We start from the raw sequence: 288,358 nt of genomic DNA on the forward strand, positions 1-288,358 counted from the left end.
AGCTATGCTTGACCAAGGAACTATTGAACCGGCAGTTAGTCCGTACATAAACCCGCTCCATATTGTTAAGAAAAAGGATGGCTCACTTCGCCTCGTACTTGATTCGCGTCACATCAATGACATTATTATTAATGAAACAGATCGCCCACAAACACTAGAAGAACATCTACAGAAATTTCATGGCACTGCTATTTATTCCACATTAGATTTGAGATCGGGATTTTGGCAAATTCAGCTCCATCCGAACTGCAGAAAGTACACGGCATTTCTCTGTTTTGGTGACTGTTATCAATTTTGGAAATTACCGTTCGGTTTAACAATTTCTTCAGCAGCGTTCATTCGCGGTTTGAATAGTATACTTCCGACAGAACTTAAAGACAGAATCACAACGTATGTAGACGACATTCTTATTGCAGAAGCTAATTGGTCTGAACACAATTTGATTCTGGAACAACTGTTGCAAACTTTTCGTGCACAAGGACTCACAGTTAATCTTAGCAAATCACACTTTGGTAAAACTTCTATAAAATTTCTTGGACATGTAATTTCAGCAGAAGGCATTGCGCCTGACCCGGAAAAACTTCAGGCTTTACGTGACATTACTGTTCCAACGACGAAGAAACAGCTACGCAGCTTTCTGGGTTTAATTAACTTTTTCCGTAAATTTATTCATTACTCTGCTTTAGACACCCCTAGATTATGCCAACTGACGGGTAAGAACACTATTTGGTCCTGGGATAGCCAAGCGCAGTCTGAATTTGTCAATCTGAAACAAGCTTTGTTGAATGCACCACTTTTATCACACCCAGGTCTCACTAGAAATTTTTCCATTGCCACCGACAGTTCTAACACAGCTTTAGGCGTACACATTTTTCAGGAAATTGAAGAAGACGGTAATACAGTAATTAAAAACATCGCTTTTGCAAGTCGCGTTCTGTCACCTGCTGAACGCAATTATTCTGTTACAGAACTTGAAACATTATGTGTTGTATGGGCATTTACCCGATTTAGCCATTTTCTTTATGGAAGACATACTACCGTTTACACAGACCATAGAGCTATCCAGTTTTTACTTTCCGCTAAACTTACACATGACAGATTAAGCAGATGGAAACTGTATTTACAGGAATTTAATTTTACAATTGTTCACATTCCCGGAACACAAAATATTGTAGCAGACGCACTATCCCGTTCTCTCTGCAACAATCACCAAGACATCGCAACCAACTACTGCCAAGCAAATTCTAGCCTCATGTTTATTCAACAGGTCGCATTTGAAAATTTCATTTCATCGTCATTACGAGACATAGCACAAGAGCAGAGTAAAGACAACGTATGGAAAGAAATTAAACACCTTTGGCAAGATAAGAATAACGTTACCATTAGAAACCATTACGCGGTACGCAATAACATTCTGTTCCGCCGCTCTCACCCTGACGGCAACAACTGGTTATTATGTATTCCTGACGAACTTGTTAACAAATTAATTTGGTATACTCATTTAAGTTACGCACATTATGGAGCCAGAAAATGTTTTCTTATACTGAGACAGAACTGTTATTTTGCCAACATGGAGAAACGTATTCGACGTGATTTAGTGTCATGTAAAATCTGCCAGAAAGCTAAATCAGACACGACTTCACATATTCCTCCGTTACATCCCATTGTACCTGTTAAATTGAGACACATGGCCGCTGTAGACATTTTTGGACCGATTCCCAGAACTAATATAGGTTTTTGCTACATCTTTGTCGCTGTTGAACTCACTTCGAAATTTGTTACCTTCACTCCATTGCGCAAAGCTACTGCTAAATCTATTTCGAATGCATTTGTAAAACATTTTTTATTTCATGTAGGGCATGTATTGAAAGTAATTTCCGACAATGGACCACAATTTCGATCTGCGATATGGACACGTATGCTACGAGCTAGAAACATTTCTCCGATCTATATATCCAAGTATCACGCTTCTTCGAACCCTTGTGAACGACTGATGAAAGAAATTGGCAAACTGTGTAGAATGTACTGCCGTAAAAGACATATTGATTGGGATACACACATACCCTCATGCCAAGATGTAATTAACTCCATACCAAATGAATCTCCGACTGTTATATTGAAAAATGTTGAACCACCTAACAAAATCAAAGAATTAGTATCCTTTCCTACATCTCGTCGACTACGCCACCATGAAATAATTGACATTGCGCTCAACAACATCAAACGTGCCGCAGAGCGCCGGAGACGACAGCAAAAGCAGGTTTGTACACGCCGTGATTTTCACATAGGGCAGAAGATATTAGTACGTACACACTATTTATCCAACAGAGGAAAGAGTAGATGCAGTAAATTTGAACTTCTATACGCAGGTCCATACAGAATTCGCAGCATTCCTCATCCCAATGTGGTACATGTTGAAACTTTGAGAACCAGAAAAAGCAAAGGCAATCACCATATTTCCAATATTAAACCCTTTATTGAATGAACATACTTTACGATCTATCACACTGTACCGCCATTTCCTGATATTTGTATGACCACTCACGCAATTATATTTATGTGATTATTTACTGATGATTATCATATTTTTTCCTGGCAAGTGCCCGGCACGGTAAGGTTAGCAGGTCGCTTTTCTTGTCGTTATATATCAGACCGTGTACATTTTCGATTTTTTTGTGTATGTATGATTGTTTTCCTGCGAAAGTAGAATTTTTGTCTGTATGCACTATGAAATCTTTAAGATGTAACAAACAACAGTTGACTTCGACATTTTTCGTTATGATATCTAAACATCTTGACTATTTTACATGTTTTGCTACTACATTATGATACTGTGTGTACATTTTTTGCACTTGAAAACTGTATGTTTTTAACCTAATTCGTTTTCTGTCATGATATTTTGCCTATTCTAGATTTTTTTGGCGCTACATTATGATACTGTGTATACATTTTTTGCACTTGAAAATTGTCTATGTTTTTGACCTAATATGTTTTCTATCATGCTATGCCGTATGCTTACTAGAAAAAGTTTTTATATAATGGATTTATGAATTAAATGCAAGATATTAATCCGTATTCATCATTTTTCAGAAAGCAATACCGTGTAAAAGAAATGAATTAAACAACCACAGTGGTTTACTATGAAATGGAAATTTTACCATCAAAATGAAGGATAGAAAATGCAATATCTTGTCATGAAGAGCAAATGGATCAGAATTAACAAGCATTAACCAGAATATACTATACACATCGTAAGATAGCAGTCTTGACTAATTATTTTTCTTTCAGAATACAAGGCGATTGATGCAGACTGTCAGACAGAACTACACATGTTAATTTTAGTGATGAAATATGCTAGAAGTAAGAAACTCTATACTGTATGAAGTAATGAATGATAATGAATAGTTGTATGAAGTAAATGGTAATATGAATATGCATAATGAAGTGTCTATTTTTTGACGATGATAATAAATGATGACGAATAGTTGTATGAAGAATATGCTAATGTGAATAATGAAGTTTTTCTTTGCAGGTGATTATAGTGATGAAGTTATGATAATATGAATAATGCAGTTTTTCTTTGCAGATGATGATAATATTTACTGTTAAATAAGAAATGCTATGTAGTTATTTAAGTATTTGTTGCAGTTCCTTTTGACAGTATGTCTTATGTCGCATAGTATAATGACTGAATGTTTTGGAAAAGACAGCTAGAGTACATACATATTAAGTACACGTTTCATTAGCTGTTAATTCAAAGTTCACTACTTTTCAGCATAACATGCATTTCTTCTTTCAGCTCAATAATCCACTTTGTATTTATTCCAGGAGAAGCTTTTCATGATACTTACTAAACCTGTTACTTATTAAACCTGTTCTAGTACTTGCATTGTTTTATCCAGTTGTGTCTATCATTTATGAATGTGATCACATATACTGTATTTGTTTCATAACCTTGCTACAGCTGACTCATGACGAATGACGTTAATAATCCTTATTTCCAGCAATAAGTCAAAAGAAAATATTTTCATGCCCCAGCAATTAATTATCGATCCCAGTGTAATGAATTGCTAAAAAAAATATTACGAGTCCCAACTATTACCAGTATACAACTAAATAATGCTACCAGTTTAAGATATATTTTTAGTCTAAAGATAATGCAAATTTTCTGTGTATTGATTCCATTATGTCTATGTATTATTGGACTACCGACCTTGAGTAATAGTTCCAATGTCTTACATTTTAAATATGTCTCATGTCACTTACATGATATCATATATAAACACCAGTAGCTTGATGCTACACTCAATAGCTCCTGTTAAATGATGACTTGTGTATAACACTGAATGATGTTTTGTAACTCTATATGAATACTTTGTAACTGGCCAATGAATGCCACTGATTGACTTGTGAATTACGCTGAATAATGTTTTGTAACACTATATGAATACTTTGTAACTGGCCAGTGAATGCCACTGATTGACTTGTGAATAACACTGAATAATGTTTTGTAACACTATATGAATACTTTGTAACTGGCCAATGAATGCCACTGATTGACTGAATAATGTTTTGTAACTAGCCAATGAATGTCAGTAACTCAATAGCTCCTGTTTTAAATGATGACTTGTGAATAACACTGAATAATGTTTTGTAACACTATATGAATACTTTGTAACTGGCCAATGAATGCCACTGATTGACTTGTGAATAACAGTGAATAATGTTTTGTAACACTATATGAATACTTTGTAACTGGCCGATGAATGCCACTGATTGACTTGTGAATAACACTGAATAATGTTTTGTAGCACTATATGAATACTTTGTAACTGGCCAATGAATGCCACTGATTGACTTGTGAATAACACTGAATAATGTTTTGTAACACTATATCAATACTTTGTAACTGGCCAATGAATGACACTGATTCAGTCAGATGAGTTATGAATAGTGTTTCTTAATACTCAATATTGTTCATATCGGTTGATACACTAGTGTAATTCAATGATGACTAGCATAAGGCTTAATGTGACCTTCACCTTCTGACCTAATTACTGCAATACATCTACATCTACATCTACATGACTACTCTGCAATTCACATTTAAGTGCTTGGCAGAGGATTCATCGAACCACAATCATACTATATCTCTACTAATCCACTCCCGAACAGCGAGTGGGAAAAACGAACACCTAAACCTATCTGTTTATCCTGTCCATCCTCATGATCATGGAGCACTATATTGGTTTTTGCACTAATTCTACGTTGCTGTAAGAGTATGGATTCTACAAGAATATGGTGTTGTCATATCAAGCTGTCCACCACCTTGAACGATGGAGATGTTATTATGGTCCTACTGTTTGGTGTACCTGATGTACTACCAAAATGATAACACTGAATATTAATACAACATTTCAGTGTCTTGGCTACACTGATAAATACTTCAGGGAAGAGAACTTCAGATTGTCTCACTTGGTGTTGTGCTTCTGTAGAAAGATAGGGACTTTCAGTACAGCTACGTGCAACCTACTGTGCTACAACCATGATGCAATCCTTCCCATTCCTTTCCAAGTTCTGTAAAATACACTCCTGGAAATGGAAAAAAAGAACACATTGACACCGGTGTGTCAGACCCACCATACGTGCTCCGGACACTGCGAGAGGGCTGTACAAGCAATGATCACATGCATGGCACAGCGGACACATCAGGAACCGAGTTGTTGGCCGTTGAATGGCGCTAGCTGCGCAGCATTTGTGCACCGCCGCCGTCAGTGTCAGCCAGTTTGCTGTGGCATACGGAGCTCCATCGCAGTCTTTAACACTGGTAGCATGCCGCGACAGCGTGGACGTGAACCGTATGTGCAGTTGACGGACTTTGAGCGAGGGCGTATAGTGGGCATGCGGGAGGCCGGGTGGACGTACCGCCGAATTGCTCAACACGTGGGGCGTGAGGTCTCCACAGTACATCGATGTTGTCGCCAGTGGTCGGTGGAAGGTGCACGTGCCCGTCGACCTGGGACCGGACCGCAGCGACGCACGGATGCACGCCAAGACCGTAGGATCCTACGCAGTGCCGTAGGGGACCGCACCGCCACTTCCCAGCAAATTAGGGACACTGTTGCTCCTGGGGTATCGGCGAGGACCATTCGCAACCGTCTCCATGAAGCTGGGCTACGGTCCCGCACACCGTTAGGCCGTCTTCCGCTCACGCCCCAACATCGTGCAGCCCGCCTCCAGTGGTGCCGCGACAGGCGTCAATGGAGGGACGAATGGAGACGTGTCGTCTTCAGCGATGAGAGTCGCTTCTGCCTTGGTGCCAATGATGGTCGTATGCGTGTTTGGCGCCGTGCAGGTGAGCGCCACAATCAGGACTGCATACGACAGAGGCACACAGGGCCAACACCCGGCATCATGGTGTGGGGAGCGATCTCCTACACTGGCCGTACACCTCTGGTGATCGTCGAGGGGACAGTGAATAGTGCACGGTACATCCAAACCGTCATCGAACCCATCGTTCTACCATTCCTAGACCGGCAAGGGAACTTGCTGTTCCAACAGGACAACGCACGTCCGCATGTAACCCGTGCCACCCAACGTGCTCTAGAAGGTGTAAGTCAACTACCCTGGCCAGCAAGATCTCCGGATCTGTCCCCCATTGAGCATATTTGAGACTGGATGAAGCGTCGTCTCACGCGGTCTGCACGTCCAGCACGAACGCTGGTCCAACTGAGGCGCCAGGTGGAAATGTCATGGCAAGCCGTTCCATAGGACTACATCCAGCATCTCTACGATCGTCTCCATGGGAGAATAGCAGCCTGCATTGCTGCGAAAGGTGGATATACACTGTAGTAGTGCCGACATTGTGCATGCTCTGTTGCCTGTGTGTATGTGCCTGTGGTTCTGTCAGTGTGATCATGTGAAGTATCTGACCCCAGGAATGTGTCAATAAAGTTTCCCCTTCCTGGGACAATGAATTCACGGTGTTCTTATTTCAATTTCCAGGAGTGTAGTAAAGGCTTATACAGTGCATTTAAATTCTTGTAAAATGATAGAAACTTTTATTGTGCGTGTGCACTCTATTTTGTTAATATATTTTATACTCATTGTGTATATACTTTGTCATTTCTGAATATGTTTTGTACTCAGTGCATGTGCACTCTAATTTCTAATATGTTCTGCACTTATCAATGATGTATATACTCTGTGATTGTAGCCTTAGTAAACTAAATAGATTATAGAAAAATTTGTTGCTCATGGCAAGTCCAATTGGCTCACCATCGCTGCCAAATTTTTGCCCCCCCCCCCCCCCCCCCCCAGTGGAGGGTTATGTAAGAGGTCCGTAATTAAAGAATTTGTTTCTAGCGCACTCGAGCTGATGTAATTTCGATGTATTGCTCACGCGCTGCCTGCGATATGTAAGCTAGAAGAGAATCTGAGACCAAAGAGTAGTATTGACTGCAGTAAGAACTGTGTAGCAGTAGCAGTTAGTTGTTGGTAGCGAGCAGTCGTGTCTGGTGTATCGTGTTGGCTGGGCCGGTCGTGTGCAGCGATGGCAGAGCCTGAGCGTTGTAGGATAAGGTAAAAGCAACCTCGCGCATATGTAGTATTGTTAATCAAGTCCCATGTAATTTTTTTAAAAAATCTGTTAATAGTAATCTTTCTCATAAAAAGTAACTTTTACACATTAATCTCAATTTAAACAATTCAATAATTTCTCCAATCCTTGGCCATCCCGATTATTGAAAAGAAAAATCAGTTCTTCCCTTTTATATAAGACAAATCTATCGGCCAGCATTGCACTTAGCTGCGCCAGGAAAAATTTCTTATAGGAGCAGATATATACGCGTTATCCGGCGACCTAATTAAGGTAAGATTTTTCAGCTTATTCAGAATGATGTATCAGGGCCATGACGCTGCACTGCTGACGTCCAAAATTTACCAGGTTAACTTGACTGTCAATTATTGGAAGGTTATAGGTTTGTCACATCGTATTATACACTCCTGGAAATTGAAATAAGAACACCGTGAATTCATTGTCCCAGGAAGGGGAAACTTTATTGACACATTCCTGGGGTCAGATACATCACATGATCACACTGACAGAACCACAGGCACATACACACAGGCAACAGAGCATGCACAATGTCGGCACTAGTACAGTGTATATCCACCTTTCGCAGCAATGCAGGCTGCTATTCTCCCATGGAGACGATCGTAGAGATGCTGGATGTAGTCCTATGGAACGGCTTGCCATGACATTTCCACCTGGCGCCTCAGTTGGACCAGCGTTCGTACTGGACGTGCAGACCGCGTGAGACGACCCTTCATCCAGTCCCAAACATGCTCAATGGGGGACAGATCCGGAGATCTTGCTAGCCAGGATAGTTGACTTACACCTTCTAGAGCACGTTGGGTGGCACGGGTTACATGCGGACGTGCATTGTCCTGTTGGAACAGCAAGTTCCCTTGCCGGTCTAGTAATGGTAGAACGATGGGTTCGATGACGGTTTGGATGTACCGTGCACTATTCACTGTCCCCTCGACGATCACCAGAGGTGTACGGCCAGTGTAGGAGATCGCTCCCCACACCATGATGCCGGGTGTTGGCCCTGTGTGCCTCGGTCGTATGCAGTCCTGATTGTGGCGATCACCTGCACGGCGCCAAACACGCATACGACCATCATTGGCACCAAGGCAGAAGCGACTCTCATCGCTGAAGACGACACGTCTCCTTCGTCCCTCCATTCACGCCTGTCGCGACACCACTGGAGGCGGGCTGCGCAATGTTGGGGCGTGAGCGGAAGACGGCCTAACGGTGTGCGGGACCGTAGCCCAGCTTCATGGAGACGATTGCGAATGGTCCTCGCCGATACCCCAGGAGCAACAGTGTCCCTAATTTGCTGGGAAGTGGCGGTGCGGTCCCCTACGGCACTGCGTAGGATCCTACGGTCTTGGCGTGCATCCGTGCGTCGCTGCGGTCCGGTCCCAGGTCGACGGGCACGTGCACCTTCCGCCGACCACTGGCGACAACATCGATGTACTGTGGAGACCTCACGCCCCACGTGTTGAGCAATTCAGCGGTACGTCCACCCGGCCTCCCGCATGCCCACTATATGCCCTCGCTCAAAGTCCGTCAACTGCACATACGGTTCACGTCCACGCTGTCGCGGCATGCTACCAGTGTTAAAGACTGCGATGGAGCTCCGTATGCCACAGCAAACTGGCTGACACTGACGGCGGCGGTGCACAAATGCTGCGCAGCTAGCGCCATTCGACGGCCAACACCGCGGTTCCTGGCGTGTCCGCTGTGCCGTCCGTGTGATCATTGCTTGTACAGCCCTCTCGCTGTGTCCGGAGAAAGTATGGTGGGTCTGACACACCGGTGTCAATGTGTTCTTTTTTCCATTTCCAGGAGTGTATTTTCACTGTTGGGTAGTTACGCTGAATGAGAATATTATTCATATTATTTATATTTTGTGGGGAGGTTACAGTTCGTCTTATAAACTGTTTTCAAGACGTTGTCAGAGTTCTTTCCCAACTGTGACAGAAATACAATATTATCGGCAACCCTCAAAATGTTGTTCCTTATCCATAAACTTTAATTCCCTTTCCAAATTTCTTGTTAGCTTCCTTTTCAGTTTTCTTATCATATAGACTGAATAATATTGGGGTAGGCTACAAGCCTCTCCCACTCTCCTCTCAACCACGGATTCCCTTTCATGTCATTCGACTCTTAAAACTGCAGGCTGGTTTCTGTACGAACAATGTACAGCTTTTTGCGATAAATGTAGATTTTCCTTTCCTCCGTCTGTCTTCTAAGATTAGTCGTATGGTAAGTATTGTATGTGTGTTCCTACTTTCCTCCAGATCCAGACTGCTTCTACCAGTTTTTCCATTCTTTTAAAAATAATTCGAGTCAATATTTTTCACTTATGCTTCATTAAACTGAAAGTTTGGCAGCATTCGCAGTTGTCAGCAACTGGCTTCTACGGAACTGGAACCCCTACATTCTTCTTGAAGTGCGAAGGTATTTCGCCTGTCTCATATACTAGGTGGAATATTTTTGTCTCGGCCTGCTCTCCCACTTATTTCAATAATTCTGAAGGAATGTTCGTTTGTGCCTTGTTTCGACTGAGCCCCATTAAATTCTTATCACAGTACCTAACTCCAATATCATATTCATTTACTTCCTGTTCCTATATAATTGTTTTCAAACTCGTTTTGTCGTCAACAGCCTTTCTATATACTCCTTCACACCTTCACCTTATCCATCTTTTCTGAATTCGGGCGCGCCATGTGAACTCTTCATGTTCATACAGGTACATCTGTTGCCTCTAATTATCTCTTTAATTTTCCTGTTGACAGCGTCTATCTACCGCATGGTCATGCATGCTTTGAATTTCTTCTCTAAACATTCCTGCTTTACCATTTTGAAATTTCTCATTTCGTAGACGTCTGCAATAATTTTTGCCTATTTCACTTGTTGTAGTTTTACATTTCCTTCTCTTGTCAGTTAAATTCTGTGCCTTTTTCTTTTATGCAATGATTTCTACTGGGCTACCCACACGTAATTAATTCTTGGAACATCATTAACAGTAAATGCATCAAGAGTTGTCGATACATTTTCTGTAAACACATCAAGATTCACCAGTAGATTTTCTGAAACATATCCCTAGGGATAATGTCTTCATATTTTATTGCAAACCGATGAGCACTTCAGTACTAGCAATTATATTTATAGCTACATCCACTTTGCTAATATTGGCATAAAAACGTTTTATGTCCGTGTAATTTCAGTCGTTTGCCTGCCTCTAGGACTCTTAAATATAGTACACGAAAGCCAGAGAATTAAAAATTCATATTCTGGCCGTTCAATAGCGTCTAACTCTCTCTCTGTCCTCCTCTCCTCCTGTCACACACACACACACACACACACACACACACACACACACACACACACACACATGCATTTGAAAGTGAGCGCCACAATCTGCGAGACCGCTTACTTATACGACTTATGAAAACGCGCGCCGTATCTCTGAAAGAGGTGATACAGGCAAAAGCTATTCGATTATTCCGATTACCTACTTATTTAATATAGCTGATATGCGAGACAGTGGTTTTTATACTTGAAAGCAAGCTAACGATAAAATCCAGAGTTTATCGCAGTCATTATGCCAAGAATGTAAAGGGTAGTTCCGTATTACGAGTTAGCTAGCGTACATTCGCTAGAAGTAACGGCCCTGATCCTGCAAGCTTAGACGTCAAACATGCTCTCAAGCGACTATCGCTACCAGAGAGATGATACTGAAGTAGTTATTTGTCCGTCATTGTGGAAAAGAATTCCGCGCTCTTGTGACAGATCAAAAACTCTGCAAATCCTCAACCAACAAAACCCCTGTTCTAGTGTATGTAGCATTCATACACTCAAAGAAGCCTGTAAAAAGTACGAGGATGTTTAACGCTGAAACACATTAGAATACGCAGACGTCGGTGACGTACAGAATAGTTACGAGTGCAAAGCAAGTAGTCAAGAATCAGTCGAACGCCAGTACGACAAAATACTGAACGTGGCAGCTGTGTTTAAAGTATAAGTGCAACGGGTCGGAGGGACGAGTAACAAATGGTGAATTAATGTCCAGATCTCGGTAATTTCTGTCTGATCTTGTTTAGCGTAATTTCCTGAATTTTCGTCGCATTAGTTTGGTTCAAAACTTTAGTGCTGTTTTTAACGCTCACGCCAATGAACCGGTATCACGACGTCTACGTGAGTAACATTTTCAGAGACCTGTAGCACTAACCAGCAACAGACGTAGAGTTCGTGTCACAGACAACTGCGGTTCTGGGAACAAGTTACTGCAGAAGACATTCTAACATGTCTCCAAGTAACGGAAAGAAGTATAGGTGATATTTTTTTGAGATTTGTGGAAGTACAGGAAGACTTCGACAATGTAAAGTAGAAAGATACGTACGAAATCTTGAAACGAACTGAGATAAAGTATGAATCTTTTAGTGTTTTTATCTTTGTATTGACCAACTCCATCCCCTATTCTTTCTTGCATTGTTGTTACCTATTTTTGCAGTAGCCTTTCATCTTTTCCCAACGTTGTCTTTTTCTTTTTTCTGTCCGTGTTGTTCCCAATTTCTTATTTATTCTGTCTAGAAGCTCTTCAGTAATTAGTATTTTATACTTCAAAGGTTTCTTTCAGTTATTTCCAGTTCCTTGATTTGTTTCTTCCTCTCTGTCTTCTTATTTCTATAATCTCTGCTACTGTCGAATTATTTCTCCAGAAATTACGAATATTTCCTTCATTAGCCTGTTGTCATTCATTCAGTAGACGTGTTCACGGAAGATAAATCTTCGCTTTGCCTTATTACTTCTGATTCTTTCTCTCCTCGTTACCTCTCATTTTGTAACCATAAGTACATCTGTTCTGTCGAGCTTATATTTCATCGTTAAGTATTCACATGCATATAAACATTCTGGTCTTATCACTGTGTTTTGTTTTTGTAGATGTTTTTCTGTTGTTGTAAATACACTGAGGGCAAAAAGATCGCAGCAGCAAGAAGGAGTTGTGGGACATAAACTGAAGTTGATAGGCGTGTTTCTACATCTGAAAGATGATGTCTATGCAAATTTTACACCAGTCGCGTAACAGTTGCGCTAGTAATAGCACTATGAGGATGCAAATCAGATTTGCTTTAAATACGCGCTGTAATGGTCGTGAGTGTTAGTTACCTTTAAGATTGACGTGGAGAGTTGATGTTAGTCAAGAATGCCTTTAAGGCACAACACCTCACCGAATTTTAGTAAGACTGTGTAACTGGGCTGCGAAAAGCAGGATGTTCCTTCTGCGATATTGTTTAAACACTTGGCAGGAACGTAGCCACTGTACATGGCTGCTGTCAGCGGTGTCCTCGAGAATGTACGGTCGAAAGAAGACCGGGCTCCGGAATGTGTGTGTCTCTGGCGGTTCGTACTGCACCTGCAGCAAGAATTTGAGCCGCAGTTGGCACCACAATGACACCACTGATACAAACCGGTTATTTGAAGCACAGTTCCGAGGCAGATGCCCTGTAGCGTGCATTCCTCCGACCCCAAACCACCGTCGTTTTGGACTTCAGTGGTGCCAAGCGAGAGGCAGGGTAGAGATCTATGTGCTGTCTGATGAAAGCTGATTCTGCCTCTGCGCCAGTGATGGCTGTGTGTTGGTTAGAAGGATGCCAGTTGAGGGTCGGCAAGCGACCTGTCTGTGTGCTAGACACATTGGATCCACATCTGGAGTTATGGTCTGGAGTTAGATTTCGTATGATAGGAGGAGCGTTCTCGTGGTTTTCTCACGCACCCAGGCCGAAGATTTTTACGTCACTCTGATGATTCAACCTGTTGTGCTGCCATTCATGAACAGCATTCCACCAGATGTTTTTCGGCAGGATACCGCTCTCCCAACTTGGGTAACAGAAGAGATATTGAATTCCATTGATAAAAGGAAAAAAATACAATAATGCAATAAATGAAGCAGGCAAAAAAGAATACAAACGTCTCAAAAATGAGATCGACAGGGCTAAGCAGGGATGGCTAGAGGACAAATGTAAGAATGTAGAGGCTTATCGCACTAGGGGAAAGATAGATACTGCCTACAGGAAAATTAAAGAGACCTTTGGAGAAAAGAGAACGACCTGCACGAATATCATGAGCTCAGATGGAAATCCGGTTCCAAGCAAAGAAGGGAAAGCAGAAAGGTGGAAGGAGTACATACATGGTCTATACAAGGGCGATGTACTTGAGGACAAAATTATGGAAATGGAAGAGGATGTAGATGAAGATGAAATAGGAGATACGATACTGCGTGAAGAGTTTGACAGAGCACTGAAAGACCTAAGTCGAAACAAGGCCCCGTGAGTAGACAACATCCCATTAAAACTAATGACCGCTTTGGGAGAGCCAGGCCTAACAAAACTCTAACATCTGGTGAGCAAGATAAATAAGACAGGCGAAACGCCCTCAGACTTCAAGAAGAATATAACAATTCCAATCCCAAAGAAAGCAGGTGTCGACAGACGTGAAAATTACCGGAATATCAGTTTATTAAGCCACGGCTGCAAAATACTAACACGAATTCTTTACAGACGATTAGAAAAACTGGTAGAAGCCGACCTCGGGTATGATCAGTTTGGATTCCGTAGAAATGTTGGAACACGTGAAGCAATACTGACCCTACGACTTATCTTAGATTAAGGAAAGGCACACCTACGTTTCTAGCATTTGTAGAGTTAGAGAAAGCTTTTGACAATGTTGACTGGAATACTCTCTTTCAAATTCTGGAGGTGGCAGGAGTAAAATACAGGGAGCGAAAGGCTATTTACAATTTGTACAGATACCAGATGGCAGTTATAAGAGTCGAGGGGCACGACAGGAAAGCAGTAAAGGAAACAAAAGAAAAATTCGGAGTAGGATTTAAAATCTATGGAGAAGAAATAAAAACTTTGAGGTTCGCCCATGACATTGTAATTCTGTCAGAGACACCAATGGACCTGGAAGAGCAGTTGAACGGAATAGACATTGTCTTGAAAGGAGGATATAAGATGAACATCAACAGAAGCAAAACGAGAATAACGGAATGAAGTCCAATTAAATAGGATGATGCTGCCAGAATTAGATTAGGAAATGAGAAGTTTAAAGTAGTGAATGAGTTTTGCTATTTGGGGAGCAAAATAACTGATGATGGTCGAAGTAGAGAGGATGTAAAATCTAGATTGGCAATGGAAAGGAAAGCGTTTCTGAAGAAGAGAAGTTTGTTAAGATCGAGTATAGATTTAAGTGTAAGGAAGTCGTTTCTGAAAGTATTTGTATGGAGTGTAGCCATGTATGGAAGTGAAACGGGGACGATAAATAGTTTGTACAAGATGAGAATAGAAGCTTTCGAAATGTGGTATTACAGAAGAATGCTGAAGATTAGATGGGTAGATTACATAACTAATGAGGACGTATTGAATAGAATTGGGGAGAAGAGAAATTTGTGGCACAACTTGACTAGAATAAGGGATCGGTTGCTAGGCTATATTCTGAGGCATCAAGGGATCACCAGTTTATTATAGGAGGGCAGTGTGGAGGGTAAAAATCGTAGAGGGAGACCAAGGGAAGAATACACTAAACAGATTCAGAAGGATGTAGGTTGCAGTAGGTACTGTGAGATGAAGCAGCTTGCACAGGATAGAGTAGCATGGAGAGCTGCATCATACCAGTCTCTGGACTGAAGACCACAACAACAACAACCTCTCTCCCACATAACGGTGTTGTAACCCCACAGGCTCTAGAAAGTGTCGGCATGTTACTTTGGCCTGCCCTATCACCAAATCTGTCTCCAGCCGAGCACATTTGTGACGTCATAGGACGGCAACTCTAGCGTCATTCACAAACAGCATTAAGGGTCGCTTTATAGACAGATCGTCAGCCTCCGTAGCGCAGCGGTAGCGATAGCGCCTAGCACGCAAGGTAACCCAGGTTCGATTCCCTACAGGGGATTGGGTGTTGTGTGTCCTTCATCATCATTGACATGCAAAATATTTGCAGTACGGCGGCTGAATCCTGAACGGGATATTCCGGCCAATAAACGCCATACGATCATTTCATTTTTACAGACAGATCAAGTGCAACAGGTATCGAACTACACGACAAAAACTGACATGCGTCTCCTGTACAACACAATGCCTGCACGTTTGGATGCTGGTAGCTACACCGGTTATTAATGTACCACTATTTCACATTTGCTGGCGGTTACACCGATTATTAATGTACCAGTATTTCACATTTGCAATGGCTTATCTCGCTCTTACGTTACCTAACCTGTGAGCTTGCAATGTTAATAACTTAACTACGTTACCTTGACAAATGTATTCTCGAAATTTCATTACTCCTCATAATAATTTTTTGTTATTACGGTTTTTTACAGTCGGTGTATTTTTTGTAAATCCATATGTTCCTTATTTTTTACTATTTTGGGAAATTTTTTAGTCCCTTCCGCAAAATATACACTTCTGGCCATTAAAATTGCTACACCACGAAGATGACGCGCTACAGACGCGAAATTTAACCGACACGAAGAAGATGCTGTTATATGCAAATGATTAGCTTTTCAGAGCATTCACATAAGCCCGGCGCCGGTGGCAACACCTACAACGTGCTGACATGAGGAAAGTTTCCAACCGATTTCTCATACACAAACAGCAGTTGACCGGCTTTGCATGGTGAAACGTTGTTGTGATGCCTCGTGTAAGGAGGAGAATGCGTACCATCACGTTTCCGACTTTGATAAACGTCGGATTGTAGCCTATCGCGAATGCGGTTTATCGTATCGCGACATTGCTGCTCGCGATGGTCGAGATCCAATGACTGTTAGCGGAATATGGAATCGGTGGGTTCAGGAGGGTAATACGGAACGACGTGCTGGATCCCAACGGCCTCGTATCACTAGCAGACGAGATGACAGGCATCTTATCCGTATGGCTGTAACGGATCGTGCAGCCACGTCTCGATCCCTGAGTCAACAAATGGGGACGTTTGCAAGACAACAACCATCTGCACGAACAGTTCGACGACGTTTGCAGAAGCATGGACTATCAACTCGGAGACCATGGCTGCGGTTACCCTTGACGCTGCATCACAGACAGGAGCGCCTGCGGTGGTGTACTCAACGACGAACCTGGGTGCACGAATGGCAAAACGTCATTTTTTCGGATGAATCAAGGTTGTGTTTACAGCATCATGATGGTCGCATCCATGTTTGGCGACATCGCGGTGAACGCACATTGGAAGCGTGTATTCGTCATCGCCATACTGGCATATCACCCTGCGTGATGGTGTGGGCTGCCATTGGTTACACGTCTCGGTCTCCTTTTGTTTGCTTTGACGGCACTTTGAACAGTGGACGTTACATTTCAGAAGCGTTACGACTCGTGGCTCTGCCCTTCACTCGATCCCTGCGAAACCCTACATTTCAGCAGGATAATGCACGACCGCATGTTGCAGGTCCTGTACGGATACAGAAAATGTTCGACTGCTCCGCTGACCAGCACATTCTCTAGATCTCTCACCAATCGAAAACGTCTGGTAAATGGTGGCCGAGCAACTGGCTCGTCACAATACTTCAGTCACTACTCTTGATGAACTGTGGTATCATGTTGAAGCTGCATGGGCAGCTTTACCTATACACGCCATCCAAGCTCTGCTTGACTCAATGCCCGGGCGTATCAAGACCGTTATTACGGCCAGAGGTGGTTGTTCTGGGTACTGATTTCTCAGGATCTCTGCACCCAAATTGCATGAAAATGTAATCAAATGTCAGTTCTAGTATAATATATTTATCCAATGAATACCCGTTTATCATCTGCATTTCTCCTTGGTGTAGCAATTTTAATGGTCAGTAGTGTATGTTGGCAAATTTTTCTAGTCCCTTCCGAAATGTACTTTCCCAAAATATTAAAATTTACTAACATGCACTGCCTTACCTTTTTGTCTATGTATTTTGATGCATTCTTTTATCTCACGAATTTTGTTTTTGGGCCGAAATTTTGAGACCATATGTATTCACTAATGTTTCCGAGCCAGTTATTTTACTAAATATGTCTGTCAGGTTTTATAAAAGAATTCCCAAATCATCTGTAGAGCAAAGTCAGTTTACTTTAATTGCATTTATTTTCCTTCCCAGAATTATTGGTTCAGTTTTGTGATGTTTTAGCTTTGACTTCAAAAGTCGTGGAATTTTTTTCTAAAATGTGGTTAAACAGTAAAGATGATAACTCCCCACTTGTCTAGGACCAATTATTATTACAATTGAGCAACATAGGTCTTGGTATAACTTTAGATGTTGTATTTGTTAGAGTTTCACTAAATATGCTCGCTTATTTTGTTTTAGCACAAAATTCTCTAATTATATTATCTCTGCCTACCGAATAAAATATTTTTAATCAAATACTGATAGTATTACAGTTTTGATGGTTAACTTTCTGTTGGCTTTATTGATTTTTAATTAATTTTTTTCTATGTGGGATCTTTCCTTTCGAAAACCATCCTAGAATTCTCCCAGCCGTTTGCCTAAGGTTTCTTTAACATTGTTCAGCGGCATTTTCCGTAACATTTGCGAACGCCGGACGTAGTCCGTGGTTTAATGCTGTTGCTACTCGTATGGAATCTTTTGTTTTCCAAAAATTCTCAAAAAGCAACTACAGATCACTTATGATCTTGGTTATGACCATTTCAATAATGGGGGTCTTCATTGCTTGATTTTTCGTTTTTTAGTGTTTTGACGGATTCATAAATTTGTAGCGCTGTTGGTGGGAAATCGTCATCAAGATTTTCTGGTATTGGTGGAAATTCTAATTTAATTTTTGGAATTGGACGCTTTTATAGCCTATGATATGTCTTCATTAATATTCATCATTGAAACACATACTTGGGGGTTAATGCCCTTTCAATATGTGTTTATAGGTACGGTAAAAATTTCCAGCACTCTTCTTTCTTCTAATTCGGTCGTCTGTGGACAACGTGAAATAGTTTCCTCATTATTTTGTCTTCTTTACTAATTGTTGATCTGTCCATTGTTGCTTCATTCTTTCATTGTATTCTTTATTTGTTTCATCTGTCGTACCATTGATGTGGTTTGTTAGTTTTTCCTGAAAACCCATACACTACCTACTGTTGTTTAGAAATGTTGGCCTGCCTAGTATTATTTTTGGTGAAATCTCCTTGTATTTCCACAATATCAAACTATTCAGACACTCTTTTGATTTTTTAGATTAATTTTTATGTTTCTTTTCTCTGAATTGCTCTAGGAGTTCTTCTTTCTCTAAATATATCCGTTTTGTGCAATTTTATTTTTATTTATTTATAGATAGTTGACATAGGAGTCCGCTGCATGGAAAGTAAAGCAGACTATAACCCTTTATCTTGTGTAATAAATATTACACTCTAATTCCATTTGCTAATTATTTGAAAACGGTAAGTTTTCATGTAACTCATCAATTACAAAAACCATACTTCTCCATTAAATTTTTAATTCACTACATACCTACGGCCAAATAAGACCACAGTCTTCTCTGTTTTGAATGCTATAAATATATGCTACATTTCTGCCTCTCTTAATTTTAAATGCTTCTATAATATGCTGCATTTCTGCAATTCAGAAGTCCATGATCAGGCTGTAAAGATCTATCCAGTTACTTCTAGAGTTCACTTGAACTTTCCCTATGTGTATTACTTAGTGAAGTTATCAGTTTGGTAGATCCTTTGGCTCTGAAGTTATCACCATGACTGCTACAAGGACATGCCCTGCGGCAGTGGTAAGTGTCCAGTCTCTTGCTTTCCTTTGGTCCTTGTACAGCAGCATGTCAGGAACGACTGTCGAATGATCCACAAAAGTAGCAACTGGCACTCTCTCATACAGCTGAGTCATTCACAGGGGAATGGGCCCAAAGGAATGGATAATTATACCCAATGATAAGAACGAGGAAGACCTACAATTCATGGCCCATTCCCAGTTTCCTTTGGTCACTCACGTTACCACCTCAGACTCGTTTGATCGCTCTCGTTCTCTTGCAAGGTCACTCGTTCCTCGTTCTGGCTCCACATTTCTCCACTCCCACCTTAGTCTCGTAATTTTTCAGGTGGTCACTTATTCTTTGTTTATGGTCCACCATTCCTCGCTCCCGCCTCAATCTCGTTGTTTATCGGGTGGTCACGCTCTCCTCGTTCCTGTTCGTCTGTTCCTCAGTCCCACCTTAGTTTCGCTCTTTTTCGAGTGGTCACCCATTTCTCATTCCTATTCTGCCATCCCTCATTCCTGCCTCAGTCTTATGCTGTCGCTGGTTCTTTGTTCCTGCTCCATCATTCATTCTTCTCCCCTCAGTCTCTTCCTCCTTCACATGGTCATGCTCTCCTCATTCTTGTTTGCCATTCCTCATTCCTGTCTCGGTCTTGTTCTTTAACAGATGGTCACTCGCTTCTCATTCTTCTGCTGCTGTCTCTTGTTCCCACCTTAATTTCTTTCTACATCAGTTGGTCATTCGTTCATTGTTTCTGTTCCACCGTTTCTCGTTCCCACTTCAGTCATGTTGATATTCAGGCTGTCATTCGTTCCTTGTTACTGTTCCATCGTTCATCGTTCTTTCCCCACTCTAGTTCTTTTTTGGTTGGTCATACTTCCCTTATTCCTGTTCCGCCATTCCTCATTCCCAACTCGGCCATGTTCTTTATCAAGGTGTTACTCGTTCACAGATCTCCTCCCTCCATTTGTTGTTTCACCTCTGTCCCTTTCTTTATTAGGTCGTCACTCAATCATTGTTTCTGGTCCCGCACCAGACTCGTTCTTTTTCAGGGTATCACTAGCGCCTTTTTCCTGTTCCGTCATTCCTGATTCCTGCCTCGGTTTCTTTTTTTTTCAGGTGTTCGCTCATTGGTTGTTTTACCTCAATCTCTTTCCTTATTAAGTCGTCACTCATTCATTGTTTCTGTTCCCTCATTAGTCTCATTCCTATTCCGTCATTCTTGGTTTCTACCTCGGTTTTGTTCTTTTTCAGGTGTTCGCTATTGGTTGTTCCTGGCCCATCATTCCTCGTTCTCGATACAATGAAGTGGTCATGCTCTCCTCATTCTGTTCCACCTTTCCTCATTCCTGGCTCGCTATTATTCTTTACTGGGTGATCACTTGTTCCTCGTTCCTATTACACAGTTCTTCCTTTCAGTCTCAGTCTCCTTCTTTATCATTTCTTCTCCTAGTTCCTCAATTCTTCATTTTGTTGCACTTTCTTTCGACCATTGCTTTTGCCCATTCGGGTTCGCTTTCTAATTACTTTGAAATGTCCTTCCTTTGCGTATGCCATTCAGCATGCTTTCCCACCAATTTACTACTTCGTTGTAATCATATATTAACATTAAAACAGGAAATTCCTATTTGGCAGAACTTGCTTTTTGAAAACCTGGTCCATATTTTTGAGAAATTATTTGTCTGCACTTTCCTCTTTAGTTTTATGAATAATATTTATTATTTACAATGCTTCGGTTTGTATTTATACATTTTGTAAGAGTAGTTGTAAAATAAATTCTTAAAATCAAATTAAATGATTTTATCAGTAGCATTTTTACTTTTCAGCTTCTGTGTAACAACACATTAACAATACACGCGGATGTAGGATGTGAGAGAGGACTGGAAGTTGGGCTCAAAGATGCCAGCTGGAGTAATCAGCGAATCGTTCAACATTTGAATAGGAGCGAGCCTACTCCTCGACGATGTTGGCAGGAATGGTTGAACCATGGCCGAACACAGCGTCAGTAGAGGGCTTAACTTTGTGCTGGCACAATCTGCACTGTTGGCAAACTCATTTAAAATGGCAGCAATCCCACTTCCCCTGCTGGTGGGTGCTAAACGTGGCAACATCACAATTAAATTGATATGACTATTAATTAAATTGACATGCAAATTAATTAAATTAATATGCAAATTAATTTTATCGCTTGAAAGGATTAAAGGGCAGTCAGACTACTCGGACCTCATTCTAAACCCCTTTTCATTTGATGAAGTCATCACAAATTTTTGTTTAAAAAATTCTGAGCGCACATGTATATGTTATATATCCACACAGTTCAGTTATTAAAACGACAGTTATTTCTATATCTATACCTACTTAAAATGAAGCGCATGTCGCGAGAGCAAGTGTTCATTATAAAATTTTAGGAATTTGAAAAAAATTCGCTGTACTTTTATCCACTAATCTAAACGACGTTGTAATAGGAAATTAGCATACATAGCGGGGAGGCAGATGGTGGAGCGCAACTGCCCAACCTCCCGTAGATAAAACTAATCTTCACAAACTGAACATCTCGCATTACGCTGCAGCATACAGGCAGATGTATAAATTTAATATCATTTTGAAATAAGGCGGAATGTGTAAAGGATACTGACCAGTAAGAAGGGTACTCAGAACTATTGAGTGATGTCTCCTCTGCTGCTCTGCAAAAATTTGCATCTGTTTACTTTTGATTTCACCCATCGAATGGTTCGTCATTCCTTCTGAATGAACTCTTTGCCCCGCAAAAATAAGCAGATGCCGGAAAAATATTACACCTAAAAGCGTAACATAGTAGCATTTTGTCTGTATCTTTACCAGAACCCACATTCTCCCTCACTTCAGTGTCGCACGCTGTTGTAATGATATGTGGTTCCTAGCTGGTGTTTTAAACTTGCCAGCGAGGAATGGTGCTCAGAATGCCTTTTTTCTGTAAGTCTACAGTTTCCACAAATGGTTGTTCTCATCTATTCTCACAGATGAAAACGATTAGTTAAAATAGGAGGATGGAATAAATTATTTTGTAAGAAAATTATTCACTGTCTTTTCAACATCACGATAAATTACCATGCTGTAACAGAAGAAGTGTAATTTTACAGTATGCTAAAGACGCGAAATTATAACACGAAATTGCATTGCCAGTTTTATTTGGAAGAACGATGCAATGTTCCTAAAGCTGTTATGGAATACGTGAAATGTATTCGCATTTGCGAATACGAGCAGACATATGAGAATGACAAGGAAAATTTGTGCCGGACCGGGTCTCGAACCCATAATTTCCCATTTTAAGCGAGCGGTCGCTTAACCGGGAACTACATAATGTGTCTCATTCTGGAAACATCCCCCAAGCTGTGGCTAAGCCATGTCTCCGCAATATCCTTTCTTTCAGGAGTGCTAGTTCTGCCAGGTTCGCAGGAGAGCTTCTGTAAAGTTTGGAAGGTAGGAAACGAGGTACTGGCAGAAGTAAAGCTGTGAGGACGGGGCGTGAGTTGTGCTTGGGTAGCTCAGTTGGTAGAGCACTTGCCCGCGAAAGGCAAACGTGCCGAGTTCGAGTCTCGGCCCGGCACGCAGTTTTAATTTGCCAGGAAGTTACATAATGCGTGTCCGAGTACAGGTTGTGATGCAGCAATAACGACATGTGAAAGTTTTGGGTGCAGCGCTGAGTCGCGCACGGATAGCGAAAGCGGTTAAGGCGACCGTTGAAAGAAAGGGTGCTATCAGGGTTCGAGTCGCGACGTGACACAAATTTTCACTGTCGTCATTCTTTTATGCAGCTGATGGTTGTTCGTATTCGCGGTTGCGAATTCATCTCGTGTTTTTCGGAGCTATAATGTATGAATTACTATCATCTTTTGAATTGGGCCTACGAGAGAATTATAGAATTTCTAAGCAGTGCTTCAAATGTCCCAGATGTTTTATTCCTCACATTTATGCCATTTCACAATTAGGGCTTTCCGAAAATCTTTCCGAAGTGAAAAGAATTATGCCTTATCAGGAATACTGTCGCTTGACGTCACCTAGGATAAAGCAAAACAGGGAATTTCGTCAGAGGCATTCTCTGAACTATGGGTGGTGGTTGGTTGCCATCTGCATTCAGCTCGTTACGTCATTAAGACTGTAACCGGAATAAGAGAAGGTTTTTCTCGTTATTTTTAATGGCCGGCTCCCAGCCGCTCACAGGGGGCCTCACGAAATGCACGGCAGGGCGTGACGGCGCGGGGCTAAAGTAGCGATTCGTATGCGGGCGGACGGGGGCCGCAGCCACAGCCGACCTCCGGCGCCTCTGCTCACGCTGCCGCTGCCTGTGGACAAGCGAACCACGTAGCGTTGCTTGCTAAGCTGTCTGCTCCCTCAATCGTCTACAGACAGCTTCACTATAGTCGAAATGGCTTAAGACGTTCCCTGACAGCTCTAAGCGCTGTTGCCAGCTTTCGACTGCAAGGCGCAAACTGCAGCAGACGAAAACAACAGACGCCTATAGGGCTGCGACAGCACAACAGTCCAACAGCCAACCATAGGAGCGCCCCAAGCAGCCAGCAAACGACACTTCTGAATCCGATATCTCTTGGCTGGTTGATCTAAGGGAAGGGGACCGGACAGCGAGATTGTGGGTTCAGCCGCCCTTTGTGACCGAGCGGTTCTAGGCGCTTCAGTCCACAGCAGCGCTGTAGGTTCGAATCCCGCCTCGTGCTAAGATGTGTGTGATGTCCTTAGGTTAGTTAGGTTTAAGTAGTTTGAAACGTCCCCTTAGAAAAAATTATGAATTACTGTGCTGGTAAACCCCTGACGTTATTTGATTTTCAAACAGCTGAGCAAAACTGAACGTACTCAGACATTTCTCTCTTTACTTATTCTGATCATCACTAAACTGACACACAATATTTTTAGCGCAACGCAATATAACTTTCAGTAATCCCTACAAAAGAATGGCCGTGACTAACAACAATATATACCTTTCATGAATGAATTACCTCACAAAAATCCTCGTTGCTCGAACTACTACAATTCAGCGAGCGCCAATACCGCCAGCTAAATAAAGGACTATGTTCCAGCTAAATAAATGATCCAGTTTTACAAATTAACTCTTTCTGCTGGACACACGTCCAGATCGTCCGCTCTCAAAATTCTGCCATCTCTCTCCACACGTCCACCACTGCTGGTGGCTCACCCCCAACTGCGCAACGCTACCGCGTTGTTCATATGCAACTGCCCAACACTACTATAGCAAAAATTCCAACAATGCAAACCAGCCACAGACTGCACACAGCACAGTCAGTGATTTCCATACAGAGGGCTACGTGGTGTTACCAACATAAAACCCTAAACAGCCTACTTACAAGTTCTAAGTCTAGGGGACTGATGACCTCAGATGTTAAGTCCCATAGTGCTTAGAGCCATTTGAATCATTCATTATGGGTTCCATCGGATTAGGGAAGGATGAGGAGGGAAATCGGCCGTGCCCTTTCAAAGGAAACATCCCGGCATTTGCCTGAAATCATTTAGGGAAATCATGTTGTTGTTGTTGTTGTCTTCAGTCCTGAGACTGGTTTGATGCAGCTCTCCATGCTACTCTATCCTGTGCAAGCTGCTTCATCTCCCAGTACCTACTGCAACCTACATACTTCTGAATATGCTTAGTGTACTCATCTCTCGGTCTCCCTCTACGATTTTTACCCTCCACGCTGCCCTCCAATGCTAAATTTGTGATCCCTTGATGCCTCAAAACATGTCCTACCAACCGATCCCTTCTTCTAGTCAAGTTGTGCCACAAACTTCTCTTCTCCCCAATCCTATTCAATACCTCCTCGTTAGTTACGTGATCTATCCACCTTATCTTCAGTATTCTTCTGTCGCACCACATTTCGAAAGCTTCTATTCTCTTCTTGTCCAAACTAGTTATCGTCCATGTTTCACTTCCATACATGGCTACACTCCAAACAAATACTTTCAGAAACGACTTCCTGATACATAAATCTATATTCGATGTTAACAAATTTCTCTTCTTCAGACACGCTTTCATTGCCATTGCCAGTCTACATTTTATATCCTCTCTACTTCGACCATCATCAGTTATTTTACTTCCTAAATAGCAAAACTCCTTTACTACTTTAAGTGTCTCATTTCCTAATCTAATTCCCTCAGCATCACCCGATTTAATTTGACTACATTCCCTTATCCTCGTTTTGCTTTTGTTAATGTTCATCTTATATCCTCCTTTCAAGACACTGTCCATTCCGTTCAACTGCTCTTCCAAGTCCTTTGCCGTCTCTGACAGAATTAGAATGTCATCGGCGAACCTCAAAGTTTTTACTTCGTCTCCATGAATTTTAATACCTACTCCAAATTTTTCTTTTGTTTCCTTTACTGCTTGCTCAATATACAGATTGAATAACATCGGGGAGAGGCTACAACCCTGTCTCACTCCTTTCCCAACCACTGCTTCCCTTTCATGCCCCTCGACTCTTATTACTGCCATCTGGTTTCTGTACAAATTGTAAGTAGCCTTTCGCTCCCTGTATTTTACCCCTGCCACCTTTAGAATTTGAAAAAGAGTAATCCACTCAACATTGTCAAAAGCTTTCTGTAAGTCTACAAATGCTAGAAACGTAGGTTTGCCTTTTCTTAATCTTTCTTCTAAGATAAGTCGTAAGGTCAGTATTGCCTCACGTGTTCCAACATTTCGACGGAATCCAAACTGATCCTCCCCGAGGTCTGCATCTACCAGTTTCTCCATTCGTCTGTAAAGAATTCGCGTTAGTATTTTGCAGCCGTGGCTTATTAAACTGATAGTTCGGTAATTTTCACATCTGTCAGCACCTGCTTTCTTTGGGATTGGAATTATTATATTCTTCTTGAAGTCTGAGGGTATTTCGCCTGTCTCATACATCTTGCTCACCAGCTGGTAGAGTTTTGTCATGACTGGCTCTCCCAAGGCCGTCAGTAGTTCTAATGGAATGTTGTCTACTCCGGGGGCCTTGTTTCGACTCAGGTCTTTCAGTGCTCTGTCAAACTCTTCACGCAGTATCGTATCTCCCATTTCGTCTTCATCTACATCCTCTTCTATTTCCATAATATTGTCCTCAAGTACATCGCCCTTGTATAAGCCTTCTATATACTCCTTCCACCTTTCTGCCTTCCCTTCTTTGCTTAGAACTGGGCTGCCATCTGAGCTCTTGATATTCATACACGTGGTTCTCTTCTCTCCAAAGGTCTCTTTAATTTTCCTGTAGGCAGTATCTATCTTACCCCTAGTGAGATAAGCTTCTACATCCTTACATTTGTCCTCTAGCCATCCCTGTTTAGCCATTTTGCACTTCCTGTCGATCTCATTTTTGAGACGTTTGTATTCCTTTTTGCCTGCTTCATTTACTGCATTTTTATATTTTCTCCTTTCATCAATTAAATTCAATATTTCTTCTGTTATCCAAGGATTTCTAGCAGCCCTCGTCTTTGTACCTACTTTATCCTCTGCTGCCTTCACTACTACATCCCTCAGAGCTACCCGTTCTTCTTCTACTGTATTTCTTTCCCCTATTCCTGTCAATTGTTCCCTTATGCTCTCTTTGAAACTCTGTACAACCTCTGGTTCTTTCAGTTTATCCAGGTGCCATCTCCTTAATTTCTCACATTTTTGCAGTTTCTTCAGTTTTAATCTACAGGTCATAACCAATAGATTGTGGTCAGAGTCCACATCTGCCCCTGGAAATGTCTTACAACTTAAAACCTGGTTCCTAAATCTCTCTCTTACCATTATATAATCTATCTGATACCTTTTAGTATCTCCAGGGTTCTTCCATGTATACAACATTCATTCTTAAACCAAGTGTTAGCTATGATTAAGTTGTGCTCTGTGCAAAATTCTACTAGGCGGCTTCCTCTTTCATTTCTTAGCCCCAATCCATGTTCACCTAGTATGTTTCCTTCTCTCCCTTTTCCTACACTCGAATTCCAGTCACCCATTACTATTAAATTTTCGTCTCCCTTCACTATCTGAATAATTTCTTTTATTTCATCGTACATTTCTTCAATTTCTTCATCATCTGCAGAGCTAGTTGGCATATAAACTTGTACTACTGTAGTAGGTGTGGGCTTCGTATCTATCTTGGCCACAATAATGCGTTCACTATGCTGTTTGTAGTAGCTTACCCGCATTCCTATTTTCCTATTCATTATTAAACCTACTCCTGCATTACCCCTATTTGATTTTGTGTTTATAACCCTGCAGTCAACTGACCAGAAGTCTTGTTCCTCCTGCCACCGAACCTCACTAATTCCCACTATATCTAACTTTAACCTATCCATTTCCCTTTTTAAATTTTCTAACCTACCTGCCCGATTAAGGGATCTGACATTCCACGCTCCGATCCGTAGAATGCCAGTTTTCTTTCTCCTGGTAACGACATCCTCCTGGGTAGTCCCCGCCCGGAGATCCGAATGGGGCACTATTTTACCTCCGGAATATTTTACCCAAGAGGATGCCATCATCATTTAATCATACAGTAAAGCTGCATGTCCTCGGGAAAAATTACGGCTGTAGTTTCCCCTTGCTTTCAGCCGTTCGCAGTACCAGCACAGCAAGGCCATTTTGGTTAATGTTGCAAGGCCAGATCAGTCAATCATCCAGACTGTTGCCCCTGCAACTACTGAAAAGGCTGCTGCCCCTCTTCAGGAACCACACGTTTGTCTGGCCTCTCAACAGATACCCCTCCGTTGTGGTCGCACCTACGGTACGGCCATCTGTATCGCTGAGGCACGCAAGCCTCCCCACCAACGGCAAGGTCCATGGTTCATGGGGGGAGGAGGGAAATCATGGAAAGCGTAAATCAGGATCGCCGGACGCGGGTTTGAACCGCCGTTCTCCCGAATGAGAGTCCAGTGTGTTAACCAGTGCGCCACCTCACTCGATAATACGATATCGGGTGAGTGTGAATACTAAAGTTTATACTGATTTTTAACAGATTTTACAATAACGGATGTATGTACTGCAATGAAAATCGACAATAACAAAAAAATTACACAGCATTTCTGACTATTTTGATTCCTAAGGACCCTGCGAGTGAATGTGGAACGTAGGAAACCGGAATGGAATGTAATACCTTTATTATATAACGTACCAAATAAGCCACCACAACTATAGACGACGGTTCAATCCCGCGTCCGGCCATCCTGATTTAGGTTTTCCGTGCTTTCCCTAAATCGCTCCAGGCAAATGCCGGGATGGTTCCCCTGAAAGGGCACGGCCGACTTCCTTCCCCGTCCTTCCCTAATACGATGAGATCGATGAACTCGATATTTGGTCTCTCCCTCCAAAACAACCCCAACCCAACAACTGTAGCTTAAGGGAAAAGCACAAAGACGTGGCAATAAATCGTCAAAAGCAATGAAATTGTTTCCCAACCCAAGAGAAATCAGTTCTACAATTGTTGCTAAATATGAAAGACACACTGCAAGAATCTTCAACACATTCGCTTTTGAAGTAAATATACTAAAACATTCTTCTTAGAAAGTCAAATGAAGTGTGAGAAAGGGTGAATCATTGGCATCCATAAGAGAAGGTCCTCAGCTCGTGGTCGTGTGGTAGCGTTCTCGCTTCCCGCGCCCGGGTTCCCAGGTTCGATTCCCGGCGGGGTCACGGATTTTCTCTGCCTCGTCATGACTGGGTGTTGTGTGATGTCCTTAGGTTATTTCGGTTTAAGTAGTTCTAAGTTCTAGGGGACTGATGACCATAGATGTTAAGTCCCATAGTGCTCAGAGCCATTTGAACCATAAGAGAAGTAAGTATCAAGAAAAGTGCCTTTGATAACAATAACAGACAAAACCAGAAACATACGCTTCTCAAGCAAGGAATACGTTTACATTCACTTGCTTTCAGCGGAATAAGCTGTAAATATAGACACATTCGAAAATATTTATTCATGATCAGTTATGTCACTGAATCAATGCGATTCAACTGTTTTTACATGCATTTGAGGATAACTAAAGTTTCTTGGTAACTTACTAAGGCATGGAAAACAAAAATATAACAACCATTCCAGTAATTAGGTAGAAAATAATTCAATACAAACATTATTCTTACGACACACGTGACTGACTGCTTGTTCAGCTCTTGGAGTGCTAGTGTCCCTCCATCTGTCAAACGGTAATAACTTTCGCATCAGAAAGTACCGTGACTGCATTTATCAGACTGTGACACCACTGGAGCGTTGCCATTGAGACGTTTACAGAATCACCATGAGCAATTGGTTGAGGTAGGAGCGCGAAGCTGCTGCGCCCAGCTAAGAGCAGCTGTGAGGGATCAGCAATACGCCACCTCAGCTACAGCACAATCTAATATAACAGCCGCGACACTTCGTCTCGATTTTGTTACTCATTGCAACAGTAACGCACCAAGCCGCCAGCAAGTGACGCTTCTGACTACGATATTGGATGAGTGCGAATCTATCATTTATATAGATACGTTACATAATTTGTATAGTAGGGGAACATATGTAGTGCAATAAAAATCGACATTAACCTTAAAAAATGATACCAGATTTGCCAGTCATCAGTTTAATAATAACCATAGGAGGTATGAAAAGGAAAATTACAAATGGAAAGTAAGCGTCGAAGACTTGACCTTCCGCAGAACGAGATCATAAATCTAACCAACATAGCAAAGTTTTGTTTGCTACATAATTCCCATCCAATTGAGTGAATGTGGAACAGAGAAAACCTGTATGGAAAGTAATACCTGCGTTATTGACATACCACATAAGCCAACGCACCTGCAGGTGACGGAAAACCCGCACAGACATCATAGTAAAATATCGAAAAGCCATAAACCTATACCAGCAGAGAAGAAAACAATTACACAACTTTGTTGCTACATCCGAGACACAAATAATAATAATTTTCAACATATTCGCTTTTGAAGCAAAAGTTATTACATTTACAAAAACCTTCATGTATCAGAATCGAGTGAAGAGTAGGAATGAGTGAATCAATAGATTCCAAAAGAATAGAAATGTTTTTACGTGTCAAGGAACGTGCCTATCGTAATAGGAATAGACAACAACAGATAGATATGCTTCTCATGCATGAAATATGTATCAATTTCTCTCGCTGTCAGCGCAGTAAGGTACAATTATGTACATATTTGGAAGTATTTCTTCATGGGTAAGTTGTAGGTTGTCAGTAAATCAGTGAAATTCGACTGTACTACATTTATTTCACTATAATCCATGTCTCTTAGTAATTTACTAATGCATGGAACACAAAAATATAACTATTATTTTGTTAATTAATCTGTCTAATGGTAACAACTTTCATACCAGGAACTGTTACGATTCTAATATTATCGTTCGCGGGAAACGCACCAGCAAGAACGAAACCAAATCAAAATGTAGTTACCGTCTGTAAGGGCCGCGACTTTTATACCTAACGTCTCTATGTGATATTATTTATCTTTCGAATTTATTACAAATCATTCTTTCATGTGGAGTCCAGCCGGTTATCGTCGGCCGATAGGCGATGTTGCTGTTGTGGTCTTCAGTCCGAAGGCTCTCCGTTTTGGTGCGTTCTGTGCAAACGTCTTCACAACCACTGCAACCTACATTCATCTCCCGTACCAACCTTGTAACGCAAAAAAAAAAAAACAGATAAAATAGCTTCTGCACCAACCAAAGGCTTCGCCGTTTAATATTCGTTGATAAGTTGCACTGTAATTTTGATTCTGAAGCGGTAAGCTGTATCACAGAAACTATATTTAATACGTAATCGATGTACTACTGTATTTTGATTGTATGTAACTGATAGTAATTATAATGAAAATTCTGTAAATTGCTGGGTAATAGCCAAGGGAACCTTATTGAAATGCATCGATAGCAACGACGAAATGCTAGCAGCTGTTCCGTTGTTCACCTCTGGGCATGGAGAGTCTCTGTCGCGTTGCGAGCAGAGAGGAGGCAGAGCAGCTTGAGTCATGAAGGAGTGCCGAAGTGTTTGTTGGGCGCTCCGCCGAAGCTGTGTGCAGTTTTTCTCGCGCCAGTGCAGGCGCGCCTGTTTCGTTAACCTGCGAGCATTGAGAGTACGGCAGGCGTGGACAGGCAGAGAAAGCTTCAGTTTCAACTATTGCCTGTCCCATAATTATCTGTGGCTCTGGAGACGATTTGAGGTTCTTCTTCATTGAGTAGCAGAGGCAGCAGCAATAATGGCATCTCAGCAATGTCGTCGGCTACATTTATCGTCGTCCGCACAGTTACAACATAGTAAGACTGTTAATTGACAAACATAGTAATGTAGAGGCTTCGCCCAGAAACATTTCTTTTACAAAGTATGAATAACTTGAATAATAACTTGCAATAGTTAAAACTTGTGAGGCACCTGTGTTGTCATTGTCCCCAGGCATTATTACCAAGCAGGGTTCCTTTCCTTTCCATGCAATCACAGAGTGTTGTAAGAATATGAAAATTGATTAAATATTTGATGCTAGCTTGTTGTATTTGGTACTGAAGTTTGTCTAAATTTTCTGCCTCAGTAACTGTTTATTCTTGTATTGCATAACAGAGGCTACTTAAAGAAAAGTAAAATTTCACTGGCAAAACTAATAACTGAATATACAACACAAGTTAAGGGTGCGCAATTTCATTTCTTCTTTATTTAGCTTAGCGAGTGACTTCTGCTGGCTTGGTATGTATTTTATTGTTCATATTTTAAAAGTAAAATCATTTGCTTTGTTTGTCTTTTTGTAAACTTTGCATTACGTTACACTGAAGTTACTGAAAGTAATTTTTCTACATAACAAAGTTCAAGTTAAGCCGTTCTTTATTTAAACAGCAATTTCATTTGACGTAACTTTCAGAAGTTAGTATTTTAGAATAAGCAACTGCAGAGTAAGTGCCGGCCAGTGTGGCCGAGTGGTTCTAGGCGCTTCAGTCTGGAACCGCGTGACCGCTACGGTCGCAGGTTCGAATCCTGCCTCGGGCATCGATGTGTGTGATGTCCTTAGGTTAGTTAGATTTAGGTAGTTCTAGGTTCTAGGAGACTGATGACCTCAGATGTTAAGTCCCATAGTGCTCAGAGCCATTTGAACCATTTTTGCAGTCAGTGTTTTTGATTCATTTATTTTCTAGTGACCTGTTGTGCTGTGTAAAAGCGTGACAGCCTTCTGTTGCCACGCCAGTGATTATTTGCTTAAATTTCTTTGCAGTTACCTTTCTCAAGATTCTGGAGGTTCGTTGACTAGCGGGTTGGCTACTGTTTAATTATGCCTTTTTTTAGCTTATCACTGTTTTCTTTGTGTTGGCAGTGATTTTTGTAGTAAATATTACGTGGTACAGCTTTCCCCCCCCCTTTACGGTTCTTTAGCGATTTCACTATATTCCACCCATTTCAAAATTATCATCAGTATTTACCTTAAGTTTAGAATAGATTCTTCCTTCAGAAGATTATGTTGTACATTTTCCTACAGCTAACAGGCGTTATTTTTCTTCGGTAACGACAGCCTTACTAACTGTAAACTTTCATTAGGCATATGCCATCATGGTCAGTTGTGTCGTAATCCAGTAGGCCGATTAGGAATGGGGAGGTTACAACCTCTTTATCTGAGAATAGCACTTGCACGCAAGGTCTTCAATTATTTATTGAATTTATTCCCATGCTTGTCTCCTTTCTACAGCTTTACTTTCTACAGCCCCGTCTCATACAGCGGAAATCACTTATTGATGTCTAAACACATGTTATACCATCCTGTCCCTTCTTCTTGTCAATTTTTCCGTCGTATTCCTCTTATGAAGATAATGCTAATTAGGAGAGATAATTTTCCTCTTTCTTTCGTTCCCTTTTACTCTATACATATATCTTTGATAGTCTAATTTTTTTTTCTTTTGTTCTGGATAATGTGACTATGTTTTGTTTTATTTGTATTAGTACACGAATCTCTTATTAATTGTGTATGCAAAATATCGAAATAACTTTGATCTTCTTTGTAATGGTTTTGTGAAATCTGCTGTACAAAGCTAAATGTAGTATGCAAACCTGTTGTATGAACAGTGGTGCGAGAGAGAGATACCAATAGTTGTGGTCAAATAGACCGTCAGTTGTGTGTGTGTGCAGTGGTGTGGAGGCACGTGGGTAGTGCAGTCATGGTAGACAGAAATGCACGCCACTTTTACGGCTGTTTTCTTCTGTTTTGTGCACATGTTGGACTAAATTTCATGTAAATCTTATGAAACAAAAGGTTAGACAACGTAGATACTGTGAGCTTTGTGGAGAACTACAAACAGCGGTGGCAATGCATGCGCCTGTGGAAGTGATTGCGTTGTGAGAACTGAACTCGTTGCAATCATCTGAGTTGCACGATCTAATGTGCTTTAAAATACTTATCTTGTTCTCAAATTCAAGAGGTGCCACGAGCGTTAAAACGTTAACTGTCGCCGTGGAGATTTTCAAACTGTTTTGATGTGTGGTACTATTTTCGCTGTAACTGTGAATTCGCGATCGCGATTGCTAAAAGCGGATGGATATAATTTCGCAATCGTCGAGTGAGATTGAATTTTATATAACTTTAAAACTGTTTACGGGTCACTGACAACAGAATCGTATGCACAAGGAACGTCGTAATTGCATAGCAACAAACTATGCTGGACCGGCTTGTGACTGATATTATCATCCGAGGAATCTTATACTAAACCAGAGGTAGTTTCCTTGGCACATTCAAGGCTGAGGAGATACAGCAATTACGCCGTCGGCATTAACGAACCGCCGTTGACGTCACAACACAACGACCACGCACACAGATATGCTGAAACGCCCAGCGCTCTCCCTCTGTAAAAACTTACGGCATTTCCTATACTTTCAATTGAAATTTCTTTCTCTTTTGCGACAAACTTTTCTAAATATTTGCTTTCCCTAGAAATAGATGTAATTTTAATGAAACGCATTTGCCATGAATGTTTACATTGTTGATCCATCATTAATATTAATCATTCATTTACTACCACTATCTTCCTCGTTTCCTAAATGTAGCTGTTATAGTACGTGTTTTAACGTAAATTACGGAGGGAAGTGATTTTAAGAATGTGTGCAAGGTTTTCAGAGAATATTTACGTGTTTTATTGTTCCGCTCAAGTAGTAGCGGCCGTCACTAGATTCCAAACGTTGACCAACCATAGCAAGACTGTTTGTACGCTACTGGTGCAAGGCTCTAACATTGCGAAATTCGAATCTGGCTGCTGTCAGCTAAGTAAACTGTCTTTATATTCAGTAGGACGTCATTCAACGGCATACTGCTAGTCTGTTTGGTTATTCATTTATAACTGAACCAAATTATAGCCTATTTCATCATCTTTTCCGAAATTATTTACGGATTTTTTGTGTGTTTATTATTATTTCTAAATTTGTTATCAAACTCTGACGTGGTTACTTTAGTCAGCTATGGAATAAAACGGGTTCTTTCCAGTTTAAATAATCAAAACACACGGTAAAAATTACGCCAAGTCGATCTCTTATATCGGCATTTTTTCACACTCTCCTCTCTAGTTATGCAGAGAATCTACTCATTTCTTATCTTATCAGTCCACCTAATTTTAATGCTGATTGCTGTGCTGAAGCCTTACAATTAGTCTTCCTCTACAATTTTTACCCCTCCCGCACACTTCCATCCATTACCTAATTCACTGTCCCTTGATGCTTCACGACTTCTCCTATGAATGGATTCGTTCTTTAAGTAAAGCTGCACCATAGAATTCTTTTCTCACAAGTTAGATTATGTATCGCCGCATCTAGTCTTTCGCATTTTGGGGGGTTAAATAACAAATGGTTCTTGAAAGAAGAAACAGGTTACGCGATAGTCAGTACTTATTATTTCATAATTTTTGTTAAACTGTAAGGGTAACGTTGAAGAATCAAGGTTTTACAGGGTGGCAATTATTGAAATATATGAAAAAAACGTAAATTAGCTACAAACTACGGCGTGCACACATTTTATTCAACATGTAAACGTTGCGGCTATTGCTGTACACCTCGTCTTTAATATAGCCTCAGGAAAAGCAGTCGTATGTGTTCAGATCCGAAGAATATGAGGGTCAATCGAGGCCCATGCCAGTGGCCTCTGGGTAACACAGAGCCAGAATACGGTCCCCAAAGAGCTCGTCCAGGACATCAAACACTCTCCTGCTTCGATGGGGTCGAGCTACGTCTTCCATGAACCACATCTTGTCGAAATCATGGTCACTCTGGATAATGGGGATGAAATCATCTCCCGAAACCTTCACATACTGTTCAGTAGTCACAGTGCCATAAAGGAATATCGTACCGATTATCCCGTGACTGGACACTGCACGCCACACGGTCACCCGTTGAGAATGAAGAGACTTCTCGATCGCGAAATGCGTATCCTCCGTTCCCCAAATGCGCCAGTTTTGCTTAATGACGCACTCATCCAAAGAAAAGTGGGTTTCGTCGCTAAACCAAACCGTACAAATTCCCATCGTGATCCGCGGCCAACCGTGCAGTTTGAAAGTCGTAACGCAAGCCGTCCAAAAGTTACGACGATTTTATTATATATATAATCCAATAATTGTCATCCTGTACTTTCTTAGTTGCACACATTGCTTGACTGACTACAGTATACATTATGTGATCAAAAGTATCCGGATACCTGGCTGAAAATGACTTACAAGTTCGTGGCGCCCTCCATCGGTAATCCTCGACTTACATATTGTGTTGGCTCACCTTTAGCCTTGATGACAGCTTCCGCTCTCGCAGTCATACGTTGAATCAGTTGCTGGAAGGTTTCTTGGAGAATGGCAGATCTTTGTTCATGGAGTGCTGCACTGAGGAGAAGTATCGATGTCGGTCGGTGAGGCCTGGCACGAGTCGGCGTTCCAAAACATCCCAAAGGTGTTGTTTAAGATTCAGGTCAGGACTCAGTGCAGGTCAGCCCATTAGAGGGAAGTTACTGTCGTATAACCACTCCGCCACAGGCCGTACATTATGAACAGGTGCTCGATTGTGTTGAAAGATGCAATGGAAATCCCCGAATTGCTCTTCAACAGTGGGAAGCAAGAAGGTGCTTAAAACAATGTAGGCCTGTGCTGTGATAGTAGCACGCAAAACAACAAGGGATGCAAGCCCACTCCATGAAAAACGCGACCACACCATAACACCACCGCCTCCGAATTTTACTGTTGGCACTAAACACGCTGCCAGATGACGTTCACCGGGCATTCTCCATACCTACATTCTGCCATCGGATCGCCACATTGTGTACCGTGATTCTTTACTCCACACAAGGTTTTTCCACTTTTCACTCGTCCATGTTAACGCTCCTTACACCAAGAGAGACGTCGTTTGGCATTTACCGCCGTGATGTGCGGCTTATGAGCAGTCGCTCCAGCATGAAATTAAAGTTTTCTCACCTCCCGCCTGTCATAGTACTTGCACTGGATCCTGATGCAGTGTGGAATTCCTATGTGATGGTCTGGATAGATGTCTGCCTATTATACATTACGACCGTCTTCAACTGTCGGCGGTGTCTGTCAGTCAACAGACGAGGTCGGCCTGTACGCATTTGTGCTGTACGTGTCCCTTCACGTTTCAACTTCAGTATCACATCGGAAACAGTGGAGCTATGGACGTTTAGGAGTGTGGAAATCTCGCATGCAGACGTATGACAAAAGTGACACCCAATCACCTGACCACGTTCGAAGTCTGTGAGTTCCGCGGAGCGCCCCATTCTTCTCTCTCACGATGTCTAATGACTGCTGGGGTCACTGATTTGGAGTACCTAGCAGTAGGAGGCATCAAAATGCATATAATATGAAAAACGCATGTTTTGGGGTGTCGGGATACTTTTGATCACATAGTGTATTTATATGCACTGATGCAAACAGTGATTCATAAAGTTGATAGTAGCATTTTATCTTCATTACTAATTTTTGATACATGACAAAAAATGGTTCAATTACTCAAATATTGGTATTTTGTGGTTATCACTGAATTAATGCTGTATTGGTATGACATATATTTTGTACATTCATATTCTGTAAGTGCATAGCTTTGAGATTGGAAACTTAAATAAAAACGGTACATTTTGCTATATTATCCCTATGTTTATATTGTAATATTTTGATAGATGTAGAGGCTGAAGTAATGAATTAAAGGTTGCACGGTGGCCGAGACTTCAACCCGGGTCTGCTGTTTACTAGCCAGGTGTGCTAACCACTACACCACAGATCATTATTGCTCACACAACTGCACAGACTACTGTTCAGCGCCCTCCATAACACAAACCTCAGTTCACACCTACATCCCATTAAGGTTTGTGATAGCCAGGGAGTTGGTCTAGTGTAGCTGCTGCTGCTGCTGCCTGAGCCTCAATGCAATAATTCAGTAATATTTTTATGTTATGATTTCGTTGTGCGTCTTTTCTTTCTTTAGTGGAAAATATCTTGATTTCACTCTTAAACCTCAGGTCAGCACTCGGCATCCCACTGAGAAATTACCTTAACGTAGGGTTTATTCTTACACATCACATTTGCATGTGGTAATATTTATTTTTTGCTTTTATTATCATATATTATTTCAGAAGGCGCCTAGCTGTCTATCGACACTAGGTAGGCGACGCTAGGTCAAATAATATCCATATAAATATAGAAATGTGCAACCGAATTTTTCTAGATATTTTGGCTTGGTAGCGAAAGATTAAGCTTATCCGTAAACGGATGTTCTAGCATGGCGGTTCCAATCCTGGGGGTTATTACCTCTGAGGGGTAAAACGAAATTTTCTGAGGGGTAAAAACTAAAAAATTCGATTAAGTTTCAGAAACTAAACTAAATTATTTTTTGCAAAAGATGCTTTCTATTACCACAATTTTGAAAAACACTGTGGCGCGCCAAAGAAACTGGTATAGGCATGCGTATTCAAATACAGAGACATGTAAACAGGCAGAATACGGCGCTGCGGTCGGCAACGCCTATATAAGGCAACAAGTGTCTGTGGCAGTTGTTAGATCGGGTTTTTCAAGATTTAAGTGAGTTTGATCATGGTGTTATAGTCGGCACACGAGCGATGGGACACAGCTTCCATGGAGTAGCGCTGAAGTGGAGATATTCTTGTACATGCCATTTCATGAGTGTACCGTGAATATCAGGACGCGAAGGTGAGTTTGCAAGGAGTTTTTCCAATCACCACACTATTTAATTAAACCCCCTAAATCTGAACTTGGGAAATTTTTATTCATTCATTCAGATCCTAATGAAAGAATACTGAAGCGAGAGCAGGATGATCACAAGAGAGAGGAAGAGTGGCTTTCAGAAAAGGTAACGAAAAGCTTCACCGATCTGTGGAAAATGTGCTAATAAATGAGTCATTACCTTTCTTCATGTTATCAGGGAAAATAACTCCAAAAAATTCAAACAAGTGTGAAGACTGATACTACTGCAATTGTTAGTTCCTTACACAGTTCAGTTAAAAATAAGTTAAGTAAACCTGTGTGGAAGTAATCTCATACCTTGTTCTCATACGTCTGATTCTAATTTTAATCTGTTCGTTTTTGTGTTAAGAAAATCTTAATGTACCACAAAACGAATAAACATTTACTTAGTTGGAACCTCTGTTCACATTGGGGATTTTTCCATAAATTCTGCATGATACTTGACAACTGTACAATGTTTAGTTTTCGTTTATCATAATTTTCGTCATTTGTTAAAATTCCATTCTTGCCCATTTAAGGGGAACGGTATTACTGAATTCTTCTTGGGCGCGTGTGTTAATCGTAGCGTTGAGTTTATGTATAAAATATGACACGTCTTGTCACATACGGTACTTGATTCGTGCATTGTGCACAACGTTACGTTTTCCTATTTCGTAATTTTCCGCAATTGTCAAAATTATTTTTGTGGACATTTAAATGGGTAAACATCAATTAGTTGTGTGCATGCGTTAAAAGCCTAATTGCATGCGTGCTGTAAAGCATGGCCTGTTGACAGACGTCACATCGTTTTCAGCGATGAAATTCAGTCTTGCTCTGTCTCGGCTGTCCAGCTTCTGCGAGTATAACGTCACAGAGGGGAGGATACGTTCTGTCGGCGCTTGAAGAGACATGCTGGTGTAGCACCTAACAACGTCGTATAGGGTGGCTTCTGCAAAGAATTCATATCACCAACGGCAGAGATTCAGGGAACGCTGACGGCGCAGCAATATGTCACAGAAATGCTGAGTCTTAGGTGTTACCTCTCAAGACACGGTCCCATGGTACTGTCTCTCAGGAAAACGTTTATCAAATCACGGCATGTGTCTCTAGGAACTGCATATATTGTGGTAAGGTACTCCCTTGGCCGGCAAGATTACCTCCCAACCTACACCCCTTTCCCGCTCCCCAATCTGCCCCTATTGATACATGCGTGGTCTCAGCTCGGACGTCAGCGCCACCGCTTTGCCAGTATCAAGGATATCGACGGTCTGTTAGAACAGTTGTTACATCAGTAATGGATACGAGGATTCATCACACATTTCCCAATCTTAAGTAGTGCTTGTATTCGTGGTCAGGTAGGTGCGACATACTACCGGCACGGAAGCACACTACTTGTTGCATATCAGTAGTACGTTGCACCCACCTGATCATGAACATAGGCATTATTTAAGGCTGGGAAGCGTGTCATGAAACTGTTATAGTGTGTTCGTACTGTCAACTTCTTCTTCAGTTACCTTTATTTCGTAATCAGTGAAGTAAAAATACATTGCCTTTTAATGCGTGGTTCCAATTCACTTCGGCTTCATTTTCTAGGCGATTAACTTGCTCCTGGAGTAGACAACATTCCATTAGAACTACTGACAGCCTTGGGAGAGCCAGTCCTGACAAAACTCCACCATCTAGTGAGAAAGTTGTATGAGACAGGCGAAATACCCACAGACTTCAAGGAGAAAATAATAATTCCAATCCCAAAGAAAGCAGGTGTTGACAGATGTGAAAATTACCTAACTATCAGTTTAATAAGTCACAGCTGCAAAATACTAACGCGAATTCTTTATACACGAATGGAAAAACTAGTAGAAGCTGACCTCTGGGAAGATCAGTTTGGATTCCGTAGAAATATTGGAACACTTGAGGCAATGCTGACCCTACGACTTATCTTAGAAGATAGGTTAAGGAAAGACAAACCTACGTTTCTAGCATTTGTAGACTTACAGAAAGCTTTTGACAATGTTGACTGGAATACTCTCAAATTCTGAAGGTGGCAGGGGTAAAATATAGGGAGCGAAAGGCTATTTATAATTTGTACAGAAACCAGATGGCAGTTATACGAGTCGAAGGACATGAAAGGGAAGTAGTGGCTGGGAAGGGAGTGAGACAGGGTTGTAGCCTCTCCCCGATGTTATTTAATCTATATATTGAGCAAGCAGTAAAGGAAATAGAAGAAAAACTCAGAGTAGGTATTAAGATCCACGGAGAAGAAATAAAAACTTTGAGGTTCGCCCATGACATTGTGATTCTGTCAGAAACAGCAAAGCACTTGGAAGAGCAGTTGAACGGAATGGACAGTCTCTTGAAAGGAGGGTGGAAGATAAACATCAACAAGAGCAAAACAAGTATAATAGAATGAAGTCGAATTAAGTCAGGTGACGCTGAGGGAATTAGATTAGGAAATGAGTCACTTAAAGTAGTAAAGGAGTTTTGCTATTTGGGAAGCAAAATAACTGATGATGGTCGAAGTAGAGAGGATATAAAATGTAGACTGGCAATGGCAAGGAAAGCGTTTATGAAGAAGAGAAATTTGTTAACATCAAGTATAGATTTAAGAGTCAGGAAGTCGTTTTTGAAAGTATTTGTATGGAGTGTAGCCATGTATGGAAGTGAAACATGGACGATATATAGTTTGGACAAGAAGAGAATAGAAGCTTTTGAAATGTGGTGCTACAGAAGAATGCTGAAGATTAGATGGCTAGATCACATAACTAATGAGAAGGTACTGAATAGAATTGGGGAGAAGAGAAGTTTGTGGCACAACTTGACTAGAAGAAGGGATCGGTTGGTAGGACACGTTCTGAGGCATCAAGGGATCACCAATTTATTATTGGAGGTCAGCGTGCTGGGTAAACCAAGAGATGAATACACTAAGCAGATTCGAAAGGATGTAGGTTGCAGTAGGTACTGGGAGATGAAGAAGCTTGCACAGAATAGAGTTGCATGGAGAACTGCATCAAACCAGTCTCAGAACTGAAGACGACAACAACAACAAAGTGAGTTTAAATTAACGATTACTCTTGTTTTGTTTCTTAATGGTAGCAGAACACATGACAAAAATCCTCTCCTGAAATAACATGCGTTCAGGGCCCAGAAAAGACAGGGGAAATGATACGCTGGAACTGGATTTTGAAACGTAAAAATTTAGATTTTCGAAGTGCATCAAATAATAGAATCAAAGAATGAAACATGAAACCGACAAATGAGTCCTTCATACCAGTGATTCTTGTATGACTGACCGAATTTCTAGTAAGATGAAGCTAAAATTGAACATACACATCGAACTATATGAACCCAGACGTCAATGAGACCACTGTTATAGCTAATCCACCTACTATCCCAAATGTTATTTGCTGTGCCTTTTGAGACGTCTTCTCTAGTGGGAGGCCAGATAGCCTGTTTTCTCCTTTACTTAGTATTTGTGTGAAGGTCGGCTGTAAAATATTCACCACCGTATCTCTTAAGCATTTGTCTCATAATTTTGAAATATGTGTGCAGATGTTGTCATGAAGGAGGTAATTCCACTTGATTGCACTCCGGGGCGTTTCCACATCAACATCCGCCACACAACTCAAGTAAACGCCTCAGTCGATACCGAGATTAAGCACAATATCTCCAGTAAGCCCATGTGACAGTTGACACGTTTTCGGTTGACACACTATGTTTATACTAGCCATAATTTCTGTGCCGACCACATTCAAAGTTTTAAAAGTATATCGAGGCCAACAATCATAAATTTTTCATTCACTTCAGAACGGTGGGAGGAAATATTACAGCCTTATTCTTTGTACAATGTTTATGCTGGACGCACGTCTTCTTTACTGAAGGATCCTTTCATAAATCTTGACTGTCTGCATCATGACTTTTACTGCTTAACTTACAACATCATAAATTTTAGTTATTGGTTTGTTTATGCCTCAATATCTTCCGTTCAAAATACTTCTGGATGCTCTGATCAGCCTCTAATATTTCTTGACACATCTGGTCTTGCTTTTTGTGCACAGAAGGTAGTAAAACCGATATAATTTCTTTTTTTTCTTTTTATAAAGACTATCCAAAATAAATTCAGCGCCGTGGTCCAATCAGATAAAAATACTTGCTTATCCAGATGGTAATGGCTATGAAAAGCAATTGTTGACAGAAATGATAGAGAATATCTTCATGATCTCAGGTGCCCGCTATTATTACAAACACGTAAACCAGCAGATTCCCTAAATGTCACCTCTTTGGCATTATAATTCAACACGCTTTAACAGAGGAGACGATCGCATGCTTTATTATTTATCGTCTATAGTAGAGGCATCCAACCTTTTTTCTCCGCATACCCCCCAAAAACAGTTTTCCATTCAGCTGAATCCGTAGCCCCAGCGTCATCCTTTTCTTCAAATTATACGTAATCATCTCTAAAATAGATTACAAAATTTACAAATTATTATGTACCCCAAAAAGGAGGATTATGCTATAAATGTATGAAATAAATACAGGAACTACATTCAGATAGCGCACGTACAAAATAAATTATATGACTATCTATGTGTTTGAGCTGTTAATGATATGATGCTCCATGTTTTATTGACGCCGAATCCACTATTCATGGCTATCGTTAATGCGAGTATCAATGGTGAGTCTGGGTTCAAGTGATTTCTTTGTTTCGTTACGACTGCTGTCAGTGTGTAGAACTGATCACTCAGATAACTAGAGGGGAATGAAATAGTGTGTAATGGCAACGTCACTAAGTTCAGTGTACTCTTTGTGTGCACAACACGAAAAATCGGAAAGTGACATTTTTCGATTTCTGTTTTCAGTGAATTGTCAACGGAAGTTTCCAAAATGCATTCTTTCTATTTTACAGGAAGATTTTAGGAATCGATGGTGGTTCTGGAAAATGTTTCAGAAATTGTCGCCTGAGTTTTTGTAGGTGGAATTTGGTTATTGCCAAAAGTCTGTAAGCAATACTAACTTCATTTTGTCCACTATGTTCCAACATGCTGGAAGAATTGCAGCGCTCTCCTTATTACACAATAAATCCAAGTAAAACTTTCTTGTTAAACCCATTTATTTTCTTACGAGCATTTAAAATATTTGTGTCAAAAAAGTACGGATGAGTACTGAATTCTCCAAATTTGTTGAATATAGCCATCAAATTAACTCACTGGCAGGTCCTCTTTTCATCTTCAAAATGCTGCACCAGATTGGATTTCAGTTTTGTAAGGAAACATTTTACCTCATGTTTCAGTTAAAAAAGGTGAGTTACTGCAAGTCCTCGTGCTAGCTAACTCACCTTGGTGCGTAAAAAGTAATTGGATGAGTGTAGCTCACATCTCCTCGCAAATATTGTTGAAAAGACTCGTCTTTCAGTGCACGTGATTTTATTAAATTGAATACTTTTATAGCAATGTTTAATGTTTCGTGGAAAGAAGGAGTAATTTTTTTCACTACAAAATTTTCTCTGTTTATAATGCAATGATGCCACGTAATTTTGTGGTTAATTTCGCGAGAACAAGCAATACAGGGCGTTACAAAAAGGTGCGGCCAAACTTTAAGGAAACATTCCTTACACACAAAGAAAGAATATGTGGACATGTGTCCGGAAACGCATACTTTCCATGTTAGAACTCATTTTATCACTTCTCTTCAAATCACATTAATCACGGAATGGAAACACACTGCAACAGAATGTACCAGCGTGACTTCAAACACTTTGTTACAGGAAATGTTCAAAATGTCCTCCGGTATCGAGGATACATGCATCCACCCTCCATCGCACGGAATCCCTGATGCGTTGATGCAGCCCTGGAGAATGGCGTATTGTATCACAGCCGTCCACAATACGAGCACGAAGAGTCTCTACATTTGGTACCGGGGTTGGGTAGACAAGAGCTTCCAAATGCCCCCATAAATGAAAGTCAAGAGGGTTGAGGTCAGGAAAGCGTGGAGGCCGTGGAATTGGTCCGCCTCTTCCAATCCATCGGTCACCGAATCTGTTGTTGAGAAGCGTACGAACACTTCGACTGAAATGTGCAGGAGCTCCATCGTGCATGAACCACATGTTGTGTCGAAGATGTAAAGGCACATGTTCTAACAGCACAGGTAGAGTTTCCCTTATGAAATCATGATAACGTGCTCCACTGAGCGTAGGTGGAAGCGTAGGTGACGAAACTAAAATGAGCTCTAACATGGAAATTAAGCGTTTCCGGACACATGTCCACATAACATCTTTTCTTTATTTGTGTGTGAGGAATGTTTCCTGAAAGTTTGGCCATACCTTTTTGTAACACCCTGTATAATAGCACCATCTGTGGAGAAACTTACATACAAGTCCAACGAAAAATTTAATTTAAATCATATAAAATTATCAAGTATTTTGAAAATATCCTCCTCCATTGGGTGTTCTTGCAACGGTTTACATCCTAGAATTTCATCAGCAGTAGTACCCTTTTTAACGTTGAAATACTGAACATATACAAGTAGCTCAGAATCATCAGACACAACCCACGATTCATCAATTTTAATCGCAAATCTTTTCTCTATTTTAATAGTTTCTAAAATTTGATCAACAGTATCTCGTGCCATATCGTGAATTCTACGCCCTATGTCTTTGCCTGAATTCGAAATTGTTTTGATTACTTTAACAGAATTTTTGTATAACAAAGAATCAGGAATAATAAGAGATTCAACTACGGTATGGATGATTTATTTGTGCAACTAGCATCGCTAACTCATACGATTTCTCCAGTGGTGCCTTTGTTGCTTAGGTATTACGCTAGTGTATCACTCTCGAAGTTTTATCTAAATTTTCTGCTTTGATCCTGAAAAATTCAACTGATTTTATATTTATAATCGCCGTGATTGGTTATGAAGCGTCTGAGTAGTAGGGGTGGTTTCATATAATTATTTGACAGAGTTTTGTTGCAAATAATGCAGAGACGAAGAAGTGGATCACACATTTTTTAGTAATCCATATTTAGTCTAAAGTAGACTGCAGTAGCTGTATTTTACATTTCTCATGTTTTTTTTTCACTTGCTTGTAGATGGTCCATTTTCAACATTGTTTTTATCTTTAATCCCATGGTTCACATGTTGTCGCGTGGCAGCGATTCAACACTACCGCCGCAACCTCTTGTTTCATTGATTCTACGTTTTCCTCTTGTAACGACCGCTACGGTCGCAGGTTCGAATCCTGCCTCGGGCATGGATGTGTGTTAGTTAGGTTTAAGTAGTTCTAAGTTCTAGGGGACTGATGACCTCACAAGTTAAGTCCCACAGCGCTCAGAGCCATTTCAAACATTTTTTTGTTTAGCGATGTAAGCTGTAACATTTCATTAATGGGTAGACTGCTAGTGTAAGCAAGTTAGATTAGTCGATTAAGGACACATATTACACTGATTGCATGTAAACTTTAAATTTCACTATCTTGCGTTATATGTGTTTATCCAGGAAGCATACTACGCTGACTGTATGTGTACCCACTGAGAAGTTTTCGTGTAGCCCTGACAGTATGCGTACCCCAAGATGAATATCGCTGATCTGCAAGATAGGTTTCCAACTGACTGTGGAAGTCAGTCACCTTAATGCAAAGAATTCACTTCTGCCACTGTGGAGCAAGGTACAGTTTTCTCAGAAGCAACCCGAGCAGTAGTTCAGATTGTTATGGTAAGTGATAAAATGCGACGTTTACTTATGGACACTGACATGGTACAACAGAATGGTCTAGGCATTAGATCAGAATTTTTAAGCATTTTTGAAAATGCGACCCCTTTCCAAATAAAAACCCCAAAATGGTGAAAAAACTCTGTCAATGGTTTCAAAGGCAACGTATTTAATTTTATTTCTATTGATGCTACAGAGATGGAGAAATTAAGTGCACTGGGCAAGATACTCAAAGTGCTCTGCGGCTAGTGATAATTCCTTACTTCATTGGGGAATTAGGGACGAGAAAGGGTCAGATGTCACGTAAGCATACATTTTTACTCGCTTCAGTCAGTTGTCCGAGTACGTCAGCGGGTGCGAAAGTGATACAGCATTTTTGCGCTTCGCTCCGGACGAGGATAAAATGGAGGTTTCTCAAAAGTCTGCGCAGTCACACACGTCTGGTAAAAGTGGTAGTAGTGGAAGCGAATCTAAATCTAAGAAAAGGGCTTTATGATGCGAATTAATTGAAGTGTGCTGTTATTGCAACAATGACAATCCTCAACTTGTAAATTTACTGCGTAGTATTGTCACGTGAGAGTATGAAACAATTTAAGGACGTGCGTTCTCTCTTAACTAAACGTTCCAAGGAAGCTGATTAACGACTGGATTACTTTGAAAGTAAATTGAAAACCTTTGTCCAGCAGCAAACTACTATCAGTACCGTTATTTGTTGATTAAAAGTGGTAGTAAGGTACTGATTTTTATTTGTTTTTGTGATTTAACGATACTTTTGTCTGATTCCAAGGTATCTAATGTCCACGAGGAAGTGTAATTAACTAGGTACCGAGTCGCTAATTCAGGGAAGGCACATACTCCAGTCAAATGGTGACCCTTAGTGGAATGTTATGCAGAAATTTTCCTGACATGGTTTCTATATATATATATTCCAGGTTTCTCGATCCGAATTTTCCAAGTCCCACCAAAATTTCGGCCCAGAAGATGGTCAAAAATAGAATATAAAACACGAAAGAAAGTGGGGTTTCTGGGTTTTTCGCTAATAACCCAGAAACGACGCAATTTTCAGTACAGTTGGCTATTTATGAAATTATAGTGGATAAAATTTCCCACAAAATTGATCTGAGTTACTTTTTCGTCAGTCCAACCTAATGCCGTGTTGAAGTTTAACTCCTCATCATTCAGTAGGCTATGATGTTCATTCAGATGGTCAAAGTGATAAATTTCGTCACTCCTACAATTAAAAGATGTTCAAATAACTTACTTAAAAAGCATATTTTATTGCTCTAACAGTTTTCAATAAATTTCAATGAAGGTTAATCGCCTTCACGCTTCGTGCACCATTTGCCTCGTCTGTACTTGATTCCCCTGTAAAATGAGAATATATATGAGGATATTACAACTAACTAAGATAATAGATCACTAACTTCACATTTCAATGCGAGAATCATTTAAATGTGTTTTCACGAATCGTTCTAGTTCGTGCGATATTTTGACCACAGCAGATGATAGGTTAGTAGATTTTGTAGACCGTAGGGGGGGGGGGGGGGAGGGGCGGGTGACATTTTCTTAAAGAGGACTTCAAAAGGGCTCACGTTTTTCATTTACTCCGAAGACACATACATTTATTTTTTAAATTTTATGAATGTAATTTGCTTTTGGTAGGTTTTCGTACGTGTCTGGCCGTAAAGTTAAGTAAGAAAATCTTTTCTGAAAAAAGTAAAACATATTCTCTCGACAGTATGCAAGAATGCCCAAATGCACAATTCAATATTTCTTTATTTGGAAATATGATGAATTCATTCTACTGCCAAACGAATTATAACTTTAATGTAATGTTTATGCTCAGGCTAATATAAGGTTTGCTGCACCTCCCCAAATCCCCAAAGCGGCATGCAAACGGCCGCAAAATTCATCCAGGTCGGATATGATTTCCGTAGTTTTAAAGATATGAATACCATTCATGCCGTGTCATTGCAACAGGCAGTCTCATGATTTTCTCGTGCATGTTTGCATATTTTGACGTTATACGAGGTAAATTAACGCATATTGTGATTTTTTAAAATTTTTATGACATATTTTACACTTAAACCCAGCATGTTAATCACCTTTTTCTGCTTTTAATGGATAATATTTCGCTATTGCTAATAATAGTGCATTTTCTGACATTAGCTTCATAAAATGCGGCATTTCCATAAGGAACGACAAATCATTTTCTCCGGCAATGATCTCAAAGTTTACAGCACGCAGATATATAATCTCGTTAGTTACGAGTGCTGTATTTTGGCAATCTCCCTTCATCCTCAATTCATTTCACACTCTTATTTCAATCTGAATTCAAACCGAGGAAGTGATCAGGAGCGAATGAGCGTGAATTTTTTGGGACACCGTGATAATTGTTTACATGGTTGTTGAAATCTACAGATTTGAAATTGTTCTGTTCGACAGAAAAGCTAGAACAATTTTCGTATTGAAAATGCAAAGGATCTGGTATTATTTAACTTTACACTTTCCCACACTCTCTCGTTTAAGTATTCATCAGTCACTTCTTGCAATGTAGAAAGATTATTTTTTGCATTAAAGGTCGTTCAAGCAGATAAACGCATTAGCCTAAATGAGGAGAATATGAATTATTATTTATTTATCGTGTGGCTTTTATTGCTAGAAGTGTCTGAAGAAATATTTTGCTCGCCTTCAGTGCAACTTTTTTCATTTAAGCAGTGAGGCTGCAACTTTAAGAATCATGGAGTGCTTCAGGAAAGAAAGAAATTAGGAAGTAATTGACCGTGCTCCATAATAAGGGACCAGCATAGAAATTCACCTAAAATGGAAATGAGAAACCACAGAAAATCATTTTCAAGGGTGCCGGTGGACGGACTCGAACCACCTCGGCTCTCGAACCCAGGGATTGCTGCTTCAGAAGCTCAACGTGCAGACGTACCCCTGACGAATTCAAGCAGCCCGCTGAAAAAAATCTTATAGAAAAGAACGAACTATGGCACTTGCTGTCATTGTATAGTCCTTCCGCTCGCCACAAACCCCTCCCCATCGTTCTGTATCGGAACTGGTTTTCGCGACTGAGTATCGCCCGAGCGACGACATTGGGTGATATTTTGCCATTTGGGCTACTTATGATAGAATTTTGAGTATTTTTTTAAAAACAAATACAGCCATCGATGTGTGGGTGGTATTTTTGATCACAGCGATTTTTGGGCGTCACAGACAAATCCTAGTGTACTTTTTGCACTGCTTTTAATGTAATGTTATTTGTAGAGACCGGATTATAAGCATTGGAATGTTGCTTATGCATTTGGGTATTTGGCTCCTTTTTACCGGTTATTGCATATTTTAACTAAGAAGTAGCATATTTTACCCTCAATGTTTACAGTATTTTAAAAATTTAGACGGGCGGTCTGTAGGTCGATCTAGTTTTGATGTCTCTCAGATTGAACAAGACCCAGAACTGCGTGCATTCGCTATCCGAGGGGCCACTGCCTAACGAAATCATTACAGAAGAGGAACAGAAGCAGGCAGACAGAGTGAATGCCCCTCCGTCCGCGCCCCACTTAATCCCCTCCGCTGTCATACCGTACGCGTCAGCAGCAACTAAATTAATCTACGCAAGCTTTTAGTCGACCGTCCATTGTTTCAGTTTAGCTTTCTATTTACTTGTACCCAGTTGAACGTTGTTACTACGTGTCGCGTGTAACGTGTTGTGCGCCATGCTGCACGAAAAAAGGAATGTCTTTTCGTGGATAGATGACCATCCTGTAACATTTACATATGACGGTATTGTTTTATATTGTCGAGTTTGCAAGCAAAACGTTTCGTGCAAAGAAAAGTTTCAAATAGACCAGCGTGTCAAGACAAGTCTTCAAATCGTAGGAGTACAGAAGAATGGATCACAATAACTTCTGACAGTAGCAAGTTGCAGTAGCAGGGATTTCTCCAAAGGTAACCAAAAATGTCCGTTTAACAGGGATGTATGTGAAGCATTCATTGCAAGCAATATTCCACTTCAAAAACTTACAAACCCTATCCTCAAAAACTTTCTGTGCAAATATTGCTTAAATCAGAATATACCATATGAATCACATACCAACAATTTACGTAAATTTTCTGGGAGGAATACACAATGAACCCAAGGACAGTATTATCTGGATTTCAATTGATGAAACTACAGACACTTGTGGCCGTTACATTGCAAATTTAATTGTAGGTGCTTTAAAAGAAGAGCCTTCTTATTCCTGTTTACCGGCCTGCAAAGAATCTGAAAAAGTAAATCATTCTACGATCGCCATATTTGTGAATGAGGGTATTACAAAAATATTTCCAGAATCTTCTGCAGATGAATGGGTGCTTGTGTATTTTTTAAGATGCTGCTCCCTACATGATCAAAGCAGGAAAAGCCCTCCCAGTATTCTATCCCAATTTGATTCATGTGACGTTCTTTGCCCACGGAGTATATCGCCTTGCTGAAGAAGTACGTTCCACGTTTGTGAATGTTAATAAACTGATTTCATCCATAAAGAAAGTGTTTCTAAAGGCTTCTGCTCTCATCAAGGCCTTCAAAGAAAAATTACCAAATGTGACTTTACATCCCGAAACAGTGTTAACTCTTTGGGGTACGTGGGTCGAAGCTGTATTGTTTTACAACGAACATTTCGAGACCATTGGAATGGTAGTAAACGAATTCGATAGTGCAGAAGCTTTGGAAGTTTGCCAGTGCAAGGAAGCTTTTAATGATTCTGGTATTAAAAAAGTCATTGCTATGTTTAGTACTCATTTTTCCCATTTACCTGCAAGTATTAAAAAGCTTGAAATTCAAGGTTTGGCGTTGAATGAATCTATTCAATTAATGAATAAAATTATTCTAGTGAACTCCTCATTGCCGGAGATATTCCCAAGAAAACTTAATGACAAGTTTGAAAATATTTTAAACAATAACCCAGGCTTTGAACCCCTGTGCCAAATTGATAGTTGTATTAATGGGACAGGTGAACTTTTACCAGAAACAATAAGTACTAACGTAGCACCCAAATTCAAATACTGCCCAGTTACCTCAGTTGATGTAGAACGGTCTTTTTCTGCGTATAAAAATGTTTTGAGTGATCGAAGACACAATCTTACTACCGAACATTTGGAACGGTAGTCGTTTATGTTTACAACAGTAGAAAAATGTAAAATAAATTGCAAATGATGCTATGGTCCGATAGCATTAATTAAAAGTTAATGCTGTTCAAAAAATTCATGATTGTTCGTTCCTTTTTAAATAAAATATTATGAAGCTTTTGAGCGTGCCCCTCTGCTTGCGATATATCTCGAAGTTGGTCCTGTAGATATCGACTGTTTCGCTACGACGCACTCGCATCGCATCTGCTTGCTACCGACAACAATAGCAAGGAAGGAACAATTCTTGAAACACGGTATGCGTCCCTATTTTGCAAATTTCTGGAAAAGAATCCCAGAGATGCCCCCATTCTAACTTTTACCAGAAAGTATTCTGAAAATGATATTAGCGTTCTAAATGTACCGATCTTTCGCGTGGCCTGCGCTCTTCCTCGTAACTGATATGCGCAGACACGACTTTGAGATATAATGCATGCTATTACTAACATGTTCTTTAATTATTTGATCTTTCTTATTTTAACACTTTTCATGCTTTTTTAAGCATTTTTGATGCATATTTGCATGCATATTTTAAGGTTTTATGATGCATATAATCCGCCATCTTGTTATTTATAACTATGTATACCCCTCCGCTGCCTTGTGAAATACAGTCCTGAAATATTGCAACACCAAAGTACTACCAATATCTGAATAACGATACCAGTAACATTAAACAGCTGTAGATAGCTAATTGGGCTTTTATAGCTGTGTGTACATATTTTTAACTTTTCGTAACGCTTGTGGACTATACAGAGTCGGTTTTCCTCTTCTTTCTGGTTACCAACCTAACCATAATTACAAACTATCCTAACAGCGCCCACCACAAAAACAATAAACGGTAGCCCTTTCATTAAATTCAGCTGCAAATAAGAGCTGAAAAAACATTACTTGAGCTCAAGTAAAGTCAATTACGTACAGTAGTTGGTCTCGGTTAAAGCAGCGATGGGCGGTAGCAAATAGTGCTATCGACATATAAATACTGTAAATCTGTCAGTGGACTTGTTGACTATCGATGGCGCGTGTGCCATTTATGTCGTGCGATTGAAATGAAAATATTTCTCAGTTACTCTACACAGCAACTACGTCGCGTGTAATTTCATGTAGGTTTCATGGGGTCCGGATCCATGGCCCTTCCCCCCTTTGGGTATCTCCTTACACAAGACGATGCTCAGCACCGCCTTTACCACCCGGACAGATGAAGGGTAAAATACATTCTTGCACTTAAACATGCATATGTATAAAAATATTAAAGCTAAAATAGTAAAACTTGAGACTATAATGTACATCATAATGTTTGATACGCTGGGCAATTTTTGTTTGAAAATGCCCATCGAATTACATTTTATAAGGATATGTATTTTTGATTACCATTGTTTCTACAGGGTGAGTCACTGACTATTGCCACCAACAATAACTCCAAAAGTATGATAGGAGTTGAAAAGTTTGTGGGACAAAAGTTGCATGGGACAACAGGGTCATAATATGTTGTTGTTATTATGTTGGTATGAAATTCAACTTTTTTTTTAAGGGGTGCTATAGTTCGGTGTGTATTTTCTGTTAGCGGCTATCGAGGCGATTCTAATTATGTTGTTCAACTCTATCGTTTTGAATATATACTTCATTCTAAAATCGTTGTCTTCGAATATTATTTCGCAGCAATAGTTACTCTCCCCACCCCAGTGTTTATCATAACGCATTACCACATGTGGTATGCAACAGTTCGAAATTTTATTTAGAAATAGAAATCTAGCTTGCCCGCTGCCTGTTTGCTGTTTCCTGTTGTACTTTAGATAAATCTACAACAATGTTGTGAAGACGTGAAGTAAGTGGAAATTCTGATAGAAACAAAATATAGTAGGGATGCTACAAATGTCCATTCTGCCAGGATAGTTCGTTGGTTCTTTTGGTAATACGTAAATAGTGTTGGATGTTTCGAAAGCAAAAAAAAAAAAAAAAAAAAAAAAAAAAAAAAATACCGCTGCGCTAACTTTACTGACGCTGTACTGATTTTACAGGAAATGTATTTAAAATGTTTTGTAAAGTTTGTGCAAGTTTGTATTGTGTGACAGTTATTGATTAATTTATTACATAGGCGGTCGGCATAATAGTACAAGTTTTGTGTCGATTTCTTTCATTGTTGAGTATTTGCGTGCTCAACAGTACAGTTTTTATTTTTGTTTGTTTGGTCTTTGTAGCAAATTTTCCCAAGAAATAGCATTTCATTGTGTTTGGTACAACAGAGAATAAAATGAAAATCCATCGTAATATAAGACAACAGAGGTTGTTGCAAAATAACGATTCGGTACTGTATGAGATAAATCACCTTGAGCAATTACGTAATACCAATATTTTACATGATATGGCTGAAAATTGGACAGTTAATCAATTAGCGAACAATAATGAAACAGAACAAATGATGGGTAATGAAAACGCAAATTTTGAAGTTGAGTCGGTCGGCGATAAGTCGCTACAATCTATCGAAAGCCTACAAAAATCGCCACAGCAAACGTTACAGCAACTGCTAACAGACACATCGAAATCAAGTTTTGCGTCAGTGTCTTTTGAACGAATACAACACACATCATCTTCAGTGAATAATTATATAGAACCATACTGAGCGAGTACGACAGATTTTCTAGAATCAATTCGTCAGATGCCGAGTGAAATACAAAATGAGAAAAGAAAATTTCGCGAAGAAAATATATCATTTAGGGGAGAAACGAAAAAAAAATCAGAGAAGTGAACAGAAAATCACAAAAATGGGAATAGAAAATCACAGGAAGAAATGAAATTGAAAATTCAAAATTTATCAGTTGAGATTGAGGAAGAAATTAAAAATAACATTCAACCAGTAATCAGCAGTTTTGCAACTAGATTGCGTGACCTTGAAACAAGACACGGTAACCTTAAAACTAAATAGCTTAATGACAAGAACGAATTGTTATCTGAAATCAACACTGTAATTCCGTGTGTTATAGTTCCATGGATAAAAGAACTGAACGAACATCTTAACACAACGGTAAAAGATATTAGCGAACTAGTGGAAACGTAGACATTAAATTCTGAAGAATAAAAAGAGCGGTTAAAAAAGTTAAAGAAAAAGTTGATTACTTGACAACGAAAATGGCAAATTTCTCAGCCAATGCAGACAGAGATTCAAATGACACAATGCCAGTACAGTTTTCAAACACAGCAGAATTCCAGTCATAAATTACCAAAGACAACCAAGAGAAAATTAATCGGGTCATAAGCGTTAAAGGAACACCAATGAAAAAATTGAGCCTATTGAAAGAAAGCTTAACTGCGATGGCGAAAAGGACGAATTTGACGGAGTACATTCATATTCAGAAAACTTTGGTGATCAAACAAATTGACGGTGTTCAGGTGATTTTCCGCGAGAACGGTACCACATATCCAGATACGGCATCACCGATGTGGTACAATTGAGAACAATGTGGTTCGCACAAAAATGGTAACTTTGATTACAAACAGTTTCTGACCATATGTAAATTGGAAGTTTTCAGGAATTACAGTAACGAAATTCACTCACAAGCTTGGACTGATCAGTTCCTATTTTCTTTTCCACCAAACTGGCCACTTGAACGCGAATTAGAATTTCTCTGCGGTTATTTGAAACAAGAACTTGCAGCAAGAATGTGCTTGATAGTGAGAGATTACCGAAGTGTAAATAATTTATACCGAGCATTTTTATCAGCCTAGTAGTCGCAGGCCACACAAGATCGGCTAAAACATATCATTATAATGTTACGAAACTTTGAACAGTCTGACTTCACGAGCCCAGTAAAATACTTTGAAAACCTGTTACGCAGAAATCAATACTTATCAAACCCACCAGTATATGTAAAGATGATTTAGAAGCATTTCAAGCAATTTCTGGAAAGAGTTCTGAGGAGCAATGGGTACTCCACAAATTATATGAGAAGTGTTACAGAGGCAAATACTCGGCGAAGTAAGGAATCAGAAAAAGAAATTTCGGATACGGCCTTTCTGCCATATGTTCCCAGAGTGACGGACAGAATCGGCCTCTATTGCGCAAAAATGGCCGAGACAGAAGCCAATAGGCAGTTTGTCAACAAGTGGCCACGTAAGACTTAATAATTTTGTACTTCAAATATCACTTCAGGAATTGGAATTGGATAGTGACAACGCTTTAACGAAAAGACACAATAGCAATCACAACAGGAACTGTAGCAGCAAGACGCATTTGTACCGCGTGAAAACAAAGACTATGGCAACTCGCATAACAGAACAATTACAGACCGACATCGTCCGAATGGGGCACGATTCTCGCAGTTGAATAATGATTGTTGTGATAGAACTAATTTACGGAGGGCTAGCCGTGAACGCAATAGTAGACATCTCCGGAGTTTTGCTAATGGAAGCTGGCGTGATCACAATTACCGTAACCATCAATATTATCACAGACGATTCTGCAACTCAGATGCAATTTTTCATAGGCGCAATTCAGGCAGATAAAATCCGCGAAATCATGGCACAAAACAATTAAGCAAATAGCAACCAACACAATTACAGTAATCAGCAGAATCCTCTGTGACAAAATTCTGAAAGGGGGAGCTCAGCGCGACAGATAGAAATTGTGGAAGCAGCTGAGCAAATCCAAGAGAATCAACGACGAGGAAGCAGTACGTGAAAAAGTCTAGCGATTGCGCCACCCAAACAATACTGTGGATCACACAAAACACACCGCTGCCAAAACTTTGAACTTTGTGCCTCTTGAAGACATCAGAAACGTTTTACTGGAAGAGACTGATGACAAACAAAACTCTGTAACGCTCTCAATAACAAACATTTCAGTAGGCAACACTACTCTTCCCGCTGTCCTTGACTCTGGTAGCCATATTTCTGAGGTATGTGACACTGCATTCCACAAATGTATGACAAGAGATTGTCCGACTTTACCATTACGTAAGATTAAAATAAAAAGATGATTTGTGGTAAAAGTATCGACATGAAGCATCAAACCTATTTAGACTTTTTGTGCCAAAGCTGTAAATTTTCGATGAATTTCTTGATTGTTCCTCTCTTGTGCACTGAAATAATATTAAGAGCAAATTTTCTAAACAAATATAAAGCTGTTTTGAATTTCAGTGACGCCGAAGTAGAAATGGAAGTAGAGAGTAGGTCAGTTTCATTAATATTTCAAGACTGGATCTCGAAACAAGAAGAATAAATAAATCGTTTATGCTTTTTTGACAGATGATGCATCGCAAATTCCATCCGAGTACATTCGTAAAGTCAAAAGTTGTGTATATAACTTTTACGATAAAATGGATCAGGATTCGCTATACAGAGTCTCATTTAGGTAAAGGTGGATAGAGTAGAGCAATGTACAGGAACTTACAAAAAGGATCTTCTTGGCACTTGCGCGCACATTCCACTGTATTTACTCATTGTGCAGGAACTATTAAGGGTTTTCAATATAAATTCCAGATCAAAGAGCACATTAAGTTTTGCGATAAACCATAAATCATTCCAGCTTGCTACAGAGAAAAATTGGAGGCAGAAATTCAGTTCATGCTAGAACAGGGAATCATAGAACCCGCAGTCAGTTCATGTAACAGCCCACTAGATATTGTGACGAATCGAGATGGCTCGATTAGATTTGTATTCTATTCTAGATGGGTCACTACTATTATTTCAACAGAACTTGGTAGACCACGAACGTTACAAGAATTCTTGTAGAATATACATTGTGTGCGAACTGTATCTTGTGTAGATCTTTGCGTAGAATTACACTCAGATTGTAGAAAACATACTGCTTTCTTATGTTTTGGTGTGTGCTACCAGTTTCGTAAATTACCTTTTGGTTTCAACATCTCGTAAGCCGCTTTTATTCGAAGTTTGAACACTATTTTACCTGTCTACTTGAAAAGACATACAACATCCTATGTTGATGATATAGCAAAAAAATCTTGGTCACAGCATAATCGTATTTTGGGAAGCTTATTGCACAGTTTTGAGGATTCGGAAATCACTGTCAACTTAGAAAAATCGGAGTTTGGAAAAACAAAAGTAAATTTCTTGGTTATATAATTTCACCACGAGATACTGAACCAGACCCAGAGAAACTAGAAGCAGTTCCCACCTATTCCACAAAACGTCAAATACCAAGTTTCCCTGGTTCAGCAAATTATATCGCCGTTTTTTAAATATTAAATTCATCGCAGCTGCGAAATTATGTTCACTTACGAGAGAAAACATCATATGGCAGTGGCATCAACAAGCATAGTTAGAGTTTCAGAGGCTGTAAGCACTTAATGCTCCAGTACTTGCTCATCCTGATTTATCACGAGACTTTTGCTTATCAATGGAATCGTCAAAAATTGGCGCTCATCTATTCCAAGGATTTGAAGGGGATGGTATAACTGCGTAGCCTTTGTCAGTCGTGTCTTGTTAAATCTGGAGTAAATTATTCTGTAACCGAATTGGATGCATTGGCGAATAACTGGGCATTTTCTAAATTTCGGTTCTTCTTACATGGGAAACATACTAAGGTGTACACTGATCATCGATCATTCCAATTTTTGATGTCATCTAAACTAAACCATGATCGTTTGAAGCGATGGATTTTGCATTTACAAGAGTTATCACGTAATACTACTAGTTTCGTCAAGAACTCTTCTGAAAATAATTTGACGAAAAACTTCAGTTTGTTGAAAATACAAAAGCTAGGCTTTGAAAACTTAATCTCCTCTTTTTTACGAGACATAACGCATGATGATGATGATGGCGTCCTCTTGGGTAAAATAATCCGGAGGTAAAATAGTCCCCCATTCGGATCTCCGGGCGGGGACTACTCAAGAGGACGTCGTTATCAGGAGAAAGAAAACTGGCGTTCTACGGAGCGGAACGTGGAATGTCAGATCCCTTAATCGGGCAGGTATGTTAGAAGATTTAAAAAGGAAAATGGATAGGTTAAAGTTGGATACAGTGGGAATTAGTGAAGTTCGGTGGCAGGAGGAACAAGATGTTGGTCAGGCGAATACAGGGTTATAAACACAAAGTCAAATAGGGGTAATTCAAGGGTAGGTTTACTAATGAACAAAAAAAATGCGGGTAAGCTACTACAAACAGCATAATGAACGCATTATCGTGCCCAAGATAGACACGAAGCCCACGCCTACTACAGTAGTACAAGTTTATATGCCAACTAGCTCTGCAGATGACGAAGAAATCGATGAAATGTGTGACAAAATAAAAGAATTTATTCAGATAGTGAAGGGAGACGAAAAATTAATAGCCGTGGATGACTGGAATTCGGTAGTAGGAAAAGGTAGAGAAGGAAACGTAGTAGGTGAATATGGATTGGGGCTAGGAAATGAAAGAGGAAGCCGCCTGGTAGAATTTTGCACAGAGCACAACTTAATCATAGCTAACACTTGGTTCAAGAATCATGAAAGAAGGTTGCATACATGGAAGAAGCCTGGAGATACTAACAGATTTCAGATAGATTATATAATGGTACGACAGAGATTTAGGAAACGGGTTTTAAACTGTAAGACATTTCCAGGGGCAGATGTGGACTCTGACCACAATCTATTGGTTATGACCTGTAGATTAAAACTGAAGAAACTGCAAAAATGTCGGAACTTAAGGAGATGGGACCTGAAGAAACTGAAAGAACCAGAGGTTGTACAGAGTTTCAGGGAGACCAAGGGAACAAATGGCAGGAATGGGGGATAGAAAGACAGTAGAAGAAGAATGGGTAGCTTTGAGAGATGAAGTAGTGAAGGCAGCAGAGGATCAAGTAGGTAAAAAGATGAGGGCTAGTAGAAATCCTTGGGTAACAGAAGAAATATTGAATTTAACTGATGAAAGGAGAAAATATAGAAACGCAGTAAATGCAGTAGGAAAAAAGGATTACAAATGTCTCAAAAATGAGATCGACAGGAAGTGCAAAATGGCTAAGCAGCGATGACTAGAGCATAAATGTAAGGATGTAGAGGCTTATCTCAGTAGGGGTAAGATAGATAATGCCTACGGAAAATTGAAGAGACCTTTGGAGAAAGGAGAACCACTTGTATGAATATCAAGAGCTCAGATGGAAACCCAGTTCTTAGCAAAGAAGGGAAAGCAGAAAGGTGGAAGCAGTATATCGATGGTCTATACAAGGGCGATGTACTTGAGGACAATATTATGGAAAATGAAAGAGGATGTAGATGAAGCTGAAATGGGAGATATGATACTGCGGGAAGAATTTGACAGAGCACTAAAAGACTTTAGTCGAAAAAAGGCCCCGGGAGTAGACAACATTCCATTAGAATTACTGACGGCCTTGGGAGAGCCAGTCCTGACAAAACTCTACCATCTGGTGAGCAACATGTATGAGACAGGCGACATATCCTCAGACTTCAAGAAGAATATAATAATTCCAATCGAAAGAAAGCAGGTGTTTACAGATGTGAAAAATACCGAACTATCAGTTTAATAAGTCACTTACAGACGAATGGAAAAACTAGTAGACGCCGACCTCGGGGAAGATCAGTTTGTATACCGTAGAAATATAGGAACACGTGAGGCAATACTGACCCTACGACTTATCTTAGAAGCTAGATTAAGGAAAGGCAAACCTACGTTTCTAGCATTTGTAGACTTAGAGATAGCTTTTGACAATGTTGACTGGAATACTCTCTTTCAAATTCTGAAGGTAGCAGGGGAAAAGTATAGGGAGCGAAACGCTATTTACAATTTGTATAGAAACCAAATGGCAATTATAAGAGTTGAGGGGCATGAAACGGAGGCAGTGGTTCGGAAGGGAGTGAGACAGGGCTGTAGCCTCTCCTCGATGTTATTCATTTTGTATATTGAGCAAGCAGTGAAGGAAACAAAAGAAAATTGGGACTAGGTATTAAAATACATGAAGAAATAAAAACTTTGAGGTTCGCGGATGACATTGTAATTCTGTCAGAGACAGCAAAGGACTTGGAAGAGCAGTTGAACGGAATGGATAGTGTCTTGAAAGGAGAGTACAAGATGAACATCAACAAAAGCAAAACGATGATAATGGAATGTAGTCGAAGTAAGTTGGGTGAAGCTGAGGGTATTAGATTAGGAAATGAGACGCTTAAAGTAGTAAAGGAGTTTTGCCATTTGGGGAGCAAAATAACTGATGATGGTCGAAGTAGAGAGGATATAAAATGTAGACTGGCGATGGCAAGGAAAGCGTTTCTGAAGAAGAGAAATTTGTTAACATCGAGTATAGATTTAAGTGTCAGGAAGTCGTTTCTGAAACTATTTGTATTGAGTGTAGCCATCTATGGAAGTGAAACATGGACGATAAATAGTTTAGACAAGAAGACAATCGAAGCTTTCGAAATGTGGTGCTACAGAAGAATGCTGAAGATTAGATGGGTTGATCACATAACTAATGAGGAGGTGTTGAATAGGATTGGGGAGAAGAGAAGTTTGTGGCACAACTTTACTAGAAGAAGGTATCGGTTGGTAGGACATGTTCTGAGGCATCAAGGGATCACCAATTTAGTATTGGAGGGCAGCGTGGAGGGTAAAAATCGTAGAGGGAGACCAAGAGATGAATACACTAAGCAGATTCAGAATGATGTATGTTGCAGTAGGTACTTGGAGATGGAGAAGCTTGCACAGGATAGAGTAGCATGGAGAGCTGCACCAAACCACTCTCAGGACGGAAGACGACAACAACAACGCATGGATAGGATAAGGATCCTATCTGGAAAGATGTAAAATGTTATGACAAAACAGGTACAGTAATAAGACAACTTTATTCGATACATAACAATGTTCTTTTCAAAAGATGTACAGTAAAAGTCTTTGGGTTGTGTGCATACGGGGATGATTTTGTAAATGAGCTTATTTGTTATTAACATCTCAGCTAAGCTCATTTTGGTGAGAGAAAATGCTTTCACAAATCTCGCACAACTTGTTACTTTAATAATATGCAGAAAAGAATACAGACAGTTTTAGCAAAACGAAAATTGCTTCTGAAAGCAACACTATCAATCATTAAACATCGAGCAAAATTATTTGCTATGATTCCTTCTAAATTAAGGGAGTTTGCTGCAGTAGAACTGTTAGGACTTCTTGTCAGATGACTCAATGGATTCTCATAAATTTTTGTTGCTTTACAATTGACTTCAGAATTCGTTGCATTCACCCGTGTACGAAAAGCTGCTGCCAAAACAGTATCCAAAGCCTTCGCCAGTAATTTTCTACGAGAAGTTTATTGTCATCGTCAACACCAGACTTGGGACAAACACATTCACACAAACCGGGAGATAAAAAAAAAAAAACGCTACAGATAGAAGAAAGAAATTTCAGCAGGGATAAGTAAACATCAAAAAGCTACAGGTACGACACAGAATCTAGTTAAATATCATCCTTTATGTAAAAGTAAGCATCTTAGTCACAAATTCTTTCTTGTATATAAGTGACCTTCTTGGATTTGCAGAATTGTACACTAGTATATTGTGGAAATGGAAAAGATTTGGACATAAAAAAGCAAGGGATGTCATCATATTTCACATATGAAACCATATATTACTAAAATGGAACCCAGATGATAGAACTACATGTCATCTATTCGAAAATGTTTCCTGCGTTACAGAGCATAGCAACAATTAGCGACACTCTTGCAGCGCATACCAAAACGTCTTCCGACGCGTGGCAGGAAACTTTTCACAAAAATCGGGAGACTATCGTCGCTCAACAAACTTCATTTACAGTGTAACAAATTGAGCGAATTGTTGCCACGATCCATACGCTTAACAAGCTGCTACGAACTTAGAAATTTCATCTAGAATCTGAATAAGAACACGTATTTCTAATAAAATGAACACTGACAATATTTTTTTAAACCACTTCTGAGGTGATACACACGTTATCAGTTGAATGCCGTTAACTTGAGGAATATTTTTGACTATACACAGTGACAATACTACAGAGAGAGAGAGAACATTTTCTACCACTTTTGATGAGATATACGAGCTGTGAGGATGGTAATTGTGTGTCCGGAGAGAAGAGTGCTAGATTTTTGATGTAAGAAGTATCTGAGGATGTATTGTGAGGTAGTGATGTTGTGTTTACTGAACTTTAATATTTACGATTTTAGCTATGAAGTGTTGTTTAAGGGGAAATACGTGGATGAAAACAGATTAGGGAGTTGTTATTTGAAGTGTGTACTGAGACAAAGACAGCGAATATCATTAATGTTGTAATAAAATAATGAGATTTATGTTGGTTATGCACACAAGATGATAATTATGTATACTCTGATAGAATGAGACAGTGATTATAATGATTAACATAGAGGAAGAGTGCCGGCCGGTGTGGCCGTGCGGTTCTAGGCGCTTCAGCCTGGAGCCGCGTGACAGCTATGGTCGCCGGTTCGAATCCTGCCTCGGGCATGGTTGTGTGTGATGTCCTTAGGTTAGTTAGGTTTAATTAGTTCTAAGTCTAGGGGACTGATGACCACAGACGTTAAGTCCCATAGTACTCAGAGCCATTTCAACCATTTTTAGAGGAAGAGTGAGTGAATAATGGTTAGCGTGTAGGGGACCTTCTTCTTCTTATAGTCAATTTTTATCCCATGTGAATGCATTTAGTGTTTACAAGCGTAAAAAGTAAGTTTTAGAAGAGATGTTTCTGGATGGCAATATGAACGAAGGTAACGTGACTTGACACAACACAGTTATTTCTTTGATGTGGAGTTTATGATTATTTGATGCAAGCTATTCAGCCTTTTTATTAAATATATATACAGTCATTTTTTTCACCAGAGCAGCGTAATGCGTTACATTTATACTTTACAAAAATTCTAGAAGTGTATATTTATATCTCCATTTGTGCACGAACAGCTTTTGCGAAGCTGTGGCTCAGCATTGAATTCTGAATTCTGTATTGTGCAAACTCTTTTAGCATATGGTACCTCACTGAACTTTTTGTTATTTGTCTTTGTGGTAGTGTCTATTTTCTTGTTTATACTGATGAACGACTTCTTTTTCTAATTTGTGTGCAGTTACATGCACTCAAAATTTAACTTTTATTGAATTGTGTACAACTAATCTGACTTTTCTTTGTTTAACAGATAAACTTTACATAGATACGAAATGATGCAATCACAATATTGTCCATCAGTCTAGGTGTTTGGGAATTTTTAAATTTTGGTAGTGAAAGTGAAATTCATCACTAGCGAGGTGTGACATGGATGAACACTAAACAGGAAGTATATGAAAAATTGTTAGGTAAAGAAAATATGAGAACTGGTTAGGTAGGGAAAAGATTGTGAAGTTGGGCAGTGGATCTAAATACACTCCTGGAAATGGAAAAAAGGACACATTGAGACCGGTGTGTCAGACACACCATACTTGCTCTGGACACTGCGAGAGGGCTGTACAAGCAATGATCACACGCACGGCACAGCGGACACACCAGGAACCGCGGTGTTGGCCGTCGAATGGCGCTAGCTGCACAGCATTTGTCCACCGCCGCCGTCAGTGTCAGCCAGTTTGCCGTGGCATGCGGAGCTCCATCGCAGTCTTTAACATTGGTAGCATGCCGCGACAGCGTGGATGTGAACCGTATATGCAGTTGACGGACTGAGCGAGGGCATATAGTGGGCATGCGGGAGGCCGGGTGCACGTACCGCCGAATTGCTCAACACGTGGAGCGTGAGGTCTCCACAGTACATCGATGTTGTCGCCAGTGGTCGGCGGAAGGTGCACGTGCCCGTCGACCTGGGACCGGACCGCAGCGACGCACGGATGCACGCCAAGACCGTAGGATCCTGCGCAGTGCCGTAGGGGACCGCACCGCCACTTCCCAGCAAATTAGGGTATCGCCGAGGACCATTCGCAACCATCTGCATGAAGCTGGGCTACGGTCCCGCACACCGTTAGGCCGTCTTCCGCTCACGCCCCAACATCGTGCAGCCCGCCTCCAGTGGTGTCGCGACAGGCGTTAATGGAGGGACGAATGGAGACGTGTCGTCTTCAGCGATGAGAGTCGCTTCTGCCTTGGTGCCAATGATGGTCGTATGCGTGTTTGGCGCCGTGCAGGTGAGCGCCACAATCAGGACTGCATACGACCGAGGCATACAGGGCCAACACCCGGCATCACAGTGTGGGAAGCGATCTCCTACACTGGCCGTACACCTCTGGTGATCGTCGAGGGGACACTGAATAGTGCACGGTACATCCAAACCGTCATCGAACCCATCGTTCTACCATTCCTGGACAGGCAAGGGAACTTGCTGTTCCAACAGGACAATGCACGTCCGCATGTATCCCGTGCCACCCAACGTGCTCTAGAAGGTGTAAGTCAACTACCCTGGCCAGCAAGATCTCCGGATCTGTCCCCCATTGAGCATGTTTGGGACTGGATGAAGCGTCGTCTCACGCGGTCTGCACGTCCAGCACGAACGCTGGTCCAACTGAGGCGCCAGGTGGAAATGGCATGGCAAGCCGTTCCACAGGACTACATCCATCATCTCTACGATCGTCTCCATAGGAGAATAGCAGCCTGCATTGCTGCGAAAGGTGGATATACACTGTACTAGTGCCGACATTGTGCATGCTCTGTTGCCTGTGTCTATGTGCCTGTGGTTCTGTCAGTGTGATCATGTGATGTATCTGACCCCAGGGATGTGTCAATAAAATTTCCCCTTCCTGGGACAATGAATTCACGGTGTTCTTATTTCAATTTCCAGAAGTGTAATATGAACTTATTAGAATGTATGAGACATGTGACAAAAAGAAACGAAGAGATGAAGTAAACAGTGGTATTAGTTGAACTTTGATGAAATTATAGGTAAAAGGATTGAAAGGCGGGGAAACTGAAGAATAAAATATAGCTACATAGCATGCTAATTACCGACCACATTAGGTATAATAATAGACTGACTTTTGACTGGCAGCATAAAGTCTTCTTTGATGTGAACCTTGGTTACTTTTTAACCCATGTTTTTCCTAATTAAATATTTGTGTTACCTTATTTGTTTGTGTCACCACTAACCTTACATGCTTACTTCTTTCGTGTGATCACTGTCCTAACGTGTCTCTTTATACCTTACTCTCTGTACTTTTGTGTATTTCACTGATTTCCACACAAACTTACTTATTCGAATAGATTTAGATTTTCTATAGGTCATTCTGTAGGTATAATAATTGTTTAGTATCGTGCCTATTATTATATACTGTTTCACATGATTTACTCATCTCATGTTTCTGCAATTATTGTAAAACTATGATGCCATTTTTTCCTTACTTTTCTTGTAGGCATAGAAATAAGATCTTATTACTCCTGTCTTATCATAGGTGACTGTAAATTGTAAATGTAACAAATTGTAACTGATTGATAACTCAGCACAATTGTTTGAGACTTGGCAGGGCAGAAGAAATATGTATACTGATTATGTACTGAAATATTCCCTGTCACATGGTGGAATACTTCACCGATACAAGCTGCAACTCACTTTTATAAGAGACTCTTCGATACTACAAGGTGGATCTACAGTCTGCTTTAAGCAGATACTACTACAGTTTACTGTTTTTCCGAGAGTGGGGTTGTCAGCTAAGAACTGTCCTTAGTCTCAATGAGTCTGCTTCCACATAACGTCCCACAAAAGTGACATTATTGGAACGAGCTAAAGAAAGTTTGGCCGTTCGTTAATCTTATACTGACTTACATAATGCAAATTACTATGACCATATGCGACTGTGCTTTGATTGATGTAGGCCTTGTGTGATATAGATACCAACACATTTTCTGTGCACTACAAAAAAAAGTGTAAATCACCAATACTGTTTCAATACAAAATGTGACATATAAAATATCAAAATAGCCCTGTGCAGAACATTTTCATAGACATAATAAAACATGATAACGTAGCAGTTGTGAGTTCTACTGATTACGTCATTTATATGTTCTGGAATTTTGTAAAGATCTTTTAGTTATAGTTCATTAACTCATAATCTTGTAAAACTACTTTTTTCTTTGTAATTGTAACATGTTTTGTATATTCCTATATATAATGTTTAGAATTTTTCCTTGTCTCATCACTATCTGAAATGACGTACCTACAAAATTCTACAAGGGGAAGGTGGAAGATATGTAAGATAGTCATGTAATTTTAGTTTTTGTGTGTTATCGATCTGCACGTCAGAGAGAGAGAGAGCAAGTTACGTTACTGTTAAACTGTTTGGTATTGTCATGGCACATTATTTGCCTCTGCGCTGTCTGACACATTCTCGGTTCAAGTTTGGTTTGTGCAGGATGTATTCCGTAATGCTGAGCTCACTTGAGGTTGTATCTTATAGGTAAAGAAAGATCTATTTTAAAGGACAGCAGGGATGAACATGATATATGTATTGGAAAACGAAAGAAATACAAATTTAGTATAATGTTAACTTAGTTTTGAAGAAAAGAAATTTGAGATAAGACTGCCGCACTCTTGCATCTAATTTGTAGAAACGATCATTGGGAGCTAGTTAACTTTGTTCAGTTGCTCAGAGCTGAGAGAATGACCATCCCACCTTCCTGAGTCACGCATTAACTTATTAACTGATTAAGCTGTTTCATTTTTACAGAAAATGTGTGTTAACATTGTACCCTTTTTAAGTCATTGTTCACTTTTTTAAGCATAGTATTGTTCAGACCTATGTTCTGTGTGAAGATCACACGAAGTATACTTCATTCTAAAATCATTGTCTTGGAATATCATGTCACTGAAATACTTACTCTCCTCACCCCACCGTTTATCATTACGCATTACCACATGCGATAAGCAAGAGTTGGAAATTTTCTTTAGAGACAGAAGTCCAGCTTAGCCACTGCCTGATTGCTGTTTATTCTTGTGCTTTCGATAAATCTGCAACAGTATTTCAAGACGCGAGGTAAGTGGAAATTTTGATAGAAACAAAATATAGTGGGGAGGTTACAATGGTTAAGTTTATTTCTTCTCTGCTACTAACTCAATACATAGAAAAAAATCGCAAACTGTATCCAGATATGCCACTCAATTTACCTACAAAATTATATCATTTTACGACACTTAGTTCAGGAGACATTACATCCCAAACACTGCGATGCGTGAAAAACTGCCGCATCATGCATGACATGACGTTTTAATTTATTGTCTTTATTACCAACTTTGTACTCAACACATTTCGCAGGCCATATCCAGATGTACCACTGAACGTAACTCCAAAACGGTACCATTGTACAAAACATTGTTCACGACATATGACATCGTAAGGACTGTTAGCAGAATATGGAATCGGTGGGTCCAAGAGTGTCATATGGAACGCCGTGGTGGATCCCAATGGCCTCGTATCAATAGCAGTCGAGATGAAAGGCATCTTATCCGCATGGCTGTAACGGATCGTGCAGCCACGCCTCGATCCCTGAGTCAATAGATGGGGACGTTTGCAAGACAACTATCTGCACGAACAGTTCGACGACGTTTGCAGCAGCATTGACTATCAGCTCGGAGACCATGGCTGCAGTTACCCTTGACACTGCATCACAGACAGGAGCGCCTGCAGTGGTATACTCAACGACGAAATTGGGTGCACGAATGGCAAAACGTCATTTTTTCGGATGAATCCAGGTTCTGTTTACAGCATCATGATGGTCGCACCCGTGTTTGGCGACATCGCAGTTAACTTACATTGGAAGCAACTATTCGTTATCACCATACTGGCGTATCACCCGGCTTGATGGTATGGGGTGCCATTGGTAACACGTTTCGGTCACCTCTTGTTTTCATTAACAGCACTTTGAACACTGGACGTTACATTTCAGATGTGCTACGACCTGTGGCTCTACCCTTCATTCGATCCCTGTGAAACCCTACATTTCAGCAGGATAATGCACATCCACATGTTGCAGGTCCTGTACGGGCCTAACTGGATACAGAAAACGATCGACTGCTGCACTGGCCAGCACAATCTCCAGATCTTTCACTAATTGAAAACGTCTGGTCAATGGTGGCCGGGCAACTGGTTCGTCACAATACTCCAGTCACTACTATCGATGAACTGTGGTATCATGTTGAAGCTGCATGGGCAGCTGTACCTGTACACTAGAGATGGGCAAAACTTTACTTTTCAGAGATCGGATCAGAAGTGTTCACTCCCTGAAATGAACTAGCTCTTTTTCATGACTCACCACTCATTCACAATAGAAAATAAATGGAAGGCACATTGCCCTTTAAACTTGGTTTATTCCAGTGCTATACCTGTATTTTGATCTTATTTGATCCTATTTTGAAGTAACGCAGATAATGAGTAAGAATTTTGTATTGTTTATTGAAATTTCCACGATGTGACAAAGTTTTTGATTATTGATTTATTTTGCACTATCGTGGTTTTTTGGGTGATCGGAAAATGTTGTAACTTGAGATTTACATTAACAATATATTTGGCTATAATGTATTAAAATTGCATTAACATATATTTTTAAAGTGAACGTTTCCTTCCAAAGACGCCTAAAATCGCAAAATCCGTACCAGAATAAGAAAAAAATATGTATATAAATTTGACTGTAAGACTAAAGTGATGCATATAGCCCTACTTGGAAAATATTGGTGTATCACATTTTGCGATACGTTTATCGGTTCGCTCGTAATTAAAGCGTAAATTCGAGTGTCCATAATAAAATTCCTATAGTAAGAGAAGTCGTCAGGAACCTAATCTGATCAGTTTAAACAAATAAAAATAAAAAATAAATGATGTAAACATAAGATAATAATGTAATATATATAGCGGTATTACTACGAAGAACAATATCCAGTAGAGATGAACTCCGATGTAGAGGCGCTGAGCCAAGCAGGTCGAGCTGTGAGCTGTTTTACTGCGTGAGCTAAGACCGCAGAGACCAGAGGACACCTGAGTTGCTTTGCTCAACGCTCTGGCTAGAGTCGAGAACGGTGGGATGAGCATTGAGCGGGCGAGTTCCGAGGGTGGGGGGAGCGGTTAACGGCCACCAGTCACCAGCTCCGAGACAAGTCGTCCGTTCTCTTGCGAGCAGGTTGTTGCAAGTAGTTCTTATGTTCTCTGCTAGGAGGCCCTCTGTCCTGTTGCTTGCATCAACTGCCCAGAGGGCAGGACGTGCGACTGAAACAATCGCCGACGGAGTGCGATGCTAAGTTAAGCTGCGCCAGACACTGCACGCGGCACAGGAAGCACAGAGACGGCACGGCATATGTGAAACACAAAATCCAATGGGGCAGACAAGGTAGAAGCAGGGCAGAGGCCGGCGCTGGCTGTGTTGTGTGGCGTGCAGTGCGCTCTGACCAGCAGAGGCCCCGCTGATATGCTCCATCTCTCTCTCTCTCTCTCTCTCTCTGCTGTGGGAAACGTTTGGAGCTACCGTTCTTTTTTCTGAATCACTGATTGTTCACTCCTTTGAAAGCTTCAAATCTATGAATCAGTTGAGGAGTGGATCCCCCATCTCTGCTGTACACGCCATCCAAGCTCTGTTTGACTCAATGCCCAGGCGTATCAAGGCCGTTATTATGGCCAGAGGTGGTTGTTCTGGGTACTGATTTCTCAGGATGTATGCACCCAAATTGCGTGAAAATGTAATCACATGTCAGTTATAGTATAAATTATTTGTCCAAAGAATACCAGTTTATCATCTGCATGTCATCTTGGTGTAGCAATTTTAATGGCCAGTAGTGTACAAGGGAGGAGGAGATGGGCGCATTGACGGAGAGAGGGAAATCTACAGAGAAAAGAAAGAGGAGGAAATGGACAGAGATAGCATATGGAGGAGGTGGACGGAGGAAGGAAAGGGGAGGAGATGGAGAGAGAGAACGTGGAGCAGAGTTGGAGAGAGAGACTGGTAGGAGGAAATAAACATGGAAAAGAAAGAGGGGATGGATAGAGACAGGCAGAGAAAGGGGAGGCAGACATGGACAGAGAGAGAGGCAGGAGAAGGTAAGGGTTTTGAGGAAGAGATGCGGGAGCAGGAAGACATTGACTCAGAGAGAGGAGGAGATTATGGACAGAGGAGGGAGGAGCAGATGAGCTGACAGGGTAGGAGCTGAGGGACACAGAGCGTCTGGAAGAGCAGACAGAGAGAGAGGGAGGAGTAGCAGATGGACAGAGATATGGATAGGACTAGATGAAGAAAGAGAGGGATAAAGAGGAGATGGGCTAACAGAATAAATACAGACCTCGGCAACGTCGGGTACTCTTCTAATTGAAACATGCAGTACACTACATTCCTGTTTGATGTTTGTTGCATATCGCCTTCATGGCGCTGCAGTTTTATAGCCAGTACTGTGTGTTTCCTCACGCAATACTTGAAGCGATGTTCAACTTTCCAGGACAGAAACCACAATTCAGTATCCTACACGGCAACACATTGTTTATCGGCAATAACTTTTCAATAACTGAAAAATTTCCAACGTGAAAGAGAAATGAATGAAGTAGGAAATAAACGTAAGTCACGACGACAATCAGGTTCTTAATAACGTATTTAGCTTTTGTAAGTGTTGCGCACAAATGTAAACAGCGTCTCTTACATTCAGATAATTACAAGCACATAAGGCTGAATGAAACTGACTGTGAGCTACCCATTCCTTCGATAAGTATCAGTCCCTGGAACGCTTCAAAATGTGGTAACGGCAGTGAAATAACCGATCTTTTTAACAGTACAAATTAGGCAACAACTTCCCTCGCGATAAGAAATTGCGTTCATAGCGCACAGGCCATGGACATGAGTGCACACCTGGTCGCAGTCGGCATTAAGTGGGATACACGGACTGGGAAACAGGTTTGAAATTTGGTGACTGTAAACTTGTAGCAGAAGATAAAACATCTCGTCGGCACCGGAATAACGTGAATTCTGTTTTACAGGTGCACTAGCCAGCAACGAACGCTAAAGCCCTTGCATTTTACTGCGTCCTATTTTAATGATTGGCGCTTTTACAGCCCTGTTCAGCTAGCGAGCATACGTCTCAAGTCTCAAGCGCGCACACGTTGTGTGTGTGTGTGTGTGTGTGTGTGTGTGTGTGTGTGTGTGTGTGTGTGTGTGTGTGTGCGTGCGTGTTTGCGTGTGTGTATGCTGGTCCACTGGCAAGCTGACCAGGAAGTGTCTCGGGTGTCACCCAAACTCGGCGACATTCCGAACTTAACAGTTCCAGACACTGTTGCTGTCCGACGACTTTAAGTAGTTTAGTGCGCGGCGTAAATATAATTTGACATCAACTGCCAACAAAAACGCAATAAAGCACTGGCCGTTACACGGGATTTGTAGAATATACGTAAGGGCAGCACTTTGTCAGCTACTCCGCCTCTCGCCTTGCAGGAAGCTCCGGCCACTGTGCTGGCCATGAACATTCGTAGAAGCCGTTCGCTGCCGCCTCAGCATTAACTAGACTTCAGACTGGAGTAAAACTTTTATAGCTCTATGTCTGAGAGATTTTTCGACTTTTGATCCCGCATCAGTGCAACAACATTCTGTCTTGTAAAACCAAAGGACGAATGTAACTTTCGCATGATGTTTCACTGCCAAGCAACATATTTCGATTAAACTTGGGCTATGCATAGGAAGAACCGCTGCAGAGTAGTTCAGAAAGAAACAGAAAGAAATACCCAATAATATGAACAGAAACGACACTTTTATCCAAAGACTATACAGTAATTATACTGAAATAACCCCGACTCACGCTGGTCCATTGGACATTGAAAAAGGCAGAGCGTCGTTCTTAGTATGGTGCGTGTTTACGAAGGACGGCATGCATGCACTGTAACATGCTCCCAAAGGGGCCACAAGATTGGTGAGGAGTTCTTATGATAGATCGTTGCATTCTTCAACCAGCGAGGTTGACATCAACTGGATGGTCATTGATCCATGAGTATGCGCTGAAATAGGTCTCTTCAACGACCCAAAACGTGCTCTATGGGATTTTTAAGTCTTCCAGACGGGCAGACCACTCCATTCGCCGAATGTCTTTTTGATCCAAGAGCTCATCCACTTGCGCTCTTCGATGTGGTCGCGCCCTGTCATGCATAAAAATAAAGTAAGAACGGAATGCACCCCTGAAAAGACGCACATGAGGAACTACTACAGTGTCTCAATAACTTTGACAGGTCACCGCAACGTGTTCAAAAGTCTGGAGGTCATTACACCCATGCAACATTGTGCCTTCCCGAGCAGTAACACCTGGAAAATCAAAACGATCATGTTGCAAAAAGTTTCTGCGTGCACGATGAGTTTCCAATGCTCACCACATCGGGGTGCGTTCGGCATTGCAACTACATATCTGCAACGCTTCCAGTAGATCAAGCTTTCTCCCTTTCGGGGGGTTGTGTAATATTTTCATATTCTCCTGGAGGTCTGTAATTTCATGTCGCGTCCTTTCCAAGTATAACCCATATGAAGTTTTATTTTCATCAAGTGCATGTTCTTGATATCTAATAGAAAATGAGCATCTCGTCTGACCAATATAGAACTGCTCCCAGTTTCCGAAATTCAATTTATACTGTATACGTCAGAATCCGCGTATTTGTGTTTTCCATTATCCCCTGTATGATTTCAATGTACTAATTGTTTGGAAAGCCTATTTTACGTTAGATTTAGCCAAGCAATGCTCGATTTCATCTGAGGTTTGATCTTTATATGACACTGTAGCATATTTAGTATTAGCATTCATAGTATTTTCAGTATGTGTCGTACTGTTCATCTTTGTTTTTTCCTCTTTAAATTTATTGTGTACTTTATTTTCCGCATTTTTGCAACAGTTCTTTGCCACATCTATTTGTTTGATAATACTTAATTCTTTATCTGTATTGCTTTGTTCAACTTGATGGTGAAGGAGCCTTAAATCATAATGTGAACGAAAATTTGGAATGCTCTGTCTGTCATGAGGCAGCATTACTTCTGCATCTACATCTACATGAGTACTCTGCAATTCACACTTAAGTGTCTGGTACTATCAGACTATTTCTCTACCGTTCCACTCTCGAACAGAGTGTACGAAAAGTAAATTCCTGAATGTTTCTGTACGAGCTCTGATTTCTCTTATTTTATTATGGCGATCATTTCTCCCTATGTAGGTTGGCGAAAATAAAATATTTTCACATCCAGAGGAGAAAGTTGGTAATTGAAAATTCGTTGACAATATCTCGCCGCAACGAGAAACACCTTTCCTTTAATTATTGCCAACCCAACTCGCTCTGACACAGTGCCCCCTATTTCGCGGTAATACAAAACGAGCTGTACTTCTTTGAACTTTTTCGATGTCCACTGTCAGTCCTATCTGGTAAGCATACTTTAAAGTGCAGAAATACTCTGGTAGAGGACGAACAAGCGCTTTAAAGGCAGTTTCTTTAATAGACTTGTTGGAGTTTCTAAGCGTTCTGCTCAAAAAAAAAAAAAAAAATAAAATAAAAGAAAAAGAACGCAGTCTTTGGTTTGCTTTTCCCACAACATCAACTGTGTGACTGTTCCAGTTTAAGAGATTTGTACTTGTAGCCCCCAGGTATTTGACTGAATTGGCAGACTTTTTGTAAGTGTGTGTCCCGAGTTCGAGTCTCGGTTTGGCACACAGCTTTAATCTGCCAGGAAGTTTCATATCAGTTCACACTCCGCTGCAGAGTGAAAATCTCATTCTATCTCTTAAATCGTTTACGTGGGTAAGGAACAACAGATGGCCTATAAAACTTCCTTGGGAAACGCCACTAAATGTTTTACTTTGTGATTTTTCGTCAGTTACTAAGTGCTGAAACTTTTCTGAGATGAAATCACGGATCCGGATGCACAACTGAATCGATGATACTCTATAGGCACTCTTGTGAGGTTCAAATGGTTCAAATGGCTCTGAGCACTATGGGACTTAGCTTCTAAGGTCATCAGTCCCCTAGAACTTAGAACTACTAAAACCTAACTGAACTAAGAACATCACACACATCCATGCCCGAGGCAGGATTCGAACCTGCGACCGTAGCGGCCGCGCAGTTCCAGACTGGAGCGCCTAGAACCGCTCGGCCACTCAGGTCGGCCCCCTTGTGAGGTACGGTGTCAATAGTCTTCTGGAAATCTAGTAATATGGAATCAATTTGAGGTCTCCTATCGGCAGCAGTCATTACTTCGTACAAATAAAGAGCCAGTTGTGTTTCGCAAAGAGGAAATTTTCTGAATCCGCGCTGACAGTAAGTGAATAAATCGTTGTCTCCGAGATAGTTCATAACGTTCGAACACAGTATAGATTTCAAAATCCTACTAGAAATCGACATAAGGGAACTGGGCCTGTAAGTCAGGGAATTGCTCTTACTTCCTTTCTTGAGTATTAGTGTGACATGTGCAACTTTCTAGTCATTTGATGCGGATCTTCTGTCGAGCGAGCGGTTGTATATGATTGCTAAGGACTACGATAATGTCAGTGTTTGTTGTTTTTCTAAAAGTACCAAAACTATATCTACCATTGAGCTTTGTTATTGTCATATCGAAGAAGTTAATCGAATTAATATCTTCAATTTCTGAAATAAATTTAATGGTGAGGCGCATACTATTTAATGGTGATAAGTAGCTACGAATTCCTGTTCCATTCCCATTGAACAAGACTGATACATCATCTACATATCGTTTGTGTTAAGCTGTTTTTTTCCCTTCATGTCACTGTACTTCAGAAAAGAAATATTTCCCAAATGATTTCTACCAACATTCCCCCTAGAATATCGTCCACATGCTGGACGTCTGCTTAAAGGTGTATATTGTTATTAAATGTGAAGTAGATGTAGGCTAATGACATTTGAAGTAATTTCGTTAATTCATTTACTTCTATTTTGATAAATATCTTTGGTGTTAATAAGATTTACTTTATTTTTCTGTGCGGTAAGGTAACAAAAGTCATGGGATAACTCCAAATGTCGCGTCGGACCTCCTTTTCCCCGCCGTATTGCAGCAACTGGACATGACATGGACTACACAAGCCGCTGGAAGTTCTTTGCAGAACTTTATCCCTCTACAGTAGTCGATAGTTGAGAAAGTGCTGGCCGTTTTGGCCGAACGGTTCTAGGCGCTTCAGTCTAGAGCCGCGCGACCGCTACGGTGGCAGGTTTCAATCCTGCTTCGGGCATGGATGTGTATGATGTCCTTAGGTTAGTTAGGTTTCAGTAGTAATAAGTTCTAGGGGACTGATGACCTCAGAAGTTAAGTCCCACAGTGCTCAGAGCTATTTGAACCATTTGAGAAACCGTTGCCGATGCAGGATTTTGTGCACAAACTGACCTCTCGATTATGTCCCATAAATGTTCGACGAATAGCCAAATCATTCTCTAGAATTGGCCAAAATGTTCTACAAACCAATTTGGAAGAATTGTGGTGCGGTGACATGGTGCATTGTCATCCACAAAAAAGACATCGTTCTTTAGGAACATGAAGGCCATGAATGGCTGCAAATGGTCTCTAAGTAGCCGAACATAACCATTTCCAGCTAATGATTGGTTCAGTTGGGCCATAGGACCCAGTCATTTCCATGTAAATACAGCCTACAACATTATGGAGCCACTACCAGCTTGCAAATTACGTTGTTGACTGCTTGGATCCACGGCTTTGTGCAGTCTGCGCCACTCTCGAACCCTACCACAGCTCTTACCAACTGAAACCGGGACTCATCTGACTAGGGCCCGCTTTTCCAGTCGTATACGTCCCAACCGATATGGTCACGAGCCCAGGAGAGGCGCTGCAGGCGATGCCATGCTGTTAGTAAATGTACTCGCGCCATTCGTCTGCTGCCACACTCCATTAACGCCAAATTTCACCACAGTATCCTAACAAATATGTTCGTCGTACGTCCCACAATAACTTCTGCCGTTAGTTCACGTAGTGTTGCTTGTCTGTTAGCACAGCCAACTTTACACAAACGCTGCTTGCATAGTCCGTGATGTCAGGTAATGTCTGAAATTTGATATTCTCGGCACACCCTTGACACTTTGCATCTCGGAACACTGAATTCCGTAACGATTCCCCTAATGGAAGATTCCATGGGTCTAGCTCCAACTACCATACCGGGTTAAGTGACTGTTAGTTCCCGTCGCGCGGCCACGTGGAAAATCTTTTCACATGAACCATCTGAGTATAAATGACATGTCTGCCAAAGCGCTGCCCTTTTAAACCTTGTGATGCGGTGCTGTCGCCATCTGTATATTTGCATCTCGGAATCCCATGACTTTTGTCGCCTCGCTTTAAGTGGCCTACGCTTGACAGGCAGAAGGCCTACAATAGATTAGCCAATACCAAACAAAAACTGGTACACTGGAAGACAAAAAAATAAAAAAAACCCGCTACAGATCCATAACATGCGGCTGTCTGCTGAATTAACTGGCAATACCTTCGCTACCCCCCCCCCCCCCCCCACATGAACCATGGACCTTGCCGTTGGTGGGGAGGCTTGCGTGCCTCAGCGATACAGATAGCCGTACCGTAGGTGCAACCACAATGGAGGGGTATCTGTTGAGAGGCCAGACAAGCGTATCGTTCCTGAAGAGGGGCAGCAGCCTTTTCAGTAGTTGCAAGGGCAACAGTCTGGATGATTGACTGATCTGGCCTTGTAACAATAACCAAAACGGCCTTGCTGTGCTGGTACTGCGAACGGCTGAAAGCAAGGGGAAACTACGGCCGTAATTTTTCCCGAGGGCGTGCAGCTATACTGTATGATTAAATGATGATGGCGTAGTCTTGGGTAAAATATTCCGGAGGTAAAATAGTCCCCCACTCGGATCTCCGGGCGGGGACTACTCAGGAGGATGTCGTTATCAGGAGAAAGAAAACTGCCGTTCTACGGATCGGAGCGTAGAATGTCAGATCCCTTAATCGGGCAGGTAGGTTAGAAAATTTAAAAAGGGAAATGGATAGGTTAAAGTTAGATATCGTTGGAATTAGTGAAGTTCGGTGGCAGGAGGAACAAGATTTCTCGTCAGGTGACTAGAGGGTTATAAACACAAAATCAAATAGGGGTAACGCAAGAGTAGGTTTATTAATCAATAGGAAAATAGGAATGCGGGTAAGCTACTACAAACAGCATAGTGAACACATTATTGTGGCCAAGATAGATACGAAGCCCACACCTACTACAGTAGTACAAGTTTATATGCCAACTACTCTGCAGATGACGAAGAAATTGAAGAAATGTATGATGAAATAAAAGAAATTATTCAAATAGTGAAGGAAGATGAAAATTTAATAGTCATGGGTGACTGGAATTCGAGTGTAGGAAATGGGAGAGAAGGAAACGTAGTAGGTGGATATGGATTGGGGCTAAGAAATGAAAGAGGAAGCCGCCTGGTAAAATTTTGCACAGAGCACAACTTAATTATAGCTAACACTTTAAGAACCATGAAAGAAGGTTGTATACATGGAAGAACCCTGGAGATACTAAAAGATATCAGATAGATTATATAATGGTAAGACAGAGATTTAGGAACCAGGTTTTAAATTTGAAGACACTTCCAGAGGCGGATGTGGACTCTGACCACACTCTATTAGTTATGACCTGTAGAATAAAACTGAAGAAACTGCAAAAAGGAGGGAATTTAAGGAGATGGGACCTGGATAAACTGAAAGAACCAGAGGTTGTACAGAGTTTCAGGGAGAGCATAAGGGAACAATTGACAGGAATGGCGGAAAGAAATACAGTAGAAGAAGAATGGGTAGCTTTGAGGGATGAAGTAGTGAAGGCAGCAGAAGATCAAGTAGGTAAAAATACGAGGGCTGGTATAAATACTTTGGTAACAGAAGACATATTGAATTTAATTGATGAAAGGAGAAAATATAAAAATGCAATAAATGAAGCAGGCAAAAAGGAATACAAGTGTCTCAAAAATGAGATCGACAGGAAATGCAAAATGGCTAAAGGACAAATGTAAGAATGTAGGGGCTTATCTCACTAGAGGAAAGATAGATACTGCCTACAGGAAAATTAAAGAGACCTTTGGAGATAAGAGAACCACTTGTATGAACATCAAGAGCTCAGATGGAAACCCAGTTCTAAGGAAAAAAGGGAAAGCAGAAAGGTGGAAGGAGTATATAGAGGGTCTATACAAGGGCGATGTACTTGAGGACAAAATTATGGAAATGGAAGAGGATGTAGGTGAAGATGAAATGGGAGATACGATACTGCGTGAAGAGTTTGACAGAGCACTGAAAGACCTGAGTCGAACAAAGGCCCCCGGAGTAGACAACATTCCATTGGAACTACTGACGGCCTTGGGAGAGCCAGTCCTGACAAAACTCTACCATCTGGTGAGCACGATGTATGAAACAGGCGAAATACCCTCAGACTTCAAGAAGAATATAATAATTATAATCCCAAAGAAAGCACGTGTTGACAGATGTGAAAATTACCGAAGTATCAGTTTAATAAGCCACAGCTGCAAAATACTAACTCGAATTATTTACAGACGAATGGAAAAACTAGTAGAAGCCGACCTCGGGGAAGATCAGTTGGATTCCGTAGAAATATTGGAACACGTGAGGCAATACTGACTTTACGACTTATCTTAGAAGAAAGATTAAGGAAAGGCAAACCTACGTTTCTAGCATTTGTAGACTTAGAGAAAGCTTTTGACAATGTTGACTGGAATACTCTCTTTCAAATTCTGAAGGTGGCAGGGGTAAAATACAGGGAGCGAAAAGCTATTTACAATTTGTACAGAAACCAGATGGCAGTTATAAGAGTCGAGGGACATGAAAGGGAAGCAGTGGTTGGGAAGGGAGTGAGACAGGGTTGTAGCTTCTCTCCGATGTTATTCAATCTGTATATTGAGCAAGCAGTAAAGGAAACAAAAAAATTCGGAGTAGGTATTAAAATCCATGGAGAAGAAATAAAAACTTTGAGGTTCGCCGATGAAACTGTAATTCTGTCAGAGACAGCAAAGGACCTGGAAGAGCAGTTGAATGGAATGGACAGTGTCTTGAAAGGAGGATATAAGATGAACATCAACAGAAGCAAAACGAGGATAATGGAATGCAGTCGAAGTAAGTCGGGTGATGCTGAGGGAATTAGATTAGGAAATGAGACACTTAAAGTAGTAAAGGAGTTTTGCTATTTGGGGAGCAAAATAACTGATGATGGTCGAAGTAGAGAGGATATAAAATGTAGACTGGCAATGGCAAGGAAAGCGTTTCTGAAGAAGAGAAATTTGTTAACATCGAGTATAGATTTAAGTGTCAGGAATTCTTTTCTGAAAGTATTTGTATGGAGTGTAGCCATGTATGGAAGTGAAACATGGACGATAAATAGTTTGGACAAGAAGAGAATAGAAGCTTTCGAAATGTGGTGCTACAGAAGAATGCTGAAGATTAGATGGGTAGATCACATAACTAATGAGGAAGTATTGAATAGAATTGGGGAGAAGAGAAGTTTGTGGCACAACTTGACCAGAAGAAGGGATCGGTTGGTAGGACATGTTCTGAAGCATCAAGGGATCACCAATTTAGTTTTGTAGGGCAGCGTGGTGGGTAAAAATCGTAGAGGGAGACCAAGAGATGAATACACTAAGCAGATTCAGAAGGATGTATGTTGCAGTAGGTAATGGGAGATGAAGCAGCTTGCACAGTATAGAGTAGTATGGAGAGCTGCATCAAACCAGTCTCAGGACTGAAGACCTGAACAACAACAACCTTCGGGTAAAATACTGCACTCTGTGGACAAATGGGTTGAACGTTCTTATCAGACGCTAAGTAGTAGATAGTAGGAGATTGGCATTTCGATTCTTGTAGTTAAAGTCTCAATACGTTGATTCACAAATGCTGCTGTTAGTTCGCTTTCGCATCAGGCCTTTGATTTAGGTAAGAGGACCGTGTGTTGTTGTTTACAAAGTCGTGATTTTGCTCACTTGTAGTCTTAACGTTCGATCTTCACAGCATTTTCCGCCATCGTCTTAGATCCGCCTTGGTTCCCGCACTCTGAGTTGTTCTCCGCAGTGACCTCCCAAGTTTGTGTCAGGCTGCGACACAAACGTCGTAATACTTGTCGTAGTAGCCTACGCGTAAGATTTCCGGTGAGTCAGTACTACCTTTTAATGTCTATTCCGTATTCGTAATTTTAGCATCCCACAGAATCTACATCTACATGAGAAAGTCTGCAATTCGTATAAAAGTGTCTGGCCGAAGCTTCATCGAACCACTACCACACTCTTTCTCTACCGTACTTCCCTCGAACAGTGCGCGGGAAAAACAAACACTTAAATCTTTCCTTGTGAGCTCTGATTTCTCTCATTTTGAGTACGATGATCACTTCTCCCCATGTAAGATGACGTCAATAAAATATTTTCGCATTCGGAGGAGAAAGTTGGCGACGGAAATTTCGTGAAAAGATCTCAGTGCAACGGTAAACGCCCTTGTTTAATGATTGCAACCACAACTCGCATATCACATCCATGACACTCTCTCCCCTATACCGTGATAATACGAAACGAGTTGTCGTCTTTTGACCTTGTCCGATATCCTCCATCAATTCTATATGGCAAGGATCCTACACTGTACAGCAATAAACTAGAAAAGGACGGGCAAGCGTAGTGCAGGCAGTCTCTTTAGTAGACCTGTTGATCTTCTACGTATTCTACCAATTAAATGCAGTCTTTGGTTTGTCTTCCCCACAGCATTATTCACGTGATTTCGTACAGCTTTGTCTGTGACTTTGCACGGAAAACATTAACTTTCGGCGAATATCGTTCATGCACCACAATATCACGAGGCTTTTCAGTGCCGCACACTCTGATATTGCAGTGATTAAGCTTCCGAAATAAATGAAACGCTGCTTCGTTGCGGAATATCAGCTTAGAGGCGGGATGTCCATTCGAAAGTGTTCCCTGATCTGTGATTGCAAAATTGAAGGTATCAGCCATAATCATCCGTTTTCAATTGTTGCAAGAGTTGCTAGACGGTACGGTTTCAAACTTAATCAGCGTAGCACAATCTCCCACACGGTTTTTTGTAGTATTCCAAGCTCCTGGCTTGCGCGGACTGTTGATTTTCTTGGGCTGCTTACGAAACTTTGCTCATCCTCTCCGTGGTTGTAAACCTGTACTTTTTTGTTTACAGAAACAACCAGTGTTTCTTAATTGTCGATACCGCCCCACAATGCACAGTTCAAATGAAGATTCTCTTCGATAATTCCCTCTGAACTGACGCTTCACTGCCGTAACAAACGTCTCGCATATTTCAGCACAAAAACTGTTTTCTTGCTTTTTCACCGTTTCGTTAAGGCGCTGGACTTGAACATCAACTAGCGGGCACAATACAAACTCGATGAGTTTACGGTACTCTTCACGTATCAATCAAATTTGTACATGTACTTCTTTGTAAAATATATAACTTTAAAAACGAGGCAATCTGTTATAGCAACCTTGTGCAAGCCAAAAGTCGAGTTCCTCGCGATCGTATTTCGCAGGCAGTTCTGACCTGAATATCGTGTTGATATGTGTGTTCTGTAGGGGGCCTGAAGGACAGCACATGGCGAAACATCTACGAATTTTATTGCTTGCCGCACTGAATGGTGTTTAGCAAGCCTAAAACAGATAAAGACCTTAGAACACGAGCTTACTCCATGCTTTTAAGTGATTCCCCACGCATGCTCCAAATTCGTTACAAGTATTTGAAGCACCGCCCTATTTTCACACACTACTGCACGCAGAGAGGTACTCGAGGTTAGAGACCAAAGAAATAATCATCGAGAAAAGGATTCTATCTTCAGCAATCACGATTTTCCTTGTTTTCGTACAAAAATGTTTCAATCAAGTTCCACCAAAAACCACTGACGATGGCGAAGCTTCAACGATACATAATACTGATGATAAAGAAGGACATTTTGTTTGGTTAGAACAACATTTTCCAAAACGTATTTGTTCGAAGCAGCTCTATTCCAGTGACTGAACACACCAAAAAAGTGAAAATTTGTAGACTAATAATAATAGTTTCGTGTAACTCCCATCTGTTGCAAGCGTTTCAGTTTCACAGCACATCGGCGGCTTGTGTGTCACTTTCGCTGCATGTTTTGTCGAGCAGCTTCTCATTTCGAGTCACGCGGCTGAGAGGATCTCGTCACAGAACTTCCCGCCGCAGTAAAGTCTGAGATGAGATGAACACCGAGAATCGGAGACTATGCTCTGATGGTCGGCAAACATTAAACAGATAAACAACAGATGTTGCTTACGAAAAGGGAAGGGTTAGTTTAAATGTATTACATTATTAAAAGAATTATTTTGCTTAAGTACTCTCTCACGAATCGGTCTAAAATTCATAGCCAACACACTGGTAATGTTGCACTTAAAATATCACTGCTGCGATAAAGCCATCGTTGCCGCCGTATCATGTTTCTCACATGTTTCTCGCATGTTGTAATGGTACTTAAATTACGTAACCATTACGGCACCTCACCTCAACCTCTCGATACCAGCAATATTCTGCTGTGTTTCTATGAAGTAGTTAAGATATTTCTGAGACAGCATTCAGATTTGATTTCATTAATGTAGAGGTACTTTGATACATCGATATGTTTATATTGCAATGATATTATTCTTATGTGTACTCTTTCTTTTGTCGCTATGATCTTTGACGTACTTGTAACTCTGATTTTTGGTTGTCATGTTAAAAAGACGCAAATTGTTATCAGTTTATAAAATGTGAACTTTAACAGTGAGGAAGATATTTTCAAGTACGTTTTATATTGTGAAGTGATGTTTTATGAGTTACGTGATATTGCAACAAAAGTAATAAAAAGAAGTGTAACTTAAATTCGGAGTGCTGATTACTTTGTTGCATCACCATTGTACTAATTTTCAAAAGTTCAATCTCCAAGAATGGTTTATGAAACACATCTATAAAACTTTTGAATATCGCAGAATAACACCTAGGCCTCTTTGCATCCGAGCTAGGAATCATCACCACCTAGATTTTCGACGATTGAGCCATTAGTTCACAACGAGACCAGCGTGGGAAACACGAAAAGATGAGTTTCGTGAAATGACTTTATTAACTGTGCTCTAATGACACCTGCCATATAATATAACGTTGTTGTTGCCCGAAAATGAAATATTTAGTAGCGTGAGCAACACTATAATCATAATTAATTTTTGACCTTTGTTGTGGTAGAGTTGTTAGAATTCCCAACTACCAAGAAAATCATTGCATTTAAAAGAAAGAAAGTATGATTAATATTTAAAACCCCTTCAACGATGAGGCCTTAAGAGCCGAAGAACAAGCTCAGTTTCGGGAAAGGGTGGAGAAGGAAATCAGCTACATCTCTTACAAATGCGAGGTATCAGCATTTGCCTTGAGAGTTTTCGGGAAACATAAATCTGGATTACCTAAGGGCATTTGGACCTGGATGGAAAGAAAAGAGAAGTTATCCCTGGCCCACATTATTTTTCTGCTGCGACGGCTATAAGCAGCGATAATAGCTAGCAACTGCGTGAAAAGAGAAACAAATCTTTCAGTTTTGCACCGTAAAAAAATATGATTTTTGCCTTAAGAGCCAGAAAAGTCTTACAGTTAATGCTGCTTCGCGTGCCGTTGGATAATCTGGTTAAGCATGAAGGCCAGCAGACACATCGTATGTAACGGTGTGGGAAGGCCACAGATGGTGCACGGCTGTGACACGTTATGTACACTTGTAAAAGTCCCCTGGTCTCGGGCATTACTCACGGTATTCGGGCACTGGCTCACCTTGGTAGCGATCGCAGATTATGCGACCTGCGTGTGCTAACTCGTTTGTAAACGTTCGGGGACCTAGAGTGATGGGGTACACAGGTGCCATTCGTTCTCATTCACACTCGCATACGTACGACTTCGTGGTTACTACATTATGAAACGTGTATGAATCCGGTTAATTTTTTTTTGCTGCTGGCATGCTTCATATCACCGAATCGATAGCGGTTAGTTAATCGAAATGAAATATACAACTTTCTGATCCTAAAGCAAGTCTTACATATCAAAGGAGGAAACAAATGTGCAGTCAATCAGTGTAACTTTACCAGTTGGAGTATCTTTGCACCACATGCTACTTTTGCTTCAATTGCCTGGTGTTCCACTAACTTGCGTTATTTTGTACTAAAAGCAATAGTTCTGTTTCTAGTTCGTATTTCAATTGTCTTTTTATCTTCCTACAAGCCCTTAGGCCTGCGATTATTCATTAATTGCGTTGACTGTGAAGACTGTTTCTGACGATAGTGATTTAAATTGAACACCGGCCCGCCGATAGATACACATATATTGACATTTCAAAGTAAACCTGCAAACCTGGTTAACATAATGCATTTTTACTTCTTATCAGCAACTAATTTCGTTTTTGCATTTCTAATATTACCCAGAGGGAGGGATGTAGGAAAAATGCCACGTTTTTCAAGACGTGTCTAAAGTTCTCCTGAATGACAATGTAACTTTGTAAGACATTTGAAATGTTACGCTCTTAGGGCACAATTAGTATACATTTTCTCTTTCCAAAGTACTCAGTAGTTGTAGACGTAAAATGTTAAAATATCTGGTGTAATATGTACTTTATTTCTTGTCCAGTATTTTCAAAAAACAGAAACAAATGGTACAAAGTTTTCCCCGGCTGACTGTATGCAAAGCCTCAAGCAGAAAAAAGCTAGTATAAGAAGCAAGATTACTAATTATATTAGATCAAATGTTCAAATGTGTGTGAGTTTATAAGGGACAAAACTGCTGAGGTCATCGGTCGCTAGACTTACACAGTACTTAAACTAGCTGATGCTAAGAACAACACACACACACACATGCCCGAGGGAGGATTCGAATCTCTGACGTGAGTGGCGGTGGTGGTGAGTGTTTAACGTCCCGTCGACAACGAGGTCATTAGAGACGGAGCGCAAGGATTGGGAAGGAAATCGGCCGTGCCCTTTCAAAGGAACCATCCCGGCATTTGCCTGAAACGATTTAGGGAAATCACGGAAAACGTAAATCGGGATGGCCGGAGACGGGATTGAACCGTCGTCCTCCCGAATGCGAGTCCAGTGTGCTAACCACTGCGCCACCTCGCTCGGTGACGGGAGTGGCCGGGCAGTCAGTGACATGGCGCCTCTAACCGCGAGGCCACTCGGCGCGGCAATTATATTAGAGATAAAATAACTGTAACATACAGTAAAGGCCGTCTTCTCCTTCTACTAACCAGGGATTCCTCTGTTTGCTGTCTGTCGCCCTCATTCCGTCGATGTATTGGACCAACTATCGTCCCATGTCTTGGGTGACGTCTGGGCAGTCGTTTCCCTTCTGGCCATCTGTGATTACAAATTTAAACGAGTCTCATGGAATCCATCCTTTCCACATGGACCTTCCAGTTTCTCTTCCTTGGCTTCGTCAACTTATTTATTTATTGTACTAGCTGAGTACCTGGCTTTGCCCAAGTATGTATTTATTCCAACCTTGTGTTAGCCCATATCCTCCATTCGTCCCTATTTCTCAATCTCCTACGTCCCCTCCACCCCATCTCCCCCAACACACACTATTTTCATCTATCTGTTTCTTTCCCTCTCGAAGTCCACGACCTCCATCCACTCTTCGTTCTAAACCCCCAAACTCCATCTCCTCCCTCCTCTCTTTGTCTATATTCTCCTCTGCCTCTCTCTGTCTGTCTCCTCCTAGCGTCTCTGTCCATCTTCCACTCTACGTCCATCTCCTCCATATCCTTTCTCTCTCTCCACTGTATCTCCTTCAAAATAGTAAACAATATGTGTACCAAATTTGGCTGACATCATTCCATGGGCTTACGAGGAGTTTTTTACCCATGGCTTTGCCCCCGTAGGCACATATCACTTATATTTCACATATATTTAACATATTTCAAACGTAATTGTACAAATATTTCACCTATATCTCCAGTGAATTTCGCCCTGCAGTTTTATTTTCAAACAGCTCAATGTTCCTGACGTCATATCTCCTGAACTACGTGTTATACTATAACTGTGCTGGTACATTCGGTGGTATATATACATGCTGTCCGCATAATATTTCGCAAATATAATAAGTAGTAAAGAAATAATAAATGAAAACTTCAGTTTTACTGCTTCAACAGCGAAAATGTAGTAAGTGATAAAAAATTTCTTATCACTTTGTGGGGCTTTTCAGAAAGAAAAAGTTTCATGATGTCTTTGAATTATATATGTAAAGTTTGTTGCAACTCTCTAAATGCTCTCATTATCAAATACTGGATGAATAATGTTCGGATTTTCGCGCGTCGTGAGCTACACTACTTTATCACACCACTCCATCTTTTTGATAGGTAGCTCGTTCTAACACACACAGCAATTCCTTACTGACAGTAAATGACATGCGTACCAAGTTTGGTTGAAATCGGTACAGAGGTTTAGGAGCAAATGTGGAATATGCATTAACTTTTATAATATGTATGTATCACTCTGTTCCCTTATCGATACTTTTGTTCTTTTGCTGTACATGGCTACTCTTGAATTTGTAAAGAAAGTGATGAACCTAAAACCACCGGAGACAACAATGAAAAATCTAATTAAATACCTATCTCTAACACCAAGAATTCGTTTAAACTTAACGAATAAACTTTGTGCTCAAACAACAGCGGAGAGCAATTGTAATAACTAATTGTTCGACATAGCATATGAGACAGCTAAGAAAATCATCAACCAGAAGTTAGGCAAAATAACAAGAAAAAGGATAGGAGGGAAGACTAGGGTTTAATGACCCGTCGACAAATAGGTTATTACATACTAGCAAGAGTTCGAATTGGGGAAGTACAGGTTGGAAAATCGGCCTTGCCTTTTCAAAGGAACCAACCCGTCACTCATTTCAAACGGTTTAGGGAAACCACGGAAAACCTGTATCTTGATGGTGAGATACGGATCTGACCTACAATCCTCTTCAACATGAATCCTGCATCTTATTACTGCCCTAGCTAACTCGGCACCTTAGCAAAATAAGAGAACTTGCATTTTTTTAAACAAATCATTTCCTAACAACATGTCTATCTTTATCTGTATACACTGGTTGCAAAACTTAAGGACAAAAGTAACGTTCGCATGATGTGCCATTGCCCAGTAACATAGCTCGATGGAACTTGGTCAAAATATAGGAACAATTGCTACAGGTAGTACGGAAGATAAATGAAAGAAATGCGGAGTTAGGTGAACAGAAATGAGGCTTCTATTCAAAGACAATAATTTGCACCACGATTTAAGATGGTGCCCTGGACATTACAAAAGGCGGTACAACGACGATTTACGATAGTGCCCTGGACTTAACAAAAGGTGGTACATGGTTCTTAACAGAGTACGTGATCACCACCGAAGGCAATAAATGGGCGCTGGTCGTAAGAGATGGCAAGGAGTTTTTGTTGTAAGGCGTACCATTACTCTGCCAGTATGCTTAATGTCTGCTACATGGTCGTTGGCGCATGTGTGTGTGTGTGTGTGTGTGTGTGTGTGTGTGTGTGTGTGCGTGTTGCAATGCGTGTTCCTAACGCACCCCACAGGAGCTCGATGGGGTTAATGCCGGGGGAAAGGGCAGGCCATTCCATTCGTCGAATATCCTCGCTTTCGAAAGCCTCTTCCACTGGTGCTAATCGATACGGTCGGGAATTATTATCCACAAAAGTGAAGTCAGATCCGAATGCATACCTAAAAAGACGCATATGCGAAAAAGTGCAGCGCCAGATTAACGTTGACCGGCGACAGTACCGTGTTCAATGATTTGTAGGTCATTACACTAAAGCAACATTTTACTTCCCCAGATCACTCCGGTTGCCGTCTCAGAATGTGTCGCTTCTTTTAGTCAAATTGAGAAAGAAATCCCTTTTCTACCCAATTCTATTCAGTACCTCCTCATTAGTTATGCGATCTACTCATTTGGTCTCCTGTGTTATTCTGTAGAACCACTTCTCAAAAGCTTCTATTCTCTTCATGTCTGAATTCCTTGTTGTCCACCTTTTTTGTCATAGAAGTGTACACTGCAGACAAATGCCTTCATAAAAGGCTTCCTGACACTTAAATTTACATTCGATGTTAATGAATATCTTCTATAGAAACGCTTTTCTTCTGCATTTTATCCTTCTTACTGCGGGGGTCGTTAGTTATTCTACTGCCTAAATAGCAAAGCTCATATACTATTATCAGTACCTGCTTTTCGAATCTAATTCCCTCGAAATCACCTAATTTAATTCTAGAACATTCCATTACCCTTGTTTTTCAAAAAATGGTTCAAATGGCTCTAAGCACTATGGGACTTAACATCTGAGGTCGTCAGTCCCCTAGACTTATAACTACTGTAAGTAGGCTGTTTAGGTTTTTATGTTGGTAACGCCACGTAGCGCTCTGTATGAAAATCACTAGCTGTGCTGAGTGCAGTCTGTGGCTGGTTTGCATTGTTGGAATACTGGCTATTGTAGTGTTGGTCAGTTGAATGTGAACAGCGCGTAGCGTTGCGCAGTTGGAGGTGAGCCGCCAGCAGTGGTGGATGTGGGGAGAGAGACCGCAGAATTTTGAGAGCGGACGATCTGGACGTATGTCCATCAGAAAGAGTAAATTTGTAATATTGGATATCATGGACTGATATATATATATAATGACTTTTGAACACTACTAAGGTAAATACATTTCTTGTTCTCTATCAAAATCTTTAATTTGCTAGCTATGCCTACCAGTAGTTAGTTCCTTCAGTAGTTAGAATCTTTCACTTAGATGGCAGTATTGGCGCTCGCTGTATTGCAGTAGTTCGAGTAACGAAGATTTTTGTGAGGTAAGTGATCCATGAAAGGTATAGGTTATTGTTATTCAGGGCCATTCTTTTGTAGGTATTATTGAAAGTCAGATTGCGTTGCGCTAAAAATATTGTGTGTCAGTTTAGTGATGATCACAATAAGTAAAGCGAGAAATGTCTGAGTACGTTCAATTTTGCTCATCTGTTTGAAAATCAAGTAACGTAAGAGGTTTACCAGCACTGTCATTAATAATTTTTCAAAGGGGATGTGTCACTACTTAAACCTAACTAACCCAAGGATATCACACACATCCATGCCAGTGGCAGGATTCGAACCTACGACCGTAGCAGCAGCGCGGTTGCAGACTGAAGCGCCCAGAACCGCTCGGCCACAGCGGCCGGCTACCCTTCTTTTTCCTTTGGTAATATTCATCTTATATTCTCCTTTCAAACTCAACTTCCAAGTCTGACATGTGAAACCTACCAGTGTCTGCAGGTCCCTTCCGCGTATACAACCATCTTTCTTCAGTCTTGAACCATTTGTTAGCAATGATGAAATAATACCCTGTGCAAGATTCTACTAGGCGACATCCTATATCATTCCTTTTCCTCAGTTTTTATTCTCCTATCATTCGTATTTTTCCTTTCTTCCTCTTCATACTACCGAATTCCAGTCATCCACCGCAATTACGTCTTCCTCTCCCTTAACTGCCCGAATCATTTCTTTTAATTCATCATAGATTCTTTCAATCTCTTTATCATTTGCGAAGGTAAATTTCCTTAGTCTGGTGTAAAGATCAATGAATTCAACAAAATTATGCCACAATTCTTACAAAGTTGACTATTCCGTAGATCGATTGACATTTGGGGTTCAGGGCTCAGCATCGTTCACAAAAAAAATAACGATGAATTTCATTGATTGTGAGATAACTCCAGTTGTATACCAGCTTTGTGGCAATGGAACAACCCGTGCAATGTTTTTATTAACAAAGCTGAGTCAACAGAACGAGCCGGAACACCGAGACTCATAATACACTACTGGCCATTAAAATTGCTGCACCACGAATATGACGTGCTACAGAGGAGAATTTTAACTGGCGGGAAGAAGATGCTGTAATATTCAAATGATTAGCTTTTCAGAGCATCCACACAAGGTTGGCTCCGGTGGCGACACCTACACCGTGCTCACATGAGGAAAGTTTCCAGTCGATTTCTCATACACAAACAGCCATTGATCGGCGTTGGCTGGTGAAATGTTGTTGTGATGCCTCGTGTAAGAAGGAGAAATGCGTACCATCACGTTTCCGACTTTGATAAAGGTCGAATTGTAGCCTATCGCTATTGCGGTTTATCGTATCGCGACATTGCTGCTCGCGTTGGTCGAGATCCAATGACTGTTAGCAGAATATGGATCGGCAAGCATCAGGAGGGTAATACGGAACGGCCTCGTATCACTAACAGTCGAGATGACAGGCATCTTATCCGCATGGCTGTAACGGATCGTGCAGCCACGTCTCGATCCCTGAGTCAACAATGGGGACGTTTGCAAGACAACAACCATCTGCGCGAACAGTTCGACGACGTTTTAGCAGCATGGACTATCAGCTCGGTGACCATGGCTGCAGTTACCCTTTACGCTGCATCACAGACAGGAATGCCTGCGATGGTGTACTCAACGACGAACCTGGGTGCACGAATGGCAAAAAGTGATTTTTTCGGATGAATCCAGGTTCTGTTTACAGCATCATGATGATAGCATCCGTGTTTGGCGACATCGCGATGAACGCACATTGGAAGCGTGTATTCGTCATCGCCGTACTGGCGTATCAGCCGTTGTGATGGTGTGGGGTGCTATTGGTTATATGTTCCGGTCACCTCTTGACGGCACTTTCAACAGTGGACGTTACATTTCAGATGTGTTACGACCCGTGGGTCTACCCTTCATACGATCCCTGCGAAACACTACATTTCAGCAGGATAACGCACGACCGCATGTTGTAGGACCTGTACGGGCCTTTCTGGATATTGAAAATCTTCGACTGCTGCCCTGGCCAGCACATTCTCCAGATCTCTCACCAACTGAAAACGTCTGGTCAATGATGGCTGAGCAACAGGCTCTCCACAATACGCCAGTCACTACTCTTGATGAACTGTGGTGTTGTGTTGAAGCTGCATGGGCAGCTGTACCTGTACATGCCATCCAAACTCTGTTTGACTGAATGCCCAGGCGTATCAAGGCCGTTATTACGGTCAAAAGAATGGTTCAAATGGCTCTGACCACTATGGGACTTAACAGCTGAGGTCAGCAGTCTCCTAGAGCTTAGAACTACTTAAACCTAACTAACTTAAGGACATCAGATACATCCATGCCCGAGGCAGGATTCGAATCTGCGATCCTAGCGGTCTCGCGGTTCCAGACTGTCGCGCCTAGAACAGCTCGAACACTCCGATCGGCTATTACGGTCATAGGTGGTTGTTCTGGGTACTGATTTCTCAGGATCTATGCACCCAAAGTGCGTGAAAATGTAATCACATGTCAATTCTGGTGTAATATATGTGTCCAATGAATACCCGTTTATCATCTGCATTTCTTCCTGGTGTAGCAATTTTAATGTCCAGTAGTATAGGATCCTGTGCTGGTTCTGCCTGTTCCGAAGAACACGAAATGCAACGAACACAACAGTGGCAATTTCTGAAAACATGTAAATGAAAAATATAATTTACCATTGTCAAATACGAATGAAGATTGTGGTTTAATGGTCCGTCGACGACGTCATTAGAAACGGAGCCCAAGCACGGGTTGGGAAAAGGAAATACGCTGTGTACTTGTGAGATCCTGCCCACTCGTCTCTTTTAGGGTGCCTAGGAAACTGTTTTCTCGGATACCTAGACAACATGCAAGCAAATCATATTAATGCAGTTTCTGTTGGCAAAAATACTTGTTCAAAACCGGTGGTAGGCAGAAAACATCTTCCGAGATTGTCCTAAATGCTTTCTCCGAAAATTATTTAGTCCACGAATCCACGCGAATTGTAAATGGTTGCGAAAAACACAGAGCTGATAGAGAGCATCATGACTGATACAGGGATTAGTGATCACAAGGTCGTTGTAGCTAGGTTCAATATCGTTTCTTCCAAATCCACCAGAAGCAAACGCAAAATAATTTTATTTAAAAAAGCGGATAAAGTGTCACTAGAAGCTTTCCTAAAAGACAATCTCCATTCCTTCCGAACTGACTATGCAAATGTAGGCAAGATGTGGCTCAAATTCAAAGATATAGTAGCAACAGCAATTGAGAGATTCATACTTCATAAATTGGTAAGAGATGGAACGGATTCCCCGTGGTACACAAAACAGGTCCGAACGCTGTTGTAGAGGCAACGGAAAAAGCGTGCGAAGTTCAGAAGAACGCGAAATCCCGAAGATTGGCTAAAATTTACAGACGCGCGAAATTTGGCACGGACTTCGATGCGGGATGCCTTTAATAGGTTCCACAACGGAACATTGTCTCGAAATGTGGTAGAAAATCCGAAGAAATTCTGGTCATATGTAAAGTACACAAGTGGCAAGACGCAGTCAATACCTTCGCTGCGCAGTGCCAATGGTACTGTTACCGACGACTGTGCCGCTAAAGCGGAGTTATTGAATGCAGTTTTCCGAAATTCCTTCACCAGGGAAGAAGAATGGAATATTCCAGAATTTGAAACACGAACATCTGCTAGCATGAGTTTCTTAGAAGTAGATACCTTAGGGGTTGCGAAGCAACTCAAATCGCTTGATACGGGCAAGTCTTCAGGTCCAGATTGTATACCGATTAGGTTCCTTTCAGATTACGCTGATAGAATAGCTCCCTAGTTAGCACTCATATACAACCGCTCACTCACCTATAGATCTGCACCTACAGATTGGAAAACTGCGCAGGTCGCACCAGTCTTTAAGAAGGGTAGTAGGAGTAATCCATCTAACTACAGACCTATATCATTGACGTCAGTTTGCAGTAGGGTTTTGGAGCATGTACTGTATTCAAACATTATGAATCATCTGGAAGGGAACGATCTATTGGTACGTAATCAGCATAGCTTCAGAAAACATCGCTCTTGTGCAACGCAGCTAGCTCTTTATTCGCACAAAGTAATGGCCGCTATCGACAGGGGATCTCAAGTTGATTCCGTATTTCTAGATTTCCGGAAAGCTTTTGACACCGTTCCTCACAAGCGACTTCTAATCAGGCTGTTGCCCTATGGGGTATCGTCTCAGTTGTGCTACTGTATTCGTGATTTCCTGTCAGGAAGGTCGCAGTTCGTAGTAATAGACGGCAAATCATCGAATAAAACTGAAGTGATATCAGGTGTTCCCCAGGGAAGCGTCCTGGGACCTCTGCTGTTCCTGATCTATATAAATGACCTGGATGACAATATGAGCAGTTCTCTTAGGTTGTTCGCAGATGAAGCTGTAATTTACCGTCTAGTAAGGTCATCCGAAGTCCAGTCTCAGTTGCAAAGCGATTTAGAAAAGATTGCTGTATGGTGTGTCAGGTGGCAGTTGACGCAAAATAACGAAAAGTGTGAGGTGATCCACATGAGTTCCAAAAGAAATCCGTTGGAATTAGATTACTTGATAAATAGTACAATTCTCAAGGCTGTCAATTCAACTAAGTACCTGGGTGTTAAAACTACGAACAACTTCAGTTGGAAAGACCACATAGATAATATTGTGGGGAAGGCGAGCCAAAGGTTGCGTTTCATTGGCAGGACACTTAGAAGATGCGACAAGTTCACTAAAGAGACAGCTTACACTACACTCTTTCGTCCTCTGTTAGAATATTGCTGCGCGCTGTGGGATCCTTACCAGGTGGGATTGACGGAGGACACCGAAAGGGTGCCAAAAAGGGCAGCTCGTTTTGTATTATCACGTAATAGGGGAGAGAGTGTGGCAGATATGATACGCGAATTGGGATGGAAGTCATTACAGCTAAGACGTTTTTCGTCGCGGCAAGATCTTTTTACGAAATTTCAGTCACCAACTTTCTCTTCCGAATGCGAAAATATTTTGTTGAGGCCAACCTACATAGGTAGGAACGATCATCAAAATAAAATAAGAGAAATCAGAGCTCGAACAGAAAGGTTTTCCCGCGCGCTGTTAGGGAGAGGAATAGTAGAAAGATAGTATGACTGTTGTTCGCTGAACCCTCTGCCAAGCACTTAAATGTGAATTGCAGAGTAGTCATGTAGATGTAGATGTAGATTACGGTAACTGAATTGGCAATGCTTAACTTGCGTATGTACAAGGTGGTGTTGCAACCAGTTGGCGACACACAAATAATTCATATGGATCACAAGTCACGGCTCTTCTAGTCCTCTCTTCTAGTGTGGCCGCGGCTAGGTGGCGGGTCGCTTTTATTCTCTTCCTGTGGAGTTCGCTCCTGTCGTGGTGAAGTCCTAATCATCGTGCTATTGGCTGACGTCGCCTCACAGCCCTCTCTGCTGTATTGTTCTTGATCTTCGCGCCGGCGCTTGTCGTTACGCCGGAACAGTACTTTCCAAACGAACTATAACGGTTCCATTAGCCGGCCGGTGTGACCGAGCGGTTCTAGACGCTTCAGTATGGAACCGCGTGACCGCTACGGTCGCAGTTTCGAATCCTGCCTCGGGCATGGATGTGTGTGATGTCCTTACGTTAGTTAGGTTTAAGTAGTTCTAAGTTCTAGGGGACTGATGACCTCAGATGTTAAGTCCGATAGTGCTCAGGGCCATTTGAACCATTTGAACCGGTTTAGATTAGATTAGATTAGTTTTTCGTTCCATAGATTCGTACTGAGGAGTTCCTCGTGGATGTGGAACATGTTAAATGTTTTTTTTCCTTTTTCTTTATTTTTTTAAAAAGCCGAAAAGACAATACTAATAGTATGAATGTACACAATACATCATTTGTTTCTATTAAAAAATTCGTCAGTGGAGTAGAAGGAGTTGGCGACTAGTAAGTCTTTCAGGGTCCTTTTAAACTGATCTTTATTTGTAACTAATTTTTTTATGTTTGCTGGAAAACTGTCGAAGATGATTGTTCCTTAGTAGTGAACCCCTTTTTGAACTAAAGTAAGTGCTTTTAAGTCCTTGTGCAGATCATTTTTGTTCCTGGTATTGTATGTATGAACTGAGCTATTTGTAGGACAAAAGAGATATATTATTTATGATAAATTTCATTAAGTAGTAAATATACTGAGAGGCAGTAGTTAGTGTACCCAGTTCTTTGAAGAGGTTTATACAGGACGTCCGTGAATTTACTCCTCAAATAATACGTATTACACGCTTTTGGACTCTGAAGACTTTTGTTTGACTTGAAGAGTTACCCCAAAATTTTATATCATATGACATTATGGAATGAAAGTAGGCAAAGTACGCAAGCTTTTTCATTTTTATGTCGCCTATGTCTGCTAACACTCGAATTGCAAATACAGATTTGTTAAGGCGTTTCTGCAGTTCTGTGGCGTGCTCCTCCCAACTGAATTTATTATCAAGTTGTAATTCCAGGAATTTAAGACTGTCAACCTTTTCTATCTGCTCTTCTTCATACTTTATGCATATACTGGGTGGAAACTTCTTACAGGTTCTGAATTCCATATAGTGAGTCTATTCGAAGTTTAATGTCACTGAGTTGACTTTAAACCATTTATTAATATCCATGAAAATATCATTAGCAGATTTTTCTAGAACTACACTCGACATACTATTTATTGCAATACTTGTGTCACCTCCAAACAAAACGAACTCTACTTCTGGCAGTGTAACTGATGAGAGATCATTAATGCACACAAGAAAAAGTAATGACCCTAAGATCCATCCTTGTGGGACACCACATGTAATTTCTTCCCATTCTGATGATGACTGATGACGTAATTCACTGGTACCTTGCACTGACACCCTTTGTTTCCTGTTAGCGAGGTATGACTTGAATCATTTTGCAGCACTGCCCGTGACACCATAGAATTCTAATTTATTTAAAAGGATGTTGCCATTCAGTAAAAACTGGAATCGGTAACTATAGATGTACCTGTGATGTGTATTTATTTCTAGTGATATGTAGTGTAAATATTTCATTATTGTTGATGCAATGTCCGACTGTTTTTAATGCCGAATGAACAATCTGGCCTTTTTCGCCATATACGTTTCGCTTAGATTTCGTCTCCATTTAGCCTTTCGCATACTGATTCAGTTCGTGTATTATCTAACTCTACAATTTTTGCATCTTTCTCCAGTATTACATTTCAAATTCTGTCAGTTCCTAATTTTGCTTTATTACGGCGACTTGTATTTCATTTCCGAGAAACGTTGCGGTTTATGCGTACCTCTTGAGGAAAGGAACTTAGGCTAAGTCACATATGTCGCCTAGGGAAACTAATACACCTTAATGCGGAAAGATTCTTGCTTTGAGAAAGATTCCGCTGTTTAGCATTTTACACGTAGCTGATTCGTGCTATGCTAACCGCTGTACTACCTTGAACAGTGTCCCTTGACCGTAGAGGATAATCTCAGAAACACTTCACCGTCTTACACATCTTGCGACCCGTCTACTCAGCATTTTAAAACGTCTTCGCAACAACAGTTACGAACTACACTTTACTAGATCGGATCGCTGAAGCAGAACTCCCGACGTAAGCCCTACTGAGCGAGAGTTAAATCCGAGTTTAGATTAAGGGAGTGCGGAGCTGCTAAATGACTTCCAAGATATCAGCTGCTTCGGTTTTACTGCGCTATAAACTCGTAGCCGCACACATTTCCATCCGTAACAGCTATGGGAACAGATACTAGTGAATAAATGTACAGCAACACAGAATGCAGTCCCTGCCGAACACATGTCGTTCTGAGAACTAACAGAAACAGGCTAATTGTTGGTACAGAACGTTTTCACAGATGGACTCCATCGCGGCCATTCAGCCTCTACAAGCTGTATGTGCTGGTAAGCCACAGAAATTCACAAGCCAAAATCTTCTACATAACTGAAGAAGATACACACTTATGCGTAGAACTATGTTTTTATCTTTAGATGAGCTATCCGACTGTACAGTGGTGTATGATTTATTAAGAGATGCGTTATACGCTGTACTGGTTACTTTATTTTTGGCTATAGATTTCGGTCAATTCCAGACAATCCATACATCTTAAAACGTATTCAACCATGCATTCCACAGCTTCAAAACCTACTGATAATGAAGTGTGTGTGTTTTTTTTAATGTATACACACACAACTTGGGATACTTTTTACAATAACGTTTAGTACCAAGTTTTTTATTTATCACTTGAAAGATATGTCGTTGTTGTTGTTGTGGTTTTCAGTCCAGAGACTGGTTTGATGCAGCCCTCCGTGCTACCCTATCCTGTGCAAGCTTCTTCAGCTCCCAGTACCTACATCCTTCTGAATCTGTTTAGTGTATTCATATCTTGCTCTTTTACCATCCACGCTGCCCTCCAATACTGAATTGGTGATCCCTTGATGCCTCAGAATATGCCCTACCAACCGATCCCTTCTTCTAGTCAAGTTGTGCCACAAATTTCTCTTCTCTCCAATTGTATTCAATACCTCGTCATTAGTTATGTGATCTACCCATCTGATCTTCAGCATTCTCCTGTAGCACCACATTTCGAAAGGTTCTGTTCTCTTCTTATCTGAACTATTTATCGTCCACTTTTCACTTCCATACATGGCCACACTACATACAAATACTTTCAGAAACGACTTCCTCACACTTAAATCTATACTCGATGTTAACAAATTTCTCTTCTTCAGAAACACTTTCCTTGCCATCGCCAGTCTACATTTTATATCGTCTCTACTTCGACCATCATCAGTTATTTTTCTCCCCAAATAGCAAAACTCATTTACTACTTTAAGCGTCTCATTTCCTAATCTAATTCCCGCAGCATCATCCGATTTAATTCGACTACATTCCATTATCCTCGTTTTGCTTTTGTTGATGTTCATCTTATAGCCTCCTTTCAGGACACTGTCCATTTCGTTCTGCTGCTCTTCCAGGTCCTTTGCTGTCTCTGACAGAATTACAATCGACGAACCTCAAAGTTTCTATTTCATCTCCGAATTTTTCTTTTCTTTCCATTACTGCTTGCTCACTATACAGATTGAATAACATCGGAGAGAGGCTACAACCCTGTCTCACTCCCTTCCCAACCACTGCTTCCCTTTCATGTCCTTCGACTCTTATAACTGCCATCTGGTTTCTGTACAAATTGAAAATAGCCTTTCGCTCCCTGTATTTTACCCCTGCCACCTTCAGAATTTGAAACAGAGTATTCCAGTCAACATTGTCAAAAGCTTTCTTTAAGTTTACAAATACTAGAAACGTAGGTTTGCCTTTCCTTAATCTTTCTTCTAAGATAAGTCGTAAAGTCAGTATTGCCTCACGTGTTCCAATATTTCTACGGAATCCAACTGATCTTCCCCGAGGTCGGCTTCTACTAGTTTTTCCATTCGTCTGTAAATAATTCGAGTTAGTATTTTGCAGCTGTGGCTTATTAAACTGATACTTCGGTAATTTTCACATCTGTCGACACCTGCTTTCTTTGCGATTGGAATTATTATATTCTTCTTGAAGTCTGAGGGTATTTCGCCTGTTTCATACATCTTGCTCACCAGATGGTAGAGTTTTGTCAGGACTGGCTCTCCCAAGGCCGTCAGTAGTTCCAATGGAATGTTGTCTACTCCCGGGGCCTTGTTACGAATTATGTCTTTCAGTGCTCTGTCAAACTCTTCATGCAGTATTTATTATGTTAAAAAACAATGAATACACCCAATAAGTAGTAATTGTTAAGCCTTGAAATTTCCAAGTTACGCAGAAGTATAATTCTTATGCTCCATAAAACGCTATCTGGAAACACTATCTGACTCATCAAGTTTAATGCAAAATGTTGCATACTCTCGTAGTTTCATTAACTTGTGCAACTAGTAAAAGGGGTTTGCATAGCTAACACTTAGTATTACACAGTGAGTATTGAGTTGTAAATGCAATGAACCAAACTGAACGAGTCCCAGTTTTCTGCTTAGTGCATCTAGATGTATAATAAGGATACCTCCTCTGTTTTGTAAGCATTGACCTTGAATATAAAACACCAGTAAACCATCCAAATTAACATATAAATCGTGAAGAGCATCTTTAAGTAATATCATGAAGACCTGTCGCCATATGAGGATATGTAGTGCACCCAAAACATCGTCGAACATGATCGTTTTGGTCGTTCGGGAGTTACGGCGTGGAGAGACATAGTGTTGATGGCCGAACTCATTTCAAGAGTCTTGAACACGGATCAGGGAACAAGGAACACTTAACGGTGAACCTTACCTCTTGGAACCAGAGGACGTTCGCCTAATGGACTTGGAAACTAGCCACAGATTAGTCTGAGAGAGGACCCATACGGAATGCAAAAGATGGGATCGAGATGCTTTTATGCAAATTCCGCCCTACAGATCCTACATTATTAGCGCAACGCAGTCTGCTCTCTTAATGTAACCCTGTTGCGAGAGTGATATGCGAGCTTGCTCCACATAGCAATCTGACAGATTGATTAATGAAAATATATCCCCTCCAAAATAGTGACTATCTGATGAATTAATAAAATAAGTCCCACTATCACATTATTAAATTTATCATCTTTAATCGTATATCAGTTCAGAGTAATATTTTATCAGAATAACGATTATCATGACAAAAGTACAAATTAATCTGCAAACAGAGGATAATTGACTCAGCAGTCCGCAAATCCCTCAACCTATTGATGTTGCTCAAAACCCACCGAGACCCTATTGTGAGAATAAGGGGGCGAAACGGTGCAAATTAAATTACGAATTGAGTTAAGAAATCGTGAGTGGGATACTGTAGCCCGCTACTACCTTCCAAGATGAAGTGATATGTAGAATACAACAGAGAACACAACACATAGAAAACCCTGAGCTGTTATTTTAGGAGTCTTAAAAAGAGATCAGAACACCACAAACCGGAGCTGCGTATATTACCGATTAAATACTACACGTCGGAGCGGCTGCGAGATGAAGTCACCCGCGCTTCAGGGAATGAAGCTCGTGTCAACAGATGATTTTGTTCAGCGAGTGAATCAGGCGACTCGATGAAATCGTCTTCGAAAGGCAATTGAGAAGAAGCGAATAGGTCTCTTGTCATCAGGCATTCTCCTTCATAACAATGCTTAGACATACACCGCAGCTACAACAAAAACTTTCCGCATCATTTCTGATGGGAAGCTTTTGGTCTCCCACCATACACCCCAGACTTGTCTTCCTCTGATTTTCATCTTTTTCTTCACGCGAAACGCTGGCTATGAGGACAGCCTTTGCCACAGACAACGAACAGCAGACCGGTGTATAGAACTGACGGGAACACAGGCGGCTGGAATGAGATTTTCACTCTACAGCGGAGTGTGCGCTGATATGATACTTCCTGGCAGATTAAAACTGCGTGCCGGACCGAGACTCGAACTCGGGACCTTCGCCTTTGGCGGCAAGTGCTCTACCAACACGAAGGCCCAGATTTTTTTTAAAGAAAGCAAGTCCGATTAATCGCGAAATTAAAACCGCAGTGAGAGTGCGATGAAGTCTTGTCTCTAGTACCTCGTCGACTGCGCCAACGTCGCACATTTCAGACCTGAGCGCACAGTGAGCACGTAAAGATGCCTAGGACAATACATGTCTAACGCCAAATGTGAAATGCGTGCTGTCATTCGATTTCTTCATGCTGAGGGGTTCCGCCTCATTTGCATGCAACACACATGACGTAACTGTCATGCGTGACAGAAATGTGCGCTATTGTACAGGAACTTTGAAGCAGGACGTGCAGACGATGGTGACGCAGGCGATCAGGGAATGAAGCTCGTGTCAACAGATGATTTTGTTCAGCGAGTGAATCAGACGACTCGATGAAATCGTCTTCGAAAGGCAATTGAGAAGAATCGAATAGGTCTCTTGTCATCAGGCATTGTCCTTCATAACAATGCCTAGACAAACACCACAGCTACATCAAAAACTTTCCGCATCATGTTCGATGGGAAGTTTTTGATCTCCCACCACACACCCCAGACTTGTCTCGCTCTGATTTTCATCTTTTTCTTCACGCGAAACGTTGTCTTTGAGGACAGCATTTGCCACAGACAACGAACAGCAGACCGGCGGGAACACAGGCGGCTGCTTTCTACCATAACAAGGACATTGGAAAGTTGGTACCACCCTAAGACAAATGTCTAATGCGGAGTGATATTTAGTTAAAGGATGCAAATAAAACATTTCCTTTTCGTGAGCGATCGCACGTTGAAAAATAAACAGCCTTCAGAGGGTAGCGATGAAGCTCTAGCTAACGACTCGAAAACATAAAGTTCCTTAATTAAAGTTACGTAAGTAATTTATTGTTCGACTGCAGGTGCATCTCAGCAGTCCTGGTTCTCACTGAAGTCCCCTCGCCACATTGCCATATAATGCTGATAGAAGAGTCCAAACAAAACGGCGTAGTCGCTTGATGAAGTGGAATTTTATGCCGTGAACGGGTTACGAAACTCTACGTGTGTTTCAAATTGTTACCCTGATCAAGAAAATTTGGCCTCTATGACCCTCCCAATGTCGCAATAGTGTGGTATATATAGCAATGTCTGATATCACCAACGACTTTAATTTTAGCACAGTTCAGTGCACCTTTAACTCATGCGGATACAGGTGAATCTAATAATAAATCAGTACTTAAATATACACCTCTAAAACCGGCAGTATATTTACAATGTGCAACCGATATTTTTGCACGCAGACACGTCGATATTTTGTCCGTCGGTATATCGATAGGTTTCTCAGTATATCGGGGCTTATAATGATATTTTATTAAATATCGATGTGTGGGATTCACTATATTTTTAAAAAAATATCAACAGTGCTGCTTTTTGATATCTGATGATGGCAGTAGCCGAAATAACCCAGTAAATAAAGAAGTTTTACTAAGTGATCTAGATGGTTATATACACTAAATACTCACAAAGACTGCGTTATCAAACAGGAAATTAACATCGTATGTTAAGAGACACTTTTAGCATTTCCGTGATTTCCCCAAATCGCCCCAAGCAGATGCCAGGTTGGTTCCTTTGAAAGGGCACAGCTGACTTAATTCCCCATCATTCAAAAAACAATCCGAGCTAGTGCTCCGTTTCTACTGACGTAGTTATCACCGAGACGTCAAACCCTAATCTGCCTCCCTTCCTTCTGTGTTACGAGGACAGTAACGCGGAATATTTGATATTTCGCACTGGCTCAGTTCCTTCGCATGTCTTTGTACTCTGGATACTTCATACTGTAGAATTTACCAGAGGATTAACAGTCCACTACCAGAGACGTTGCAAGCGTATGCGGACACATCTCTGTCCGACACAGTTGCTTACAAGAATTTTTTTGAACCCGCAGCTTCTAATTGCTACGTTGCGTTTGATTCGGATGGCTGAACACGTGAGGTTAAGCGGCTTTCTCTTCACCGATCTCCAGTGCCTAATGTGGCAATAAAATTGTGTGCAGGATTACTCATTACGGCTGTCCGAAGCGAGAACCGTCCATTTCCGGTCTGGATTGCCACTCTGATTACAGGGGTCGCCGTGTGCTGAGTGAAAACAGCTTCATTCGCACACATTTGCTGCTCTGAGTGATTCTACAGTTTCTTAATTGCCTTTCAAGCTCTCTAATGGCGGCCTACACCATATTTTGAGCTGTAAATTACTGACGCAGGTGTATGGAAAGTGTCGGTGATTGCAAATTGCAGACTAATGTCCCGGTAGATTCAGGCAAGAGTTCCCTTTGGAACCTCTCTTAGATAGTTATGGGAACCTAGCTTTCCACGATGCTAAGGGAGGACAGAGGCCGAAAAACGATGCCGATCGAAGGCATTGGCCGCCATCTTCAACAGATCGGTCAGAAAGGAAACCAAAATTACTTTCAAAGAAAGGGTTGGACAATAATTTGGAAACACCGTGAGAAATGTATAGTTGAGTATTAATACAGGTTGCCCTGTTGTATGTGACCACGAACAGCAGCTGTGCAATGTTCTCGATACGTTGCAAGTATCAGTCGCAGTAAGCACGGAGTTCTGTGTAGGTTTGGGTGCATTATATCGGAGCTAAGTAACTTCGAATGTTGGCAAATTGTTGGTGCCTATGTGATGGGTACTTCTGCAACCAAAGTAGACGAAGTGTTCGGTGTTTCGCGGATTCATGCCACGAACACGGAAAGCAGAACGAGTGTCGTCTGCTAGGTCACAAAGCGGACGAAAATGTGATATGTAAGATCCTGACACACGGTCATTGAGAAAGATTGTAACGAAAAATACACTACTGGCAATTAAAATTGCTACACCAAGAAGAAATGCAGATGATAAACGGGTATTCATTGGACACATACATTATACTAGAACTGACATTTTCACGCAATTTGGGTGCATAGATCATGAGAAATCAGCACCCAGAACAACCACCTCTGGCCATAATAATGGCCTTGATACGCCTGGGAATTGAGTCAAACAGAGCTTGGATGGCGTGTACAGGTACAGCTGCCTTGCAGCTTCAACACGATACCACAGTTCATAAAGAGTAGTGATTGGCGTGTTGTGACGAGCCAGTTGCTCGGCCACCATTAACCAGTCGTTTTCAATTGGGGAAAGATCTGGAGAATGTGCTGGCCAGGGCAGCAGTCGAAGATTTTCAATATCCAGAAAGGCCCGTACAGGACCTGCAATATGCGGTCGTGCATTATCCTGCTGAAATGTAGTGTTTCGCAGGGATCGAATGAAGGGTAGAGCCACGGGTCGTAACACATCTGAAATGTAACGTCCACTGTTCAAAGTGCCGTCAATGGGAAGAAGAGGTGAGGGAGACGTGTAACCAATGGCTCCCCAACCATCACGCCGGATGATACGCCAGTATGGCGATGACGAAAACACGCTTCCAATATGCATTCACCGCGATGTCGCCAAACACGGATGCGACCACCATGATGCTGTAAACAGAACCTGGATTCATCCGAAAAAAGACGTTTCGCCATTCGTGCACCCAGATTCGTCGTGGAGTACACCATCGCAGGCGCTCCTGTCTGCGATGCAGCGTCAAGGGTAACCGCAGCCATGATCTCCGAGCTGATAGTCCATGCTGCTGCAAATGTCGTCGAAATGTTCGCGCAGATGGTTGTTGTCTTGCAAACGTCCCCATCTGTTGACTCATGAATCGAGACGTGGCTGCACGATCCGTTACAGCCATGCGGATAAGATGCCTGTCATCTCGACTGCTAGTGATACGAGGCCATTGGAATCCAGTACGGCGTTTCGTATTACCCTCCTGAGCCCACCGATTCCATATTCTGCTAACAGTCATTGGATCTCGACCAACGCAAGCAGCAATGTCGCGATACGATAAACCGCAATCGCGATAGGCTGCAATCCGACCTTTATCAAAGTCGGAAACGCGATGGTACGCATTTCTCCTCCTTACACGAGGCATCACAACAACGTTTCATCAGGCAACGCCGGCAACTGATGTTTTTGTATGAGAAATCGTTTGGAAACTTTCCTCATGTCAGCACGCTGTAGATGTTGCCACCGGCGCCAACGTTGTGTGAATGCTCTGAAAAGCTAATCATTTGCTTATCACAGCATCTTCTTCCTGTGGGTTAAATTTCGCGTCTGTAGCACGTCATCTTCGTGGTGTAGCAATTTTAATGGCCAGTAGTGTAGGAGGACGACAGGTGCAAAAGTCACTGCAGAACTGAATGACGCCCTGAAAACACAGACAGCACCGAAACTCGAATGTAGCTCCGTAAGAAGGGAATTACACATCGAGCTAGAATTCCAAATTCTGCATCATCTATGATGCAGATGCGCGTAGCAGGAAAACTGCGCTTAGCATAAGCCATAAAACTTAGTCTACGAAGCAATGGAAGAAAGTGATTTGCTCGGATGAGTCTTGTAGAATATTGTTCCCAACGTCTGGCTGAGTTTATATCCCAAATTTGGAACATGACTGGGCTTCACCCCGTGGGTTCTCTGCAAGATCGCATTTCTACAAAATGACCGTTTTGGCTGTACAGGTCCATCCAAGGGTACAACCTGTTTCCTCAGTGGTGATGCTGTATTCCAAAACGACAGAGTTCCCGTTCACCCTACTCTCATCTTCCCGAACTTGATGAATGTGTTGAACTCCTCGTGCGACACGTACTCCCGCTCCATGTCTACTTTGAGCGACAGCAGCAGGGTGAACACGAACTTGTGGTCCTCGTACAAGCCGCGGCACTTGTACCGGAACAGTTCGAATGTCATGTACTCTGATGGACGCTATTCGCTTGGACGTGGCGAGGCTCTTCTCAGAGCGCTGCATGGAGATATGAAAGCGCTCGGGGAGCTGCACCAGGGACGCCTGGTACATGAAATTGACCACGGCCATGTCGACGATCAGGAAATGGAGTACGCTGCCCCGCGTCGCCACTGGCCGGAACTCCTCAAGGGCCGTGCTGATCTTGACCTCTGCCTCTGCGGCCACCGCCTCCTTCTCGCGCACCTCAGCCGCTTTGTTCTTGGTCACGTTCAGCACCTCGATCACCGCCTCGTCGTCCACCAGTGAGCCTTGCACCGTGGTTAGCTTGTACAGCAGATTTTCTTCGAGCTCCTGCATGTTGCGCTTGTTGGCGGTGACGTCGGTGGCGGGTGCCGTCCGCTCCGTCTGGAGCTCTCGCACAAGGGTGAACTGTCGCATTTCCCCTGGACATCACCGTAACTAGATCTCAATATTATTGAGCATCTGTGCTCTACTTTGGAGAAAAGAGTGCATGATCGCTGTCCACATCCAATCAACGTTACCTGACCGTGGACCGTGTCACTGCTTTGCTGGATGGATGGTATAAGATCCCCTAGTCTCTGTGTGTATGTGTGTGTGTGTGTTTGTGTGTGTGTGTGTGTGTGTGTGTGTGTGGAGCGTGCCGATTCTCAACGTCGGGTTTATCATCACCCTTACGAGTATTAAAAGAAACGAAACTGGATAAAATCACTAAAATGCTGTCTCACAGTGGGGAGCAAACCTATATAATGACACTCATTCGCTCACTCCCGCCTTACCATCGCTGACCCACATAAGCACGGGATTCCGTCGAAAACCATTCCGAGACGACTGGAAGGTATTCCGAATACCAACTGTTTTCCTGCACCATATTAGGCAGGGTAATGAAATGTGTTTGTGGCGTTTCCATGTCTTTGTGCGAACCCTGTTTCTCTACACGTGTACTCCGCAAGCGCAGTTGTAGTGCATGGTGGAGGGTACATCGATTCAATTTCTTTGATCTTCTCTATTCCATTGAGGCAACGGCCTTGCCGCAGTGGATATACCAGTCCCGTGAGATCACCGAAGATAAGCGCTGTTGGGCATGACTGGCACTTGGATGAGTGACCATCCTGCTGCCATGCACTGTTGCCACTTTTCGGGGTGCACTCAGCCTCTTGACGCCAATTGAGGAGATACTCGACCGAATAGTAGCGGCTTCGGTCAAAGAAAACTATCATAACTACCGGGAGGGGAGGGTGGTGTGCTGACTGCACGCCCCTCCTATCCGCATCCTCAACTGAGGATGACACGTCCGTCGGATAGTCCCGATGGGTCACTTGTGGCTCTATTCCATTCGTGTGCTGAGCGAGGGACTGTATGCTTCTGTATATACACGAATCTCTTTTACGTTAACTTCAGGATTCTTGAGTAATGGAGGCAGCATAATGATCTAGCAGTCTTTTTCTACCACAGATTCTCTAAATGTACGCAACTGGGTCTCGGGATTACAACAACGCCGGTCTTTCAAATACACCCATTTAAGTTCCCCAAGCATTTGCGTTACACTTCCATATTGGTTCTATCAATCTGTTACGATCCTAACAGCCTGTCTCTAAAATCGCTTGACATCATGCCTATTTGATAAGGACTCTTAACACAGGATCAGTATTTTAGAACTCACATACGATTCGTTTTACAGACGCACTACGCTCTCCCGGAACCTTCTAACAAATCTGAGTTTTCCATTCGCTCTTCCTAAGTAAAACACTGATGCATATCTTCCAATTGCATTTGTTTTGTAAGTTCTGTGTCTTTTACTAAAATTTTCCTGTGACCAGTGTTCGTGAAGTAATTAATGAAAGAGAGTTACATGATGATTCAATCTCATATACCTTCTTGGTATTAACCCCAAATACAGAGTGTCTCAAAAACCCGCAAGGGTACCCAAGAGTGCTAACGCTCTGCTTCCTCGACTCGGGTAGGCGCGCCATCCCCGGACCGAATTCGCCCGGCGGATTAACGACGACGGACAGTGTGCCGGCCAGTCTGGATGTGGTTTTTAGGCGGTTTTCCACATCCTACTAGGCGAATACCGGGCTGGTCCCCACGTCCCGCCTCAGTTACACGACTCACAGACATTTGTAACACATTCACACTATTTCACCATTTACACTAGACGCAGACAGCTGGGGTACACTAATTCTGTCCCAAGGGGTATGGGGTGGCAGCAGGAAGGGCATCCGGCCGCCCCTAACAATTAACCATGCCAATTCCTTACTTAACCCTGAAGACCCTGGCACAATGCGGGATAAACGCAGTAGCAAACAAACAGGGTGTTCAAAAGGTACGGCACAACTTTAATGTGTTGTAGCAATCAAACTATTCATCAATTTCAACATGTGCTCGTTGGGTGGCACATACACATCCAGTCTCTATTCAGATCCTGTCTACACTCAGTGCCGGCAGGTGTGGCACTGTGGTTATAGGCGCTTCAGTTTGGAACCGCGTGACCGCTACGGTCGCATGTTCGAATCCTGCCTCGGGCAAGGATGTGTGTGATGTCCTTAGTTTAGTTAGGTTTAGGTAGTTCTAAGTTCTAGGGGACTGATGACATCAGATGTTGAGTCCCATAGTGCTCAGAGCCTTTTGAACACGCCATTTCTACACTCAGTGCAACAAATCCGTATCACCTGAGGCAATGGAAACAACGATTCGGTTCTTTACATCATCGATTTGTTTGACAGGCATCTGGTGGAGTCCGTCCTTGAAATACCCCCATGGAAAAAAGTCCATCGATGCAAGTCACGCAACCTAGGGGCCAGGGTACTGGACCAGCCTGCCAATCCAGCAATGTGGAACCATCTGGTATAGAATATCTCGCAAAGTCCGATCCCAAAGTGGTGGTGCACCATCCTGATGGGCCGGCCGCGGTGGCCTTGCGGTTCTAGGCGCTGCAGTCCGGAACCGCGGGACTGCTACGGTCGCAGGTTCGAATCCTGCCTCGGGAATGTATGTGTGTGATGTCTTTAGGTTAGTTAGGTTTAAGTAATTCTAAGTTCTAGGGGACTGATGACCTAAGATGTTAAGTCCCGTAGTGCTCAGAGCCATTTGAACCAGCCAACCTGTTGGAAAATGACTCCGTCTTGGCAGTCAATCCGTTATGGTAACGCAAACAGCTCCAGCAAATCTAGGTAACTATTAGAATTAACTTTTCTTTTTTTCGAGGGAAAGAAATGGTTCCGCAATGCGGTCAACCATCAGACAACACCACACATTCCCTTTCGGACTGTCACGCACCTCTTCGGTCACAGTATGCGTATTGGCTGTGCCCCCGATGAGAACGTTATGGTTATTTATCTTACGACACAAATGGAATGTTGCTTCGTTGTTGTTTAGATAAATTTCCATCCTCCTCTAAATGGGGAAAAACGTACTCACACCAAATTGCGTAATTTGTGGCTTGTCGTCTGTTTCCAACGCATGTAACAGTTGCAATATGTACGGATACATCTGCAAACGTTTCCGAGGCATTTACGGTTCCTCTGACGTCCTCTGAACCGACTTCCGCGGTGAATGCTGAAAACTCAACCACATCCGTTCTGTGTCGGCTTCACTTGTTCCAGGTGTCTTGCACGACGCCCAACATAAACGCTTTCTTTTCTGCATATAATTACTGTACCACCAGCGTATCGACCTCCGCGAGGGTAGTTGCTTCCTATACTCTATTTTGAAGTTTCTTTGAATCTGCATGTCTGAGAGTCCAATTTGGCGCGATCAAATTATTCCCTACACTTAGCCTATTCTTGAACCACTATTTCACTCACGACAACCTAAAACCCACACAAACAAAACTTTGTGAGTTTCTTTGTCACATAAGCCAAGCATGGTGAGAATATCATAATTAGTTTGGGCGCTAAAACACAATGAAGATATAACATACCTTTAGACATCTGGTAATTGTACAGTGCGACGTGATCGGGATATTGATCTCTAATCTTACAATCACATACTATCTCGTTATATCTCTTTTTTTACAGGTACTGTCTTACATTTATACATATTTCTTGGTGTTTTTGTTACTGATTTGTTTTCACGACGGTGATGCTTATTTTCTTAGGTACTGCGAACTTTTTTCGTAAGCTCTGTGCTGGAAGGATCGAAGGTATAAATTCACTGTAAGTCAAATTTAGCTATTGTTTGAGTCTGTCGTAAATTGCCAAACGTATGTGTTATCGGATACTTGGTGGTTAGTGCAGAAGATTTTGGGGGACGTGATTTTCGTTGAATGAAAGAGTGACGTTCCTCGCCCAAATACGAGGGCCGTTTGAAAAGTCCGTGCAAAGCCGGAGAGATGCCACCACCGGCGCGTATAGAGGTCATGTTTAATTAGTAGCATCTTTGGAAAGAACTCACACCATGTTTCAGCCATATTGGTCAATTTCTTTGTGTTTGACATTCGTGTGAATCAAGGAAGTCGAGTGATCGTCAAAAAATGGACGAAGAAGAATTTCGTGTGGTGATTAAACATTACTTTATGAAAGACAAAACGCCTCAGGAGACTAAACAGCAGCTTGATAAAAATTACGGTGACTCTGCACCTTCGATTAGAACTGTTTATAAGTGGTTTCATAATTTTCGGGGTGGCCATATGAGCACAAGTGATGCTGAAAATTCTGGACGCCCTCTAGCGGTTACGACTCGAGAAATCATTAATAAAATCCATGATGCGGTGATGGATGACAGAAGAGTTAAGGTGCTTGAGATTTCTAGTGCTGTGAACGTCTCGAATGAACGGGTACATGATATTTTGCATAAACATTTGAACATAAGAAAGCTATCCGCAAGATAGGTTCCGCGATTGCTTACGCTTGACCAAAAACGGAATCGTGTTAAGTGTTGCAAGGATGGTTTGCACCTGTTCAGGAAGAATCCACAGGATTTAAAGCGTCGTTTCGTCACTGTGGATGAAGCATGAATACGTTATTATACTCCCGAGACCAAACAACAATCTAAACAATGGATTACCAATGGAGAATCTGCACCTTCGGCCGAAAAGTTTATGGCGACTGTCTTTTGGGGTTCGTAAGGGATAATCCTCATCGAATATCTGGAAAAGTGTAGAACTATTACAGGTGTATATTATTCATCGATCTGCAAGAAAAAAAAAAAGCCGGCGACTGGACCGCAAAAAGTCCTTTTCCATCATGACAATGCACCACCATACACCTCAGCTAAATTAATGGAAGTAGGATTCCAACTAGTTTCACATGCCCCCTGTTCTTCAGACTTGGCTCCCTCGGGCTACTGTTTGTTCCCCAATTTGAAGAAATGGTTGGCGGGACAAAGATTTTATTCAAACCAGGAGGTGATTGCAGCAACTAATAGCTATTTTGCAGACTTGGACAATGCCTATTATTTGGAAGGGATCAACAAATTAGAACAGCGTTGGACGAAATAAGTCTAAAAGAAGAATATGTCGAAAAATAAAAAAGGGTTAACCCAAACACATACGTAGTTTTTATTTTTGCACGGACTTTTCAAACTCCCCTCATATATCATGTCGCTAGATATAGACCTATGTTAGCACATTAGATTTTGATGCAGATGTAATCATTCTGCACTAAATTTCTATAGCGGTATTCTAACGTACTCGAGAGCAAGCAGTAAAGCCCTAAGACGTTTGAATGTCAACTGACGTTTTGTCTGGTCCCTGGACATTACTTTTCTGCATATTACTCAAGACAGCGGGATAACGGAAAAGTCTTCTGGAGACGTTATCCAGCAGCGGATGTCGGACAATTACAAAAACAGTTTACGGCTATTCACCTCTATCATTATGGATGATGCACCTGTGACCGTGGCTGAAATATCGTGCGCGTGGGACTGATACTGCCACCCGTCGTTTTAGAATGCTTTTTTAACCCACTTTTATTTCTCCAGGGCTAGCTTTAGAGCTACAGAAGGTCCACCTTCGAACGATTTGCATTCACAGACACTTCACGTTTTATACCATGTGCTGCTGCGTTCGTGACACTGGTGAAAGTAGGTGGATTGAATTGTATACGAGTTCTGCCATTTATGCGTGTGAATAAAGGAGTGTGGTGTTATTTTGCTACTTACTCGTAATTTAATTTCTGAATTTGTAAATATGGCACTTAAAATTATCCATTACATACAAGTGCAGACAATACAGCATTTCACAATTTGTGAAGAAACATTCGAGTTGAGCGTTAAGAATGATAAGTTACGAGATGTGACACATAGTCACATCAATTTATTTCACATGTTTGAATCAGTTGTCGAAAGATACCATTTATAGTTACACAAATATCATCTCTTGTATGCAATTAAGAATTTATATATTGTGTTATGATCCTAGCTGTACGGGCATTTAGATACCTTTCAAGTAATATGGTTATGTTTAAGATGTAACAATAAAAGATACAAGTTTTAACAGGCATGATGTTAGGGGCACCAGCATTCTGATCATTTCAGGAAAGCACCTTCAGGGTTGTCAATCCAAGAAATTACTATTTGTGCTTTTCCTTTACTTTAAAAGTCTGATACAACGTAACTGCTCTTTTGTAAACACGTAGCTGTAGACAGGTCATTGCAGAAAGGAACAACATACATAGTAGATATGACAGGTGTCATGCATTTACAAACATGTAACTTCCTTATCGAGTGTTTGTGCACAAAAGACATATTTGTGCAACTGAGCAGCCTTAGTCTATATCTATTTATATTAAATTTTCTGTAGCTAAGCACGAAAATATAGTCAACATTTTGTAAGATTCATCTATCCACTAGGTGCTAATTTTTCTTTCTTATCATGTTTTGTACGAGTAAATCTTAAATATCTGACAGCTGTTCTGTCAGCCTTGTATGTTGTCCCTTTAAGTGATCCCTTACATGTAAAGTTCTACAACTAAACTAAACTCCTCCCGAATAGGCCATGAAGGCCCAACGGTATCATCCGGCCGCAGTGTCATTCTCAGCTCACACGCGTCACAGGATGTGGATATGGAGGGGCATACGATCAGCACACCGCTCTCCCGGCCGTATGTCAGTTTGCGAGACCGGAGCCGCTACTTCTCAATCAAGTAGCTCCTCAGTTTGCCTCACAAGGTTCAAATGGTTGAAATGGCTCTGAGCACTATGGGACTCAACTGCTGTGGTTATCAGTCCCCTAGAACTTAGAACTACTTAAACCTAACTAACCTAAGGACATCACACACATCCATGCGCGAGGGAGGATTCGAACCTGCACGGTTCCGGATTGCGCGCCTAGAACCGCGAGACCACCGCGGCCGGCTGCCTCACAAGGGCTCAGTGCACCCTGCTTGCCAACAAAGCTCGGCAGACCGGATGGTCACCCATCCAAGTGCTAGCCCAGCCCGACAGCGCTTAACTACATGTACTGTGTATGAAAAAATAGTAGAGATATGCACATGTACAGAAGGCGGTAATATCGCGCACGTGAGGCATAAAAGGGCGGTGCAATGCCCGAGTGTCATTTGTACTCAGGTGATACAAGTGAATAGGTTTTCGACCTGATTATGACAGCACGACGGGAATTAACAGCCTTTGAACTCGGAATGGTAATTGGAGCTAGATTTTTGGAATGTTCCATTTCGGAAATCGTTAGGCAATTCAATACTCCGAGATCCGCAGTGTCAACAGTGTGCTGATAATACCAGTTTGTACGCTTTATCTCTCACCACGGACAACGCAGTGGCCTACGGTCTTCATTTAACGACCGAGAAAACGACGTTTGCGTAAAGTTGTCAGTGCTAACAGACAAGCAGCACTGACTGAAGTAAGTGTAGAAATTAATCTGGGACGACGACGAACGCATCCATGTGGACAGTACGGCGAAATTTAGCTGTAAGAGGCTATGGCAACAGATAACCGAAGCGAGTGCCTTTGCTAACAGCCGCGCCTCTTCTGGCACGTGACCATACCGGTTGGATCCTAGACGACTAGCGAGCTGGTCAGATGAGTCCCCATTTCGGTTGGTAAGAGCTGATGGTAGGATTCGACTGTGGCGCAGACTCCACGAAGCCGTGGATATGAGTTGTCAACAAGGCACTGTGCAAGCTGGTGGTGGCTCCGTAATTGTGTGGGTTGTGTTTACGTGGAATTTACTGCGTCCTCTGGTCCAAGTGAACCGATTATTGACTAGGAATGGTTACGTTCGACTATCTGGAGACCATTTTCAGCCATTCATGGTCTTCATGTTGTGGATGACTATGTGTCATTTAACTGGGCCACAGTTGTTGGCGATTGGTTTGAAGAACATTCTGGACAATTCGAGCGAATGATTTGGCCACCCAGATCGCCGGACATGGATCCCATCGGACAGTTATGGCACATAATCGAGATGGTCAGTTCGTGCACAAAATGCTACTCTGGCGACACTTTGCGGCAATTATGGACAGCTACAGACGCAGCATGGCTCAACATTTCTGCTGGGGACTTTCAACGACTTGTTGAGTCCATATCACTTCGAACTGCTGTACTACATCGGGCTAATGGAAGTCCTACACGGTATTAGGAATTATATAATTATGCAATGACTTGTCACCTCAGTGTAAAATAATAGTTGGATGCCAAATGCCAATGATTGGATTGACATCCTGGGCCGGCCGCTGTGACCGAGCGGTTCTAGGCGCTTCAGGTGAACAGGTTCGAATCCTGTCTCGGGCATGGATGTGTGTGATGGCCTTACGTTAGTTACGTTTAAGTAGTTCTAAGTTCTAGGGGACTGATGACCTCAGATGTTAAGCCCCATAGTGGCTCTGAGCACTATGGGAATTAACTGCGGAGGTCATCAGTCCCCTAGAACAGAACTACTGAAACCTAACTAACCTAAGGACATCACATACATCCATGCCTGAGGCAGGATTCGAACCTGCGACCGTAGCGGTCGCGCGGTTCCAGACTGTAGCACCTAGAACCGCTCGGCCACTCTTCCCGGCTAAGTCCCATAGTGCTCAGAGCCATTTGACCCATTGACATTCTGGAAAACACTTGCATGAAGCGGACCGGAGCACGCTGCTTGCGATTACGTAGTTAAGATTCCTTTCCTGTACCTCTTTATTCTAAACCTATACATAGCAGTTCAATGAACTGTGTCTGTGCTCTGTATTTCCAGACATTTAGGGTCATGACATTGTACACACATGTCTTCACTTTGCTTCCTTGAACTGACATTGGTTAACTATACTCGATATCTTTGCATCAACTGATCCTACGTATTCCGTCCGCCCTCATAGCCGAGTGAGTTAACGAGCCCTACCGCGACTCGGACAGGTGTGCCGGCCCCAGATCGAATCCCCCTGGCGGTTTAACGACGGGGCCGGTGTATCGCCAAAAACGTGATTTTAGGCCGTTTCCCACATCCAACTAAGTGAATACCTTGCGGGTCCGGAATCTGCCTTAGTTACACGATTCAAAAACGTTTATAAAGACGTTCACCTTCGTTCCTATGGTTAACGCATACACCCTGACATTTGGGGTACACGTACTCCTCCTTGGAGTAACAGGTTGGCGACAGGAAGGCCATTCATCCACCTCTTAAAATTACCATGCCAATTCCGAAATCATAACCACGCTGACCATGCTAAAGACGGGAGAAAAGCAAAAGAAAGTATGAAGGACAGAACCTAGAGATTTCTGAGGCGGAATCGTACACTGACGAAATGATGGTGTGGCGTGTGACGTCATTCAGCATCCTTATAATTTTTGGGATGTTGGTGGTAGTGATTCAAATGTATCATGTCTCGTTGTACGGATTTTCATTAACTATGTGCTGGAAGAACTTGACAGATCGGTTGTGAGTTGGTGTAGCCAACGAATGTGAATATGAAAGCTTAGTTGAGATGACAAACCGACTTGTACCATAGTCGAAGGCCTAGATCAGGCTGAAAGATGTTAGTTTGATTGTGCGTTGGTAAAGTGGTATCGAAGGTCTGAGTTAGTCCATGCCTTTTGAGAATGCCTCCAACATTTCGAAGTGTCAGATCTTGTAACTTAATCTACATACTGGATTTTCTGCTGGCGTGCAACGAATCGATTTAATGTGCTATATTCATAACTATAGGAATTACTTAATACGTCAGTAACAATTTAACACATCAGTCCTTGACTTACGTTCAAACTAGCTGTTATCTGCAGCTGCAGTTGCATATCAGCAGTTTTATTATTATAAGTGATGGTGAGTAAGTAAGCTACTGTATGTGCAATCAGCTTCCCTCACTTGTCTGCTTCTGTGGATAGGCGCAGCTCTTGAAGGTGTACCCCACTATGGTTCCCATCCCAAGCTGGCCCAATGTGCAACATCCTGCTGCCAGGGAGTGCGTACAGAGAGACTTGGGCAGTAGTGCACATCTATGCTTTGTGCTACTGAAGTTGCTGTACATTACCCAACATGCACGTCATTCAACAAAAACTGTGGAAGTGTAGATTAGTCACATTGAAAGTTGTATAAGCATTGTATTGGTTAACATGAATCATATCATGTAGCACAGATGAAGTAATAAAGGCATTTTCACAGTTAATATAATAAATACCATAAGTCAGAGAGAAAATAGTTTTTTCAAAGGGTAATTTTTTTCCGTAATTCGCATAAAACTCCTCAAATATGTAAGTATCTTGTACTACAGACTTTCAAAAGTAGCCAGTGTTCTTGCTCAGGTACCAAAGTTAATGATATTGGGTTCAGTGGGTTAGTCGTGATAAGATAACACACACGGTTACTTTCGCATTTGTATTATTAATATAGATAAAACTTTGAATTACGAGACCTTTTTCATGATCCGATTTTGATGAAATAAAGCCTTTGTGGTTCCCCAGTCTATGTTCAAGTTGCCTGCAAAAAATCTGTGAAAATTCGTCTAGTATTTTTGATGAAGTCAGTTCAAACAGACCGACGTTCAGACACGATAGTTATTACTATAGAAGGAAACGGAAGAATCTACACTGAAGCGCCAAAGAAACTAGTACAGAGATACTTAAACAGCTCTATAAGGCGCTGCGGTCGGCATCACCTATAGAAGACACCAAGTATCTTGACGCAGTTTTTAGATCGGTTACTGCAACTACAATGGCAGGTTAGCAAGATTTAACTGAGTGTGTTATAGTCGACGCACGAGCGATGGGACAGAGTATCTCCGAGGTAGCCATGTAATGGGGATTTTGCCACACGACCATTTCACGAGTGTAGCGTGAGTATCAGCAATCCAGTAAAACATCAAATCTCCGACATCGCTGGGGCCGGAAAAAGATCCTGCAAGAACGGGACCAACGACCACTAAAGAGAATCGTTAGAGCTGACGGAAGTGCAACCGTTCCGCTAACTGCTGCAGATTTCAGTGCTGGGCCATCAGCGAATAGCGTGCGAACCATTCAACGAAACATCATCTATATGGGCTTTCGGAGCTGTAGGCCCTCTGTGCACCCTTGATGACAGAGTGACACAAAACTTTACCCCTCGCCTGGGCCCGTTAACACCGACATTGGACTCTTGATGACTGGGAACATGTAGCCTGGTCGGTCGAGTCTCGTTTCAAATTGTATCGAACGGATGGAGATGTACAGGTATGGAGACAACCTCATGAATCCATGAACCCTGCATGTCAGCAGACCACTCTTCAAGCTGATGGAGGCTCTACAATGGTATGGGGCGTGTGCAGTTGGATTGATATGGGACCCTTGACACATCTAGGTACGACTCTGACAGGTGAACGTACGTAGGCATCGTTTCTAATCACATGCATCCATTCATGTCTAATGTGGATTCACACACCGCACACGTTCAGAATTGCTACAGAGTGGCTCCAGGAACACTATTCTGAGTTTAAACACTTCCACTGGCCGTATTATTGAGCGTATCTAGGATGCCTTGCAACGTGCTCTCATGGATTTATGGGCAGTCCTGCAGGGTTCATGGTGTCAATTCCTTCCAGCACTACTTCAGACATCACTCAAGTCAATGCCACGTTGTGTTGCGGCACTTATCCGTCGTCTCGGAGGGCCTCTACACGATAGCAGGCAGGTGGACCAGTTTCTTTGACTCTTCAGTGTATGCACAGGATGCTACGGGTATAAGTCCAGATACTGTGACCATTTGTTCCTCAATATGTACCCACTTCAGTGTGCTTTTTTTCGGTGTCTGTCTTCCCGGAAAACACATCACATAATTACACTAATGGCCATTAAAATTGCAACACCACGAAGGTGACGTGCTACAGACGCGAAATTTAACATACAGGAAGAAGATGCTGTGATATGCAAATGAGTAGCTTTTCAGAGGATTCACACAATGTTGGTGCCAGTAGCAACACCTACACCGTGCTAATACGAGGAAAGTTTCCAACCAATTTCTCATACACAAACGGCAGTTGACCGGCGTTGCTTGGTGAAACGTTGTTGTGATGTCTCATGTAAGGAGGAGAAATGCGTACCATAACGTTTCCAACTTTGATAAAGGTCGGATTGTAGCCTATCGCGATTGCAGTTTATCGTATCGCGACATTGCTGCTCACGTTGGTCGAGATCCAATGACTGTTAGCAGAGTATGGAATCGGTGGGCTCAGGAGGATAATACGGAACGCCGTGCTGGATACCAACGGCCTCGTATCACTAGCAGTCGAGATGACAGGCATCTTATCCGCCTGGCTCTAACGGATCGTGCAGCCTCGTCTTGATCCCTGAGTCAACAGATGGGGACGTTTGCAAGAGAACAACCATCTGCACGAACAGTTCGACGACTTTTGCAGCAGCATGGACTATCAGCTCGGAGACCATGGCTGCGGTTACCCTTGACGCTGCATCACATACAGCAGTGCCTGCGATGGTGTACTCAACGACAAAACTGGGTGCACGAATGGCAAGACGTCATGTTTTCGGATGACTCCAGGTTCTGTTTACAGCATCATGATGGTCGAAATCTGTGTTTGGCGACAATGCGGTGAACGCACATTGGAAGCTTGTATTCGTCATCGCCATACTGGCGTATCACACAGCTTGACGGTATGGGGTGCCATTGGTTACACATCTCAGCCACCTCTTGTTCGCATTGACGGCACTTTGAACAATGGACGTTACATTTCAGATGTGTTACGACCCGTGGCTCTACCCTTCATTCGATCCCTGCGAAACCCAACATTTCAGCAGGAACGCATGTTGCAGGTCCTGTAAGGGCTTTCCTGAATAAAGAAAATGTTCGACTGCTGCCCTGGCCAGCTCATTCTCCAGATCTCTCAGCAATTGAAAACGTCGGGTCAATGGTGGCCGAGCAACTGGCTCGTCACAATACGCCAGTCACTACTCTTGATGAACTGTGGTATCGTTTTGAAACTGCATGCGCAGCTGTACCTGTACACGCCATCCGAGCTCTGTTTGACTCAATGTCCAGGCGAATCAAGGCCGTTATTAAAGCCAGATGTAGTTGTTCTGGGTACTGATTTCTCAGGATCTATGCACCGAAAGTGCGTTAAAATGTAATCACGTGTCAGTTCTAGTATAATATATTTGTCCAATCAATACCATCATCTGCATTTCTTCTTGGTGTAGCAGTTTTAATGGCCAGTAGTGTAACTACCCCATGATTTCTGCATGGTCGTAACTGCATCACTAAGTGGAGTACGCATGTCAGTATAGACTAAACGTTTTGTGTCGAAGCGTGTACACTTCAACATCTGGCCTGCTGCCCAGGGGAAAATAAGCATTAATGGTTTGCTCTTGTTGCAAGTACTTGGAGGTACTAACCAACCTAAAACCATATTACTCCTAATAGCTATTATTATTATTCGGCAAATGACGTAAATACTGATTTAGTGTTGTTCAGTACAAGGTTCTTAGTCACCAATAAAAGATCTGCATTTATACGCCGAACCTTATTTTTTACTCCCCCAGGGAATTTCGTCAAAATAAATTATCCCACGCAGGCGATAAGTGTACTGGGGAGAGCATGGAATCACTGGCCTGGAACACCTGTACTGTGTATTGGCTATAAAAGTTCCTTTGGACGGGGCGTGGCTTTAGGATGCCCATGAGCGCCGGTCTTGTCGGCCAGACGTCGCCCCTCCCTGAAACCGGTCCGGGCGTGGCGGCAGGGAGGAGTACTAAATGCGGCACGCCACGGGACGCGCCCGGCTCTGGGCGGCGCGCCTGTTAATTGAGACTCCGCCGCCATAGGGCGCGGCGGGGGCAGCGGCCGAGGACAGGACGAGGACCAGACGCAGCAGAGGCGCCGGCGCTCGGCCGCGTGCGCCGCTCTCGTCGAACAGGTCCGCACCGCAATTACAAACACACAACGCCCACCGCCGTACAAAAGACTCCACGTGTCTTCCGAAATTACAGGGCACGACGAAAATAAGCACACCGGAAAAAATACCGCTCACGCCATTAAAAGACACACTGGCCACTATGCAGACCCCAGAAAAGTCGGTGTATGCCACTGGGAAAGGCGGGTAAAACTCCTCAAATCTGTAAGTATCTTGTACTACAGACTTTCAAAAGTAGCCAGTGTTCTTGCTCAGGTACCAAAGTTAATTATATTGGGTTCAGTGGGTTAGTCGTGATAAGATAACACACAAAGTTACTTTCGCATTTGTACTATTACTATAGATAAAACATTGAATTACGAGACCTTTCTCCATGAACCGATTTTGATGAAATAAAGCCTTTGTGGTTCCCCAGTCTATGTTCAAGTTACCTGCAAAAAATCTGTGAAATTTCGTCTAGCATTTTTGATGAAGTCAGTTCAAACAGAACGACGTTCAGACACTGGGAAAGGCGGGTAATATACACTACTGGCCATTAACATAGCTATACCAAGAAGAAATGCAGATAATAAACGGGTATTCATTGGACAAATATATTAGACTACAACTGACATGTGATTACATTTTCACGCAATTTGGGTGTATAGATCCTGAGCAATCAGTACCCACAACAACCACATCTGGCCCTAATAACGGCCTTGATACGTCTGGGCATGGATTCAAATAGAGCTTGCATGGCGAGTACAGGTACAGCTGCCCATGCAGCTTCAACACGATAACACAGTTCATCAACAGTAGCGACTGGCCTATTGTGACGAGCCAGTTGCTCGGCCACCATTGACCAGACGTTTTCAATTGGTGAGAGATCTGGAGAACGTGCTGGCCAGGGCAGCAGTCGAACATTTTCTGTATCCAGAAAGGCCCGTACAGGACCTGCAACATGCCTTCGTGCATTATCCTGCTGAAATGTAGGGTTTCGCAGGGATCAAATGAAGGGTAGAGCCACGGGTCGTAACACATCTTAAATGTAACGTCCATTGTTGAAAGTGCCCTCATCGCGAACAAGAGGTGGCTGAGATGTGTAACCAATGGTACCCCAAACCATCACGCCGGGTGAAACGCCAGTATGACTATGACGAATACACGCTTCCAGTGTGCGTTCACCGCATTGTCGCCAAACACGGATGCGACCATCAAGATGCTGTAAACAGAAACTGGAGTCATCCGAAAACATGACGTCTTGCCATTCGTGCACACAGTTTCGTCGTTGATTACTGCATCGCAGGCAATCCTGTCTGTGATGCACAGTCAAGGTTAACCGCAGCCATGGTCTCCGAGCTGATAGTCCATGCTGCCATGCTGTTGCAAACATCGTCGTACTGTTCGTGCAGTTGATTGTTTTCTTGCAAACGTCTCCATCTGTTGACTCAGGGATCGAGACGTGGCTGCACTATCCGTTACAGCCATGCGGATAAGATGCCTGTCATCTCGACTGCCAGTGATACGAGGCCGTTGGGATCCAGCACCGCTTTCCGTATTACCCTCCTGAACCCACCGATTCCATATTCTGCTAACAGTCATTGGATCTCGACCAACGCGAGCAGCAATGTCGCGATACGATAAACCGCAATCGCGATAGGCTACAATCCGACTTTTATCAAAGTCGGAAACGTGATGGTACGCATTTCACCACCTTTCACCAGGCATCATAACAACGTTTCACCGGGCAACGCCGGTCAACTGCTGTTTGTGTATGAGAAATCGGTTGGAAAGTTTCCTCATGTCAGCACGTTGTAGGTGTCGCCATCGGCGCCAACCTTGTGTGAATCCTCTGAAAAGCTAATCATTTGCATATCACAGCATCTTCTTCCTGTGGGTTAAATTTCGCGTCTGTAGCACGTCATCTTCGTGGTGTAGCAATTTTAATGGCGAGTAGTGTAAGATCACAGAATAAAAAATTAGTAATCCCAAGCTCTCTTACAGATGACTCCTTCACAGATGGCGCGTTATCGAGTTTCGTGATCACCTGCTCGCGCACTGTCTCTACGTGAAAACGAGGAGGTAGCGATCAGTGTGACATTTATGTTTCATACATTAGAAGAGTTCAAAAGAAAACGCCTTTTGCATGCTGCACACTAAGTGTTTTTTATTTATCGTGTGCACCCACCCCTATTTCGCCTCAGTCGCAAAGCATCTTCAAAATTAAAAAAAATGGTTCAAATGACTCTTAGCACTATGGCACTTAACATCTGAGGTCATCAGTCCCCTAGAACTTAGAACTACTTAAACCTAACTAACCTCCATCCATGCCCGAGGCAGGATTCGAACCTGCGACCGTAGAAGTCGCGCGGATCCGGACTGATGCGCCTAGAACCGCACGGTCACAACGACCGTCCCAACAAGGCATCTTGAGTGGGTGTTCTGAAATATTAACCGATTTTTTTTTATTTTCGCATGCACTTTATCATTTGCATTTATAGGTTACAGATTTAAAACAGCTCGTTGAAAATTTTATAATAAATGTAAAAGTACTTACAGGTCAGCCTCTAATTCATTATTTTTAAGCCAAACATCTTTCTCCCAGCTGTGTAAACTTGTACTTTTCCTTCTGGTGACCTTTTTCAGTGCATAGCTATAAGCGGACATTGTGCGTAGACATGGGCAAATATAAGGACGAGACAAAGAGACACAAAGGGGCAGTCACGCTGTGCCAATGGCCATATGGCTTGTGACGTTGTTGGATTTGTTGGTGTTTCGCGGCGGACTGCTCAGCGCGTCTACAAAGCAGTAGTGTGGCACACACGGCCACGAAGCACGACGTCACCATTATGGCGGAAAAAGCTCTCGACTGAGAGGGGGCGGAGACGTGTTTCATGGTTTGTGAATCAAAATCGCTTCCAAACTCGACAGGAATTGCTGCACTCAGTGAATGAAGTTCCATCCATACCTGTTAGAACGTTGCGACGGGAACTGCTCGAAATAAAGATTTGGAATCGATAACCTCGTAAGAGGCTATTCCTCACAGGCACATACAGCTGCACGTCTTCAGTGGGCTATAAATCGTCGAACATGTTGTGTACAACTTCATAAACAATGGTAAGGAGAAGTGGGATACCGAGCGTTGTGGCAAATGTCGTAGGAAAGCTGAACAGCAGGAGAAATGATTAGCGAACAAGTTAATACAGTACACAGAAAACTCAATACCAATAATGCAGCGAGAAACACATTGCAGCTCATCAGTGTCAAAAGGAAGAGTCTCTCTGTACCAAGCACGAATTATGGTGTTGGAGGCGCGACTAGACGGCGTTTGCGTAGCCTCACATGGCCAAGTGGCTTCCAGCACAAGTGGGTTGAGTTGCTGCCGCTGGCCGACCTACATCGCGGCGGTAGAGTGTGCTCATAGTCCAGAGCCACTGTACTCATGGCTCAGCGGGCGCACACCATAGGTTCTGTCAGATCGCGTGACACCGCTATCGCCGTCTAACGGAAACTTGGCACTCCGTTACCAGCCTTCATGTGTCGTTGGGGGGTGGTATCGATACGTGACACAACAGAACGTTCACAATAGCTGACTGTCGGAACATAATATCGTCTGACGAACAAATGTTCAAATGTGTGTGAAGTCTTAAGAGACATAACTATTGAGGTCATCGGTCTCTAGACTTACCCACTACTTAAACTAACTTATGCCAAGAACAACACAGACACACCCACCCACGCCTGAGGGAGGACTCGAATCTCCGGTGGGAGGGGCAGAACAATCCGTACATGGCGCCTCTAACCGCGCTGCCACTCCGCGCGGCTGACGAACTAAGTTTTTGCCTATATTCAAATGAAACACGTCCTCGAGTACACCGAAGGTCAATGTGTCCAAAGTCAGGCTCAAGATCGAGGTGGAGCTGTGATTTTCTTGGGGTGTTTTTCTTATCATGAATTGGGCGCCCTCACTGAGATGACCTTTGACATTGACTATCATGTTCGCTGAAACATTCTGAACGATCAGGTGTTGCCTTTCAGTCAACATCTGCAAGAAGAGTAAGCTATCCATTTGTTAAGAACACATTAGGTTGGTTGGTTGGTTGCTTGGGGAAGGAGACCAGACAGCGTGGTCATCGGTCTCATCGGATTAGGGAAGGATGGGGAAGGAAGTCGGCCGTGCCCTTTCAGAGGTACCATCCCGGCATTTGCCTGGAGTGATTTAGGGAAATCACGGAAAACCTAAATCAGGATGGCCGGATGCGGGATTGAACCGTCGTCCTCCCGAATGCGAGTCCAGTGTCTAACCACTGCGCCACCTCACTCGGTAAGAACACATTAGGCTTGAAGAATATGTGACTGGTTTTCTCAACACTCCTCCGCCCTATTACATTTCGACTTCCCTGCAAAACCACCTGACTTAAGGCCCACAGAGTCTCTGTGGGACATATTGGAATAGCGGGTAAAATAGCGACTTCAGCATCCCTGCAATATGGCGGAATTGCGCTGTCGGTTGCACAAGGAATGATGTAACCTGGATGCCACGTAACTGCACAGCCTTGCGACGCACTTCCTAACTGAATCGAGGAGGTTCTCAAGTACAGCGGTGCAATAACACGATGTTAAGTAATGCATGTAATGCTTTCCCTGGGGTTGACTAATTTTTTGACTGGGGAGCTTACAAAGAGCGAACAATATGGAAGATCAAGAACGAAATGCTTACGGTGTAAGACATGGAAGAGCAATGACTTAAATAAAAGAAAGGAAAGGCTCAGAAGTGACATTAAAATTCAGGATGAAAATATATGCGATAAAATACGCTGTTGAGGTTGCTATCCGCAGAGAAAGAGAAAAAGAATTTGCTAGATCTGGTGAAAGCAGGCACTTGGGATTGAGGATAAGCGGAAGAATGGTGAAAGTAATGGAGAATATCAAAAACGAAATCAGCAATGATCTTTCAAAACTGGAAATCACGAAGCAAGGTGAAGGAACATTTTTTGAAGTTGGAAGTAAAATAACACGTGGTGTACAAATAAAGGACAAAAAAGAAAAAAAGATTATCATTGGAGCAGAAGGTATTCGTGACCAAAAGAAATCTACGAGTGTCGAACACCAGTCATAATTTTCGAAAGAAAATTCTGAGAATGTACGTTTGGAGCATAGGACTGTATGGAAATGAATGATGGACAAAGGGAAATAGGAAAATAGAAGAATCGGAGTGCTTCAGGTTTCCATAGAACAACGTTGAAAATTAGGTGGGCAGGTAAAACAAGGATAAGGAGTCCTCTGCAGAACTGACCAAGAAAGAAACACGTTCAACATACTGACAAGAAGAAATGTTAACATCATAGGACATGTGTCAAGACATCAGGAAATAGTTTTCATGGTACTAGACGGTAAAAACCGTAAAGGAAGACACACTCATATGCAAAAGGAACAGAACACCCTGAACGACTAGGGATAGGACATTCATATTCACAGATCATGTACATTAGTATGTGCTGCAGTAATGATTAGCATTTGAACTATGCTGACCCGTCGGTTTAAGGTCAACGTTGGCATCCCGGTACAACAGCACCTACCGGTAAAATGGGCCGCTATAAACCGAAGAGAATGGATCAAACTGAATTGAGCAGACGTGCAGGATGCCTCGCAGACGAATACGCGAACCGTTCCGTCAAATCAGTGAGCCCGAATGTCCGCCCCGGTAGCTGAGTGGCAGTCTGCTTTCGGCTGCGGTGGGGCAAGGACGTCCGCTGCGCCCCGCCGTGCGCGACCGTGAGCGCTTGCTTGTGTTTACCTTCTCGCGGCGCGAGTTAGTATTAGTTCCAAGTTCAGTGCGACTATGGCACACACATGGCGCCACGATACGATCAAAATTACTTTCCAACCAGATCACGCGCGTCCTCGAGCCTATGAAATAGAACAGTTCATACGCAACGATCTACATTTAGATCCGGCGACTGTCGTCGGAATACATTTTTCTATAACGGCGAGCAGTGCAGAGGTCTGCGCGACAGTGGTGTCTAAATACCCGAACTCTCTCAGATTCAAACATTCTGACGGGCATATCGGTGCAGTGACGGTGGATCATGCAGGCATGGGCCTAAGGACTGTAAGGGTTTTTGAGCTCCCCTTCGAGGTCCCAGATGAAGTTGTCAAGGACGCCTTCCGACCATACGGCAATGTTATCAACCACGTTGCAGAAAAGTGGAAAACTTTCTCGACGTATAAGGTCTACAATGGTGTGCGCCAAATTAAAATTGAGCTCAAGAAACATGTGCCGTCCTATTTGAACATCGGTGGCTGTCGTGCAATCATGTACGACGGTCAGCCGCGTACCTGTTCCGGATGTGTGCAGGAAGGCCATGTTCGATCGAGCTGCTTACAACGTCGAATTACGCAGATACCAGTGGGAGACTCCGTTTCCCCGACGGGAACTACAATCCTGCCCCTCACGTACGCTCAGACGACGATGCGCACCATAGTTGAGGACGAAACGGGCGATCAGACACACCCATCTACGCCAGAAGTACCAAGGGAGGAAGAGGAAGGACCCCTGATGCCAACCCATGTGTCGCCCCCTCCACAGCAGCAACAGCAGCAACAGTCCCACGGACTCCAGACGCAACGTAACATTCAGTACGCGATGGACGTGGACGCGAACATTGTCCCGACCGCGGCTTTCCTAGCGGAAGGTGATACGACGCTGGATTGCCTCCCACAATCGGATACGGATGTTCACGTTAGAAAGCAACGTTCGCCTCGACGACGGAAGCGACGTCGGCGGACCCCTTCTGACGATTGCCTCCTACACACGGCCGGTCAAGAAGGTGACATCTCCTCAGACGGCATGGATGCTGCGCCTGCTGAGGATCTAAGTGGTGTAGACGGTTCACTTGCCCATACCACGAGTGCCAAGTTACTTCTTGCACCACGGATTCAGCAGGTCGCGTCGATGGATGGCGCTCCGTCTACCTCTACCAAAGACGACGTACGTGCGGGAGATTTAGGTGCCGATCAGCTACACAGCCACTGTGGTCGGACGAAGTTGAGGAACTTCCTAAAGAGGGCACGGGTGACAGGGGAGGGGGTGACATTGGAGATACCACTCCTATCGTAAAAGACGCATAATTTGTAACGGGTTTGGTGGGTCCGGCATCTCTTGCGGTTAGCTTTGATTGCCATGGGGTCTACCCTAGGTGAAGAGGCTAGGCAGCACACTTTTCGCCTTGCCACAATCAATATCAACGCGATAAGGGCACCACACAAACTGACAATGCTACAACGCATGCTTGATGCGACGGACGTCGACGTGGCCCTCTTACAGGAAGTATGTGTCGCTAGTTTCCCTGACTTCTATGGATATACCGCCCACATCTCCCACGCCTCTTCTCCCGATTGTGGTGTGGCTGTTCTGCTACGGGACTGTTTGGCGGCTACGGACGTACTGTACTTACCGAGTGCAAGAGCCATGGCAGTAACTGTCAACGGTGTACGACTCATCAATGTCTAAGCCCCTTCAGGATCAGGGGGACGGAAAGATCGGGCCCGCTCTTTTTCGGAAGATATCACGCGTCTATTCATGGGCCGCATAGTCGATATGGTGATCGGAGGAGATTTTAACTGTACATTATCTCCGTCTGATCAGCAGCCACATCACGTCCCGTGTGCGGAATTGGAAATGCTAGTGCGTGACCTCCACCTGATTGACACGTGGCGCCATATCCATGGCCCAGCTCCTGGATACACAAACTATACAAGTCATTCATCAAGTCGGTTAGACAGGATTTACGTCACAAGCACCCTTTCGACGGCGACGAGAGGAGCAGAGCTCTGGCCCACTGCATTCACCGACCACACAGCCTATATTTGCACCATTGCACTCCAAGCTGCACGTGTGTGGCGCCGTAGGCCCCCCTGGAAACTGAACGTCGCCCATCTGGACGAGCCGGCATGTAAAGGTGCTATCGAAGAGTCGTGGAACGCGACCTTACAGCGTCGTGGTCGTTACCGATCGACCCTCAGTTGGTGGATTGAATTCGCGAAGCCTGTTCTTAGGCGCACCTTCATGGATTACGGCCGGCAAGCGGCGGCATGGAGGAGGAGCACGGAAAACTTTTATTACACCGTCCTACGGGAATGTCTTGCTATGGAGCCCTCACCTGACCGGCAGATCATAGTCAATCGCGCGAAAGCGCAGCTGATCTCCTTAGCACGCCATCATTTACAAGGCGCTGTTGTACGGTCGCGTGCTCCAGACGTGATACAATCAGAAAGGCCATCTATGCACCACGTGCTCCTAGAACGCAGGAGGCGCCGTAGGGCACTGGTAACCGACATGATAACGGACGACGGACGACACGTGGCAGAACAAGCAGATATAGCAGAAGCCTTCTATGGGCATTACGCTCAACTTTATTCAGCAGTGCCCCCAGATATGGCGACGGTAGACACCGTTTCAGCACATGTCCACGGTACAGTTCCACCAGACATGGTACCGACTTTACTGGGAGAAGGGACAGAAGAGGAAGTGCTCGACGCCATTGGTAAAGGTGCTCCCCATAAATCACCAGGAATCGATGGATTACCATTAGAGTTCTATCGAGCATTTAAACAACTGTTGGTACCGTGTTGGGTTGAAATTTGTCAGGAATTGATGTCCCTGGGTATACCGTTGCCTGCACCGTTCTTGGAAGGACTGATTGTCCCCATCCATAAGCCGAAGGGACGGAATCATGTCCGCGATTATCGCCCCTTAACGTTATTGAACAGCGACTTCAAGATCTTTTCGAGGCTGCTATTAGAACGTCTTCAGGGCACACTATTGCACGTCCTGTCCAGCGATCAGATGTCCTTGGGGGGACCCAACAACATCAGAACTGCGTTATGTCGTTACAGAGATCTCATCTCCCTTGCACGGGTGAGACGTTTGCCGGCAGCCCTGGCGTCTATCGACTTTAGCCAGGCTTTTGACCGTGTGGGCCACACTTTCCTCACTGCCGTTCTTACGGCGCATGGAATATCCCGACCCCTTTATCACAGTGTTGACACGCTTTCTGCATGGGGCTACTTCTCGAGTTCTTGTTAATGGAAGACTGACGGCACCCATGCCGATCCGCCGATCAGTACGACAGGGATGTCCATTATCAACATTGTTATTTGCATTGGCCTTAGAACCTTTGTTGTGTGGTCTCCGAGACAGGCTCACTGGGATACAGTTCGGCGGCTCCATCTATCGCTGCACCGCATATGCGGATGATTTGATGATCGTCATACGAGGAGCTGACGATACGGCCGCGACGTTGGACTGGATTACAACGTACGGTACAGCTTCTGGTAGCCAAATCAACATTGACAAACCTGTCGCCTTGAGCATCGGGATTGGGATACCGCAGGAACAAATTACCCCCTTACGCTTCAGTGATACTGTCCGCTGCTTGGGCTTAGATTTCATGAACGACATGCGACGCGCGACGACGCTCAATTATCGACGCCTTCTTCATCAAATTAGGGCCGGAATTGCAAATCAGCGCTTGCGATCATTCAACATCGTTCAGCGGGCGTATTATGCAAATTGCGTCCCGCATACCGCATGTCGCCCAAACGCTACCCATTCCGAAACCCTTGGCTCGTAACATTATGGCAGCGCTGGGATACTTCGTCACCGCTGGTATGTTACTGAAGATCAGATACGTAACTGTTACTCTCCCCAAGGAAAAAGGTGGTCTCGGCCTAGTCAACGTCCATGATAGGGCCATTGCCCTCTATGTTAGCTCACATTTATGTCTACTGCGACGTTGTCTGCGAGGCTCACGAGTCTGCTTCTGACGGCGCTACGACCTGCTTCACTAAGAGCGCCGGTGTCACTATAGGACATCCCAGAGCCCTTCTTTTATATAGGACGTTTCTATTTAGAACAAAGTTATTGCAGTGTCGCGCTCACGACACCACAAATGTCCACGACTCGACGTATATATCACGACATGATGCAACGCCGCCCCCTAAATGTTGTCGAACTAAAATATCCTGACGTACGGTGGCGCGTGGTGTGGAAGACTGTACACGATGCCATGCTTGATTCCGACGTTGTTTCCCAATGGTACGTAGTCGTTAATGGGAAGCTGGTGACGCAAGAACGTCTCTACAATATCCACATGGCAGAACTCCTAATTGTGTGGGTTGTAACACAGTAGATTCTGACGAGCACCGCCTCAGCTGCAGAGAGGTGGAACCGGTTTGGCACCTAGTGCGGCAGATGCTGGCTTATCTCTTGCGAGTTAGGCCGGAGCATGTATCTGCACGCACGTTATTGTTTCCGGATGAGACTTTTACCCCAAGACTCGAACCAACTCCGTCACCTGGATACGTGGACATGCGGCCCATTACCTCTGTCGTGACTGACGCAAGATTTTCCTGGACTTCTGGCTCTATTTGTAAGAAAGACATCATGCTATTTACGGGCATACCAGATATCGACAATGCTTTGCAAACTACCTGTGGAGTGCCTTTCACAGCCCCCCGTGCAGCTGGATGTTCCAGGCAGTGGCAGATGAGGTCAGAACGAACTGCAAACTCCTGGAAATTGAAATAAGAACACCGTGAATTCATTGTCCCAGGAAAGGGGAAAATTTATTGACACATTCCTGGGGTCAGATACATCACATGATCACACTGACAGAACCACAGGCACATAGACACAGGCAACAGAGCATGCACAATGTCGGCACTAGTACAGTGTATATCCACCTTTCGCAGCAATGCAGGCTGCTATTCTCCCATGGAGACGATCGTAGAGATGCTGGATGTAGTCCTGTGGAACGGCTTGCCATGCCATTTCCACCTGGCGCCTCAGTTGGACCAGCGTTCGTGCTGGACGTACAGACCGCGTGAGAAGACGCTTCATCCAGTCCCAAACATGTTCAATGGGGGACAGACCCGGAGATCTTGCTGGCCAGGGTAGTTGACTTACACCTTCTAGAGCACGTTGGGTGGCACGGGATAAATGCGGACGTGCATGGTCCTGTTGGAACAGCAAGTTCCCTTGCCGGTCTAGGAATGGTAGAACGATGGGTTCGATGACGGTTTGGATGTACCGTGCCTTATTCAGTGTCCCCTCGACGATCACCAGAGGTGTACGGCCAGTGTAGGAGATCGCTCCCCACACCATGATGCTGGGTGTTGGCCCTGTGTGCCTCGGTCGTATGCAGTCCTGATTGTGGCGCTCACCTGCACGGCGCCAAACACGCATACGACCATCATTGGCACCAAGGCAGAAGCGACTCTCATCGCTGAAGACGACACGTCTCCGTTCGGCCCTCCATTCACGCCTGCCGCGACACCACTGGAGGCGGGCTGCACGATGTTGGGGCGTGAGCGGAAGACGGCCTAACGGTGTGCGGGACCGTAGCCCAGCTTCATGGAGACGGTTGCAAATGGCCCTCTCCGATACCCCAGGAGCAACAGTGTCCCTAATTTGCTGGGAAGTGGCGGTGCGGTCCCCTACGGCACTGCGTAGGATCCTACGGTCTTGGCGTGCATCCGTGCGTCGCTGCGGTCCGGTCCCAGGTCGACGAGCACGTGCACCTTCCGCCGACCACTGGCGACAACATCGATGTACTGTGAAGACCTCACGCCCCATGTGTTGAGCAATTCGGCGGTACGTCTACCCGGCCTCCCGCATGCCCACTATACGCCCTCGCTCAAAGTCCGTCAACTGCACATACGGTTCACGTCCACGCTGTCGCGGCATGCTACCAGTGTTAAAGACTGCGATGGAGCTCCGTATGCCACGGCAAACTGGCTGACACTGACGGCGGCGGTGCACAAATGCTGCGCAGCTAGCGCCATTCGACGGCCAACACCGCGGTTCCTGGTGTGTCCGCTGTGCCGTGCGTGTGATCATTGCTTGTACAGCCCTCTCGCAGTGTCCGGAGCAAGTGTGGTGGGTCTGACACACCGGTGTCAATGTGTTCTTTTTTCCATTTCCAGGAGTGTATATTGAACAATCTTTATCAGTGGGCGCAGTCGTTGGGAAGCCTAACTACGACGTGGTAGCTTTCTTTTCATGTTATTTACATTTAATATCTTCGATGGTGTCTTCATTCTGTTTTAGTTTTCCAGGCTTGATTAACTATGACTGTTCGCACATTGATACCTATATCAAAAAAAAAAAAAGATAACAAAAAAGTGTGTAGGAGACGTGCGTTTCGAATCCAAATAAATACACAAGACCAAACTAAGAACAAAATGAACAACAAATCAAATATAATAACGTATTATACCCTTTCCTTTCTCCTTTTATTATTTTTTATATTAAAAGTTCAGAGGCATATTTAATTTGAGTTTCGTTGGCGAAACCTGAAGTGGTGGCGAACGGCCGTCCTAGTTAACTGTAGGATGAAAGTGGCGGTGGCACTAGCTTTGTTTTTGTTTTTAGGCTAGATAGGTGAAAAAAAGCTCCCGGGTTCGATTCCCGACTGGTAAAAAAAAGCAAAAAAAAAGTGGTCAGCGCGACGGACTGTCAATCCTAAGGGCCCGGGTACGATTCCCGGCTGGGTCGGAATTTTTTTCCGCTCAGGGACTGTGTGTTGTGTTGTCCTAATCATCATCATTTCATACCCATCGACACGCAAGTCGCCGAAGTGGCGTCAAATCGGAATACTTTCACCAGGCGCGAGGTCTACCCGACGGGAGGCCCTCGTCTGAATGAGGGCGCATTATATGCATGAGAGAATGTATGTGCGAACCGTACCGTCAAATCAGAGGGTTTGAAAGATGGCTCACAATTGACATGAGAGAATAAGAGAATGTGACGCATCCATCCGGGAAGCTGCTGCACTTGCGGCACGAAGTGTTTCGGCAGTGCAACTGGCGTTTAGAGAATGATTCACGGAAGGCCGTAGATCAAAACGAGAGGGGTCAAGTCGGACCACTCAGACCAATCCCCGAGAAGATCGACACCTCATGCGGATGGCATTGCGGGGCAGATCTGCGTCCTCCTCGACTCTGGCGCAAGAGTGGTACAGTGCAACACATCGTACGCTATCAGGGTTGAGAGTCACCGTTTATTACGGCATGAGTTACGTGCGCGTCGTCTTCAATGGTGTATGGAACGCCGTCATTGGGTACAGGAGTGGCATCAGACAGTGTTTTCGTGCCATTCCAAGTTCTGTTTGCCCGCATTTTGGTTCGCCGCAGACAAGGGGAGCTGCATCAAAATGACTGCATTCACACAAGACATGCAGCGCCAACTCAAGGTCTTATGGTGTGGGGAGCTATTGGGTACGATCACAAATTACAGTTGGTGCTTATCCGGGCAGTGTGGCCAGTGTGACCTACTTGAATGACATCCTGCGACTCGTAACCGTAACCTTGTATTGTATTGTATGGTAACCGGGCACCTAGAAACGACGGAGAGGCTCCGTCCCCGCCTCAGTCAGAGTGGTCCACAACCTCACGACGACTACCGCAGTCCACTTCACCCCTCCACCGCCTCACACAGAACCCAGGGTTAGTGTTTGGTTCGGTCCCCGATGGACCCCCCCAGGGAACGTCTCACACCAGACGAGTGTAACCCCCATATTTGCGTGGTAGAGTAATGGTGGTGTACGCGTACGTGGAGAACTTGTTTGCACAGCAATCGCCGACATAGTGGAGCTGAGACGGAAAAAGGGGAACCAGCCCGCATTCTCCGAGGCAGATGGAAAACCGCCTAAAGACCATCCACAGACTGCCCGGCTCTCCGGACCTCGACGCAAGTCCGCCGGGGGGATTCGTGCCGGGGACCAGGCGCTCCTTCCCACTCTGGAAAGCCGTGAGTTAGATCGCTCGGCTAACCGGGAACCATAACCTTACTGCATAAAACCCCAGGAGCCACTTTTCAGCAAGATATTGCACGACCACATTTTGCTGCGCGAACACGTGCCCTCTTGTGTCACAGGACAGCTTCCTGTCCCTGCCTGCCAGATCACCAGGCTTGTCGCCAATCGAAAATTTGTGGGATACGGTTAAAAGACGGATCTGACAGCTGTGACCCAATGCCAACCACCAGAGATGAACTTTAGAACCAGGTGAATGCAGCATGCCTGGCTGTAACACAGGACACCTTTCGCGCCGTATATGTGTCGACGCCATCATACCTGGAACAAGTTATCAGGTCCATGTCGGACCCTATGCCTACTAGGCAACAGAACACATGCTGAACCGAAGTGACTGAAATGCTAATCGTTTCTAGAAGATACTAATGCACATTTCCTGTGAATACGAACGTCCTATCTCTAATTGTTCAAGGTGTTTTGTTTTTTCGAACATGAGTGTAAATCGAACAAATAATACAGGTCGTTGGTTGCAAGTGTTACTCTGAGGTTAAGGAGCTGGCACAGGGGAGGAAGTAACTCCAGGCCGCATCAAATGAGTCAGTACAATGTTGATCTCAAATCCCCACCCCAATCCAGAAAAAAAACTTTTAAAATTGATACCAGGCAGTCAACTAACCCTCCATAGCTGAAGTAAGCCGTATAGAGGCGACAGAATTGCAGAAAGGATCTGTCCTGTGCCCGTGACCATACAGCTAATGATCTTCTAACATTCATGGTGGTGTCTGTTTGTTCTATATCGTCTCTTTCTACCACTTTCGCGCAACGACGCTCTGAGTGTGTTTTTTAGGCAATTGACTAGTTTGAACCTGGGACCTGTTGCTGGTAAGGAGACGCCAGACCACACATGACACGTAGAATTCAGAAGAGTTCAGTGAGACTAGCGATGATATAACCAAATACTTAATGATTTCAGCGTCAGCTCCACTGCATTCCCTGTAAAAGATTCTTAATACTAACTAAATTTAGTGGAAGGGGTTCAAGTCTTTCCTATTTTTAGTTAGCTGGTAAAATAACATCGAAAAAGCAGTTAAGTTTACCATTGGAAATTTTATTCTACTCACAAAACATCGTTTATAAATTGCACTATTGATAAAAGGAAATGTTTTGATACAGGATGGTAAAAATCACCTGCATTCAACAAAATTGTGAACGAATATTCCCTGAATGGGTTTCCAAGTTCTACAATGGATCGAAGGATAACCTATGCCATATCACATCTATAATCTAGGTTTAAATTAAGTTTCACAAAAGAGCAAACTATCAAAATGGTCTACAGTGTCCTTCAATTATCTTTAATTACTTATCTAACTTGTCGTAAATTACAGTGGCTGATGTGGCTTCTCAATAACTACATAACAGAAAAATCATCGCGTTTCAGGTTTTTACTTCAAGTGGCAAATGTGAACACCATGAGCTTTAATTGACGATCGACACTAGTATTACACAAAATGGGGTGTAGCAGATGGTACTTCTGCAGTTCTGAGTGAAGCCTTATGTGCTCAAAAATGCGGCAACGCGTGCGTTCATTACCTTGTCGGTGTTTAGGCAGCGTCAGAGCGACGACCGGCGCAGCACAGCTCCGCTCACCTCGCCACCTCGGAAGCAACTCTTCTCCTAACTTCTCCTTACTACCATTCACAGAAGTTGGTTTAAAAAAAAAACTGTCTGGCTGTGTTTTCATCTGACCAATCAGGGTCTCAATGTTAACCTTAAGCTCCGCCTACAAAAATTCTGTCTATCCAATGAGAAACGTTATACTTTTCGTGGTGGGGCAATGTTTTTAAAGTTTGCAACGTAACAGAGACGCGAAAAAGTCTCACGCTAAAACTTGCAGCTAGTGTGGTCCTTTTAGCGTTATCGTAAGATCTATACTGTTTTTCTGGAGGGCTCTAGCTTTTAACATGGGCTGGGGGGTGGTCCTTGACGTAACAGAGGCGCGAAAAAGTCTCACGGTAAAACTTGCGGGTGGTGTGGTCTTAGCGGTTAGCTGGCGACGTGGGAGTCCGTCCATCCCTTATCGTAGGGCCTTCCATCTTAACACGGTTCTGCTCTCGGCTTCTGTTCTCGTTTCTCCCCTCGGAATTGCGTCTGTCTCACGGTGAGAAGGTATGACATGCATTTAGGCATTCTTGTGTTAGTCTGTGGTATTCCATTTGCTCAGTAGTTACTCGTATTACTTTGGTTAATTTAATGTCACGATTTATTCGGAGCTATGTGACATACTACTGGATTTGCTTATCATGTGAGGGTTTTCATGGAAGGTGTTGGATTTCCCTGACACCTTACACTCTGTAACGCGTCTACAAGGGCTAGTGTACTACTGTAACACGGTGTACGAACAATGTTCATAAAAAGAACCTGACCGTCGCAGATGTGAGACAAGTGCCGCGCCTTGTCAATGACAATCGATTTCAAATGTGACTGGAATTGGTGCTGTCGGTGAACGCAGGTGTATCTCAAGCAGTGTTCGAGCGAACATACGAAGTACAAATACATTTAGAATCCTGTACCTTGGAAAAGGCACTTGGTCACAGCGAAAGTTAAAGAAATATGCACGTCTGCACTGGGTCAAACAACACAGAAAATGGACTGAAGTCTTCTTGAAAATTTCTCGGGTATTCAGCCAGGTAGCGTCGTCCAAAAGGCGCGATATTTCGGCAAGCCGACTTCTTGCCACCTTCAGGCGTTCTTAGTGTCTGATTGATCTCTGATGGATGCCGAATTTATATAATCTCCACCCCTCTCCCGCAGCCTCAGTCTCGGCGCTTCTGAGCGGTCCGCGGCCGGTGGTGGGGGAAGGGCGGCGCTGCGTGGTGGGGAAAGCGCGGCGCCCCGCGACAGACTATGGGACTGAAGTCTTGTCTGTATCTACATCTACACCTATGCGAGTACTTTGTAATTCACAATCAACTGTTTGGCAAAGCGTTCATCGAATCACATCTCGGTATTTTTCTACCGCTTCACTGTCGAAGGGCGCGCGGGGAAGACGTACACTTAAATCTTTACATACGAGCTCTGAGTTCTCTTATTTTGTTGTGACGATCATTTCTCCCTATAAGTGGGAACCAACAAAATATTTCCGCCTTTGGAGGAGACATTTGGTTATTAATATTTAATTAGAAGATCTTACCACAACGAAAACTGACTTCCTTTTAATTATTGCAAACCCAATTCACATATCATATCCGCTGCACTATGTCTCCTGTTTTCGAGGTAATACAAAACGAATCTTTTTGGTTTTTAGATCTGACATAATTAAATTTTCCTTGAGACATTTGAGTCTCATCTTTATTACGATAATGATATAAGCCCAAGAAATTAATCACAATTTGTACCACAGCCAGGACTCGAACCAAGGTCTCCTTGTTTATTTGGCAGGTATGTAAGCCATTAAACCATAGCAGCTTGGCGAACTACGCTACTCCTACGCCCTCTCTAACACGAGCTGGTCATGTCTTGAACTTATTTTCCCCTCCTAAGATCTTCACTATTGCCGAGGCTCTCTGGTACTATAATAGCGCGATCTAAGGAATGGAAAATAATTTCAAGGCGTGATGGCGTTGTACTAGGGTTGATCCTGTAGAGGTAATAGCTAGGGTGGTGTGGTGGTGGAACGGGTAAGACCCCTCCATTACAAGAAGTGAGGCCTGGGTTCGAGTTATGATTGCAGCACACAGGGGCAATGGCCTTGCCACAGTGGAAACACCAGTTCCCGTGCGATCACCGAAGTTAAGTGCTGTCGACCGTGGCCGGCACTTGGATGGGTGTCCATCCAGCCGCCAAGCGCTGTTGCCATTTTTCGGGGTGCACTCAGCCTCGTGATTCCAATTGATAGCTACTTGACCGATTAGTAGCGGCTCCGGTCAAAGAAAACCATTCTAACGACCGGGAGAGCGGTGTGCTGACCACACGCCCCTCCTATCCGCATCCTCAACTGGGGATGCCACGGCGGTCGGATGGTCCCAATGGGTCACTTGTGGCCTGAAGTCGGTGTGTCTGTAGATCGTATACGCCTGAGGTACGGGCAGGATTTCCCATTACGTCCAACGCTGGGGAGGAACAGGAGGAAGCCCGTAACACTTCCTTGGGAAATGGCAGATATTACTTCTATTTTACTCGCTGACTGTTCGTCAGGTACTACGAACAGTGACCTTTTGTAACAGGAAAACATGTATCCAGTCGCACAACTGAGACGATACACCGTAGCCACGCAATTTAGTAACAAATCTCTTCTGAGGTATGGTGTCAAAAGCTTTCTGGAAATCTAAACATAAGAATCAGTTTGACATCTCCTATCTACTGCACTCATTACTTCGAGAGGAAAAGAAGGTTAGTTGTTTTTCACAAGAACGATACTTCATGAATCCACGATGGGTATTTGTTAATAAATTGTTTTCTTCAGCCGGCCAGTGTGGCCGAGCGGTTCTAGGCGCTACAGTCTGGGACCGCGCGACCGCTGCGGTCGCAGGTTCGAATCCTGCCTCGAGCATGGATGTGTGTGATGTTGGTTCGCGAACATGAGTCATGTGTGTGGACGACTGGGATTCCTCAACCGGTTGCTTGGTTGGTTGGTTGGGGAAGAAGACCAGACAGCGTGGTCATCGGTCTCATCGGATTAGGGAAGGATGGGGAAGGAAGTCGGCCGTGCCCTTTCAGAGGAACCATCCCGGCATTTGCCTGGAGTGATTTAGGGAAATCACGGAAAACCTAAATCAGGAAGGCCGGACGCGAGATTGAACCGTCGTCCTCCCGAATGCGAGTCCAGTGTCTAACCACTGCGCCACCTCGTTCGGTGTGTGTGTGTGATGTCCTTAGGTTAGTTAGGTTTAAGTAGTTCAAAGTTCTAGGGGACTTATGACCTCAGCAGTTGAGTCCCATAGTGCTCAGAGCCATTTGAACCATTTGTTTTCTTCAAGGTAATTCATAATGTTTGAACACAGTACATGTTCCAAAATCTTACTGTAAGTCGACATTAGTGATATGGGTCTGTAATTCAGCTCTTTACTCCCATTTCTTCTGGTGGAGGTTCGTGTGACCTGTGCAGTTTCCCAGTCTGTAGGAACGGATCTTTCGACGAGCGAGTGGTTGCGCATGGTTGCTAAGTATGGAACTACTGTAACAGCATATTCTGAAATGAACTGAACTCTTATACAGTCTGGACCGAAGGCTTTACCTTTATTAAATGATTTAAGCTGCATCGGTACAACGAGGATATTTATTCCTAAGTTATTCACGTTGCCAGCTGTGGAACATCTCAAGCGCTGTCTTTGGTGAAGGAATTACGGAAAACCCTGTTTAGTAACTCTGCTTTAATGACACTGTCATCAGTAACATAGCGCAGCGAAGCTACTGATTACGTCTTGGCGCTGGTGTACTTTACGTACGACCAGAATCCCTCTCGGTTTTCTGCCCGGTTTCGAGACAGAGTTTCGTCGTGGAAACTATGAAAAGCATCTCTCATTGAAGATCGAGCTAAATTTCGAGATTCTGTGAAACTTCGCCAATCTTCCGGATTTTGCGACATTTTAAATTTAGCATGCTTTCCCGTTGCTTCTGCAACAGTGTCCTGACGTATTTTGTATACCATTGGGAATCAGTACTATCTGTTATGAATTGTTTTGTATATATCTCTCAACTGCAGTCGATACAATGTCTCTGATTTAAGCGTTTGATCCTCATCTGGTCTACGCGAACGTCGTCAGACTGGAAGGAGTGGAGACTGTCTCTTAGGAATGCGTGAAGTGAATGTTTATGTGGTTTTTAAATAGATAAATTTTAGTTTTGTTTTCGTGGCTTTGGATGTTTCGACGTTGAGTCTTGCTTGAATGAGCTAGTGGTTACTAATCCCTGTGTCCGTCATGACGCTCCCTATTGTTTCAGGATTATTTGTTGTTAAGTGATCAAGATATTCGCAACCATTCATAGTTCGAGTGAGCACCGGATCTAATTCTTCAAAATAATTTCCTGAAGAAACATTCAGTACGATTTCGGACGACGTTTTATGCCTACCAACAACTTTAAACATATATTTCAGCCAACACGTCACCGCCAACTGTAATTATATAAGTGGGGTTAATACTTGTAATGAGACTGTTACACAACTGTGTGATCTCAGTGAAAGAGTCTCGGCAAAAAAGGAATCAATTATGAATGTGTTCCGGCTATCTAGTACAGCCTCTACCCATACTAACTCAGACTCTCTACTTCAATTTCTCTACAAGGTAAACCTCTTCTGATGCAATAATCACTCCACCACCAGGTCTATATAATCTATCCTGTCTGAATACAGTTAGATACTTTGTAAAAGTTTCGTCTGTACTTATCTCCGGTTTTAGCCAGCTCTTCCTACCTACAACGATTCGAACCTCAGTGCTCTTTACTAGAGCTAGAAGATGTGGTACTTTACCAACACAGACTCATTATTGTGAATTGCAGAGTAATGACGTAAATGTAGATGTTGATGAAGGTACGACAATTTACAACTAAAATACCGATAGTTGCTAGGTCTACCCTCGAACTGCGTTTGACCTGCTCCATTTCATCTTTATGAGGTAAAGTTTCCCGAGATCCTCAAACCCAAGAAAACAAAACAAAAAAAAGTTCAAATGTGTGTGAAATCTTATGAGACTTAACTGCTAAGGTCATCAGTCGCTAAGCTTACACACTACTTAACCTAAATTATCCTAAGGACAAACACACACACACACACCCATGCTCGAGGGAGGACTCGAACCTCCGTCGGGACCAGCCGCACAGTCCGTGACTGCAGCGCCTCAGACCGCTCGTCTAAACCCGCGCGGCCCAAGAAAACAGCCCAGTCTCTTCCACGCAGCTGCCGCTACCCGTGAAGCCGCTTCCTGTGTGTAGTTGACCGCTGATATATCAAGCGAAAACAGTAGACCCATAGTGCGGTCCCACGAGTTGCAATTTCGCCTCTTTTCAAACATCGCAAGACGTCAAATGGACAGACAGCCCAACGGGACATCTGTACCGTGTAGTTAGTACTACAGGTAGTTCAGTTTTTGGAGTGAATTTTGTACCATGATTTGGGTCCTCTCGTCCAGGTCATTGTAGACATGAAACAGGATGTTATTTAAACATTTTTGGAGTGTTGCCCTTTCTTCTAAATTTTCATGATGAGTGTGCTTTGGACACTCCCCTCTTCCGAGATGACTACATACTTGCTTACAGGGTTTTACGTGTAAGTAATTCCTTGTTTGACGAACATTCAGACACTATATCTCACCTTGACTGGGCCGTTAAATCACCCGAACTTAACTCCAAAGAAAGAAAATATTATAGACAAACAAACGACCACAATTTCAGAAAAAATTGGAGCAAGTGAACAACGCGTTGGTCCACCTTTGGTTGGTGATTGGAATTTCGTCAGAAAATTCCTCCGCAACGAAAAACGCCTTTGTTTTAATGATGACCATCCCAAATCCTGTATCATTTCAGCGACACTCTCTAACCTATTACGCGATAATACAAAATATGCTGCCTTTCTTTGAACTTTTTCGTTGTAGTCCGTCAATTCCATCTGGTAAGGAACTTACAAGAAGCAGCAGTATTCTAAAAGAGGACGGATAAGCGTAGTGTAGGCAGTCTCCTTAGTAGATCTGTTACTTTCAAGCAGTTATTCACTATGGCATTGGTTGATAGAGACATTAGATGTCCTCTTGAGACATGTTGTGCCAATTTCTGTTCAGTCAGCTCATTAGATAGTCGAAGTTGGAGGATGCTGGCCACAATGCTCCAAAAGTTCTCAGTTGGGGAGAGATCCGGTGACCTTGCTGGCCGAGACAGCTTTGGCAATCACGAAGTCTCGCCGTGAGTGAGCGAGCATTATCTTGCTGAAATGTAAGCCCAGGACGACTTGACACGAAGGGCAACAAAACAGGGCATAGAACATCTATCGTTGCGTACCGCTGTGGTGGTAAAGTGCCGCAGACGACAACCTAATGGGTCCATATATGATTAAAAAAATGGCAGCTCACACTATCACTTCTGTTTATCGGGCTGTGTGTATTCAGGTTGGTATCTCACCGCTGTGGGGGGCTGTCCAGTTGCGCCTTCGCTGGTGATCGGGGCTCCGTTCGAAGCAGGACTCAGCAGTGAAGACATTTTGCTCTAGGCAATGGTATTTCAGGCTGACACTTCTGCAAAACGCGCTTGTTGATGTACAGAGTTCAATGACAGTCAGCGCAAATGGAACGGCGGGCTCAGCCCCCTCCCTGTGAGCTGCCTATTAATGATCACTGTGGTCACTGAACCACCAACTGTACGGCGGATCAATGGTGATAATGAATCCGGGGTCTCCCAGTCCTCTCCATCTGTCGTCTCTCTAGGCTGACCGCTTCCTTCTTGATTCTGTGTTCTTCCGCGATTCGCCTGTTCATGTCAACATCGCCGAACAGTGGCAAAGCTCCCATTCAAATGGATTCGTCTATCACCCCAGCCGGCTTCTATGAGCCCAATTACACGTCCTCTCTCAAATGCTGACATCTGTATAGTGTTCGCGCTAGTATCTGCGAGGCATAGTTACTGTCCATCTGAGTACACGGAATGAAAATCGCAATGACTTTATGCCCCGTTTACCATCTTTGCCAGCTGCGCGGCGAAACTGCATTCCATAATCATACTTTCATCTATCAGTCGTCGCTGTTTGCAATTTTATGTTACTATTGATACCTGTATATATATCAATTTGTGACCAATTTGCATAACTCCTTCGTGGTAAGTCGTTATTTTTTTTATCTTAGTGTGCCGTTTGTACCACCTGCAAATTCAGCTACGTATCCTTCTTACTATAATACACTCCTGGAAATGGAAAAAAGAACACATTGACACCAGTGTGTCAGACCCACCACACTTGCTCCGGACACTGCGAGAGGGCTGTACAAGCAATGATCACACGCACGGCACAGCGGACACACCAGGAACCGCGGTGTTGGCCGTCGAATGGCGCTAGCTGCGCAGCATTTGTGCACCGCCGCCGTCAGTGTCAGCCAGTTTGCCGTGGCATACGGAGCTCCATCGCAGTCTTTAACACTGGTAGCATGCCGCGACAGCGTGGACGTGAACCGTATGTGCAGTTGACGGACTTTGAGCGAGGGCGTATAGTGGGCATTCGGGAGGCCGGGTGGACGTACCGCCGAATTGCTCAACACGTGGAGCGTGAGGTCTCCACAGTACATCGATGTTGTCGCCAGTGGTCGGCGGAAGGTGCACATGCCCGTCGACCTGGGACCGGACCGCAGCGACGCACGGATGCACGCCAAGACCGTAGGATCCTACGCAGTGCTGTAGGGGACCGCACCGCCACTTCCCAGGAAATTAGGGACACTGTTGCTCATGTGGTATCGGCGAGGACCATTCGCAACCGTCTCCATGAAGCTGGGCTACGGTCCCGCACACCGTTAGGCCGTCTTCCGCTCACGCCCCAACATCGTGCAGCCCGCCTCCAGTGGTGTCGCGACAGGCGTGAATGGAGGGACGAATGGAGACGTGTCGTCTTCAGCGATGAGAGTCGCTTCTGCCTTGGTGCCAATGATGGTCGTATGTGTGTTTGGCGCCGTGCAGGTGAGCGCCACAATCAGGACTGCATACGACCGAGGCACACAGGGCCAACACCCGGCATCATGGTGTGGAGAGCGATCTCCTACACTGGCCGTACACCTCTGGTGATCGTCGAGGGGACAGTGAATAGTGCACGGTACATCCCAACCGTCATCGAACCCATCGTTCTACCATTCCTAGACCGGCAAGGGAACTTGCTGTTCCAACAGGACAATGCACGTCTGCATGTATCCCGTGCCACCCAACGTGCTCTAGAAGGTGTAAGTCAACTACCCTGGCCAGCAAGATCTCCGGATCTGTCCCCTATTGAGCATGTTTGGGACTGGATGAAGCGTCGTCTCACGCGGTCTGCACGTCCAGCACGAACGCTGGCCCAACTGAGGCGCCAGGTGGAAATGGCATGGCAAGCCGTTCCACAGGACTACATCCAGCATCTCTACGATCGTCTCCATGGGAGAATAGCAGCCTGCATTGCTGCGAAAGGTGGATATACACTGTACTAGTGCCGACATTGTGCATGCTCTGTTGCCTGTGTCTATGTGCCTGTGGTTCTGTCAGTGTGATCATGTGATGTATCTGACCCCAGGAATGTGTCAATAAAGTTTCCCCTTCCTGGGACAATGAATTCACTGTGTTCTTATTTCAATTTCCAGGAGTGTATATATGCACAATAAGTAAAATTTCGTTATTTTTGTCCTTCCTAGTGTTACAAGTTCAATAGTCAGCACTGTACTTCTAAAAAACGGGAAAAAACGACGAAATTATGTGCCTTAGATGATAAACGAGAGGCAAGGGCGAACAACATAGAACTGGAGGAGACACAGAAAAAGGTGATTACATATGGTATGTCATTCACCGGTGATCTGCCAAAGTCATCTGCAATATCTTCGCTCGGCTGCCTAACACACCTATAACCTCGGCAAACACGATAATTTCCTAAGAGAATTCAGTAGCAACGCAGACAATCACTGCTATAAATTCACTGATGCTCAAATCGTTATAGGCACTGAAAGGTGGCTAAAGCCGGAGATAAGTTCAACCGAAATTTTTGCAAAGAAGCTAATGGTATTCCGAAAATATAGGCTAAACACAGTTGGCGGTGGCGTGTTTGTTACTGTAAAAACTAGTTTATCTTGTGAAATTGAAGTAGATAGTTCTTGTGAGTCAGTATGGGCAGGGGTCGTTGCTGGCAATTGGAATAAAATAATAGTTCTATCCTTTAACCGATCTCCCAATTCATATGATACAATTGCTCGAAGATTCAAAGAAAACTTGAGCTTAATAACAAACACGTACCCGACTCATACACTTTTAGTTGGTGGTGACTTTAATTTACCTTCGATATGTTGGTGAAAATACATGTTCAATTCCGGAAGTACGCATAAAACACCATCTGTGCTAAACGCATTCTCTGAAAAAATTTTCGAGCAGTTCGTTTATGAGTCCACGCGTATAGTAAACGGTTGTGAAAGTACATTTGACCTCTTAGCAACAAATAATCCTGAGTTAATAACGAGCATCAAAACGGATACACGGATTGTCGTAGCGACACTGAATATTGTAACACCCAAATCCTCCAAAAATAAACTAAAAAATACCTATTCAAAAATCAGATAAAATTCACTTCACACTTTCCTGAGAGATAATCTCCACTCCTTCCAAATTAACAATGTAAGTGCAGACCAGTTGTGGCTTGAATTCAAAGAAATGGTATTGGCAACAATTGAGAGATTTATACCAAATAAATTAACAAACGACGGAGCTGATCCTCCATCAGAACATTGTTGCATAAACAACGATGCCGCGCGGAGTGACCGCTCGGTTCGAGGCGCCATTCACGGATTACGATGCTCCTCCCGCCGGAGGTTCGAGTCCTCCCTCGGACATTGGTGTGTCTGTTGTTCTTAGCATAAGTTAGTTTAAGTAGTGTATAAGTGTAGGGACCGATGACCTCTGCAGTTTGGTCCCTTAGGAATTCACACATATTTGAACATTTTTTTCAGAAACAACGAAAAATCGTGCCAAATTTAAGCAAACGCAAAATCTCCAAGATCGTCGATCTTTTACAGAAGATCGAAATTTAGCGCAGACTTCAATGCGACTTGCTTATAATAGTTTCCACAACAAAACTTTGCTTCGAAACCGGGCAGAAAATCCAAAGAGATTCTGATCGTTAAGTGAAGAATGCTAGTGGCAAGACACAATCAATGCCTTCTCTGCGCAATAGCAATGGAGATACTATCGAAAACAGTGCTGCCAAAGCAAGTTACTAAACACAGCTTTCCGAAATAGCTTCACAAAAGAAGACGAAGTAAATATTCCAGAATTGTAGTCAAGAACATCTGCCAAAATGAGTAACGTAGAAGTAGATATTCTCGGGCCAGTGAAGCAACTTAAATCACTTAATAAAAGCAAGTCTTCTGGACCAGACTGTATACTAATTAGGTTCCTGTGTTGATACAATAGCTTCATACTTCACAATCATGTACAACCGTTAGCTCGACGAAAGATCCGTACCCAAAGACTGGAGAGTTGCACAGGTCACACCAATACTCAAGAAAGGTAGTAGGAGTAATCCACTAAATTACAGGCCCATATTGTTAACGTCGATATGCAGCAGGATTCTGGAGCATATATTTTATGAATTACCTCGAAGAAAAAGGTTTACTATCGCACAGTCAACACAGACTTAGACAACATCGCTCTTGTGAAACACAACTAGCTCTTTACTCGCACGATTTCAGATTGATTCTGTAATTATGGATTTCCGGTAGGCTTTTGACACTGTACCGCACAAGCGGTTTGTAGTGAAATTGCGTGCCTATCGTCTTAGTTATGTGACTGGATTCGTGATTTTCAGTCAGAGAGGTCACAGTTCGAAGAAACTGACAGAAAGACATCGATTAAAACAGAAGTGATTTCTGAGGTTCCCCAGGGTAGTGTTATAGGCCCTTTGCTGTTCCTTATCTATATAAACAATTTGGGAGACAATCTGAGTAGCCATATTAGGTTGTTTGCAGATTACGCCGTCGTTTATCGACCAGTAAAGTCATCAGAAGATCAAAACAAACTACAAAACGATTTAGAAAAGATATCTGAATGGTGCGAAAATAACGAAAAGTGTGCGGTCATCCTCATGAGTGCTAGAAGGAATCCGTTAAACTTCGGTTACACGATAAATCAGTCTAATCTAAAGGGCGTAAATGCAACTAAATACCTAGGAAGTACAATTACGAACAACTTCAATTGGAAGGAACACATAGAAAATGTTGTGGGGTAGATTAACCAATGACTGCGTTTTATTGGCAGAGCACTTAGAAAAAGTAACAGATCTAAGGAGACTGCCTACACTACGCTTATCCGTCCTCTTTTAGAATACTGCTGCTTCTTGTAAGTTCCTTACCAGATGGAATTGACGGACTACAACGAAAAAGTTCAAAGAAAGGCAGCATATTTTGTATTATCGCGTCATAGGTTAGAGAGTGTCACTGAAATGATACAGGATTTGGGATGGTCATCATTAAAACAAAGGCGTTTTTCGTTGCGAAGGAATTTTCTCACGAAATTCCAATCACCAACTTTCTCCTCTGAATGCGAAAATATTATGTTTTGCGCCGACCTACATGTGGAGAAACGATCTTCGTGATAAAACAAGGGAAATCAGAGCTATAGGAAGTTGGAATAATAGAGAATTATGAAGGTGGTTCGACGAACCTTCTGCCAGTCACTCAATTGTGATTTGCACAGTGTCCACGTGATGTAGACAATGGAGAGAATTCTATAACGAAAGAAACCCCACACCCTTGCTGACGACGATGTTTAGCGGTCAACGTTATTGTGACAGTATACTCCTTCCCCATGGGACCCTTTCTGACTTCAATTTTATTAATGACAATGGCGGCCCATCGGACAACGTGGGCGGAGGTCCTTTTGGAACGAGAGGATATTTGGCGAATGGACTGGCCTGCCCGACCTCCCCCTCCCCTCCCCCCTTAAACCCCATGGAGAACGTGTGACGTGCGTTGGGGAAACGCATTGAAGCACGTACACATGTACCAACGACCATCTAGCGGTGTCAACCGCGCTGAAGGAGGAAGGAAACTCCCTATCACAGGATCTCATTGTAAAGCTTGTGGCCAGCATGGGAGCGTGTTGCTGAGCATGCACTGCCTATTAAGAACTTATGTAACATCCAGCGAATGTTTTTACCGCAGTGGTAATGCCGGTTTCCGACAGATCACCGAAGTTAAGAGCTGTCGGGCTGGGCTAGCAGTTGGGTGGGTGACCATCCGGTCTGCTGAGCACTGTTGGCAGGCGGGCTGCACTCAGCCCTTGTGATGCAAACTGAGGAGCTACTTGACTGAGAAGTAGCGGCTCCGTTCTCGTACACTGACATACGGCCAGGAGAGCGGTGTGCTGACCTCATGCCCTCCCGTATCCGCATCCAGTGACGCCTGTAGGTTGAGGACGACACGGCGGCCGGTCGGTACCTTTGCGCCTTCATGGTCTGTTCGGGAGAAGTTTATCTAATATTCAGGGGACCATTATGTATCGCGATGACTTCACTATAATCATTGCCTTTGAAAAAGAATGTCATTTCTAGACATAAAAGTTTTCCGAGTATCGTACCACGCCATAAAGTAAAAAACTATATCAGGGAACCCAACGTTTTGGGCACGGTTACAGTGGTCTTCCCCAGAAGATAATGTGTCGTTTCTTGTTCATCTCACGGCGTACTTCTTTCAGTTGCATTCTGTACTAGACTGTAAGAGTTTCTTTCTATGAATGTTCCAACTTACACCGAGCGGTGGTGTTACTTGGTGTTGGTATATCATGAGAAAGTTACTTTCGTCCTTAAATTTTGCAAACCGATGTGTTTGTAGGTATGTGCATATTAGCAGATACCCAAACTTGACGTACAAAATGTCGTTTCCTTCTCCTACTTTCGTGATACGTCTGTAGATCCTAGGCCCTCGATATAATGCCGAAATTGTAATAGCAGAACAAAAACTTCTACAGCCTTAATCATAATATTACGTCCTTTAAATGACGGCGTATGCTTACCACTGCGGCCTTTGCTCTGTTAATGACGGTGACTGTGCAGAGAAATCAGTAGGAAAATTGGTGTCTATGGTTTTCGTATAAATACACTATGTGATCAAAAGTATCCGGACACCAACAAAAACATACGTTTTCGTATTAGGTGCATTGTGCTGCCACCTACTGCCAGGTACTCCTTATCAGCAACCTCAGTAGTCATTAGACATCGTGAGAGAGCAGAATGGTGCACTCCACGGAACTCACAGGCCGACCTCGTCTGTTGACTGACAGAGACTGCCGACAGTTGAGAGTGTCGTAATGTTTGATAGGCGGACATCTATCCAGACCATCACACAGGAATTCCAAACTGCATCAGGATCCACTGCATGTACTATGAGAGCAAGGCGGGAGGTAAGAAAAGTAGGATTCCATGGTCGAGCGGCTGCTCATAAGCCACACATCACGCCGGTAAATGCCAAACGACACCTCGCTTGGTGTGACGAGCGTAAACATTGTAAGATTAAACAGTGGAAAAACGTTGCGCGGAGTGACGAATCACGGTACACAATGTGGCGATCCGATGGCAGAGTGTGGGCATGGCGAATGCCCGATGAACGTCATCTGCCAGCGTGAGTAGTGGCAATACTAAAATTTGGAGACGGTTGTGTTATGGTGTGGTCGTGTTTTTCATGAAGAGGGCTCCTTGTTGTTTTGCGTGGCACTATCAGAGCACACTCCTACATTGATGTTTTAAACGACTTCTTGCTTCTCACTGTTGAAGGGCAATTCGGGGATGACGATTGTATCTTTCAACTCGATTCGAGCACCTGTTCATACTGTACGGACTGTGGCAAAGACAATAACATCCCTGTTATGGACTGGCCTGCACAGAGTCCTGATCTCAATCCTACAGGACACCTTTGGGATGTTCTGGAACATCGACTTCGTGCCCGGCCTCACCGATCGACATCGATACCTCTCCTCGGTGCAGCACTCCTTGACGAATGAGCTGCCATTCCCCAATAAACTTCCCAGTAGCTGATCGAACGCATGCCTGCAAAGTGGAAGCTGTCGTCTAGGATAAGGATGGGCCAACACCATACTGAATCCCATTATTACCGCTGGAGGGCACCACGAACTTGCAAGTTATTTTCAGCCATGTGCCCGTATACTTTCGATCAGATAGTATGATGTCATCTTCACTTAGCAATCTGTCTCTTGTATTGATACCTGATTACTGCATTATGTATCTGTTTAATTCGTACCTGACTCTTAGTGAACCGCTGACATTATACGCTTCCTTATTGCTGGCTCGTATCTGTAGCGGCTATCGGCACGGCTCTTCGGCTGTGGAGATACACCAGACGCCTTCCTCTGTCTGCTCCTCCCACATAGCCAATCAGCGAAAAAACGGCCGCCTGTAGGTCGTGCGAAGGTAATTTAGTGTCAGGAGGCTGACGGACTTGCCCATAAACGCGATTAGTTTTACTTCTGCTTCCCACAGGAGTCCTTCGCTTTATTGCACCAGATTGCAGGGACTAAATGGTGATAGGCTTCCAACCACCAAGGTGCATTAGTGGCCAGATTACGACTGTCATATTTCATATGTGAAACGGGAGAGAGTACCGGAGGTCGACCAGCAAGCAGTCGAGGAAAAGACAGCAAAGTGTCTGAAAGGATTCTCACCTACACGACGCTGATGCCCACACTAAAGCGGAGTCTTGAGCAAGCTTCGCTTGCGATAGTAGTCGGTGATTCCAGTTAATTAACTTGGCATTAACGACTAAATTACATGAATACAAAACCGGTCTTGTTATTGCTATCGCACCATTTTACCTTTATACACATGTTGACGAATGAACGTCAGAAAATTCGTTGCTCGGGGTTCTTGTCACGTTGTCAGATCTGTGTATGCATAGTTTTAGGCTTATTGTCGAATCCCAATTCAAAAGTCTCTGAAATCACAACTACTATGGACACAGGTTTTTTATTAGCCGTTTTGTCCAGGGTTGCAGGGTTGCAGGACTTCATACGTCTGTCGTGATTTTCAGTGGTAGGATGGTAAAAACCTATGCTTAATATTAGTTTATTATTCAACATATAATCGTCTTTATTCCCTTCAATATGGACGTTGACAGTAATGCTACCACACTACTTGCCACAAAGTAAGACGTCGCTCCCAAATACTGTAACGTGGAGAAGATCTGGACCGAAGCCCAGAAAATTAGATTTGTTGTTGTATAGACAAAGGGTGACGTTCTGCTATAGGCTACGGACATGGCGAAACGTTGCCACAACTACGAACAATTTGAGAGAGCCTACCTTAATAATGATTGATCTGAGGAGGTATAAGAGAGGCTCAGACGTGAAGCATTCAACCCAGCTCCATTCAATAGCAAACAGGGAAACTTAAGGGGCTATTTTGAAAAAGTATTTGAGTAAAACTAGATACTGGACGAACCCGGTATGTCAAATAGACGCGCTGAGAAGTTTAAAGAGCTGTCTATCTGCCCATATTAGGGAAAAACTCATTACCATTCCGGAACCTGACGCCGAATACTTTCCATTTGTACTGGACCCAATAGATTTGATGTAGGAAGAGAGACCAGTACAACCAACGACTGATAATACGCAGATAGTTCCACAGAGTTTTACGGACCAACAAGTGAACAACGGATTAGTAGTACAACACGAATGGAAACGTTACCCCCACACAGACCGATGGTAATGGTAACAGAAATCACAAGGGCAATGACAAAAGCCGCGAATTCAAGGACGGATACAACAGAAATGGGCAAAAATTTTTCAAAATCAACTACAACGGGCAAATAGCGTATGACCAGTCTGTACAATATGTACAGACAGACACTGATAATAATCAGCCGATCGTTTGGAAAACACAAAACAATATGAGACAGCCGAACAATCCACGGGCAGCAAGGTAACACATATGTGCCGAATAACGCAAGGCGAATTTGCGTCGGGAGCCTCACAGGATACTAACAAGAGTAATCAAACATGAACAGTCTATTTAATAGCAATTACTTCTAACCCAGAGATCGATGCCACTGCGACGCTGGAAAGCTTGAACGGATTACGGCAGGCACCTGGGAGGAGAGTGGTGGCACGAGATTGATCGACACTTGCTTCATCATGTACGATCAAGGTAGTAATGTGGAAGATGATATGTATCAAAATAAGGATACACAAGAAAACTTGACAAAGGGCAATGTACTAGCTACTATTAAAGCCAAAATATTTGGCCTTGATATACCCATTGTGATTAACAGAGGTGTTAAGACTAATTTGATGTCTCAGGGATTCTTTCAGGAACGGAAGAAACTTGGTCGTATATCCACACTGCCAGTGCAAAATTGCAAGGTACGAATTGTGACTGGTCAGAAATCGAAAGAAATCAAAATGTAAGTCTTAATTCCCGTCCAATTTGGACAGTTTTCTGTACGATGCATTTTTTTGATAGTAGGGAAATTAATAGTTGACTGTTCGATCGGTATTGATACATTTAGGACATACCCAGTACAAACTGATATAAGCAAGGGCCAATGTCATTTCACAATAAGTAACGAATAGTTTACAATAGACCTAAATCATAAAAGTTAATAGCTGGTTTATTACAAACCTAGCGATCTGTTTGTCGTAACGAACCGGACTAGCGGCCACTTACGTATTTGACACGAGCAGACCATTATGCGTCGTATTTAACCAAAATTATCTCCTGTTACAAAAGTCTACCCGAGTTTCGGTTCGGAGTAGATGAAAATGTCTTGAAAGCTGAAGATTTTGTTTGAAAATATGTTCACCTAACTTCAGTAACAAAAAACATTCCCCTTTGTTTGAAATTCGTAACATCACAAAAAATTCATTTTTGTAAACCGTTCTAAATCGTCTTAACAATTTGTTGCCGCACATAAAAGTAAAATCGAAACGCAGTGCATCTCCTCCAGAAATCACTGGTGTCAGTTCCATATTTGTACAAAGAAATCGACTGTCTCAACGAGTTGAATGAAATGTCACATTACGCGTGCGTTCTGTGCCGTACACGACACACACAGAGAGCCTTCTCAAAAAGTTGGGGAGGCAGTGAGAAGGAACTCCCTTGTCAGAGAGTATGCTTCGAATTTTTTATTCATATGAAACAGGGAACTTTCTGAGATTATGTTCTTTTGCTTTAGAATCTTTTACGGAGAATGTTCTCTTTCTAATTCAAACAGCCCAATGTATGATTTACAAAAAGAGCGGAGGTCTCAACACAGTTATATCACAGACTGCTATGGTAATGAACATCTCTACACAATTTTGTCTACAATACTAACAACTGATATTTAACAATCATTAATACTCGCAATAGCTCGTATTAAATCACATTCGTTCGATTTATAACAGTCATCGTTCCACACGCCCCCCCCGCCACGGGGCTCCACAGTCCCTTTTATGGGTATGTGTTGCGCGCACGGCGCCCCGAGCTATTGCAGTCTCCTTCCTTTTTCCAGCCTGCATTACCCACTCTGTTCCTCTCCTTCTCTGGCCTTGCTCCTTTCTCCCTGCCCCCTCCTTTCCCTTTTGGTGGACTTCTTTATATCGACCTGGCTGTCCTCCCAGCTATGTTTTGGTATGTGCTTTTGTTTAGTTTGCTGTTTCCATCTCCTTTTCGGCGTTTTTGGTCCCCTTCGGGTTTGACTTCCATTTTCAACGTTTTCCGTTCCGTGTGAGCCACTTGGGAATGAGCTCCGAACCTAGTTTCCATGGTGCAGGCTCCTCTCCCCCTCCCCTCCCTTTTCCCCTTGCATCCTGGCCCCCTTGCTGCTAGGTCACCAGCACGGTAGCCAGTTGGTGTGGTGGGGCTGATAAGTACTCACTTGGCTGAGCCCCCTGCAACACAGGCATCACATTGCTGGTACCTGAGCTGTTAACGCCTTATGTATGCCAAGGAGTTGATGCTCATCACTTTGTGGCATCAGAACTCCTGGCAATGGCTGCCTTGCTAGATGGCCCTTGCTGTGGCTGGGTGGCGCCCAGAGGGTGAGCCTCTGATCGCAGTAGGTGGTACTAGAGCGGATGTCTTGCACATGAAGCGACGAAAGCTTCAACATCCTTGCCATTCTGTGGCCGTCTCTAAGAGTGATAGAAGACATGACCATCCTTCTTCTGATCCTTCTACCTTCCCCTCCCTGGCACCCGCTGGGAAGAGGGTCAATCTCGCCAGCTTGGGTTGAAACCTTTCCCTCGGTACCTGGTTTGTACCAGGACACATGGCGAAAGATATGCCACGACCAAGCCTTTGTTTTATGTGGAGATGATTGAAGATAAGTATGTCAAAGTGGAATCCATGAATAAAGTGTGGCCTGGTTCTTTGCTCATAAAGACATCTTCTGCTGCCCAATCTGAACCCCTGCATGCTTGTGACCATCTCGGTGACATTCCAGGCTCTGTCGCATCCCACCAATCTTTGAACTCGGTACAGGGCATCATTTTCCACTGGGTTCTTCTTCTCCAAACTGACGACGAGCTCTGTGCAAACCTCCAGCAGCAAGGAGTCCGGTTTATCTGCCATGTACAGCGAGGCCCTAAAAACAATCCCACCAATGTAGGCGCCTTTATCCTGGCTTTTGAGGGGGATACCCTCCCAGAGAAGGTAAAGCTGATGGTGTATTGGTGTGATGTAATACCTTACATCCGCCACCGATGAGATGCTTAAAATGTTTACAGTTTGGACACGTCTCTTCCCGCTGCACCAATGATCCCCTCTGTGGTCTGATTTTGGAAGAAATTGAAATATGCGCTCACAAAAAGAAAGATCCAGATTTAATCCTCAACGAGCAAAGCGAGTTCAATAATAACGCCTATTTTAGTATTTATGACGACTTACTAAGATGACAACTGTTGCGTGTGGAGGTCCAGGCGAGGGATGAGAGATGGTGCATGGTGGAGAAGCTGGAAGATGCGCCTTCCTGGGCGGCCCTCTGGCCCACGGCGATGGACGTCAGACGACTGAGCGGATCGCGGCGCAGCACCGAAATGGCGGGAACCACGGAAGCAGACCATGGAGGAAGACAAGTCTACACCAGCGCCATAGATATAGAAATCGCCCTTTGTTTTTAGATCGTATAAAAATGCTAATTTAATGTGTTCTTTAATTTTGATAAGAACAGATTTTAACCTTGGCATCTACAGATTTTAATAAAGCATTTTTAGAGATAAAAGTAAATTACAAAAAGTAACCACCACCAGCACAGCCATTCACAAACATTCCAATCTTCCGATTACACACAAACTAGCCAGTTTCCAATATATGCTACACAGACTGAACAAAACTCCACACACTGAAAGCTACTATAACAATGAATTACACACAATCAGACAAATAGCTGGAGAGAATGGATATGATACAAACACTATAGATAAACCGAACCACAAAATAAAAAATAAAAAAAAAACACCTAACATACAAAAGCCTAGTCACCAACTTACAATCGCACGGAACATACAAATGAGCATGTATTAACAAGTAACACCAACAACAACAAACAAGTGGTTCACTCTCACCTACAACAACAAAGCGCCCCAAAGAATAGGCAATATACTCAAGACACAAGCGCTAAAAATAGCTTACAGGACAGACAACTCAACACAGAGGAAGCTATGGACAACACATCTGGTAATTACCAACTAACATGTCAGGGCTGCAAATCAGTTTATATAGCACAGACAAGCAGAAACCTTAATACCAGATGCACAGAAGGTCATTAAAAAGTAGCAACTGTCATCCCACATTTGCTGAACAACTTATGAACAATGAACATAGTCCAACAGAAATCAACACTGATTTAAAAATTCTTAAATTCAGCAACAGCCCCTCACAAAAACTAATAACTGAAGAAAATGATCAAATACTAAAAGCTATAGTTCAAGGAAAACAAGTAATAAATGAATACAAAGCTCTCTGCAATGGAACTCTGTTCTCTGCCCTCAAAGAATTATTGGACAACACCAAACAATAGAACCCACTGCGCCCCCCCCCCCCCCCCCACACACACACATACATACACACACATAAATCTAAAAATAAAGAAATATATATAATTATAATATTAATAATGATAAATTCTCAAACCTACTCCCTCCCTCTCCCTCTCTCCACACACACACACACACACACACACACACACACACACACACACTCTGAGAGATTCTAAACAACCGCCAGTGACATCTTAAACTGTTCCACTTTCCGCCATCTTGTTATTACACCTGGTAAACAGTGACAGTGACAACCCAATACACAGAACTTGACAATGAAGGAGATGACACACACACACACACACACACACACACACACACACAACTAGACACACACTCACACAGGCTAGCCATGACAGTTCACAAATCGTAATTCTTGCCTAAACATTTCACCTAAATTAAGTTGTATATAGTTGCAGGTGACAAACTGTAAAGAAAAACAGACACTGTTCAAACGTAATACAGCAGGAAAACCACACCCTGTGGTAAGAAGCTATGAATATACATTTTTATGTGGTCTTCAAATATCTGTAATTAGGATTTAGAACCTAATATTTACATGTATTTTGTTATGGTTGGCAGGAGAACCAACACCGTGTTACTAGAGGAGGCCGAAAGGCACGCGTTTTAGCTCACGCAGGCTGGCGTGAGGTCTGGAACAGGAAAAGGAAATTAGAATTTAGATAAACGGACGTAGCTGGTGGAATACTTAACTTTAATCCATTAATGATGAACGTCGGTTTTGACGGTACATGATTCACAATATCAATAGTAACTGATAATGGCGCCTTGCTAGGTCGTAGCAAATGAAGTAGCTGAAGGCTATGCTAAACTATCGTCTCGGCAAATGAGAACGTAAGTAGGCAGTGAACCATCGCTAGCAAACTCGGCTGTACAACTGGGGCGAGTGCTAGGAAGTCTCTCTAGACCTGCCGTGTGGCGGCGCTCGGTCTGCAATCACTGATAGTGGCGACACGCGGGTCCGACGTATACTAACAGACCGCTGCCGATTTAAAGGCTACCACCTAGCAAGTGTGGTGTCTGGCGGTGACACCACATATTTAAACAGTAAAGAACATTCCTTATGTTTAAAAGCCATAATAATAATAACAAAACCCACTGATGATGCTGCAACTGCCGTGGAACATTTCACGGACAGAAAAAATGGTGTTTTGCTAAAAAATGGTTCAAATGGCTCTGAGCACTATGGAACTTAACTTCTGAGGTCATCAGTCCCCTAGAACTTAGAACTACTTAAACCTTACTAACCTAAAGACATCACACACATCCATGCCTGAGGCAGGATTCGAACCTGCGACCATAGCGGTGGCGGGGTTCCAGACTGTAGCGCCTAGAACCGCTCGGCCACCTCGGTTTTGCTAAAGGCGGACCCCACCCAAAAAAATGTTTTACTGGAAGTTTAGAATTCCTGACACACTCACCTTTGCCGAGAGCATCAAGTAACACTTTTGTGAATTGTACTATGGCTGATTCTGTACTTATGTCCACTCAGAAAACCAAATGCTGATACACTTAAAAGGTTGCACTTATTCAAGTAATTCATTAATCTGTCTTTCATAACTGATTATATTATTTTTGAAAATTGTCTGGTACAGCCTTATTTCTTTAGCTGAGATATAATTCTTACCTGGTTTAAATACCCTGAAATTTCCATGATGCGAATGTTTCATTCATTATCTTTGTTAAGAGAGCTTGTGCGGTATATACTCTACGTATTGTTTCAGTACACACATTGGTACTTCATCTGATCCAACTGGCCTTTTATTTTTTTTAGGTTTTGTATAATTTTCATGCTCTGTTGTTGCTAGGAACATCATTGTATTTAGAACAAAATTGTGTACAGGTGTTATATTTGTTTCTGGGAATTTTTCTTGCAATACTTGAAAAATGCTCCGTCACACAGTTTGTCAGCTGCTGTGGATCGTTTATTACTTTATCGCCTTCCTTTATTGGCATGTTATTTTTTCTTTGTTTCTCCATTTTATCTTTTTTATGACACCCCTGACTGCTTTGCTTCTATACTGTGCAATGTGTATTATTTTGCCATTAAATGACTTTTTTTGCAGCATTCAGCACCGTCTGTAAATCTTTTTGTATGTGTAATAGAAATTTAAGAATTGTGGCACATTATGACTCTTTTTCATGAAACTGAGGTACGTAAGCATGTGAGAGGACCTCTTAATATGTACTGTTAATTATTTGTTTTTGTGAGACACTGAAACTGATGTGGAAACTTTTGGATATTTCTTTTCAAAGTTCAATTTAAATAATTTTGAGAATTTAGAGATTTCGCATTTACATTGGTTTTCTGTACACTTCATCCCAGCCTTGGTATGCTAGTTACTTTGAGAAATTTTGATTGTTGATAAATGTCTTTTGTAGGCCAGCAGTTTAGATAATATTTCTGTAGTCGACTTAACAATTAGTATTTGCAAGAAATGGTCCGATTATCCAAGGACTTTTACAGCTATGTTGGACTTTTCCCTGTCCAAATTTGTGCCTAAATGATCAATGACTACTGCAGTCGTTATAGTAACTCTTGCTGCACTATTGACCAACAAGGGCATGCTAAAATTATGAAAGATATATATGACCGTATTGATACTTTCATTTATGACATTTGTGTTTATTTTGATGTCTCTGTGCAAAATTATGTTGATTTTTGTAATTGAAACTTTATCTAAAACTTCAGTTAATTTTAAAAAAAAAACTGTCCACGTTACCACTGGGAGATGATGTACAAAATGACTGATTCTTTGGAATGACAAGCCTTGTTAATTCAGTAGCTGATATTATATGTTTACCTTCACTTACTGTACAAAGATCATGTCTTGATTTCAACTGTGTGCCTTTCCTGATGTAAATGCATGATTTACCACCTAGTGAAGTAGTTCTTTCCTTTAATAAAACGATACTGCTACATGCTTGAGTTCTGTGCCTGCACGGTAGCACTTAATGACACTAACTACTGTATAGTTCAAAGACTGGACTTCAACTTCAAATACTTATATTTTATTTTTTGTTGATTGTATCTTTTGATGAAGGACTCTTAAGTCTGTGAAATATCCCATACTACTATAACGAACAGTTTCGTTTTCTTTATGAGTATGAGTGTCATTTGGTATGTTAGTAACTGCTTCACAATTTTTAAGCTGCTGGGGCTGCTCTTTAGCTAAGGGAACTTGTTGTCCGAATTTATTCAAAAAAAAACTTACTTCCACTACTGAAGGGTTCATGCGAATGTGGAAGGAGAAGAAAATGACACGAGGCCGATTCCGAATTTATATCCATATTTTGCTTATCAAAGGAAGCTGTGCTTCGTGTTTTCAATCTTGCACGTGAGAAACTGGAGCATATGGCGGACGGGTGAGACTACTTTTCTGTTTTCTTCAATAATACTATTTATTTATAGTAAAATGCATTTGATTTCAGCACTCCGTTACTTCCGTATGGTATTTATATAAATCAGGCACATTAAAATGACGATTCGTGTAAAAATATTGTTGTTTATCTGACGTGTCTTAGAATTGCTGCAGCAGTGGAATGGACTGTTCCTTTTTATTTTGCAGGCAGTGCCATAATAGGCTTAAGCAAATTCAAAAACCACACCTGTTTTGTGTACTATTTGTTTAACAGTTTTTTGTGTTTTAGACAAAACATGGATTTTCGTATTGCAAAACGTTTTGATAATACAGTAGTGTTTCAATTTCACTCAACCACATTACGTCAATAATACAAAATATTGTTCCACTCAGTTTTCTAGTGTGAATGCCCTTTTTTGTAAACATCAAGGCAGTGTCAGAACAACTTTTAGTGAAGATACTGCGATCACAGGCTCATCAATGCTTGAAAGCATCAGCAGTGTCTTCCACCTACAATTATTCACTGAAGTCTGTGAACTATTTGTGTTTACTCATGTAAAGTTTAACATAGAAAGATTAAGAGGAAAGTAGGCTTCTTTTTTTAAAAAAAGAAGAGAAAGGTAATGCTTCTCCAGTACTGAATACAGCTGCTGTGTTTTCCAGTTATTAGTGTTATGCACATACGGCCACACACATTTATCACAAAATATCAGCTATATTTGTATTTTATAATACGAGAACAGGAATCTAGTTATTGAATCTGCATAGCTGTAGCATGTAGCGGGAGTGTAAGGAATGCTGTGTTTTCGACTTCCCTTAAATATCAAGTAATTTCCAGTGTCCTCCTTTATGCCAAATTGTAGATAGTCGAATATTAAAATATTGCATGTTGTATTTGCGTGAAGTACCATTTTTCTGTACTTCATGGGTTATTATGACTGTTTAGTGTAACAAAAAGTTTGGTAGTATACAAATGTCCCCAAGTCACTCTGCCACAATGTAGCAGAAAATATTGTTCACTCTTATCCCCCACTGGGACACAATTTCATCTTTTAATGAATATATCAGAGCAACAAAATTACCCACCACATAGCATTATTTCATAAATATCTTAATTATTCGTGGTCACTCAGGCTACGTTTAACAGAGTAAACTTAACAGGAAAGTCAGTTTTTTAAAGAAAAGTGTAGCAGATAGTTGTTGTACTTCTCAGTTGTTAGTGCTATCCACATAACTATATCCATATTTATCATCAAGTAATTGTTATCTTTGTGTTATAAGAACATAAGTACTTGTCATTTAGCTAACAGGAATCTTTAGTCATGAATCTATACAATCAGAACGGTGGAAGGAACGGCTGGCAAGTTATGTTTATAAATTTCTCTTGAATTGTCTCATGTCATTTTTTTTTCTTTCCTTCAGAACTGATTCTGTTCCATCAATGAACCAGGTACTACAGACACTCAGATATTTGGCCTCTGGTAATTTCCTTCTGTCCACTGGAGACTTCACTGATATTGGCAAGGGGGCAGCAAGCAGAATTATTAAGAGGATGGACAACATGCATCAGTCACAGTTTTTTAATTGTTTCAGTTCGATGATGTAACCAATACAGTTCTTCCTCTATTCTCTCGTTTTTGTCAAGCTATTTTTTAAGCAGCAAACATCCGCAACTCTGCTAATCCTTTCACATTTGAGAGCAAGCATTTTTATTCTGTAAATAAAACTGACAGTTCTAAACTGAAATGACTAGAAAAAAAGGAAGAACGCAGTAAAGGTGACACATCTTCAGATACTTTTCCTTCCCTCCCAGACTACATAGAGCTGTTAGAGATGACTGCACAAGCCAAAATGATGTATGAAATTTTTACTGTTTCTCAAACATTTATGGTGAGATACAATAATAATAGTTTTATTTGTGACATAGGTACATTTCTATTCTAATATTATAAGAAAGGTAATGTTTGCTTGTTGTAAATACTGGCATCTCATTCTTCACATACATCTTCCATATAATTGACAAGCACCACAAGAAACGGATTTATACATGCCAAAGAGCTGCAAAGTGGAAGCACAAATAGTGTTCAGTAACTGAGCAAGGGTATTTTCTTTAGAGCTGTTGTAGTGAATTAACCATTCTGAAACGTAAATACAACAGGAAGTTAGCCAGTAACATCTCTCAGAATTTTCAGGCAAATCAATCTCCATAATGTCTGCGATGTCACTGTTTACTGGAGAGACTGAAAAGTCAGACTATTTCACAAAGCACACCGCATTTCACAGTTGCTTCAATATTATGTGCCTACTTACAATTCACCATCTACCATACGGTTGCATTTGATGGAATACTACTGTGTCTGGAAATGTTACATCTAAATCGAACTGACTGTGGTTTCCACTGTTGACAACTGTATCAAATCGCGTATTTCATTGTACACAATTTGGAACTTAAATTCCAAGTATGGGACGCCATAAATCTGTAGCCACTGCGACCTTTTCTGGCTATAATACGAGTATGTACGTGCTTCTCTCTTTGAAAAAGAAAAAAAGAAATGTAACGTCTATTACAGCTGCTCTGTCGACCTACACGGAGTTTTTCGTGAATGGAAATTGTCGTACACTTTTTTCTATGATTCATTCAGAAACCTAAAAAGATTTCATACTGCTCAAACACAAAATACCTGGCCCTTTAACTAACTTCAAGATAGGTCGTTAGTATAAGTGCTCTACCAACTTAGTTGAATGTTTTGCACTAATATTTTCACTGAATGAGACTGCAGCAGTTTTCGTGTTTTCTGCTACACTCTTGAACTCATTTACAGAATCTAGCAGCTTCGAAGTATCCTCAAGCGGGTAGTTCTGCAATATGGAAGGCTTACCACTCATGTTCGACAGCCGATTTCTGCAGACGACGACTAAGTAAGTATGAAATGACGTACGCGAAAATACCAAGGGTTCTCTTCAAATTAACTGGACACGAACGCTATGCCGGAAATGACTAACCGGGGAATAAAAGGGCGTCGTACAATGCGCACTCAAAGTTAACCCGTGGCAGGCTATTCCTCTGTTAGTCATCCCTTGATTTATTACTGCAACGATCTGGCGTCGCTTTCATCATCCAAAGATATAGTTTCAGAGGCTTGAATTTATTTAAAGAGAGAGAAAGATAGATTCTTCCTAATTAGAACTGAAGATTTGTGGTATTTGACGTTAAATGGAATTATCAAATGAAAAGTAAAAGGTGAAATTAACCGCATTTTAGTGCGAATATTTGCAAAAGTTAACGCTATCGATATCGACATTCAAATGTCAGCATAAGATTTCAATACTCTAGACTGTTAGAATCTTTGATCGAGTGTAAACTTAGAGCTAGCTGGAGCATTTTGATAACTTGTTAATAAATATCTATTGGTCTGTCTAAAGAACAAAAAAAAAAATAGTATGGACAGTAAATTTTGCAAACCTATAAAATAATCAGAATCAGCAGTACAGGCCACATAATTACGTCGAGACAGCCCCTTCTGTAGCGTATGTGGAAGTCGCCAGAAGAACATCTGTGAATGCACAGTGCAGCGCACATCATTATTCTGTGGCGAAGACCTCATGGACCACCTGCTTTACTCTTAGATTTTTATGAGTATTCTTCGTATTGACTTAGATTTTTCAGTTGACTGGTGTTCGACCTTAAAGAAATAAAAGGTCACTGCCTGACTACTTCGTTGTATCTCTTTAGCAGACGGAGATAAGTTGTATTAGGCTAAAGTAGTAACCCCTTTTACTGTATTCCGTTGTAGACGAGCAAATGGAGCACAGTTCAGTACCGTGTACCGCAGAATCGGCGCGTCCGCGTGACACACGGAAACTACGAACTGACGCGGCGCTTCATTGAAGCACATCGAAGATCTACGACACGACAGTGAAAACCACTAAATACTGCGCAGAACTTTTCTATTGCATCAAGGAACAGCCGTTCGACGGATAACAGTAGCAATATCTAGATACTCCCCCCGCAGTTAAATTCCTGATAAACCTGAATGATGGCTTGCAACGTTCGATCTGACTTAACAGCACGACGGCATTGTTAACGAAGATACCATATATATGATTGCCGTTAGTGCGCTCGACAATAAAACCGCAACGATCAGCGTAGATATAATACTCCGCCCTCCTGCCACGCAGAAGTATGCGTATTTTAAATACACTACGTGATCTAAGGTATCTGGACACCCCAAAAACATATTTGATGCGTTGTGTTGCCACTTTCTGCCAGGTACTTCATATCAGCAACCTCTCTAGTTATTAGAGATCGTGAGAGACAGAATGGGGAGATCCGAGGAACTCACGGCCCTCATATGTGGTCAGGTGATTGGGTGCCACTTGAGTCATACGTCTGTAAGCAAGATTTCCACACTCCTAGACATCCCTAAGTCACTTTTTCCGATGTGACAGTGAAGTGGAAATGTGAAGGGACACGTACAGCACAAAAGCGTACAGTTAGACCTCGTCTGTTGACCGACAGAGTCCGCCGACAGCTGAAGAGGGTCGTAATGCGTAATAGGCAGACATCTATACAGACCATCACACAGGAACTCTAAACTGCATTAGGGTCCACTGCAAGTACTATGAAAGTTAGGTGGGAGGTAAGAAAACTTGAATTTCATCCTCGAACGGCTGCTCATAGGCCACACATCACGCCGGTAAATGCCAAACGACGCCTCGCTTGGTGTAACGAGCGTAAACATTGGACGATTGAACAGTGAAAAAAACGTTGTGTGGAGTGGCAAATTACGGTACTCAATGTGGCGATCCGATAGCAGGGTGTGGGTGTCGCAAGTGTATTCTCCCGATGAATGCAAGCTGCCAGCTTGTGTAGTGCCAACGGCAAAATTCGGCTGCGATGGTGTTATGGTGTGGTAATGTTTTTCATGGAGGGGGCTTGCACCCCTTGTTGTTTTGCGTGGCACTATCACAGCACTGGCCTACATTCATGTTTAAGCACCTTCTAGCTTCCCACTGTTGAAGAGCAATTCGGGGATGGCGATTGCATCTTTGCACACGATCGAGCACCTGTTCATAACGCACTGCCTGTGGTGGAGTGGTCACACAACAATATCATCCCTGTAATGGACTGGCCTCCACAGAATCCTGACCTGAATCCTACAGAACACCTTTGGGATGTTTCCAGAATGAGATTTCCACTCTGCAACGGAGTGTGCGCTGATATGAAACTTCCTGGCAGATTAAAACTGTGTGTTGGAGTGAGACTCGAACTCGGGACCTTTGCGTTTCGCAGGCAAGTGCTTTGGAATGTTTTGGAAAGCCGACTTCGTACCAGGCCTCACCGACCGACATCGATACCTCTCCTCAGAGAAGCACTCCGTGAAGAATGGGCTGCCGTTCCCCAAGAAATCTTGCAGCACCTGATTGAACGTATGCCTGCGAGAGTGGAAGCTCTCATCGAGGCTAAGGGTAGGCCAACACCATACTGAATTACAACATTACCGATGGAGGGTGCCACGAACTTGTAAGTAATTTTCAGCCAGATGTCCGGATACTTTTTATCACATTCTGTAGTTACTCCTTGATCCGCTACGTCGGCCAGTGGAATAACGTATCCAATAAGCACTACATGGTGAAAAGAGAGGAGACAAGTCGCCTTCAGAATTTTGGCGGCTCTGCGGAACTTAGTCTACGCCACCGAGTTGCCACATACGACACTGCTTCATGTATGGCGCTTACAGTTGCCAGAGGCTGTCAGAAGGGCCGTGGCGCTTTCCGAAATACGCGATATTTCATTTGCTCTCACTGGCCGACAAGGTCTATGCCTCCTAATATTCGGGGTATGCGTCGTTTGTGACGTTCGAACGCAGAAATACAGACCTTCAGGAAGCTACTGCGGTATAACAACGTCGCAAACGGACGTTAATCAACAATTGGACGAGCTACTTCATCATATTGATGACCTGCAGCGTCGGATATAGACGTTGCTTGGAGGCAAGGTTCAAATGGTTCAAATGGCTCTGAGCGCTATGGGACTTAACATCTGAGGTCATCAGTCCGCTAGAATTTAGAACTACTTAAACCTAACTAACCTAAGGACATCACACACATCCATGCCCGATTCAGGATTCGAACCTGCGACCGTAGCGGTCACGCGGTTCCAGACTCAGAGGCAAGGCAGCTACACACAAGAAGAGCAAGGAAGATGGCAACGTGTCTAAGGAGTGTATCTGAGGGTGCCACAGAAACGCCGTGCATATCACCCTGCACTCACCCAAATGGCGACAGCGTTCGAGCACCAGCTCCTGCCACCGCGAGGTGAGAGCGATATCGGGCAACTACTGGTGAGTAGCCTTTCTTCTTTATCCTCGCTGTCTCACCGACTTTTTGTCACAGATGTTAAATCCGACCGCGCTTATCTAAACGACTCAGATTCGGACGTCCGTGTACAATGCCCTCCTTCTTATGTATGGCATTATAGAGAGAAAGAAGCGACTCTGCCTTCCTTCTCTGGTTTCTTTATTACTGAACCGGTGGTTGCTGCTTCGGTTGTCCCTCGTCGCAGTTGTAGCGCTCAGGCGCCAGGTTCAATGTAGGTTTGTGCTCCTGCTGAAATGGGGTGTGCCGGCATGCCAGTTGTTATAGGTTAACAACGTCTTGTAATATAATCGTTTTAATAAAGAAGACTTTGAAACGCGCGTCACAGACTTTCCAGTATGCGCCGTTACACACAACACTTTGCAACACCGTTGTTGTTGTCTTCAGTCCTGAGACTGGTTTGATGCAGCTCTCCATACTACGTCTTGTTTCATTATGCAGCTGAAGTAGATATTGGCTTCTCGAGCATCCACCGGGGTACACATTGTATTAAAGGCACCCTAGGACGACGTTCTCTGCCTAGTTCGATGACAGACATGGAGTGACTCCACACGTAGCAAACTGCCAATCCGTGCCGTGTGTGCAGGCAGTTAAGCATAACACGGCCCTTCACATCAGGACTACACCCGGTCAAGCCGCGCCAGTTAGCTCCTGATCGTTTCGCAGCAGCGAAGGCAGAGCTCTAAGAACTACTGCGCTCGTGAGTCGTCAGTAGATCCCACAGCCCGTGGTGATAAACTAGAAAAGAAGGTAGACGAGACCTGGAAACCATGTGGAGACTACCGGGCACTTGATACCGGTACTATTCCCGATAGCTATCCGATACAGCACATTAGGTATTTCACGCATGCCCTGCAGACACGACCACTTTTAGTGTCATCGATTGCCGGAAAGCGTATCACCAGGTGCCGGAAGCGCCTGCTGATGTATCGAAGACGGCGTTCACGACACCATTCCGCTTATTTGAATACCTCCGTATGCCGTTTGGTTTGAAAAATGCGGCACAAACTTCGGGGCGGTTTGTCGACGAAGTACTAAGAGGTTTACTGTACTTCGCATACCTCGATGACATCCTGGTCTTTTCGGGGTCCGAGGAACAGCACGAACTGCATCTAGAGACTGTTTATCAGCGCATTGTGCATATGGCATTTCGGTCAATTAATCAAAGCGTTTACTTCGACGACGTCAGGAGCAGTTCTCGGGGTATTCAGTGACGGCAGCCTGTATCAGCCCACTGCTAGATAAACTTACCATTATCGAAGAGATGGCTAGCCTCGTCAATTGTCAGCAACTACGCCGGTTCCTTGGGGCAGTTAATTTCTACAGATAAAATCGGCCTAATGCGGTGGACGTCCAGGCACCTTCGACGTCAGCGCTAGCCGGCAAGGACGCAGCGCTCAAACGACCTTTGCAACGGACACCAGAAATGCTGATGGCATTCGATAAGACCAAGGCGTGTCTACGTCAGGCAATCATGTTGGCACACCTGCTTCCTCAGGCGCGACTGGCAATTTTTGTGGATGCTAGGCAGCAAGCCAATGGCGCAGCTCTACACCAGCCTGTCGAAGGCCACTGGCAACCCCTGGGCTTGTCACGTAAGCTTCCGTCGTCAAACGTTAAATGGAGAGCTTAAGATAGGGAATTACTGGCAATTTGCGAAGCTCTCAGACACTTCCGGCTGCAAATGGAAGCCAAGCCATTCACGGTTTTCACAGACCACAAGCTGATTACTTTCGCCTTCAGTAGGAACAAGGATGGCTGATCACCATGAAAATTTAGACAACTTGAATTCATCGCTCAATTCGCGAGAGTTGCCCAGAAATTTCAATGCATAGCATTTTTTTTCTTCGACACATTCTTTGTTGAACATAATGGGAATTACACACAAGAAAGAATGATGTTTTATCTACACACCGTCTTTTTCCATGTAATCTCCATCCCACTCTAGGGCCATCACCTCCTCATCGTCCTCAAAATGTCTTCCACCAAGGGCAGCCTTTAATGGCGAATGGCAACATGTGAGGTGTGAAGGCCGTTGATGGTCTCTCAGACCGCTGCTAATCGTGGAGCTCCGCCGAACCATTTCCTGATGACCTCAACCTCCATGCACAGTGACTAACTGTACCTGTGTCGACAGCAGGTGCTCCATAGAGTTTGCTAAAGCGTTTTGAGAATATTCCTCATAATTTCTTTCTCTGCAGTGAGAAATTCAATGGCGGCACGTCCGTTGTACCTGAGGCGTAGCGCCGTATACCGATCCTGCCTTGGAGGCGGTTAAGTGGGAGATGTGTCACAGAGCTGGATAGTTACAGATGGTGAAGCGAGACTGGACGCGCACGTTGTTTATGTATCAGCCGATAGAGGACAGTATTGGATAGGGAACTGTGATTTAGTTTCGATTGTGCCACTAGAGTGCACTAAACTAATAGAATGTTTTTCATAAACAGTTCTAGTATTTTCATAAAGTGTTATTAAGTCTTTTTGTGCATGTAAAATGTTATAAATGTGTTTCAGCCGTGAGTCTGGTTTAAGGTTAATATGAAGATAACTGTTTAACGAGTTATGTAGTGGGATTTAAAGTGAGAACATTTCGAAGCATAGATGTGAACAAAGGGGATTTTTGTAGAATAGATTTGTAAAGTAAGTTTATGGTAAAGGGAAAGTTAATAAAATAACTTCATGCATAAACAAAACTTCAGCTTATTAGATACTTACGTCGGTAAAAAGTGCAGTCGGTAGGTTTACTATTTTCCGATTGAAAAGCGCGGACTGACGCGGGTGAATGTTGTTTTGCTATTGGCTGTTGAGTAAACTGACCAATGGTAAAGCAATATTCTTCGCGCACCTTTCTCTGCTGGTAGAGAACGCTTAGAGTCTTCTAGAGGAGAGTGGGAGCCTAGCCATGAAACAGTTGGGACGTGTGTAGTAGTAGTTCCGATGGAAATAAGTTTCCGGATCTAGCACAGTTTCATACATGAAAAGTGTTGTAAAGTGAATGCATTAATATTCCGATGGGTGTATAGAAATTTCGGAATTTGAAGTGCATTTTGTGACGAGAAAAGACATACATTCCGCGTGGCGTATTGAGCAGGTCGGTGACTAAAAACTGTGACTGCATTAGGTACCGACAGACTTAATATTTGTCGGGCATTCTCAATCAAAAGCAATCCGTATTTATATGGCTATTACGTTTTTGGGAAATGCAACACAATAAACGTGAGTGAAAGGGATTGTGAGTGACTGTGTTAAGACTAGCACGACTTGGCAGTGATACTTGTTAATCTGTTGTTGTTGTTGTTGTTGTTGTTGTTGTTTTTGTTGTTGTTGTGGTCTTCAGTCCTGAGACTGGTGATGCAGCTCTCCATGCTACTCTATCCTGTACAAGCTTCTTCATCTCCCAGTACCTACTGCTGCCTACATCCTTCTGAATCTGCTTAGTCTATCCATCTCTTGGTCTCCCTCTACGATTTTTACCCTCCACGCTGCCATCCAATGCTAAATTTGTGATCCCTTGATACCTCAGAACATGTCCTACCAACTTCTTCTTGTCAAGTTGTACCACAAACCCCTCTTCTCCCCAATTCTATTCAACACCTCCTCATTAGTTATGTGATCTACCCATCTAATCTGCAGCATTCTTCTGTAGCACCACATTTTGAAAGCTTCTATTCTCTTCTTGTCCAAATTGTTTATCGTCCATGTTTCACTTCCATACATGGCTACACTCCATACGAATACTTTCAGAAAAGACTTCCTGACACTTAAATCTATACTCGATGTTAACAAATTACTCTTCTACAGAATTTTCTTTTCCATTGCCAGTCTACATTTTATATCCTCTCTACTTCGACCATCATCAGTTATTTTGCTCCCCAAATAGCAAAACTCCTTTACTACTTTAAGTGTCTCATTTCCTAATCTAATTCCCTCGGCATCACCCGACTTAATTCGACTGCATTCCATTATCCTCGTTTTGCTTCTGTTGATGTTAATCTTATATCCTCCTTTCAGGACACTGTCCATTCCGTTCAACTACTCTTCCAAGTCCTTTGGTGTCTCTGACAGAATTACAATGTCATCGGTGAACCTCAACGTTTTTATTTCTTCTCCATGGATTTTAATACCTACTCCTAATTTTTCATTTGTTTCCTTTACTCCTTGCTCAATATACAGATTGAATAACATTGGCGACAGGCTACAACCTTGTCTCACTCCCTTCCCAATCACTGCTTCCCTTTCATGCCCCTCGACTTTTATAACTGCCATCTGGTTTCTGTACAAGTTGTAAATAGCCTTTCGCTCCCTGTATTTTACCCCTGCCACCTTCAGAATTTGTAAGAGTGTATTCCAGTCAACATTGTCAAAAGCTTTCTCTAAGTTTACAAGTGTTAGAATCGTAGGTTTGCCTTCCCATAATCTTTCTTCTAAGATAAGTCGTAGGGTCAGTATTATCTTACGTGTTCCAATATTGCTACGGAATCCAAACTGATCTTCCCCGAGGTCGATTTTTGTACCAGTTTTTCACCCATCTGTAAAGAATTCGCGCTAGTATTTTGCAGCTGTGACTTATTAAACTAATAGATCGGTAATTTTCACATCTGTCAACACCTGGTTCCTTTGGGCTTTGGGATTGGAATTATTATATTCTTATTGCCGTCTGGTACTAGCACCCGCGGTCTAGGGGTAGCGTCTTTGGTTCATCGTTAAAACGTCCTCGGTACCGGGTTCTGTCCCCGCCACTGCCTAAATTTTGATAAATAATCAGCATTGGAAGCCGAAAGACTTCCGGTATAAGAAGTCAGCCTCATTCTGCCAACGTCCTTGTCAAAGAGGGCGGAGGAGCGGATAGAGATTCAGGGCACTCTCTTGTCTTAGGGGTGGGAAATTGCCCCTAAAGGCGGAAGAATCAGCAATGATCAACGACATGAGGATGCAGAAGGCAATCGAAACCACTGCATTAAAGACACGTAATGTGTATCCACGGGACATGTGGCCTGCAGTTGAAGGAGTGTCATGATGATCTCTCCATGGCAAAAAGATTCTGGAATAGTCCCCCATTCGGATCTCCGGGAGGGGACTGCCAATGGGGAGGTTACCATGAGAAAAAGATTGAATAATCAACGAAAAGAAAATGTTCTACGAGTCGGGGCGTGGAATGTCAGAAGCTTAAACGCGACAGGGAAACTAGAAAATCTGAAAAGGGAAATGGAAAGGCTCAATCTAGATATAGTATGGGTCAGTGAAGTGAAGTGGAAGGAAGACAAGGATTTCTGGTCAGATGAGTATCGGGTAATATCAACAGCAGCAGAAAATGGTATAACAGGTGTACGATTCCTTATGAATAGGAACGTAGGGCAGAGGGTGTGTTACTGTGAACAGTTCAGTGACCGGGTTGTTCTAATCAGAATCGACAGCAGACCAACACCGACAACGATAGTTCAGGTATACATGCCGACGTCACAAGCTGAAGATGAACAGATAGAGAAAGTGTATGAGGATACTGAAAGGGTAATGCAGTATGTAAAGGGGGACGAAAATCTAATAGTCATGGGCGACTGGAATGCAGTTGTAGGGGAAGGAGTAGAAGAAAAGGTTACAGGAGAATATGGGCTTGGGACAAGGAATGAAAGAGGAGAAAGACTAATTGAGTTCTGTAACAAGTTTCAGCTAGTAATAGCGAATACCATGTTCAAGAATCACAAGAGGAGGAGGTATACTTGGAAAAGGCCGGGAGATACAGGAAGATTTCAATTAGATTACATCATGGTCAGACAGAGATTCCGAAATCAGATACTGGATTGTAAGGCGTACCCAGGAGCAGATATAGACTCAGATCGCAATATAGTAGTGATGAAGAGTAGACTGAAGTTCAAGACATTAGTCAGGAAGAATCAATACCCAAAGAAGTGGGATATGGAAATTCTAAGGAATGACGACATACGTTTGAAGTTCTCTAACGCTATAGATACAGCAATAAGGAATAGCGCAGTAGGCAGCACAGTTGAAGAGGAATGGACATCTCTAAAAAGGGCCATCACAGAAGTTGGGAAGGAAAACATAGGTACAAAGAAGGTAGCTGCGAAGAAACCATGGGTAACAGAAGAAATACTTCAGTTGATTGATGAAAGGAGGAAGTACAAACATAATCCGGGAAAATCAGGAATACAGAAATACAAGTCGCTGAGGAATGAAATAAATAGGAAGTGCAGGGAAGCTAAGACGAAATGGCTGCAGGAAAAATGTGAAGACATCGAAAAAGATATGACTGTCGGACGGACAGTCTCAGCATACAGGAAAGTCAAAACAACCTTTGGTGACATTAAAAGCAACGGTGGTAACACTAAGAGTGCAACGGGAATTCTACTGTTAAATGCAGAGGAGAGAGCAGATAGGTGGAAAGAATTCATTGAAAGCCTTTATGAGGGTGAAGATTTGTCTGATGTGATAAAAGAAGAAACAGGAGTGGAGTTAGAAGAGATAGGGGATCCAGTATTAGAATCGGAATTTAAAAAAGCTTTGGAGGACTTACGGTCAAATAAGGCAGAAGGGATAGGTAACATTCCACCAGAATTTCTAAAATCATTAGGGGAACTGGCAAAAAAAAACGACTATTCACGTTGGTGTGTAGAATATATGAGTCTGGCGACATACCATCTGACTTTCGGAAAAGCATCATCCACACAATTCCGAAGACGGCAAGAGCTGACAAGTGCGAGAATTATCGCACAGTCAGCTTAACAGCTCATGCATCGAAGCTGCTTACAAGAATAATATACAGAAGAATGGAAAAGAAAATTGATAATGCGCTAGGTGACGATCAGTTTGGCTTTAGGAAAAGTAAAGGCACGAGAGAGGCAATTCTGACGTTACGGCTAATAATGGAAGCAAGGCTAAATAAAAATCAAGACACGTTCATAGGATTTGTCGACCTGGAAAAAGCGTTCGACAATATAAAATGGTGCAAGCTGTTCAAGATTCTGAGAAAAGTAGGGTAAGCTATAGGGACAGACGGGTCTTATACAATATATACAACAACCAAGAAGGAATAATAAGAGTGGACGATCAAGAACGAAGTGCTCGTATTAAGAAGGGTGTAAGACAAGGCTGTAGCCTTTCGCCCCTACTCTTCAATCTATACATCGAGGAAGCAATGATGGAAATAAAAGAAAGGTTCAGGAGTGGAATTAAAATACAAGGTGAAAGGATATCAATGATAGGATTCGCTGATGACATTGCTATCCTGAGTGAAAGTGAAGAAGAATTAAATGATCTGCTGAACGGAATGAACAGTTTAATGAGTACACAGTATGGTTTGAGAGTAAATCGTAGAAAGACGAAGGTAATGAGAAGTAGTAGAAATAAGAACAGCGAGAAACTTAACATCAGGATTGATGGTCACGAAGTGAATGAAGTTAAGGAATTCTGCTACCTAGGCAGTAAAATAACCAATGACGGACGGAGCAAGGACGACATCAAAAGCAGACTCGCTATGGCAAAAAAGGTATTTCTGGCCAAGAGAAGTCTACTAATATCAAATACCGGCCTTAATTTGAGGAAGAAATTTGTGAGGATGAAGGTTTGGAGTACAGCATTGTATGGTAGTGAAACATGGACTGTGGGAAAACCGGAACAGAAGAGAATCGAAGCATTTGAGATGTGGTGCTATAGACGAATGTTGAAAATTGGGTGGACTGATAAGGTAAGGAATGAGGAGGTTCTACGCAGAATCGGAGAAGAAAGGAATATGTGGAAAACACTGATAAGGAGAAGGGACAGGATGATAGGACATCTGTTAAGACACGAGGGAATGACTTCCATGGTACTAGAGGGAGCTGTAGAGGGCAAAAACTGTAGAGGAATAAAAGAGATTGGAATACGTCAAGCAAATAATTGAGGACGAAGGTTGCAAGTGCTACTCTAAAATGAAGAGGTTAGCACAGGAAAGGAATTCGTGGCGGTCCGCATCAAACCAGTCAGTAGACCGATGACAAAAAAATAAATAAATTGAAGTCTGAGGGTATTTCACCTGTCTCATACATCTTGGCCACCAGATGGTAGAGTTTTGTCAGGACTGGCTCTCCCAAGGCTGTCAGTAGTTCTAATGGAATGTTGTCTACTCCCGGGGCCTTGTTTCGACTCAGGTCTTTCAGTGCTCTGTCAAACTCTTCACGCAGTATCGTATCTCCCATTTCATCTTCATTTACATCCTCTTCCATTTCCATAATTTTGTCCTTAAGTACATCGCCCTTGTATAGTCCCTGTATATACTCCTTCCACCTTTCTGCTTTCCCTTCTTTGCTTAGAACTGGGTTTCCATCTGAGTTCTTGATATTCATACAAGTGGTTCTCTTTTCTGCAAAGGTCTCTTTAATTTCCCTGTAGGCATTATCTATCTTACCCCTAGTGAGATAAGCCTCTACATCCTTACATTTGTCCCCTAGCAATCCCTGCTTAGCCATTTTGCACTTCCTGTCGATATCATTTTTGAGACGTTTGTATTCCTTTTTGGCTGCTTCATTTACTGCATTTTTATATTTTCTCCTTTCATCAATTAAATTCAATATTTCTTCTGTTACCCAAGGATTTCTACTAACCCTCGTCATTTTATCTTCTTGATCCTCTGATGCCTTCACTACCTCATCCCTCAAAGCTACCCATTCTTCCTCTACTGTATTTCTTTCCCCCATTCACGACAATTGTTCCCTTATGCTCTCCCTGAAACTCTGTACAACCTCTGGTTTAGTCAGGTTATCCAGGTCCCATCTGCTTAAATTCCCACCTTTTTGCAGTTTCTTCAATTTTAATCTACAGTTCATAACCGATATATTGTGGTCAGAGTCCACATCTGCCCCTGGAAATGTCTTACAATTTAAATCTTGGTTCCTAAATCTCTGCCTTACCATTATATAATCCTTCTGATACCTCCTAGTATCTCCAGGATTCTTCCGTATATACAACCTTCTTTTATGATTCCTGAACCAAGTGTTAGCTATGATTAATTTATGCTCTGTGCAAAATTCTACCAGACGGCTTCCTCTTTCATTTCTTACCCCCAATCCATATTCACCTACTATGTTTCCTTCTTTGCCTTTTCCTACTCTCGAATTCCAGTCACCCATGACTATTAAATTTTCGTCTCCCTTTACTACCTGAATAATTTCTTTTGTCTCATTATACATTAGTAGCTTACCCTCACTCTTATTTTTTTATTCATTATTAAACCTACTCGTGCATTACCCCTATTTTATTTTGTATTTATAACCCTGTATTCAGCTAATCAAAAGCCTTGTTCCTTCTGCCATCGAACTTCACTAATTCCCCCTATCTCTAACTTTAACCTATGCATTTCCCTTTTTAAATTTTCTAACCTACCTGCCCGATTAAGGGATCTGACATTCCACGCTCCGATCCGTAAAACGCCAGTTTTCTTTCTCCTGATAACGACGTCCTCTTGAGTAGTTCCCGCCCGAAGATCCGAATGGGGGACTATTTTACCTCCGGAATATATTACCCAAGAGGACGCCATCATCATTAAGCCATACAGTAAAGCTGCATGCGCTCGGAAAAAATTACGGCCGTAGTTTCCCCTTTCTTTCTGCCGTTCGCAGTACCAGCACAGCAAGGCAGTTAAGGTTAGTGTTACAAGGCCAGATCAGTCAATCATCCAGACTGTTGCCCCTGCAACTACTGAAAAGGCTGCTGCCTCTCTTCAGGAAACACACGTTTTGTCTCGCTCTCAACAGATGTCCCTCCGTTGTCGTTGCACCTGCGGTACGGACATCTGTATCGCTGAAGCACGCAAGCCTCCCCACTAACGGCAAGGTCCATGGTTCATGGGGGAAGCTTGTTCACCTAAGTTTCAGAATATATTAATTAAGGACAAAATTTCCAACCTTTCATTTCGTGTGAAAACTTTCTCCCTAAACGTAGATTAGTGACTTTAATTGGAGCCTGGTTCACGTCGAAGTACAGTAGGTTTCGATCGGCTTCTCTACTGATGAGATGCTGAGACAGTGTTCACAGGTAGGTGCAGGTTCGTCGGTAAGGGACGGAAGGAACCGCACCGCCGCGTACATCACCTACAGACGCCATTTTGAATCTGTCCTTCAGCTACGCTATCTGTAAGAACTGACAGGAGCTTGGTGCGATCACTCTGGAGGCTTCAAATAATACATACGTAACGTTTCGCTTACGTAACATTGTTTTCGGCTGAGAAAAAAGAAATGCGGTGCATTACTTTCTGGGCAACCCTCGTAAAAGGAGCTGACAACGTCGTGGATGATTTTCTGTCTGGGTTGGAATCGATCCCTCAGGCTATTGACAAGGAGTTCGCTGCTGCCCAAGAGACAGGTCAACAACACGCTCAATTCCGTTGCGACAGTACATCCGGGATATGTTTTCGGCAAGTACAACCTGCTGGTGAACGTTTCCGAATTTGGTGATACGTTTCACAGAGAAAACCGAGGCCTTCTGTATTAGATAATTTGCGATGGCGACTATTTGACAGCATCCTTGGGCTGGCTCATCCGGGAATAAATGTCAGCGTTAAACTTATGATGGACAGATTCTCGTGGCGTAATACAAAGGAGGATTGCCGTAGTTGGGCGAAAACGTGCTTACATTGTCAGAGGGCTAAGGGTGGACAGCACGTGCAGAAAGCTGTAGAAGACCTCCCTCTTACGACGCAACGTATCACACATGTGCAATTGGACATCGTTGGACCTCTATTGCCGTCGGAAGGATACCATTACCTCCTCAATGAAGTGGATCGCTTCACCAAATGGGCGGAGGCAATTCCATTATATGTTATTTCCGCGGGTACGGTAACACAGGTATTTCTTTCGTCGTGGATGGCACGTTTCGGCTGCCGTTTACATATCACCATAAACCAGGGGCGCCAATTCGAATCGACTCTGTTCTCAGAATGGGCCAACGTCTGCAGTTTCCACCATCATAACACCACTGCTGACCACCCAACAGGCAATTTACAATAAAAGAACGCTGGCACAGAACGTTAAACGCCGTGTGCAAAGTGCAGTCTTGGTCGTCAGCTTTGCCACTGGTTTTTGTTGGGACTTCGTACAGAATTAACAGCAGATTTAGGAGCATCCGCTGCACATTTAAGTTATGGTGAAGCCTTTCGACTGCCTACAGAATTCTTCGCTGATCAGATCGGGACACGGTTGACGGAATTGCCTTATGTACTGCAAACGGTGGGCGAGCATATGGCCAGATTACGCCCATTCGCAGTCTAGAGACAGTGGGGTGGTAGCTACGTTCGTGCACAAAGATCTACCATCATACACACATGTGATCCTACGGACGGACGCTGTCAAGTCGCCACTGCAGCCCCAATATTCCGGTGCTGGAGAGTGGTCTCCCGGAATGAACATATCATGCATATAGCTCAAAATGGGAAGAGGTAAGTGGTATCGTTGGAACGGGTCAAACCTCCCCATACGTTACTGACTGAAGACGGAGAGTCACCTTCCACACTACGGGTCACGGACGCCACCGCCCCGGCGCCACAAGAGGAAGCAGCACCGTCACTCCAGCACCGGAGGCTGAAGAAGTTCAAGCAACGCCTTCAGTACACGCGAAAGCTGGATGTCGGTTGAAATATAAATACATTCTCGAAACTTCGCTCTAGCCGTGACGGGGGGTTTGGGGGGGGGGGGGGGGCTCTGCTGTGGGAGTCGCCAGAAGAACTTTTGTGAATGCTCAGCGAAGCGCAGCATCATTCTGTGACGACGAGCGCACCCGACAGTCCGTGTTATTCCTTGAATTTTATTTCTTATGGACTTAGATATTTCAGTTGACTGATGTTCGAACATAAAAATTTATTGCCTGACTATTTCGTTGGATCTCTTTAGCAGACAGAGGTAATATGCAGTTGGCTAAGACATTAACATCGCATGCAGTGACTATAAACCATTTAAATTAAATTAAAACGAGTTGGATCTTCTTGAAGAGAGGTCTTGGTTCTTAACCTCTGTTCTTAAAACTGACCAGAGTATAATAACTGAATTGCCCAAAAGAACCATGTATTAAAATATCTACAGCCAAGACAAGACCACGACAGCCCAGCACCGTTAGTGTCGACAAATATTCCCTAGACGAAGTATAATCAGCACATGCAAATGGAAATGCCGTGTAGCTAGGGCCACGCGTCGGGTAGACCGTTCGCCTGGCGCAATTCTTTCGAGTTGACTCCACTTCGGCGGCTTGCGTGTCGATGGGGATGAAATGATGATGATTGGTTCAAATGGCTCTGAGCACTATGGAGCTTAACATCGGAGGCCATCAGTCCCCTAGAACGTAGAACTACTTAAACCTAACTAGCCTACGGACATCACACACATGCATGCCCGAGACAGGATTCGAACCTGCGCCTAGAACTGGCTGGTTCAACTGGCTCTGAGCACTATGCGACTTAACTTCTGAGGTCATCAGTCGCCTAGAACTTAGAACTAACTAAACCTAACTAACCTAAGGACACCACACACATCCATGCCCGAGGCAGGATACGAACCTGCGACCGTAGCGATCGCTCGGCTCCAGACTGTATCGCCCTGCACCGCACGTCCACTCCGGCTGGCCCTGCGCCTAGAACCGCTCGGCCACTCCGGCCGGAAAATTAAGATGATAAGGACAATCCGACACCCAGTCTCTGAGCGGAGAAAATCTCCGAGCCAGGCTGGAATCGAACCTGGGCCGTTAGGTATGGCATTCCGTCGCGCTCACCACTCAGCTGTCAAGGGCGGACATCAGAACATGAAAAAGACACAAACACTCGTGTTCGCAGTGTAAAGTTCAACTTTGCTAAATGTAACCCGTAACTGGTTAAGCAAACTATCTCCTCGTTGACATCGTAGGAGGCACACGACTTGGAGGCGGCTGTTTAGACCCACAACGAACCACAACAATGTTGTCTCCTCACGAATACTGACGCACACACTAGCTGTAATAACTTGCTAACATTCTGTGTCTAATACCAGCGAGCACGTTTACTGCTAGAGAGCCTATATTATTGAATATCAAACTGAAGACTTCAAATATGAATATTTCAGGTAAGGGTAATATGACGTATCTATGTTGAGTGTGGGTGAAGGTATAGATTTATGAGCTCGCCGATTAATTATTGGTCGCGCTGGATGGTGTCAGGGCAGTTCCATATGGGTGTAAAATCAACGGTTTGTGAGAGTCAGCACAGTTAATGTGACACTCAAGTTGGATACGTTTACGTTCTACATATCAGACCTATTCATGAGAATGGCGGCTTAATATTTCCGTCACGTTCGTCGCCTGAGCGAAGTACCTGGCGTGACCCCGCGTTGAAGTGACAGAGCCTCTGCGGTCTATTTGCTCGGCGGAATAATATCTGACAATTAATAGCGGCCGCCTTTTGAAATAGGCGGAGGCGTCGCAGTAACGTTTGTGAAAGGCTCCGGCCGTGACATTTCCGCGAGAGTGCCCGAGCGCACGAAAAGCGTCGACCGAAATCTCGTCGTGCACGAATAAAGTCCGATTTCCGCTGCCCTCCTTAAATAAAACGCACGTCGCAGTCCGAAAATACGATTATGCGAGTCTGCAGCGCCAGTACATTTATACTTGCTCCTCCCCGGTTCCCATAACAGTCATGCGCAACGGCCGAGCCGGTGTCGCTTTTACGAGCGTTGCCCAAGAAGACGGGCGGCCGATGGCGGAGCGTTCGCTGCATACACAACTCGTTCTGTCGAATTTACCCACTCGCCCGAGTCAGCTCCTGACTGATTTCACTCCCTGGGTCTTCAATATACCTAATAAGCAGGGCGCTGGAAGAGTCCTTTTGCTCTAGCTGCTTTCATTTGCAACAAAACTTCTCTTTCGCCAGACGGTAGTGTGACCGCCATACTGAATATTCAATATTCAAACCGTTTGTTGACAGATCAAACCGCATCGACGCTTAGAGCGAGAAGTTTATTCGTTCACATTAGCAACGGCATTGCTTTTTACATTTTTTTTTAAAGTGGAGTACCGTTTAAGTGTGTTAACCAGTTTCGGCATAGTGATTACTAAGCACGCTGCGTCCATTTCTCCGTGCGTATACCAGCTCACGTGGCGCCTCAAGAAAGGAATGGTACTGCTTGCTTCACTATGGAGCTACGGTCTCAGATGCAGCATAATTTCGTGCAACTACATTTCAGCCTTCTCACGTGTTCTTAAGCTGCATTAAGTTGCAACGTGCTGGATATACTCTGTGGCTCTCTACTGGTAAATTGTTATCACAATTTAATTAATTTTCGCCAATCTGTTCAGTTAATAGGAGAGCTCACATATATCAGTCGTATTTGCTTCCAACTGGCGATATGCCAGTTTAGATCATTACGATGTGTAGGCACTATTAATGACTGGGAAAATATTGAATAATAACTGTTCATTCCATGCGTAGTCCGCCCCTATAGCTGCATGGTCAGCGTGACGGACTTCCCTCCTAAGGGGCCCAGGTTCGATTCCCGACTCGGTCGGGGATTTTCTCCGCTCAGGGACTGGGTGTTGTATTCATCATCAATTCGTCCCCATCCGGCGCTCAAGTCGCCCAATGTGGCGTTGAATGTAAAAATGCCTGCACCAAGGCGGCCGGACCTGACCCGTAAGGGGACTCCCGACCAATGACGCCCAATGCTCATTTCAGTTTTTCCATCCCATGCGTAAAGCATGTTGGAATAGTCGTACTATATGCTTCCAGCAAATTTACCATTTGACAGATTGCACAGGCCTGATCGTGCCTTGTATTCAGTGGAGCACATTACGCATCCACGCAAGATAATTACTTCAAATCTTCTTCCGTTTTTTCCTCTTTCACTTTGTGGACTATAACTTTCATGAAAATGACCAGTTGTAGATTTTGCTTTTTGTAATTAATTAGATTTATTTCAAGAGTATAGGGCATACGTGTCGGCCGGGTTCCCGGGTTCGATTGCCGGCGGGGTCAGGGATTTTCTCTGCCTCGTGATGACTGGGTGTTGTGTGACGTCTTTAGATTAGTTAGGTTTAAGTAGTTATAAGTTCTAGGGGACTGATGACCATAGATGTTAAGTCCCATAGTGCTCAGAGCCATTTGAACCATACATGTCGGGGGCAGATATTTACATCGACAATTTGTCTTGCACATGAAGGGGGCAATTTATTTTTGCGGACGTTTTGTCATAGTTATCTTTATCCTGCTTATCAGCATTTATCGACAAGTATAATTTTTAATTTTCCTAAATTCGTCCAATCGCAAGGTAGGATCAAGCCTTTCTAATTCGACTGTATTTTAATGTAGGCCGCTCAGAAAATGCCTTGAATTAGGCGAAAGGTGCACATTGATGAACGAATAAACAGTAATTTAAACATAGAAACGAAGACTGCTTTGTTCTCCTCAGTCTTGTGGTTCCTATGGGACGAAACTGCTGAGGTCATCGGTCCCTAGGATTACACACTACTTAATATAACTTAAACTAAGGACAACACACACACACACACGCCCGAGGGAGGACTCGAAACCTCTGAGCCTAGCGAACCGTGCCTCAGACGGCACCGCACGGCTACCCGGCGTGGTTCTCCTCAGTTCAAGGACAGTTCACGATACTCGGGGATTTATTATCAAATATTAGTCAGTATGATTCCTGGCTCCTACACGTTCATTGGAGAGAACACATTCTTCATACACGTAAGTCCATTACCGGTGATACGTCCTGTAGTTGTTTGTAATAATCAATACAAGTTACAATATACTTGTGTGTCTCGTGATATCATTTCGTCTACCCCGTTATAACTATGTTATATCCGTATTCTTGCCTTGAACACAGCCACATACCTCGCAACTAAGATACTGCCCCACACTCAACAGACGCCACCTAAGGTGGGGGGGGGGGGGGGCAAAAACAGAGATAACTATTACAGCTAGCAGCAAATTGAGATTTCACAGTTACTCTAATAATAGCTCACCAGTATTGTACTATAAATTACCAGTATTGTGCTATGAATTAGCATTCACGGCAACGTTACATTTCTGCACTCCCAGAAGTTTACGCTAGCACTGTTCATGCAGAGCGCACCTGCACTATTTCTGAAAGTGAGTCGAGCACAGTGACATTAGCGATTTGAAAGACGGCGTGCTGTGAGAGTGGATTGTATTCTGGTGTCCGGAACTGGTACGATAAAACGTCTGGGAGCACGCATCGAGGTGTCTGCTAGGCGGCAAGCAAGTCATGGATCGGCGCCAATAGCCTTCCATGGCACACCGGCCGAGATTGTATTATATCAGCGTGGCTGTCCCAGGGAACTGAGGACGTGAGAACACTTCCGTTTGGACACGGAGTGACTGGCTGCTTTCCCCACGAATGGTGGGCAACCGCATCTATTATTTACACATACTGCCTACAGGAGAATACAAATTTTTATTGTCTCTTCTTCAAATATTTTATTGTTTACTTATTGGGAAATGTGTTAATATACATAAATAGGTTCAATACGAACTGAAAGGTTATCTTTCATCTTCCTTCAATACCAGTTTTCTAAATTACCTTTAAACCTGTCTTATCAACGTGTCTGGTAAAATATTGTTGTGCAGTGCGCGACAATGTTGGTCAGCTAATGGTTAGTGAATATTACTTAATATAGGAAATGTGCTAGAAAAATTGAATCAATGTTGGTCAGCTAATGGTTAGTGAATATTACTTAATATAGGAAATGTGCTAGAAAAATTGAATCAAACGCCGAACTCGCAAACTCTTAATGCTTCGCCATGAGCCTCAACAATTTCTGTACGAGTCAACATTGCTTTTACATAGAAGAGAAGCTGAGGCCATTAAAAATTATCTATCAATAAATTAATATATCACATTAGTCTCGTCATTGGTTGAACATTCTCGTTTTGATGGTGCAAATAACATTACATAGAGCATGTTAATTACATTCGCTTATGAAGGCCGTTGTGGCCGAGCGGTTCTAGGCGCTTCAGTCTGGACTCAGCCGTAGTGCGAAGCTCAGAGAAATACAACACCAGTGCCATATAATAGTGAGTGGCTGACATCTTTCGAAAGACTTAGCCTATGGCTGGAGTGTACACTACTACACATACGCTATCCATTGAGTGTCACTTTAATCCTGCGGCACCTGAGAAATGATAAAGTAATGTGTAATATGTACGATGATGTCACTTGTTGTTAACTTTGTCATCTATGTAGAAGGAGTTAAGACTTTAAACAGATGTGTTCGTAAAGTAAGTTGTTGAAGCCTATTACAACGAAATATTAGGTAATATCACATTATTTTTTATTGTATAGGTTCAGAAATTATTTCATTGGAAGCTATTTATTTTTTAAATTATTAGTCATATTTTATATTGTGAAAATGTTATCGCAATATTTGATTATGAAAAATGTTAATTAGTATCGAATTATCTTTGAAACACTAATCCAGTAGAAAATGTGCGCAAAATTTTGTCACTACATAGAAAGCAATGATTTCGAATAATCTTAAATCACACTTCTGTTCCACAAAGCGTTGTAATTTTCTTTGATGCGATTGACTTTTTTTTGTCCGCAAACTGACTGTTTTCATAGTTTGACAAACTATTTTTGTGGGATTATGTATAGAATTTTGTTTGAGGTGGCTTAAATTTGTGTTCAGTGAAATCGAAGTGGTGTATTATACAGATTTTGTGATTCGCACAACCACATTGCACGCACGTGGCTCCAATACGGCTATTTTATAATACAAAATTTGTTAGAATTGCGATGCTTTCCTTGTGTCTGTGTCACAATAAAGGTATAAAATTCAGTCACGTTTACGGAAAAGAGTGTGCTTGTTAGATGGCTCTGGTCGAACCAAAACATCCGCATGCTTTCCTGAAATTTGATTATCAGTTGAAACTGTTGTCTCGTGCAGGACGCTGTTAAATTTAGTGGTGAAGAAATTGTTCCTCTATAAAGCCATCACACTGGTACCTTTGCAACATATATTTTAAAAATAAGGGCCTAAATTTGTTATTCAGTTTTATTACTTCACTTCACTATCCGCGTCAAGGATTATTTTTTTCTTGTTTCTTTTTTCATATTTAAATTCACGATGGGAAACATTTAATTGATTTCAGACGTGGGTCTGTTGGTATCATGGAGACAGAATTGTTTATTTTAATTACTTTGACTACGCTGAGCGCCATTTAGTAGACTTCACGGATGAAGTCCTGTGGTGAGAGGATAACGTTGGGAGGCTACAAAATACGTAGAACCACAGTATCCTGCTCCTGAATCGTATCGGGCGAATAAAACATCCAAAAGTAGTCAAATCCGATCCACGCAAAAAATTAAACAGTGCCGACTATTACGTAATGAATACATTAAAACGTGTGAAGTTTCAGAGAAAGGCAATAAAATGGGTAACCGTAAATATTGTCGGAGCCAGGTTTGATTCTAATCACACGCTCTCATTATGCGGCACATCGTCAGAACGAGACGTTTACGACAACGAGGAGCTATAAAAGCTGCAAATGGCCCTCATTTGACTGAAATAAATACCTTGCAATAAGCTGTTACGCCCTAACGTATATGCATGAAGGACAGCGCAGTGCCTATGTGGAATCCGATGGAACGGTGGTCTGGTTTTCTATTCTATTGGACTGGGAGTTCCGTCGATTGGATAAAACATTTCCATCGATACGATTGACAGGCGCTCTCCAATATTATCGCACCATGAATTTTTATTGGGTCCGGACGAGAATCCGCGGATGGTCATGTTGTCACGAACCGGTTCACAAATGCATGTGTGTGGTGAAGTAGTAGCATTAAACCGATCTGTATTTATAAAGCCAGTCCGCCTAAATTATCTTCAGATCGGCAGTATTTTCTGATTAAGTAAATTAAGATTATCAAGTAGCTTGCTATATTTTACGTAGGTTTAAAACATTAATTTGTGAGTTTTTAGGAAATCATCTTTGGAAAGCAAGATGCCGTTCTTGGTTTCGCGTAAGTTCTTCCTCGTTACTGTTAGGATTTGCTTTCGCATGTTTGGTTTGAGTAACACATATTGTTCACCATCAACAACGGGAAATATGTGTACTCAGGTCAAGACGCTAACGATTACTAGGAATTTCTCGTGATCTCAGAGGTATATAGAACTGGCACGTTTCCAACTCATTCCTTTTCCCACTTGCAGTTGACAGATATATGAAAGGATCGTCTTCATACTTAGAAATGTTCTTATAATAGAAATGTAGGGTGACTGAAGTGAATAACGTTGCACAGGTTTTGAAGCCATGTGCAGTTTAATGGCTAGTTTGGAAATATTCCGATGGTGGTAGCGCCGTGTAGGTAACCAATAACAAAGGGAGGAACTTCCACTGCGTGCTTGTAGCGCCCTTGCAGCAGTGACGAACTCACTGTGAGTTGGGCAGCTGTCAAAGAGAGATGGCGTGCAAAAAATTTGCTTTCTGTTGACGTTGAATGATTTCGGTGATTTAAAGGAAGTACGTATCAATTTCTAACGTCATTCTCATTTAATGTTTCGATTACTATGTGATTAAAATATATTACTCCATGCGTTGAAGACTACAAATAGATTTTAAAATATTTAAATATTCGGGGACGATATCGGTCAGCTCTTTCAAATTCTTCGTGCAACATGAACTACTGGGGACCTACCGAACGCCATTCAAGCCGTTCGGTCTGAAATTACTACAAGGACATTTATCATCCCACGAAGAACTCTTCGAGACTCGCTGAACAAGGATGAAGGGAAGACACCAAGTAGGAAACTTGGGCGTAATCTGATTCATCGTCAGTATCTACATCGGGTCTTGCCATTGCTGGCAAGAGAACCTCGTGGGGGGCTACTTCTACGACAAAAGGAGAAACAAGGATTGCATTTCGTACACACAATGTGAAACATCTCTATACAACATTAGAGATAATTAACTGAATACATTGTCCTTCACCCTTCGAATGTTTTCCTCTCCAACAGCTGACCACCAGTGTCGATCCAATCCCTAATCCTTCACGCTTGTGGAATAACCCCCAGTACCGGAGTCATCTCACTCCTTAATTTCTCGTACGCTCTATGTACACTCTTAAATGCTCCAGCAATTACATCTACATCTACATCTACATCCGTACTCCGCAAGCCACCTGACGGTGTGTGGCGGAGGGTACCCTGAGTACCTCTATCGGTTCTCCCTTCTATTCCAGTCTCGTATTGTACGTGGAAAGAAGGATTGTCGGTATGCTTCTGTGTGGGCTCTAATCTCTCTGATTTTATCCTCATGGTCTCTTCGCGAGATATACGTAGGAGGGAGCAATATACTGCTTGACTCTTCGGTGAAGGTATGTTCTCGAAACTTCAACAAAAGCCCGTACCGAGCTACTGAGCGTCTCTCCTGCAGAGTCTTCCACTGGAGTTTATCTATCATCTCCGTAACGCTTTCGCAATTACTAAATGATCCTGTAACGAAGCGCGCTGCTCTCCGTTGGATCTTCTATCAACCCTACCTGGTGCGGATCCCACACTGCTGAGCAGTATTCAAGCATTGGGCGAACAAGCGTACTGTAACCTACTTCCTTTGTTGTCGGATTGCATTTTCTTATGATTCTTCCAATGAATCTCAGTCTGGCATCTGCTTTACCGACGATCAACTTTATATGATCATTCCATTTTAAATCACTCCTAATGCGTACTCCCAGATAATTTATGGAATTAACTGCTTCCAGTTGCTGACCTGCTATTTTGTAGCTAAATGATAAGGGACCTATCTTTCTATGTATTCGCATCACATTACACTTCGCTACATTGAGATTCAATTGCCATTCCGTGCACCATGCGTCAATTCGCTGCAGATCCTCCTGCATTTCAGTACAATTTTCCATTGTTGCAACCTCTCGATACACCACAGCATCATCTGCAAAAAGCCTCAGTGAACTTCCGATGTCATCCACCAGGTCATTTATGTATATTGTGAATAGCAACGGTCCTATGACACTCCCCTGCGGCACACCTGAAATCACTCTTACTTCGGAAGACTTCTCTCCATTGAGAATGACGTGCTGCGTGTTCACTTTGAGTGTTCAATGACTTTCCGTTTCCTGACGGAATTTGTCCAATGCTTCTTCTAGTCTTCTTGCTTCGTTGCGAATGTCCTATTCGTTGAATACTTCCTGTATCACCCAGCAATTACTGGTGATCACTACGTCTTCCTGCTTGGCGACCAGCACTTCACATTCCAAGTGCTGGTTCCGTAACTATTTCACCCCGGCGTAGGTTCGTAATGCCGCTATGAGCCGCATCATGTCGCCTTCTCTGTACCTCACCTATGGGCAGGAGTATTTATTACTTCCCCCTCCTTAAATTCATTGCTACTCCACAGCTGCTTATACAAATTACACTAAATCTATACCAAACCTAAAAAAAATATTAAATGACTGTTTACTAGGCCTTAATCCTACGGGTTTTGCGTTACAGTTTCATTTACAACTTCTTGTTCATCTTCATCACTCTGCCCTCCCATATTTTGTATCCCTGGAATAACTTACAGAGTCCCTTGAAAAGGTTTCAACCGCCCTATATGCACAATTGTCGATCTCGTTGACAATTGGATCTTGACATTTACTTGCGACGTAGTGTCTAGCACTTGGTATGGCCCCTGATACTTTGCAATAAACCTGTCTTTCCTTTCGATGTATATGAAGTTGATAGCATCACCCACTGACAAACCTTATAGTGTGGTATTCTTGCCATATGGTCCACTGCTTCCTCCTGTTTCTCCAGTACTCGTGTATTTGCCCTCCGCACTCTATTCAAAATTTCCCTAATCTCTGGCAAATTCCTTAAGAGACTCCCCAGTCATTTCTTTCTTCGTTTCGAAGGGTGATTGCATTTTACGACCATGTACTCCTTCATATTCTGATAATTGTGTATTAGTATGCAGTTTTAAGCTGTAGACGGAGACGACGTACTTCAAAGAGACATCCCAGTTGGAGTGATGTCAGTCAGCATGGTATCCAGGCTTTCCCGATTGTCCTATGTACTCTTTCAGCTCTTCTATTGGCTTATGGAAGGATAGGACTCGTCCTTAGCTTCTCCGTATTGAATAAAATATACAATTTCTTGAACTGATCTGACATGAAAATCGTTCCCTGGTTTGTTACTATTGTTTCAGACGCTCCAGACTTCAGTATCCGATTGTTCACAAGTGTTTGTGCCGCTATTGCTGTCTGCTGGTTTGGATCCTGACCATTTCTTCGTATCTTGAAAAATGATCTATTATTGTAAGTCATCATCATCATGTCCTCATCGCCATGTTTGGCGACAGCGACTCCGTCAGTCGTTTAGTCCGTGTTGTGGCGGGCTTGGATATGACTTCCAAAGCCGAGCTTTGCTTTGCAGATCCGGTCGCACGAAGAGCAGTACAGTTGCCCAGTGGAGTTATACGATTGATGTAATTAGGCAAAGGACTGAGATTTGCGGAGCTTTCGTTTATCGTCCAGGTTCTTTAGGCGCATATGCTCGAATTGTTCCACACTCTTGTGTACAGTTGAGCGCCACTCTGATCGGTGCAATGCAAGCTCCTCCCAACGTTCGCTCGGAATGCCACAGGCTGTGAGGTGGTGTTTTATGGTGTCTTTATATCGCAGGTGTTGGCCACCTTGCCGCCGCTTTCCACACGAGAGCTCTGAGTAGAACACCGCTTTGGGAAGCCTACTGTCGTCCATGCGTATGATATGGCCACTCCATCTCAGTTGGTGTTTCATTAAGAGAGCTTCAATGCCAGGCAATTTCACGCGATGCAAAATCTCCGTGTTTGTAACACGGTATTTCCATTTCATGCTCAGAACTGATCTCAGACAGTGAAGATGAAAGGTGTCTAGCTTCCTAATGGAAGGTTTATAACAGCACCAGGTTTCCGAGGCGTAGAGTAAAGTTGGTAATATTATTGCTTTGTAGACCACAATTTTAGTATGTAGTCTAAGATCATGTGATTTCTATACTCGGTGATTCAGTTTGCCGAGAACTGAGGCTGCATTGGCTATACGAGCTGCAATTTCTATTGTCAGACTGCTGTCGCTTCTAATTTGGCTACCTACATATTTAAAGTGTGATGATTGTAAGTACGTACTTATTCGCAGCAGGTGTTTTATTGAATGGACCTACAACATCAATCGTTAGAAATTTGAATGGTGGTAATGCTTTAGGTAACTTCTGCAATGGTACTCTTGCTCGACTCGAATCGGCACTTTGTGCGTGTTGTATACAATTCTGCATATCTGGTTTATGTCCATCTGCCTATTACTCCACTAGTACCTTTCTGCTACTCTTACGTTGCAGATCTGCAACCTACACACTCCATGATCCTCTAATATGTTATCATGTGCTTTCGACCACTCTATTACTCAGCTTCGCTGCTATTACCCGCAGTCCCATCTTGATTTTTCTGCATAGAAAATCATCCTACATACAAAATTGTCGCAGCAAAAAACACTGTCTACATTCGTCTTCCGTTCTATGTGCAGTCTGCCGTTATTTATGCTCATTACCCCCAATATTCTGATTAACTGCCTCTTCTGCAGCTCTGGCATACGCATTACTTCTGCAGTCACTGCTACTTTTCTACTTAAACCATCCGCATCTCTGTGCTTCTTTCCATGTTTATACATGACTTCCAAATCAAATTCACTTAGTTTTATTGACCACGGCGTCAACCTACTAAAAGGGTACTTTAACTCAAACAACCACTTTAGTGGCACATGATCTGTTATTAGTCTAAACTTTTTACCGTACAGATAACATCAGAAATACGTTATTCCATAAATAAGACTCAACGTCTCTTCCTCCGTTGTGACATATTTATTTCTGCAGGATTTAGTTGTTTTGACGAGTAAGCTACCGGATGATCTATGCCTTCAATATCTTGTGACATTACACAGCCAAGTGCATGGTTTGAAATAACAGACTCTCTATAAAAATCCGGAAGTACGAACGTCTGGCACGATGTTAAAGCTTCTTTTAGCCCCTTAAAGGCTTGTTGGCACTCTTCTGATCACATAAATTTAGCCTAAGAACGGTTGAAACTCCTTTACAGATTCTGGTAAAGGACATTTATATACAGCTCTAATTAATCTTGGAGGTGTCCGGAACCGTCTTTGCTAGCACCTCCGCCGGCCGCTGTGGCCGTGGGGTTTGAGGCGCTTCAACCCGGAACTGCACTGTTGCTTCGGTCGCAGGTTCGCATCATGCATCGGGCGTGGCTGTGTGTGATGTCCCTAGGTTAGGTACGTTTAAGTAGTTCTAAGTTCTAGGGGACTGATGACCTCAGATGATAAGTCGCATAGTGCTTAGAGCCATTTTGCTAGCACCTCCACCAAAATTACACTTTTCTGTACACAGTGTTAACTTTATTGCTTTTACCCTTTGGAATACTTTCCTTAATCGCTGCATATGGTGTTCCCTATATACGATGATGTCATCAAAATACACTAAGAATTGCTGTGTTTTTAAACCTCTGAGTACTCCATCCAATAATCTTTGAAACGTTGCAGGTACATTTTTTAATTCGAATGGCCTTCTTCCGGATTTGTAATGTCCTCAGGGTGATGAAAATGCTGTTTTGTGTTGATTCTGCTGCGCAACCTCTATCTAGTGAAAACCACTTTTCAAACGCATTGTTGAAAAATATTTGCATTTCCCTCAGTGATCCAAGGTTTCTGTGATGTTTGACAAAGGGTAGGAATCCATAATTTTTTTCGAATTTAGATGTCTGTAATAACAACAAAACTTATATTTTCGTGTGTCATCCGTTCATTTTTTTTGACGTGACGGTTATTCCTGCTTGCCATGCACTACTACTTTCTTCAATTATTCCATATTTTAGCTGTTAATCGATAAATTCGTCCAAAAAGTGGTTGCAAGTACCTAGGTATATATATGGTTTGCAGTAGACAGGTGATTCATTTTCCGTTGGCATCCGGTGCCATGTAATGTGCATAGCTGGTAATGGTTCTTTTGGAAAAAATAAATCCTTAAATTCCAAAAGTAATATTTCCATCCGTTCCTACTGCTCTCCTGTAGGGACTTAATTTTTCCTTGTCATGGAGCTTCAATGGCGTCCAGTAACTCTGCGCTGTTGACACCCCTCAATTTCCATTCTTCTTTCTCCAGGATGCTAGCGATTAACAATTTCTTTCTTAATGCTGTGTCCTCTACACTAAACCTATCTATAGAAACAGGTACCTTCTTTTCACTATTTATTTCTTGTACGTGTACCATACCTCTTTTAACTAAGCAATACGACTGATCTAATATTTCGTTTTCTTCTAACAACAGTTCCACCACATACAAAATTCCTACTGGCAAGCTAGACTCAGCCCTGAACCAAAGTGATTTCCCAGTACCCTAATGCACAATCATGCGATTCAAGTCTTAATGTGCTCCATGGTTTACTAGGTTCGTCTTTTGCGACAGACTCAACTCGCAACGTTGCTACACTGGCAATGGCGTGACCTAACGGAAATATTTTTCTATCAGGTTACACAGTGTGTTGATTATGGCACAATTCTGATATAATCAACCTAATCCTAGAATCATGTTATAACCCTCACTCACATGTGGCAAAATGTCTACACACTGTTTAAATTGAACCATACAGTGGCAAAAGTCTATGTCAGCCGATATTAATGATGTGACATCTTTATCCCCCAATCCACGCTATATGTACCATGGTGGGTTCCATTGCTTGCATTTCACCAGAACCCTAATGGTGTCAGACACCTGTGCCCCTGTGTCCAATAATATCCTGCAACCCTTTTTCCCTAATATTTCTCTTATCGCACACTCTATCACTGCATATTATTTCGTAGCATCCAGTCTTACTCGGAATGGCCATAGGTGGACCTGGGGGTTGGCGTTTAACACCTTACTCTTCCCCTTTCCTCTACTTCTTAAACTATTACTTCCTCTTACTTTATCCACATTACCCTGAGGCTGACAACGCTGCCTCCTTACATGCCCCGTCCGTCCACACCTGAAGCATTTTATACTAGCTGCAACCACTGTCCGTTTATACTCCACTCCAGTTGACAATTCGATCTTCTCATACTCCATAACTAACTGCATTGCTGTGCACAAATTTGTTCCACTCCCAGTCTGTACATGTTTAAAAAAGCATCGAGCACCCTCTGCTCAGATTCTTACATAATAATTTCATTGACTGCTGCATCCTGCTTTAGTTGATAGGTACGTAGATTAATTTTCCTTATCCTATCCTAGCTCTGCAGATGATGAAGAAATTGATGAAATGTATGATGAGATAAAAGAAATTATTCAGATAGTGAAGGGGGACGAAAATTTAATAGTCATGGGTGACTGGAATTCGAGTGTAGGAAAAGGGAGAGAAGGCAACGTAGTAGGTGACTATGGATTGGGGCTAAGAAATGAAAGAGGAAGCTGCCTGGTAGAATTTTGCACAGAACACAACTTAATCATAGCTAACACTTGGTTTCAGAATCATGAAAGAAGGTTGTATACATGGAAGAACCCTGGAGTACTAAAAGGTATCAGATAGATTATATAATGGTAAGACAGAGATTTAGGAACCAGGTTTTAAATTGTAAGACATTTCCAGGGGCAGATGTGGACTCTGACCACACTCTATTGGTTATGACCTGTAGAATAAAACTGAAGAAACTGCAAAAAGGAGGGAATTTAAGGAGATGGGACCTGGATAAACTGAAAGAACCAGAGGTTGTACAGAGTTTCAGGGAGAGCATAAGGGAACAATTGACAGGAATGGGAAAAAGAAATACAGTAGAAGAAGAATGGGTAGCTTTGAGGGATGAAGTAGTGAAGGCAGCAGAGGATCAAGTAGGTAAAAAGACGAGGGCTAGTAGAAATCCTTGGGTAACAGAAGAAATATTGAATTTAATTGGTGAAAGGAGAAAATATAAAAATGCAGTAAATGAAGCAGGCAAAAAGGAATACAAAGTCTCAAAAAAGAGATCGACAGGTAGTGTAAAATGGCTGAGCAGGGATGGCTAGATAACAAATGTAAGGATGTAGAGGCTTATCTCACTAGGGGTAAGATAGATACTGCCTACAGGAAAATTAAAGAGACCTTTGGAGATAAGAGAAGCACTTGTATGAACATCAAGAGCTCAGATGGAAACCCAGTTCTAAGCAAACAAAGGAAAGCAGAAAGGTGGAAGGAGTATATAGAGGGTCTATATAAGGGCGATGTTCTTGATGCCAATATTATGGAAATGGAAGTAGAGGTAGATGAAGATGAAATGGGAGATACTATACAGCGTGAAGAGATTGACAGAGCACTAAAAGACCTGAGTCGAAACAAGGCCCCGGGAATAGACAACATTCCATTGGAACTATTGACGGCCTTGGGAGAGCCAGTCCTGACATGTGAAAATTACCGATCTATCAGTTTAATAAGTCAAAGCTGGAAAATACTAACAGGAATTCTTTACAGAACAATGGAAAAAACTGGTAGAAGCCGACCTCGGAGAAGTTTGGATTCTGCAGAAATATTGGAACACGTGAGGCAATACTGACCCTACAGCTTATCTTAGAAGAAAAATTAAGGAAAGGCAAACCTACGTTTCTAGGATTTATAGACTTAGAGAAAGCTTTCGACAATGTTGACTGGAATACTCTCTTTCAAACTCTGAAGGTGGCAGGGGTAAAATGCAGGGAGCGAAAGGCTATTTACAATTTGTACAGAAACCAGATGGCAGTTATAAGAGTCGAGGGGCATGAAATAGAAGCAGCGGTTGGGAAGGGAGTGAGACAGGGTTGTAGCCTCTCCCCGATGTTATTCAATCTGTCTATCGAGCAAGCAGAAAAGGAAACAAATGAAAAATTAGGTGTAGGTATTAAAATACATGGAGAAGAAATAAAAACGTTGAGGTTCACCGATGACATTGTAATTCTGTCTGAGACACCAAAGGACTTGGAAGAGCAGTTGAACGGAATGGACAGTGTCCTGAAAGGAGGATATAAAATGAAAATCAACAAAAGCAAAACGAGGATAATGGAATGTGGTCGAATTAAGTCGGGTGGTGCTGAGGGAATTGGATTAGGGAATGAGACAATTAAAGTAGCCATGTATGGAAGTGAAACGTGGACGATAAACAGTTTGGACAAGAAGAGAATAGAAGCTTTCAAAATGTGGTGCTACAGAAGAATGCTGAAGATTAGATGGGTAGATCACATAACTAATGAGGAGGTGTTGAATAGAATTGGGGAGAAGAGGGGTTTGTGGCACAACTTGACAAGAAGAAGTTGGTAGGACATGTTCTGAGGCATCAGGGGATCACAAATTTAGCATTGGAGGGCAGTGTGGAGAGTAAAAATCGTAGAGGGAGACCAAGAGATGAGTACACTAAGCAGATTCATAAGGATGTAGGTTGCAGAAAGTACTGGGAGATGAAGAAGCTTGCACAGGATAGAGTGGCATGGAGAGCTGCATCAAACCAGTCTCAGGACTGAAGACAACAACAACAACTTCCAAAAACTGTTCCATAGTTTCCATATTTTTCTATGTTGTTACCCCTAATGATTCCCTTATAGTGTCTGGCACTGTTTCGTTTCGTATATCTCTGAATCAACCCTGCTTCAAATTATTTGAAGGTTGTGGCTCCCTTAAGAGCTTCTGTATATCCTACATAAGTTTTAGCTTCCTCTGTTAGCCTCAGCTTTGCAAACTCAATAATCTCTTATCATATCAAACCTCCATCTCAGCCAGATTTCCAAGGTTTCCCGAAAAAAAAAGACCTTCACTTCCTCTGTTGCCATACCAGAAGGAGCACTAAATTTACGACTGACAAATCTGCGCCCCATCATGACGACCTCCATTCTACCAACTTGCGCAGCTCTGTATTATCCACTGTTAATTACGCTATCTTTGCTAGAAGTATTTCTACTGCTTCTAGCTCTGACACACCTTGTGTCTCAGCTACTGTCGTTTCCTTGTCCTTGACAACATTCATTTTGAGAACTAACATTCACAAGACATGAAAACAAAATACAGTAACTTAATTCTTACGTCGAATCATGAGCCATCTCGACCTCTACCATTGCCTAGTCATATGCACCTACTCGTAAGGGACTTAATGATTAAGTGTATAACATTTTATTGCAACTGATTCCGTACATGGTGCTGAGTGACTCAAAGGCTACATTTTGTACTTGTGGTAGACACCAACCAACAGTGACTTCTATAACCTCTAAAATTAGGCAGAACCAATAGTTCTCCTTTTGCAATAAAATCTACTTTACAAAATGCACAACGATCAAATCTTCATGACCAAAATACAGTCAAAATTTTTGGACTCAGACATTACTCTAAGAAGGTGACATCAATAATCTGACACCAGTGCCAGATGACCCATGGATTGTCGCCCATAGAGAGTGAAATGGAACGTCAGGACGACTGTAGGTATGTTCAATTAAATCTCTTTGTTCTGGTCCTCAGCCGTGCTATATTAGGAAGAGCTTGATGGAGGTGTCCAGTATGAAAAGACAGACATCCAGCGTTGCTGACAGCTCAAAGAGTGTGACGTCACTCGAATGCTCCTGTCAGAGAAGTCTGTGGCAGCACAGCAGAGCAGCTGACAATACGTCGGGGGCAGCCATGACCTCCCTCGAGCGAGCGGGCGGCACGCTGCTCAAATGGTTCAAATGGCTCTGAGCACTATGGGACTTAACATCTGAAGTCATCAGTCCCCTGGACTTAGAACTACTTAAACCTAACTAACCTAAGGACATCACACACATCCATGCCCGAGGCAGGATTCGAACCTGCGACCGTAGCAGCAGCGCCGTTCCAGACTGAAGCTTGTAGGACCACGGCCGGCTGCACACTGCTCCAGCGGCGGCTCTCTAGTGACTCAGGGTAGCCTACCCAACCCCATGGTCGAACAGTGGACCCCATATTGCGTTCCAGGACCTCACTCTGGGTGTCACACGCTCGTAGTGTACGCTGTGGTACTGCAACAAGAATGATTTAGCACATGGCTTCGTGCTTACATGTTGCTGACAGTGTTTGATTATGGCGTAATGCATTTACTCTAAACGTTTCCATGGTGGCAAGTGAGGAAAGGCTTCCGTGCTCCTGTTAGCGTATCGCAGATTTGGCTGTTGCTATACCGCGCCCAGCTGGGTCTGCTTCCCAGTGTCTGTCGGCTTTGTTTTGCTTCATACGACATAACAGTCTTGCTTGCCTGCAGCTGGCTGTGTTGCAACTCACTTCCTCTCTGGTGTACTTTTACCGTCCATTAGTTTACGTCAGTGCACCGAGTCCTACAAACACTGGGAGTCTTTATCTGCTGCTGATCACTCAGCCACTGTGTAACCTGCCGAATCTCAGAAATAAAAGTGCTGCCCCTTCGTACCTGCAAAGCAAAAATATCCGATTTTCCACGTCTCCAAGCCATGGGTGTCTTCTTCATCTACATCCAAAGTGATTGCTTCTGCTTTCCCCTCGACTGTGTCCAAAAATTCTATTTTTTCTCTCTGCTCTGCACAAAACCCACAAAAAAGGATATTCCAGTAATCATAAGGATTCGTCAAATATTGGCCAGTGAGAGAAAACATGGGTGAAGGGCAGCCTGGAACCCTTCGTTTTTCTCCGAGAAGCATTACTGACGGAAAAAAAAAACATTCCGCCTGGTGTTCTCTGAGCAGAGATAGTGACTCGCAAAAGTGGATGATTCTGCTTTGGCTGGATGCATGACCTGGTTCATTACACACCAATGTGACAAAATTCACAAAAGTGATGGGATACTTCCTACTATCGTGTCGGACATTTTTTGTCCAGCGTTGTGCACCAGCTCGACGTGGCATCGACTCAATGAGTCGTTGGAAGTCCCCTGCAGAAATATTGAGCCTTGCTGTCATCTGCCATCACGTAGGTGTGTGTGTGTGTGTGTGTGTGTGTGTGTGTGTGTGAGTGTGTGTGTGTGTGTGTGTGTTTAGGTGAATGGGTGTGAGTGTTTTATGTATTTAATTACACATAAACACACACACACACACAAAATGACGGATACATTTCACAAAGATTCAAAATTCCCACCTACAAAACATTCAACTGTTCAGCTGTGCGCCATCTTGTTTCTGTAGTCTTTAACCAGTGACACTGAAAGCGCAGGTCTTCGGTGAAACTAAGGGGGTAACCAGCGAATGTAATTGAAACATACTGCGAACAGAAACACACGCACACACACACATGCACACGAAACCTTCCACATAGTATTAGTTAATGATAGGGGTAACCATAACATGCCCAGTCGCAAAATTTCGAAGTAAATAACTGTTCTGCTTCACGTTCTGTATAGTGGCAGCTGACTAATTGAAAAAAAAACTGAATTAAATAACACAAAATGCAAGGAGTCCACAGCATGTGGATATGTACCAAAGTTTGTTTTTGAAATATGTAAGTACCCAGAAAAGCATTTTTCCTGTTTTATAGAAGATAGTGGAAATCACAACGAGAATGGTGAAACTTCAGCGAAAAATGTTTGGGGAATAAAGCGAAAATGAAAATTGGGTTTTGCTCAAATGCAGACCCTCTCCTAAAAGAAATCTATTTGTAAGCAAAAAAGGATAGAAGAGCTTCCACCTCTAGATGAAAACAGGCAGCCAGATACCAGAAGTGGTACATATCCGGCATTGTATACTTTTGAGTTCCACAATGGTAGTGACGCAACAGTTTCTACCAAAACTATTTGCGATGGTTGCCCAAGTCCACTACACGTTCGTAAATGCCGAAGGTAGTTTTCTAAGTTAGTATTCGGTAGTTTTGATCTTTCCGATTCTTGTTCATCAGGATGACAAAAAACTTCAAACAATGACGTGGTAAGAATGGAAATGGAAGCAAATATGTGTCAGACACTAAAGGAAGTGTCAAAGAACCTTAACCCATACTATTTTGTACATAGGGCAGTCATATCTAAAAAAGTACGTTGTTAACATTTAAGAATCTTCAAGCTGTTTATTACTAAAAAGGTCTTATGAATTGATAGAGTTCAAAGTGAATGAAGACTCTGTTACAGGTGCATCCTCAGGTGATGCAATGATATGCACTTAACCAATTGGGAAGCTACAATGTCCCATAGTTCACTTGTAAATCGAAAAATGTTAATCGGTTACAGACTGTCAATAGTAAAACTGACATTAAGCTCCAGCGAATTTTACTACTAACAACAGCCTACAATGGATTAACATTTTCGATGTACAGCTGAACTATGGAACATTGCAGCTTCGCGAATAGTTGAGGGCTAATCATTGCATCACCTGAGGATGCACCTGTAACGGTGAGAAACCGGTACTGTTCCCAATAAAGGGTTAAAGGATTCAATGTGAATTAAATCAATTTATAAAAGCACTTTTCAGTAAAAAAATATTTGAGGATTCTTACACTTTAACTCTTAAACCACCCTGGTCGACGACCAGGAACATTTGCAGGAAAACTGATAAAGACAAACATAGCTAACCGATCCTCCAAATGCAAATTCTTGCATCTACGGCACAATACGAAAGCGATTTTTGACAGCTCGCTAACTGGAAATTGAAACTGTGTCCTCTATGGTAATTCAAAATGAAAAAGGCAGTGATTCCCTCTGGGTGAATCGTCACGAACTACAGCTAAGGTAGATTTACACCCAGAAAAAGAGCATTTATGTGAATGGTGGAGTTTTAGCTGGGTTTTTCACTCTGATGTTTTCAAACATGGACAAATCTTTAATGCAGACCTTTACTGTGAACAAGTGTATTGCATTTTTAATTGAAACGTGCCCAGTGATCGTTACTCTGCAGCATAGTAATCCAAGACCGCACTGTGCAAGATGAAACCAGGAAAATAAATAATGAATGGAGTGCGAGCTATTGTCTCGGCCACCGTGCTGGCCCGACATTGCACTATCGGATTTACATTTATTCCGATCGCTACAACATTTCCTAAGTTGCAAAAATGTGCAACTTTGGTTGATGTCCAAATGCAAATAGACATTACGCAGATAAAGTCACAGTTGTAAGTGTTACGGTTAGCAAAAATAAATCAAATAGGTGAGCGTCCACCCTCGGAAGGTTCCGACAATAATTTCGCTCGCTTATCCTCAAGCCACTTACTAAATTTTCATACCTCAGTTTTCCTCTCTCTTATTATACCGCTCCAGCCATCTACGCTTCCCACGTGAATGCAAAGCTAGATCAAGAACAAAATCATACCTAGCGTCCCGTTACGCCATGTTTGCAAGTCTGGGACTTGACACCGATATTGCGCAATATTTGATTCACTATCCGAAGCCAACGATTAATACACTTTTGATCAGATTAGATTTACCTTCATTCCAGTTGATCCGTAGTGAGGAGGTCCTGTAGAACGTGTGAGAAAAACAATAATACATGACAAATATTTACAACTGAAACAAATAAGGTAATGTACCTTCCACAGGTCCCAAATGGAATGACCGTCATTTTTTTAATGAACACTACATGAAAGAATCATTTTACAAACACTCATATACTAAGATCGCATTAACGCACTGCATTTAACATTTAAAGAATGTTTTTATTTATAAGGTAGTAAACATATAATAGAACTACTACAATACTTATTTACAATGAACACGTTACTGCACTGAAATGGTGCCGAAGTTAGATTGTACTTACACACACACACACACACACACACACACACATACACATACACAAACACACTTATTTAAAATGAACACATTACTGCACTGAAATGATGCAGAAGTTATAATGTACTTATGTATATATACACACATACATACACAAATCAGTTGATTTTACTGAGAAATTCATCAATGGAGTAGAATGAGTTCACCAATAAATCCTATAGGCTTCTCTTAAACTAAATTTCATTGTTGTTAAGCTTTTTATGGCTGCTGGCAAGGTATTGAAAATATGTATTCCCGAATAATGCACACCTTCTTGTACAAGAGTAAGTGACTTTAAATCCTTATGAAGATTGTTCTTATTTCTAGTTCTGATACCATGAATTGAGCTATTGGTTTGAAAAAGTGATATATTTTTAATCACAAAGTTCATTAAGGAATAAATATATTGGGAAGCAGTAATTAGTATCCCTAGTTCCCTAAACAGGCTTCTGCAGGATGTTCTTGAGTTCACACCACATGTAACTGTTATTGCTGGTTTTTGTGCCCGGAAAACTTGTAAGTAGGCTGTTTAGGTTTTTTTTATTGGTAACGCCGCCGCCACGTGGCGCTCTTTATGAAAATCACTGGCTGTGCCGTGTGCAGTCTGTGGCTGGTTGGCATTGTTGTAATACTCGCCATTGTAGTGTTGGGCAGCGGCAGCTGGATGCTAACATCGCGTAGCGTTGCGCAGTTGGAGGTGAGCCGCTAGCAGTGGTGGATGTGGGGAGAGAGATGGCGGAGTTTTGTAATTTTTAAGACTGGATGTCATGAACTAACATATATATTTTGACTATTAAGGTAAATCCACTGTTTGTTCTCTATTAAAATATTTCATTTGCTAACTATACCTATCAGTAGTTAGTGCCTTCCGTAGTTTGAATCTTTTATTTAGCTGGCAGTAGTGGCGCTCGCTGTATTGCAGTAGTTCAAGTAATGAAGATTTTTGTGAGGTAAGTGATTTGTGAAAGGTATAGGTTAATGTTAGTCAGGGCCATTCTTTTGTAGGGATTTTTGAAAGTCAGATTGCGTTGCGCTAAAAAATATTGTGTGTCAGTTTAAGCACAGTCCTGTATAATTTTTCTAAGGGGACGTTTCAAACTTTAGCTTGACTTGATGAGTTATCCTCCCCCCCCCCCCCCCCCCAAAAAAAAATCCCATATCACATTATGGAATGAAAGTAAGCATAGTATGCCAGCTTTTTCATTTTTACATCCCCTATGTCTAACACAATTCGCATTGAAAATAGAGATTTTTTTAAGACGTTTCAGCAGTTCTGTGGTGTGCTCCTCCCAGTTAAATTTATTATTAGCCAGTAATCCCAAGAATTTAACACTGTCCCCTTCTACTATCTGTTTGTCATTGTACGTTAGGCATACACTCGTGGGACACCCCTTACAAGTTCTGAACAGCATGTAGTGTATTTTTTCAAAGTTTAGTGACAAATGATTGGCTAGGAGCCAGTGACTAATGACCACAAATATTTTATTAGCCGAACTTTCCAAGACTACACTTGACTTGCAATTTATTGCAATGTTTGCATAATCGGCAAACAAAACAAACTTGGCATTTGGTAATGTTACTGATGAAAGGTCACTGATATACTCTAGAAAGGGCCCTAAGATGGAAACTTGTGGGACCCACATGTAATTAGTTCCCAGTTGGATAATGCATGATAGCTTAATATATGGCTCTTTCCTAATAACACCCTTTGTTTCCTGCCAGAGACATGAAATTTGAACCTTTTTGCAGCATTTCCTGTTACACCATAATATTCTAATTTACTTAAAAGCATCTTATTGCCCATTATTATTGACAATCTAGGGGACACTTGAAATAAGAGACGTACATGTGCAGGATGAGCTGCAAATTAGCCGAACTTGTTCGCAGAAGCTTTTAACGTGATGCTGTAGAAGGTGTTACCAGCACATTTAAAATCAGACTTGTGTATTTGTTACTGTATACGAGCTGCAGCACTTCGAGCAGTTTGACAGATGTTCGACGAATTACATTTGATGTAATGTCACAAACAAACTCTTGTTTCAACTTGCCAACTTCGCGTTCGCATATGTGATTCAGTAGCTGCGTACGTCTGTAACACATCACCAGTACATTACATGAGACAACTGTACAATAGACTGACGATATTTATGCGAGGATTCATGCTAACTCCTGGGCTGTATGATTCTCGCGACACGGTTAAATAGAAACCACTTATAAAAAAGAGGTAGTTCCAAGCAAGCATGTAAATGGTCAGCATATTACCGTATTTGTCACTGAGGATCTGTGCTGTATCTTTGAATAATAATACATCATAGCGAGAGACCGAAATTACTATCCACAGACCACGCAAATAAGTAAATTGCCTCTAATTCAGCTGTTCAAGTACGTACACTACTATGAAAGTGATGTAAGACAACATTGTTGTATATCTTCAAATTTATTAATTACTACTTTTTCAACTTTTTCCTTTATTTAAGTAATTACTGTGTATTTGCAGTGGAGAGGAGAAAGACAATAGGAAATGAGTCTTAACTGACCTTTTGGCGACGGTAAAAATTGCTGTGAAATGACGTGTTTGATATTCAAAAAGAGGAAGTAACCTGAGAAGGGAATGCTCACGTTTCATTTATATCGGGACACAGACAAATAAAGAGCAACACGATGGAAGAAGACAATGGGGACCACGTTAGAAGCCGGAACATAGCGGGCGAAGGAGACAGACTAGCTACTACGGCACTGTAAAACAAGAAGAAAAGAAACTGCACAGCACGACAACATAGAAAGACAGTGTGTATCTTATTGTAGACATAAACTGTGCTAAGTATGCGAAAGAGAACGGACTGTCACAACGCATAGAGAAACCAAGGACGCCGTCAAACTTGACGACAAGTAAAGAATGTATTATAAAGCCGTGCCCTCTACTGAGGCATGCAGATTTCCGCTTATGATTGTTTATTACAGTTCGTGATGCCACAGAAATGCTAATACACGTTGTCAAGGACGCTTTCCTTCGTAATGTGGCCTGCTGTGTTCAACTAAAGAAGCTGTATAGTATGCACAGGGACAATTCTCATTCCCAAACGTCATGATGCCAATATAGTATAAGAGCAGAGGTTTTCACAACACAGAAGAACAAATTGGTGACACTGGTACATAGTTTCTGTCAATGACGTCGACGGTTGCAAGTAATATACACTGTAACCTATCACGATATATCTTCGAACCCGACCCGAACACGACGAAAGCTCGATTTTAGCTGTCTCATTTTCAGGGGACATCAGTTACATATACCATGTTATAAGACAGCTTGATTATCCGTCGTGTTTGAAAGTGGGTAGGAATATTCAGTTAACTACTTTACGGACACGATGTCCTGGGATGCAGGAATACGATGTGCTGTTAGGATGTTATCTGCCACTGAGACGTTGAACTGCTGGCTGGCACTGTCTGATGCTGCGATAGGTCTCAAAATCTGTGACTCTCATCTTGTTATAAACCGTTATGCAACTATGACTCACCATCGGGTGTATAGAAACTGGCACGAAGAAATAAAGCGCTGGCTAGACGTGTGGTTGGCTGTCGACAGGAATGGACGACTAGTTTCTATTCCAGGGTGAGTTCGTATTATTTCTCGTGTGGACCGATTTTATGCACACTGCGTCGGACAGGGAAGGTGTTGATAACGCCTTTCACTGGCTGTAAAAGCATAACAAGCACGAGAAAGTGTGTGACAAGAAAGGAATCCAAATGAAGCCACAAAACTGGGCGCATTAGATTAGTGCTATACAGTGAAACGCGCCAAGTTATGTTAACGAGGATGTTGACAGGAAATAGTCGAAAATTACAGCCGGCCTGCAATGATCAGTTTGGCTGTTTGGAAAATGTAGCAGAGGAAGGTGTTGCCTCACATGTGATACTAGATATCAGACACAGACTCTTCAGTTCGAAGAAAATCTTGGACAGGCAGACAATGGACAGTTCTTCTCTTTTCAAAAGTTGAGGGTTTCAAGAAGAATATTATATACACGAAAATTAGTGAAGCATTTTACATTTCCTTATCCGTATTTAATTTACTGTAATGATGGACTATCTGATTAGTAGTGTCCAGACTCCTATTAGTGGACATTAATTTGGGAAGTGACCACCCTTCGCCTTTTCTGTCTCAAAATCTGGCAGAAAATCCAAAGAGATCCTGGTCATACATAAAGCACACCAGTGGCAAGATGCAATCAATATCTTCACTGCGCGATAACAATGGTGAAGTCACTGATGACTGTGCCACTAAAGCAGAGTTATTAAACACGATTTTCCGATACTCCATCACCAAAGAAGACGAAGTAAATATTCCTGAATTCCAATCAAGAACAGCTGCTAAGATGAGAAACATAGAAGCTGATATCCTTGGTGCAACAAAGCAGCTTAAATCACTTCATAAAGGCAAGGCCTCTGGTCCAGATTGTAAACCAGTCTGGTTTCTCTCAGAGTATACTGATAAAATAGCTCCACATTTAGCAATCATATACGATCACTCGCTCACAGAAAGATGTGTGCCTAAAGACAGCAAAATTGTTCAAGTCACACCAAAACCCAAAAAGGGAAGTAGGAGTAATCCGCTGAATTACAGGGCTATATCACGAACGTCGATTTGCATTAGGGTTTTGGAACATATACTGTATTCGAACATTATGAAGTACCTCGTAGAAAACGACTTATTGACACATATTCAGCACGGATTTAGAAAATATCGTTCTTGTGAAACACAACTAGTCTTTATAATCATGAAGTAATAAGTGCTGTCGACAGGGGATGTCAAATTGATTTTATATTTTTAGATTTCCAGGAGGCTTTCGACACCGTTCCTCACAACCAAACTGGGCGCCTATGGAGTATCGCCTCAGTTGTACGACTGGATTCGTGATTTCCTGTCAGGAAGGTCACAGTTCGTAGTAATTGACGGAAAGTCATCGAATAAAACAGAAGTATTATCCAGCGTTCCCCAAGGAAGTGTTATAGGCCCTCTGTTGTTCCTGATCTATATTAACGACATAGGAGACAATCTGAGTAGCTCACTTAGATTATTTGTAGATGATGCTGTCATTTACTGTCTTGTAAAGTCATCAGATGATCAAAACGACTTGCAAACTGATTAAGATAAGATCTCTGTATGGGACGAAAAGTAGCAATTGACCCTGAATAAAGAAAAGTGTGAAGTTATTCACATGGGCACTAAAAGAAATCCGCTAAATTTCGATTACGCGATAAGTCACACAAATCTGAAGGCTGTAAATTCGACTAAGTACTTAGGGATCACAATTAAAAATAACCTAAATTGGAACGATCACGTATATAATGTTGTGGAAAGAGCAAAGCAAAGACTAAGACTCATTGGCAGAACACTTTGAAGGTGCAACAGGTCTACTAAAGAGACTGCTTACACAACACTTGTCCGCCCTATTCTGGAGTACTGCCGTGCGGTGTGGGATCCGCATAAGGTGGGACTGACGGATGACATCTAAAAAGTACAAAGAAGGGCAGCTCGTTTTGTATTATCGCGAAATATGGGAGATAGTGTCATAGACGTGATACGTGAATTGGAGTGGTAATCATTAAAACAAAGGCGTTGATCGTTGCGACGGGATCCTCTCATGAAATTTCAATCACCAATTTTCTCCTCCGATTGCGAAAACATTCTGTTGACACCCACCTACACAGGAAAAAATGATCATCACGATAAAATAAGAGAAATTAGCACTCGCACAGAAAAATTTAAGTGCTCATTTTCACTGCGTGTTGTTCGAGAGTGTAAGGATAGAGAGACAGCTTCAAGGTGCTTCACTGAACGCTCTGCCAGGCACTTTATTGTGAATAGCAGAGTAGTCACGTAGATGTAGATGTTGTGACGGTCTCGACTCTGCTGGGGACACCGTCAATGGTGTGTTAAAGTCTGTGGAGAATTGGCAGCTCATTCTCCCTCAAGAGCCGAAACTAGTGAAGGCAGTGATGATGGTCGCCTGGGTCTGGAGCGAAGTCGGAGTCCTAACTCATCCAAGAAGTGTTCCATTGGGTTCAGGTTGTGGCTCTGGCAAGCCAGTCTGTTTCACGAACGCTACTGTCCACAAACCATTCCTTCGCAAATACTCCTTTATGACAAAGTGCTGAGAACAAAAACCGTCTCTGAACTGTTGCTCTGCTGCACGCAGCTCAAATTGCTGCCAAATGTGTTTGAATGTTTCAGCATTTAGCGTTTTCTGAAGCACAATAAGAGGACCAGAACAAAACCACGAAAAACACCCCCAAACCGCAACACCACCTCTTTCATACTTCAGTGTTGACACTACACATGACGAGTGGAAATATTGTCCAGATATTTAACAAACCTCTTGGATTACCGGAAGATATAGCGTGATTCATTACTCCAAATCACTCGTTTCCATTCATCCACTATCCAGTGTTATTGCTCTGTAAACAACCTCAGGCGTCACTTAGCACTGGTTACAGAAATGTGTAGCTTGTAAGGAGTTCCTCGACCATGACACCCCATTCTTTTTCACTCTCTACGCACAGTCATTGTGGTAGCTGTTCTGTTGGTAGGACTTCGGAATTCACGAGCGATCTTTTCTGCTGAGTTCAAGGGACTTTTCTCAACCAATTTCCGCAATATTCAACGGTCTCCTTATGTCAGTGCATAAGATCTGCCTCCTCTTGGTTTAGCGAAAGTTGTTTCTCTGCGTTTCCTCTTCACAATAGCGTCAGTAACAATCAATCCGGGCTCCTTTAGAAGATTTGAAATGTCACTGATGGATCTCGTACTCAGGTGACATCCAATACCTACGCCACGTTCTAAGTCACTGAGCTCTGCTCACTTACCCGTTCTGCTGTTACTGCCTCTTTAATTACAACAAAATATTCCCCGCCCCCGTTTATTCTATCAGATCCGCCTCTTTTGACATTTGTTCGTCAATTCCGAACTATACTGAGGCTTCCGGCACCCTTGATCTAACACATTCAGTATTCCTTAAGCTTAATGGGACTTCATTTGCAGAGTACCAGTTAAAAAGTTCCAAGGAAATATCTCTTTATTTTCCTCCTATTGACATACCTCCATTAATCTTGCCTGCAGCTCTCAGATCATAAGCGAAAATTATTGTAACAGCTTGCTGAACAGAGGGACTCAGTTCTGATCCCCACGGCACAACGTTTGGGGATATGCAGTGCGGTTAGCTCGGAGAGTCAGTTGTTGAGTCTGTGAAGTCTGTCAGTTCTGTTTGTAAATAAACGTCTGTAATGAAGAATTACTTGTTGTCGTCAATATGAACTCAAGACCTTTTGCACGAAGTAGACACCTCCTAATGCAACGTTTTAATTTGGTTGAGGAAGCTGGGATCGCTATAAGTGCAAACAAATTGAAGTGGAACGTTTTAATTTGGTGTTGAGGAGCTGAAATGTTATAATTTTTTGTTCCATAGATCCATAGAGAGAAACAAAGAATACTCCTAACCTAATCTACGTTATAAAATGTCGCATCATTGATCATATTCAAAGACTTCTTTAATACTATATCGCTTTGGAATAGCACCAGTAAGCTTCTACCAACGATTCTTTACATAGTCGAACTGCCGTGCACAGAAAGTCATATACAGGGTGAGTCACCTGACGTTACCGCTGGATATATTTCGTAAACCACATCTAATACTGATGAATCGATTCCACAGACGGAACGTGAGGAGAGGGGCTAGTGTAATTGGTTAATACAAACCAGACAAAAATGCATGGAAGTATGTTTTTTAACACAAACCTACGTTTTTTAAATGGAACCCCGTTAGTTTTGTTAGCACATCTGAACATATAAACTAATACGTAATCAGTGCCGTTTGTTGAATTGTAAAACGTTAATTACATTCGGAGATATTGTAACCTAAAGTTGACGCTTGAGTACCACTCCTTCGCTGTTCGATCGTGTGTATCGGAGAGCACCGAATTACATAGGGATCCAAAGGGAACGGTGATGGACCTTAGGTACAGAAGAGACTGGAGCAGCACATTACGTCCACATGCTAACACCTTTTTATTGGTCTTTTTCACTGACGCACACGTACATTACCATGAGAGGTGAGGTACACGCACACACGTGGTTTCCGTTTTCATTTACGGAGTGGAATATAGTGTGTGCCGACATGTCAGGCCAATAGATGTTCAATGTGGTGGCCATCATTTGCTGCACACAATTGCAATCTCTGGCGTAATGAATGTCGTACACGTCGCAATACATCTGGTGTAATGTCGCCGCAGGCTGCCACAATACGTTGTTCCATATCCTCTGGGGTTGTAGGCACATCACGGTACACATTCTTCTTTAACGTACTCCACAGAAAGAAGTCCAGAGGTGTAAGATCAGGAGAACGGGCTGGCCAATTTAGGTGTCCTCCACGTCCTATGAAACGCCCGTCGAACATCCTGTCAAGGGTCAGCCTAGTGTTAATTGCGGAATGTGCAGGTGCACCATCATGCTGATACCACATACGTCGACGCGTTTCCAGTGGGACATTTTCGACAACGTTGGCAGATCATTCTGTAGAAACGCGATGTATGTTGCGGCTGTTTGGGCCCCTGCAATGAAGTGAGGACCAATGAGGTGGTCGCCAATGATTCCACACCATATGATGGCCACCACATTGAACATCTATTGACCTGACATGTCGGGACACACTATATTCCACTCCGTAATTGAAAACGGAAACCACGTGTGTGCGTGTACCCCATCCCTCATGGTAATGTACATGTGCGTCGGTGAAAAAGACCAATAAAAAGGTGTTAGCATGTGGACGTAATGTGCTGTTCCAGTCTCTTCTGTACCTAAGGTCCATCACCGTTCCCTTTGGATCCCTGCGTAATTCGGTGCTCTCCGATACACACGATCGAACAGCTGAGGAGTCGTACTCAAACGTCAACTTTAGGTTACAATATCTCCGGATGTAATTAACATTTTACAATGCAACAAACGGCACTGATTACGTATTTGTTTATATGTTCAGATTTGCTAACAAAAATACCGTAGTTCCATTAAAAAAACGTAGGTTTGTGTTAAAAAACATACTTCCGTGCATTTTTTTATGGTTTGTATTAACCAATTACACTAGCCCCTCTCCTCGCGTTCGGTCTGTGGAATCGATTCGTCAGTATTTGATGTGGTTTACGAAATATATCCAGCGGTAATGTTAGGTGACTCACCCTGTATGCCGTGCTATGTGTCGTAAAGTGATGTACACTGAAGAACCAAAGAAACTGGTACATCTGCGTAATATCGTGTAGGGCCCCCGCGAGCACGCAGAAGTGCAGCAACGCCACGTGACATGGACTCGACTAATGTCTGAACTAGTGCTGGAGGGAATTGGCACCTTTAGTCCTGAAGGGGATATGCTCAGTAGGAGTCTGGTTGTCAGCGGAAGTGTCGAAACAGAAGAGAGTTCCTGGAGCCACTCTGTAGCAATTCTGGTCGAGTGGGGCGTCGCCTTGTCCTGTGGAATTTCCCAAGTCAGTCGGAATGCACAGTGGACACGAATTGATCCAGGTGGTCAGACAGGATGCTTAGTATGTGTCACCTGTCAGAGTCGTATCTTGATGTATCAGGGGTCCCATATCACTCAAACTGCACACGCCCCACTCCTTTGCAGAGTCTACATGTACCTGAACAGTCCCCTATTGACATGCAGAGTCAACGGATTCATGAGGTTGTCTCCAAACCCGTACACGTCCATCAGCTTGATACGATTTGAAACGAGACTCGTCCGACCAGGGAACGTGTTTCCAATCATCAACGGTCCAATGTCGGTGTTGACGGGCCCAGGCGAGGCGTAAATCTTCGTGTCGTGGAGTCTTCAATGGTACACGAGTGGGCCTTCGCCTCCGAAAGCCCGTATCGATAATGGTCCGTTGAATGGTTCAAAAATGGTTCAAATGGCTCTGAGCACTATGGGACTTAACTTCTGAGGTCATCAGTCCCGTATAACTTAGAACTACTTAAACCTAACTAACCTAAGGACATCACACATATCCATGCCCGAGGCAGGATTCGAGCCTGCGACCGTAGCGGTCGCGCGGTTCCGGACTGTAGCGCCTAGAACCGCTTGGCCACTCCAGCCGGCTTGAATGGTTCACACGCTGACACTTGTTGATGGCCCAATATTGAAATCTAGAGCAATTTGCGGAAGGGTTGCACTTGAGCACGTTGAACGATTTTCTTCTTGCAGGATCTTTTTCCGGCCGCAGCGATGTTGGAGATTTTATGCTTTACCAGTTTCCTGATAGTCACGGTAAACTTGTGAAATGGTCGTAAGGAAAACTCCCAACTTCATCCCTACCTCGGAGATACTGTGTCCCGTCGTTCGTGCGCCGACTATAACACCACGTTCAAACTCACTTAACTCTTGATAACCCACCATTGCAGCAACAGTAATCGATCCAACAACTGCGCCAGACACTTGTTTTATATAGGCGTTGCCCACTGCAGCGCCGCATTCTACCTGTTTACAATCGCTGTATTTGAATACGCATGCCTATACTAATTTCCTTGGCTCTTTAGCGTAATTTTGCAGGTACATTGAGTGGTATATGTGGATACTGTCTCCAAAATGGTTTGTTTATAGAGTTTGTTGTAAAGAAGTAATAAATTTAAATGCCATGTCTGACGCTGCAGTTTTATTGAATGAAAATCTAGTAAGCAAGAAACAGTTTTCGTCTCATTACTTTGTGCGAGGTGTCAGTGATAAGAAGTTGCCTAAATGTTTCAAACTACATGTAAAATTCGTCAGAAGTCGCTAAGTACTCTTATTCTCAAATGATAGACGAATATTATCTGGGTAGTTTGCAAGCTACATCAAGACATAGTTTCTGAATGTAAATCTTGACCTTTTGTTTTAAACCTTTGACATACGGCTATAGCTCTTAATGAGTAGATCACGAATGGGTTTAAAATTTTTGAGTTCTGTTAATGAGTACATGAAATATTGAAAATCAAATTATTGTTACTCCTGGAAACTGTAAGTTAGACATGCTGCAGCTATGACCGCGTCCCGGATTATACATTTAGAAGACTCTCTCTCTCTCTGTTGTCTCTGGAATCAGAAAATTAAGTATTTATTTGTTTATGTTAACTGTATACCGATCAATTAGCTTTTCTTGTATATATTTCAATTCGAAATGAAATCCTGTTAAATTATATGGAACGAATACATCTTGGACCTCCTAAGTTAAGCGTTATTATTACAAGCGCATGGTTGATGACGTGTGTCATCTGACGTTCAGTGGTGTGGTCTACAACGTGCCTCAAATGGTCTCTGGAAGCACTTCTCTCGCTTTCGGAAATCTTGATTTGATGTTCCTGAAATCGTACCATTACTTAAACAACATAATTTGAGATAACTGGTTGGAGAACAGAAAATCAGCTAAAATCGTTCAACAAAGTTGTAGCAACAGTCATGAAACCTCTCTATGGGTCTTAATTTCTCTGATTCTCCAGTCATGATCATTTCACGAAGTGTTCTTGGTTGTTCGTAATGTATTGCCAGTCTCTAATTTTAGCATCAAACCTCAACGTCAATGTTGTAGCGATAGCCACTGGAGACCGATAACGACTTCGGTGATGCTGTTGCCTTTAGTAAACGAAATCGCGACAACAGAATGACGGTAAATACTAAAAATCAGTTGTTTCAAAGGGGCATTTTTTTTGGATGAATTACTTGCCTTTAGATACCTGCCAGTGAATCTCAGCTTATACACAGTAACCTCATGTAATGTGTATGGCTGGCCACCAGACTGAGCTGGAGAACCTCTATTTTAATCTAAAATTTTTATTTTTTCATGTTTCGCTCTCTTAATAGAGAAACTGCGTTTCACTGTAGAGTCGTGGCTGGGCATGGGCCGGTACAGTACTAGATACCAAAGGATATCGCTGTTAGGACGTATATACCATTCTCAAAGCGTGTAACACTTGTGTACTGACGCTTCGGTGAAGCTTTGCTAACGAACATAAGCTCAAAATGAACCCTCCACCAACTAATCATAGGGCTACAGATGTATACGTGAGGGCCGCAGAGCGGGCCGAACAGATCCCTTACTGTCTTGGCAGCGAGCTTAGGAACCATCCAGATGTTCCTTCCAAACCTTCCCCAGGGCAATATGCCCCTCAGTCTGCTGGTGGCCTCCCAGGCGCCACACGTTGTATCCTCTAGCGATAGACTTCCTCCATAATCCCGGTAAACGTGCCAGTTTTTGAAAATTATCTCGCTGTTCTACTTCATTGACATCCACATCGGCATCTACACACATACTGTGCTAGCCCCATACGGTGCATGGAGCCGGGCACCTTGTACCGCTACTGTTCACTTCCTTTCCTGTTCTAGTCGCAAATACAGCGATGGAAAAATGACTATCTAATCGCGTCCGTATGAGGGCTAATTTGTCTTATCTTCTTTGTCTTTATGTGAAATGTAAGTTGGCTGCGATAAAATCGTTCTGTAGCCAGCTTCACAGGCCGGTTGCTTAAATTTTCTCAATAATGTTCCTCCAAAAGGCCGTCAACTACTGTCCAGGGGATCCCATTGGAGTTCCCGAAGTATTTCTGTAACACTTGGGTGTTGTTCGAATCTACCAGTAACAAATCTAGCAGTCCGAATCTGAATTTCTCCGATATGTGACATGGTGCGGACCTTAAACACTCTATGAGCACCCAGGTACAGGTCATACTATTTTCCTATATGCGGTCCCATTTACAAATTAACCACAATTTCCTAGAATTGTCCCAATAAACCGACGTCTACCATTCGCCTTCCCTATCACAGTTCCCATAAGGTCCTTCCACTTTATACCGCTTTACAAAGTTTAACAGAGGTTACTATGTGAAGCAGCATACTACTAATGTTGTATTCGCAAAATTACTGTTTTTTTTCTCTTCATTTGCAGTAACTTACATTTTTCTTCATTTAGAGCTAGCTGCCGTTCAGCACACAAACTAGAAATTTTGTCTAAATCATCTTGCATCCTCTTACCGTCAGTTAACTTCGACACCTTCCTCTACACCACAATCTGCAAACAGATGCAGATTGCTGCTCACCCTGTCCGCCAGATCGTTTATGTATATAGAGAATAATAGTGGTCCTGTCTCACTTAGGTGGGACGCCCCAGACGATACCCTTATCTCTGATAAACAATTATTTATTTATTTCTCGTTCGATCTGCCAGATACATTTCACAAAGAACAGATAAGATTAATATACACTCCTGGAAATGGAAAAAAGAACACATTGACACCGGTGTGTCAGACCCACCATACTTTCTCCGGACACTGCGAGAGGGCTCTACAAGCAATGATCACATGCACGGCACAGCGGACACACCAGGAACCGCGGTGTTGGCCGTCGAATGGCGCTAGCTGCGCAGCATTTGTGCACCGCCGCCGTCAGTGTCAGCCAGTTTGCCGTGGCATACGGAGCTCCATCGCAGTCTTTAACACTGGTAGCATGCCGCGACAGCGTGGACGTGAACCGTATGTGCAGTTGACCGACTTTGAGCACGGGCGTATAGTGGGCATGCGGGAGGCTGGGTGGACGTACCGCTGAATTGCTCAACACGTGGGGCGTGAGGTCTCCACAGTACATCGATGTTGTCGCCAGTGGTCGGCGGAAGGTGCACGTGCCCGTCGACCTGAGACCAGACCGCAGTGACGCACGGATGCACGCCAAGACCGTAGGATCCTACGCAGTGCCATAGGGGACCGCACCGCCACTTCCCAGCAAATTAGGGACACTGTTGCTCCTGGGGTACCGGCGAGGACCATTCGCAACCGTCTCCATGAAGCTGGGCTACGGTCCCGCACACCGTTAGGCCGCCTTCCGCTCACGCCCCAACATCGTGCAGCCCGCCTCCAGTGGTGTCGCGACAGGCGTGCATGGAGGGACGAATGGAGACGTGTCGTCTTCAGCGATGAGAGTCGCTTCTGCCTTGGTGCCAATGATGGTCGTATGAGTGTTTGGCACCGTGCAGGTGAGCGCCACAATCAGGACTGCATACTACCGAGGCACACAGGGCCAACACCCGGCATCATGGTGTGGGGAGCGATCTCCTACACTGGCCGTACACCTCTGGTGATCGTCGAGGGGGCACTGAATAGTGCACGGTACATCCAAACCGTCATAGAACCCATCGTGCTACCATTCCTAGACCGGCAAGGGAACTTGCTGTTCCAACAGGACAATGCACGTCCGCATGTATCCCGTGCCACCCAACGTGCTCTAGAAGGTGTAAGTCAACTACCCTGGCCAGCAAGATCTCCGGATCTGTCCCCCATTGAGCATGTTTGGGACTGGATGAAGCGTCGTCTCACGCGGTCTGCACGTCCAGCACGAACGCGGGTCCAACTGAGGCGCCAAGTGGAAATGGCATGGCAAGCCGTTCCACAGGACTACATCCAGCATCTCTACGATCGTCTCCATGGGAGAATAGCAGCCTGCATTGCTGCGAAAGGTGGATATACACTGTACTAGTGCCGACATTGTGCATGCTGTGTTGCCTGTGTCTATGTGCTTGTGGTTCTGTCAGTGTGATCATGTGATGTATGCGACCCCAGGAATGTGTCAATAAAGTTTCCCCTTCCTGGGACAATGAATTCACGGTGTTCTTATTTCAATTTCCAGGAGTGTAGATCACAATAAACGTTTGGAACTTACAATGTGGAAACAAATTATATCAGTTATTACATTACAATTATGTCAGTGAAACTACATTATTACATTAAAAGGACCAAAAATCACATAAATTGAAGACAATTAATTACACATTAACATTAAGATAATGGAGCCATTTCCTGGTATTGTCCGCTAACTTGTGGAGCGACATCAGAGAGCCGTCTCTGAAACCATGAAAGCTACAAACCAGAAGATGGTCCATTGTTTGTACCTCGCCACAGTCACAACACGAATCGTCTGTATAGCCGCATTTGGTTGTTTGCCGTCTGCATCGTCCAACTCCCGTGCGAAATCTGTTTACAGTCGACCAGTGTTTCCCGCTGAGATTGAAGCCTTCAACCCTGATAAACACTCGCAGTCGAGGACAGCGTACTGGGTGCTACTGCTTAAGAAGTCTTCGAGCCTCTTACGTATTTGGGAACCTGTTCCATATGCTCATACCTTCGTTAAATGTCTGCAGTGGAGCACTGTTTCAGATGCTTCTAGGAGCATTAGAAATATGAAAGCTGCCTGTTGCTCTTCAACCTCAGTTCTTGGTATATCGTGTGAGAATAGGGCAAGCTTAGTCTGACATGACCAACCCATTTTAAAACGTGGTGATTTGTGGACATGAGATTTTCGATATCTAGGAAATTTATTATATCCGAACACGAAATATGTTTAATTCTGCAGAAGCCGGTGTGAAGAATATTGGTCTGCAATTTGGAGAGTCTGTTCTTTTATCCTTCTTATATATACGAGTCAAATACGCTTATTTCCAGTCGCCTGGATGTTGGCGCTGGGCGAGAGATTCGGGATAAACGCAATCTACGTAGACGGCCATTGTCGTAGAATACTTTTTGTAAAATCGAATTGGGATTCCATCCAGACCTGGCGACTTATTTATTTTCGACTCTTTCATTTGTTTCTCAACGCCATGGATGTTTATAATTATGTCGTCCATACGGCGGCTATGTTTGTAAGTTCTCCTCTGTGTGAACTATTTTTTAAACGCAAAATTTAACACTTCAGCTTTCGTTTTGCTACCTTCTGCTACCACACCAGAATGATCAAAGAGTGACTGGACGGAGGCCGGATGCCTTACACCCGCTTAGTGATTCTGCATACGATCAGAATTTTCTCGATTTATCGACCAGATCTTTTGCTAAGGTATGACGGTAGTAGTTGTATGCTTGTAACATAGATCTTTTCGGACTGACAGTCATCATTTGCACTTTCTCATTTGAACCGAGAGTGCTTCCTCAGCATTTTCTGAGGATTATTGTTTACCGAAGATGGACCTTTTCCGTCATCAGTCCACTTAGTAGGCACATACTTGTCCAGAGCACGATTTACAATCTGTTTAAACTTCGCACATATTTCCTCTGTGTCCATCATCCTGAAGCTAAATGATGTCAGTTCACTGTCTCAGTGAGATGCTAACAACTGCTTATCTGATCGATCTAACGAAAACACTCTCCTAGCCTTCTTGACTGATTTATTATCTTTCATAACCGTGGTCGCTGTGATGACACCATGATCACTAATGCCTGTCTCTATTCTGACATCATCGATAAGATCAGGCCTGTCTGTATCTACGGTAGTGTCATCAAGTCCTGTATACGATCTGTCCATGTTACTAATAAGATCACTTACATGTGTCGTGAAAAGTAGCAGCTGCAACTTCCTTGTTGTTCTGCCGAAGATGTAAACCTGTCGATTTCAACCAATTACAAGCGACGTGTTGAGATCTGCCTTCTAGAAAGTCCTGAATCCAGTCACTAAGCTGGTCTGATGTTCCTTTTCTTAAATTTTCAATAAGCGACATTGTGAACCGCACTGAAAGTCCCTCGGAGATCAGTAAACGTGGCATCAACCTATAAGCCGTTATCTACAGCCCTTTAGCTCATAGAAGAACATAATTTCCGAGTTCCACAAGATTTCTGTTTGCAGGATCCTTGTGATTCCCATACAAAAATGTTTCAACGATGGTGGGGAAGACGTAAGTGACTTGGAGCGTATGGTTATTAACAACCTATTCTAAAGGTGGATCTGCAGTTCTCCCAAACATTTTTTCGTCAACGCAGTTTTTTTTTTCGTCAATAGTCTTCTGACTGGTTTGATATAGGCTACCACGAATTCCTCTCTTGCGCTACCTCTTCATCTCAGAGTCCTAAATTATTTGTTGGATATATTCAAAGCTCTGACTTCCTCTACAGTTTTTACGTTACCATATTAATCCTGATTTTCAACAGTCTTCTGAAGCACACCAGGTTTTAGGAAATAGCGGTCATCCGAGACACTGCTGGTCCTCTTTGTGCATGATATACAACAGGTCTAGATACCGGCTCCCAGATTGATGCCATATTTCTCGATTTTAAAAAGGCGTTCGACTCAGTTCCGCACCGTCGATTGCTATAAAAAGTGCGCGCTTACGGTCTATCCGATGACATATACGGTTGGATAGAAAGTTTTCTAACAGACAGGGAGCAGTATGTCGTCCTGAACGAGGTAACTTCAACAGGAACAAGAGTAACTTCAGGTGTGCCCTAGGGCAGCGTAACAGATCCGCTGCTTTTTACGATTTACATAAACGATCTGGTTGATGGTATAGACAGCGGCCTTAGACTGTTTGCCGATGATGATGTAGTGTACAAGAAAGTAGTATCACACGAAAGTTGTGAACAAATCAATGAGGATTTGCAGAAAATAAATGCGTGGTGTAATGACTGGCAGTTATCTCTCAATATTAGTAAGTGTAACCTACTGCGTATAACAAGGCGAAAATTCTAATTAGTGTATGAGTACAAAATAAATGATCAGTCTTTGGAAGTGGAACATCAGTCAAGTGTCTGGGTGTGAGTATTCAAAATTATCTCATATGGAATGATCAGATTACACAAGTAACGGGTAAGGCGAACTCTCGATTGCGGTTTATTGGTAGAATCCTGAAGCGATGCAGTCCTTCAACAAAGGAAATAGCTTACAATACGTTAGTTCGTCCAGTCTTAGAGTATTGTTCGTCTGGATGAGAGCCTTGCCGGTTGGGTCTAATTCAGGAGATTGAGAATGTTCAAAGAAGAGCGGCAAGATTCATAACTGGTACATTGAACCATCGCGAGAGCGTTACAAATCTCATAGTAAGTTTGAAGTGGGACACACTTGGAGATAGACGACGCACTAAACAGAAGGGGCTGCTCACTAAATTCAGAAAACCAATCTTCACCGAGGAGGTAGAGCATATATTATTACCACCAACTTCCAAATCACGTAAACTTCATTATTCAAAGGTAATGGAAATAAGAGCTCGTACTGAGGCGTTCAGACTGTGCGTTCTGACTCAGCTCTCTGACTGTGGATCAGAGGGGGGAAATTTGACTTTGGCGCGAATTGTGCCCTCCGCCACACACCGCTTGGTGGCTAGCGGGGTATATATGCAGATGTAGATGTAGACATCTCAAACTCTTCAATTCTCTAATATTGCGGCTTTCTCACTGTGCCTAACCCACTACCACACAATGCCGTGCTCCAAATGAATATTCTCAGAAATTTCTTCTTCATATTAAGGCCAATGTTTGAGACCAGTAGACTTCTCTTGGCTTGGAATGCCTTCTTTGCCTGTGAAGTCTGCCTTTTGTGGCCTCCTTGCTTCGTCTATCACGACTAATAGCAGAATTCTGTAACTTCGTCTACTTCGTGATCCTCGATTTGGATTTAAGGTCGTTGTTATTCCCATTTCTGCTTCTTCTTATTATTTTTGTCTTTTTCTGGCTTAAACTCAGTGTATATTCTGTACACATTAGAGTGTTCGTTCCAGGAAACACATCCTGTAATTCTTCTTCACATCCACAGAGGATAGCAACGGATGGTGATATCACCTTAATAAATAAATCATATTCACAAATATTTCCAGAACACCTGAAGCTTTCTATGAGTGGCATAGCGAATCCATAATCGTTGTTGGATAAACCTAACACACACCATAGTACAACTAGGCTATATTTCCGAAAATCATGTGGCATGATGCACCATTAGAGATGTTAACGGACGTACGAACATACGGAATAGATTCCCAGATGCGTGATTGGCTCGAAGACTTCTTAATTAACAGAACATAGTACGTTGTCCTCGACGGCCAGTGTTCATCAAACACAAGGTTATCGCCAGGAGTCGCCCAGGGAAGTGTGATGGGACCACTTTTGTTCTCAGTATATGTAAATGATTTGGCGGACAGGGTGGCCAGCAATCTGTGGTTGTTTTCTGACGATTCTCTGGTGTGCGGTAAGACGTCGTCGCTGAATGGCTGTAGGAGGATACAAGATGACTTAGACAAAATTTCCAGTTGGTGTGAAAAATTGCAGCTAGCTCTAAACGTAGAAAAAAGTAAGTTACTGCACATGAGCAGGAAGAACAAAACCATAATATTTGAATACAGCATTAATACTGTTCTGCTTCACACAGTCAAGTCGGTTAAGTATCTAGGGGTAACGTTGCAAAGCGATATGAAATGGAACGCGCATGTGAGGACTGTTGCGGAGAAGGCGGTTGTTCAACTTTGGTCTGTTGGGATTCTTGAGTATCGCTGGAATGTTTGGTACCGCACCAGCCCGGGTTGAAAGGAGGCATCGAAGCAGTTCAGAGGCGGGCTGCTAGATCTGTTACCAGTAGGTTCAAGCAACGTGCAAGTGTTACGGAGATGCTTCGGAAACTCAAATGTGAATCCCTGGAGGGACGACGACGTTCTTTTCGAGGAACACTATTCAGAAAATTTAGAGAAACGGCATTTGAAGGTGACTGCAGAAAGATTCTGTTGCCACCAACGTACAGTCCGCTACAAGGACCACGAAGATAAGAGAAATTATAGTTCGTGCAGAAATATACAGAATCGTTTTTGCCTCGCTCTATTTGCGAGTGGAATAGGCAAAAAGCAGATGACCAGTAGTAAAGGCTATCCTCCACCACGCACCGTACGACGGCTTGCAGAATATGTATGATTTAAGAATCATAAGAGCTAGCGGTACATGTGGAAAAGACTTGAGGATACTGGAGGGTTTCAGATTTGTTATATAAGGTTAGACGAAGATGTCTAAACCAGCTTTTAAACTGTAAGGCATTTCTAGGAACAGGTGTTGTTTCTAACCATAATTTAATGTGTATGTGCTCTGTGGGTAGCCTACCAACATAGCACAAGAGTGCCACGGGTAGCTGATCAGAAGCTGTTAGGGGCAACCGAAGTAAGAGCCAAAACCAAGCGAGTTCAGAATAACACCAACACCACGGAGTGTTATCACTGGCAACTCAGAACGTTCGTGCTGCGACCCTGGGCAGTCCCATCGCCAACAGGCGGCTACCTCATCACCGCGAACCTAGGAGGTGCAGTTATTGCGAATATATTTGCTTCAGCCTATCACGTAAATACTCCGCGACAGATTCCTCTGTCGGGCCTGTACATTAGAGATAGCACGGCCGGTGTCCGGCAGCTGAAGTCTGCTCATCAACAAGAAGAACGGAGCATATCTCGAGCTGCTAGCCATCCACGCCTCCACTTCTCTGCATATTGGCCTCACGACTTTGGTATTCAATGCCTGTTACTGTGCTGTGTTCCTGGGCAAGCGTCATTAGCTGTGCTCTTTTTCGACCAGAGACACGCCCGTTTAGAGCTAGCGAATTTGTCAGCAACAACGAACAGTGACAATCTGTAGTCAGACCTTTTAATTATTTAGCTACTTAGTTCCATGTTCCATGGATCATTTACACATTTACACGATGAATCATGATAATGTGGAACGAGTCATTTTACAAGTTTTATTGCACATCGCAAATTGAGTTGTAAATATGGCTTCGTGCTGAAAACGCACACATACACACACACACACACACACACACACACACACACACACACACACACACCTTACAGATTACAGTAACAGAAATTCTTCTGCAGAATAGAAGGAGTTGTCAAGGAGAAACTTCAGTTTGCTTTCAAATTTTACTTTGCTGTCTGTCAGACATTTTATATCGCTGAGTAAAATAAAATAAAAAATTGTTGCAGAATTGTGCACCACTGTTTGTTCCACAGTCATCCTTAAAGGAGGTAATGAATACCATTTCTCCTTTTGGTACTTTAATTGTATGCGTCATTTCGTCATTTTTCCTTTTGAACTGCTAAGGATTATTTGTAACAACCTTCATGAGGAAATGATTATGTTGAGAAACAGTAGTTAGATTGCTAAACTCCTTAAACAGGTGTCTACACGATGGTCGTGGAGAGCAGCACATATTATTCCCTCAGCGCAATGAAGACTTTCTTTCTGAAAGATGAATTACCCCAGAACATTATTCCATATGACATTGTTGAATGAAAGCATGCAAAATATCTCAACTTACTGAATTGTCTCCTTCCCAAGATTTGCAATGATTCTAAGTGAATGATTGAGTTAGACGGTTTGTTTCAGGAGTTCCAAAGTGTGCTTTTTCCAGTTTAAGCTCCTGTCAGTATTGACATCTAAGAATTTTGACATTCCTATCCTATCTGTTATTTCTCACCGTGTATTACACTTATTATTAATGTATACCCCTAGATATGCAGAACTGAATATGTCCTACCCTTTTAAAATTCAGGGTGAAGCCATTCGCACAAAACCATCCAATGAATGTTTTAAGAATATTGTTTACTATTTCTTCTATTGCTGAATACGAATTGGAATTGATTACAATATTAGCGTCAACTGTAAATAGTATTAACTCTGATTCTCGTGTATTAGACGGAAGTACATTTACATATGTGAGGAACAATAGTGAACCTAAGATCGAGCCTGATGCTACCCCTCGCGTGATTTCTCACCTCTGAGATAAATGTCCCCGGAGTACAATTGGTTGAAACGTCAAGTGCAACTTCCTGCATTCCTTTGGTTGTATATGACATTTTCCATTGATCACATAGATTTTCTATTTATCTAGTAGAATACTGTCATTCCCATAGTCAAACGCCTTAAATAGGACGCATAAAATACAAAATGGCGCAATTTTATTGATTAATGCTTGTAAAGTTTGGTGAACGAACATCTAAATGACATTTTTAGTACAGTAACTCTTTTGACATCCAAACTGTACAGAATAGAACAGGGACTGTCATCTTCACAAACATAGCTGTTTTCTACAGAAATGCGAAGAGTAATTTTATGTTATCATTGATAAATGTTTTGTTCCTTGTTTAGCTCTGAGTGAGTTCTTGCTTATCGAGCCCTGGATGAGCTACTCCATTATGAACTGAACATTAAAACTAAACCTAATTGAAGAAAGTAGGAAAGTAATTACATGGGGCCTCGATAAATTGAAGGAACCGTAGGTTGTTGAGAGTTTCAGAGTGAGCACAAGGCAACGTTGGACTGAAACAGAGAAAATGAATGCAATAAAAGAGGAATAGCGGGCTTGTAGAGATGAGAAAGGGGCGGCAGCATACGTAACAAGACAAGGTGAAGAATGAATAAATAAAAATGCAACAAATGAAGCAGGCGAAGGAGATCGCTGTGCGGCTGGTCCCGGCGGAGGTTCGAGTCCTCCCTCGGGCATGGGTGTGTGTGTTTGTCCATAGGATAATTTAGGTTAAGTAGTGTTTAAGCTTAGGGACTGATGACCTTAGCAGTTAAGTCCCATGAGATTTCACACACATTTGGACATTTTTGAAGGAGATTGAAGATACATAACAATGTGACTGACCGAAAGTGCAAAATGGCTTAGAAGCAATGGCTGGAAAATAGATACAAGCCAGTAGAAGCATACATAACTAGGGCAAAGATAGATGCTGCCTACAGGAAAATTAAATAGAGATAAGTCAAGCAGCTGTATTAATATAAAGAGCTTAAATGCCTAGGAGGGGAAGGGTGAATAAATGAAGGAATATATAGACTGTCTATAAACAAACTGGATGACAAAGGCCTAAAAGAGACGAGGACTTAGGTGGAGATAAGATGTGAGATACGATACTGTGAGAAAAATGTCACACAGCACTGAAAGAGCTGAGTGTAATCAAGGCCCCTGGAATACATGGGAAGTGGCTCTGAGCACTATGGGACTTAACATCTATGGTCATCAGTCCCCTAGAACTTAGAACTACTTACGCCTAATTAACCTAACAGCAGACAACACCCAGTCATTACATGAGAAGTCTCAGACTTCATTGTACTGCCAAGTTGTCATGTGAGCCTCCTTGAAGGTTAATTTCTTTTATGCGCGCGAGAGAGGAAATGTATAGCAGTAACGCAGCCGGGAAATGAGGGGGGGGGGGGGGGCGTGGGAGGTGGGGCACGGCCAACAAAAGGAAAAACTCTCCGTGACCTGTTTTCCTTAAAGAATATGTCTCTCTATATCAAAACCGTTCTCTTGCTACTGGTTCAGTGAGTTGGCATTACTTCAAAAAGTCAAACGTAAACTATGCTATTTTAGTGACATCTATCGGTCTGTAGTTCATTTTATACCATTTACCGACTGCCTTTGTATCAAAGAGATGTCTGTGTAACAGTTAAAACTGCGGGGGAAGACTTTAATAACCTCCTGTCCCCATTCATAGCTTCATAAAAAAAGTTAAACTTTCACTCCGCGACTCACCGAAAATCCATCATATTTCAATTAGAAGGCAGATACCGGAACTTGCATAAATATTTATTGCTGAACAGAAACCATACTAAACAGTTTCTGAGCCGTATCAAAAATTCTATACATAGCATCATCCTTTCTTTTGTTTCTTTAAAACATCGAAGTCAACATCATTAACAAAATAATATATCTGAGACAACTCCAGAGTGTACTCTGTGTTTATCGAACCGTAACAAGAATAACAAGTAGTATTTCATGGCATTCGGATCAGATCGGGGCCCAAGTTAGGGTCATTGGCTTGTTACGCCGACGACTCCATACTGGATTTCATCGCATTGTGTTGTTTCTGTACTATAACTTGCGTGTTATGACAGTACGTTGTTTCAAGGCAATGGCGTATCGAAGATTTATCACAAACGTCACTCTTGGTACGATTTATTACAATTAAATGTCAGTTAACGAAACATCAGCAGTAAAAAGGTTTTATGAGATTCTGAGATAAACGTTGCTAAGGCGCTTATTTGCTTATAAGCGGCGTGCTATTGTTGTTATAAACGTGATGTTATAGTGTTCGAGTATGTAGGTTCGAGTTCTGCTAAATGCATTTTGTTTTTCGTCTTCACGTTTGTGACTGATTTTGCTTCTTTATAATTCATGTAACAGAAGTATGTTGTGCAATATTCGAAGTTATTTACATACAGGAGCGTTCTCTCACAGGAACGAGTTCCTTCATTTTCGTGAATTCAGCCTAGTTAAAAAACGAAAGCTGTAACTCCTGCAAGTGAAACGGCCGACAATTACACGTGTATTCTCATTTGTTGCGAATGCTTTGCTGTTTATTCCGAATATGACGCGAAAATAGCAGCAATGACATTTACGTTCTTTCTTGTCACAAACATTTAGCCGCAACCGAATCGTTAAAACGCTGTCGTAAATGCTGCGGTCAAAGCAAAGATTACATCACAAGTCGAGTGATAACGAATTTTGTCAAAATAAAGAATGTGCACTGATGTTACGGTGTCCAAGTGTCATTTATGCCATAATTTCTATACTTAACATGTTACGTCTGGGTAAATGATCATTTAAGGACAATGTATGCACTTAACTGTAGCAAGCAACACTATTGGCCAAGACAACTATTCAGTATGCTAACTGTAACAAATTATAAATTTTTTTTCAGTGAATCTTTAGTCTACGTGAATGTTCCAGAGTCTAAAGCTAGCAACATAAGCAATCACTAATTGAAAATATGGACAAGGTTTTACTTCTCTCCCTTTTTTCACAAACTAAACTGCAGTGAGAAAATAATTTACTCTATGAATAATTCGCTCAAAAACGGCTCCCGCCTTGTTTTAGATGTAAACATTAAGCTTTCGTTACGTCTGTCTCAATGCCCAAAAGCAGAGATAGAAATGTCTCCTCCGGGCCGCACACAGGTTCACTGGAAGGGAAGCAGTCTTATTGGCTCTCACTAACCTGAAATGCAACTGGTTACTTACATTTCAGGTAGAGCTGTCCCTAATGATAAGTTGCTCTACGAACAAAACTGGCGCGACACGGAGCGGCGACAGCCTTCCTCTCACCTCCAGCAACGGACAGATACACTATGTGATCAAAACTGTTCGGACTCCTCCAAAAGCATACGTTTTTCATATTAGACGCTTTGTGCTGCCACCCACTGCCAGGTACTCCATAGCAACAACCTCAGTAGTCACTAGACGTCGCGAGAGAGCAGAATGGGGCGCTCCGGGGAACTCACAGACTGGGAACGTGGTCAGGTAATTGGGCGTCACTTGTGTCACACGTCTGTATGCGAGATTTCCACACTCCCAAACATCCCTAGGCCCACTGTTTCCGATGTGACAGTGAAGTAGAAACGTGAAGGGACGCGTACAGCACAAAAACGTACAGGCCGACCTCGTCGGTTGACTGACAGAGACTGCCGACGGTTGAAGATGGTCTTGTAATAAGCAGACGTTTACCCAGACAATCACACAGCAATTCCAAATTGCATCAGGATCCACTACAAGTACTACGACAGTTAGGCGGGAGGTGACAGAACTTGGATTTCATGGTCGAGTGGTTGCTCGTAAGCCACACATCACGCCGAAAAATGGCAAACGACGCCACGCTTAGTGTAAGGAGCGCAAAAATTGGAAGACTGAACAGTGGAAAAACGCTGTGTGGAGTGATGAATCGCGGTACATAATGTGGCGATGGGATGGCAGGGTGTTGGCATGCCAGGCGAACGTCATCTGCCAGCGTGTGTGGTGCCAACACTAAAATTGAGAGGCGGTGTTGTTATGGTGTGGTCGTGTTTTTCATGGAGGGGACTTGCCAGAGCACAGGCCTACATTGATGTTTTCAACATCTTCTTGCTTCCTACTATTAAAGAGAAATTCGGGGATGGCGATTGCATCTCTCAACATGATCGAGCACCTGTTCATACTGCACGGCCTGTGGTGGAGTGGTTACACGACAATAACATTCCTGTGATGGACTGGATAGCACAGAATCCTGACCTGAGTCGTACAGAACACCTTTTGGATGTTTAGGAACGTCGACTTCTTGCCAGGCCTCATCGACCGACGTCGATATCGCTCCTCAGTGCAGCACTCCGTGAAGGATGGGCTCCCATTCCCCAAGAAACCTTGCAGTACCTTATTGAACGTATGCCTGAGAGAGTGGAAGCTGTCATGAAGTCTAAGGGTGGACCTACACCATACTGAATTCCAGCATTACCTATGGAGGGCGCCATAAACTTGTAAGTCATTTTCAGCCTAGTGTCCGGATACTTTTGATCACATAGCATACCAGCGTCATCTTCGTCCTGGCGAAGCGCTATGCCTTGTTCCGCACTCTCGTGACACATAACGCCTAAGCAGTGTGATGCAAAATACAACACAAAAAAAGAAAAGGGACACACACATGTAACACCAAAGTAAGTAGGCTAATACAAACAGAAGACTGACAATTGTCCTCATTTCTTATTGACACAGTTCACAAGGCACATTACTCCGATGAAAAATAATAGAGTAGAATTTCACAATCGTAATTGGATCACTACAGACAGATGACATTCCTTTACCATTATTGAGATTCTTGGGAGAGAAATCATGACAAAAGTATTCCTCCTGGAGTGCTAGAAGTGTGACACCGGCGAAATACTCTGAGACTTACGGAGGAATGTAATAATTCTAATTCCAAAGAAGGCAGGCTGTAGTCTGATTACTACTGAACCATCAGGTAACTAAGTCACGGTTGCAAAGTATTGATACAAATGCCTTACAGAAGAATCCGAAAACTGGTACAAGCCGACTTCGGTGAAGATCAATTTGGGTTTCGGAGAAATGTAGAAACACGAAAGGTATTATTGACGCTATGACTTATCTTAGAAGGTAGGGCGAAGAAAATCTAACCTACATTTTGATAATGTTGACCGGACTACACAAACTGAAATTTTTAAGGTAGCAAGGGTGAAATGCAAGGAGTGAAAGGTTATTTACAACTTGTACAGAAACCAGACTAAGGACATGAAAAGGAAGTGGAACTGGGTTGTAGTCTATCCCCGATGTAATTCAGCCTGTACATTGAGCAAGCTGTAAAGGAAACTGAGGAAAAACGAGGAAAGAGAAGTGAAGAGAAAAAAATAAAAATTTTAGGTTTGCCCATGAAATTGTACATCTGTTAAAGGCAGCAAAAAGCTTGGAAGCCCAGTGTCTCGGAAAGGGATTACAAGATGAACATTAACAAAAGTAAAACAATGGTAATACTCGTATAATGTAGCCGAGTTAAATCAGGCCATGCTGAGGGACTAAGATTAGGAGATGGAGCACTAAAAGTGGTAAATGAGTATTTCTTTTATGGCAGCAAAATAACCGATATTGGCCAAAGTGGAGGGGATATAAAATGCAGAACTTCTATACCAGCAAAAGAATTTCTGAAAAAGAGGATTTTGCTTACATACACTCCTGGAAATTGAAATACGAACACCGTGAATTCATTGTCCCAGGAAGGGGAAACTTTATTGACACATTCCTGGGGTCAGATACATCACATGATCACACTGACAGAACCACAGGCACATAGACACAGGCAACAGAGCATGCACAATGTCGGCACTAGTACAGTGTATATCCACCTTTCGCAGCAATGCAGGCTGCTATTCTCCCATGGAGACGATCGTAGAGATGCTGGATGTAGTCCTGTGGAACGGCTTGCCATGCCGTTTCCACCTGGCGCCTCAGTTGGGCCAGCGTTCGTGCTGGACGTGCAGACCGCGTGAGACGACGCTTCATCCAGTCCCAAACATGCTCAATGGGGGACAGATCCGGAGATCTTGCTGGCCAGGGTAGTTGACTTACACCTTCTAGAGCACGTTGGGTGGCACGGGATACATGCGGACGTGCATTGTCCTGTTGGAACAGCAAGTTCCCTTGCCGGTCTAGGAACGGTAGAACGATGGGTTCGATGACGGTTTGGATGTACCGTGCACTATTCAGTGTCCCCTCGACGATCACCAGAGGTGTACGGCCAGTGTAGGAGATCGCTCCCCACACCATGATGCCGGGTGTTGGCCCTGTGTTCCTCGGTCGTATGCAGTCCTGATTGTGGCGCTCACCTGCACGGCGCCAAACACGCATACGACCATCATTGGCACCAAGGCAGAAGCGACTCTCATCGCTGAAGACGACACGTCTCCATTCGTCCCTCCATTCACGCCTGTCGCGACACCACTGGAGGCGGGCTGCACGATGTTGGGGCGTGAGCGGAAGACGGCCTAACGGTGTGCGGGACCGTAGCCCAGCTTCATGGAGACGGTTGCGAATGATCCTCGCCGATACCCCATGAGCAACAGTGTCCCTAATTTGCTGGGAAGTGGCGGTACGATCCCCTACGGCACTGCGTAGGATCCTACGGTCTTGGAGTGCATCCGTGCGTCGCTGCGGTCCGGTCCCAGGTCGACGGGCACGTGCACCTTCCGCCGACCACTGGCGACAACATCGATGTACTGTGGAGACCTCACGCCCCACGTGTTGAGCAATTCGGCGGTACGTCCACCCGGCCTCCCGCATGCCCACTATACGCCCTCGCTCAAAGTCCGTCAACTGCACATACGGTTCACGTCCACGCTGTCGCGGCATGCTACCAGTGTTAAAGACTGCGATGGAGCTCCGTATGCCACGGCAAACTGGCTGACACTGACGGCGGCGGTGCACAAATGCTGCGCAGCTAGCGCCATTCGACGGCCTATACCGCGGTTCCTGGTGTGTCCGCTGTGCCGTGCGTGTGATCATTGCTTGTACAGCCCTCTCGCAGTGTCCGGAGCAAGTATGGTGGGTCTGACACACCGGTGTCAATGTGTTCTTTTTTCCATTTCCAGGAGTGTATAATATAAATTTAAGTGTTAGTATATCTGTGCTGGAAATTTCTATTTGGAGTGAAGGCTTGTATGGATGTGAAACTTGGACGGTAAGCAGTTGAGACTATAAGGGAACAGAGGCTTCCGAAATCTGATGCTGTAGAAGAATGCAGAAGATACGATTGTTAGATTGAGTAATAACCGAGGAGGCACTGGGTCGATCTGGGGAAAACAGAAATTTATGGCACAACTTGATTAACAGAAGAGACCCGGCCATGTCTTAAGTCATCAAGTAATTCAGTTTAGTGCTGGGAAGATGTGTGTGTGTATGGGAGAGGGTAAAAACTGTAAGAGAGAGACCAAGGTTTGAAAATAGCAAGCAGATGCAAATGATGTACGTTGCGGCAGTTACGCACTGATGAAGAGGGTTTCACAGGATGGACTGGCATAGAGAGCTGCATCAAACCTGTCTTCAGACTGAAGACCACAACAACAGATGAAGGTACGCAAAGAGAGGAGTATTTTTTTGCATTTCAGTAGCTGCAGCCCTTTACATCTACGAGATAACAAAGTAAATATATTTTTAGTGGAGCTACATCCTTTCCAAATTTTGGAATTCTTCTTAGATATACAGATACGTCGTTTCTTACCAGTTACCTTTAAAACTATCCACTGTTATACAGCACATCATAAATACCTTTTGACGTATTCTTACCTTTCTGACCCTGCAATATTTTTCTTCAGGCCCTCCCGGTGTCGAGTTAACTATTTCCGGGTGTTGTATCAGATGTTCCAGTACACTTTCCTCCTTGCGCTGAGGGTTTTCCATAGTTTTTCTTGCCCGAGCTACTTTGTCTAGTACCTCTTTATTCCACGCCTCGACTGATCATCATAAAATTTTCGTTTCTTGCAGTGCATTTAAAATTCTTCGAATTCTTCTTTTCCACTTTCCCCTGATTTATGTTCATGTCTACACAACACTGTCCTTCACCCGTGCACATAGAGCAACACCTTCCTCTAGTGTATATCAATATTTTATACCAATAACTAATTTGTTGGGCATTTTCTTTACCGGTGCTGATCTACTTTTCATTTCTTCCTTGCTTCGCCTGTCTTGTGGAACGCTGCTTCTCATGCTGGATAGTTCACCTGCTTCTCAGTCTTCTAGTTTCGTGAGCTACTGCATCCTTTCTGCTTAGTTTTATTTCGATGTCAACATCATCATTCTTCACCATCTGAAATCCAATGCCGGACGAAGACTTTCTCTAGGCGTTATCATGCTGTACGTATATTCCCCATGTTATCTGACATCATCACTTCGAATCCAGCAAAGAGCTGCCATGTTCCTTCTATCACCTATGCAACTGGTTTTACGTTAGACCTTCTATTTCATTTTAATTGAGTTATTACCACGCATTATAATAAGTCTAGTCCCTGATCCATCTGTTATTTATCCTGTATCTTCAAGTGATTCCAACCTCTACCTCTCTGTTCCTCGCACAGCTTCCCTCCATTTTTGAATGGTTTTTTGAACTGTAAGTCTTTGTCTCAGAACTGTAGTACACACTGACTATAACTTTTCAGTTTTAGACATATCTGAAGCTTAGTTCATTTTGCATGTAAGTTAAAAAAACGCACTGACCAAAAATCAGTAAAATCTGATGTAAAACGGCTAGGAAATACTCAAGTTTGTAAATGTAAAGAGGAAATTAAGACCAGTACACTCGTCTGTACACATCCTCGATAAAAATATTAGCTTCTAAGATAATCTGGATTCTATATTTGTAAAGAATTATAAAATTAAAAATTAATAAGTGTTTAACGCCTTGGTCGATGTCTCAACGGGTATAACTCTGTTGGCTGATACTACCAGAGTATTTGTAGTTTTAATAGGTTTTGAATTATAAGCCCGAATGCACATTCCGCGATACAAAAAGAAACGTGAATTTGACGTAAAATAACCTGTAAATTAATGAAAGCAGTGGCAGTTTGGATATTTCTCCGTAAATGTACTATTTAATAACGTTTTTAATTATTTAGTAACAAATTTGCAAATAAGACACTTACAAAACTGTTAATAACTTCCGAAATAGTTTAGCCAGCGTAATTCTGAGGATAGCATTATAAGGATGAGAATTTCCTGCTGCAGAACGGAAGTTATAAATGGTGGCGGCCATCTTTGTTGCGGATCAGTTCTCTTCAAGTCTTAGTACAGGTAACACGTTCGGATTGTAAGTAGGTTGTTTAGGTTCATATATTGGTAACGCCGCCACAACGTAGCGCTCTGTATGAAAATCACTGGCTGTGCTGTGTGCAGTCGGTGGCTGGTTTGCATTGTTGTCTACCATTGTAGTGTTGGGCAGCGGCAGCTGGATGTGAACAGCGCGTAGCGTAGCACAGTTGGAGGTGAGCCGCCAGCAGTGGTGGACGTGGGGAGAGAGATGGCGCAGTTTTGAAATTTGTAAGAATTGGTGTCATGAACTGATATATATATTATGACTATTAAGGTAAATACATTGTTTGTTCTCTACTAAAATCTTTCATTTGCTAACTGTGACTATCAGTAGTTAGTGACTTCCGTAGTTTGAATCTTTTAGTTAGCTGGCAGTAGTGGCGCTCGTTGTATTGCAGTAGCTTGAGTAACGAAGATTTTTGTGAGGTAAGTGATTTGTGAAACATATAGGTTAATGTTAGTCAGGGCCATTCTCTAGTAGGGATTACTGAAAGTCAGATTGCGTTGCGCTAAAAAAATATTGTGTGTCAGTTCAAGCACAGTTTTGTATAATTTTTCAAAGAGGACGTTTCAGGATCTATGCACTTGCCAAAAGTCTTTGAAAATTTTCTGTGTTCCGTTCCTGGGGTTAGAATAATTTCGTGCGACCATACTGTGAACTTAGAATATGTTTCGCAACACAGCGCTCTGAGTTTCAATTTTTTCTGTGGCAGTCGGGGACACAGGTAACTGCGCACTACAGGCGAGTGTTCTTGTAATATTCGTGAAAATTTCGTGTGATACTTTATAGTTTTGGTTGATTAGAGTACGACTGTGATTTTTTGGACGCCAAAGTTCAGTAATTTATCGGAACAAAAGTTGAAGTTTCAAATTTTCCGATTACCTTGAGAAGGACTTTGAGTTTCGAGAGCAAGCCCTGAAATTACGGTTTTTCTTCAGTTAACTGCAGAGGGACTTACAAATTTTCGGGAGTAAACGTAATTTAACTTTTGATTATCCGGTACTTAGCGTGGTTGAAATTTTCTCATTTGTACCTAAGCTATGGGATTTCATCTAATTTGCGATAGTTACCTTAGTAGAACTTAAGCGCTAGTGTGCTGTGTAGCCTTAAAAAGTAAGGTAGTACGGCAACAGGCTTGGAGACCTCGGAGGGTAGTTTCAGCTGTCTATCTGAAAACGTTTTCCCTATTCTCCGCGCCCTCAGGCACCTTATCTTCGCGAAGTACGAGTTGCGCGTGCAAGTGAATCTGTAAAGCGCAGCCGACTGTTACGGTGTGCACTTAGTATAGTGGAGTGTTCTTATTGGTGATGTTGAAAGATGGGAGAGGGAGAAATTACGTGCTCGCAAGTAGTCTACTACTCTCGACGAGCACCGAGGGGGCTCGGAGCTTAACATTCCCATCCGATGGACGGATCACCGTGTAATGGTTCTCTATTTATGTGACTATTACGGCACTCCAACCTCAGTTCTCGATACCAGTAATATCGTACTACTGTTCTGCGAAGTAACAGACATTTTTGTGACAATATTCACATTTGGTTTTATTAATGTATAGGTACTCTGATGTATCGATATATTACAGTGATAAGGTTCTTGTGTGTGTTCATTTCTGTGAGCCTGTCATAGTGTTTGACTTACTTGTAACCGTTTTGGCGCGAATGCGAATAGAGTAGTCTTTGTTTCACTTTGCAGAAGTCACGTTGATATTTCGCTTAGTAAAAGAACAGTTAAGTCGTGTGTTTGGTTAAAGTGGAAATTAAATGTATGTAGGTTGATACAAAACTGTTTTATTGATGATGTGAAAGAACTAGGAGCGAGGTGTTGCAAAGCTAATGCAGTAAGTGCTCATCTACGATCTACTCTCTTCTGCAAGAAGGAAGTCAGTATCAAGACTAAGTTATCTGTGCACCGTTCAATCTTTCGACCAACTTTGTTGTATGGGAGCGAAAGCTGGGTGGATTCATGATACCTTACCAATGAGTTTGAGGGTACGGATATGAAAGTAGATAGGATGATTGCAGGTACTAGTAGATGGGAACAATGGCAGGAGGGTGGCCACAATGAGGAAATCAAAGAAAAACTGGGAATGAACTCTATAGATGTAGCAGTCAGGGCGAACAGGCTTAGATGGTGGGGTCATGTTACACGCATGGGAGAAGCAAGGTTACCCAAGAGACTCATGGGTTCAGCAGTAGAGGGTAGGAGGAGTCGTAGCAGATCAAGGAGAAGGTACCTGGATTCGGTTAAGAATGATTTTGAAGTAATAGGCTTAACATCAGAAGAGGCACCAATGTTAGCACGGAATAGGGGATCATGGAGGAATTTCATAAAGGGGACTATGCTCCAGACTGAATGCTGAAAGGCATAATCAGTCTTAAATGATGATGATGATGATGCTGATGATGATGTGACAATTAAGAAGAAGTATATGTGAATTTACAACAAGTTTATTAAAAATGTGGATCGTGAACACCAAGTCAAAAATTATTTCTAATATGCCATTGTTCTGATCTGGGATTGTTTGATCAGAAGAATTTCCTGAAAAACGCATTGTTTAGGTCTTCAAATGTTGCTAAAATAAAGATCTAGACATTCTAGCAGTCAAAGGGAATCACCCTAGAATCAACAAGATGAGCCATAATGCCTTCGAGGAAATCTACGTCGGAATCCATTCAAGATAAGTGCCAAATTAATGACTTTTTTACAGTACCCTCATTATTTCCATTCTGACGATACCATCCACGGTCAGTAACTATGTCGGCGCCCGATAAAGCGAACATATGTGAGAAATATTATTAATCTGATTTCTAATCTACTTTGCAAGTGGTGGTATTGTTAGAACCGTCAACAGCATCGTATGGTCCCCTTTCATGAGACGCTACGGAGACGTTTGGAAATGAAAATGCAGGCCACTTGTTTAAATGCTGCTAATGAGCGATTATACACCAGCACCCGTCCTGTTACCTCTGCCGTAAAAGCACACGGTGTACCTTGACAGTCACCCTTCCAAGTACTGGCCGCGGCCGACGATGCTTAACTTTGGTGGTCTGACGGGAACTAGTGTATACACCTCAGTGCAGCCGTTGACGAGTACTGTCTTGGTTGCTGTCTTTAGAGAGTGTTTGTAAAAATATTCTTTGTGTCGTCGAGTAAACTAAGAAACTTACACCAAGATAGACGAAACATTATTTTACAGTTGAAGCCGTGTGAGTTGCGATATTATTTAAATTACCACAATCTCGCGTGTATTTTGTTTGAATCTGTGCAAACTATGGGGCTATTAACTGGGTGATGCGAGAGATGCGTGGCTGTCCCGTAGACAACTGAATGTAGCCAACAATTAAAAATGCCAACAGCACATCACAGACTGATAACTTTACAGGGCAATTATGTAAGACTATTTGCCTTCCCTGCAACCATACTTACGTGCTTCTTTCATTTCATATCGCTTTGCGACGTTGCGTCTAGATACACTCCTGGAAATGGAAAAAAGAACACATTGACACCGGTGTGTCAGACCCACCGTACTTGCTCCGGACATTGCGAGAGGGCTGTACAAGCAATGATCACACGCACGGCACAGCGGACACACCAGGAACCGCGGTGTTGGCAATCGAATGGCGCTAGCTGCGCAGCATTTGTGCACCGCCGTCGTCAGTGTCAGCCAGTTTGCCGTGGCATACGGAGCTCCATCGCAGTCTTTAACACTGGTAGCATGCCGCGACAGCGTGGACGTGAACCGTATGTGCAGTTGACGGACTTTGAGTGAGGGCGTATAGTGGGCATGCGGGAGGCCGGGTGGACGTACCGCCGAATTGCTCAACACGTGGGGCGTGAGGTCTCCACAGTACATCGATGTTGTCGCCAGTGGTCGGCGGAAGGTGCACGTGCCCGTCGACCTGGGACCGGACCGCAGCGACGCACGGATGCACGCCAAGAACGTAGGATCCTACGCAGTGCCGTAGGGGACCACACCGCCACTTCCGAGCAAATTAGGGACACTATTGCTCCTGGGGTATCAGCGAGGACCATTCGCAACCGTCTCCATGAAGCTGGGCTACGGTCCAGCACACCGTTAGGCCGTCTTCCGCTCACGCCCCAACATCGTGCAGCCCGCCTCCAGTGGTGTCGCGACAGGCGTGAATGGAGGGACGAATGGAGACGTGTCGTCTTCAGCGATGAGAGTCGCTTCTGCCTTGGTGCCAATGATGGTCGTATGCGTGTTTGGCGCCGTGCAGGTGAGCGCCACAATCAGGACTGCATACGACCGAGGCACACAGGGCCAACACCCGGCATCATGGTGTGGGGAGCGATCTCCTACACTGGCCGTACACCTCTGGTGATCGTCGAGGGGACACTGAATAGTGCACGGTACATCCAAGCCGTCATCGAACCCATCGTTCTACCATTCCTAGACCGGCAAGGGAATTTGCTGTTCCAACAGGACAATGCACGTCCACATGTATCCCGTGCCACCCAACGTGCTCTAGAATGTGTAAGTCAACTACCCTGGCCAGCAAGATCTCCTGATCTGTCCCCCATTGAGCATGTTTGGGACTGGATGAAGCGTCGTCTCACGCGGTCTGCACGTCCAGCACGAACGCTGGTCCAACTGAGGCGCCAGGTGGAAATGGCATGGCAAGCCGTTCCACAGGACTACATCCAGCATCTCTACGATCGTCTCCATGGGAGAATAGCAGCCTGCATTGCTGCGAAAGGTGGATATACACTGTACTAGTGCCGACATTGTGCATGCTCTGTTGCCTGTGTCTATGTGCCTGTGGTTCTGTCAGTGTGATCATGTGATGTATCTGACCCCAGGAATGTGTCAATAAAGTTTCCCCTTCCTGGGACAATGAATTCACGGTGTTCTTATTTCAATTTCCAGGAGTGTATTTAATGCACAAGACTGTATCAGGCCGCTGACGTACAGAAAAGTAACACCTCCGAATTTTTTAATGTGAAAAAAAAGCTATTAACATGCTACATCTTTATACTTCGCGTCTGCATGTTTCCAGCTCACTGCCGCAAGAGAGCTTCAAATTGTAGCATATAACATAGCGGTATGTAATGTAACTATGTCGGTGCGTGAAAGAGTGTTGCGATCGAGTTCCGAATTGGAAGAGTTCGTCCACACACGGAGCATCCTCTCCTTCAGCAGGACAATGCCATACACACACGAGCGCTGCGACATCTGCAACACACCTACGCCTTCGGTTCGCCGTCATCGATCATCCTCCATACAGTCCCGACTTGGCCCAATCCGATTTTCATCTGTTTCTAAAACATGTAGAACATCTCCAAGCGCTTCACTTTGACAGTGATGAAGCGGTGCAAGCAGAGGTAAGGTTGTGAATGCGCTAACAAACATTCTACAAACTGGTCTCTCGTAGGGGGAATTGTGTTCGTCGCCAGGGTGACACTGTTGAGAAACATATATGCAGACGTAAAGAATAATGATGTAGAACATTAATAACGTTCTTTTTGCTTAAAAGGTTTAAGAGTTTTCACATAAAAAAAATTTGGTGGCATTACCTTTCAGCACTTCCTCGTATAAGACCAACGGTCTTAAAAAAAAAATAAAAAAAAGTTCAAATGTGTGTGATCTTATGGGCCTCAACTGCTAAGGTCATCAGTCCCTACGTTGACAGCCGGCCAGAGTGGCCGAGAGGTTCTAGGCGCTTCTGTGTGGAACCGCGCGACCCCTACGGTCGCAGGTTCGAATCCTGCCTCGGGCATGGATGTGTGGGATGTCCTTAGATTAGTTAGGTATAAGTAGTTCTAGATTCTAGGGGACTGATGACCACAACTGTGCTCAAAGCCATTTGAACCTAAGCTTACACACTAGTTAACCTAAATTATCCTAAGGACAAACACATATACCAATGCCTGAGAGAGGACTCGAACCTTCACCGGGACCAGCCGACCATTCCTCTTCCCTGTGACTGATGTTACGTGTTAATTCCATTTCATGTCGCCTCGAAACTTTACGCCTAGTTTTTTAATGGACATAACTATGTCAAGCTGCTCACAACTATTTTATTCGAACATTGCACAATTTTTTTGCTACTCATCTATATTAACAAAGAGGGAGGGTGGGTTCAGTTTGTGCCAAGAAAACATTAACTGTTGTTAACCTTTGTTAATAAAACCTCTTTTAAACAAGTACTGATATATGAATAGTAACCATTACTCATATTATGTTTTAACACAATCTTAGCAATAATAACGCATTTTGTTTACTGTGTACACTGATAGGAGGGGTACTTAATGAGCACCATAATTTTTTTTAGAAAAATGCAGATTTCGTAGATTAAAAAAATACAGGTTTCGTAGATCTACTGAGACAGCCGTGCGGATTCGGAACGCCACGACGTAGGCTATGTGTGTACAGGGTCGGGATCTTAACAATATGGATACGACATTTGTTGCGAATAGTCACATTCACTACTGAGACTTAAGTTTTTGGGTTATATTTTGCTGAAAAATTCAAAACAGTATCGTATCTGGTATAAGATATCACTAAAAACAGTAAATATTTTTTTCAGGTTTTTAAAACGAAAAGAACGTGACTAGAATACAATATGTTCAAAAGATGGGCTCAAATAAATCCCCCCCCCCCCCCCGCCACCGGTATTACAAGGAATAGCATTTTTCCACACTTACAGCACGCTGGCATTCATCACACACAATGTAAATGCTGCCCAAATCATCCAGTGTCCTCTCACCGTTACCCAAGATTCATATGCCTGATGGCATGCACCGACAGTTCTCACGAGGTAGTTGCCCTGGTGACGTGTCGGGCCCAGGTGCGCCTGCTGAGGTGGCCGTATGAGCTGGGAGCGCCACAGGTGCGGCTGGAGGCGGCAGGTGTCGCTCCAGCCGCTGCCGCCCCCGGTGACGCCTTCTCCAGTTGCTGGAGTGTCCCGGAGGCTGGGCGGCGGCGCGCTGAGCCGGCTGGAGCTGGAACGGCGCGGGCCTCGCCCTTGACTCTGGCGCCTCGCCCCGCATCCTGGATCCTCTGCTCGCCGCCCACAAACAGGATGCGGCCCGCTGACGCAATCGCTGCTTTCCACATCTGCGTCAATACTCGTTCGCTGCGATGCCAGTTCCGCGTCGACCGCATTCCATTTCTGCACTCAGACGCAGGATGCCGGGATTCGACGTTTCTTGGGGATTCACTACGTCCACATCTACATCTCTTACTCCGCAGGTCACCTTGTAGGCTGTGTCGGACAGCACTTGTCTACCACTGTCACTTATCCGGTTTCCTGGCCCGCGGGAAGAACGTTTGGTAATCATGTGTTCCTGTCGTCTCCTAGCGGACGCGTTAGCAAAAAGATAAAAATGACGTGTCCACAGGGCTCTGTCCTGGGGCAGCACTTTTGGGACATCGATATGAGACCATTAGATTACAACAAAGCGACGATGTGCTAGAGGTGATAGCTTACGCAGACGACCTCATCCTGCTGGTTGGCACCCGCAGCCGCGAGGATCTAGAACCTAAAGAAGAAGGAGCAATCAATGTATTATCAGAATGGTGCGGAAAATCCAAAATGAACATTACCCTTCATAGATCAACCTACCTGATATTAGAGGAATAAACAGCCAGAAGTCCGACCGTAAGGATAGATGGCTCACCAGTTCTTCGGCGTCGCGAGACCTGATACGTAGGAGTCGTCACAGATAAGAAGTGGAACTTTCTCACACTTCGAGGCCATGACCCACAGTTCGATGGAAGTGCTCAATAACCTCATAGGAATTGGGCATAAGAGAATCCACCTTCCAGAAAATCTAAGTAAATTATATCATAAAGGTATTCTCACTTCCATTGTGGGTTACAGCTCTGGAGTTTGGGCTCACAGGCTCACGAATGTGCGAGGACTGCAGCGGAACATGCTACTACGTCAGTTTGGGGCATATAGGACTAGTCCGGGAAGGGTCTTTATGGTGTTGATCGGACTTGGCCGCCTTGACATCAAAATAAGGGAGCTGGCAGCCTAGTCTTGAGCGAAAAAGGGTAAAATTGAGAGGCCAGCTGAAATCCTGTGGGTTCAAGCAGGGGATAAAATCACGATTAAAAGGAGGGGGTAAGATCTGTCGCAGGAGACCTGGAAGACTGATGAAACAGGTCGAAAGACATACTAACTGCCGCCAAGCATCAGGGAACGATTGCAGCTACAGTACTTTCAACACAGTACAGGTCTCATGAGCATGGGTATTATCCGATAACTGTGCTGGTTTAGGGAGCGGGCTACACCCCCTTGTTACTGTGGAGTGGTGGAGGGCACCCCTGAACATAAGGTCCGTGAGTGCCCTACACATAAAGACGTGGCAGCCGCTCTGAGAAAACAGTTACCAAATCATGATACGTTCCACCTGATTAGACAACAAAATACCTTTGAAATTTTGAGCAACCTGGCCAAGAAGGTATCGGATAAGATTTTGAGGGAATACCTGAGGGACAATAATTAACAGCGGAATACGAAAGGTAAAGCACGTTCTCACATACCCCGAACCGCCGAGGCGTGGACTTACCGACCGCCGTCACAGTCGGAACCAGTCACGCCATGGAACAGGGGGGAGATGCTTCAACAACTGTTAAAATTGCACTAGTTTAGGTCAGAAATATATTGTTTAGAGAAGGAATAGTTAACTGGAATTGGTAGTCTAGTATATCGCAACAAAGGCCAAGTCTCCTGGGCCAGCCCACTGCCAGGAGCATGTCCACTGACGTTAGCTTAATGGGCACGGCCTGAATAGTAGATATATAGTTTGGTGGCACATCTGTAACGCTGCTGGTAGTGTAGTAAGTAGAATTAATTAGCAAAACTATGTAGTTTCCGCATATACAATAACACAATAAAAGTAGCTTACCCATTAGGAGTAACTGTAACATCACTACTTGGAATAAGCTGCATGTTGCATAATAATTGGACATTATAAGATCCACTAATGACTTAGGTAGTGGTTTATCATTCCATCATTATCGATTTTATAAATAAAGAATTATTTAAAAAAATCTTCTGTGTGAGCTCGTTTCTAGCTTTCCCCCTGTGGTCCTTTTTGGGAGATGCAGGATGGGCGATAGGATTAGTTATTCTGAACCAAAAAGTTGATCTGGACGTAGCTCCTATTCCGAATGGTTTTCGAGACGGAACATTTTTAATATCACTTTTGTACTTTTTTATTGAATAATTTGAAAAGGGCACCCTGCAATCAAAATGTCTCACAGCAGAAAATTAAACTACATTAAAATTCCTACAAAAAAGGTCCTATTCATTTTTGCTCTATATCTAATAACCTGCCCGAAGAGAGTGCGAGAAAGTGAAAATGAAGCGTGACACGTATGCGCTGTAGCTTAGGTAATTTTCGTAGGACACTTCAAGGTAATTTCCCAACTTGATGGACCGCAAGTGTCCTGTGTCAATGTGTTCCTCTCAAGTTCTCCATTAGTGCGAAACCCTGTAAACGGCAGTGTTTCAGTAATACAGAAAATAAATATCAGTATCCATCAAAAGTGTTCTACCTCGCAAACCAATCGGAATGAGGCATAATTACACTCATGTTAAAAAAAAAAAGAGACTAGAGATATTACTTTAATTTTCCCGGGACAGTTCTAAACAGTGAAAATCCATTCTAAGGAGCGTATAAGGTACAACTGAGAGATGGTATTGCAAGGATAACAATTTCTATAGGGTGTTACAGGCACTATATAGCTCTCACATCGGTACCATTCAACAGACAGTAAATAATTGTCTTTCGAGATTTAAAATGAACTACTTTAGTGAGTGGCCTTTAAGAATAGTCACGATTACAATACTTCACTTCACTTACAATTTAATTTTTAGTTTTCAAGGTCCCTTTCACACGTTCTTATTATTACATGCATGTTAGGAAAATTAAGGTATTTACTCTGCAACAGTTTTCTTCGTTGTTGTGCCGCATGAATGCCGCAAAGGCCATAGGCGTACTACTGCACAGCTCCATTGTAGAGGGATTGGGAATATGTGCCTTGACAATGACGAAGTAGAACTTGCAGTGCAGTTTTGAGAGGACAGTTTTATGCAGAAAATTTAACTAAATGCACACTGAGGATGATTTTCTTGACGAAATCGTGTTCACTGGTGAAGCCATCTTAAATACCTGCGGTGAAGTCAATAGGTATAATATTCGGATACTGGGTAAGCAGAAACCATGGCACGTAATCGGGACTCGCCTCAGGTAAATGTTTTTCGCGCTGTAAGCTGTAACAAGATTTATGGTCCTTTCCTTTTTTTCTCGAATCAACTGTACCTCGCGTTCGTGCCTGGACTTTGTAATAAAACTGGTTATAGTGAGATAAATGTACTTACTATTCTATATTGGATCATATGAAGTGGACAATACTGCGGCGAAGACATAAAAACCAAAAATCTACTACTACAAAGCTATGTGAAATGTTTAGATCGCAACGTTTATGAGTAATTAATGTAATTACGATTATGATTATGGATTTCTAGTCGGCCGCTGTGGCCAAGAGGTTCTAGGTGCTTCAGTCTGGAACCGCGCGATCGCTACCGTCGCACGTTCGAATCCTGCCTCGGGCATGGATGTGTGTGATCTCCTTAGGTTGGTTAGGTTTAAGTAGTTCAAAGTCCTATGGCACTGATGACCTCAGATGTTAAGTCCCATAGTGGTCAGAGCCATTTGAACCATTTTATGGACTTCTAAAAAGAGATAGACAGTTAATTGCATTTTATTTATGAAACTTATGTCCCACAGATTATTTTGCATAAATAGACCGATATATGAAAGTAATTTCTTTGCTACATGTTGTCAGAGGAAAATCTTTGTTTTTTTGAACAGGTGGATTTACGAGTCGGAAGTGCGAGGGTGGAGAACAAGCTATGTGTGTTTTATTGATTTGTATTTTGAAGTGAAATTACTGGAAATATATATGTGATTCTGCAGAAAGTCCACCAGATCTCACACTGTTATTGAAGTGGTAACCCGATCACGCTCTAGAGAATTATATAAAGATGAGCCACAGGAAGGAAGAGGACTACGAGCCATTAAGAAACAACAAAGAAGAACATCAGAAAGATTAGTATTTTTGTTACAAACAGAACTGATTGTTTAAATTCGACTGTCTCTTTCACTCGCTGTAGTGTGTCATTGTCTCAGTGCAGCAAGCGCTGTGACAACGTGACCAGCCGCGCAAATTAACTAACTTACTCCAAACATCACTAAGTTCAACAGTGGGTAACAAGAGGTTGGGGACGGTCAGAACTTGCTTGAACATTATCTATGGCCTCAATTACAAAAGGATATGGGCACAGCGCTTTTTTTTCTCAGCAAAATGGCGCGTCACCACTTTATCGTCGTGAAGTTATCGTGTATCTCAGTTAGATGTGGCGACGTGGATTGGAAGTGGTGGAGCAATAGCTGGTCACGAGGATCACATTATTTAATTGCAATGGACTTGTGTGTATGGTGCTACATTAAAGACAGAGTGGTTGTTTCTCCGCTTTTGGGAAGCGTGTAAGAGCTGCGACTACGAATAAAACAAGCAGCTGTCACCATACCTCAAGACTTGCTTCATAGAATTTGACAGGAAACTGATTACAGATGCCATACTTACCATGTTACAATGGGTAGCCACAATGAACATTTTTAAATAAGACTTGAAGATTCAGTGCTGTATGAAACATTACTGCAAGTTATTTACGTTTTGCTCAAACAAATATTAGTTTTACAGAACTAATTTATAACCAATAAAAGTAATAATAGAATAACACTCCCTTGTGGAACATGCGAAGTTACTTTTATGTCGGAAGATTTCTTTCCGTGAAGAACAGCATGCTGGGTTCTGTTTACTCAGAACTCTTCAATTCAGTCACACAGCTGATCTGATATTCCATACGCAGATCAATTCAAAATCGTGTGAACTACAGATGATACCTGTGATCATTTGCAACTGACAGAACCAAAAAATCGACGTGAGTCTTTCAAGGAGCGCTGACATTCTGACGCAATGCGGGAATTCCTCCCTGGTTTCTAGGTTAGATTCTTCTGGAGAGGGTTTGCTGCGGCAACCCTCTGACCTGCCGCTGCAGTGTTACGCATGGAGTTGCAGGAAGTGTTGTATTTTATAGAGGAAACTGTAAGAGGTCAGTAAGGCAAGGTAGCCGGATTTATGAACGAGTTCCCTTCGTTTCAGTCCCAGGAAGAATTACATTGACGAAGCGCATCAGCTGATGCCAGTCATTGCTGTCATTCTCTCCGTTTTTTAACTCTGTGTATGGCCCAGCTCGGTCGAAATCGGCCATTTCCGTGGAAATATCAGACTAAGGCTGTGCATTGTTCTAAAAATATTAACTGAGTATGTCTATGTGAGGATCCCTCTGTACCATATTTCGTTCCTGTCAGCGTTTATCGGACAATTATAGTGACTTTCCTTCACATGGAACTTTTTTTTAACTACGCACTTTAAGTGCACCGAAATGTGGAATAGGAGCCGTAGATGGCCTTTAAATCAAGTTCTTTTTGGTGCACGTAGCAGGTGCATTGATTTGTTTTCAGTAGCTGCCAAGGTATCTGATGATTTGTTCGCATAGTGGTTCGAATCAGACCATTTCTTAGACTTGTCAGGGATATTATGACATCCAGTCATGTCTTTACGTTTACTTGCATGCATAGTCCTGCAGTATTTTAGCAAGAGTCACATTTTCTGCCTGGGTCGTTGTTAAATTCAGCACGACCGCGTATTCTTCGACCTATTATGCCATTTTCAAGTTGGTTGGTTGGTTTGATGGTTAAAGGGACTAAATTACTAACGTCAACAGTCCTCCATATTAAAGTAATTAGCTCATTATGAGGTGCGTGAATGCGTCGTTCCTTTTAAGAGGGCAACAGACCTCATGTCAGCAGTGTTTATATATATTCCATGTGACTAATAAGACAGGGGTCTTCCTCATTTAGGCATGAAATGATACTGTCATTTACATACATTTCGAAGACCCCTGTGTTATATACTTAGAATATGTGAACATGGTTGACATGAAGACAGCGTTCTCATAAAACGAACGACGCATTGAGGCACTGCGTAAGAAGCTATCGCTTCAAAATAGCGTAACAGGCCGCAGTCATGGTAGTGGTGAATAAATATACACTAGCTGATCAGAGATATCTGGACACGTCTACGTAAAGAGAAACTGACCAGAATATGTCGTGACAGGCGGATCCGCCATTATACACTGAAGCGCCAAAGAAACTGGTGCAGGCATGCATATTCAAATACAGATATAAGTAAACAGGCAGAATACGCCGCTGCGGTCGGCATCTCCTATGTACAACAGGTGTCTGGCGCAGTTGTTAGATCAGTTACTGCTGCTAGAATGGTAGGTTATCAAGATTTAAGTGAGTGTGAACATGGTGTTACAGTTAACACACGAGTGATGAGACGCGGCATCTCCGAGGTAGCGATGATGTGGGGATTTTCCCGTGAGATCTTTTCACAAGTGTACCGTGAATACCAGGAATCCGGTAAAACATCAATTCTCCGACATCGCTGCCGCCGCAACAAGATCCTGGAAGAACGGGGCCAACGACGACTGAAGAGAATCGTTCAACGTGAGAGAAGCGCAAACCTTCCGCAAATTGCTGCAGATTTCAATGCTTGGCCATGAACAAGTGTCAGCGTGCGAACTATTCAACGAAACATCATCGATAAGGGCTTTCGGAGCCGAAGGCCAACTCGTGTACCCTTGATGACTGCGCGACACAAAGGTTTACGCCTCGCCTGGGTCCTTCAGCACAGACATTGGACTGTTGATGACTGGAAACATGATGTCTGGTCGGACGAGTCTCGTTTCAAATTGTATCGAGCGGATGGTCGTTTACAGGTATGGAGACAGCCTCAAGAATTCACGGACCCTGCATGTCAGCGGCGGACTGTTCAAGCTGGTGGAGCCACTGTAATGGTGTGGGGCGCATGTGTTGAAGTGATATGTGACTTGATACGACTCTGGTAGGTCACGCGTACGTAAGAATCCAGTCTGATCACCTGCATCCATTCATGTCTATTGTGCATTCTGACGGACTTGGACAATTCCAGCAGCACAATGCGACACCTCACATGTTCAGAATTGCTACAGAGTGGTTCCACGAACACTCTTCTGAGGCCGGCCGCGGTGGTCTAGCGGTTCTAGGCGCTCCGTCCGGAACTGTGCAACTGCTACAGTCGCAGGTTCGAATCCTGCCTCGGGCATGGGTGTGTGTGATGTCCTTAGGTTAGTTAGGTTTAAGTAGTTCTAAGTTCTAGGGGACTGATGACCACAGATGTTAAGTCCCATAGTGCTCAGAGCCATTTTGAACTCTTCTGAGTTTAAACAGCTCCGCTGGCCACCAAACTCCCCAGACATAAACATTGTTGAGCATGTATGGGATGTCTTACAACGCGCTATTCAGAAGAGATCTCCACCCCTCGTACTTTCATGGATTTATGGACAGCCCTGCCGGATTCATGGTGTCAGTTCCCTCCAGCACTACTTCAGACATTAGTCGGGTCCATGCTACATCGTCTTGTGGCACTTGTACGTGCTCGCGGGTCCCTTCTCGATATTAAGCAGGAGTACCGGTTTCTTTGGCTCTTCAGCGTAAATAGATGCGGGGAGCATTGTATTGTCAGTAGAAAATCAGCAGAATGGGTCTTCCAAGGGAGTTCAGTAACTTAGAACGTAGACTAGTCACAAGATGCCACCTGAAAAACAGATCAGTCACGGACATTTAAGCTTTTCTAAAGCTACCCAAGTCAGCTGTTTGTGATGTGATCTGAAGTCAGAACGCGAAAGAAAAATCACATTTGAAGCAAGACCAGGCAGGCCTCAAGTACTGATGGACAGCGTAAGATTGTAAGAAATCACATGAAGTCAGCGGAAGACTTCACTCCTCTGCTCAAAAGATCCTACCTGGAGTACAGGTAGTACAATGTCTGTGCGTAGGGAGTTAAAAGAGTGGGAAACAATGGTCGAACGGCTCCTCTTAAGCGACATGTATCTGTAGTCAATTCTAATTGACGCATGAGGTAGTGTGCAGAGCAACTACACTCGATAACTGATGATTGGAAACGAGTAATGTGGAGCGATGAATCACGATAAACCCGTTACCAATCCGATGGAAGGGTCTACGGTAGCCGAATGAATGGAATACTCTACACGCAATTATATGTAGTGCCAATAGTGATGTAAGAAAAGGAAGTTGTGTTACTGTATGGGGGTGAAATTCGTGGTTGGGTTGTGTCCCCTTCATTGCGCTTCAGAAACCGCTATGTACTTAAGGATGCAAGAACAATTTACAGCATTTAATACTTCATACGTTAGAAGGGCGGTCTGGAGGCAACGATTATATGAACATGACAATCCATGCTATCATCAAGGAGCATCTGTGAGGCAATAACATACCTGAAGTTTATTGCCCTGCCAATAGTCCCGTTCTGAACCCAATGAAACACCTTTGGGATGAGTTAGAACGTTGACGTTGTTGCAGATCCTGGCGTCCAACATCGCTTCCTTCGCTCGTTTAGGCTCTTGAGCAAGAACGGACTTTCATTCCCCCACAGACGTTAAGACAGCTCATTGAAAGTATTCGCAGCAGAGTTCGGGCGGCAAATGGCACACCCACTATTCTTATTATTCCCTAACAGGTGTCCGGAAATTTTTGATCAGACAGTATATTTAGCAATAGGTGCAGCGAAAACCTCTGTTTTACGTTTTCACCTCACAGTAACATCAGGGGCTGCGGGCACGTGTAACTTGTATAATCAGACGAAATGATCGAACCATTGGACAACCACGCTGCAGAAGCGCAGCGACCAAAGAGCAGGCACACCTTGGAACAAGGAGGACACCTTATTTTTAACGACCATAAACACACACTCCCTCCTCCTCTACCACCCCCCCCCCCCCCCCCCGGCCAACACTTCGCTTTCCTCTAGTAGACTGGAGTAAAAGTGCAGTCCATTGGTAGATACTCTTACCACTAAGTGGGTACATGGAAAAACTGCTGATGTTTTCCAATGGCAATGGCTTCTTCAGACAGTGTTATGGATGAAGTGATATATCTACAGACTGAATTCTGGCAGAATCAATACCAACAGTCCATACTGCAGCCATGGTCTCTTCAAACTAATTTAGTCCAACAGAGGCCGGGTTGACACCCCCTACTGTTGTCGGGATGATGGAGTATGGAGCGTGATGGAGAAAACCCATTAGGTTTCTGGGCACTAATGAAACATAAGACTATTAGAGGAACAACAATTTACTACATTACAGTTAACAATCGTGTAATCTTCTCCGTGTCGGTTCCCAAGCCGGTCCCAGCACAGTGCACAGCCGCGGACCGTGCCGACACTGTCTCAGCAGTCTGCGGAGGATGTCGACCAGCGGCGAAGGCTCACATAATCACGGTGTCGGGCAGTCAGAAGGCCTCACTGGCAGCTGGCGTAGTCCGCTACAACAGGCACTGCTACCCTGCGTAGAAGCTGCGTATTACCAAAGCACTCTCGTAGGTATCGAAGTGGTGTTCTCGCATAATCTTTCAGCCATTCTGGACAGTGTGGAGGTGAAAAAGAGCATAGCCCTTCCAGCAACGCAACCGGGGGGATGACGATGATTGCTTATAGGTGCCAGTTTGGGGCAACAGCGGTTAGCACGCCTTCTGCGACTGGTGGGTGGTACACCGTATACCATCAGTTCGGCTTGGAAAGCCAGTCGTAGGAATCTACAAGTCTTATCAGTGGTTTCGAGGCCGGCAGCTCAACAGCGATCGAATACAGAAGACAGGATAGCAGTCTTGAAGGTGGAAGTCATTTTGGCGAACGGTAGCAGTGCATCAGAGGTTCAGTCTCATAGCTCGTGTACTGCAACGTCAAGGTATCAAGGCACAGAAACCTGGGTATTTATTACTGCTGGTCTGAGGCAGTCACTGAATGTGGTCTACATTTTCAGACTCAGCACCCCTGTATTTCGCAATGATAATTTCCAGGGCTTCAGCTTGTTGCCAGATACTCTTCACGCCGTTCTAAAGCAGTTGACGACCCTTGCCAAAATCTGTAGCAACCGGCAAGGAATAACGGTCTGAGGACGATCAAACATTGATCGAAACCGGTTACCTTTCTTAAAATAAAATTATTTTATGTGATATAGACTGTTTTATTATATTTTTAATGGTATTGTATGACTGCTATTTCCAAAAACTAGGTTTCAAAACCCTCAAAAATTTTGTTAAGTTTGGATTCACCCTGTGCGCACCACGGTGGTCTCCAATTACCACAAAAAATATCAATCATCTTGTGCCCTGTACGAGTACAAGATCAAGTAATATGATGTTGTATAATGCTGCCGAATTTTAAGGGTATATATTACAAAGGGTTCATTCCAGATGTGATTCCACAGTTGTTGGAGGCTGCACTTCTTGTTATTCACTAGAACATATGGTTTCTACACGACGTTACTTCATCCCAGGATGATGTTAGTATCGGTGAACATCTGAGCAATATATGACCTGTAGTAACGTGTGAAGACGAGGAGACGAGACGATGGACACTGGGGGAAAAAATACCATCCTGGGATGTGCTTCTGTGTCATGAAGTTATTCCACACACTATGGCGATGAATATGATTAATCCCTCGCACAGAAATGCCGACTTCTTTGCCTGTTTACATGACGGGTTTCTGTCCAATACTTCTGATTGCAGGGGATTAATTTTTTACCGTGACTTCCTTCCCCTTCATTCACCACAATGAAGACACTTTTATAAGAGAATAAATGAGTTTATTGATGCCTTTAATTGTGGGAACAAAAGAGAAATTGTGCTATCAGAACTCTGTGCATCATACTAGGACAATTTATTCTTTCAGCCTCTGATCGGTCTCGGAATACGATGAAGCTTTGTGCAGATGTGTTTCTCAGTGTCTTTAATAAGCCCATTTATCAAGTGACATCGCACTTCTCAGTTCTGAGCGCACAACGAGCACGTAAGGATGCGTACAACAATAGTGGCTGCTGAGAGGTTTCGCCTGATTTCACGCCGCCCACATGACGCAACTGCCAAGCGTTTCTTTGTACATGACAATTCTGGACCGCACATTGCAGCTGCAAGGAAGAAGTTCCTGCCGTGTTTTCGATGGTAAGTGTGTGTTAACTCACAATAAAGCACGGATATGGCTCCCTCTGATTTTCATCTCTTCGCTCATGTGAAATGCTAGCTATGAGGACAGCATTTTGTCACGGAGAACGAGGTACTGACCAGCGTAGGGCATTGATGGGAATTACAGACGAAAAAGAAAAAAAGCCCTAGTACTACAGAAAGCACAGAGATGTGGAGAAAGGATGCCTTGAATTAAATGGAACAATACTTTCATATTTTAGGAAACACACTCACATACACATTATATAGAAAAAGTACAATGAACTCACCGACCTTTTGCCAGTTAAGCACTTCCACATATCTTGCATACATATAAAGTTATTTTCACAAAATCATTCTCGTATTTGAGGCAAGAGTCGGGATCTGAGCACTTTAATGTCCTGATAAAGGTTTCTAGAGCTTCCAGCCGCCTCAAGTGGTTTAAAATCCACGAGCTTTCGGCCGAGTACTCCCCGTCCATTGTCAAGTGGTGACTGTCTTCTGGTTGCTGCTGCCGTCCTTATATAACCGCGCTGCCTTCCGTCACGTCAGTGGTACCCACTCCGGCACCATATATGATAATGTCTGCGTTGTGCGGCCGGCGCGCCCGTTTCAATCTTCCAACGGCCGGGTCCCAAGCTGTGCTTAGTTGCAGGCCGCCGTCTTTATTGAGCGTGTTGTCACAAATTTTTATTTCGATCGCTTCTTTTATTATGCTATCCCAAAAACTGTTAGTTCGTCGAATAGATGTCTCGTTGAATGGTACAACGTGTATTAGACCGCAGTCTCTGCAAAAAGTATAAATCAATAAACGGGCCGCGTGGAGTGGCCGCTCTGTTAGAGGCCCCATGTCACGGACTGCACGACCCCTCCCGCCGGAGGTTCGAGTCCCCCTCGGGCATGGGTGTGTGTATTGTTCTTAGTATAATGTAGTTTGACTAGTGTGAAAGGCTAGCGACCGACGACTTCAGCAGTTTGGTCCCTTAGGACTTCACACACATTTGAACATTTTTTGAATAAATGGTCTCTAGCACGGAAACCATGCATATCCGGGCATAAATTCACTTGACATTTTTTGTACCGTATCCTCTCATCTATCAATGCTTAGAGTATGTATACAGTGGAAAAAATCACCCTACATAAATAATATGATTACGTAAATGGGTTTTAATGAACAGGGACAAGTAACGATTTAAAAATTAAAAGGTATGACAAAACCTTGGTATGTACACTCCTGGAAATGGAAAAAAGAACACATTGACACCGGTGTGTCAGACCCACCATACTTGCTCCGGACACTGCGAGAGGGCTGTACAAGCAATGATCACACGCACGGCACAGCGGACACACCAGGAACCACGATGTTGGCCGTCGAATGGCGCTAGCTGCGCAGCATTTGTGCACCGCCGCCGTCAGTGTCAGACAGTTTGCCGTGGCATACGGAGCTCCATCGCAGTCTTTAACACTGGTAGCATGCCGCGACAGCGTGGACGTGAACCGTATGTGCAGTTGACGGACTTTGAGAGAGGGCGTATAGTGGGCATGCGGGAGGCCGGGTGGACGTACCGCCGAATTGCTCAACACGTGGGGCGTGAGGTCTCCACAGTACATCGATGTTGTCGCCAGTGGTCGGCGGAAGGTGCATGTGCCCGTCGACCTGGGACCGGACCGCAGCGACGCACGGATGCACGCCAAGACCGTAGGATCCTACGCAGTGCCGTAGGGGACCGCACCGCCACTACCCAGCAAATTAGGGACACTGTTGCTCCTGGGGTATCGGCGAGGACCATTCACAACCGTCTCCATGAAGCTGGGCTACGGTCTCGCACACCGTTAGGCCGTCTGCCGCTCACGCCCCAACATCGTGCAGCCCGCCTCCAGTGGTGTCGCGACGGGCGTGAATGGAGGGACGAATGAAGACGTGTCGTCTTCAGCGATGAGAGTCGCTTCTGCCTTGGTGCCAATGATGGTCGTATGCGTGTTTGGCGCCGTGCAGGTGAGCGCCACAATCAGGACTGCATACGACCGAGGCACACAGGGCAACACCCGGCATCATGGTGTGGGGAGCGATCTCCTACACTGGCCGTACACCTCTGGTGATCGTCGAGGGGACACTGAATAGTGCACGGTACATCCAAGCCGTCATCGAACCCATCGTTCTACCATTCCTAGACCGGCAAGGGAACTTGCTGTTCCAACAGGAAAATGCACGTCCGCATGTATCCCAACGTGCTCTAGAAGGTGTAAGTCAACTACCCTGGCCAGCAAGATCTCCGGATTTGTCCCCCATTGAGCATGTTTGGGACTGAATGAAGCGTCGTCTCACGCGGTCTGCACGTCCAGCACGAACGCTGGTCCAACTGAGGCGCCAGGTGGAAATGGCATGGCAAGCCGTTCCACAGGACTACATCCAGCATCTCTACGATCGTCTCCATGGGAGAATAGCAGCCTGCATTGCTGCGAAAGGTGGATATACACAGTACTAGTGCCGACATTGTGCATGCTCTGTTGCCTGTGTCTATGTGCCTGTGGTTCTGTCAGTGTGATCATGTGATGTATCTGACCCCAGGAATGTGTCAATAAAGTTTCCCCTTCCTGGGACAATGAATTCACGGTGTTCTTATTTCAATTTCCAGGAGTGTATTTCTTAATGGTTTATACCGCACAACTGCATCTCCACAAACTCATAGTTAGAGTACAGGCAAACTAGAAACATGCCCCACGATAACTAGAAGCCCACAAATAAATTTTACAATTTATCATTCTTAGTAGCACGTGATTTATACAAGCGCATTTTGTAACATAACCTAATATTAAGATGATTTATTGTTGCTTTTCATTATTATTTGGGCTTTTAGTTATCGTGGGACATGTGTCCAGTAGACCTGTGTCCTAAATTTGCTTTTGTGGAGCGGCGGTTGTGCGATATAGATGTATTCCACTTCATCGACTAAAAATTACGTCTCAAGGTCCTTTTGTATCTTTTTTACTCCCTTAGGCTATTACGAGTATCGTTTATATGTTTTAATTTTTAAATCGTTATTCGTACCTGCTCATTAAAACATATTTATTTATTTTAATAAGAAATTTTTTTTACGTTTCCACTAGTCGCTTCTATAAATCATGAATACGTGACTGTTAAAATAATTCTTTCCTAATTCTCTTCCCGTGGTGCCGTGTGCTGTGAACGGCGAATACTAGCTACTCATTTGTTCTAGTTCAATATTAGGTATTATTTGCGCCACTAGAACTTGTACAACGGCGTTTCGTACAATTTTTTACATTTTATGAATCATATCTGTAGTCTGCATCCCGTTTTTGGTGCCCTTCGAAAGTCGCCATATACACTACAAGGGCCATGCCGGCCGGAGTGCCCGTCCGGTTCTGGGTGCAACAGTCTGGAACCGAGCGACCCCTACGGTCGCAGGTTCGAATCCTACCTCGGGCATGGATGTGTGTGATGTCCTTAGGTTAGTTAGGTTTCATTAGTTCTAAGTTCTAGGCAACTGATGACCTCAGAAGTTAAATCGCATAGTGCTCAGAGACCTTTGAACCATTTTGAACCACAACCACGGCTACCCCGTGCGGTCTATGGCGTCTTGTCACGGTCCGCGCGGCTCCCCCTGTCGGAGGATCGAGTCCTCCCTCGGGCATGGCTGTGTGTGTTGTCCATAGCGTAAGTTAGTTTAAGTTACATTCAGTAGTGTGTAGGCTTAGGGACCGATGACCTAAGCAGTTTGGTCCCATAAGATCTTGCCACAAATTTACAATTTGACACTACAAGGTAATCTACTATCTCATTATTTTGCAGTACGTTAAATAAGAAGTATAAGTAGATTATTCGCCTTGAATGCTGTTTTGGCTGTCTTTTGAATCATTTTACTTGAATAGCACTGGGCGAAATCACTCAAAAAACTCGACAATGACAACTACACACTGAGGTCTTTTATGTATTTTAAACATGATTTCTTGTGTATTCAACGTCGTTCTGTAGCAATAAGATGCTTTAATTTGTTGTTGTTGTTGATGATGTTTTTGTTGTGTGTATTGGTTTCTTTGATGAATACTTTCGGCTGTTATAGTCCAATTAGTTTTATTTTAGAGAAGCGCCACGCAATATGCCTTTAATATTGACAACAGTATTTACTGCTGAGACATTTGAATGGACGGCTGCCAATGTGTTTAACAATTGTTGTGCTATTAAGTTGGTTTTCATTTTTTTGCTTGATAGTCCGAAGTTGTACGAAATCGGGGTCATGCAATTTTTAAAGTAAGTTTGTATTTTCTTTCTAAGCGAATCTGAAGATGCCTTAAACAAAGTGAAACGCGTTAATGGCAAGCCAAACTAATAAAGCCTGTTTTGCACTCAAGACTGTTCATCTCTTAAAAACTTCCTGGAATTTACTCTTTGGACTTTAAAATTTTGTGTGTGGACAAGCTTTATTCAATGGGTTGTCAGATGCACATTTAGTGCAATAAACAGATATTTTAGTCAGTTATTGAGTATTAGGCTCCTTCATGATGAACGGTTAACCCAAGACAGAATTTTACCTTTCACCAGGTGCCCAGAAACGGAATCTGGAACAGACAGCAGCTAGACGCAACTTTCCTGCTAATGCCATAAAATAACGGAAACAACGTTAATGAGTGCCCTTTGTGGCTCGCAGAGTTGAAGGTACTAGCGTGGCAAGGCGGCGGACGGCCTGTCGTTTCTCGTGCTGTCTGCTGCAGCGGCGTCTGGAGTTAAGTGGGGGCGAGGCGCCTCGCAGCCCACTGCCCTGAGAAACCCCCCCCCCCCTCAACCCCTGCCGCCGCTTCGTAGACTGATTATTCCGTTTCATTTGCGGCCGCCGCGTCCTCCCACACGGATCTGCCTTCATTAGCAGGGGCGGACCGTAACGCGCCATTAGCATCTAGCCTCTCTCTGACCCGCACCACCTCCGGTACGGCTCGTCCCAGAGAGCTCCACAGTCTCGCCATCACACGAGGCTAGCTATGGCCCACGAGTGGGACAAAAGCCCTGGCAGACCGGTAAAGATGCCCATATACTTAAATTGTATCTAAATCTAGACTCCTGGAAATTGAAATAAGAACACCGTGAATTCATTGTCCCAGGAAGGGGAAACTTTATTGACACATTCCTGGGGTCAGATACATCACATGATCACACTGACAGAACCACAGGCACATAGACACAGGCAACAGAGCATGCACAATGTCGGCACTAGTACAGTGTATATCCACCTTTCGCAGCAATGCAGGCTGCTATTCTCCCATGGAGACGATCGTAGAGATGCTGGATGTAGTCCTGTGGAACGGCTTGCCATGCCATTTCCACCTGGCGCCTCAGTTGGACCAGCGTTCGTGCTGGACGTGCAGACCGCGTGAGACGACGCTTCATTCAGTCCCAAACATGCTCAATGGGGGACAAATCCGGAGATCTTGCTGGCCAGGGTAGTTGACTTACACCTTCTAGAGCACGTTGGGTGGCACGGGATACATGCGGACGTGCATTTTCCTGTTGGAACAGCAAGTTCCCTTGCCGGTCTAGGAATGGTAGAACGATGGGTTCGATGACGGCTTGGATGTACCGTGCACTATTCAGTGTCCCCTCGACGATCACCAGAGGTGTACGGCCAGTGTAGGAGATCGCTCCCCACACCATGATGCCGGGTGTTGGCCCTGTGTGCCTCGGTCGTATGCAGTCCTGATTGTGGCGCTCACCTGCACGGCGCCAAACACGCATACGACCATCATTGGCACCAAGGCAGAAGCGACTCTCATCGCTGAAGACGACACGTCTTCATTCGTCCCTCCATTCACGCCTGTCGCGACACCACTGGAGGCGGGCTGCACGATGTTGGGGCGTGAGCGGCAGACGGCCTAACGGTGTGCGAGACCGTAGCCCAGCTTCATGGAGACGGTTGTGAATGGTCCTCGCCGATACCCCAGGAGCAACAGTGTCCCTAATTTGCTGGGAAGTGGCGGTGCGGTCCCCTACGGCACTGCGTAGGATCCTACGGTCTTGGAGTGCATCCGTGCGTCGCTGCGGTCCGGTCCTAGGTCGACGGGCACGTGCACCTTCCGCCGACCACTGGCGACAACATCGATGTACTGTGGAGACCTCACGCCCCACGTGTTGAGCAATTCGGCGGTACGTCCACCCGGCCTCCCGCATGCCCACTATACGCCCTCGCTCAAAGTCCGTCAACTGCACATACGGTTCACGTCCACGCTGTCGCGGCATGCTACCAGTGTTAAAGACTGCGATGGAGCTCCGTATGCCACGGCAAACTGTCTGACACTGACGGCGGCGGTGCACAAATGCTGCGCAGCTAGCGCCATTCGACGGCCAACACCGTGGTTCCTGGTGTGTCCGCTGTGCCGTACGTGTGATCATTGCTTGTACAGCCCTCTCGCAGTGTCCGGAGCAAGTATGGTGGGTCTGACACACCGGTGTCAATGTGTTCTTTTTTCCATTTCAGGAGTGTATACTTCGAAAACCATCTTACAATGTCCCACTGTGACTTACCCCTTTTTTTTCCTGTTCCATTCACGTATGGTTCGCGGGTGGAACGATTACGGATAAGTCTCCGGGTGTGAGCTCGAATTCAGTTTTATCTTCATGGACTTCTAGCGAGATATACGTAGGAGGAACCAATATGTTGCTTGACTCTGTCGGAACTGTAACTACCATGACGTGATACGGAACGCCTCTCTTGCAGCGTCTGCCAGTGGAGTTGGCTGAGCACTTACTAAATGAACCTCTAACGATACTTGCTGCTCTTCTTCTGGTCTTCTCTATTTCCTCTATCAGTCCTGTCTGGTGCGGATGGTAGACTGACGAACTATATTCACTAGTGTTTTGTAAGCTACTTGATGGAGGACACTTCCAGAGGATTCTTCCAATGAATCTCAGTCTGGCATCAGCCTTACTCGCGATTAATTTCAGATCCCTCCGTACGTACACTCCTAAGTGCTGTATGGAAGTAACTGCTTTCAGTGCATGTTCTGGAATTTTTCAATCACGCAGCAAAGAGCCTTACTATGTATTCACAATACATTTACATTTGTTTATGCAGAAGGTCAATTGGCACTCCCTGCCTCGCGACATCTCTGTATACAACAGCATCATATACCAGGTGATGTATATATGTTGAGATCCGCCCCGGTAGCTGTGTGGTCATTGCGACAGACTGTCAATCCAAAGGGCCCGGGTTCGATTCCCGGCTGGGTCGGAGATCTTCTCCACTCAGTGACTGGATATTGTGTTGTCCTAATCATCATCATTTCATCCCCATCGACGCGCAAGTCGCCAAGTGGCGTCAAATCGAAAGACTTGCACCAGGCGGACGGTCTACCCGACGGGAGGCCCTAGCCACACGACATTTCATATATGTTGAGAAAAGTGGTGGTCAAGCAACAACACACCTGCTTCACGCCAGAAGTTCCTTTTACGTCTGGAGACTTCTCTCCTCCCAGAAGGACATGTTGTCTTCTGTTTGCTAGAAGGTCTTCAGTTCAGTAAGACAGTTTTTCTGATATCGTATATTTTTCATTATGTGGCAGTGCGGAATTGTATCGAATGCTTTTCGGAAGTCAAGTAACACGGTATCTATCTGGGTGTCTCTACCTATTGCTTTCTGTGTTTCTTGTCTTTGTTCCTGCAGAGGAGATTTCCGGTCTCCGAAAATATTGCAGTACTGGATCATAAAGCATGTTCCAAAATTCTACAACAGACCGGCGTCCGTGATATAGTCCTACGGTTCCGTGCGTCTGTTAAGCAACCCTCATTGAAAACGGGAATGACCTGTTCTTTTTTCCAAGCCCGAAGAAAGCTTCGTTTCTCAAGACACCTACGGTACACTGCTGCTAAAAGAGGTGCAAGTTCTTTCACATATTCTGTATAGAATCGAGCTCGTACCCCTTCAGCTCTAGCGAACTTTTTCTCTGCTGAACTATTTCAGTTGCTTTTCCATCCCTTGGTCACTAATTTCAATATGTGTCGTTTTGTTGTTCATGCATCTGAAGGAGTAATTACTGTGTGATCTTCCGTGTAGTTCTCTGTTTAATCACCTCTATGCTCACAGACTGTCTGACAGATGGCTTCGTCCCTTTTACTGAATTAACGTAAGGCCACAACTTCTTAGGATTTTCTGTCATTAGCTCACCTCAGGGAGAGGTTAGCGACAATGTTTTAGAACACAAAATATTTTGGCAACTGTGCAGGAACCATTATCATTCTGTCACCTGCTGGTTCGTTCTTTGGAAGCGGTACTCTCTGCTGCTTATGCGATTATTTTCTTATTCAGTACTCCAGCCAGAGAGCACTGACTTGTCAAATTGTTGGTTGCACAGTCTTAACCTGATAATACGATCTTTTGCACAATCGCTAGCTGTGGCTTCTATGTTCTGCTTGTGACTAGGCTCGAGGTGTTGAACTGCAGCTCCCTTTTGCGCAGTGGCCGCATGCAACGCAGTCTCCACCACTAGTGTCGTCCCCTCCCCTACTGTGCTGTCTGAGCAGTAGGGGCCAAGTTATTTTGCACAGACTCCTCGGCAAGACAGCACAATTTCACTGTTCACAAATGCTGCTTTTGTACAGGAAATTCGCAGTAACGGAAGACTGAAGCGAAATGCAGAAAGACCTGCAGAGGATCGAGGACTGATGGACGGAGTGGCAGTTGACTCTGAATGTAAATAACGGGTGCGGCAGTGAAACGGACGATCTGGCAACCCTGGAAATAGCACGGTCTCTTAGTAATCAGAAAACGGGAGTAGTGCCATCTCGACAACAGACCTTCGCTATTGACCCTGAAATCAACGTTCAGTCAAGATGCCATCGTGGACTGGTTGCTATTAAGGCGTTTTACGAAAGCAGTGAGAGCTACGTAGCCGCCCAGTGTGTATTTTGTGCTCATTACTATCTCGGACGTCATGTTCAAGGCCTGTCTGCACATGCTATTGAAGTACGGTTACATAACTCTGAGGAAACGGCTGATACGATGCAGAAGAAGGGTGGAAGGAAGTGTGAACCGCATGTGCCCACTAGCAGGAGTGGACGAAGACTTCAGCTGATGGCCTAGGCATTGTGTACACATGCATGCCTACAGCTCGACATATCGGATCAGAGTGTATGGCGCGTCTTGCACAAGGAACTACAATACCACCCATACAAAATTCAGACAGTGCAAAAACTGAATGCAGACGACCTCCCAAAGAGACTACGTTTCTTAACGGGAATTGTTGGAGCTCATCAGCGACACCCCAGGCCTGTGTGACAACCTGATCATTAACGATTAGGTCATTTTTTGTGTCAGGCTTTGTTAACAAGCAACACTTTAGATAATGGTGGCGTGAAAACTCTGAAATGCTTCATGAAGCACCACTTCACAATTATAAAGTGGTAGTGTGGTGCGGTTTATAATTATTTGAATCATAGGGCCTCATTTTTATGAAGACGATCACGTCAATGCTGTTACTGTGAATACAAAACATTTTGTTCACTTTGCATTGTGCGACATCTTGCCGATTTTACTGTAACTGTGACACATTCTTCTAACAAGATGGGACCACATGCCATACCGTGCGGCATTTCACTAACGCACTACAGAACATCTTTCTTGGTCTCTTCATCTCCAAGAACGGGGAGTTGCCTGGTGTGCTAGGTCCCCTAACTATCAACGTATAATTTCTTCTCTTGAGGTCTTTCGAAGCCTCAGAGGTAAGTTGAGAGCAACCTCCATATCATCCAGGAACTGAAGGAACAAATTCTGGAGGAAGTTAGTGGAATTCCAGAGTCAGTGCTACAGGATTTGAAGTTTAACTACCGTAAAAGGCTTGAAATATGTGCGAAAGAAAGTGGCGACCACCTACGTGGTGTCATTTTGAAGTGATACCCATTTTAAATTACAAGTAGGGGAGCGAGGAGATTGTTGTAACAGTTTTCATGAAAACTAATATATCTTGAGATCCATTGACGAAATTGCTACTAAATAAAGACGGATGGATGCTGTAACTCTTCCTCTACCAAATCAAGTAAAAATAATACCATAGCTATAGATCATTATTTTACAATCAATTATTTGCTAGAAGAAGTGCGGTGTTACAACTTACTTCGTGCTTGGGGCAAGTTGTAACGTCTACCGGGGTAAGTAGTAACGACAAAAGGAAACAACATTGATACATTTAATCATTTATTCTTAGTTTATTGTTAACAAAACTGACTTCTTTCTAAAGTAGGTATTATGTAATTATCAAAAATCAACATAAATATACTTTTTAAGTAATCAACACCTAACAATTAAGTAATTAACAGTTTTATTTAGTTAAACACTGCTTATAATCACCATGGCACTTTTCAATCACAGTAAGTAATTAAATTATTTGTATCTAAGGTATGGTTCGTAATTATCTCTTTTTAATATATATCTAACAAAGTATTGCACTTATATATGAATCAAAATTTGGTGGCTTTCATTATAATTTAATTGAGTCTTCATCTGAGCTACAATTAATAAAAATAAAAGATACAGTGTCTCCTGTAACACATCCTACATGTGCCCACAATTTATAAATGCAACACTCGACCCAAGCTTCTTTATTTGAATCTGTGTGTCACCGCAGACAATACCACTCTTCTGATTGAGATTATGAATCTGAACACAAAATCTTTTTTTTAGCTCTGTCCACTCTCCGGTTTTATGTTTTGTTGATTTACCTTTGCCTTTCCCCGTCCCCTTTCCTTTACCTTTTCATTTAATTTAGTCATCTTTTTTCCAGACTGAAGCGCCTAGAATCGCTCGGTCACAACGGCCGGCCTGCTGTCATGTATGGCTCGTCGTGTACCACAGCTGCTTCGCCGCCGGTTTTCGATAGTACAATTTTGCCATGCACGGTATACTTTATCAACAGTGGCACGCAAACAATTTACACAAACTTGGCCGTTTCGGAAATGCTTCCGCCGTTGCCTCGAAAGCCAATGATAAAGCAATTTTTGACGTCTGATAAATCACCCTCTTTCAGTATTGCCACATAGACCGCGTCCGCTCATTGGGCGCTGGACGTTGGACGTTGAACATAGGCGGTTGTTACATCAATGTGGCTGGTTTGTTATGACCGCTTTCGTTCGTAGGATATCATCTGGTTCCCTAGATGTGCAAACGTCGTGACATAAGTGGTCTGTTGTCGTTCGTAATGCTGAAGACCAAATTAAAAAATAGTGGTCATAAACTTTCTGCCAACCGTCTGACGGAAGTATGGCGAGCAGACACGGCATGTTGCGCAAAGAGTTAAATTGCAATGTAAGAGACTGTTGTGACCTTTTGCGGACAGGAGCGAAAAGTTAACCATATGCTCGTAACATGTTGGATGATTGGCTACTCTAATAATCACGTGTGTGAAAATTAGCCTTAATAATGTACCTACGCTCACATCAGTCTCCGAGAGTCCAATTTGACTGCTTGTCACGCTCCAGAAACATTTTACCTGTGGAGATTACGGTAAAGGATAAATCGACGGCTATTACTTCACACTGCCCTTACGGATGACTTCTTGTGGCTGACTTTTGCGGTTGCCTCCCGGCTGTATGCTTATCGGGCAAAAACAATTAGACACACTGCCTTCCAAGCAAAGTGAAGCACTTTTAATGTCGAAATCTTTGTATAAATACCTCCATGTGATAAAACTTCTTAGTACGTGTGCGGTGCTTTACAGTATGTGCATACATATATATAAAAAGATTAAAAAAGTGCATTATACAGTTTTCGCTGCTGTAATATCATAAGCAGCCTGCACTGGAACATAATGGCGCGGATTATTCTTCGGCACCACCATCCCAAGGAAATTTCCTTAGTTGTGGAGACAAACGGCGAAAGCTAATGTAAAACGTGAACTAGCCGTCTGAAGATAAACACGACGGTTCGAAACCCGTAACGGCGCTGTTTAAATAAATAAATAGCAATGTAAAAAATGGCTGGTAGCTGTAATCCTCTATCCAAGAGTCAACCTATTAAGTGAAGCACCCAGAACACATTGTCGGATGGCAGTGTAACTTACACAAACAAATTATCAGATGTGTAAATGATCGTCTGTGACAGACAGATAGGCCACCAGAGTGCATTAATGATGTTCATGTTTAGTGTTTTTACGAGTCCTGTTAGGGTGAATAACGGACGTGAAAAGCGTTAAATCCTGAGTGGTCGCTGTGGAGGACATGGAGAAAGCGCGTAATCGTAACACAGCGTTTTCAGCAAGAGACTGAATATGAAATGGGGTTCAAGGTAGGTATCCATTTGGCCAGCTCGTCGAATAGTGCAATATTCAGATTTCTGGGGCGTTCGGTTGTGATAGTGGCTCGATGTTGGAATGCATGGGATCGTGAGGGCAGGCATACACGTCATCAAGTTTCCTGTTGTCAAGACCCAGCACCAGAAGCGAGGATAGCCGCATTGGCCTTCCTGCCAGGAAGGTCGCAGTTCGCAGTAATAGACGGCAAATCATTGAGTAAAATTGAGTGATATCAGGTGTTCCCCAGAGAAGCGTCCTGGAACCTCTGCTGTTCCTGATCTATATAAATGACCTGGGCGACAATCTTAGGTTGTTCGCAGATGATGCTGTAATTTACCGTCTAGTAAGGTCATCCGAAGTCCAGTATCAGTTGCAAAGCGATTCAGAAAAGATTGCTGTATGGTGTGGCAGGTGGCAGTTGACGCTAAATAACGAAAAGTGTGGGGTGATCCACATGAGTTCCAAAAGAAATCCGTTGGAATTCGATTTCTCGATAAATAGTACAATTCTCAAGGCTGTCAATTCAACTAAGTACCTGGGTGTTAAAATTACGAACAACTTCAGTTGGAAAGACCACATAGATAATATTGTGGGGAAGGCGAGCCGAAGGTTGCGTTTCATTGGCAGGACACAGAAGATGCAACAAGTCCACTAAAGAGACAGCTTACACTACACTCGTTCGTCCTCTGTTAGAATATTGCTGCGCGGTGTGGGATCCTTACCTGGTGGGATTGACGGAGGAAACAAAAAGGGTGCAAAAAAGGGCACCTCGTTTTGTATTATCACGTAATAGGAGAGAGAGTGTGGCAGATATGATACGCGAGTTGGGATGGAAGTCATTAAAGCAAAGACGTTTTACGTCGCGGCGAGATCTATTTACGAAATTTCAGTCACCAACTTTCTCTTCCGAATGCGAAAATATTTTGTTGAGTCCAAGCTACATAGGTAGGAATGATCATCAAAATAAAATAAGAGAAATCAGAGCTCGAACAGAAAGGTTTAGGTGTTTGTTTTTCAAAATTAGTTCAAATGGCTCTGAGCATTATGCGACTTAACTTCTGAGGTCATCAGTCGCCTAGAACTTAGAACTAATTAAACCTAACTAACCTAAGGACACACACACATCCATGTCCGAGCCAGGATTTGAACCTGCGACATAACTAAACTAAACTAAAGTACTGTGTCCACGTATTAGCCCTGTACTCAGCTATATTTGTAATCTTTCCTTTAGGGATGTTCAGTTTCCTGAGCGATTGAAGCAGTACTAAAGTAGCTTTGTAAAAAGGAGAAAAGGATAACGTAGACAATTGTAGACCTATTTTTAAGCCATCAGTGTTTGCTAAAGTTACTGAAAAGGCCGCGTATGTAAAGGCAATTGATCATTTCATTTCACATAATCTGGTGTCAAATGCATTGTTTGGTTTCAGAAGGGGTTTAGAAAGTGAAAATGTTATATTCTCTTTTCACTGTGAGGTACTGGATGGATGAAACAAGAGTTTTCGAACGCTAGCCATCTTTATTATTCAACTACGCCGTTTGATTGTGTTGAGCACAAAATATTGTTCCAGAAGTTCGACCTTTATGGAATAGTACGGGATGGACCACTTGAACCTGTATTATACGTACACTTGCAAACTGCAAGCACTAGCGGAGCGGAGTCATAGCAGATGTTGAAATGAGAGAACAAAATCGAGAAACCCACGGTCACTTACAAGGGAACCTCCGCATCGCACCCCCCTCAGATTTAGCTATAAGATGGCACAGTGGATAGACCTTGAAAAACTGAACGCAGGTCAATCGAGAAAACAGAAAAAAGTTGTGTGGAACTATGAAATAAATAAGAAAAATATACAAACTGTGTAGCTCATGCGCAACGTATGCAACATCAAGGAGAAAGCGAACTTAGGAGCGCCGTGGTCCCGTGGTTAGCATGAGCAATTTCGGAACGAGAAGTTTTTGATTCAAGTCTTCCTCGAGTGAAAAGTTTACCTATTTTTTTCGCAAAGTTATGATCTGTCCGTTTGTTCATTGACGTCTCTGTTCACTGTAATAAGGGTAGTGTCTGTGTTTTGCGACCACACCGCAAAACCGTGCGATTAGTAGACGAAAGGACGTGTTTCTCCAATGGGAACCGAAAACATTTGATCGCAAGGTCATAGGTCAGCCGATTCCTCCACAGGAAAACACGTCTGATATATTCTGTACGACACTGGTGACGGCATATGCGTCACATGACAGGAATATATTGCCGACCCACCTAACTTGTACACTTGGCGAATGGCTAAAATGATTCTTCTACCTTACCCGATTTAGGTTTTCTTGTAGATGTGATAATCACTCCCAAAAAAGTGATGAAAACATAAGAGTTTATCACATAAACTGCAACAAATGAATGCTACAGTTTCACAGTCACACAGCTTTCCTTGTGCTCTGTCAAAACATATGTTTTTAACGTTTTTAAATTTTTCCGTGTGTAGACCGTCAAATCCTGCATATGTCCAAACATATCTGAACATGTCCTGGAATTTTGGAGAGCGAAGTTAATTATGTGCGAGTGAGTGCCTGAACTTTGATAATTGTCTAAAAATAAAAAATTAAAACTTTCGCTCGAAGGATGACTTGAACCTATGACCTGTCCTTTCGCAGCTGCTTACGCTAACCACGTGACCACGGCGCTTACGGGCTGATGTTGTCCTTTATGTTGCCTATGTTATGCATGGACTACTCAGTTTGTATATTTTGTTTATTTTTTTCATAGTCCCATACAACTTCTTCCTGTTTTCTCGATTCATATGTGTTCAGTTTTTCAAGGCCAATCCACTGTGCCAACTTATAACTAAATCTGAGGGGGTGCGATGGGGAGGATCCCTTGTTAGTAACATACGATACTTCACCCAATTCTCTGAGTATCCAGAACATGTACACAGTAGGAAAATGATGTTTCTGCACTCCCCTAAAGTTCTATACATTTTTCCGCTTGTCGTTACGGTAGCTTGATGCGGAATCATCGCTTTTATAAGTAGTACCCTGTCATTAATCAAGCGTGAAAGTACCTTAATGCCCGCACTGTCCGGTTCATGGGGCTTCATCTAGACAATCAATCAGAACAATCATTACATCCATGATGATTTTAATTTTATGGGAATTGGGTCGTAGTCCAACGGATATTTCTCAAGCAAACGTTTAGTCTTCCAACAATTGACACCTCGTCAGAGGCTTTAAAGGTCCACGTAGCAAGTCACGCACTGGGACCAAGGATCCACTAAATACGTTCTTCCGATACCATTGTTTTATCACAGACCATTAATTACTGTGCTAGGATGCATAGAGAGGCAATATAAATTCAAAAGTACCAAAACAACTTTAACAGACTGAAATGAGACGAGTTATTGGCTTTAATGCCAAATCTACATCTACATGACTACTCTGCAATTCACATTTAAGTGCTTGGCAGAGGGTTCATCGAACCACAATCATACTATCTCTCTACTATTCCACTCCCGAACAGCGAGCGGGAAAAACGAACACCTAAACCTTTCTGTTCGAGCTCTGATTTCTCTTATTTTATTTTGATGATCATTCCTACCAATGTAGGTTGGGCTCAACAAAATATTTTCGCATTCGGAAGAGAAAGTTGGTGACTGAAATTTCGTAAAAAGCTCTCGCCGCGACGAAAAACGTCTATGCTGTAATGACTTCCATCCCAACTCGTGTATCATATCTGCCACACTCTCTCCCCTATAACGCGATAATACAAAACGAGCTGCCCTTTTTTGCACCCTTTCGATGTCCTCCGTCAATCCCACCTGGTAAGGATCCCACACCGCGCAGCAATATTCTAACAGAGGACGAACGAGTGTAGTGTAAGCTGTCTCTTTAGTGGACTTGTTGCATCTTCTAAGTGTCCTGCCAATGAAACGCAACCTTTGGCTCGCCTTCCCGACAATATTATCTATGTGGTCCTTCCAACTGAAGTTGTTCGTAATTTTAACACCCAGGTACTTAGTTGAATTGACAGCCTTGAGAATTGTACTATTTATCGAGTAATCGAATTCCAACGGATTTCTTTTGGAACTCATGTGGATCATCTCACACTTTTCGTTATTTAGCGTCAACTGCCACCTGACACACCATACAGCAATCTTTTCTAAATCGCTTTGCAGCTGATACTGGTCTTCGGATGACCTTACTACACGGTAAATTACAGCATCATCTGCGAACAACCTAAGAGAACTGCTCAGATTGTCACCCAGGTCATTTATATAGATCAGGAACAGTAGAGGTCCCAGGACGCTTCCCTGGGGAACACCTGATAAAGCAAACGTTATCAATTCTGCTCCACTACAAGCTTCTTAACACACGTCGATGCGATGCCGCTGTCTTATTCAGCGGTCAGATGGCGTCACAACCGACCGTTTCGTGGATCCATAGCAACAGTTCTGCAGGCTGACCCTGTTTGGGTATGCCTACAGCCCGTAAAACTTGAGTCACCAAAGGCGGAATACGGACCGCGAAAGCCTTTAATGTACAGTTTGTCCGTGAACTTTGACTCCCATCGTGCCTCAGATATAAACTCACGTGACCGTAGCTTATTCACCAGTAATTTGAAAAAGTACTGATACGATTCTGGGCGAAAGCTACCTGTCCCTGAGGCTCTATTTTTCTGAGATTTTTTTTTATTGTGTCTCAAAGTTGTATCCCTTCCAGCACTGTCTCACTATATTTTTTCCGTTGAATGTTACGCTTGACCGTCAGCCGTTAACCGTCAACCGTTACACTAATTTTCAAAAGTTTAATTGAGCTAAAAAGCTGCTTTGAGAACCATAATTCCTCGGTAAATGTGATCACTGATGAGTTGGAATGAGTAATCGGCGATGTGAGAGGATACGGCGTTGCACAGTTCTGTCTTATTTGGCGCAGGAAAGAAAGGGAATTAACATACAGAGACAGATCTTTTGAGATTACGTTCTTTCTTCGGTATTGTTCTTATCAAATCTTTGTTCATAACCAATCCATTCTACTGCGTGACGGCGGCCTTGCGACGGTCGGGATTAATCGCATGGAAAAAGCTAGGCACTCCTAGAATGTGCTACTCTCTGGCGGTGTAACAGTGAACTACAACTGATGCCTCGCATCTGCAGCTGAGACGTAATGTTTTCGCAACGTGAAAACGCCATATAACATTACGTCGTGGCGAAACGCGAATGACTTACAGTTTACGTCGCTGAAACCCTTCATTAATAGAAAATCGGACTGTACTTTCACATACACACAAATGCTTCTTTGAAATTATTATGAATCGGCGATGTGAGAGGATACTGCGTTGCACAGTGCTTTCTTATTTGGCGCAGGAAAAAAAGGGAATTAACTTACAGAGACAGATCTTTTGAGATTACGTTCTTTCTTCGGTATGGTTCATTACCAATCCATTCTACTGCGTGACGGCGGCCTTGTAGTGCCTTTTGTTCACTCTTCAGCTTAAAAAATAACATGTATTTAAAAAATTGTTTACGTAAAAAGTGCGTAACGATGTGAAGTACACGTACATAATGTTTCCGTGACGATGGGACCAACTTTCAGAGCTGATGGAAACACAAACAAGTTGCAAAAAATCAGTATCAGATCGGAAAATCTGCAACCCATAGTGCGAGTACGTTTGACAACTACTGTCCTTATATGACAGTTTCCTCTATCTGTCGCCGGCAGAGTTTGATAATGTGTAGCCCAGTCGCTCAATAGTCTGCTTACCGCCTGCGATATAGGCATGACAGCACAGCAACGAGTTTCGCTTTCCGCTTCTGGCAGGTTCGTCATCAGCTATTTTAGGTCCCAGCCAACAACGGTTCTTTAGACTTCAGAAGGATGACTTCAAGCCTTCGTTGGTCTAATACAGCCCGCATTCTATCTCTTCCTATTTTGAACTAATTTATCCCAACGTCCTCAATAATTTGTTTCAGACATATTAGTTCTGTAAGGACAGACGAAGATTTCCTATGTACTGCTCCTTCCTGCTCCTTCCAGTGTTAAGTTGGACGGATTAATGGATAACTGGTTTGTATTGGGCGCTACATAGCAAGGCATCAGCTACCTACAGTGCTAAGTTCACTATTCCTATAACTCACTGTTAAGTGACTATTCTCTTGAAAGAGTTTCCCAACATAGACGTATCTCCCAAAGTGTTATTCTCAATGTCGAATTTAGTCAACTCTTACAACTATCCCTCTTACATTTATCCCAGTGGCTAGTAGAAATACTTTGGAGGTCTAATATTATGTCGCACTAATATGCCACTCCTCGTTACAGTTTTCTACTAACTCCGGTGGCTTGATTCTTTGTCCATTCTTTCTATTTTGACTTCATTTATACCTTGTTTGTCCACTTCATTTTTGACACACATAACTATTGCTTCCAGTTTCCTCTCATTGCGGTTTTCACTTATCGCATGTTTCTTACGTGCTCAACTATGTGATTCAGACTTTTCTGGAATTTATACCTCAACTCTATTTCAGAACATTTTTAGCAGTAGAGATCTTTCGCTGAAGCGAGCTTTTATCGCTTGTGTTCATCTGTTCCTGGTGGCTGTATTGCTTCTGCTACTTGTGTGTCTTGCGTCCTCTCTGTAGCAGAATCTTCTCATTTCATGTTCTTTCTCATCCCCAGTTTTAATCATGATTATTTTCTCTTTTTCCCACAAATTTTCATTGCAATAGTCATTGGACTGTTAATCCTTCATTCAAATGGCTCTTACCTTCAGGCAAGGTAACTCTACGTGGTTGTCCTGACTGAGGAATAGCATCTTCTTCAAAGAAATGAAGGTAAAGACATCAACCCACTTGATTAACAATGTCGTTATTCACTATGAGCTGATCACAAAGCTGCAGTTTTTCTCACACTCGACCCATACAAGTTATTAAATGCTTCTATAAACACTTAATAACATGCGTCATGTATTATACGTAGTTCCGCTACCGATAAAGTGAGGAAATGTCCTTTGAATTTTGTGCTATAAATTGAGAACATTTGCTTAAGACGCTGAAATCGTTCAGCTATCTTTGGAAGGTACTGAACTGCATCCTACATTTTTCATGTAGTAATACGATATAACTTATCTGGAAAAAAAATGAAATCCTACTTGAAATTTCATCACATTCATGGGAGTCTTAACTATCCACCGATGTAATAATAAGTGATCCAGTTTAATTTTTGGGCGTTTCCAGTAGCTGCATTGAATGTAGTTCTCTCCGAGCACATGCTTTTTAGAGTTTATATAACTGCATGTTGTTGTTGTTGTCTTCAGTCCTGAGACTGGTTTGATGCAGCTCTCCATGCTACTCTATCCTGTGCAAGCTGCTTCATCTCCCAGTACCTACTGCAACCTACATCCTTCTGAATCTGCTTAGTGTACTCATCTCTCGGTCTCCCTCTACGATTTTTACCCTCCACGCTGCCCTCCAATGCTAAATTTGTGATCCCTTGATGCCTCAAAACATGTCCTACCAACCGATCCCTTCTTCTAGTCAAGTTGTGCCACAAACTTCTCTTCTCCCCAATCCTATTCAATACCTCCTCATTAGTTACGTGATCTATCCACCTTATCTTCAGTATTCTTCTGTAGCACCACATTTCGAAAGCTTCTATTCTCTTCTTGTCCAAACTAGTTATCGTCCATGTTTCACTTCCATACATGGCTACACTCCAAAGAAATACTTTCAGAAACGACTTCCTGATACATAAATCTATATTCGATGTTAACAAATTTCTCTTCTTCAGAAACGCTTTCCTTGCCTTTGCAGTCTACATTTTATATCCTCTCTACTTCGACCATCATCAGTTATTTTACTTCCTAAATAGCAAAACTCCTTTACTACTTTAAGTGTCTCATTTCCTAATCTAATTCCCTCAGCATCACCCGATTTAATTTGACTACATTCCATTATCATCGTTTTGCTTTTGTTAATGTTTATCTTATATCCTCCTTTCAAGACACTGTCCATTCCGTTCAACTGCTCTTCCAAGTCCTTTGCCGTCTCTGACAGAATTACAATGTCATCGGCGAACCTCAAAGTTTTTACTTCGTCTCCATGAATTTTAATACCTACTCCAAATTATTCTTTTGTTTCCTTTACTGCTTGCTCAATATACAGATTGAATAACATCGGGGAGAGGCTACAACCCTGTCTCACTCCTTTCCCAACCACTGCTTCCCTTTCATGCCCCTCGACTCTTATTACTGCCATCTGGTTTCTGTACAAATTATAAATAGCCTTTCGCTCCCTGTATTTTACCCCTGCCACCTTTAGAATTTGAAAAAGAGTATTCCAGTCAACATTGTCAAAAGCTTTCTCTAAGTCTACAAATGCTAGAAACGTAGGTTTGCCTTTTCTTAATCTTTCTTCTGAGAGAAGTCGTAAGGTCAGTATTGCCTCACGTGTTCCAACATTTCGACGGAATCCAAACTGATCCTCCCCGAGGTCTGCATCTACCAGTTTTTCCATTCGTCTGTAAAGAATTCGCGTTAGTATTTTGCAGCCGTGGCTTATTAAACTGATAGTTCGGTAATTTTCACATCTGTTAGCACCTGCTTTCTTTGGGATTGGAATTATTATATTCTTCTTGAAGTCTGAGGGTATTTCGCCTGTCTCATACATCTTGCTCACCAGCTGGTAGAGTTTTGTCATGACTGGCTCTCCCAAGGCCGTCAGTAGTTCTAATGGAATGTTGTCTACTCCGGGGGCCTTGTTTCGACTCAGGTCTTTCAGTGCTCTGTCAAACTCTTCACGCAGTATCGTATCTCCCATTTCGTCTTCATCTACATCCTCTTCTATTTCCATAATATTGTCCTCAAGTACATCGCCCTTGTATAAACCTTCTATATACTCCTTCCACCTTTCTGCCTTCCCTTCTTTGCTTAGAACTGGGCTGCCATCTGAGCTCTTGATATTCATACACGTGGTTCTCTTCTCTCCAAAGGTCTCTTTAATTTTCCTGTAGGCAGTATCTATCTTACCCCTAGTGAGATAAGCTTCTACATCCTTACATTTGTCCTGTAGCCATCCCTGTTTAGCCATTTTGCACTTCCTGTCGATCTCATTTTTGAGACGTTTGTATTCCTTTTTGCCTGCTTCATTTACTGCATTTTTATATTTTCTCCTTTCATCAATTAAATTCAACATTTCTTCTGTTACCCAAGGATTTCTAGCAGCCCTTGTCTTTGTACCTACTTTATCCTCTGCTGCCTTCACTACTACATCCCTCAGAGCTACCCATTCTTCTTCTACTGTATTTCTTTCCCCTATTCCTGTCAATTGTTCCCTTATGCTCTCTCTGAAACTCTGTACAACCTCTGGTTCTTTCAGTTTATCCAGGTCCCATCTCCTTAATTTCCCACATTTTTGCAGTTTCTTCAGTTTTAATCTACAGGTCATAACCAATAGATTGTGGTCAGAGTCCACATCTGCCCCTGGAAATGTCTTACAACTTAAAACCTGGTTCCTAAATCTCTGTCTTACCATTATATAATCTATCTGATACCTTTTAGTATCTCCAGGGTTCTTCCACGTATACAACCTTCTTTCATGATTCTTAAACCAAGTATTAGCTATGATTAAGTTGTGCTCTGTGCAAAATTCTACTAGGCGGCTTCCTCTTTCATTTCTTAGCCCCAATCCATATTCACCTACTATGTTTGCTTCTCTCCCTTTTCCTACACTAGAATTCCAGTCACCCATTACTATTAAATTTTCGTCTCCCTTCACTGTCTGAATAATTTCTTTTATTTCATCGTACATTTCTTCAATTTCATCATCATCTGCAGAGCTAGTTGGCATATAAACTTGTACTACTGTAGTAGGTGTGGGCTTCGTATCTATCTTGGCCACAATAATGCGTTCACTATGCTGTTTGTAGTAGCTTACCCGCATTCCTATTTTCCTATCCATTATTAAACCTACTCCTGCATTACCCCTATTTGATTTTGTGTTTATAACCCTGTAGTCACCTGACCAAAAGTCTTGTTGCTCCTGCCACCTAACTTCACTAATTCCCACTACATCTAACTTTAACCTATCCATTTCCCTTTTTAAATTTTCTAACCTACCTGCCCGATTAAGGGATCTGACATTCCACGCTCCGATCCGTAGAACGCCAGTTTTCTTTCTCCTGATAACGACATCCTCCTGAGTAGTCCCCGCCCGGAGATCCGAATGGGGGACTATTTTACCTCCGGAATATTTTACCCAAGAGGATGCCATCATCATTTAATCATACAGTAAAGCTGCATGTCCTCGGGAAAAATTACGGCTGTAGTTTCCCCTTGCTTTCAGCCTTCGCAGTACCAGCACAGCAAGGCCGTTTTGGTTAATGTTGCAAGGCCAGATCAGTCAATCATCCAGACTGTTGCCCCTGCAACTACTGAAAAGGCTGCTGCCCCTCTTCAGGAACCACACGTTTGTCTGGCCTCTCAACAGATATCCCTCCATTGTGGTTGCACCTACAGTACGGCCATCTGTATCGCTGAGGTACGCAAGCCTCCCCACCAACGGCAAGGTCCATGGTTCATGGGGGGGATAACTGCATGTATCCAACAACATTTTAACTTACTGACTGATGACGAAGTGATTATTTAATAATTTGCATAATTCTGCTGGCTCACTAAATATCTTATTGTCACCAAAGAGAGGGTCGTATGTTGAGTACCCACATTCTGCCCTAACACGCCTTTCACAATTGACCAAATAATATTAATTTTATTGGTTCAAATGGCTCTGAGAGCTATGAGACTTAACATCTGTGGTCATCAGTCCCCTAGAACTTACAACTACTTAAACCTAATTAACCTAAGGACCTCACACACATCCATGCCCGAGGCAGGATTCGAACCTGCGACCGTAGCGGTCACGCGGTTCCAGACTGAAGCGGCTAGAACCGCACGGCCACACCGGCCGGCATTTAATTTTATTCCGAGGGCTTATTATCCAGTTGGTATTTTAGCGTCTCTCAAGACATTCCTCAGTACTTTGCAAAATTTTCTGTGGAAAAATTCTATTTCTGGGCTCTGACTGTCCTACATATTATGAGATAGCTCTCGTTTCGAAGTTCATCGGTTCATCACATCAGTTGATAGTTTCTACTGTATATCCGCCAGATATTTTGTAACGGGAAAAAGCTCTTACACAAAGTGGTGCAGGTTTGAAGAAATGTAATTATTATACATGTTGCACTGGTCGTCTGTATTGGAGCCTTCTTGCTAGGTTAACACTTCAAGATTTAAAGCGATATTCTTTTCGCCTATAAATTCGTAAATGCTTCGGTGGGGTATATGCTAGTGGCACACAACATATCTTCCGCCGCATAATGTTAAGCGGTTTGAAGGGTTGGGATGGGATGTAGATGTTTATAAGCATTTTTAATTTAAAAGTACAGGAATCATCCTGGAAGACTTTATGCGTTTCGAAGGGTGACTCAGGAATAGGATGAGATGTGCAATAGGCAAGGGAGCTATTAAGATGGAAGGGAACTCGGTTAATAAGAAAAGTTGAGAATCTGAAGCGGTTATGAGTGATGGAACACTGTGAAATCGGTTTCAGTAGGTGCTCCTTGTAAATCTCTACCAGTAATCAAGCTGTTTGAAGTAGACGCCTGGGGTGCATTGCCGCAGACTATCTGTGTTGCAGCTGTGTGGGCTGAAACCACATAAATCTTGCTATCTTAGCACATCCGCATAGGCAAGAACAGCAGTACAATAATGAACTGAATTCCAGTCGATGCTGCAAGCGGCCAGACCTCCATGCCTGATTAGCATTCCTGATGAAGTTCTCTTCGTCCGTTCTGCAAGCGACTTGGACAGAGTAAAAGTGGAAGGCTTCCGTACGCAATAGACCTTGAGCGAAAACAGTCGGTGAGCCGTTCTCGAATGAAGGCATCGCGAGAGAGCTATTGCAGTATCCGTCGTGTGGTGGAGAGATAGAAAGAACTCTAAGTAGTATTTGGAATACGCGGAATATAATTACACAGCTAAAAATTATCAAAATATTCTGCTACGCGTTGAAGGGAAAGTTGTGTTTGTAACAGCTCCCGAGACAACGTAATCAGAATCCCTACAGAAAGGAGAAGCATAAGGGATAGAATGGTAGTCGTACGCGGCAGTAATCATATGCATCCAGTATTTTGAGCCCATGCTAAAAGTGACTAGTTCCACCTGCTGCTCCTCTCTTCTCACACCTGTTAAGTTACAAACAGAAACAAGAAGACAGAAGCCATTTGAAGTGTGGAATGCGTAAGTGTGAGGCAAATGAAACGTGACAGTTTCTTGTTGTTTCCTTCAGACAGAAAACAGATTAGGCTACAGTTATTCATTTTTTTTCTGCATATGGGTACCCGCAAATTGGATGTCTTACGGGGCTCATATCAATTGATGATAGAAACATAGGGTCAAGTTTTTAGGATAGCCCTTTCGATAGCGACCATTTGTTTACCCAGGAGAAGGGTATTCTTAGTGTCACTATCCTACAATACAGAGTCAAAATTTGAATATTACACATTTCCTCCTTCTTAGGCAAGTGGAGTAAGTCTGTTAGTTCTTTCCGCTTTTCATGTGATCTACCATGGGCCTTAAGGACCTTATGGAGTCACCATTAGTTCATGGTCGGTTCCTTAGACAACAACAAAAAAGTGCTTTTTGCTATTTTTGTGGCACCAAAACCGAGCCGCGGATTCTAAGACGGCTATGCACAGCTGATGGCTATAATTTTCACGATACATTCCTAAAATTCCGATCTCGAATGACCTTGAAAATTTTATCGATATCTTTATCTGTTTCAGAGTTACCTTACACGTACACGTAAAATACACACGTAAAATCCGATATGAGGAGAATTCTAAATAATAAATAACAGCAGCAAATTGCTTAGATCCAAGCATTTATCTAGAAGTTCCATTTTCCAGTTTTCAATCAGATTTATCCGTTATCAAGAAACGCCCCAAAAACCTAGTTTTTTAAGAACCAAAACCGAGCAGTAGATTCCAAGACGGCAAAGCACAGAAAATAGTCTCATTTTTACGATATGTTTCTAAGATCCCAACCTAGAACAACCTTTAAAATTTTCTCGTTACCTTCATCCGTTTCTAAGATACAAGGATTAAAAATTACCCTATCCGTACTCATAAAATACGGACATAAAATCTGAACTAAGGCGAAAATGTAGTTTATAAAGAGAAACAGCACAGGGAGATTGCTGTACAGTGTCCCCGTTATCATTAAAATGCTTGTGAGAACCCCATTTTGTAGTACTGAAGCAAATGAAAAATTTTTCTACATCTACATCTACATCCATACTCTGCAAGCCACCAGACGGTGTGTGGCGGAGGGTAATCTGAGTATCTCTATCGGTTCTCCCTTCTATTCCAGTCTCGTATTGTTCGTGGAAAGAAGGATTGTCGGTATGCTTCTGTGTGGGCTCTAATCACTCTGATTTTATCCTCATGGTCTCTTCGCGAGATAAACGTAGGAGGGAGCAATATACTGCTTGTCTCTTCGGTGAAGGTATGTTCCCGAAACTTCAACAAAAGCCCGTACCGAGGTACTGAGCGTCTCTCCTGCAGAGTCTTCCACTGGAGTTTATCTATCATCTCCGTAACGCTTTCGCGATTACTAAATGATCCTGTAACGAAGCGCGCTGCTCTCCGTTGGATCTTCTCTACCTCTTCTATCAACCCTATCTGGTACGGATGCCACACTGCTGAGCAGTATTCAATCAGTGGCCGAACAAGCGTACTGTAACCTACTTCCTTTGTTTTCGGATTGCATTTCGTTAGGATTCTTCCAATGAATCTCAGTCTGGCATCTGCTTTACCGACGATCAACTCACGAAAAATACCGTCTGAGGTGTAAAATTAGTTTTGCATTACTTCAATTTTACATAAGTAAATTACCAATATTTTATTGACCCATAAAATTATTTCCCTATGAGTGACACGTCCTGCTCTGGCAAGGACAGGGAGGGAACCAGCAGGCAAATGCTCCTATCACAGCACAAAAAAGGCGAATAAGCTCCTGTTTGAAGGACTCTTGACTGAAAAGTGGGGTATTAGCCGTCTCATTCCACCTTCCTCAGCACCTTAAAAAAATCCACAAAAATTTTGCTATGGGAACATATTGATGGTTTTGTACGCTGTGAGAGAATGCGACAGTGCCAATGGAAAAGAGAAGGAAAAATAATACATACTGTAAGATAGAAAACAGTGTCTGTGGTGTAGAAAGAGCAAAGGAGACAATGGCAGCACAAAAGAAAGAGAGGGACGAGGTGGCAGTGAAACATAGGTGATAGTGACAGAACGGTGCTACGAAAAGAGTGAAAGAGTCAGTGCCAATAGGAGAGGAATACATAGACGAAGGAAGTGCAAGTGGGTCAGTGGCATTAATAGTGAGAAAATCTGTGACAATGACAACGAGGAAGAGAGAGACAGTGACAGTGAGAAGAGATACCAGCAGTGGGAATGAATGAATGAGATAACAGCAGCAAGAGAGAAGAACAGGGAGACAGTAACAGAGAGATGAGACAGTACTAGTTGGAAAAAAAAGGAGACTGTGGCTGTGAGACGGCAGACAGTTAGAGAGACACAAAGACATAATGACTATGATTTGGGCTGAATGAGTCAGTGAGAATGTGCAAGTGGGATTGGACAGAAATGAGCAACTTACAGCGATGGAGTTGCGGGTGTGGGCAAGTTACAGGTTCGGGAGCTTAATGGGCGGAAAATTTGACCAATAGTGTTACTGAAACTTGTAATTCATTGTGTCACTGCATCGATTCACTTTCTGCGCTTGAGTGTAACCTACAGAATATGGTGGTGTTAGTACGTCATGGCAGACTGGGGTGAAGGTGCGCTGAAAGAGAATAGGTGAGAAAGTAGTCGGAAGGAATTCAAACGAAGGTGAAGATAAGAAATGAAAGGAAACTGCAGGCTGGGTTGGGGATAACGATTGGGGAAATTGTACGTGGATGCTTTATTGAGCAGGAAAACCAAACTAGACGCGAGAAGTAAATATTAGAGTCATAGGAGGTATCAAATGTTTTCAGCATTTCTGAGGATGAGTATAATTACGGTAAGAATTTTACTGACGCAATGACATAATTTCTTACATGACGAACCTAACGAATTCTGCTGCATCTGCTAAGAACTAAGTAAAGAGAAGGACTACAGAGAAAGTCTGTTAGGTGTTCTGCTGGGAATCATTCTTCAGGTACTGGAGAAGACAGCCCGAGACTATGTTTGTGATAATTGCTTACATTATAAATTGCTCGACATTATAAAAATGTTGAAATGCTAAAGGAAAAGTGATTACACATTCTGTGTTACTATTTGATTTTACGGATAACTTAGTTTTCGGTTATTTTCGTTTATTTATATTTAATACCGACTTAACTTCTCAAGTGAACAGTTCACGAACCACTACAGATACTTACCTCATGGGACGGAAATCATTACAGTTGCATCTTTGTCACACTTGTATTTAAACTTCATTGCATTGTTTTACGGTTAAATTGATAGCATAATAAAAGTAGAGAAATTACATCACTCTTTTACAGGTTTTTTTTATTGTGAATGAGTAAAAATGCTAATTTTTGCTTAAGTGTGCACCATTTCTCTACTTCCCCTTACACTATAATGTGGCTTCGAAGCAGAAAGTAAAGTAGTATGATTCACAGCAGTAATGTCTCAGGATATTCCATAACAATGTACAACATCTCACTAAAACCAATGTTACCTCTGTGCCTTATTGCAGTTTTTTTCATCTGGCCTAGTATTGTGGAACGACGACTTGTAAGAGGCGAAAATCAAAGGTATGTACTTTAGCACGTGGTTCACGTTTCCGTCGCTAGTCAATGCTCCCGTCAAGGTGCTGCAGTCACTGGCGGTGGCTGGAAATTAAAAAACCTAAAATAACAGCAGATCATGCAGCTTGTCTATTACATGAGAAACCGCGCCACACGTATGACTGATGTCATCATCGTCATGCGACAATCCACGCACCCTTATCTAAGACGTCATTCAAATTACAAGATGCCACACCTCATCTATTGGAACGGTGGTGGCCAACGAAACGGCCAGTCACACCCGAGTACTTTATAGGCGATTATAGTGATAAAGAGATGAAACAGGTGACTTCAGACTTCAGGAAAAATGTAATAATTTCAGTTACAAAGAAATCAGCTGCTGACAGGTGTGAAGTTTACCGAATTATAATTTTAATAAGTCACGGTTGCATAATACTAACACGAATTCTTTACAGACGAATGGAAAAACTGGTAGAAGCCGACCTCGGGGAAGATCAGTTTGGCTTGCGGAGAAATGTAGGAATGCATAACGCAATATTGAACCTACGACGCAGATGTGAACGGCTTACGATGTGGTTCTACATGTACATCTACATCTACATCTACATGATTACTCTGCAATTCACATTAAAGTGCTTGGCAGAGGGTTCATCGAACCATAATCATACTATCTCTGTACCATTCCACTCCCGAACAGCGCGCGGGAAAAACGAACAGTCGACCGGAGTGGCTGTGCGGTTCTAGGCGCTGCAGTCCGGAACCGCGGGACTGCTACTGTCGCAGGTTCGAATCCTCATTCAGGCATGGATGTGTGTGATGTCCTTAGGTTAGTTAGGTTTAAGTAGTTCTAAGTTCTAGGGGACTTATGACCTACGATGTTAAGTCCCATAGTGCTCAGAGCCATTTGAACTATTTTCTGAACCCACGACCTATCTTAGAAGGTAGGCAAGGAGACGCAAACCTACGTTTACAGTATCTGTATACTTAGGGAAAGCTTTTCACAATGTTGATTAGAATATTATCTTTGAAATTTCGAGGGTAGCAGGGGCAAAATACAGTGAGCGAGATGCCAGACGATAATTGTAAGAGTCGACGGGTATACAAGTGAAGCAGTGGTTGAGAAGGGAGTGAAACAGGTTTGTAAACTATCCGCAACGATATTCAATCTTTACGCTGAGCAAGCCTTAAAGGAAACCAAAGGAAAATTGGGAGTAAGAATTAAAGTTCAGAGAGAAGAGACAAAAATTTGAGGTTTGCTGATGACGTTAAAATTCTGTCAGAGACAGCAAAGGACTTGGAAGAGCAGTTGATCGGAACAAACAGTATTAAAAGGGCGATATAAAATGAAAATCAACAAAAGCAAAACAAGGATAATGGGATGTCGTCGAATTACATCAGGTGATGCCGAAGGAATTGATCATGAAACGAGACACATAAAGTAGCAGATGCGTTTGTTATTTGGGCAGCGAAATAACTGGTAATGCTCTAAGTAGGGAGGATATAAAATGTAGACTGGCAATGGCAAAAAAAGCGTTTCTGACCATGACAAATTTGTTAACGTCGAATATAGATTTGAGAGTTAGGAAATCTTTTCTGAAAGTATTTGTATGGAATGTAGCCATGTATGGAGGTAAAACATGGACGTGAACGGTTTAGACAAGAAGGAAATAGAATGTTTTGAAATGTGGTGTCACAGAAGAATGTTGAAGATTAGATGGCTAGATCACAACTAATGAAAAGGTACTGAACAGAAATGAGGAGAAAAGAAATTTGTGGTATAACCTGGCTAGAAAAAGGAATCGGTTGATAGGACACATTCTGAGACACCAAGTTAGCACCAACATAATGCTGGAGGAAAGTGTGAGGGATAAAACTAGTAGAGGGAGACCAAGAGACGAATACAGTAAGGATTTTGAGAAGGATGTAAGCTGCGACAGTTACTCGGCGATGAATGAGGCTTGCACAGGATAAAGTAACATGGAGAGCTGCATCAAACCATTCATCGGACTGAAGACGACAACAACAACAATCTCACCAAATGTTATCGAGATCTACACGGCAATAACTTATATGTAGTCTCCCTGACACTAGATCAAGTGAAATATTCCCGTAACGTTTCTTGAATTAGGCGCTACATTGCGTTAATTTTAGTTTAAGACGTGAGATCTATACTTTGTGGCCTGCTGGTGCTTAATTTGACACTTTACTATTCTGTATCTTTAATTTGGGTATGTCGCTTTTGTTTAGACGCTGTCGTTCCTCTAGAATTAGCATTCGCACACGCAGATTAAGCACCGCTTCACTCGCTCGCAGGCACAGTAGGCCAGGGTATGTGACTGATGGTGTATTTCCGGGCAGGGAGGAGAGAGGGCCCCTTATTACCGGACGCCTGCGAACAGACCGTCATTTGTTCTGCGCCTCCGGCAACAACTTGGTGCACAGCTTAATCTCCATTCCACTGCAGTGTGCTTCTCACCCACTCGATGCATTAACTGTGACCCAAATGCTGATATAATGTAACGTTCTTACGCTGTCTCTCTGAAGTGTTTTTCTACAGCATGTACTGTCTTGTAGTTCGCCTGAAACGCCGCAAGCATCTTCTGCGTATCGTCCTATACTCTCTCTTTGTAGATTCAGATAATGTGCTTCCCGCTTTAGAATTCAGTGCTTAAGTGAATGACTGTGAGAATAATTTCTACGTACGAGTGATCTGTGGCAGATTTCGCAAATGTGTCAATTGTGTCATTGCTGTGTCACAGCAAATACACAGAACAGTAAAAAAAAAATGGCTCTGAGCACTATGGGACTTAACTACTGTGGTCATTAGTCCCCTAGAACTTAGAACTACTTAAACCTAACTAACCTAAGGACATCACACACCACCCAGCCATCACGAGGCAGAGAAAACCCCTGACCCCGCCGGGAATCGAACCCGGGAACCTTGGCGTGAAAAGCGAGAACGTTACCGCACGACCACGAGATGCGGGCACACAGAACAGTATATTCAGTCACAAACGATTACAGCTTAACACAGTTCGTCCCATATTTGGATAGAAAAGTCGAGGAGTGTTTCATAAAAATGGGCTACTTCAGGAAGTGTGTCGTCCCCGGCGTCATATAATAGCTACACAAACATCCAACCAGTTAGCCATGGAACTAGAGCATTATTTGTGCTGAAGACAGAACAATTGCTGCCCAGGGCAAAATCTTCAAGGAGGTGGAGATAAATCTGACAAGAGCTATCATAGAGCTATGAATCTAACCATCTGAAGCCGAAGACTAGAAATACACAAGTTTGTGCGTTCCACTTATGAAATATGAAAGCTAAAAGAAAACTGAACATCACTTGGAGAGGAGGGCAGCTATTCCGCTGTGACACACCAAAATATTTTGTGGTGGAGATGGACCGCTCCTATACATTCAAAGCCCACTGTAAAGAGGAAATGCTCAAAGCATCTGATTGAATTTTCCATTTTGAGAGTCTCGAAGAGCGATCTGTTTTAAATGTTAAAAACCATTCAACAGCAAAGATCGCATAAAATATTTATTTATTTAAGACAACCGGTTTAACAGACTTTGCTATCATCTTCTGGTCTTCAAAATCTTTTTGTTGTAAAACATGTCCATTTCAAGCTAAACAACCGAGCGAGGTGGCGCAGTGGTTAGCACACTGGACTCGCATTCGGGAGGACGACGGTTAAATCCCGTCTCCGGCCATCCTGATTTAGGTTTTCCGTGATTTCCCTAAATCGCTTCAGGCAAATGCCGGGATGGTTCCTTTGAAAGGGCACGGCCGATTTCCTTCCCAATCCTACCCTAACCCGAGCTTGCGCTCCGTCTCTAATGACCTAGTTGTCGATGGGACGTTAAACACTAACCACCACCACCACCAAGCTAAACCTTACGCACAAGACGTTCAGCGTCTGCCTACATTGGTGTTTTAAGCAACGTCTTGCTCCCCACTGTTGAAGAGCAATTCGGGGATGGCAACTGCATCTTTCAACACGATCGAGCACCTAATGCACGGCCTGTGGTGGAGTGGTTACACGACAATAATATCACTGTAATGGACTGGCCTGCACAGAGTCCTGACCTGAATCCCACAGAACACCTTTGGGAACGCCAATTTCGTCCCAGGTCTCACCGACCGCCATCGACACCTCTCCTAACAAGGGGAGGCCGCCAATTGTGAAATTCAGATTCGATTCATACTGCGCATAATAAAAGCTCATGGCTAGAGGTGCAATGTGGCAAAGCACCAAGATGCACCTCTCGACAGTTAAAAGCAACCGTTGCAGTGAATTCGATCCGGCGACCTTCGGATTACGAACCCAAGTGCTTACCGCTGCGCCACGACGCCACAGAAGATCGTTAATCGTAGGTTGTATTTCACTGCAACGGTTACTTTTAACTGTCGATTTTCTCGACAACGGCTGAGAAGTGCATCTTGGTGCTTTGCCACATTACACCTCTGGCCATGAGCTTTTATTATGTGCAGTATGAATCGAATCTGAATTTCACGATTGGCGGCCTCCCTTTGTAAGTGCAGCACTCCGTGAAGAATGGTCTGTCATTCCCCAAGAAACCTTCCAGCACCTGACTGAACGTATGCCTGCGAGAGTGGTAGCTGTCATCGAGGCTAAGGGTGGGCCAACACATATTGAACTTCAGCATTACTGATCCCGGATACTTTTGATCACATAGTGTATCTTTGCTGCACAGTGTGTCGCTGGACATGCGGTATGCTAGACGAAGGCATCTGTTCCTTGCTGCTTGTCGACCGAAAAACGCTGCTTATTCTTGTCTCAAGTGCTAGTCATTCTTACTGAGTTCTGTGAAGCAGAGGGCTGTTTGTTCCCAGTCTATCTATAATGGCTGTGTAGCTCACCTGGTTGGTGCGGCGACATGCACAGTGATGTCCTCGCAGTTCTCGAAAGAATGTATTAATTAGCACGACTCTTCTCAATCTCTTCACTTTCAGAATATACAAGACTCTCAGTTTATTTAACGCTGATCTACATAAAGTCTATTGTGATCAAAGTGACCACAGAATAAATCTGGGCATCACACCCCACGGAGCATTAAGCTCTCAGTCTATCAATACAATGTTTTGGAGAGAGAGGGGCTTTTCTTGTCTCCATATTGTATACATTGAGCTACCTCCCCTCTCTCTGTGAAGGACATTGCTTCTGCCTAAAATTGGAGGCTGCGAACCAAATAACTACGTACAGGAATTATTTCTCCGACTCTCAAAACATTACTTTCAGTCATCCTTCCCACTAACTCCACCTCTGGAAAGAAATGACATAGGTGTGCAATCTTCCATCTGCCAATGAGAGAGCTGAGAGGATGCTAAAGGCTTGTCCTAGCATTCATATACATATTGCGTCGTGCAATTTTAACTGCTTGTTACTTTCACCGCCTCGGGAAATGTGCCCCATACAATTAGTGTTAACTGTACAGTCGCATCTCCTCTGGGACGCCTGAGGCAGTAAACACGCCGTTGGTCTCCTGTGGCGAAACAGGCTTTGCAGCTCTGTCGACATCCGTGCTGCGTCCCTTGAGGCCATGATATTTATGACACATCCCTATCCTTCGCCCTGGGCCTGCAAAGTGGCTTTTAAAGAAAAGTGTAGCATCGTGGCTCATAATCTCCTCTCCGTTCCAGGTCTGCGTTGCTACCGAAATGTATGTAGATGAAAATGAGAAAAGGTATTACTTAGTATCGTATTCTGATCAGACAAGTATACATTCATTATTGTTTGACACGCAAGTTTAGTTCGGTATGCCCAAAGTATGGTGTGTGGCATATCATTCAAATCGTCTCGTTGAGGAGACGCCCATGGAAGATCGTAAAAATGGACTGTCATCTTATATGTTGCCGGTGGAAGGTGGTAAAAATGGACTGCCGCCTTACAGGCTCTCCATAGAATATGAAGAGAATTACCTTGCTCTTCGTTTGTTCATTTGTTTTTCTTTATCTTCCTGTCTTCTTGTTGTACGTACAAACCATTTTGTTTTTACTGTTATTGCTTTCTGTCTTAATTTATTGAATTATCTCTGAAATGGGTACTTAGCATGTTATTAAAGCTCTTGAAATAATTTCTTGCCTTGGATACATGAAATATAATAAATAAGCGCAATATCATCGAAACATTGGTAATCGAGTAACAGTTATTACAGCCAGAGGCAGCAGACTGCGAGATAAGTAATGTGTTGTGGAAAGTGCGGTCTTATCCTCACAGTGAATAAAATATTTTGGCCAGTCACGTGACTGGGTTACCACAGTGTTAATCGGCGTGATAGTCGAGCATGTTACGGACGAGGTGACTGACAGAAGCTCATTTGACCACGGCCATTTAATGGGTGCCTGACTAATGGGACACTCCCTCCCCCAAGTTCGTATCAACTGTGTAATGGGTTGACAGAATGATTTTAACAACTGATTGATCTTGGTTGCATCTGATAGTCAACTCACAGTTATGTCAGATACCTGAAATTTTCACTTTGTGTCCCGCGTTTTCACAAATTCCATGAACGGGGTGCCACATTTTAGGAACGAGTAACGTATCTTATAACAAGGAGAGGTAAATAAAGAGCATGTATCTATAAATGAAGTATTTGCAATGTATGCGCTTATTTACTTAAATATGAATTTTTGGGATTTCTGCTATTAAATATCAATTTTTTATTCATTTTAAAAGTTAAATAACTGCTCCTATACTGTAAATGTGTGTTTAAATAAATGAAGGACTACTGTTTCAACTGAAATTAATTGATGTGGTTCATTACACCAAGTGTAGATTACTTCGGGAGAAGGTCATGTAGATACTACAATACACACACAAATTGTTAGTAATTTATTGAAACCCGAGCATAGCAATCACTTAACTTCGGGAACAATTATTGTCCTCATAGATGACATGTATTTGATACTGTCGCTGACACTTGCAACACTTCTTTGTTGCAGAATGATAGGTTCACATCGGAGTGCAGTTGTCTGTAATCCGTTATAAAATTCTGAGTAACTCTTCGATTAGCATGCAGCTTAGTCTGTGCTAAGATGATAGTGTCATCGTAAGCGGTGATTACAAGTGGTTGCTCATTACAGAGCGACTGGGGGTTGAGTGCCACTGTGCTTCAAATAAATAGATTTCCATCTGCGACGTCTACGCTGACGTTGTACTACCACACCACATATATCTTTAGGTAATTAATCTTTACCAGTACGTAGATGCCCAATGAAAACTAAACTGTTAGTTGTTACACAGGGATTTTAACTAACACTAATTTATAGCCTTAAAGTCTTTAAATGGGCATTGGAATAATGACACTATAATAAAACTTTGTGGCCAGGTGAGATCGGTATGCAACAAAAGTCAAAGTTCTAATGTTTATTATAACTCCTCACACGAAGCGAGAGCAGTAGTTGCACTGAAGTACGACAAGAAAATGTTTAGTAACATACTGTTACTTGGCAAATTATCACAAAAACATGAAACAGTTACAAGTAATTAGGTTGGTGGAGATTCAAGACAAGGAACCGATAGTTTACTAAGTTGTTTGCACACTCATCCATTTCCAAAAACTGACGACAGTGACTGCCAAATTGAGTTCGTAAAATTATGCATACCACAACGGCATCTTCCTCCTACTTATTAACACTCTGACATTTATTGAAAACATTGCAAACTATAAGTACAGAAGCAGATGTTACCAATTTTTTTAACAGTGTCGTTCTGTTGTCTGCTAGCGTTGCTGTGAATCCCGAAAATCTACCTAATTCAAACTTGATATCATGTTCCAATTGGAGCTGCAGAATGAAATGACTGCTTCATCAGCATCATCATCATCATCATCATTTAAGACTGATTATGCCTTTCAGCGTTCAGTCTGGAGCATAGCCCCGTTATAAAATTTCTCCATTATCCCCTATTCAGTGCTAACATTGGTGCCTCTTCTGATGTTAAGCCTATTACTTCAAAATCATTCTTAACCGAATCCAGGTACCTTCTCCTTGGTCTGTCCCGACTCCTCCTACCCTCTACTGCTGAACCCATGAGTCTCTTGGGTAACCTTGCTTCTCCCATTCGTGTAACATGACCCCACCATCTAAGCCTGTTCGCCCTGACTGCTACATCTACACTCCTGGAAATGGAAAAAAGAACACATTGACACCGGTGTGTCAGACACACCATACTTGCTCCGGACACTGCGAGAGGGCTGTACAAGCAATGATCACACGCACGGCACAGCGGACACACCAGGAACCGCGGTGTTGGCCGTCGAATGGCGCTAGCTGCGCAGCATTTGTGCACCGCCGCCGTCATTGTCAGCCAGTTTGCCGTGGCATACGGAGCTCCATCGCAGTCTTTAACACTGGTAGCATGCCGAGACAGCGTGGACGTGAACCGTATGTGCAGTTGACGGACTTTGAGCGAGGGCGTGTAGTGGGCATGCGGGAGGCCGGGTGGACGTACCGCCGAATTGCTCAACACGTGGGGCGTGAGGTCTCCACAGTACATCGATGTTGTCGCCAGTGGTCGGCGGAAGGTGCACGTGCCCGTCGACCTGGGACCGGACCGCAGCGACACACGGATGCACGCCAAGACCGTAGGATCCTACGCAGTGCCGTAGGGGACCGCACCGCCACTTCCCAGCAAATTAGGGACATTGTTGCTCCTGGGGTATCGGCGAGGACCGTTCGCAACCGTCTCCATGAAGCTGGGCTACGGTCCCGCACACCGTTAGGCCGTCTTCCGCTCACGCCCCAACATCGTGCAGCCCGCCTCCAGTGGTGTCGCGACAGGCGTGAATGGAGGGACGAATGGAGACGTGTCGTCTTCAGCGATGAGAGTCGCTTCTGCCTTGGTGCCAATGATGGTCGTATGCCTGTATGGCGCCGTGCAGGTGAGCGCCACAATCAGGACTGCATACGACCGAGGCACACAGGGCCAACACCCGGCATCATGGTGTGGGGAGCGATCTCCTACACTGGCCGTACACCTCTAGTGATCGTCGAGGGGACACTGAATAGTGCACGGTACATCCAAACCGTCATCGAACCCATCGTTCTCCCATTCCTAGACCGGCAATGGAACTTGCTGTTCCAACAGAACAATGCACTTCCGCATGTATCCCGTGCTACCCAACGTGCTCTAGAAGGTGTAAGTCAACTACCCTGGCCAGCAAGATCTCCGGATCTGTCCCCCATTGAGCATGTTTGGGACTGGATGAAGCGTCGTCTCACGCGGTCTGCACGTCCAGCACGAACGCTGTTCCAACTGAGGCGCCAGGTGGAAATGGCATGGCAAGCCGTTCCACAGGACTACATCCAGCATCACTACGATCGTCTCCATGGGAGAATAGCAGCCTGCATTGCTGCGAAAGGTGGATATACACTGTACTAGTGCCGACATTGTGCATGCTCTGTTGCCTGTGTCTATGTGCCTGTGATTCTGTCAGTGTGATCATGTGATGTATCTGACCCCAGGAATGTGTCAATAAAGTTTCCCTTCCTGGGACAATGAATTCACGGTGTTCTTATTACAATTTCCAGGAGTGTATCAACCTTGTTGATAAGGTAACCTGAATCCACCCAGCTTTCGCTCCCATACAACATAGTTGGTCTAAAGATTGAACGGTGCACAGATAACTTAGTCTTGGTACTGATTTCCTTCTTGCAGCTTCTCACACCGAATTCTGCGAGCAGAATTCACAGTGCGGCTCTCACTAGCGGCAGACAAGGTCTCCTTAGAGCCTTCTGTCTTCCCTCGTAAGATTTTCCAATTCTTTGAATCCAGTCCTAGCCTCTCACAAGCAGTCATCCAATGCTGTATATGTGAGGGACCAGCTACAGGTATTTTTGGGACGAGAAAGTTTCGGTCTCACACTTACAAAGTTCTCACGCCATACCTGCCGTGCTCTGCTGAGAGCTTAGAGCCACAAACACAAAGTAGCTTTCTCAGAATATGCATAGTGCCTACCAGGGTATTGCTCTCCTATCGGCACACTGGCAACATCTTCTCTGCATTATGTGCTCATGGCTCATTGTTGCCGGCATGACTTTGGTGATGACACTGAGTTTGCAATGGCGTTTCTAGCCGAAAACTCTAAAGAAAACTTGGTCGTGTGGCTGAAACTATGTCTGACCCAGAGGAACAAAATGTTTCCATGGCCGCTGGAGAAGATGCGATAGGGAACGTAGACGATGAACAAGTAATAGTCCTGACTACGGCTTCCCATTACATGGTAACGAGTGATAGGAGTAAAGAAAATGGTTCAAATGGCTCTGAGCACTATGGGACTTAACATCTGAGGCCCTCAGTCCCCTAGACCTAGAACTATTTAAACCTAACTAACACACATCCATGCCCGAGGCAGGATTCAAACCTGCGACCGTAGGAGCAGCGCGGTTCCAGACTGAAGCGCCTAGAACCGGTCGGCCACAGCGGCCGGCGTAGGAGTAAAGAAAAATCTTTAATGCTTCCTCCCGTGTGTGGGAGGAATGCAGTTTCAACGTGTGAATTTTGAACGTTCAGACGAGCAGTTCAGGTTCACCATTGGAATGAGGGAGAAAAGCGGGCGTAGTCATGTTATATTCTGCTGACACCACATAACTGTTGAAAATTGGCTAGCGTGAACTGTGAACGATTGTCCGAGACAAGGACCTCAGATTGAGCTTCGATATAAAACAAAAATACAATAGAGTGCCAGCAGTAGTGGTAGTTGCTATGGGGAAGTGACACAGTCACGTCATTTAAATATCTGGGCGTAACTGTGCAAAGAGACGTGAATTGGATCGAGGACGTAGGGACTAGCCGGGAAGGCGAGTGGTCGACTTCGGTTTATTCGGAGACTTTTAGAAATATGTGGTTCATCTGTAAAGGAGATTGCATATAGGACACCAGTGCGACTTTCAGTTCTGCATGAGTGTTTGGGATCCGTATACGGTCTGGTTAAAGGAAGTGATCGAAACAGTTCACAGGCAGGTTACTCAATTTGTTATCGGTATGTTCTAACAACACGCAATATTATGGAAGTGCTGCGAAAACTGCAGTTAGAAACTTGGAAGGAAGGCTATTGATAAATAATAATATAAACTATATACTATATGTAATATATAAACTATTGATAAAATTTATAGAACCGTCATTTGAAGCTGACTACAGAACGTTTCTACGGTCACCAATGTACATTTAGCGTAAAGGCTACGAAGATAAGAGAAGGGAAATAAGGGCTCGTTCGAAGCTATATAGACTTTCGTTTCCTCCTCGTTCTATTTGCGATTGAAATCGGAAAGCAAATGATTAGTAGAGGTACAGGGTACCCTCCGCCACGCACCGTACGGTGACTTGCGGAGTATATATGTAGACGTAGATGTAGACTACCAAAGGAAATTTACTACGAGGGTTGGAACTTCAATAGCGGCCATTATTTATTTACAGCTCGTAAAAAATAGATACGTGTTTCAAAGTTTTACTGACCTCCAAAGTAGCCGCCAGCATTGTGTACACCCATTTGCCAGCGATGTGTAAATCGTAGGATACTCTTAGCAGTGGTAGTTGTGTTGAGAATTCGAGCGGCGCGGTCTCTTGCCGGATGGATTTCCAGCAGTTCTGAAGCGAATGCCGTGAAGTGTTTCCTTCAGTTTATAGCACTTAGCAGCCCCATCAGTGCAGCAAATCAGTAACAGCTTGCACTGTACGTGCTTGAGCATTGTCCTGCAAAATGATGGTCGTAGTTTGTGTTCCAAAAATGAACAGCATAGAGACACAAGTGATGACACTTTCTGCAGGACCTGACCATCATTTTGCAGGACAGTGCTCTTACTGTTTTATTTGACTGATGGGTCTGCTAAGCGCTATACCACCTGCTGCACTCACCTGATTTAAGCCCTCGTGAGTTGAACTCGATTTCTAAACTGAAGGAAGCACTTCACGGCATTCGCTTCAGAACTGCTACAAATTCATCGGGAAATAGACCGCGCCACTCAAACTGTCAACACGACTGGCACTGCTAAGAGTATCCTACGACTTCCACATCGCTGACAACGGGTTACACACAATGTTGGTGACTACGTTGAATGTCAGTAAAACTTTGAAACACGTATCTATTTTGTAAGAGTTGTAAATAAATAGTTGCCAATATTTAAGTTCCAACCCTCGTGTATGTGTCAACCACCAACAACCATCACGTATTCCAGAATCTACCCGCGAAATCAGTGTGTGTATGGTGCCACGGTTGTGGTCACCCAAAAAACGTTGTAGCGGCTCGGATTGGTGATCCATATGGGCATTGGAAGCAGATGTTATTTGCTGAATCTGGACACCCTTGCCAAGTTCACTGAAGCTGGGAGACTTGCCTTCTGTGAACTACACCCCAATGACATTGGTGCGACAATGACAAAACTTCTTGTCGGAGGGAGTAGGAATGTCAACCCGTGCACCATCACTCTCTGCATGCAG

At 42.9% G+C, this 288,358-nt stretch overlaps 1 protein-coding gene across 1 annotated transcript; it reads right to left on the reverse strand.

The window, feature by feature from the left end:
• Window positions 1-105,267: 105,267 nt before the first annotated feature.
• On the reverse strand, window positions 105,268-105,862 carry LOC126285165 (dynein axonemal heavy chain 5-like). The gene is made up of 2 exons (XM_049984476.1): window positions 105,518-105,862; window positions 105,268-105,402 (listed from the first exon to the last, which is right to left on the reverse strand). Exons 1-2 carry the CDS (start codon window positions 105,860-105,862, stop codon window positions 105,268-105,270), a joined length of 480 nt encoding a protein of 159 aa, XP_049840433.1.
• Window positions 105,863-288,358: the final 182,496 nt, after the last annotated feature.

This window comes from Schistocerca gregaria, chromosome 8 (genome assembly GCF_023897955.1).
Source record: "Schistocerca gregaria isolate iqSchGreg1 chromosome 8, iqSchGreg1.2, whole genome shotgun sequence".
Classification (NCBI taxonomy): Eukaryota; Metazoa; Arthropoda; class Insecta; order Orthoptera; family Acrididae; genus Schistocerca; species Schistocerca gregaria.

Coding starts and splice junctions, on each gene's coding strand:
- LOC126285165 (XM_049984476.1), bottom strand. CDS start 105,862: ATGCGACAGTTCACCCTTGTGCGAGAGCTCCAGACGGAGCGGACGGCA. Junction 105,403..105,517: donor TCATGTACCAGGCGTCCCTG/GTGCAGCTCCCC, acceptor TTCCGGTACAAG/TGCCGCGGCTTGTACGAGGA.